The sequence below is a fragment of the Pan paniscus genome, chromosome 17, assembly GCF_029289425.2.
Source record: "Pan paniscus chromosome 17, NHGRI_mPanPan1-v2.0_pri, whole genome shotgun sequence".
Taxonomy (NCBI): Eukaryota; Metazoa; Chordata; class Mammalia; order Primates; family Hominidae; genus Pan; species Pan paniscus.
The window spans coordinates 50,893,681-51,137,473 of record NC_073266.2 but is presented as its reverse complement, the minus strand read 5'-3'; the positions used below and the strand labels follow the sequence as shown (position 1 = coordinate 51,137,473).

At 35.9% G+C, this 243,793-nt stretch overlaps 1 protein-coding gene across 1 annotated transcript; it reads right to left on the bottom strand.

Annotated features, from left to right (window-relative positions):
• Nucleotides 1–13,810: 13,810 nt before the first annotated feature.
• On the bottom strand, nt 13,811–186,844 carry ASXL3 (ASXL transcriptional regulator 3). Its single transcript, XM_055102422.2, has 12 exons — nt 186,386–186,844; nt 157,301–157,383; nt 119,957–120,065; nt 118,606–118,714; nt 103,232–103,353; nt 94,163–94,280; nt 93,087–93,206; nt 81,384–81,547; nt 32,896–32,992; nt 30,592–30,697; nt 24,556–26,512; nt 13,811–22,118 (listed from the first exon to the last, which is right to left on the bottom strand). Exons 1-12 carry the CDS (start codon nt 186,437–186,439, stop codon nt 18,408–18,410), a joined length of 6,750 nt encoding a protein of 2,249 aa, XP_054958397.1. The 5' UTR covers nt 186,440–186,844; the 3' UTR covers nt 13,811–18,407.
• Between the last annotated feature and the right edge of the window lie 56,949 nt (nt 186,845–243,793).

Here is a 243,793-nt window from a genome sequence, read left to right as displayed (position 1 = left end):
AAATACAGAAGAGAAACTTAATATTGTAAAATTGTATATTAGCAAAATATTATGAAGGCAAGTGTTACACAATTAGCCAAAGTCTTTAGTGATCAACTGTGTGAAAATTCAAAGGTTACTTTAAGAACATTAAGAATATAAATAGATTAATCCTATGAATGAAATGCAATAAAGTTAACTCCATATTAAATTTGTAATATATGATTTCACATATATATATAACAAGTATGCTACAAGATATTTAGAATAACATATACTTCTTCAGTGACGGAAATTTCCTTCAAGAAGTGTACCCTTCTGGTTTTTGCAAGAAGAAATAAATAATTACATAACTCTAGTTGATTCAGCATAAGGGCTGATAACAGGTTAGAAAATAAATTAAAGCAAAAAGCTTTCATTTTAACCAGCAGGACACATTTTCTTTTCAAGTGAAATGCTCTTTAGTGAAAAGGCTAATAGAATATAATTATTAAGTACATTAAAATTCATAGAGTGGATTTTAATTCATCAAAAACTTGCTTTTATCACCCTACTCAAATAGCCTGTGTGGAAAACAGTCAAATAAATTTAAAAGGTAAAATGGAAGAAACAGAAACCCTGGACCTGACACTAAATTAAAAAGGCAAGGGAAAGGAGAAATATCATTTGCTTTTGTGCTATACTGGACACTGAGCTCATTTTATGTGTTTACCAAGTCCCAGCTCATATCTTTTTCCCACAAAATGAATAAATTATTCTTCTCAATGTAAGGTCACCTCTCCAGAGGTATTCATAATATGACTTTCACTGTCCACTCTTCTCCAGGAAATATTAAGTTCTTAAGGGATTATTATAGTTACACTACATGTAAGGATACTGTAATGACAGATGACAATCACATATTTTAATCTCTAGACTATGTATATCAGAATCACCTGAGTTGCCTATGACATATGTAGATTCTTGGTTCCCATTCCTGGTATACCAATTCTGATGGCAGAGACCCAGAATCTACATTTTTGACAAGTATCCACATGAATTCTTGGCACACTAATACTTGAGAATCTTTGCTCCAGACTAATAAAATTGATTACAGTATAAGATACATAATTACTGAACAGGAACTGAAAATGGAAACATAAGATATAAAAGTTTAATGAGCTAACACTTGAATTTGTTTATAAAGTTAAATAAGAATATTTTTAAGAATATCACAATATAAATTAAATAATAGTAATATGGATACATCACAAATGGATTTCAGTACTGTTTGAAGATAATTTGTGTTGGAAAATAACACTTCTTTCCTTCTTTTCTTTCTTAAGAAAAAGTGAAACAATCACTTATTACTATGCTGACTTTGAGATTTGAAAAATATAAAAGTATCATATCTATGCTGCTTAAATGATTACTGTGTTTTAATATTTATCCAAGTCATTCTTCAAGCTTTGTATTTAACAGTCATAATTTTACAGAGAAAAATGAAGCAGGAAAAGTGGAAGAGAGAGAAGTGAATGGGGAAGCCTACTGTATACCAGTGGTCAGCAAGCACTTAATCTTATAGAAACAAATACTTTAATGGGTCTTAATGTATTTCCTGTCTTCTTTACTCAATATTTACAGTTTCATCAGTAATATAAATGTATATCAACTGTTATTGTTCTGAAACTACAGAGATAAATTTTGATTGATTTTAATAAGAGTTCAGAAGCATAATTAGAACAAACATGTACCAAGTCATTTTACACATTATTAATTTAACAAAATATATCACTATGTTTCTAAATTAGTCAATAGAGTACAATCAAGAATTTATTCCTTTCAGGTTTATAAGGCACTAATTCTCCAAGAAGGGAGAAATAAATGACAGATCTCAATTTGCCATTCAGGTAACAATCTTCCAAAGTCAAAATCTGACACAGCAAGCCATACCAAAAGGGTGACATAAAAGTAAGATCCCTGTAGCCAAAGCAAAAACAAACAAACAACAAAAAAGTGAAAATCATGCCTGTCCCTCTAAGCTTAAAATGACAGGCTGGTCCCAAAGAAAGATCTCTGCAAAAATGAAAGACCCTGAGATTCAAGTCTGTTTAACTGACCTTTCTTTGCCCTACCTTCAAATCCTCCAAAACCTGCTTCCCTAGCTTAGAATTAATAACCTGTAAGGCAACATTCGTGAGTGTGATTTTCACAATTACTGAAGGGTTTTCCAGTCTTCTGTATTCAGAACAACCATAGTAGATCACCATGGCTTAATCAGAATTTGAAATTTGCTATTGTTTTATACTAGTGCTTTTGCATTCATTTTCTTCAGCTCCAAAATTACTTTTTGACAGTGTCTTTCCAAAATTTTGATTTAGGATTGGCTTCAACTTTATGAGTTGTCTTTTCAATCAAAAGATGTCTCTGTTTTACATTTGTCTGACCTGGTTGCTCTTTGGGCCTCAAATTGCCTTGTTTTGTGTTGAGGAATCTCAATCTTCACCCCTTCTGAAATTAATGTCTTCTTTTGGAAAACTGACCCCTATAGAGGCCTGCCCAAGACTATTCCAGGTTGTTGGTTTTTTACCTTCTACCCAAAGGAATGCAAGAAGCCACTAGCCCAGTGCTTAATTATCTTTTCCTTCTATCTCACAACACATATTTCATAGGCTTTAAACATTATATTTATTGTCGTGTGTGCTCTGTAACAATTCAAAAACTAGAGAGGCGCAGGAAGGTAGTTTTCCTGTCTATCCCACACATATCCCACCACCACTGATGATATTTGGGTGTGTATTTCTTCATTCTTATGTCAAGGCTTTTGCAAATCTATGCAAACACTGACTTACGTAGTTAATTTTTGTATTTCTCATTTGGTTTTCTAGATGTGGTTTGTTTTCTAAAATGTCTTAGTAAATTGGAGAATTTCTTAGAATTGGAACTTGTTCAGATATATATTTTCTTATTTTTCCTTCATGGTTTTATATATTTTCATTTAAATCAAACTCTGGGGGCCTTGCCTCAGCTATTAGAAGACCTGAAAGACTTTGTGTAGCTGTGCTCCTGATGAACTGCAGCCGGCTGTCTTCTCTTGCTGGTCCTGAGGGATGTCCAACTCTAATTTGGCTTCATCCACAGCTTTTGTCTTCTCTGAGTTAAAGGTGATTGGATCTAATTTGGCAAGCAGGTGTTAGCGACTGCTACTGTGGGGCAACTGTCGTTTGCACAGGACTTACGAAAAATTAGCTTAAGAAGGACTCTGTTATAGCAAGAAAAAGATTCTATAATTTGTAGCACAAATAATGTCTGTTGGCAGATTAGCCATGTGGACTGTTGTTCTGTGGAAAGATTTCTCTCTCACTTGATATGCTTTAATTGGTTATTCCTAGACCTAGAAAATCACTGCTGCTTCAGAGCAAGTTGATTCTACCTACAAGAGTGCTCTTTGTGAGCAACTTTACTGGACAATTAGCTAGATGAGCAATATATATAAAACAGATGGAGCAGCCACTGGGTGGCAGCAGAAATGTAATAAATACCCTGTACCAATGTGCTATCTTATTGTTTAATCCTATCATTTATCGTTTAGCATGCTAAAAGACTATTATTTTCAATAAAATATCATATGATAGATAATATTCATCTAATTAATCTCTGTAATATAAACTAGCATATTCAACTATGAGAAAAATAAACATTTAAAACAAACTTAACTACCTAATATTCTATGAATATAATTTTTAATATTACCTAGAATGGCTTTGTGAATTTGCATAGTTGCTTTCCCAATACTTAAAAGTTGCTATTACTTTTAATAGCCATAGAAACCTGCTAACAGAAGTCACAAATATTGAGAGAAGAAATGAAGAATTTAGAAAAGACAAATAAATTTACTCACAATCTTCGCACCTAGAATTAAACATTAATAGTCACTTGCGATTATATATATTCTCTTTTTTGATGTAGAGTTGTTTTTTCAGCAATACCAATTGGCTGGGTGCCATGGCTCATGCCTGCAATCCCACACTTTTGGGAGGCTGAGGTGGGAGGATCACCTGGGGTCAGGAATTCGAGACCAGCCTGGCCAACATGTGAAACCCTGTCTCTACTAAAAATACAAAAATTAGCCAGGCATGGTGGTGGGCACCTGTAATCCCAGCTACTCGGGAGGCTGAAGCATAAGAATTGCTTGAACCCGGGAGGTGGAGGTTGCAGTGAGCCAGGATCTCACCACTGCACTCTATCCTGGGTGACAGAGCGAGAGTCCATCTCAAAAAAGAGAATAAATAAATAAAGAGGTCATTTTTACATAACATTTTTAAGTGTTATTTTTCACTCAACATAGTACAAGTTACATGTCATTGGTTATTTTTCTCAATATTCTATATGGTGATTGCATAATATTCCCACATGGCTAGACCAATTTATATAATCACTTCTCTTTTGTTAAATATTTGCCAATTTTTCTAATATTTACTTTTACAGATAACTGTTGTTAGTTTTGAAGGCTAGGTAGCCAATGATTTTCAGCCTTCCAATGTTAAGTAGTATATAAATAGTTTATATAGAGAAAGATTCTGGTACAATGAATTTGTTGCTTTCTGATTAGAACTTTCTGATTAGAATCACTTAAGAGTCATCCTACATCAAAACCTCAAGGGTGAGGGCCAGAATTCTGCATCTATTTCAATGCACTTTAAAGTTTCAGAACCACTGGCAATCTGAATAAAATTATATAGGCAGATGACCTCAACAATAACATTAATAGAAAATGCACAAACTTGGAAGAACATTTAGCTTTCATTTGTCTCAATTTCTTCCTTTATTAAGTGGAAATGATGATATATCCTAACATTAGGGTAATATTAAGGGAACAATGGTGTTTATCAAGAGTTCATTTCCAACTTCAAAATGCAGGCTTTGAAGACTCTGTTAGGAAGAGTATGACTCTTTGAATACTAGAGATCACATATTGTGATCATAACATACAACAAACATTATGCTAAGAAGTATATATGTATTCTACCCCTCACAACAATCTTGCCAGGTTACCATAATTCCATCTTATAGGTAAGCTTGGATGGTCAGTTGGGTTAAGTAACCCAGGTTACATTGTTTGCAAATGTCAAAATCTGAATTCAAACAAGACTTTCTGGTCCTATGGTGTGTGTTCTTTCAACTCTAGTATTCTGTCAGGCTATATGCAGAAAGGTAGAGGTATAGCCAGCCAGACGAAATTTCTTCCTGGTTCAGTATAGAGTTATTGTATGCTTACTAGTTTCTCTCTTCTCCATGGTACTTAAATATGGCAAGGGAGTATTCAGAGCAGATGCTTTTATAGACTTTATTGAAAGGCAAACCTTGAATTTATGTTTTTTGGATTTTTTAAGCCTTTGCATTTTACAGGCTCTAATTGTCAAGTACAGGTCAAGTGGTGTATACAGTGTTCAGAAGTTTTGAAAAAAATATAACGAAATACTCCACTAAACAAAAACATATCTCTACTGACAGTTTTCTTAAAATTTACAGCTAGCCAGGTGCAGTGGCTCATGCCTATAATCACAGCTACTCTGGAAGCTGAGGTGAGAGGATCAATTGAGCCCTGGAGTTTGAGGTTACAGTGAGCCATGATACACTACTGCATTCCAGCCTGAGTGACAGAGTGGGGCCCTGCCTCTAAAGAAAAGAAAAAAGTACAGCTACTCACAACAAAGAAGACTGGAGCAGTCCACGCACGCTGACATTTACCTAAAACTCATGGTTTATAAAGGGCAGGACCTTTGGAGAAAGTGGATTCCTTCAGTTGACTTAGTATCTTTGACTCTTACTTTATCTGAAAATGAGAAAACCAACTTCTTAGTTCTCAGAGGTGGCTTTAGATCTAGCAAAGCCTGAGATAAAATGATTAATACATAAGGCCCTTTATTATCTTGCTTGGTGAATAAATAATCCAACTTTTCCTTAGAAGTCTAATGACATGGGCAAAGGAAAAATAAATACTTTAAATCATTTACTGAAAAAGTTATACTTTTTGTCAAGTTAGGTCTTCGAAAATAGCTGATCTCATCACTCATGCAAGAACCTTGATAAACAGACAGCCTTACAAGTTCATTATCTTACCTTCTATAGGAGCCTCCTCTTCTTAGTAGGAGATTCTGAGAGTAATTTTATTTTAATTACCTACCATAGTACACTGAGATCCAGAGCCTTACATTTGTTTCTGCCTCTGCATAGGAAGTCTCTCCACTTGTTGTCCACTTGACATGGTCCCACACCTTCACACTTTCTTCCATTCTCTATGCAAATATTCTTTCCCTCTCAATTATCTTGGGCTGCACAACAGAATACCATGGACTGGCGGCTTCAACAATAGAAATTTATTTTCTCACAGTTCTGGATGCTGGAAGTCCAAAATCAAAGTGCCAGCAGGGTTGGTTTCTGGAGAGGTCTCTCTTTCTGGCTTGCAGATGGCAGCCTTCTTTCTGTGTCCTCACATGGTCTTTCCTCTGTGCTCACATGGACAGAGAGATATCTGGTGTCTCACTCTTCTTATAAGGACACCAATTTTCTTGGATTACAGCCCCACCATTATGACCTTATTTAAGTTTAATTACCTCATTATAGGTCTTATATCCACATACAGTTACATTGGGTATAGAGGTTCAACTTATGAATTTGGTAGGGGGGCCACATTTCAGTTCATAGCACCTTTTCAGCCAGGCCTTCTCTGGGAACCCTTTATACATTACAACCTCCATACTTTGATTTTTTTTTATGTACTTACAATGCTTTGTTTTCCTTTATAGCACTTATCACTTTCAAATATACTATACATGTTTTGTATTTCTCTCTTTGTTACCTGTCTCCATCCACTGGAATAAAAGCTCAAGAATGATGACAATTTGTTCATTGTGGTACCCATAGTATCTCTGTCATGCCCTAGCAAAGAGGAATCTATGATACAAACATTTCTTGTGTGTATTAATGAACTATCCCTATGTTATGCACGATGGAAGCTACTACAGATACCAAAGTAGAAGAGATACTACAACTTCTCTTCAGTAACTTTTAGTCCAGAGATAGATAAGGCTCACCATAAATGAATTGTAGCTCCCTGTAACCATAAGATATAACTCAGGGAATGACCAAAAAGGAATATAGGGATCTGTATCGTGCACAGTCCAGAAAGACATTTGCTTTCCACACAGAAACTAACTTCATCAGATTTGCATAAATCTATTTGCTAAACTATGAGTCAGGAAATCAGATTTTTCCATTATTAAAGTTAACATTCATTTTTTGTAATATTTATATGAGCCAACTATGAAACATAAAAACAGGTCAAATCCGTGTGTGGAAGGATGTTTTAAAATCCACCTTCACAGTCACAAACAGAAATGTCCCATGACCATATTTTAATAAACAACCATGTGTTAGAATAACTGATTACAGAGCCCAGTTTTTCCTTTCTGAGAAATTACTTTGATAGTCTTTTTCTTAAAAAAAAAAAAAAAAAAAAAAAAAAGAAGGAAATTACTTTTAGGTCTTGACCAAAGGGTGTTCCAAGTGAAGAGGTCCCAAATCTTAGTAAGCGGGCAAAGGTGGTTTTATTTTTTTCAGCATTGCTTCATTAATCTGAATGTAAAACTATAGAAAAAATAGTCTCTAATTTAGCTAGAAAATAACACTCATTTGCTTTCTAAGGTCTAGCAACAAAAGAATGTTAATGCACATTACTACCTATTACTACAACAGTGAACACAAAATGAAATGAGCAGATGCTGATTTACCTTCTCTGGTGAATCATGCATAGCACGAAACTGCAATCCTGAAGCAAGCTAGACCATCTGTGCTGTTTTCTCCAGATGAGCCAAATTTGATGACAAACCATTCTCCATATATAGGAGTTTTTCTTTCTTTCTCTCCATTTTATATTAGAAAGTATAGTTTCCCCAATAGAAGATGCAGAAAACTATTTTGCCTCTTCTACTATATTGCTAAATATTTTGACTCTGAGCCTGGATAAAGCAGTCTGGAAATTAAATATAACTTCAAAAGAGACATCTTTTCAGAACTTGCATTCCTCAATTATTCTCTCCATCCATATGCAAGCTGTTCTGGGAAATAGGATGGCCCAGAAAGGTACATTTGAATGGCATTTCTGATAAATTTCTTCCACCTTATGATAATGTTTTATGGTACAAATTTTCTTGAAAAATCAAGTCATGAGAAAAACCATGTATTCCCTGTAATTCAGGGCCTAGCATAGAGATGGTGATGAAAAAAATTTTTGCTTTTGAACGTTGGATGAATTTTGGCACTGAAAGTGCCTTCATCTTTAGAATCCCTTGACAAGTATTAAAGGTCAAGGAGTGAGGTCTTTTTATATTCAGTGAGATGACATGTTTTACTTAAGTAGAAAGGGAAGTTAAAATATCTCTTTTTGAAAATAGGAAAATGCAATTTCTCACTAAATCTAAACTTAAAATTTCTTAGTTTCACAATATCTTCAAATAAATACTTATCAAGATACTTAAAACATTAGGTTGCCAGATGGCTTTAAGATAAATATTTGCAAGCAAGGGGTGATAAAAGATGGGGTTGGCCTGTGGGCAAGATGATGAGTCAGACACGGAGCAGGAATGTGAATCACCCAACGTCATGCTCTCACAGCTGGGGCAGGATGACAATGCAGCGTGGACCACTTGGTGCTACAGACGAGGCTTCTCTATGGAGTGACAGTCATCGCTTATGTCCTTAGTCACCAGTGTGGAATTAAGAGAGTGGTAGGATTCACTTAAACAGGCGAGCATTTCTTGGAAAAATACTGATACAGGTGAAGCTAATCTCTGGCACTATATATATCTTGGTGTTATCAGCTGGATGACTCTTGTATGCTTTTTCATTTTCTGCAATGATCAAAATATTTTCCTTCTGTGATCACCAGCAGAGTGGGGAGCTTTTATTTCTCAAAAGTACTGCATGACACATTTATAAGTTCCCTGACTTCAATCCAAACTTGCAGCTTGCATGTGTAACTCTTTGTTTTCTTATTTGAAACCTATTAATATGAATAGTCAGAAGCAATTTCTTCTCCTTTAAAAAAATTAATTGCTCACATTGCAATTTATATCAAGATACTCCATTTTTTGGCATTGGTTTCGGTAATAGTCTCTGTAACACTAGTTAACTTTTACATACAGGAATATGTTTTATATTTTTTAAAAAGTATTAAAGAGTCAACGACCACCAAGGACATCAGGCACCGTAAATATTGTTTCAATATGTTAACTTTTAAAACGTCAATTATTAACATTACCAACATCTGAACAAATTCCTAGATTCATGAAAGAAGGCTTTGGGGACAGAGCTCTGAACTATGTAAAGGATCTGTGAGACAAAGTAGTAAATATAGAAAGCCATGTTTGCTCATTTCTGCCTGCCAGCATAATTTCACAAAGCCCCTGACTCTGTGACAAGATGCAGTTCTCTGGAAGAATGCTTTGAAGACAAAACTGGATAGAGCACACGGTTCCCACATCTCTTGAATGAGTCACCATATTCCTTAAAGGATAAATGACCCTAGACCTTGCCTTTTCCTATAATAAGATAATGTCTGACAGGGTCAGTGATTATGCCTCTACAGTCTATAACCAGATGTACTCTTGCACCCAAAATTTGATATGATTTTGCACGTACTGAACCTTCACTGCCTGTATATAAGCGATGAGCCAAAACAGTTTTGGAATAGTCTGATGGAACCTCTCTGAAAGATCTCTCCAGGGCTATAGTCCTCAGTCTACAGTCCCCAGTAAGACTTCTGAATAAAACTAATTCTTTACAAGCTTGATTTTTTTTTCTCTAGCGGACGGTCATAAAACTCAAAAAGATCATTATCAGAAAAAAAAGAGTCTCATTATTGATGAACCCTGTTCCAGGAAAGTAATTGGTATACTGATGGGGAAGAACTTGCTCTCCTGCCCCGTGGTACTGCCCTTAAACCATGGCAGATGAGGGGAAATATGTGCCCTTCTAGAGGTCTCATTCTCAGCCACTGGCAACCCTAGTTTCACCCACTTGGTTGCTTCCTTCCTTATTGAACCTCGCACATGTCTTGGTTATATTTTTGTCACATTATTTTATTGTTTTTCCCACTAACCTATATTTTTTTCAAGGTCTGAGACCCTCTGATTTTTCTTGGAATCCCCAGGAGTTAGCAAAATCTGTGCAGCAGCCATTGCATCTTCTAGCAAGTAAGAGGATGGGCTTTTGTTTCTGATAAATCTTTATACCCCAAATCTTAGCTGAGTGTTCTTAACTTTAAGCTCTCTAAGCCTCAGATTCCTTATTTATTACATAGATATAATAATGGTGCTTCCTTTATAGTTTGTTTTTAAGAATAAATGTGATAATACCTGTAAAATGCTTTGTGGCACTTGTTACACCGCATTTCACTAATATTATCAATTATTTTTAAATTATTTGTTAATACCTTCAATGTTATCAACTATTACTTTTTAATCTTTTTTAATAGAAACTTTAAAATAATGTTAACTGTTATTTTAAATAATTTAATAAATTATTTTTAAAGTTATCAATTATTTCTAAATGAGTATTTTTTAATAAAGCCTTTTTGGAACAGCTCTGGAAAATCGCTGTAGTATACACTTAAAACTCTTCAAAGTTTATCGATATGAAGGGAACTTGTAAAATCTCCTCCATATTCAGATCGTGACGTCTTCTTTAGGTTTATTTTTTAAGGTAATAATATTACTGAAAGTCACAATTATAAAACTGGAATTGTAAGGACTGGTAGCTTTGATTATTCCCAGTTGTTGCCAAGCAAATCTTTTTGGACAGGAATGTTTCTACCAAAGACCTTTCCAGTATCAACATATGAAGAAGAAGAAAGAAACTGGCTGTTACCGATCTCACAGTCTTTCTGATGGACAAAAGGTGAGGACGTTCGGTGAGTATTTATCGAGGAGAGGTAACAGATTATCCATAGAGTCCTACTCTGAATATAGTTTTTAAAAGCTTTAAAATTTGTTGAGGTTTTCTAAGCTACCAGCTAATTTTTCATTGCTTTTACTTTTCTTCCTGGAGATGTAAAGATTTTATCAAAAATATGCACTGAAAGAAAAAACGAAATCTACACTGAGCTTACGGGTTAAGGGAAGAAGGGGTATGAAATGTGTTAGTGGCTTCCACTTAGAAGCCATTATAGAACACTGTCCCTACTCCTACGCCAACCCTTTCAAATCCTCAATTTAAGACAAACTGATTTGCAAATGATGTTTATATTACGGTAGGAAATGTTTCATTTCTATATAAATGGACACACATAAATGTTGTCACCTATTGGAGGAGAGAAAAACCCAGGAAAAGCTCACATTTTCTACAGTTACTGAGGTCAGTCACACGTTGCTATATCTAGGCGACGCTATAACATCCCAGAATTGTACATTGAAATCAATCAAAGAAAACAGAACCATAGTTCTGCACTCCTTTGAGGTCCCTCTGTGTTCCTTCTTCACTGAAGAATGAAGATTCTGGGCAGAGTGTTTTCCTGAAATAAAATCACAATATGAAACTACAGATACAGGTTGAATCAAAAGTGAAATCTATTGTCCATTTACGAACTTTTGACAAATAAAGACTTTGTGATGACCCTATAGAAAATGAGATGGAATGTGTATAACTTCAAGTGTCCGAGAGACCTTGTTTTAAAGTAGCTGGTGCCCCCACTCTCGGGCCAAGTTGTTACTTATGAGTTGTGTCCATTTGCACAGCATGGTGAGTATAGTAAATAAGGACCTGTACACTTCAAAACTGCTCAGTACATTTCAAATATTCTCACCACAAAAACAAGTATTTGAGATGAATACGTTCACTAGCTTAACTACTCCATATTGTATTCATAAATTGTAACATCACTTTTTACCCCATAAATATGTACAACTATAATTTGTGAATTACAATGAATAAAAATTTTTAAATGAGACTTTAGCTGGTAATTTTAGCTTAAAAAAGAAAGTACCTCCGAAACAGACTTTCCCATAAATGCAATGAAGGTACTACGTAAAAATCCAAACTACCGATAAAAGCAGACTCAGGGGGCTCCTTCATTCAACAGAACTGACATTCAGCCAGTCTTCACTGATTTGTTTTTATAGGGCCACTTCTTTTGTGTAGCATGTGTTTAGATTGGTTGGTTGACCCTTACAAGATTGCTAAATATTTTTAATACATGCTTTACTTATATTCAGGTAGCACAATGGGATATTTACTATCGTTGCAAAACGTAAAACTGGTTAAATAAAATGGTCAAAACTTCAACCTTTGTTTTGTTAACTCAGGTGATTTTCCTCTAAGTAGTCAGTCTATGGTAGTTACATTGGCAACTTGGTTAAAAGTTTCTATAGGGATAAGTACTGGGTTCATCACTCAATTTAGACTTCTAAATTAGTTGTGACATTTGATTATTTCAACTTTTCATTTTTGCAGATCACTGTGAAGCACTGTGTGTGATCTTCACTTGAAATATTCAGTCTAGGCGATCTACAGTTAAAGACTTCAAATAATTTTATGGGATGTGAAACACTTTCTAGGATTTCTGTTCAATTCTCTTCTCTAGCAAGAAGCCCAAAACTGTTCTATCAACTACACTGCTAGCTGGGTTCCTTGTAAATAACATAATTATGTTTGATTACAATGAAGTATTTATGTGAATAAATACTGGATAAATCACTTGTTCTTTGATAAGTGCTATGATGGATACAAATAAATACTTTAGATCCTAACATAAATTATTATTCAAATTAGGCTACATTATTGTATTAAAAATAATGGCACATTTATACAAGAATTGTGTCATTGTACTTTTATGAAAATAAAAACACACAAGCATTCAGATAAGTTTCACTAAGCGACAGCTTAGAGAATGCTGAGCTGTTCAGTTTTATCCTAATAGGTTTTGGACTAGATAATGCCTGTGGGGTAATGCAATGAGAAAAAAATTTTAAAACAAACTGCAATTCTAAATAAAATTAAGAAAGCATTTTGTAAATATGTTAGTAGAAAAAACAGTGGAACAAAAAAGCATCATCATTGTCGTGAAAATAATGTAATTAATGTAGAAATATCCATCCTCTACTGGCTTACCTGAATAAATTTGACTTTTAATATTATTAAATTTGGTTTTTGGAGGAAGAAAAAGTATTTTCTTTTTTCCTACAAAAGTAAATATCCTCTTTCGCCATCTGGTGGCTAAACACAACATCTTCTGTGTAGATGAAAAACAGGAGATTTAACAGCCAACTGTTTAATGCTTTGATCCATCTTACTGAAAAGATATGCATATTTCTTTAACCTATGTAAATATAACTGAAGCAATTTTGTTTTAATGGCTCACAGCATTTCATTCAAGTAACTCTAGTTACAATATTTCATGTAGGATTTTTAAAAATTAACCAAAGCAATTCTTCTAAGGGATCATTTTCTGAATTATTCATTTTGAAAGTTAAAAGTACATGTGATAGTAACAATTTGTTTACCTGAATGCTTTTTGGTATAAAAAATTCAGATCTTAATGAAAACAGAAAGTCCAAATATAGTCTTAAATGATAAGAGTAACAGCTACAATTTCTGAAGTTTCAGTTTTAGCTTTTCCTGTTTTAACCATAGTTATAACCATATGTTGACAAGTCACCATTACCAAAAAGAAGCGTGGGTAATTTAAGAGTATATGGTTTAAGTTGTCCCTATAAATTTTAAATAGAATTTCCAATTATTAGTACATTTAACATATATAAATTACTTCATTTCATTAAAAAATTAAAAATGACAATTATTTCATGTTTAATTTCTTTATTTTCTCCAGAATATCTTAATATTGAAACCCAAGTTGTTACTTTGAGAAAGGGAAAGACAGAGAAACATGAAGAGACAAACATTTCATTTCATTTAACTTATGGTATTGTGAGCAGTCACTTTTGTAGGCAACACTTGTTTTCTTTGTAGAAAAGAAATAAAAAACAAACAGCACCATTAAAGAATGCATGATCCCTGAATTCTAAACAAAACACTGTCTAAAAATTTTCTTAAATGCTTGTCGCACTCAGTCACATTTAGTCAGGTATCAAAGCAAGCGTAACAGTATTAAATTGTCGCAGTCTTACTGAATCAACTGCTCCCCCTTCTGAGGATTTTACACACCTTTTCTGAGTTTTTCCTGTGGGAATAATATATTCTTTGGTAGAGGACTGAAGGAGGATTTTACTTTTCTGTATGCTGATATAAAATGTCTATGTAGGTTCAGGGCCTTCGCCCCCAATCTGTGTTTGTCATGCATGTTATGTTTGGGTTGATTTCACATTTTGCTGTTACACTGTAGGAGTAATACCGCCTTTAAAAAAGGCATTAAATGGCTAATGTCAAACAGATGTAAACATTCAGAATACTGACCAAAAAAAAAAAAAATTGTACAAACGAACACACATTAAAAAAAAAAAAACTACTGAAAATACGTATCATATCAGGTTTCCATGAAGCAGGGGAAGGAGGGGAATACAGCAGTACGAGAAAATTATGGCAACCAAGTAAAGCACTTTCTTTGAAACATTCAAGAACAGTACAAATACAACAAAGTTTTTCTACAGTCTAAATTATTCTGCAACTATCAAATATAGTACAAAGCGAAATAGTATGTGCTATAAAAAAGCAGCTCCTTTAAATTATAGTAAAAATGCTTTTTGTTCTCTTTACAGTGACAAAGCATGAAGACTGAAGACAACAGGAATTTTATATTTAGTAACATTTTGGCTACATAGGCCCCTGACAGTCTGATTCAGAGTTCCTGTTCTAGGACTCTTCACAATTGTTCTCTGGGAACGCAGATGGACAGTGACTCTGGGCTCTGCATGCTCAGGGGGTCATTCCCACTAGGCAGCTACCGCTGCGCTGGGCCTCACCACCGTACAGACGATGCTACCCTAGGCTTGGCTTCAGCTTCTAAAACCTGGGACTTCATTACACCACGGAGGAACTGGGAAACCAGAGGCCACGGTAACTTCCACTTTTGAAATTGTGCGGGGGTTTGTAAAGGAAATGGGGCTACAGCAACGTGTATTCTTACTCTCGACTGCATTATAAAGCACCATATGCACCAGCTTGTTTTTGTGTATTTTGAACCGAGTAAGAATATCCAAGGTCCAGCAGTCAACTAAACTTTCTATATAGCTCATCCCAGAAACACATACCACCCCAAAGTCTTTATAGCAACCAGGCTCAACCTCATAGGTTTGTTTTCAAGTTTTTTTTTTCTTCAAACTAGACCTTCGCAGGGAAATATTATATAACTATGGTGCTCAGTTCACCAAAATTTCTGCTATTCTCACTTTGGGGAAGAAAAAATTATTTTCATTTTGAAAATGAATTTGCATCACAATGCTCTTATTAACATGCCCATTAACTAACCTAAATGTCTTTATACACCTCAGGCATATGCATATCTTATAGGAGGAGGATTAGGGAATAGCAGTTTTCTTCCTTCCCCTGCTCCAAAAGTGCTACTTAGGGAAATACATCCTTTGTGATTAAAAAAAAAAAAAAATTGTATGGTACATGTGCAAGTTCTATTCCTGATAAGAATAAAACTGTGTCCAGTAATCAGGATAATGCACATGCTAACATTTGCACACTACACCACAATAACCATGTAGTAAATAATATACTACATTTGCACATAGCAGACACATGTAGAAATCAGAAAACTAAGAACCTACTCAGAATATACTGGATTTTGTGTGTATATATATATTAAATGGAAACCTACAAAATATCTGACCCACATTTTACATCTAAATTTCTCTTCTTCCTTTCCCTTATATTTTAGCTTAAAGATATTAATTTTTCAGTAATATAAACCATATGAGAACACTAGGAATTTGAACTGGAGCAAAAAAAAAAAAAAAAAGGGTGCAGAAAAATTATGCTAATCGGACCTGGATGATAGAATCCATGCACTATCAACAATTGATTCTCCAAGCCTGTTATGTGAAAAATCAAAACATACAGAAGGACACTTTTTCTTATTCCCAATAAGCAACTTGCAGGCAGTATTCAACAATGAAGGAACTGATAATGAGCTCAGTATCTCATCAGCCTCAATTGTACCTCACATACTGAGTGCAAAGGTTCTGTAGACTGGAGTTTCTTCCGACACCATGTCAGTTACTGATGTGATGGGTTTCAATTTGCTGGTGTAGACAGTATCTGACACTGGTATAGCAGTGACTGAATTTGGAAGGAGTTGGCATGCAAGTGTCTATATTATAGGGGTGCCCCGCTGTGAGACTAACAGCATGATCTTCGAAATCAGGATGATATCAGAGCCAGGCAGACAAAGACACCACTGATAAGGATGCCACCCCAACACAACCTGGCGTGCAGTGAAGAGAAAACTAAGGATCCACTGGAACTTATGATGCTTTCCTCGGGTAAGGCTGGTTAAGTGCATTGCTAACTTTCTCAGTCATTAGTTTTGCCAATTTTACTGTGAAAAACAGAAATGACAGTACTGAAGCACCAAAATCATGGCTACAGCAGCAGGCCTTTTCTTTCTTTCTAAGATAAAGTAAAGTACCTCTCACTATCAGCAATTTGTTATTCGAAATGATGTCTCTATCACCTAAAGAAAGAAATTTGGCAACATCACAATAAATACGGAGAAAAAAACATATTATATAGTTGGTTATAAAAAAATCACAAGTGTTCTTGTTTTCAGGAATGTAATTTCTGCTCATTCCAGTCAACTTTTAAGACGTGTTTTACAGGAATGTCAAAAAGTTTACAGTGATTAGGATGATCCCATGTGAAAATATTGGTCATTCTTACCCTGGATACAGATGATTCCCCACCCCCCCATGTTTGCTTTTTAAATTCTACAGCCACAATCAATCAATGGGTTAATGGCACTCCACATTTTGTGCTCTGTAATCTGAAGTTAAATGGGCATGGTTGGTTTTTGTTTTCTTTCATCTTCCCTCAATGTGCATGTGCTTTTGAACTTGCTTTTGAAAACAGAGCCTCCTGAACTACGGCTGTCCTCTGGTATGAGGGTGGCCAAAATATATGGAATGTAGCTCAAATACTCAACACGCAGACTTTACTGGATGCACACTGAAGATAACTGTTAAGATGCAGTATCCCTTTTTCAAAAGCAGTTCCCCCAAATATGAAGAATGTATTGAATATACCTGAGGGAAAAAACAAAACATGCCATACCTAGAACAGTTTTTTTCAAAATAAGGGTTATTTCAAAGTTGAATTATATAGGTTGTAAATAATGAGAAAAGCAATTGTTCTGAAAAATGTTGACGCTTTAGCCTTGGGTAGTCCCTTTTATCATCAATGACACTTTTAAAAAGATATGGCCAACCTCTGCAAGGTCTGAAGCCAGAATGAATGGGTGTCATCAATAAAGGGCTACAATGATTTCCACCCCCCACTTTTAATATCTAGTAATTCATTAGCGTGAATAGGATATTTACATTATCAACGCATTTATGTGTGCATATACAGCATCTTATTTCCTTGCTTTGAAGTTTAGGGTCTTTTTTTTTTTTTCAAACCTGCTCTTAAAAGCCACACATGAAGCTCTAAAATCCTCTGGGCTTATGGCTATTGGCTGGCCAATTGCTCTCATATGATCAGGTGTCAAAGGCCTAGAACCAGATTGCTGGGCATGAGTCCCATGCAATTTCAGATGTAGGACACATTTCACTACAATATGTGTACAAAATCCAAGGAAGATCCAGATATTCTGCTATAGTCTCTGAGAAAGTACAACGGGAGGAAAGATAATACTCAGGACAGTGGATTTCATTAATGGCATACCTCCTTTAATACATCTTTTGTGATAGGAGCAAATACAAGGAATCACACATTTAAATCAGATTCCCCTTTCTAAATAGGATTTAATCACTGTGGTAAAGCTAGGTTCAGAAAAGTCAACTGTAAAATTCCTTGCTGTAATGGCTCATCTATAGAAAAATGCATAACCACTTTAACTCATTCCTCTCATTCTCCTTACACATCTGCATTTCCGGTTATTAAGTAATTAAAAATGTCCTTTTCCTATCTACACCTCGGTTAAAAGAAAAACAAAAATGGGGCATTGACTTGTATACACATGGACAGATAGAAACTTTCCAAAGCTAGGAATGGCAACTGAACACATAAAAGACATGCCAGTGAGCCATTCAGTTGGGATGCATCCTCCCCTTTATGAGAAATGCAAGAAAATAATGCCATAGAGAAAAGGTACCTGCTCCAAAGCAAAATAAATTAGCATGATAGAAACCACTGCATTATTCTATTTGTTGTTGCTGATGCTATTTGGCTTTTCCGTGTGGAAAAGGGATACTGCATCTTTCACTCAGCTCTTATCGTACAACCAGGCATGCTACACAAAGTTTTGAAGGACCTATGCAGTCGTCATGGCAGAAGGCCCCACAGCCTTTGCACACAATCATGGCTTTCAGCCGGCAAGAGCATTTCAGTTCCAATTCATCTGCATTGCTGCTGTCGGCAAAGTTCTGAACGGGCATCTGAGCGTTCTGACCAGACAAGCCTGTGGCAGGATTGGAGCCACTTCCCAAAATCCCAATGGACTTTTCAATTGCAGATGCTGCCCTTTTGAAACTCGTGCTACCAAAGTGTATTGTTGGATAATTTCCACAGAGCTGCTGTTGTTGCTGCACCTGCATTTTCTGAGCAGCTAATTGGGTAAAAGGCTTTTGTGGCTCAGAAAGCAAATAGGAAGAGAAATCTGCATTTTTTAGCGCGAATGCTTTTAACTGTTCTTTCATTTCATTCTGGTCATAGGAAACTTGTTTCATGCCCAGTTCACAGCTGCTGCTTAAACCTTCCTCAAAAGAAAGAGGTTCCGATTTTATATTGCTACATATGCCCGTGGACTGTGGCCAACTAAGTCTCTTAGTGGTTTCCATGGTAACTGGAGGTTGTTTTTGATCGGATGGGACTTCTGCATTAGGGAGAGGTGGAGGTAGTGGTGGTGGTGGGGGGGGAGGTGGGGGCAAAGCCAAGGGTGGAGGGGGAGGGGGAGGCGGTGGCGGCGGCGGATGTACTAGTGCTTTGTTTGGCATTGTGTGTGCAGTGCCTCCCACCTCATCACCTTCTTTCATGGGCATATTGGGGGATAACATGTTGGCTAACCTTAGCTGGTGAGGTGCTGAGGAAAGACTAACCTCTCCCAATCCCTTCTGTTCAAGATGCCTGTTGAAGGCAAATGCATTACACCCCACTGGGGTCTTGGAAGAGGCCTGTAACAGAGCTGCAGTAGGAATGGGGCCCCTGGCAGCCATAGGCATTTGGTAAAACTGCTGTCTGTGTGAGGTACCAGCATCAGTGTGGAAGCCACCATTCTTGTCAACATGAAATAGGTTCTGCTGGAAGCTACACGAGGGGAGCAGCCGCTTTTGCTGTTTGACCTCAGGGCTGTGAACAATTCTGTTCTGCATGGAGTGCTTGTTTAGCCATTCTTGCTTAAATGGCTGGCTGTGTCCTAGCTGACTGATGCCGGAACTGATGACACAAGGCACCCCTTTAACATCTGGCTCCACCAATAATTTTCCTGGTTCACATTTAACTTGAGTGTGTTCTCCTACAGTCCTAGCTACTCTCTTTTTGGGGTGGTTTTCTCGCTTTCTCATTTGGAGTGGTGCCAGAGTCCCTGCCAAGTAGCCCTTACCATCTGGATTTGGAGAGCTGGGCGGAATTTCAACGTTTCTCTCTGGTGCTGTTTTACCCACTGAGGTAGTTTGAAGAGGCAATGGAAGCCTGTTGATTTCAAGCTTGGCTCCCAATCTGGGCTGTGGCAACACTTTTTCCAAAGGCAGGTTGCCCTGTAGTAACTGCGTCACCAGCGGATTGTTAGCCTCCACAGAGGACAGACGACAGCCTGAGCTCCCTGCACCAGGGACTCTCTTCAGGGTGTCGGTAGCCAAGGAAATAGCCTCTTCCATGGGACTTGAGGTGGAAGCTTTCACGTTCTGTGTTTGTTGTACACTAGAGGCTCCCTCTGCAGCCGGAGGAGGCAGCTCAGGGCCAGGGAAGTCTTCAGTGTCCATTCTAAAGCCCTTGTCTGCTTCGTGAAGTTCAGATTTCACAGGAAGAGCAACATTTGTTACAAGATTCCTAGGATGAAGTTCTGACACGTTCAAGTAGTTGGCATGTTCAGTTTTGATAGCCTTTGGACAGCTTTGCTCTAGATATTCTTTTTGTTTACTTGAACCCGAGTGAGTAACCAAAGGCTGTCCTGTGCTCCTCATCCCATCATCATTCCAGCAAATCCGGTTACTTGGGTTATACTGATTGCTACAGGTTGTGTCTGCTTCACTTTTGAAAGGAGCTGGGCCACGTGCCTGCTCAGCAAAGGTATGACTGGGAGCAGTCGGCTCATTTAATTTATCTGGAACAAGGGGTAATTCTCGGAGACTTGTGCAGGTGGCCGGCAATGTTTTACTGTCTTGTTTTGCTGCCGAAGCAGCAATGAAAGTGGAACTGTGATCTATACCTTCATTGGCAACTGGCTCAGGCCTGCTAATCACAGACACCTGAGGACACGCCACGGGCTGTACGGATGACTCTGTCCTCACTGGTCTGCCCTGCAGGTCCAAGCTGGCTTCTGAGCTTTCAACGGAGACAGTCAGAGACAAACTGGAGGTCAGCGTGGTGCTGTGGTCAACTATGACTTTACACGGAATTGATCGGTTTATGGCTGCTGGTGCAAAGCCCCCTGGTGGTTGCTGAGGTTTTCCAGAATTATCTGCCCTGTTTCGAGGCCCTGAATTTTTGTCCAAGCTTTCAGCACTTAACTTGGGAGGACTATCATAAGAGTTTATTGTCAGCGTGTTTCCAGTAAACATTGCGACGGTCGGGTGTGCAACCAGAGAGTCTGTGACCGCTACGGAATCACTGCAGCTGAGGGCTGCTCTCACAGTGGTACCCATGGATACAGTGGCCTGTTCTTCACTCCCAGGCATGGCTATCTTCTCAGAAGGAAATCTGTTGTTAATTCCCATTGGGGGAATCAAGACAGAGCTAGTGGAGAGGTGGTTTGGCAAATTGTTTCCGATGGAGGGAGTTGGCACAGAGGTGTACTGAGTGGAGACTAAGTTACTAGCACTGCTGCTTGATATTAGTAACTGCTTATCATCCATGGAGCTTGATATGCTGGAGCCCTCTGTAGTGGCTGAAATGGGAGTGCTTTCAATACATTTTGGTATAATGGCTATGCATGGAGTGTCAGTTCCCTGGATGGTTTTTAACATGCTTATATTACAAGCAGAAATTGTAGTGTTTGCACTGTCAACAGACATTAGGACAGAGGATTTATCAACAGAACTCACAAAGGGATGTTCTTTAATTGCTCCCGATATAGCAGTGCTGCAAACAGATACAGGGACAGAATTTTTATTAAAAAGCATGGGCACACTGCTATTTTCAGAAGAGGTAGATGAAACAATTTTCTCAGATAAATGTGACACAGGTATGTTTTCATCAGAACTATGCACAGATAAGTCAGTGGCAGTTTCTGGAAGTTTACTTGGGTTAAGAGACTGCTGTAGTACAGTGGTGGTCTCCCGGAGGTGGGCAGACTTGTTGCTAGGAGATCTACAGTTTGGATTGACAATAATGACACCAGTCGAACCTTCCATTTTTGTTTCAGGGGTAGAAGAGACTTCTAAGTTTGGAGGCCCTTCCTTTGAGCTGAGCGGAGGAGGCAACCGGGTCTCTTTAGAGGTCTGGAAGAGATGGGCTCGAGCTTGATGCTTTGCAAAGAGCTTAGCCTTTGTCTGCTCTTTGATGTGTGCCAGAGTTCTCGTCTTTCCACCCTCTCCTGGACTTCCCATGGCTCCAGAGACAATGCTCGCTGCAGCAGCCACAGCAGCAGCTGCAGCAGCCTCTCGCTGGGCCCGAGCTTGTTGGGCCCGGGCCTTGATATCTGCGAGGGTCCTGGCTCCTGTGTTCCTCCCACCACTGACAGATGTGCTAGTGGATGCTCGAGACTCAGGTTTGGAGACTGGTTGGCTCTTGATTATAAAAGGTGGCCCAATTTTGGAAAGCTGAATCTAAAAGGAGGACAGAAAAAAAATATAATGTGCTTCATACATGATCACAGAGGAGGCATGTAGAATGTGATAATGCAAGGGAAAAGACTAGCTGCATTCTCTCATAATATGCCATGAACTACACCTAAATCCCTGGATGCACCTTTAGGGCATAAAGCAACAAGAAACGTAGTATTAATGGAAAAAATTAAGTTTTTAATCTGTTTTTTAATCTACAAAAACATCCATTGTAACTTCATTTGGCATGGAAATGAAGCATCTTCTTAATGCATCATACAAATGGATACAAAATTCATGCTTCTAGAAGTGTGGTAGGCTAAAAAGACTTCGAGATATTTAATTTTGAAATATCTTTTTTAGTGGCATAAAAAAGTGGAACTTCAACTCTATTTGAGTTTGTCTGTCTTAATTTGACCCAAAGAAAAAAGCCCTGACTGAGATATTGACAACTAGAATTCTCATTTTGACTTTACACAAAGGAACTTTGTGATCCTAGGCTAATCATTGTGTACCTCAGTTTCTCCAATAATCTCTCTGAGCCAAGAACTCTATGATTTTTATGCACTCCCATGCTACCTTGCATGCTGCTTTATACATATAAGAACACAAGAGAAGTTTGTAAACTCAGTTGTAAAATGAGACTAGTTATTTCTGATCTATTTCCTTCAAAGAGCTGTTTTAAAGATGGAATGAGACTACATTTGTCAGCGTGTTCTGTTTTCCAAAGGGATTGTATTATCATTACATTTGCATAAAAGCAAGGGAAACTCTGATTTTCTGTCTCTAAAGGATTTATGCATTGGGCAGCTTCTTTTGATATTGGTAATCCACAATCTGCTGAATTTTGTAAACGTCCCAACCCATACTGTTTACCAATTCTTGGTAATTAAGAGACTCACAGAGTCATCACCAAATTCATGAGGCACAAGGTCTAACAGCCAGCATTCCATAGCAAGGCTGTGTTGCTCTAGTCACTAAAAGCATTCTTAGTCATGGCTGTGTAGAGCTGGAAAGACTCTAGTTGACGTCCCTCATTTCACAGTTGAGGAAACTGAGGCTGTGCAGGTAAAGTAGTTTGCCTTGGGATTATATAACTAGTGAGTGACTAGAGCCTTTGGACTTCCCATTTGGTGGTGTTTCCATGTATTCTGTTTCCTTTTTCTCCAGATTATACATATCAATTTAGAATTATGCTTTGGAACTTTGATGGATGAAATTGTCTTCCTGAGCTATCTTGTTTCTCATTTTCAAACTGCTTGTGAAGTCTCTGTTCTATTCCAAAGGTCAAAAAAAAGAAAAGATAGTTTTGAGGAGAAGATTCAATTTGCTCTTTTAATATTTCTATGTAAAAAATTAAACATATTTTAAATAAACTTAAATATCCTTAAGCAAGAGCTCTTAAGACCAAACATCAAATATTCTTGTAGTATTTACCTTTTTTTCACATCAGTGCTTAATTTATTAATTAATGTGCTCAATAATATGGCAAGATAGTAACATCTTGCAAGATTTTAACATATCACAACCAGGATACTGACATTGATGCAATTAAGATACAGAACATTTCCATGACTACAAATTTCCCTCATGTTGTTATCTATCTATCTTTACATAAAGTCCATATGACTTTGAAAATAAGCTTTTGACAGACTGGCATGTTTAAAAATATCTCCTATGGAAAGTTTATATTATTAGTTCTATTGCTTCGGAAATTAAAATGCATAGTAAGTTTTTAATTGAACTTAATGCTCACCTTTTACACCTCTAGAATCTTGCTTACTAGAGACTGCTTTATTAAAAAGAGTAAGTACAACCATAATTTTAAAGTCAGCCTGTGGAGAACATGAGTCATACATAAAATGAAAATTTTGTAGATTTTATATCTACATATAGAGCATAATATTTTTAATTTAAAAAGCTTGAGATGTTTATAATTCTAGACCAATGCTATGATGGAATAATCCACTTTACTGTACAACAGTATAAATGCACTTAGATAAAAGCATCAAGTCAGTATAAATGACAGAGAGCAGAAACTTAGAAAAAATTACACTGGGTTTATGGTGTAAGTTCTCTAAAGAACTTTTATAGAAAACTAAATTATCTTTCACATTTTCCCAGGTTTACATAGGTCTCTGTCCTACACCTTGAAATCCCCATAAACCCAGGTGTCTCAGTGGCCTGGAGACATTTCCAGGCCCTATTCTCTCTCAATTCTTTTTCCTTTAATGCTGGGTCTAAACATATGCATGTATCTAAACTGCTTTTATGAATTCAGTACATAGTCATAAAGAGGATCATTTACTATTAGAGGATTAGATTATAAACTGCTGCATAAAACCTAGAAGGAAGAAAATCTAATTACTCTTGAAAAATTAGGCTTCTAAATAGGAAAAGCCTATCTACGGAATTGCCTTTTGTTTATTTAATACCATACCTTGAGAGGGGGAACCCTTGGTTCCTCTCTTGGAGGCTGTTCTTTCTCAGGTGGGCTGCTAGATGATATGTTCCGGGTTGACTGATCATCTTCTATCCTAGCTCTCTTTTCTTTACAGATTCCAAAGCTGTGTTGCTCTGCAGTTTTTCTCTTTGATATCTCTGAATCTCTACTTTCATTTCTTATCCCATCAGGTGACTTGGAGGGCTCTGACGACTTGGAAGTATGCGAGGTTTCTAACCGACTCTGTGTACTCCCTTGCTTATGTGTTTTATTTCTAGAGCCTTCTGAAAATGGAGCCTTATCCACTGATGAGATATATTGCTTGTCCTGTAATTTAGCAGATGGAAGCTCATTTCCCTTATTATCTGTCCCTTCAGAAAAGACAGATAATTCCAATGGTGAAGGTAACACTTTTTTTTCTGTTCTTTGCAGGACGCTATGATTTTTAACTTTTATCATTTCAGTAGAAGCAAGTTCTGGAATTGAAGTAGGGTAGGGCTTCTCAGTGTCAACATGTGATTTACAAGTTTGCTGACTCAGGGTCTTATTGTGCAAATCTTCAGACGGAAATGCTTCAGGAGCAATGGAAGAAGAACTCATTATGATGGGTTCGGGAGTATTAGACAGATTCTTCTGCTGGGAGGTAAGGTTCTCTCCCAGAGGTTTGGCAGTGGCGGAAGACTCATCTTTCTGTGGGGAGAGCGGCTCTTCAGATACAGAAGGTGACTTTCTTTGCTGATGTGCCATTCTCTCATTTATGGAAGAGTTGGAAATTGGAGATATTTCTGAAGGAAGTGGCAAACTGGTTACAAAAGTGGTCTCAGAGGTGAGAAGCATGGAAGACACTGAAGAAGTTTCTGATGTTAAAGGTAAGTCAGACATCGGTGAGGTTTCTGATGTTAAAGGTAAGTTGGATACTGGTGATGCTTCAGATGTTAATGGTAAGTTGGACATAAGAGATGCTTCTGATATTTCAGGTGAAGTGGATATTGGAGATATTTCTGACATCAAAGATGCATGAAAGTTTTCATCAGTGGAATTTCTCTGGTTGTATTTGTCTGTATTTTCAGTGCTAGATACCTCAGAACAAAATGTTGTCTCAAGGGAGGCTGGAGTACATGATTCTTCTGATGTGGACTGTGTTTCCCCTCCTGGAGAAGGCAGGCTGGTACAGGCTCCCTCTGGGCTCTCAGAAGAAAAGGACGTTTCAGAGATGCAGGCATTTTCTGAAAGCTGTTCTTCAGGGTCACTCTGTAGCTCCATATCTATAGCAATTCCTTCATTTGGAAACTGGCCTTCTAGAGAAGATGACCCTGTTTTTATTTTGGGGGTACTGGTCTCTACTGCAGTTTCTGACTCCTTATGTTCTGTGTCACTGACATGAGTCATAGATGAAGTGGAAGGAATAAGAGAGTCACAGACTTCTAACTGATCGATAACAACTGTCATTTCTTCCTGGGGTGATTCTGACTTCTCTTCTATCTTAATTTCAATATGAGGCAAAGTTTCTAGAACATCATTCATCATAACACAGGATTCCAAGTTATCTTCAGGAGGTGCTATTTGGGGTTCTTCATGAGAATTGGTTAGACTTTCGGCCTCCTCAGAAAATTCAGGTATTGTTTTATGATTTTCATCCTGGCATTCACAGATACTAGTCTCTACCTCTTCTGCAATTTCCTCCTGAATTACAGATTCTTCAGGGATCAAGATATCCTCTGACTCCAATTCTGCCATTATATCTTTAGGTGGAATTTCTACCATAGGGCAAAGAGTAGCACAGAAACCAGGCTCTGGAGAAGCTGGGCTTTTCATGCTTTTTGGCTGTTGTTCTGCCAAGGCTGTCTGTGCAGAAACTGGAAGGCCAGAAGTCCCACATGAAGAACTACTTTGAGCTCCAGCATTGTTTGGTCCAGCAGTGAGCTTCACAGATTCCTCTCTTGACATGCCCAGCCTGTACAGAAATTAGAAATAAATTATTGCTCAACCACAAAACATAAAAGGTACAACTGGGATCTCTCATGAATGTAGTATTCAATAGAAGTAAATGCATCAAATTACATTTATAATCATTAACATGCTTAATTTATGTAAACCAGTTTATAATGATGATGTTTCTTTGCTGCTTTTATAATCTCAACTAATACTCTGCTTTTGGTTAAGAACAGTCTAGATTTTTATTTTGTAAAGCAAGGAGATAGGAGCCTTACCAAGTGTTAGTAAAGGAATATGAAAATTACATACAACAAAGTATTAGAAAATATTTATAATCACTAACATGCTTAATTTATGTAAACCAGTTTATAATGATGATGCTTCTTTGCTGCTTTTATAATCTCAACTAAAACTCCACTGTTGGTTAAGAACAGTCTAGATTTTTATTTTGTAAAGTAAGGAGATATGAGCCTTACCAAGTGTTAATAAAGGAATAAGAAAATTACATACAACAAAGTATTAGAAAATATGAGCAGAAAAGCAAAATAACGTATAAAATATATATTTTTTAAATCTGCAAGTAGAAAGATGCTCTTATAATAGAAAATTATATAGTTTTCAGAGGATGTAAGAAAACCAAGAAATTAAGATCAACGGAAGATGAATGAAATTCATCAAATTCTGAAATTGAAATGAGTTCCAAAGATTGGTTTTCTTAAACTAATCTAAGAAGTATTACTCAATCACCTTATTTTGGCATCTAACTGTCTAACCTAAGACAACATGCAAATTTCATTAAAGAATAACAGAACATATTTGGGGTTATCAAAGTTATTCTTCCAGCTTACATTTGTGTGAAGCAAGACTTTTAAATTATTTTATGCAGATCTCTTACTGTAAAGATATTCCATACATGATAGGTACAGAAAATCAAGAAATAATTGAGCATGATGTTCAGGTCTTAAGGCAAATCTAATCAGAGTTACAATCAAGGGTACTGTAAATCACTGTTTTCTATCATATAATTTACACTGTCAGCATCAGATGGTAGAGAAATATGCTGCTCTAAATGAAGTTAAATTAGCGTAAAGGCAATGAGAAAGATAAGCAGGAGAGAGAACATTTCTAGAGGAAAAAGAACATTTAAGTGAAGAAATATAGTCATGGTAACATTGATGCAAACAATACCTCAGTGAAAACCACTTTAACCTTTGCTTTTTAAAAATCCTCAGTGTGAAAGGGAAATAACGTTGAATACAGTTTTTGGGTATTTGGCCATAGCCTTCTTTATTTAAATTCAGAAATCTCTGAAAAGGTAGAAAATACTGCCTTCATACATATTCTCTTTCCTTTCAATGTTCTCTAAGATGAATTCAAACTAAGCTACAATTTATAACTATACTATACTGAGAGTATCAGAAAAACAACATTACAGATAAATTTAAAGCAGAATAATCTGCAAGAAATAAGGTTCCTTGGGACTAGGTCAAGCAGAGGTACCACTGATACTAGAATAAGTATGTAACATTCAGAAATCTATCCACTGGCAGCCAAATTTCTGCTAGTTGGTTAATAATATTATTAAATATACATATAGGTAAGTGTATATGTACAACAGCACTGTATAAAATATACCCATGTCAACATTTTCTTATTTTCACGGAAAAATAGATTTAAGATTGCATAAGGCATAGGAGGAAGATGTTCACAGTTCCCCATACTACGCAAAGGAAAACCCTGGCCTCCAGAAATCTAGACACAAGTTCACAAGCCAAGCCCTGTAATACTTAGCATTTATACAAGTGATGTAAACCAAATATACAATAATATATTACAAAGAGATTAGGTAAGTGAGAATCATAATAAATATCTAAAAAAGTTGAAAACTAAATCAGACAGATCTTAACTGGACACTAGTATGAATGTTCAGACACATTTTTGAATGTCTTACACAGCTTACAGCAATGAAAAGGCACGTGGTGTCGGTCAACTAAAAACTGTCTGGTGGTGGGGGAATAAAGGCAACCTGGGGGCAACAAAGAAGGGCAGTCAATGAAATGTTCAAAATATATCTGCCATGCAATATGTAATGAAAGATAAAAAAGATCAAGAGAAAAGTCCAGTGATGTGAGAGGACAAAAGCTACTGATAAACTACAGCAAAAAAAAAAAGGGCTAAGTAGAAGCATGCTTTGTATTCAGAGCTTGGTGACGGCAATGAGGGGGTCATGTTTATTTATAATATCATAGCTGTCATCTTCTAGGGAAGGGGCCCTAGATCTGATATCCAAGGGAATCTGGAAAGCCCCTAAATTTCATGCAAAAATTGTGCATGTATGTGAATTTTTCTGAGAAGGATTTGCAGGATTAAGACCCCAAGCAAGTTATTTAATAACCTCACTGTTATAAACCTGGGGAAATTACTTAGCTTCACTTTCCGTCAGCTTCCTAAGTTAAAAAAATTATGAATAATGGTATCCATCTTATGGAATTGTTGGGAGGATTAAATGAAATATTTGCAAAGCTCTTAGAAACATATCAGAGCCAGTGTATACTCAATGATTATTTTTTGCATGAAAGAAAGCTCTCTGTAATGTAGGTCCCTTGAACTGAGGCTCTCTGGGAGCAGAGCTTAGGTAGTCCTACAAACAGTTGCATCCCTGGCATCCAAGAGAGTGTCTGGCACAGAGGAGATGTTAGATAAATACATTAAATTAATAAAAGAATGGGTCTATTACTAAAAAATTAAGAACCAATGCTTTGGAGGTACTATCTCAGTTATGCTTCTGCCATTACTAAAAAGAGAGCTCCCCGCATTTTCTTTCATAGGCAAAAGCAGAGGGAAGAAGGCTCCTAAGTGGTCTTTAATCTTATCCTCCAGGGTTCTTAATCCTGCTGGGCATCAGCATGACCTGGAAAGCTTCCAAAACACAGACTCCTGGGCTCAACTCCTAGATTTTGATGGAGCCAGGCTTGAGTGATATTGTTGGTGACTTCATGTGAAGACATATAACTAGCTTGTCACATTTTTAATCTTTGAGAAAAGACATTAATTATCTTTATTTGGTTTTGCTTAAAAATATATATATCCTGGCACAGCAATTAAAAACAGGCCTTCCTACTCAAAAGGACTGCCATTTAGGACAATTCATGAAGGGTAGCATACTCTGAGCACCCTATTCCAAGCAGTCTGTTAATTATCTAATTTCTTTACATGAAGAGCTCTCACGTGAGACTCCTTCTGGCATGTCTTTCTTTTCCCCATTTACAAGTGTAATTTTGTGAAATGAGATCACATGACATAGGTCTTGTTACCTGCAACCATCTGTGTCCTTTACACAAAATAACAACTTTCAAGTATTGGTTTGTATGTGGGAGTTGGAGCATAAGTTCCTCTAAGGGGGATCTGAAGTGACCGTCAATAGTAAGTTCTTAAACCCCTCTTTTTTTAGGGATCTGATTGTCTAAGACACTAATATTGCCAAAGCAGAATGTGTCTCTGTTAAACCTGAGGCAAAGGTGAAACTGCTTTCAGGGTTAGTTCATTTGCTACCACGCTATGATGTAAACGCTCATGTTACTTAAAAAAAGAAGCACACATACAGATAATAAAGACAGATGACATTTGAAGAGGAACATAAAGCAAAAGATAACATCTCAGGCTCTCCCCAAAAGAAGGACTAAACAAAGATTAAAATGCATTAGACACAGTCAATATTTTTAGAAAAGTGTGAGAATTAAATACATGACTAAAATTATTTATCTATAAAGCATTAATTCATGAACATACTTGAAAACAGGATAATTTTACTCAAATCTATTAAGAAATTCAAAAGTGACTACTTTAAGATTTCATGTGCTATTTTCGGCCCAAAATAAAATTTCATGAACAAGTTATAAACCCTTGAAAATGCATTTTTTAAAAATGTCAGTGCTGATATCCCACTATAATTTCATCTGCAATTTCTTACACTGAGGGACTATTGCCTTTTATCACAGGTTTATTAAGTTTTACAGCATATGAGTGTGCTATGTGAAGCAGAGAATTACATTTTCATTTCTTTCTCAGAGAAATGAGAAAAAATACTCTAGTACTTACTTTTCTCCATAAAACCTCTCAAAGAATTTTTCTTTCCAAGGTTCTGTTTTCTTTTCCTTCTCAATTTCTTGCCTTATCCGCAACTGCATTTCTGGGGTAAACTCTCCTAAAAAGAAAATGCTAATGTATTGAATAAATGTGGTCACATCTTTTGCCAATTAATAAAGAAAACATGTAATTCATTTGAGTAAACTTTTATGGATCTTGAAAAGTACAAGGACAAATAATGATAACATTTCTACATCTTCTCTTTTTATGAACATCACTCAAGATGTTCATAAAAATGCTAAAGCTAAATGCTTTAGAAGAACGCTAAAGCATTTAGCAAATGTATTACCTGCTAGGGGCTACAAATAAAAGAGCATATATTCACTGTCCTTAAGGAAATCAGTCTGCTGGAAATAGACTATAATACAATGTATGAAGCCCTGTATAGGCCATAATAATAAATGTAGTGAAATATAGAAAGTAAAGTGCTTAATTCTGCCTAGGTCAATTAAGGAGGACCACATATAGGAGCTGATTCTTGAGTTAGATTTTGAAGGTTGCTCAGGCTTTTATAAAGTAATTAAATCACAAGGCACAGAGATACAAATCCATATGTTTATGATCTTTTGAGTGGCCAATTGTGAGTAAAACATAGCAAGAAATAAAATGGGCAATAAAAGCTGAGGCCAATTACCCAATAGATGTTCTAAAGAAACTTCTTCATTTTTCTATGAGAGACAGAGGGAGGTTCTGGTGGCATTCAGTGTGGAGGGAATATGGCCAAATAAGCTGCGTAGAAAAACAGGTCTGACAACAGAGTGAAGAAATTGGAGGACTGCAGCTACAGGACTACTGAATACCACACAGGAAAGGTGGAGATTACAGCTGGGCCAGTAGCAACAGGAATGCTGAAGAGGGGTCAAGTACAAGTAACAGTTCATGACCAGATAGGTGTGGAGACAAGGAGGAGGGTCAAAGACATCAGTAAGGTTTTAAACTGAGGAACTATGAGGACAGTTGTGACATTACAGAAATAGAGGAAACAGAAGAAGGAGTTGAGAGGGAAGAGAAGCTCGTGAATTTAATATTGGGCATTTTGGTTTAAAGTGCCTGTTATTAGCTAGTGAGATCTGCTAAGCATTTGAAAATAAAACACTGGGGAAGGAGTAGGGAGATTAGGCAAAGGGGTGAAAGCCAGATTTGAAAATTCTTGGCACGCTGGCAATAGCTAAAACCAAGGTGGTGAATGAGGCAGCTTAGGGAATACTATGATTAGAAAAGAAAATGCCGGAGGCATCAGATGGAAGAATAGGAGATCCTGATGAAAGCTGAGCAAGGGCTGGCAGAAACGTAGCCCCAGAAAAATAATTTATAATCTGTTTTTAAAATCTAAAGTAGATGGTTTCAAGTCGGATGGGGTGAAAAAACAAATGAGATATTGGTGAAGGAACTTGAAATGTAAGGGCTGAGAAGAGAAAATTGGAATTTGCCATCAGTAATTTTTTTTTTTTTTTTTTTTGAGGCAGGGTGTCACTCTGTTGCCTTGGCTAGAGTGCAGTAGCATGATCAGTAGGTCGATCACTGCAGCCTTGACCTCCTGAGCCCAGGTGATCCATCCACTTTAGACTCCCTAGTTGCTGAAGACTATAGGTATGCACCACCATGCCTGGCTGATTTTTGTATTTTTTGTAGACATGGAGTTTCACCATGTTGCTTAGGCTGGTCTTCACTCCTCAGCTCAAGCGATCTGCCTGCCTAGGCCTCCCAGAGTCCTGGGATAACAGGCTCAGTGAGCCACCATGCCTGGCTAGTATTCTTCTCTAGGAGGAATATTTCAGTTGTGTAGAGTGGGCCCATCCCTGACTATAAAGTTTGAGTGCGTAAAGAGGAAAAATACAGTAGCATTGGGCATTTTGTAGTCTTTCAAGAAACTTGGTGATTAAAGGAAGGGTAAGGTGAAGAAGTAACTTCCGGGGAAGAGAGCGTTAAAAGAAGTTTCTTTAGGTGCCAGGATGCTTAAGAGAATGCATAATGGATCAAACAATGTCATTAAAATTACCATCCGCAAGAAAACGTTGCTGCATCAAAAATTTTATGATGTCCAAGATAAAATTATGCTTTCTTCAAAAATATCTGACATCAATAATGTCAAGTATAACAAAAGAATCAGTGAACTCATTTGGAAAGGGATATGAGTTTTTACTAAATTAAAGTGTACTGTGTCGGGGAAAAGACTGAGAAATCAGAGAAAGGTACAAGCTCAGTACAGTATGTGTACTCCAATATGTCACATAATAATAGAAAATACAAATTTACCTTCTGCCAGTCGCTGTTTCCACCCTTGTGCTGCATATGCAAAGAATTCATTATTTAGAGCTGAAGTACTGAGGCGTAAAATTCCATCACTTCCCATCTAGGAAAATAAGCCGACAAAAACAAGGTTCCATCAGGAATAAGTCAAAGCAAAAGTATGCAGGAAAGAAGCAAAAATTGAGTGGTGTTGGGCAGTGTATGTGTGAGGAGGAGGAAGGGGGAAGGAGACAGAGAAAGGAGAAGGGAGAGAGAGAGCAGGAGCTCCAGCAAGAGCATGTGCAGGGTAGGAGGCGGAGAGGAAAGGGACCCAACAAAAGACTGGTCTGGGATGAATACTAGGAGATTAGATGTATGCATTCTGCTTGCTGATGTGTAGGAGACAGAAATAATTAGTGTTCTCCTTGGCTGGCTTCTTATGTAGTTGGTGAGTGAATTTAAAACATATAACAAGTTAAACAATGTCAAGCATTAGGTGAGTGAGAATTAAGAAGTTCAAAATGTAAAAGCTCGGAGAATATATGTATGTGGACATGAGAGTGTAGGAAGAACCTGATGCAGCCTCATGAGAGTCTAAGAGGATCCAGACAGAATGGTTAGAGATAAAAGCATAAGGTATACTGTCAACGAGCATGAGCATTACTGTAGAAGCAGAACATAATGAACTATCAGTAACTGGGGCATTTATGAAGGTGTGAAGATGCTTTCACCTGGTACTAAAAGGCCTGGCAAACTGTAACCCCAACTAGATCTTCAAAGATTTCCTGTTACTTCCACATATAGAATTCATATATCCTAAGCACTAATTATAATTACCTGAAAACACACTTTTAGAGATTTCTTATCCTCATTTTTTTGTTTGTTTTTGATCTTCTCTACACTCCATTTTCACCTATTGAAATACTATCACTCTTCTAAAATTTAACTCAAATAATGCCTTCATGAATGTTTCAGTTCAATCATCATTCAGGAGCAAAGGAGAATATTGAACATAAAAAGCAAGTATATTATCTTAAGCTGGATAATGTCTAATCAAAGCCAGCAAAGAGAGACACTGAGAACAAATGCAAGATACGCTTATTGTTGACGCTGTGACATCTATAGGGAGGCCACAGATTCGAGATCATGAGGGTCTTCATTTAAGATGGCACTGGTAACCACACTAAAATATTCAATACATTTGAAAATTTTCAGGCAGGATTTCATTTATTAATTGATTTATTGTTTACTCATGCTCAATTATTTCATCTTATTCAACAGATACTTGTTAAGCCACTCATATGAACCTATGTGCAGGGCACTTGTATGGGTGCTGGAAATTCACTGGCAATAAAGAAAAATCCTCTGTATTTATATTCTGAATATATTCTACATAGAACAGATACTTTTGGTCCTTGTACGTGCTTTTCACCCGCCTGGGTTCAGCATGACTGATGTACAGTTACATCACCATGCCAATGTCCCACCTCATAGGTTTACCAAAGCCCTGATATATGAATGTCTCAGCTTCCCTATCCTTTGACTGGATAACTCTAGGACACTATCCTCTGCAGTTTGGTTTACGCACTCAACCAAATGGATGCTGTTTGGTGCTATGTTCCCAATGGCTAGACTACATGGATCTGGGAACTAAGGGGCAGAGTGAAAGAACCTTTGCACTATCATTCCCAAACAACCACTTGCAGACTGCATGCATTCTGTCCCCATAGCTCTAGTCTCTGTGGGATTAGAAGTCCAGGTTCCCAGCGGTGAATCACTTCCATTAGAGCAGGGTTTCTCAAGATTGGCACTCTTGTCATTTGGGGCCAGATAATTCTTTTTAGTGGGGGCATGTCCTGTGTAATGTCGGATGTTTGGCACCATCCCTGAACTCTACCCAGTAGATCCCAGGAGCAACTCCCTATCAATTTGACAACAAAAAACATCTCCAAACATGGCCAAATGCCCTGTGGGGGCAAAATCATCCCTAGTTGAGAACAACTGCACTAGTGGACAATGTAAGGGCCCCATTGTAGCCAAAGCTTTGTCTGGTTACTTTGTATTATTCATTCTGTTGGACCAGTAGGCAAAGAAAGGAGACAGATAGGATAATCAATCAGCCCTAACCATCATGAGGAAATAAGACTGCTGCAATAGGGAAGGGATGGACAGAAGGGTGTTGGGAACGCTGGGGATTCCCTGGGACATCTCTTGGTGTTATTCATGCCTGGTGATTGACATCCTGACAGGGCAAGACAACCAATGGCTCAAACTCCTCAGGGATGGCGGTCTGGGCCACTTCTAGTAGAAGTGCCGACTAAGAGTGAGAAAATCAGAAATGAGTAATGAAGGAGGGAGACGATGAGCTACAACATCCTTAAAACCAGCTTGAGACTGGCACAGCCTATAGCTGATCCACTAAGCTTCTGGTCATAAGTCTTGTTATTTTCATTTTTTTCTTCTTTCCAATACATTAATATTATGACCAGTTACTTTTTAAAGAGTTAAAGACAGAGGGAGCTTAACGTGAAGCACAAGATCTGAGTGGTACAAGAGGAAGTCTACACCAAACATTTCTGATACTCCACTTTATATCATCTTGGCTACATGAGTACAGAGCAAACAGGGTAAACAGTTGAATCCACTTAGTTCCAACATAAGTCTATAACACTCTAAGACTTTCTCTGAAGCAAAAAGAGCTTCAAGTTCCCCTGCAGGTACAGCCTGGAGATGCAGAGTTTGTCTCTGGGCGCAACTCCCAGTTCATGAGAGACAACAGACTGTAGAAAAATGCTTCACTCTCCTGCTGTCCTCCTGTGGAACAGTTCTGTGGCTCATTCTACACATTTTCTCCAATAAATGAGCGACAGTTGTCCAAAGGGCTTCTCTCCTCCCTGTCTCACCCTATTTAACCCCTGGCTTTGGCTTTAAAATGACCTGTCCTCCAGTTCTTGTTCCAGGCCCTGTTTCGGGAGGAAAGAGCTGAGGAGGTTCCTTAAGTAAGACACCAAACCTAAAGAGCTTGGGCTTCATGCTCTACATGGGAGCAGCCCAGTAAATGTACCATAGGCCCCAGGTTAGTGGCCTCCAGGTCCAAGTTTCCCCCTCAGTTTACTCATGCATATGTATTACCTTTTTCAATATAAGCCACGATGGTGGAAAGTTGTGAAGCACCACTCTAGGTAGTGGGAAACGTATCAAATTTTTGAAGCCAAGGAAAAAACCTAAAAGGTATGTGCTTAAAAAGATGACTTTGGTAGCTGTGTAACAGAAGAGAGAAGGAAAAATGAAACTGAGACATTGCTAGAAAGGGTATCGGAGTATTTCAGTAAAAGTCAACAAAAGAAAGACAAATCTGAGATATATTTATGACTGGGTGAAGGTCTTCAGGATTAAGAAGGTAAAGTCATTGGGAGAACATTTCAGGAGACATTAAAGTTGCTCAGGATGATTCTGGGAGATGGGGGTGGATGAAATGATGGCCAACCTTGAGTATAAGTCTTCAAGAAATGTTATTAAGGAGTTTTGGTAAAGACAATAAGGATGAGGACAAGATAGTCATATAAATGATATGCCTCTATGAAATCTGAAATTTTTCTACAAATATTAACTTTGAATATATGTCCTTGTGATTCCAGCAGCCTTGAGAAAATGGCAACTCAATTTAGAAAGATTAAAAGGGAAAAGGTATTCATATTGTACAGATAGATTTCAATTAGGACTAATAGGTGGAAGGCAAGTTCTCTGAAGAGGTAGAAAGAGTTACTCATTGTGGAGTACATGTATAGAAGACACAGTGGATTAGAATTATTCTGCATTTGAGGACTTAGATTTTGTCTTATAAACTTTTATAGTTGGTGTAACACTTAGCATCTTGCAGATGGTAAATAAAAGTTTATCGTACTGCCCTTTCTTTGAGTAGTGAAGGATTTAAAATTTAACTCCAGTAGCTGATATACAGTAGTTCCATATATCCTACCAAGCCAGGGGCATGATTAGTTAGTAATTAAAATTTCAGCATAATTTTAAGACACAAACAAATACCAGATCCAGATTAGCTCTGACAGATTCTCAAGATCTCAGCACATGGAAATGCAAGGCAGTGTGACATAAACACATTCAAGAATATGAAAGCTAGCCCTGGAGGAAAATATTTTTATTTTAAAACAGAAAAATAATTTTAACTGCCAGATCCCCAGGCTGTAACAGACAGTAAAATTAAATACTAGTGCTGAATTTGATTTAGGAAATAAATGCCAATAAAGTGTTTTAAATACACGATTAATTTTATGGGTTTTAAGAAATACTGTACAAAAGATATATTTGAATGAACTGGAACAATAAACATTTCTGAAAGATTTATTTATTCCTAAGTTACAATGTGTTTTCCTGGTTAGCCAAAATAGAAATGTTCATTCCCCAAATCACCTGTCTTATAATGAAGTATCTAACTATTGATAAGTTATAGTTCCTATTTCATTAGGAGGAGAAAAACTCTGATCATAATCTTTGTTCCAAAGGAAAATAAACACTAATAAACAAAACTTACTCACATAGAGATACTTTTATAAAGGTTTATACCCTTTCTTGGTAAGTATATCATTTGTCTTTGGTATGGATACTATTAACATGCATTTTAAGGAATGGGTGCCAACAGGAATTCAAAGGGTTAAATAAACTTTCCTCCTTGCATATCATACAATGTTTGAAGAAGAATGAATGTTAATTCAGTGCAAGAATATATTTACATTTAATAATAATCCTTTAAACCTCTATTTTCTAAACCACTTTTTTCTTATTTTGTGTTTCTTACAAGTGATTCTAACTGCATGGTATGAGAGTTGCTGAGAACAGTGAGTGCTGGAGTTAGAAAGTGGCTAAATAATAACGGTGCACCGAGAAATACTAAGCAATCTAGATTTCATTCTACAGACAACGAGGAGTCATTCAAAGTAAAGCCAAAACATGAAGAAAATATTCACATTGAGTATGTGCAGGGAAGATTATTGCGGCTCTAAATAGGGTATCAGGATGAGCCTCTCTAATAGAATTAATAAGAGACATTTGAGCAGAAAGAAATGCAAAAGCAAGCCACACAGCTAGCTGGGAAACAGTTAGCCAAGCGAAGAGAATATAAATGCAAAGGCCCTCAGGTGGGGCTTGCACGGAGGCCCTTGGAGCTAGAGAGAAGAAAGTGGAAACAAGAGGAGCGGAGGGGACAGGATCACACTGGGCCTTGTCACCCACTATACAGACTGCCTTCTCCCTTGAGGGGGCTGGAAAGCCTTTGGAGGGTGTTGGTCCAAAGAATGATAAGAGCTGACATTTCCAAAGGGTAGCTCTGACTGCTGTGTTTAGAAAAATATTTAGAGTACTGCTGTCTAATAGTATAAAGGTGAGTCACATATGTGATTTCAATTTTTCTACTAATCATGCTGGAAAAAATAAAAGAAACATGTAATTAATTTCAATAATGCATTTTCTTAATCCAAACCATCGAAAATATTATTTCAACATATATTCAATATAAAATATTGTTAATGAGATATTTTACATTCTCTTTGAATATGAATTCTTCAATATCCAGTGGATCTTTTTAATAGCACATCTCATTTCATATTCTAGTGAGCCGTATTTCTAGTTCTCAAAAGCCTCAAGTGGCTAGTGGCTATTGTACTAGACAGCATAGCTTTAGCAGATAAAGATCTACCAGGAACACTAGTATATAGGGTTTATAATAATCCAGGAAAAAAATGATAGTAGCTTGGACTGGGATAACAGCACTGGAGGCAGCGTGAAATGGTTAGGTTCTGATTACATCCTGAAGGTTGAGCCAGCATAATTTGATGATAGATTAAATGTGTGGTATGAAAGAGGGCAGGCAAGGCTGATATCAAAAATTTTTGGACTTAGGAATGAAACGTAGAAAACTGCTAATTAGTTTTTAAAAGACAAGACTATAGGCAGAGGAGGTTTGTTTTAGCACTACATCAGGTTGAGATGCTGATTATAATTCCCAGTAGATGTCTTCCATATGTTACTCCTACTGCAGTGTAGAGGATGCCCTGGACAAAGGCAAGACTAAGACAGGGATTTCTGTTAACTAGCATCAAGAGCAAGTGGAACCAATGATGTAAAGTCTTAAGATTGTTCAGGTAGAGGAAACAGAGAGGAAGGAGAATATTCAAGATAAGTATACAAACCAGAATTGACGGCACTGAGTGATCACTGGGGCTGAGAAAGATGAGACAAAGATGTGGAAGATGCTTCCCAGGAATAAGGCTTGCTAACTGGGTACATGCTGGCACCAAACATCAGGACAGGAAAAGGCACAAGGGGGAAACAGTATTTAGAAACAAGAAATGAAGGCTTTGGATATGTTGATGTAAGGATATCTTGATGGCATCCAAATAAAGATGTCTAGTCAGTAACTGAGAATAGGGCAAGATGCTCAATGGTAAATATTGTTTTCAAATAGGAATGATTAGCAAATAAAGTGTAGCTGGAAACATGGGTATAGATGAGAACATTGGAAGAATATTTACCAAAAGAGAAGGTGGCTTAAAGCAGAGTCCTGAGGAATACTAATGTAACAGGAATGAGGAGGTAAAGTAGATCCTGTTAGGAAGACTAAGCAAAAGTAGAAAGAGGTAGGAAGAAAATCGGAGCAAGTGGCATCATATTGATAGGTGTAAGGGAAGAATGTGTTTGCAGAAGGTGATCTGTATTGTGGATGTGCTAATATCTATCAAGCCTTTTAGCATTACTAAGGTAAACAGTGTGTGCAGTACAGTACATTAGCTGTTGTGTCCAATACAAAAATCAATAGGATCTTTAGAGCAAAGACAACCCAGACAGTGAGACACTAATCAGGAGTCTAATACAATACAAAAGAGTAATGAGCATATGAACCATCATATGCTGTTATCATTGAGCCACTCATACCCTGCATGATCAAGCACCCAGTGCCCTTGTAGTCTACATCCCAGTACGAATAAAAGCCAGAGTATTGACTCTCTTTAAAAGGTAAATTTTAATTTTTTCCTTACCACTAAGTATAATTCAGATGGCCCTGGAGACTCTATAGACATGCTCAAGATTTATCCACAAGGGAAAATATTATTCTTTAGAATAACATAAAGATAGGCATAAAAATGAAAGAAGGCTGTTAAGAGGGACGGATTCCCTAAAGGAGATAGATCAGCAATATGCCAAAGACAATTTTGCAAATAACTTTTCAAAGCTATTTCCAAAATTGCAGTAAGACAATATTACCAAAATTGTGTTTTGGAAAATAGGTATTTTAATAGGTAAATCCATCTAAAAGAAATGCATCTTCCATACAATAAATATAGCCTGACTGTATTAAATATGGTTAAGTAGTTTCATTTACTGTATTATCTAATATGCTAAAATTTATTTTAAATTCTGAAGAATAAATTATACAGTATTTCCCAAACTTTTATACTTTATAATCCTCTCACAGAACAACCATCAGTATCTCATAGAACAACTATTCCCCAGAATAGTTTGGGAACTGATGCATTAAGAGTTGTAAAAGTATCACTGACAGAAACAGCCACATGTGATAAGCATGAGACAATGAATTTCCCCATGCTAGAGACTATATCCCTCTTTAACAAATGAATATAAGTTTCTAAGATCTGAAAATGGGACAATTTTAAGAATATTGTGAGAACCAAGTATTCAGAATAAATAGTGAAAAAATATTAAAGATGATGTAATAAACTTTCACCTACAAGCTTGAACAACCTCAAGTTCAAAGCCACTGAAGGAAACAATTCTTTGCAACCACTGTCAAAAAAGTCCTAATATATATAATAATTTTTTAAATATTGTGATTATAATGCTGTAATCAAGACTCTATCTAGTCATATGAGGACTCAATAAAAAATGTTATACAGGCATATCACAAAGACATTGCAAATTCAGTTCCAAACTACGACAATAAAGTGAATGTTGCAAAAAAGTAAGTCACATAAACGTTTTGGTTTCCCAGTACATATAAAAGCTATCACTATACTGTAGTCTATTAACTGTACAATAGCATTATGCTAAAAATCAATTTACATACCTTAATTAAAAATACGTTATTACTTAAAATGATAACAGTAATCTGAGCTTTAAATGAGTCATAATCTGTTTGCTGACGGAGAGTCTTGCATGGATGTTGCTGGCTGCTGACTGATCAGGGTGGCTGGTGGCTGCTGAAGGCTGGAATGGCTATGACAATTGCTTAAAATAAGCTGACAATAAAATTTGCTGCATTAGTTGACTCTTCCTTTCCCAAAAAACTTATCTGTAGCATGTGATGCTGTTTGATAGCATTTTGCCCATAGCAGAACGTCTTTCAAAATTGGAGTCAATTCTCTTAAACCCTGCCGCTGCTTTATCAACTAAGCTTATGGAATATTCGAAGTCCTTTGTTTTTACTTCAATGATGTTCACAGCTATCTTAACCCAGAGTCAATTTCATCTCAAGAAACCACTTTCTTTGCACATAAGAAGCAACCCCTCACTTGTGAAAGTTTCATCCTAAGATGGCAACAACTCAGTCACATCTTCAGGCTCTACCTCTAATTCTAGTTCTCTTGCTATTTGCACCACATCTGCAGTGACTTCCTCCACTGAAGTCTTGAACTCCTCAAAGTCATCTATAAGTATCAGAATCAACTTCTTTCAAAGTCCTGTTAATGTTGCTATTTTGACCTCCTCCCACGAATCACAAATGTTCTTAATGGCATCCAGAATGGTGAATTCTTTCCAAAAGACTTTCAATTCACCTTGCTCAGAACCATCAGAGGAATCACTACCTATGGCAGCCACAGCCTTAGAAAATGCATTTCTTAAATAATAAGACTTGAAAGTCAAAATTACTCCTTGATCCATATGCTGCAGAATAGGTATTGCATTAGTAATATGAAAACAACATTATTCTCTTTTTACATCTCTGTCAGCTTCTTCAGTGACCCACTGCATTGTCAATGAGCAGTAATATTTTGAAAAGAATATTTTTTCTGAGCAGTAAGTCTCAACAGCGGACTTAAAATATTCAGTAAGCCATGTTGAAAACAGATGTGCTGTCACTCAGGCTTTACTGTTCCATTTACAGAGCAAAGGCAGAATAGAGTTAGCATAATTCTTAAGGGCTGTAGGATTTTTGGAATGGCAAATGAGCACTGGTTTCCACTTAAAGCCACCAGCTGCATTAGCACCTAACAGAAGGGTAAGCCTATCCTTTCAAGCCAGGCATTGACTTCTCCTCTCTAGCTATAAAAGCCCGATGGCATCTTTTTCCAATTTCATCTACATTGAAAATCTGTTGTTTAACATAGCCACCTTCATCAATAATCTTAGCTAGGTCTTCTGAATAACTTGCTGTGGCTTCTACATCAGCCACTGCCATTTTACCTTGCACTTTTAGGTTATAGAGATGGCTTCTTTCCTTAAACCTCATGAGCTAATCTCTGTTAGCTTCCAAGTTCCCTTCTAGCACATCTTCAACTCTCCAAGCTTTCAGAGAATAAAAAAGAGTTAGGGGCTTGCTCTATAGTAGGCTCTGGCTTAAAGGAATATTGTGGCTGATTTGATCTTCTATCCAGACCACTAAAACTTCCTCCATATCAACAATAAAGGTGTTTCACTTTCTCATCATTTGTGTGTTCAGTGCAGTAGCACTTTTAATTACCCTCAAGAACTTTTCCTTTCCATTCACAACTTGGCTAATTATTTGGTGCAAGAGGCCTAGCTTTTGGCCTATCTCAGCTTTCAACATGCCTTCCTCACTAAATGTAATCATTTCTAGTTTTTGATTGAAAAGTGAGACTTATGCAACTTTTTCTTTCACTTTAACTCTTAGAGGCCATTGTAGGGTTATTAATTGGCCTAATTTTAATGCTGATCTGTCTTAGGGAGGCCTGAAGAAAGGGAGAGAAATGGGAGACAGCTGGTCAGTAAACAGTCGGAACACATTTATGGATTAAGTTCACTGTCTTATGAGGGCATGGTTTGTGGTACCCCAAAACAAATGCAATAGTAAAAATATCATTGGTCATATATCACCATATATAATAATACATTATCGTATTTTAATAATGAAATATATAATTATAATAAAAATGCTTGAAATATTATGAGAATTACCAAAATGTGACACAGACACACAAAATGAACACATGCTGTTGGAAAAATGGAATGATGCCCATAGACTTGCTCAGTGCAGGGTTGCCTCCAACTTTCAATTTATAAAAAAACAGTATTTGTGAAGTGCAATAAAGCAAAGTAAATTAAAACAAGGTAAGCCTGTATAGCTTTCATCCTTCCTCCAAATAAGTTTTAAAAGTATGCATGGAATCAAGCAAAAGTGAACACAAAGTAAATTTTAGAGAGAAATATTACCGAACAAAGCAGCACTTAGATGGAAATGTGGAAGGCTTTTTGTCATTATTGTTATGATGGAGTTTTAAAGTAGATGTCATAATAAAAGCCTCTCTTCTTCTGAGCTGTCTTTTTCTACTACTTACTGCTTTTGTGATATGTGTATATATGTACATCTCTATATCCATCTAAACATATATACACACGTACTTTAATATACACATACATGGAACATGCATACACATTTATGCAATTATCTATATACACACATACATATATATATGTGTGTACATATAATTTTTTCTTTTTCCTTTGCAAATAGAATTTTTAGCCAATCCGACCACTTGGCCAAAATAATGGTCTCCTTTTAAATGGAACCTTTTGCTGTTATCAAGAGAAAGAGAACTATCCTCCTGATCCCACCACATGACCTGTCTAAATTTCCAAATCAGCAGAGGAGATAATCAGATGTTGGGGAGGCTATTCCTTAGAATAAGACTGTAGGAAAGCAATTTCTTAGGCTCCAATTAACGAAAGAAAACAATTCTCTTGTTCTAAGAGAAAAAAGTTTCCTTATAATTGCTGCTAAGGATTTCAGAATATATAATCAGGAAAGCCATATTTCAGGGATGTATGCAATGTTAAAAGCAAATGAAACGAGAATATTAATATTGATTATTGAAAGGTTTCAGGTATTCAGTTTCAACTATTGTGCTTACATGGGATTTCCCTTAAGCTTTTATTCAATATTAGTTAAAACAATAATTATTTTCCAATGATATTATTCTACAGTTTAAAATTCTGACACCTTTTCTAAGAATCAATCCGTTTTCAAATTCCAAAAACAGGAATTGCTCAGAAGAGATGTAGCCTGTGGCAAAATCAGTAAAAACAACTGAAATAAAGACATCTAAAGGCAAAAATAAAGCCTTTGACAGATCACACTTTCACCAGCTTCTCCACAATTAGAGAAGGGTTTGATGTTCACAGTATATCAACTTCATGACAAACTTGTGGAGGACCTTTGGCCACATCTTGGGACATTCTGCTGGGCCTCGATGAGAAGTGATGTTTTCAAAACTGGAACAAGTTGTAGCAAATATGAGAATGTGTATGTTTTAAAAGACAACGTTTTATAATTGTATTTTCTTTAATGTTCCCTCTGTGTGTAGCAGAGGGGGAAGGGGGGGAAAAACTTCCAATGTACCCAACCATGAATACTAATGTTTTATTTAGTGAAACTCAAGCTCATGTTCTTGTATAGATAAAATAAGGTTATGTTATAATGTAGTGGGAATCAATGAATCACTGTTTCCATTTGTAATACACTGAACAGCTGTGTTTAAGTGACTATCTATTAGTCATTCCTTTCTTTAACAAACATTTCACAGCATCTACTATGTGCCAGGAACTGTGAAACAGATAGACAGCTTCTGCTGATCCAAGAGCCTCGCACCTAGAGTGGTAAAGGGTAAAATGTCTTTTTTAATAGCATGGGGCGTGCCTGAGAAGGAAAGGATGCTAGGAGAGCCCCCAAGTCTGGGTATCTAACATATCTTTAATTCCCCCTTGTAGCCTGGTAATATCTATGCCCAAAGGTAACTGTCTTAGCCTCTCCTCCCCTTTAACAATGGCCCTGATCTACTTCTTCTTCCATAAAAACGATAACTAACAACAATAATAATAGACTAACTGAGTGCTTTCAACAACCCTGAAGATGGGTGCCTTAGTCTGTCTGGTCTGCAATAACAAAGTACCAAAGACTGGGCAGCTTATAAACAACAAAAATTTATTCCTCACTCCTCCGGAGGCCAGAAAATCCAAGATTAAGGTACCAGCAGATTCAGTGTCTGGGGAGGGCCTGTTTCTTGGTTCACAGATGATGTCTTCTTGCTGTTGCCTCCATGGTGGAAGGGACTAGCTAGATTTCTGGGGTTTCTTATAAGAGAACTAATCCCATTCATGAAGACTCTGTCCTCATGATCTAATCATCTCCCAAAGCTCCACCTTCTAGTAACATCACTATGGGAGTTAGGATTTCAACATATAAATTATGAGGAAACACAAACCTTCAGACTCTAGCAGTAGGTAAGCAGCAAAGTAGGATTTGACTCCCTAAAATGATACCTTTTCCATTATACCACATGACTTTCTTTAGTTAACATGCAGGCATTCATTCTTCCACTGAAAAAGTTTATATGCTAGATGCTGGAAATACAACAATGAACAAAGAAAGGCATGGTCCCCGTTTTATCAAGTTGTAACTATAAATGGTGTTAAGGCCTCTGAAGAAAACAGAAGTACAAGAAGGGAAAATTCTGGGTGCATGCGTGTGGAGGTAGGACTCTCCGAGGCATTTATTTCTAAGCAGAGATGTATGTGAAGGAAGGGCAGGAAAGAGCCCCTAGAGTAAGGGCAGAAGGAAAAGCAACCACAGCTCTGAAAAGGGAGGTAAGGAACCTTGTTATGAAGGGAAATGATGCAAGAGTGTGGTAGCTGAAGCACTGTGTGGCATCAAGATTGTTGCTGTTGTTTTCTCCTGTTTATTTTTTGGATGGATATTCTTAGCTAACAAGAATCCACTCTCCATGGTTCAGTTTAATTTCTAAACTATGAAAAACAAACTACTTCCTAGAGTTTTTTGTGAGGATTAAATGAATAAATATATATGAAATATTTTGAATAGTGCTGGCTTACACAAAGTTCTCAACAAGCTGAGATATAATATTTATTATTTGGTAGGAGGTGTAGCAGACATACTCTAGGAACCCCTGATGAGTCACACACTTGTAGAATTCTCTTTCATTGATTATGGGAAGGACCTATGACTTGCTTATAGCCAATAGAAAATGTAGGAGGTAATGGGCTATTACTCCCTTGATTTTTTTATGTTACATAAAATGTCATCTTAGCCAAAAGGGGCAGAAATATTCTCCTGCTGGCCTTGAAGGAAAAAAAAAAAAAAAGAAAAAGATTGTAAACTGCCTAAGGGGATAACCTTTAAGAGCTGCGGTCTTCAGCCCCACCACTGCAAGAAAATGAATTCTGCCAGCAACTTGCATGAGCTAGGAAGAGGACCCCATGCTGCAGTTAAGAATAGAGATGTCAGTGCGCTGATTTCACCATGTTAAGATCCAGAGCAGAAGAATCAGCAAAGCTGTGCCCAGACTCCTGACCATGAAAACTAACCTCACTCACTCCCAACCGATGGAGATAATAACTGCATGCTACTTTAAGCTGATAGATATGTGGTAATTTGTTACACAGCACAGAAAACTAATACAGGGAAGGTGAGAACAACTCATTTGGGTGCTGCTCCTTTCTTTATCAGTTGAGAGACAAAATTATATGTGTACATGAGCTGGGTATGTTTGAGTGTGTGGGATATGGGTCTATGGGATACATAATAAGGGACTTCCCACAGTACTAAATGCTAAAGATGACGGATTAGAAAGAGCAGACTATAATCTCCGTGAAGGCAGGGATTTGCATAGCATGACAGAGTAGGAACTTAATTAATGTTGAAGGAACTCGTTTTGCCATGATTTAGTTGTATTTGATGCCTCTACTTAACCCTACCCAGTTTTGTGACACTTTTGTTAGGGAGTATAAACAACAGATTTTATAAGGAACATACAGGTAGTAGGAGCTACTTTTAATCTTTGATGTGAAGTAACAAAGAGATACAGAAAGAAGACAATAGATTTTAGCTTTTGCCTAGGGGTTATCAATACTACAGTTATGTTACTGTTACACAACCTTCCAAAGTGCAGACAATTTATGGCTTCTTATTAAATGAATTAGCTGTGCACAAACCAGAAAACGGGAGGTAAATTCCTTCCATTTAATTTGGTATTATTTTAATTTCTGTATATCCTGGTTCCTCTATCATCCTCTAAGGCCAAAAAAACTAAACCAAACCAAAACAAAAACAATAAACCAACGCCCAGCCTCTCCCAACCCACAAAGCATCCTTCTGATGTATTCAAGACATTCCATGGTCGTCTCCTTAAGTAACCCAACAAGTCACAGTGGAAAGAGAGCTTGATTTCAAGTTAGAAAATTGGTCTACTAAGCCCAGCTCTGTTATCTTCACAGCTGTCTGAAGATGCTCCAATTTCTCAACAGCTTTGAGTGGCGGTTTGTCTCATTATTCAAATGAGGAAGTAAGCATACTTGCAATGCTGTTATATGAACTAGAAATAATAAATGCAAATAACTTAATATGCTACCTATGAGGAGTAAACATTTAAAAAATTAATATATAATAATACTAAGTGCTTAGCTTGTGATCCTTTAAATCATAGCATTCTCAAATATGCCCTTAAAATGGAACACAGATATCATGATATTTAAGAAGCAACAATCAGAAGTGACTCTCTACTTTGAAACTAGGTATCACAACTGCAGAGTTTAATGTTTTGTTGCTCTAGTGCTGGCTGGTCACCCGACCTCTACTGTCACTATTATTCTACTGAGAAATCAGCTCTTTAGCCTTGAGCAAAATCAGTCCTATTACTCAGGCTATAGCTGATTGACCTAGAGATCAGTGTCGGAGCCAAAGCTGTACCAGAGACATATTACATGACTTAATTAATTAATCACCTCCTTGATGTATAGGGAACGAGAATCTGGGATACCAGAAGAGACACTGTGAGATGAACAGATACCCTAGAAATATATAACAAAAGAACAGAGGTAAATATAAATGTATGTTTAACATCACCTCCCCACTCAATTACTTTTTTTTTTTTAATCAGCAAATCTCCATTTCTTGCAATCTGAGCAAGGCCAAAGTAACACAACCAGAAAGTATTACACTGAGTAATCTATTATACATTTTCCACCTTGAAGACAGTATACAGTTCATTGAAGAAAGAAATTCCATTTGCAAAGAAAGCCTAAGACCATGAAAAAAGTTGGACTGCAAAGTAATTACAAGCCAACAGTTCACTTTATAGAACACTATAAGGGTAGGGTTTCATAAAGACTGCAAACCAACCTTTAAATTTTCCTAACAAAATGCCAAACATGCCACCTAAATTACACCAATCCCAAACACCTACACAAAAATCCTAAAACATACAACTCTCCTATTTCATTAGTAATAGAGAAAGCCTGTCATCTGACTTTCGAAACACCTATGCCACAATTAGCAACATGTCAAACCTTCATGCTTTTACTTCCTTGTTTCCCAAAATAGATTCTATTATAGCAACTGATGAGAAGTTCCTAAGGAAATAAAGGATTTTAAGATCAATGAAGTTTGGGAAACACTATTTATACAAAGTTTAAATGTTTTCTTCACTGCAGAGCTCTGGGACTTTTACTATGCAAATGAATGTAGCATTTCCCAAACACATGAAAGCTCACAACACTGCTCTCTATATTCCACGGGTCTGCTTTTCTACAGATTGTGTTCACCGTAAGAAATGTTGCTGTACAGTATCTGTAAGTCAGAGCACTGGAGAATTATAAACCTAGAATCTACTTCTGCACTCTATCCCTGAATTGACACATCTTGCTAAACTTCAGTTTAATGAACTCTCAACTTACCATTAAAGGCCAGAATAAAAATTGGCCTTTATGAACAAGGTCTTTGCCCTTTTAACAAAATTGCCATTGAGACTTTATTCAAATGCTGCTTGACATGACTGACACTCAAACCAATGATTCCTTTTACTAAAAAATGAGGTCGGTGTGACTTACTGTGTTTGTCTTTTGCCTTTGCTGTCTGCAATCTCTGAAATAAGTGTGTGTTCACATCCAGGCCCCTCACTCAAGAGCATTTCTGACATAATGGCTACATTCTATCCCCTTCTCTTTATTACCTACCACTCGTCTCTTTACCTATGTCTCAAAGATTTTATTTTTTGATATGTACCCCCTCAATTTTTAAATGTAAAGAGATCATAAGTAATAAAAGCAAATTTTAATACCCTCAGGTTTTCTGTAGATATTTGATTTAAAACATTATCCTTCCCAAAACTAAAGATAAAAATTAGAAACGTTATTGTTAGTAACAAAAATATTAGTCACACAAATATGATGTTTTAGAGAGTAATCACATTGAGTTTTCCAATAATTACAAATCAGCACTGGGCCCATTTCTACAGCAAAATCACCCTTCCTTCCAGTTACTGTGGCTTGACGGATAACAGAAGGCTAAGCTGAATGTGTATAATGTGTAAGTGACATTTTAAAAGTCTAATGTGAAAAGCAAAGTGATAATATGGGGCAGAATGTGTAGCCTACTATTTTTTAATATGCTAACATATATAGTAGATCTGTATATGCCAGATTGGCTTTAGAGTGTAAAGAATGAATTTGCTGAATTTTTGGAGAACTTGCTAGTTTGGAAGCAGGTAAATGAACAAGATTCTCGAAGGAACAGGGAATTTGGGAAGTTTCAACAAGGTCAAGTAGACTCAAGATAAATTAACACATCCACACATGCACAACCTAGTCATAATATTCAGCCCCAGAGTGTGGACACAATGACACTTTGAGAAGCAATAATAAAGTAAACTATAAAGTAAAATGCAGAGGCCTCACGTGACCTTCATGTCCATTGTCCTGAGTCAGTTACTGAAGGGGGTGTACTGAGGGAGGAGCAGGGCCTTCTACCAGCTAGAAGAACCCTACACCTTTGTTCACTCTCACTGTGATTTGAAGCTTTGCAATCAGCTGTCCTTGTTAGGTAACTTTACCAATTACAAATTGAATTAAACCAGTCCACAAGAAAAAGTGGACAAGGGGTATGAAAAGGTTCCTAAACCCAAAATGGATTCAAGATAACACTAATAAGCCAATTTAAGCAAAAATAAATAGAGGAGAGCAGGCACAGGTCCTTCCCCTAGTATGAATTCATGTGTGTCAGATGGAGAGAAAGACCAGGGGAGGAGAATGGGGGAAGAGTTGGGGGCCTGGTGGAACATGTACCCCACAGGTCCAGAGAATGCCATCAACTCAAGAAAGGAGTGGTGGTCTAAAGCTGAGTTGGGGAAAACCTGGACAGAACGAAAAGGGAGCTTGCTTCTTATGGGAAATACGAGAGCAATAAGAAATACCCGTGGCCTGTTTTAGAGTTAGAACGAACCATGTGTTTTGGGGCAAGTTACTGTTAATGTGAAAGTGATTGATTAAAATAGAAGATCTCTTAATGTTCCTTCAAGATCTAAAGTTCTATGGCATAGGTAGAGCAAAGGAAAAAATGACAATAACTAGGTTCAAAGAAGCAGCAGTTAATGGAAAGAGGGTGAAACGGAGTTAGGAAGGACCTAAGTGCTGCTGGATGAGTGGTGATTCCATGATCCCGGGACCTGCCTATATTGAATTCAATTTGAGCCCTTGGCAATGTGCTGTGCTGAAATGTAACAGAGAGACATTGTTGAGACGCAAAGCAACACAAAGTATGAACACACAGTTTAAATGTTTTCTTCACTACAGAAAAAGAAAAAGCAGTGATGACATCCAGGAGAAAAACTTTATAAAAATAAGAAATACCACTTGAAATGTGTCTGAGAGGGAGGGCAGTTTCCACAATTAAGGTGGATTGCTGGCCTTTTGTGGGCAAAAAGGAAAGATACAGAGGCCTTGTCATGTGCACACACTCACCCACCAGCAGGAATTGCCAGCACCTCTTATGCCATACAAATGACTCCATGGACACACATGCAAGTCAAACACCCACTATGATGACTTGAGACCAGCATGTAACACTGAAGTTTTGCATGGGTTTTAACACATACAAAATTTTCTTTCTAGGAATGTACCTAACCTGAATTTTGGGAGAACACTGCACTTTGCTGTGTTAGAACTTTTATAACTGTTGTTCACTGAAAATTATGTTATGGAAGTTACCACTTATGGTATTTCCATCAATATTCTACCATATGTGTATCAGTCTCTAACTGCAGCTCTTGCAATCATGGTCAGGTGATGTATACATGCAGTTATCCAGATGGCCTACGCCCCGTTATGTCAACATGGATGCTCAGGCCTGACTGCTGACATCCTAGAACATGTAAGGTTTGAATATTAAACATTTCCTTTTACATAATATATGACATATATTTGATGAAGACAATGAATGAAAGCTCAGGCCGGGCACGGTGGCTCACGCCTGTAATCCCAACACTTTGGGAGGCTAAGGCGGGGGTGGACCACTTGAGGTCAGGAGTTCAAGAGCAGCCTGGCCAACATGGTCCATCTCCATGAAGAATACAAAAAATTAGCCAGGCGTGGTGGCAGGTGCCTGTCATCTCAGCTACTGAGGAGGCTGAGGCAGGAGAATCGCTTGAACCCGGGGGGATGGAGGTTGCAGTGAGCCAAGATTGTGCCACTGCACTCCAGCCTGGGTGACGGTAAGACCCTGTCTCAAAAAACAAACAAACAAACAAACAAACAAACAAAAAAAAACACCTTCTTGTGGTAGATTGCTAACTGCCTCTCTGTATTCTCCCCCTCATTCTTGTATTGTAACAAACCCTGATTTTGTATAGTAACAAACCCTGATTTTGAGCCACACTAGAGATGATCTTTCCCAGACTCCCTTGAGGTTACTGGTGGCTGTGTCCAACTTCTCAACAAAGGAATGTGAGCACATGTGATGTATATAACTTGTGCACTCCTAGTGTATAGCCAGTCATTTAGCTAGAACGTGGATAAGCCAGCTTCAACCACTGGGAAGGAGTGCAATAGCCTGGCAGCAGATGGGACAAAAAGAAGAAATAGAAGTACTGCACAACTTGAAGGAGCAAAACTGCCAAACTCCCATGGATGCACTGGCTACTTGCAGACTGTTATTAGAGAGAAAAACCACTATCATGTCTAAGCTACCATTTTCTGGGACTCTTTCTTACAGCAACATAGCTTCTACCTTGACTAAGACACCTTGAAAACCAACTAACAAATGCACACATACACACAAACATATAGACATACATACATGCAAAATACTGCAGAAAGTTTCAGGAGTATCCTGGATCCTTGAAGTCTTTCTTGGTATTCTGAGCTAAATATTTTATAGAAATTGGGGTAGCTAAAAAGTATCAGGAAAACTAGCTTCAAAATCATCAGAGGAGCTTTTGTTTCAGAACAATCACAAGAACACTCGTCAGCTAGTATTGTAAACTACAGGCGAAATAAGAGAGCAGTCTGAAATACGAAACAGATTAAATGACTGGCTCCTTCCCCAATAACCTAAATTCTTTCATATCTCATCTTTATTTTCAGGCCTGCAAGCAAGTAATCTCAATGAATGTCAAAATCTATTTAAGTGTGTCAATGTTAATGCCAGGAGCAACAATCACTTAGACTCTAAAAGTATAATACAATTCTTTTTTAAACGACAGAAAGCATTAAAATACCATCATTATATTCTCTGTCAGTAATCAAAGCTGAAATTTTAAAACAATATATTCTACAATAAATAAATAAATATATCAGGTGGAAAACAAACAGCCAAAATCATACTTTATGATTAACTACTATAAACAAATACAAAAGAATTTTTCCAAAATAATAGCAACTGGAGGATCAACAACAGTTCTCAAATTTTTGCCAATACATTATCTAGTTTCCCTTTAATCCTGTATCTCATCTTAAACAAATAACACCTAAAATATAATATATTGTCTGTAAACCAGAAATTGGAGGAGTACATGGAACTGTTTTCATATAGCATGAACATTTAAGAAATAAAGATTGCATATTTTATGACATTATCACCATTTTTTCCAGCAACTGCAGGAATGTCTAAAATTTTAATCTTTTTGACACAGTTTTTTATTGCTGAGTGATATATAAGTGATTAGACCAAAAATGTAAGAGTGTGAGCCCTGAGATAAATTAGCAGGGAGGCAACTGCTATGACAATACAGCCCTAGCTCTGCAAGGGATCCCCATAGCCTTTCCCAGACACAGAGTGATCTAATCACACCATATGGTCTCACCCACAGGACTCATAGGATCTGTGCGCAAACAACCAACCATCTAATTTATTCAAATGATAAAGGGGAGGAATGGCTTTTAAAATTCCAAGCTGTTTAAAAATCAGTTACCAGTGACACAATTCATTATCATAACTGAAAAATGTTTCCATTTAATTAAATAATAACCATAGACTGACAAGTTAACAATTAGTCATTTGGGAATTCAGATTTTCCATAATATGATTCTTACCTCATAAAAAGAAATAAAATGCAGTTAATATAAATGTTGTAAAACTCTGGACAAGAGGAGTCCAACCAAATTTTGGAAGAAGATCACATATATTTTGAAAGCAACTTTAAGGCATACTGCACAAAATCAAATACAAAATTAAATGAGAAGAATATTCATCAAATTTGCATACAAACGCATAAAAAAGAGAAAGCAAATGTGAATTCCATGGACATTAAAAATAAAAAATTGTCTGTTTCCCCAAAAGGAAGAGAGAAATTATGACAATAAAACAAATACAAACATCTGTTTACAACGGAAGATGTAATTTGGTTATTTAGAAATCAATGCAAGAATAACCATGATCTCTACATTCATTCTAAAATGACAAAATTGGACTCTGGGGCTAAAATATAGGAAATTAAATGGAAAATCTAAACGAAATAATTTATCTGGCAAAATAAAAAAGTGAGAACATTTTAAAATCAACCTTAGAGAAAAGAGTACAATTATATTCATAAGGCAACAGCATTTTGTATGCAAATTTATTTTATCATAACATTTTTCAAGCATTTTATAAAATAAAGGCTTTGTTCCCCCCCAAACAAAAACCCATAAAAAATTCAGTAAAGAAATAAAATTAGAAGTTTAATATGATCAAGTGAAATGAAAGTGCATATATTTTAACTATATGTTTAAAGATGATAGCTTGATGTACACTTCTTTCTTGTTTGGAAGAAGTAAAAGAGAAAGTGAAAACGGTTAACCTTCACCAATAGATCTACATCTAAATAAGTAGGAAATTCTAAATTAGATCATTAAGGACAAAAATTCAAGAAAAAATTGATATTGGTTGGAATTGATCCTATTTAAGAGTGCCTAGAAAGATAATGTCTTTAATAAGATAAAAAGAAATGGTCTAATTTTTATGTCTTTGAGCATATTCAGAAGCACACATTCAGAAGAACAAGTTCAGAAAGCATTCCTTTACGTGAACTATGACCCACTGAAAGAGAAAACTCAAATGGAAAAATGAAGTTAATTATGGACAATTCTTTCTAGCACATACATTCTGCTGTCATAGTTTCTTACACTAAAACGATTGCCAATAACAGTTTCCTAGCTAGCCTTAGTGAAGTGCCAAAGATACAAGGTACAAGTGGGGGGAAAATAACACATTGATCAATGACCACCAGTCAGTTTTGTTTTGTTTTGTTTTTTTGAGACGGAGTTTTGCTCTTGTTGCCTAGGCTGGAGTGCAGTGGTGCGATCTGATCTTGGCTCACTGCAACCTCCAAATCCTGGGTTCAAGCAATTCTCCTGCCTCAGCCTCCTGAGTAGCTGGGATTACAGGCATGTGCCACCACGCCTGACTAATTTTTGTATTTTTAGTAGAGTCTGGGTTTCTCCACGTTGGTCAGGCTGGTCTCAAACTCCTAACCTTAGGTGATCCACCCGCCTCAGCCTCCCAAAGTGCTGGGATTATAGGCATGAGCCACCGCACCCAGCCCATCAGTCAGCTTTTAAGTCAGACTTACTGTACATCCTGACAAGGAGCTAGGGGTCATGGTGGGAGTGGAAGTGATTAGGAAGCAGTGGTCAGAGTGGGGAGAAACATAACTCCAGTTGCATGTGTGACAGAACAGACTGTTCATTGCAGAGCCAAACAAGTTAGGGTGGGAGAATAGTCATTTTCTTTAATTTTTGCACATGTGACATATTTTCCTTGAAGTGTAACATATATAGAAAGTGAATGAATCATAAGCATGGCTCGAATCACTTTTACAAAATGAATACTTTTTTGTTATCAGCAACAAGATTAAGAAACAGAACATTAACAGCACTTGGAAGTGCTCCCTCCAAGGTACTAATCCCTAAGAGTAATCTAACACCACAGATTAGTTTTGCTTTTTTTGACCTTTATAAAAATGGAATTACACAGTACATACACTTTTGTATTGGGGCAGTTATGCTCAACATTGTATTTGTGAGATTCATCCATGGTGTTGCATGTAGATGTCGTTTGTTCATTCTCATTGTAAATTCAAACACTGGAATACTATACAGCAATTTATTTATCCATTATGCTGTTGATAGGTATTTTGGTAGTTTCCAAGTTTTGGCCATTGTGAACACTATAGCTATAATTTTTCTGCTCATGTTTTTGTTTTTTTTTTTTTTTTGGTAAACATATCAATGATTTCCATTAGGTATAAACCTAGGGAAGAGTTTAAATGCTAGGTCAACTTTAATAAATACTGTCAAACCATTTTTCAAAGAAGCAGTTCACTCCCACCAATAGAGTTCTATTTGCTTCACTTCTTCACCAACATTTGTTATTGCCAATATTTGCTTTTTATATTTATGTATGTTTGTTTTTCATCCTCCTGGTCAAGCAGTTGTATTACACTGTGGTTTCATTTATGTTTACTTGATGACTAATGAAGCTGAGCAAATTTTCATATGTTTATCGGCCATTTAGATATTATATCAAGAGCTACCTCATGTATGTTTTCCCAATTGATAGAAATTATTAGCATTAATGAGTGACTGTAGCAAAATTGTTCAATCATAATATAACTGATTGATTAAAGTCAATGTCATTGCTAAATGTTAGCACCAAATATAAAATTAAATTTTGGAAAATTATATATAACCACATGAAAAATACCTTGGAATAAATAAATTCAAACGAAAGATGTGTGAGATCTCTACGTAAGTGGTTCTTCAATCTCTTAGCCTTGGGGAATTTTTCCTCCTGGAACCATTTGGCAATTTCTAGAGAATACTTTTGATTGTTAGGGACTGGAGGCAGGGGATGCTAGTTATGTCTAGTAGGTAGAGGCCAGGTATGCTGGTAAATATCCTATAAGGACAGGTAGCCATCCCCAAGTCCATCTCCCACCACAGAGGATTATCCAGTACAAAATCAGAAGATGGGAGAGGGTGTTATATAGTACTTATGGACTGGAAGACTCAATATTGTATACATGTCAGAGTGTACAAAGAAACTCTCTGGAGTGAAAGATGTGTTCTTTATTTTGATTTTGATAATGGTTCCATTGAGTGTGTTTATATGTCAAAGTTTATCAACATGTACACATTCAATATGCATGCTGTTTTAAATCAATAGAGCTGTTAATTTTTTTATTCCCAGAAACAATTTATGAAAACTGAGACGATAGAGAAGTTCTACAACTATTAAAGAAATTGAGTCGGTAATTAAAAGTTTTCCCAAAAAGATCTCTAGTCTAGCTAACTTTACAAGTATAGTTTTCCTAACATGTTGAAAAGATATAAATCTTACACAAACTTTGGCATCAGATAGAATATTTACTAGCTAATTTTAAGAAAGCATCATTACTTGTATTACCAAAAACCATCAAAGACATTTTAAAAAACAAATATTACAGGCCAATCTCCACTTGATCAAAACTGTAAAAATTTACAACAAAATATTAGCAAACTGCATTTACATGTGCATGCATGGGCATGTGTATGTAAGTTCATTCTAGGAATAAAAGGATCATTTAATATCTAAAACAATTGGTCATTTATCACATTAATATAATAAAGAAGAAATCATCTTAATAGATACAGAAAGCACTGTTTGTGATTAAAACTGAGAAAACAAGGAATGGAAGGAAATTTCCTTAATATGACAAAAAGCATCTATAAAATATATCTGCTTTAAGCATCCTGCATAAAGATGAAATAATAAAATCTTTAAACCGAAGTTTAAAAACAAAATATAGATGCCACCTATCACCACTTGTCTTCAACACTATACCAAAGATATTATCCAGTGAAATAAGGCAAGAAAGGTATAAGCATTTAAAAATAATACATACAACTGTAATTATTATAAACAATATAACTCTGTGTATTGACTGAGAGGATAAAAAACCATACACTATTAAAATTAATAAGTGAATTAGCACATTCACTGGAAAAAATCAATATATAAAAATTGATTTGTATATCAACAAAAATAGCAACAATTTATAATACCAGCAAAAATCAGCAAAGACACAGGAACAAACTGATCAAATGATGTACTACCTTTCCTAAGGGAACTATGAAATATTGAAAGAAATTAAGGAAGACCTAAATAAATGGAAAGACAAGTTATGGTCACGGATTGGAAGATTCAATGTGGCAAAAGTTTCAATTCTTCCCTAAGTTGTTCTATATATTAGATGCAATCCATAACCAAAATTCCTGTGCTTTTAGGAACATTGATATTATTATTCTAAAATTTCTATGAAAATACAAAGGGCTTCTAATCAAAGAAAAAGAACAAAGATAGTGAGCTACCTCTACAAGATATCAAGCTACCAATAATCAAGATAACATGGTTTTGATGTAAGGATAGACAAAAAGACCAATGCAAAGGAACAGTGTCTATAAATAGATGCTCACATATAAGGTCAATTGTTATAACAAATGTAACATTACACTGTGGGGGTGGGGGGAAGAATGGCCTTTTAAATAAGATATGTTTGGTCAACTGGATATGCATCTAAAACAAATTAATCTCTATCTCATGTCATACTCATGTTAGGTGGTTTGTAGATATAAATCTAAATGTAGCATAAGTACATCTCTTTACATGATGCAAATAGACAATATATTAAGACAAATAAGCAAATTGGAGTACATTAAAATTAAGAACTTCTCTTCATCAAATGACAACACTTAGAGAATCAAAAGACAAACCACAACGTAAGAAGATACCAACAATATATTTGACAAAGGACTTATACTCTGAATTTATAAGATCTGACACAAATCAACAAGAAAAAGATGACCCAATAAAAAAAATACACTAAAGACTGGAACTGGTAATATACAAATGGGGATATCCAAGTATCCAAAAATGTGTCAAGTGTTGCTTAACCTCACTGGTCATCAGATAAATGCAAACTAAAACCACTATGAACAATTGTAAAGTTTGATAATATCCAGTCCTCGTAAGGATGCTGAATACCATAAATGTTCACATATCACTGGTGGCAATATGAACTGGTGTAATTATTTTGAGAAAGTATTTAAGATAGTTTAATACTATCTTCAAAAGCTGAATCTATGCATACTCTATGACCCAACAATTAGACTTGTAGGCATGTATCTCAAAAAATTTTGTATTTAGGTGGACCAAAATCATAGCTACTGAAATGTCCATGGAAGCAAAACCATAAATACCAAAATGTCCATGTTATCTTGATTATTGGTAGCCTGATATCTTGTTGAGGTAGCTCTTTGATCTTTTTCCTTGGTTATTAGAAGCCCTTTGTATTTTCACAGAAATTTTAGAATAATAATATCAATGTTGGTTATTAGAAGCCCTTTGTATTTTCACAGAAATTTTAGAATAATAATATCAATGTTCCTAAAAGTACAGCTACTAAAAGTACTCCAAAATGAAAAAAAAAAAAAAGTGCATCAAGAGAATAAGGAATTATTATGTCACTCAATGGAAATACTACACAGCAATGAGAACTGTTGCTACACACAACAAAATTATCTAAATACAACAGAGTACATACTGAATGATTCCAGTATATAAAGTTCAAAAACAGACAAAAGTAGTTGATGGTGAAAAAAGTCAGGATAGTAGGTTCTTTTGTGTGGGTTCTTAACTAAAACGGCAACGGGAGTTTCCAAAATGCTAGGGTATGTTCTCTCTTTTTAAAAAATCTGGATGCCAGTTATAAGGATATGCTACCATTTTAGAAAAAATCATTAAGCTGTACAGCTATCAGGTGGGCACTTATCTGTATGCATGCTGCATTCCAATAAAACTTTCACACAAAAATAAATGAATGATTATTTTTTCCTTCCATAATTTCTTCACTTTCATGAATAACTGATCTGTAGAACAACAAAGATAAATACAGTAGTTGAGGAACATTTGGCATTCATAATATCAGAAACGGACAGGGAAAATTTGGAGCTTGTTGAATATAATGTGGGTCTTATATTTTTCTGCAATTACCTGTAGTTTGGCATATATTAAAAATAAAAAATATATAGAGTTCATACTTGATTTTGCTGCTGAAAATGGCTCATTTTATATAAATTAGAAGTTTGTAGCAGTTAACTGATCATGCTTTAAAATTTAGTAAATTGTCACACACGTTTGATATAAGGAAAATATTTTCAGTTAAATTAAAAAAAACAACAACACATTTTCCAAACACTCGTTTGGGAAATGGGTCTATATAAAGTTGGTGGGATGGTATCCCAATACTGATTCTTCCCCAGTGAAATAAATATGTAGTAGACATTAAAAACATAATAAATGGTAGCTTCATTGTTATCTTATGTTATCTTCTGTATTATAAATTTTATGCATGCATATTTTAAGATATCCAGAAAACAAAAATATTCATCTCTTAAGAATCAACTGTATATTGAAGTATTAAAATATATTAATATAAATATACCTAAGCTATTAAACATGTCAAATAATATCTGAATATTAATAATAGCTTATTCAATCTTGTTTAACCAATTTTTCTTGGCTTCTTTCCTTTCCTGTCAATAGAATTTCTGAATGGATAAAACATTAAAAGAAAAATTTAACTAAGAACACAAATGACAGAAAGTAACACTCTGGAAACTATCCCAAAAGGAGATTAAAGAAACTGGGTAAACTGAACCACTTAAAACATTTCCTCAACCTTCCATCAAAACAGCCTTTCTATACTCACCATTTATTTAATGATACTTCTAACGTATAAAACACAATATTTAAATAATCAGGATCTTGGTACTAAAATATTAATGAATAAAAACGAATCTGTACAGGCTTAACACAACATTACTCTAGGCAAGAAAATCATATTCTAAATATCATTAACATCTTTGACTTCACACATTATCAATGGCAATGCTTGTGTTTTAAAATACTGTACCATTTTCTAAGTTTGCATATCTGACTGCTTCTAGATTATAAAACGTTGAGCACAGGCACTATATCTACTCATTAATTTTAATCCCCAATGGCTGTCAAAGAAATGGGACACTTATGAGTAGCAAAATGCATTTATATTATTGTGATCACTTAAAACCTACCATAATACATAATGATAAAATAAAGGTAAAAATCAAAAGAAATGGTCCTCTTTGAGGAAACAGTACTTTAAACAATTACTTATTAAAATAGGTATTTATAATGGAAACTGTCAACCTCCCTGTGTTAATGACAATCTATACTTTAATATAATTCTTTTTTCAGAGGCATCTGTAATATCAAAAAGCTTGACAAACTGCAACTTTTCTTGAATGTGAAATGTAACTTAATAGGAAAGAATATAAAGGAGTTTTTGTGAGGTGTTTTTAGTCATAGAAATAAGACGTTAATATGAATTTCATTAAAAAATAGTTATTGAGTACCTACTACATTATAGCACATATTGAAATATGCATACACTACTAATATGTCACTTTTTGGAAAAGAGCAGTTTATTTAACAAATGCCTTTGGCATACTTGGAAATCTAGCACAGGAAAACAAATTGAAACCAAAATTTATTACCATATAAAAAAGTTACATAAAAAATCTAAAGGTAGTAGAGTTATTCTTCCAGAATGGTGGTGTGGGAAGCTCTGTGGAACTGTTCCCCGGAGAATCCATCATAATGGTAAAAAATATTTTTAAAATTACCCAGTTAGAGTATCTGGAATTTGCCCTAAGAGCATATAACAAATGAAGAAACAGTTATTCAAAAATTCTGCTAAATCTTGGAAACTACTGCAAGAATCTGTGTCACTTAAGTTCTGACCCATCCATTCCACCCAATAGATTCATGTGAGGGAAGCTCCTCTCCAGGCAATTTTGGCCAAAAAGTGAGGAGAGGGATGGGGGTGGGGGTTGGGGGGGAGTGATTTATCCTCCCTCAATTCCCAGTCAGTTGACACAGTAATTCAATGGGAGAGGCAGAGGCAGGTCCGCAGCATTTCTCATCCCTTCCAACTTTGAGTTCCAAAGGTTAAATACCTGGCAAGTACAACCAAGAGGTCAAGGGCTCTTTTCTTTTGGGCAGTGGGCCACTCTAGGGTGGTGGCTCCACCGCATGAGTGACAGGCCAAGAATACTAGGGCCTTTGCCCCAGCTCATTCATAGGGTGGATGTTTCATTCCAGAAGAGGTAAGCTGAGCACCCCCACCCAATGCTCTGCTACTAAAGCAAAAATGTTACTTCTGTCCCCATCCGAAGCAGAGACTCTAGATTTTGTCCAGGTAGAGAGGAAAACCATAAGAACAGATTTCTACGGTCTCCCTAAAGCAACTATTTAATATAGAGTACAGGTATAGGGAAGTTTGTGCCTAAGAGTGATCTTGAAACCAATGGAGATTTTGGTCTTGAGCAATTAAGAGGAGACTGGTAGCTTTATGAATGTAACAAGCTAAAAAGTAAATCAACTAATGTACCAGAGAGAACCAGGGAAAGAGATAACTACGAAGAGCTCCCTTGGGACCTGAACCACCTCAAAAACTGGCCTAAAAAATACTCTGCAAAGGAGCTGAAATTTAATTTTATCAGACTATGGAGCAATTTATGCCCAGCGCATTGTTGAAAACAATAAAGCAATCAGGCAGCAATTAATGGAACTAAGGTCTGGGTGTGATATCAAAGCAGATTATAAAATCTTGAGCAGTGATTATTATCTCCCTAATAATTTTATCCCCATTGCTTATCAAGGAAATAGTATACTTAGAAACAGGTTCACAATGGCAAATGTAATTTTACTGTGAATGGCAAATGTAATTTTGCTGTGACCATTGAAAACCTAATATAATTTATGAATGGCAAATGTAATTTTACAGTGACCACTGAAAACCTAACATAAATTAATTATCCCATTCCCCAAACCAAATATAAACAAACTCCTAAAAATTATGGTATATAATGATAAAATAAAAGTACAATTAAAAGAAATACTCTCCGTCTCTGAGGAAAATATACTTTAAGTAATTACTACATTTCACTTAGCCATTCATAATAGTTTAACAGAGGGATCAGGGAAAAGGGGAGTTCCATGGTGACTGTGCTCATGGCCAGGGCTGTGCCCCTTCATGCTGCAGAGAAAGTAGCTTCACTAAAATAATACAGTCAAATCTCTAACCAAGTTACTAAAAATACAACAATAAAAACAATTCCTGAAGGAAGAGAGGAGTAGTATATATGGATGCTATAAGATATAACCTACAATATCCACTTGCAAAAAAAAAAAGAGTGAGAGAGAGAGAGATGCAGGTATGCAAAGAAACTGGAAAGAATGACAGTCTAGAAAACAATCAGACAAGAAAATCTTCTATGAAATGCTTGATGTTGGATTTAACAGAAAAGGTTTTCGAAGTAGGCATTTTAAATATCTTTAAATATCTAAAGTTAACCATGTTTACATAAATTAAGGAAGGTATAATGACAGTGTCTCACCAAATACGGAACATCAATAAAGAGAGAGCAACAATGAAAAAAGTGAGATGGAAATTCTGGGTTGAAAGGTAAAATAATGAAAATGAAAATTTCATTAAGAGGGGCACAATAGTAAATTTGAACTAGCAGATGAACGTGTCAGCAAACTTGAAGATACAGTGATAGAGATTATGCACTCTAAAGAAGACAGGAAATAACTTAAATAAGGAACAGACATCATAGATATGTGGCGCACAAGTACTACTATGGTTAGTAGAAGTGGTGAGAGAGGAAAAGGAGAAGAAAATAATAAAAAAAAAATGTTTAATTTTCTATATTTGATGAAAAACAGCCTACAAATTGAAGAAGTTCAACAAACGTTAAGTAGGATAAATGCAACGTGATTCATACCCAGACACATTCTGGTAAAAATGCTGAAAGCCAAGGATAAAATTCTGAAAACAGCAAGAGAAAAAGGACTTGTCATGTACAAGAGAACTAGAATAATATTAACAGCTGGCTTCTCATCAACCCAAAAATCAGTGAAGAAAAAAACCCATATACAATAACACTAAAAGAACAAAATAGTAAGGAATAAATTTAATAAAAATGTAACACTTATACTCTGAAAACTATAAAGCATTGTTGAAAGAAGTTAAAGATCTAAATAAATGGAAATTCATCCTCTGTGGACAGATCAGAGGACTTGGTATTGTTAAGCAATGACAACACTCCCTAAAATGATTTATAGATTCAAGGCAATTCCTATCAAAATTCCATCTGGCTTCTTCATAGAAATTGGCACACTTATCTTAAAATTCTTATGGAAATTCAGGGACCCAGAATAGACAAAACCATCTTGAAAAAGAAAAGCAAAATTGCAGAACTCACACTTCTAAAAATCTAAAGGGAAAAAATTTTAAATATAAAAAGATTAGAATACTTTGGAGGATATTCATATATTATTAATGTAGGGAATATATTCTTTAACTAGACTGAAAAACCCAAATCGTAAAGAAAAAGCTCACAATTTTTTGTATAGCTGCTAATAACTTTTAAAAAAAGACAAAAAACAACAGATCTTTTGGAAAATACTGGGTAAAATGCCCCAAACTGCTTTATTACTGTAAGTTTTAACCCCTATCGTGCTCTTCTCTCTGACCTCGCTAGCATGTTAACTTCCTCCTACCATGACCATTCTTGAACTTGTGACCCACTGTGTCGACTCATCCCTTTACTTTTACCCAGTTCATTGTTCTTTCTTCATTCCCCTAGTTTTCAAGTTCAGCTTTTCTGGTCCATCATGTCAACAAGATTCTTGCCCTTCCTGTCTTTTGGATACACCCATATGGCTAAAGCTCAATCTATAGTGGATGGTTCCATTCTATAGCCAACACTTTTGGAAAAATTTAAGCAGAGAGGTTTGTTAATAAAGCCTTCAAATTCAGGGCCCTTATCGCTCTCTAAGGTAGCCTGATGTGCTGCTTTCAGTGAACTCACTTTCTCACTTTTCAGTTGCTATTTCAAATTTCATTCTCTTTCAGTTGCTATTTCAAACTTCATTCTCTTCTGCTCAAGCTTCTTACCTTCCTCCCTACCCTCATCCTACCTATCACTACCAGTACATGATCCTGATATCTACTTTCCTGGGGAAAAAAAAAAAAACGAACCTGTGGTGATCAGGCAGGAATGCCCTAGATTTTCCACTAGGAAACTTCAAATACATTGTATTTACCCACCATCTTCCTCTCTTCCAGTTTTTCTGGAAGCAGTCCTCTGTCTCCTTTCTATGAAAAAATATCTCCACCAGTGCCTCAATAACCACCTATTCCACCCCTGCCTTCAGGGATCGTTACAGTAAGCCACCGATTTCTATTTTTATCTTGATTACTTAATTGCTCCCTCTCAAAGGGAACTCTATCACTTTGATCTCTAAACATATTAAATCCTCTGCCACATGAAAAAATAAACCAAACAAAACCCCATCTCTCTCCTTAACATGCTGTTCCAGTTACCCCTATGCCTGCTCCACTTTCAGGCAAATTTACTAAAAGACAAGTCTGCATTCTGAACTTCTTTCTTCTCTAACTTACATCTTATTTAACTCCAATCTGGATTTCTCCTGAACAAATAAATGAAATGGTTCTCAAAAAGTATGCTAATTATAAAGGAGATAAAATTATCATTCTTATAAGTGATATATTTATCTGAAAAACTCAATAATATAAATAAAAAATAATGTATAATTATCAAAAATTGAGTAAAATGGTCTAAGAAAAAAATAGCTTTCACATACACAAAACACAACTATATTATGAAATAAAATACCCCATGTATTACAGCAATTTTAAAAAGAACAGTGGCCTCAAAATACTCAGCAAGAAATTCGAAGATCTAATGCTCCATTTTGTTGTTCCATTTCACACGTTCCATTTTCATATTCTTTGTAGGGGAACATGAAAGAGTTCTATGCAAACATTCTCCTTCCAGTCTCTTCTGAAACCACTCCAAACTAGTTTTTCATCCCAAGAATGCTACTAAAATTGTGTCTGTTAAGATCACCAGTGAACCACATCGGTGAAATGCATGGTAAACTCTCAATCATCATCTTACTCAATACATGAGTAATACTCAATAATCTCTATCACTCCATCTTCAAATTTGCCTATTCTTTCATTTGCCAGTTCAAATTTATTACTGTGCCCCTCTAATGAAATTTTCATTTTATTCTACTCTTCAACTAATAATTTCATTATTTCTCATTGTCACTATTTCTTTATTGATGATGTGTATTTGGTGTGACACTGTCATTATACATTCCTTAATTTATGTAAGCATGGTTTCCTTTAGATATCTGAAGATATTTACAATGCCTGCTTTCAAGCCTTTTTCTGTTCAATCTAACATCAGAGCATTTCATAGAAGATTTTCTTGCTGGTTTTCTAGACTCTTGAGTCATTGTTTCTTATTTCTTGGCCTATATATGTATCTCTCCCTCTCTGTGTCTCTCTTTTGAAAAGTGGATATCTTAGACTATATTTTGTAGCATTTCTATATACTGTTACCCTCCCCTGCCTTCTTCAAGTCTTAGTTTTATTGTTGTCTTTTTATTAACTTGGTTAGAGATTTGGCTGTATTATTTTAGTGAAGCAACTTTCCCTATAGCACGAAGGGGCACAGCCTTGGCCATGAGCACAGTCACCCTGGAACGCCCCTTTTCCCTGATCCCTCTGTTAAACTATTATGAATAGCTAAGTGAAATGAAGTAACTACTTAACACATATTTTCCCCAGAGACAGTGTTCCTTTCCCCTCCGAAAAAATAAATCATGGCCTCCTTCCTAAATATTCACTTTCTAAATATCATTGGAAGTGTATTCAATGATAGAATTCTGGTTTTATGCTACCCCACTTCACTGATGATTACTTTTCTGTCTCCTCTGTAAGCTCATTCTCTTTTATTCAGCCATTAACATTTGGAAATTTCAGACTTTCATCTTAAGCCCTCTTCTAAATCTATTCTATAGCCCTTTGTGTTTATATTCATGGTTTTAATTAACAGGCATACATCAATGGTTCCCAATTCCTTTTAACTCCACCTTGGAAGTTTAACCTCCAGACCTGTATAGCCAATTAGTTATTCACTGCTTCCACACAGATTTCTCAAATGCACCTCAGATCCAACACGTCCAAAATGGAAAACATGCTGTCTTTTTCATTTGTGCTGCTAAAACAAAACACTCAAGACTGGGTAATTTATAGAGAACAGAAATGTATTTTCTCACAGTTCTAGGGGCTGTGAGATCCAAGATCAAGGCACCAGTAGAGGTGATATCTGGTAAAGGATATTCTATGCTTCCAAAATGGCACCACGTTGCTGTGTCCTCACTTGGCATAAGAGAAAGAAAGTCCAGGCAGGCCTCTGAAATCTCTTTTATAAGGGTTTAATCCCATTCACAAGGGCAAAGTCCTCCTGACTTAATCACTTCTCAAAAGGCCCCACATCTCTTGATAACATCAGCTTGGAGTTCAAGTTCCAACATTTAAATCCAGGAGGGATACCTACATTCATACCATAGTACATATTCTTCCATCTTTACCTATCTCAGTTAATGGCACCACTATCCATCTACTGGGCTAGCAATACACTGAAGCTGAGTCAGGGAAAACAATGTAGTTATAGGTCACAGGAAGAGAACAGGAGAAGATAGAGTATCATAGAAAGAAAATTCTGGAGTTCTTCAGCTGAATGTTTTCTAAAATTATTATGATTTTTTTGAGAGACAGAGTCTCATTATGTTGCCCAGGCTGGTCTCAAACTATGGGGCTCAAGTCATCCTTTCCCCTTGGCCTCCTAAAGTGCTAGGATTACAGGCATGAGTCACTGTGCTGGGCCATCAGCTGAATGTTGATCAGCTGTGTGAGAAAATTGCCCAGAGGCTGGGCAACAACCACCTGAAATGTATAGAGGTAACAGTGTCCTGTGCTCATACAGGGCCAGGAACAGTGCTTGTTCTCACTAGTCAGATTGGAAAATCATATGCCTTAGTAGTGGGGAAGACTTCACTATAAACTGAGCACAAATCTGGTTCTGCCTAAGATATCATAAGATTCCAAAGTATCAAACCGTTTCCAAAAATTCAACTGCATCAAATTCACTCATGTGCCAGCTCAGAAGCTCTCTTTTCTGTTCTTCAAATTTGTATTTCCAGGGAGCTTAGTGCATGTTCACTACTTCTAATGTTGTTTCTCTTGCTAGACTATAAGCTCAATGAAGGCAGGACTCATGACAATCTCATGCAACACAGTATTTCCAATGTCTAGAACCTTGCATAGCCCACCATAAAATTTCAATTGATATTTGTAAAATAAGTATATTCTTTTGAATCAATTCAACTTTATTAACAGATACTGTTCAGACCATTTTCATCCTATTTCAGTAACACATAAAGGGTCTTGTTCTCTGAATTGTCACACAGAGGGTCTCTTTATTTAAACTGCCAAATCTTTTCTATGCCTAGTTATTGATTTCTGTCCTTTCCTTCTAAGAGGGTGAGGTCAGTAGGTGTTAGATCAGTCATAGATATTGAGATGGTTTCCATCAGAAACTCTGTTGACCCTGTACAAATATTTCATCCGCAAATAAACAATCAGGAAAAAGTACATTTTTATGTTTACTTTAGCTGATGTTTGTCCAAGTTGAGGTTTGGCACTTGTGAGGAGCAGAGATTGATTCTTTAACAAATAACATTTTACCCATATGTTTGGTGATACATCATTGAGGCTGAGCCTTCCTTTGGCTAGCAGGTCAGTTAGGCTTTGGATAGAACACAGGAGAACTCCATAGCAAGCACAGCCTGGAAACATTTTCTGCAATCGGATCTTGCTGTTATAGAGCATAAGTCCTGATGAACACTCCAAGAAAGCAAGAATGATATTGAGATGTGCTCCTCCTGACTGCTCCACCCTTGCCTCCAGCCCCCCTCACTCAGAGCTAGTTCTGGACAGGGCACATCAGCAGTCTCTTCCAGTCACATCCCACAGAGTTTCCCCCTGAGGCAGTCACTCCCACCCATTATCCCTCTGGTTAATCTAATCTCACTTTCATTATCTCCTGCAGAAACTCCTCACAGCTTTTGGCATCTGGATGGCGTTCTTCCCCTAGGTTCCATGACTGATAAGGAAATACATTAATGGGGAAAAGCCAATGTCACTTTAATGAGGAATTAGAAGTGGTGAGGGGAATTAAATACGCATATTTATACTAACACTTTAATCCAGAAGTTCAAACGTCATTACACTGTTGATTTCCTGCTTAGAATTGATTCCTTTATCCCTTTACAATGAACTTTAACAAATTTTACAACTGGAATCAAAGTATTTTCTTGGGCAACTATATTTTTTTATAGGGTATAATAACTACTAGGAGTTGTAAAAATGACTTCATAAGTGAAATCAGTTTTCTTCTCTCTAACTTTGACCCTAATTTAGGGGAGACTCACTGTATGACACCTGTTCATAATGGTCAGTGGTGACCTTGGCCTTAGAATGCTCCTTACTAAAAGAACAGGCACTAATGTGTAATCTACCACATGCATGATTCTCCCCCTCAAACTGTCTCTTTTTCATATTTAGGACAAAGCTAATGTTAAGTCATTTACCATTCCTGCATAAACTGGCAGCTAAGAATTACACATACATATATTATTAAGTAAATTATGTAAGAGAACAAAAAGAGAATTATGTAAATATTAGAGGGCAATACTAAGTATTTAGTAATCCAATATGCTAGTGGTAGTGGATTATACATGGACAAAGATACCCTTCCAGGCTATGAAGCTGCCACTTAGTAGCCTGTACAAAAGAGAAAGAAAGTGGCTTAATGCACAGAATAGTATGTTATTCAGGTTAAGTGATTTTGTGTTTCTCTATTAACTGCCTTATGCATGGACTAGAATCAGCTCTGTAAGTTAGATTGCCTATTATGTGCAATTACTTGAAAATCTGTAATTTAATTGAGTCTATAGTTATTTTACATACACTGAAGCAGATACCGATGAACAGGATTTGACGTTAAATATCAGTTAGCTAAGAAATGAATAATATATAGGTAAAATTACTTTCCTCCATAAAGAATTTCCATCTTATTAAATAAATTATATATACCTCCATACCCACCATAAAGCCCAAATGGTGAGAATGAAAATATCCAAGCATGATTGGCCAGAATATCTCTGGCTATGTATGATTTACTATCACCAGTAAGTGACTTAGGCAAGAAGAAATAATGGATCTTCTAAGTACTTTTAGATACGCTTTCAGACTCAGCGAAAAAGCCAAAGTGTCAGTTCCATTAAAATAATTACATTTCAAACACACACTTACTTTTACCTAAAGGCTTAAGATACTAGTATTTTTCATATATTTAATACTTTTGAATTTTATAATCTTTTAAGTAAATTGACATTTCATTATATACACTATTTGTAGAATAAAATAACAGTATAATTTTTAAATCAATATATTCAGTACATAGAGCAATCTCTAAGAGGAGCCTGAGTTATCGAAAATGTATGAGCTATTTCCACGGAGGGAAAAGACGGAAAGCCCTTTCGCATTTGCATTTATAAAGGCTGCGTGACTTCTTTAAATATATACACTGATGCCAACAGAGCCATCAGAAATCAATAAATCACATTCTCCTGTGCTGTAAAATGTCTGACAGACACATCCATTTTCCTAGTCCAAAATTCTCTGCAAAAGGGACTGTGTAAATGTTCCATTTTAGTTTAATGACATTCTCCACAGTTAAAATTATGTGCATTATTGCCAGTGAGTGCAGAACCGGAGGAACACAAAGACAGATAGGATTTTAAAGAGCCTACACAGTACCTACTCTTCAGTGACTAGTTATTTAACAGACCATAGACAACACAGATATAAATGCAAAAGAATTGAGAGTTTAGTAAAAATTGACTAAAATGCTGCAATTACCATTTGGACAAAAAAAAAGTAGGCACAACTTATTTAGAAGCAGTTGGGGGATGGTCTTATAAATATTTGCAAAGATAGCCCCGTTAGCCCTGATAGCACCAAATAGAGGGAGTCAGAGAAGAACATCAAGTAAAAATGATATCGATGACAGAAATGACAACAACCTACTCATCAGTGAGGTTCAATTTGAAAGTGTAATAAAAACTTTAATAGGACTCCACTTTAGTTGACATTTATTCCACCAGCTGCCATATATTTTTAAAAGGTCACAAAATTGTTCTATGTAGACACATTTTATAAAGTACAAATTCTTAAAGAAAGGAGAGATCCGCTATGTATAATCAAGGAGGTTCTAAAAATTCTCCAAGCACATCTTGCAGAACGCTATGCACAAAGGCATGTCTGGCTACAAACCCAAGCAGTGAATTTATTAAGCCAATATTCCCATAAGAGGGATTGAGGGAAGAACTAGTTATAATTCTACCTATCTGCTACCACTGACCAATCCTGCTCTGACTTCTTGGTTTCTCTGTATTTCATCTCTGAGCCAAAATGCTGTGGTCAAGAAGATGACTTTGACCCATGTGTTTGCCTAAACCTGATCATATCCAAAGTGTGTTACTCTAGGACCCCATAACACTTCATTTATCAACATACTTTGCTTCCTTCCAACCTACATTTTCCTCTCAGCTCAATCAGCCCAGCTCCTCCAACCTTACTTTCCTTCCTATGCTGCCTGAACCTCATAATCAACCACATCTAATCAGTCAACAAGAACCTTACAAGTCTCCTAAAATCCATCAACTCCTTCAAATTTGAGCCTTTGTAAATCTCTGACTTTTGCAAAATCTAACTTCTGGCACATGTGTTACCAAGATAAATGCATAAATATTTAGCATTGCTGGGGTGAAAAACACATAAATAGACCAACTGTGTCCACTGCCATCTCTTCTCAAATGTGCCTTCAATGATTCTCAGCAACTACTTTTTTCTGCAGGATGAATCTCTGAAAATACACCAAGCCGCTTTTCACGACCTTTTTACTCTCCTGAAATCCCTGATCCTCTAGTCTCTTAGCAGACAGTTACATACACTACCATCCAGGGGAAAACTCTCACTTTCTACTGCATTTTTCAAATTTACTTATTTTTTACTCTTTCTTTCCTGCTTCCCTATGATCTCAGAAATCAATACTTTTTTTCTTTGTTTTTCTAAATAAGCTTTGTCTCCAATTTAAGTCAATTCTTTCTTATGTATTCTAAAACTTTTGTCAGTAAATCAAATCCTCTCTCTTCCATCTTAAATTTCTCCAATTAACTGCCTCAATTTTAAGCCAAAAGCATGTTTAAGTCTACCCTAGCTTTAAAAACTTACCAATCTTTTGCTATTCTCAAATGCACAATAAACATAATACCAAAAACATGTATTCAGCACCTCCTTCTCCCCTAAATCCAACTACCAAGTTCGGATGACTACTTCCAAAATGTTCAATATGGACTGAATTGCGCCTCCACAAAATTCACATATTGAAGCCTCAACCCCAACATGATTTTCTTCGGAGATAAGGGGTAATTAAGGTTAAATGAGGTCATAACAGCAAGGCCCTAGACCAACAGGCCAAGGAGAGAGGCCTCAGGAGAATCCCACCATGCTGGCACCTTTATCTTAAACTTCAAGCCTCAAGAACTGTGAGAAAATAAACTTCTGCTGTAAGCCACCCGGGCTGCAGAATTTTGCAATGGCAGCATGAGTAGACTAATGCAAAGTTCTTTTCCATTCTCTAATATCTGTGGCTAAGGCTTTTACATTTATTAGACAAGTTAAATTACCTTGCTAAGTCATTTCCCAGTCTATATTCACTCAATCACTCATTCGGAAAACCTTTACTGAGCACCTACTATGTGCTAGGCAAAATGAGGAGGAGAAACAAAGGACTGTCCTGAGGCCATTATTCCAATGAGGAAAACAAATACATGAATGAGTTAATCAGAGACTATAGTGAGTGCCAGGAAGGAAATGAACAGAAAAATAAGACAAGAAACAACTAAAGAAGGTGTTTTAGATGGGAGGGGAGGCAAGAAAAGCTTTTGTGAGGAGGACTTTGAGCCCTGGTGGATGAGAAGGAGCTGGTCTTGCCAAAAGCATCCCTGCAGAGCTAGTAGGAAGCACAGAAGCTGAGACACAGAAAAGGCTTGGGTTTGAGGAACAGAAAGGAGGGTATGGCTAACTCCCAGCAAGGTGGAGAGTCTGGGACTCCTCCTCCTCTGTTCTATGCTTCAGTCCCTCATCACAGCTCTTTTTTTAAAAAAACATAATTATACGTATGTCCTGCTCCAATGCAAAATCCTCGCATGCTCTACATAGCTTACTGACATTTGAAGCCTTTTTAAAAAATGCTTGTTCTAAGCTACCTTTGTGGCCTCAATTTACTCACATTATATCCCAGCCATTTCAAATTATGTGTTGACAGACAAAATGTACTTTTCTGCCTTTGCATCTTGGGGACAAGGAACATCATGTGGAGAAAAAGCATAAGCTTGGAGTTGGACAAACCTGTGTTTCCATTCTCACTCCCATGGTTTTACTTGGAAAAAGTTGGGTTAGTCCTTTTTCCTCCCTGACCCTCAGCTTCTACATATAGAAAGTGGGGTTGATAATACCGTTCAGAGCATTATGGTAAGAATTGCTGATAATATATGTAGAAGACCTAGCAGTATACATAATCATTATTACTGGCACATATTGTTTCCTCTATTGGAATGCCCTCCACATTTCTTTACCTGATAACCTTCCTGTATCTTTCCAGACCCGGCCCAAATGACACCTCCCCTTTCAAGCCTTCTCTAAATCTTACAGACAATGTAATTATCTCCTCTATGTTCCCATAGCATGATATATAAACTACAATCAGAGCACTGTTCTGTAATTACAGGCTTTTACATCTCTCTCTCTCCTCTAGAACAATTCTCTCTTTCAGGATAGGAACTGTAACTTATTAGCAGTTACATCATCAGAGCTAGCAGAGTCTGGTGAATTGTAGGCATTAAATATGTTTTGGTTGAATAAATGAATGAAATATACATTCCATTCCTACCCCAAACCAGTATAATTTTCTTACACCTCTATTACTCAACTTCCTCACAAGGTCTGCCAGTCAAGAGTCTTAGCAGCCACAACAGCTCCTTCAAGTTAGGATCATTTGAGGAGAGTAAAGTGATGACTTAAAAAGGTATGGCCTAGGTGCTGCAACACCACAGAGAACAGTGAAGTAAACTAGAATTAACAATGGGAGTTAGTGTGTGACCTGAAGTGTGAAGGGACGCAGGGCTTATCAGACCACGGGCAGAGAGGGGACTGTATGGAGAGGACATCCTGATAGGAGCTGGCCAATGAATGAAGACTGTGCTGTCATTGCAGGGAGGATATGATGCTCAATCTCACTTTTCTTTCTCCATTCAATCCATTGCTGTGACTACCCAACAGCTGAACCTAATCAGAATCCAGACAGCCTTCTCTTCCCTCTTCTGAACATTTAGGTATGAGGCTTAAAGCATTGTAAGCGTGTAGAGAAGGGGAGAGGGGTACAGCCATGATCATGACAGTCCAGGAGGGAATCACAGAGCCAAGTGGGGTGAGGTAGCACAGAGAGGTGGCCTGGAGAGGAGTTTTAGAGTCCAACCATGGTGAGGAGGGCACCTGCACTGAGGAGTAGCCTGATGTGCAGTGTTAGAAGTCTAACAGGAAGAGGAAAATGCAAGGTGGGTGGCCTGTCATCAAGAGTCACAGCCTGTGTGTGATGAGGAGACCATCCACATGGCAGAGGTATGGTGGCCAAGATGGAAGACTGGCTACCTACAAGGCAATAATCAAATATCTAGATATATTAAGAGTAAGAGGAGCTGGTTTCTCACTGTCAGAGAAGTAAGAGACATCTATGGAAAGACAGAAAACTAGAATGGACCATGGGGTATTAGATTAGCATTGGGGTTAGTAGATTAGGATTGGAGGTATCAGTGTGAACTCATGGCTTACAAGACAGAGCTATCTGGAAATAAATGTAGATATAAATTGTGTTATGTTTATATATTACGTAAATAGGCTCACACACTTTCTTCTACATGACGTTCCTTGTCTCCAAGACAGAGAAGTTAAGGAAGCATTCACACACACATATACAGGTGCATGTACATGGGTATTCATACCTATACATAAGTGTAGTTTTCTGAGATCTCTCTTAGATCTAGGAACAGCAACATCCTAAGAAAAAAAGAGCACACCTTTCATGACATCTTGATTTCATGACATCCTCCACTAATGGGAACCATGGCTTCTTGAAGAAAGGGTTCATTCCTGGACTGGGGCAGAGAAAGTATACTATAAGATCAGAACACTTTAACGTGCTTCAAAATAAGGAAGTGATCAAAGAATGACTGAGGTTGAGCATGGTGGCTCACCCCTGTAATCCCAGTGCTTTGGGAGGTGAAGTTGGCGGGGGGGGGGGGGTGGGGACCACATGAGGACAGGAGTTCAAGACCACCCTGGGCAACACAGTGAGACCCTCTCTCTTAAAAAATAAATAAATAAATAAATAAATAATAATGGAGACATGTCAGAGGGCACAGCAGCCAGCTTTAGTGGGCTCTTGTGGACCAAATGTGGGACAATTTAAGCATAATAGCCTAGTGAAAAGAAGGAAATAATGAAGGCATACATATAGATGCACACACACGTGTGTCTGTGTGTGTTTGTACATGAATTAATACATTGAAAATGAAGACGAACAGGATATTTACACAGTTTAAAAGAACTTCCTCACAAAATACTATTTAATCACAAAAGGGAAAGGATCAAGTTTACACTGGAAAAGCTTGACAAAACACTTTAATACAATGATCAAGTTAACAGCATCAGTACTGAGTCAAATCAAAGTTGTGTGCCACCTAACAGGATGCAAGAAGAACGCAACATCATTTACTGTATTTCTCCCAAAGGTACATAATCTGAATCTGAGTAGGAGACATTATGAAAACTCAAATTGGTTTATAACATTCAAAAGTGTCAAGGTCATGAACATCATGGAAAGACTAAAGAACTGATCCAAATGAAGGAGACTACAGAGACATGACAACCCAATGCAGTGACAGATTTAGTACTGGATGCTGTTGCTAAACGTGACATTACTGGGACAACTGGCTAAATTTGGAGAGAATCTAAGAATTACATGATAATCATCACTGTTAATTTCCTGATTTTCACTGGTTACACTGTGCTTATGTAAGACAACACATCCTTGTTTATAGAAAATACACCTTTTGGCTGAGCGCGGTGGCTAATGCCTGTAATCCCAGCACTTTGGGAGGCCGAGGCGGGTGGATCACCTGAGGTCAGGAGTTCAAAACTAGTCTGGCCAACATGGCGAAACCCCATCTCTACTAAAAATATAAAAAATTAGCCAGGTATGGTGGCAGGCAGCCATAGTCTAGCTACTCGGGAGGCTGAGGCAGGAGAATCGCTTGAACCCGGGAGGCGGATGTTGCTGTGAGCGGAGATCACGCCACTGCACTCCAGCCTGGGTGAAAGGGTAAGACTCCATCAAAAAAAAAAGATAAAAAGAAAATACACCTTTCAAGTCATCATATATTGGGGGAGAAAGTGACACTGGATCATCTGGCTGCAAACTTATTCTCAAATATGCCTTCACATTTTCTAAAAGTTTATGATTATTTCAACACTTTTTTCAAAAGACGACGGAGGGCACAGGCCCTCCTGATACAGTAGTCCACATACAGGCTAGCCTTCTGGAGAAAAGCAGCACAAAGAAGACTGAAGTGTGGATGTGAAGGGATAAATGAAAGATATCTTACTTAGTCTCCAGTGACTTCCTATTGTACATTTGACACTATTGCCTATATATGATTGGCACATTGTACATTTGACACTATTGCCTATATATGATCGGCACATTGATGATCTCTCATGGATTTGTTATTTTCTATCTATTTTCTGGCTCTTTCCCATACTCTTTTTTATCCACACTCTCCACAAATGCATGTACTTCTCTGTGATGACTATGCTATCTCCCAATCTCATCAAATCCCATAGCAGACACAGTAATCTATGTATATGTTATCGTTAACTCCATCTTCTACTGTCTTAAATCCTGCACACATAATGATTGTCTGGACATTTCAAATAATGGGAGAATTTCAATCCAATATGTTAAAAATAAAACTCAATTTCGACTTGTCTTCAACAGGCGCTGTTAATTGCCTACGAAGCATCTACTCCAACCTGTGTATCCCCTGATAAAACTTCTAAAAAACAGATTTTTACAGTATCTCTGACCTCTACCACAAGTGCACCATTTTACTTCAGGAGATGATGAACACACTCTCTGAGCTCCAAGGACAGGCGTATTGGGTTTAGGCCAATTTGTATATTCCATTCCCTTGGCTACAGTCATTGTTTAAGAAATGCTCATGTGATCTAAACGGTACTATTAGTGTGAATCTTAGGTCTTTTGCATGAAATACTAGTATTCTCCCCATGCACTGAGGCAAGTGCTCACATCTTGATTCGGGTAGCCATCCTACACAAAGGGATTAGGGTTTAGAAAATGTCAACAAGGCAGAAGATTTTATGAATTATTTATTTAAATAATGAAATGGTCCTTCAATAATAACTGAGACCTAGGACCAAGAACAAGAAGCCCACCCAAACTTCTGTCTTCTAATTAACTGAGCCAATAAATGTCCTTTTATGACTTAAAAATCTTTGAGTTGGACTTTCTTTTACTTGCAGTATGTGTGAAGAATAAACTTAAGTATAAAACTAGATGCAGCAATGTGATAAAACAACTAGGGGTAAATTAAAAATATAATCTAAGATAAACAGAACTCTAAAAAACAGAATGAGAAGTACAAATATAGGAAAACAATACACCCAGAAAGATTGCCTTAACAGCTGGCATTGTCAAGATAAATGCGAAACTCAGCTCCCATATTTTGAGGATGTAATACTGGAATGAACCCGTTTCATTTGGGTCCAGAGTAGGAGGCCCTTTTAGGACTACTTCATACTAGAAAGAGCAGAAACTTGGGGTAGTCAAAGGAGGAAAACAAGAAAGAGAGGAGTTTCAGATTTTGTAAAATATGTGAAGACGTAATTGAAATTTTAGGTATTTCACATAATTGTAGGATCTTCCACTGGCTCAAATAAATCTATGTAATCAAATTCACATTTCCATGCCATCTCCACTCATTATGGCCATGAAATAGTGGTGCTCATCTTCATTTGGACATTTGCAATAAGCTAGACTAAAACAGCAGCAGTTTTGCTTGTTTGTTGCACCAAGTCACCCGTCCCTTTCTGCTAGAAAAGAGGGTTGAGCCCACCTTGAGCAGAAACAGAGCATACTAGCTCTAAATTTCTTGCTATAAAATGCTGACAGGCCCACAAAGCTTCTCTTTCTTAAGTTACTCTAGAAAAAATCTCTAGTTGCCTTCTAGACCTTTAACAATCCCATTTCATAGCTGTCATTTATTCCTATTCATCCTGGGTAGAAAATATGTCTGGAATTCATTCCTTCCATTTCCAACTCCAATACCAAGGTCAAACATTTATCTCATATCTCAACTACTGCAACTGTCTCCTAACCAGCCTCTCTGTGTCTTATCTTTCTGCTGTCCAATCCATCATTCACAGAGATACCTGCTCCCAAAAAAGAAATTAAGGACTGCATTTTATTTATCCTTTGGATTCTCTTCCCTTCTTCTATGCCCAGGCACGAAAACATGTGTTTAAACTATTTCTTGCATGTCATTTCCCATCCGTCAAGTTTTTGATGGTACCTACTGGTTTCAGAAAAAGTTCAAAGAGTTTAGCCTACAATCAGGCCATCAAGGTTGTAGACCATATTCCCCCTCAGCAGAATAGCCCACCATTTTCTCCTTTAGGTGGCTCCAGTCATACAGAGATACTAAGTCTTCTGGAACATATAAGCAATATGTCTTTGTAAATGGCATACCTTTCCTTTGTAAAATTCACTTTTCTTTGGCTCTACTCAAGAAACACCTACCAGTCCTTTAAGGTTCAACTTAAGCATCCTCTCTACTATAAAAATCTTCTCCAATACTACATTCAGATTAAACTTCTTCATCCTCTACATCTTCAAAAGACTTTCTTCATACTTCTATTATGACATTTATGTGATTCTAACTGGTTTTATACTAAACTTGGTAAAACACTTATCCATTTATTAAACTTGTTTTCTAGTAGTGAGCACAGAGTATTACACTTGCGTATGAAGTTGTTTTTCTCCCTTCTGTTATTCTTCCACAAGATTCATTCTTGTATCCTCCACAAGATCCATTCTTGCGTATAGTACACAACACATGCTCAGTAAATATTTCTGAATAAAAAAAGTTTCTCAATGGACTAAGTGTTATTCAAGGATGAGCACTGTGCCTTATTCAATTATATTTCTCACAGTGACTACAGAAAACTGAGTAACACAAACTGCTAGAGGTTGAAGAAAATATTGGGCTTAGATTCTGGCCATCAATATTTGACTAAAACTAAGACAATCTGTTATTTCTTCATTACAAAAATATTTATTGAGTACATTGTTGATATGTTTTGGGGGTTTTGTCCCCTCCAAACCTCATGTTGAAATGTGACCTCCAATACTGGGGGTGGGCCTAGTGGGAGGTGTTTGGCTCATGGGGGCAGATCTCTCATGAATGTCTTGGTGCTGTTCTCATAGCAGTAAGTGAGTTCTCCCTCTGTGAGTTCAAGACAGATCTGGTTGTTTACAAGAATCTGGCACTTCCTTCCTCTCTCTCTTGCTCCCTCCCCTGCCATGTGACATGACTTCACCTTCTACCAAGAGTATAAGCTTCCTGAGGCCCTCATCAGAAGCAAATGCCAACAGTATGCTTTGTGTATAGCCTGAAAAACCATGAGCCAAATAAATCTCTTCATAAATTACCCAGCCTCAGGCATTTCTTTATAGCAATGCAAATGGACTAATGCAGCTGTAGATGCCAAACCTTATTTCTGAAGCTGGAGACAGATTTGTAAACAAGATAAACTACACCTGTGTTGGAGTGGAAGAAATTGTTGTATAAGCTAATAAATCAGATCTTTCCCCTAAAAGTTTCTAACACCTAAATTCTAAGTCACACAAGCTTATAACTGAAGAATCATCAGCGGCTCCTCCCTATACCTGCTTCAAGTGTTATTTGACAAAATGTAAAATTGCGACTACTGGAGAACAAGGTGGTGAAGGAGAATGAGGATAAGGATGATGACGGCTGCATTTTTCTTCTCCTCTTTAATTTCAATTCGATCCTCTAAAATCAAACCCTCATTATGCCTTTAGGGAAAAACTAAAATTCCTTTCTAACTATTCTTTCTACTTTCATGTTTCCCATGCCTATCATTCTCTTTCAGTACTGTCAGAATAATTTCCTTAAAAAGTAATGGTCTTATTACATCACAGCTCCATTCAAAATCCCTCAATGGCTTTGTATTACAGACACAGGGAGAACACCATTCAGACTCCTCAGCTTCATATTCAAGGAATCTTCCAAAGTCAACTTCCAATCTGTCCTTCCAAAATCATTTGCACCATTCTTCCTACAATCCAGACTTCCACCAAATTAGCTTTTGATTTTGTACCCCTGGACTCTCACTTGGCACTTTTCCATTCATTTTATTCAAATTCTACCTCTATATCTCAAGGCCCAATTCAAGAATTTTAAATTTGACTCTGATATTTCCATTCTGCATATAAAAGTACAATATACTTTGTACTTTTCCCCTCAAGCTTACCTGTTTCTAACTCATATTTTGGTTATTTACAAATACAGTTTATGTATCCAACTACAGTGCATTTAATCACTCATTCAATAAGCATTCACTGTCTTGCTATTACTCCAAAGCACCCAGAACATATCATATTCAGGGTAAATATTAAGTAAATGTTATTGAAAGAGAAAAAACTCCTATTGAAATGAAAACGTACCCAAAATCAAAATAATCTCTTTCTAAATATGAACAATAATCACCACCAAAGAGATACATATAAATTGTAGCAAACTGTTGCTTATCATATTTAAATATGTATGAAAGAAGATGGGTAAGTCAATAGAAAACAGAAGCAAATAAAAAGCTAAGAAAACTTATTCAAAGTAATATGGAAATATTGAATGAATTTTGTCCACTTCAATTCATGGATGTACCTATCATCTCAAGACACAAATTCATAAATATACATGCATTAAGTCCATCAATTGAAAATGATGCACAGTTTCAGAATTTACTGAAATAAGAATCATAAGGGAAGGTTTCCTAGACAGCACTTAATAAATTTTGTGAAATTTAATAAAAGTTTATGTGATAAAATTTTTTTCCTTTTCTTTCCTAAGCAAACAGCTTTAAAAGATGATTGATGGCTGCCATTATGGGTCTATATTTGTATTTCCTCATTTTAGAAGCTTTTCAAAAATATAAAAATACACTTAAAGCATTTCCAGTTATATTTTAAAAATGGTAAAAGGTGATTATTTATAGGCAATCATATTCATACTGATAGACTCTCAGAGAGCAATTGCAAACATAAATTTTAAATGCCTTTTGGAAATAGTTGAGGATGAAAACATTTACATAATTTTTTAGAAACCCTAGCTTTTTATTGCTGCATTTCAGTATTCCCTCTGGGCAAAGGAGCAGCTACTCTAAAGATTTATTTGATAATGGAATGTTTGATTTCTTTGTTTTCCCTTTCCAATGTAAGTTTATAGTTTTCACTCTGCCACAATGTACCGTATTTTAAAATTTGAATTGGCTCACTATTAAGAATAAAAATGGTTCTGTTTTAGAAGATTAAATAGGCTAATGACAGCAATAAATAGATACGCATAAATTACAGAAATTACTATATCCATATATAAGTCATCTTTGATAATAGACCTTCCACTTCATCATAATATAACTAGTGGCTGGTATCAAATGTCTAAAACTTCTACTTACCTGCCTATCCACTTCTGGGAGCAAAAGCAGGAGGTATTGTTGAAAATGCTGAGGTAAGGAAGCAAACGTATGTTTATTTATTAATGCCCTCAAGTTAGTGTTGACAAGAATAGATCCTGGGGTTTCTATGTCAATGTCCTCAGCTTTGGTCCATTTCAAGTGCCCTGTGATGAACAAGCAAGAGGCATGAATTTACTACAGGTAGAGGGAAATGTGTACGTATGTACACACAAACACAGCCACATATATCTAGTGAACATGTATATTCAATTATATGTTTACTTCTACCCATTTTACAAATGGTATTTCAGAAAAGAAATTCCCAAAGCTTCTTCCATTATGTGTCTGTCTGTCTTCAGTTATCTTTAGTTTTCATAATGTATACTTTACTCAATATCTTCTCTACTTTTAGCTCAAAGTAGCACCAGGTTCCAATAAAAAAATTTTAATTGTGAGCTTCCAATTAATCAGCATTTTCAAAAACTCTGAATGCCTGAATAGTAACAACTACAATTTATGTAAGTTCTATAAGACCTAAGGCTAATGATAACAGAAACAACAGTACTGTTAATTTTAATAGAGATACTGATAGCAAAAATAGCTGTGTGTTCCTCATGTGTCAGGCAGTGCACTAAGCACTGGATTATTTCAGAAGGTTCCTATTCAGGGCATTTCTGGGGGTGATAATTTAAAAAGCATTGTTTTAAAAAAACCTTAGGTTCGGCACAGTGGCTCATGCTTGTAATCCCATCACTTTTGGAGGCTGAGGCAGAAGGACTGCTTGACCTCAGGAGTTTAAGGCCCGTTTGGGCAATATGGTGAGACCACATCTGCACAAAAAAAATTTTTTTTTAATTAGGTAGGTGTGGTGGCATGCACCTGTGTTCCCAGCTACCCCAGAGTCTGAGGTGGGACGATCACTTAAGCCCTGGAGGTAGGGGTGCAGCGAGCCATGACTGCGCCACTGCACTCAGCCTCAGCGACAGAGTGAAACTCTCTCAAAAAATAAAAATACAAATAAATTAGCCACTAGGTCTGAAATGCAAATATGCTCTGCAGGATGATTCCACAACTCAAGGCACACTGACCTCCAACAGAAGGCTGTATGTAGAGTTCACATCTCAAAATCATGAGACCCAAGAAAATAACATATCATAAGGGACAGTCAACTGATGCATCAAACACAGACAGAAGAATTACCATTCTGTTACTTGAGCTACGATAATGACTTGAATGTGATTTTATATAAAGAGTATGTTTTAAATCAGAGGTCAGAAAATTATGGCTCATGATTTATATCTGGTCCAATGCCTGTTTTAGCAAATAAAGTTTTACTAGAACACCATCATGTCCAATTGTTTATATGTTGCGTATGTCTGCTTTTGCACTACGATGGGGAGCTGAAGAGTTGTCACAGAAATCACCTGGCCTGTAAAGCCTATAGTATTTACTCGCTGGCCCTTGACAGAAACAGTTTGCCAATCCTTGTTTTAAATAACTAAAGACAAAAGAGTGACTTTTTTAAATTATGAAAATATAAGATACCATGATAAAAGAACAGTCAAATTTTAAGGAGAACCAGATAATACTTCTAGAAATACAAATTAAGTTAAGAAATTTAAAATTTTTTCAGTGGACATAGCAGGGGAAAAAATTATTGAGTAATTAAGATACAAACTTAAGGAAAATATATAGAGGGCAGTATAAAAATGATGAGTCAAAATGTGATAGGGAATAAATACAAAGAATGCAATAAGTCAAAATGCATATTTATAGAAGTTTCTGAATTTTAAAAAAAAAACACAGATTGCAGAGAGGCAATATTTGAATAGCTAATGACTGAAATATTTTTCAGAACTGAAATAATGATTAAAGTTCTTAAATAAAGCTACATACCAAATCTCAAGAAAGATACCCATTCCTCCATCTAGTGTGTTGAAATCTCCAAACACCAATAATAAAAGGAGTATCTTAAAACCATTTTTAACAAAAAATTGATTATTTCCAAGAAATTACAATGTGATGGATAGAAATATTATCAATAAATTAATAAAGACAGTGACATCTCTTCAAAAGGGCAAGAGAAACTCTGTCAATTTAGAATTTCATTTGTAACAATGTCTCTAAAAAATGACACTTATAGCAATTATAAGAATGTTTTTGGTATCCTAAATCGAAACTCTATCCCTTAGAGAATCTTGCTGAAATAACCACTAGTGTATGTTCTTAACAAATAAAGCAATTATATCAAAGAAGAAATGCAATAAATTGCAGAGGCAATGATAAGCAAAGTGACTAATAATAGACATGAGTAAATCCAAACAAACATTCATTGTAAAAAATAATACTAATGACCTACGGAGGAATCAAAGTGGAAATAAAATAATTCACAATAACTGTATGCAACATGGTAAGATGTAATTGAAATGAGAACACTATAAAACTCTGGTATGCTCTGGGAACAAGAGAAATATGAACTAGTTCTTTATTTCATTAAAACTCTGTTAAGTAGCTATTGGAAGAAAAAAAAGAATTCTAATTTCCAAATAAATGGATAGATGGAAAAACTCAATCAAAAGGAAGGCACAAAAGGAGGAAAAAAATTTGAATAAAATTAAGCACAAAACAATCACAATAAAGGTAACTGGATTTTCACATTAGATTTAAAAAGTAACAACAACCATTTACTTGCTGCTTAGAAGAAATACACATAAAATAAAAATTATATGGAAAGAATAAAAATTTAGAAAATGAACAATAAACTAAAAACTACTAATCAGAAATTCAAAACAACAAAAAAGTCATACTGCAATATTAACATCAGACCAGATAAACAAAGGTAAAAAAATATATTATTAGGGATGAGAAAGATCATTCCTTAAGTGTATAAGGAATAATTTACTGGGAATATATAGTGACCTTGAACCTACATTCATTTAAATAGCACAGCCTCAAAATGTCAAATTCAGGTAATAAAAAAGAAACTGACATCACATAATGTTACCAGAAAGTCTTAACATACATTACCAAAACCTGATAGATTGGATCAAAATAATTGTCTTAAGGCTACAGAGAACTTTTACAACTCAATGATCAATCTTGAACCAATGACTTTAACACAGGGCATTGTACTGAACCATTAGAGAAAGCATGTTTTTCCCCCAGGATTCAAAAGCAGCAAGAAAACAAAACACAACACAACTGTCCAGTGAGTCTCAACAGATACTGAAGAATAATATACAGCCTAATCTTTCTGTCCCAAATTAAATACAGTACCATATTAGAAAGGTATCGATTATCTAATACTCTACATATCCATTATATGTTTAGATGTTCAAAAGCACACTTGCATGTGCTTTACACGTTACAGAAAAAAAAATTGTAACGGAAATTATAAAGTATTTGAATTTTTAAGGATACCGAAATTTTTGAAATGCCACTCAATTGGTTTTAAAGGTAAACTGCATATATTAGAGGGTAGAAAAAAATTGAAAATTAAAGGCTTACATGTAAAAATAATGAAATTAATAAATGAACTAAAGAATAATAAGAAAGAAGGAAAGATGAGAAGAAAAAAGCAGACATTCGTTAAACAGAAAAGAATAATGAAAACCATCAACAATAAAAAAGTATTTTTTATTAAGCTATTAAAAGACATCTCTGGCCTGAGATGGTATAAACAAATGTGAAGAGGAATGAAAGGTAAGGACACAATACTTGACAGAGTACATATCTAAAGGCAGATGTAATTAAAAGTAGATTTTAAAAAGCATAATATTATGACTCTTTGCAATGTCATTGAATACAAATATTTTAAGCTTTATACATTTCCAAATTTAACCTGAAAAGAGAATGATAAATGTGTAAAAACTTTTTAAAAAATGAATCAGTATGCAACGCCCTCTTTCCCACATACACACAAAGCACAAATTATAAATGGCTCTAAAGATAAACTTTATGTGAGGTGGGAGACTTACTTTCTTGACCTAGTCTCCGGAACACCCTATTTCATTATACACATATTTCAGAAAAAAAGAAAAAACTTCTTCAATTGACTTTATAAAAATAACACAATCTTTATTACAAAAGAAAGAGCAACAAGACAATATGAGAGAGACTGTATTAGCCAATCTTACTTATAAATACATAAAATTTTACAAGTTGTTTCCATTAAAAAAATCTAATATTTGTTGAGTTGAGATGTTGGGTATGTAGGTGTCTGTTCTACTAGCATCTGTATTTTTCCATATGTTTGAAATGTTTCACAATAAAAAACTTAGACCAGAATTAGGAAGAAGCTTCTTTTCTCAGAAGTAGAGGCAAAGGCCAAACCTAGAGGCAAAAATGTTAAAAAATATATATAGAGAGAAAAAAATTTGCTTCTTATTATATGGCATAAATATTCTCATGTAACAGAGCTGAGGTCATTTATTGAGAGTAACTCTGATTGGAGGAAATGTTAGAAAACTGAGAAAAATGTAAAACGTTTTATTTTCTACTTCCGAAACATGTTATGAGCAATGTGAGAAATAGGAACTTACACTGCTATTATTTAGCATGGTTCAAAATGTTTAAGAATATCATAGAATAAAGACACTTCAGAGAGGCACACAGTCTTTTATGACAAAGTCAAAAGAAGATCTATTTCGAAGATGTCCACCTAAGCAAAAATGTGTTTTATGATTTTGGAACAAAGACAGAGAAGATGAACTAAATTTGTTGCCACAGAGGATGTTTAATTCCATTTTAATTATCCTTACACGTGTACTCTTAATTGGCTTAAGAATAATCCAATTATATATGATTGTCTTATCTCATTAAAGTTGGTACCTCATATCTCCCTATAGTACCCAGAGAAGGAAAAAAGATGTAGTCATTTTAGCGTTTAATTCCCAGACACTTAGCCTAGAGGGTCTGAGGTAGGGCAAAGGGGAAAAGAACCAACAATTGCTACGTTGCCACAGTCTATGCTATACAAGAAGACACCTGACTGATCTCATGATAAAAATCATGGGGAATGTGTTCCATTAGGGTCAGGGAAATTCTCTATTATCTTGGCCACAGGGAATTTGAAGACCACAATTTGTGAAAGTTGCAGGCTCCAGAACACTTATTGATCACTGGGTAGTCTGCTGGCTTCAGGACTCACATTTCCCAGAAGGGAACCCACACAAGGATTATGCATGAAGTGTGCACACACAGAGATGCAGACACACTCACATAGAGAAGCAAACACAAAAGACAGACCAGGCAGACAAGAGGCATGCTCAAACAAACACAGAGTTCAAAACCAAAGAGTTCTTCATGATCTCAAGGAATTAGAGAGGAATGATTCTGAGAAACAGCTCTGCTAGGTGTAGTGGCTCATTCCTGTAATCTCAGCTACTCAAAAGTCTGAGGTGGGAGGACTGTTTGAGGCCAGGAGATCCAGACTAGCCTGGAAAACAGCAAGATCCTGTATCCAAAATAAATAAATAAATAATAAATACATAAATAATAAAATTAACATTGGCATAATGGCGCATGCCTGTAGTCCCAGTTACTTGGGAAGATGGGGCAGAAGGGTTTCCTGAGCTCACGAGTTTGAGGCTGCAGTGAGCTATGATGGTATCACTGCACTTCAGCTTACACAAAAGAGCGAGACTATGTCTCTAAAATGAAATTAAATTAAATGGCGCTCAGAGAAGAAAAATCGGCTTTCAAAGAATAAAGACTAATGGGAAAAATATCTATCAGAAGGCAAAATCTAATCAATACACAACATGAATCCACGTAGTCTTCACAAATGAAGAAATTGTGTAAAAAGTCTACATGGAGCACTGAGTCCATTAAAATATAGTACCAGGGTTAATGAACTATAGGAATTATGGTTAAACAAACAGAACACGAATGTTATCAACTTCGATATTCAAAAAGTATTGTAACGAAAACATGCAGGTAGGAAGGTCTGTAGTGTCATTATGTCTCTATCTTTTTATAATACATTGTCCAAAGTTGAAATGAGTAGTTAAAAAGGTAATCACTCTTATTTCAGTTTCTCATATTTGTAATAACTCTGGAGAAAACTTTTAGATATAAATATATCTTGTGGCAATATTTAACAATTTTGTTTTTTAGTTTTACTTTTTTATTTAATCTAAAATTAATTAAATTTTGTACTTTTAATAAAAATGGTATAATACAGGTTTTCTAATATCCCTGGCTATAGATACACAGTAAGAAATGTCAAATAATGTTTATAATGCACTGGAGATAATTATTTTGTATGAAAAGATGTGGGGTTATTATTCAAACTTTATTTTTATATTTACGCTTTGATTTATTTAAAGAGTATGTACCATTTTATAAAACCAACAAAGCTATAATTCTTCACTCCAAAAACATTAAACCAAATAAAATACATTGGAATGAATCCCAGAAGTTAAGCCCACCAAGGACATTTATTAAAACCCCCTCGGAGACATCCATTAGAAGCTTAGATTTGTTTAGCAAGCACTTTTTAAACTCTTACTATGTGACTGGGTAGGAAGAATTATAATTAAAACTAGTTTAGGTCAATGACCTTGAATTCAAGGAACTTACATTTTAGTTAGAGAAAATTGTAAGATATCAAGATGTAGAAAACAAATGGTAAGAGTATATTACTAAAGAACTTTTAAAGCATTCACAAATCTATGTTCTAAGTGCCATGAAAACAGTGAGATGATAATGTATTAGGGTTGTCTCAGAAAACTTCATGGGGGAGGGTTTTAAGTGGTTTATCCTTTGCTAAGACAAGGAGAGAGGGTATTATTAAAACAACTGATTAGGCAAGAAAAACATATGCTTCAAACCGCATTTGCAGCAGGCACCTACCCTTCATCCCAGCAGATAAAGTTTCTACTGCCTGGTTATTTGGTAGTCTAACATTTACTGTTAAAATAATTTTCAAGGTCTATAATAAAGGAGTCCTTGTAGACATTGTTAGCATTTGTTTTATGCATATCAGAACAGTGTTTTCTATTGTACTTGATTAAGAAATAGGAAAGGGACCACCAAAGTTTTGTTTTGTTTCATTATAACCTCATCAGAGAAATACATACCATTTTAGAAGCACTATATTTTTCAACTGCACTCACCCCGTGACCAAGTCTATTCAATCAGTGGGCTACTCAGAGAAATATCATCATAGTTTTCATACATAACCCTGGCCATGGGCAAACAAACAGAACAAAAGAAAAAACCTACATCAACAGTCGTAGCTTCCCAAGCTGGGTGGTATATTTCTCAGGAGAACTTCGAGGTTACCATCAGAATTAGAATGACTGAATAATTTTTTTTTTTTTTTTTTTTGAGACGGAGTCTCGCTCGTCACCCAGGCTGGAGTGCAGTGGTGCCATCTCAGATCACTGCAAGCTCCGCCTCCCGGGTTCACGCCATTCTCCTTCCTCACCCTCCCGAGTAGCTGGGACTACAGGTGCCCGCCACCATACCCAGCTAATTTTTTGTAGTTTTAGTAGAGACGGGGTTTCACTGTGTTAGCCAGGATGGTCTCGATCTCCTGACCTCGTGATCCGCCCGCCTCGGCCTCCCAAAGTGCTGGATTACAGGCGTGAGCCACTGCACCCAGCCAACCGAGGAATTTTTTTCTTTTATTTTCAACTTAAGATTTAAAATTGAGATTGAGGAATTTTGAAGCTTCTTCTTCTTATTGTTGTTTTATTGTGCGCTTTAACCCTCTCTAGGGAAGCTGAGCATGAAAGGGTCTGAGGGGGTCCATGGTGCCTCCTGTACTGAAGAGTGTTGAGAGAACATACTGGGGTCCATTGTCTCTTAGGCTACACTCCTTAGATGCTAAGGCCCAAGTGAAACTCAGGCCTTGCACAGGGTGAATATCTTGCAATCTGATAAAGCAACTAATTGCTAGAAATCAAGAGGAAGCACTTAGGGGACAATCAGAAGAATTTTCTATCCTTTTAGGAAAATATCACAATGAGAAAAAAATTGTAGACTAACACCCTGAACTCTGGTTTTCACTGGATTTTGTTTCAGAGTTATTAACTTAAATTAGAACAGACTTACAGCATTTGTTTTAATTCAGCATGGTTTCAACAGGTTAGGACTTATACATACCTACCACTACCTAGAGAAGGCAAGGACAGTAAAAAAAACCTCATTTCCAAGACCATATGAATTAGATGTCTAACTCAGGTGGAAAAAATAGAAGAGGGAATACAGGCTGTCTCTATCTGGCTGGCTAAAGGATATGAGGTGGGATCACTCCTTTGCACTGATTCTGCTACATGCTGGTATGCAAAGAATGACCTTCTCCACAAACACAGGATCATTTTTATTCAAGAAGATAGGAGGAGCTTCACTATGGACACCCTAGGATGTGTCATTCATTCATCCAAACTTCTAGGCCATTCAGTTAATTAGAATCAGTCATTCATTCCGAACTCATTGAGAACCTACTAAACAGAAGGGCTATGATGGTTGTAGTAAGGACTACAGATGTAGACAGAAAGGCCACTGTTCCAAGGAGTTAACAACTTAATGGAAAAGAGCAGAATGTATGTAAATAACCCTTACAGAGTATTAAATATCAGTCTGATTCTAACAGGGCATTAAAAACATCATTGTCTAAAAAAGACATGGGTGGCTGGGTGCGGTGGCTCACGCCTGTAATCCCAGCACTTTGGGAAGCTGAGGCAGGTGGATCATGAGGTCAGGAGATCGAGACCATCCTGGCTAACATGGTGAAACCCCGTCTCTACTAAAAATACAAAAAATTAGCCGGGTGTGGTGGTGGGCGCCTGTAGTCCCAGCTACTCGGGGGGTTGAGGCAGGAGAATGGGGTGAACCTGAGAGGCAGAGCTTGCAGTGGGCCGAGATCGCACCACTGCACTCCAGTCTGGAGTGACAGAGCGAGACTCCGTCTCAAAAAAAAAAAAAAAAAAAAGACATGGGTTACTTTCTGGAGATGGTTACATTTAAGGCCCATCCTTTCATTCCATGTTTTTTCATTTTCTACTGCTGGGCATATATTGGAAACTTTGAAAGTACTACTGACTTCATTTGCACAAAATAAGCCATTCCATTCAGCTGCTTGATAGGTTAGTCAGCCAGTCACAGTTCCTACCCAGTAAACACTTGCAGTTTATTTTTGACAGAATTGTACTTCAACTGGCTTATTTTAAATCTCACCTTCTTCCTCCTTGTGTTTGATACAGGATAGGGTGAGAAATCTTACAATTGCTAGCTCTCCTTCCATGTGTAGTTAGACCTGCACTTTAACACCTATGGTAGTCTCACCATGTCATTTCTTGTATTTCCCTCAGTGGCACCTACAGGTCTAAAATATAGGTTAGATGATTTGACATTCAGATTCTATCCAAAATGAATGGCTTAGACTTTGGAGTTAGATATGCCTTGGTTTGTATCACTTAGCTGTGTCATCTTCATGTAACCTCCTTAACCCTTCAGGATCTCAGCTCCTTCAGCTGTAAAACAGACGTCATTCTACTGTACAAAATTGAAGTAAAATTAAAAGACATAACTTATGTCAAAATACCTAGACCATTCCATTATATATGGCCAGTGAATGTGACTTCACTTCTCCATTCCTCCATTAAAGTAGTTTCATTATCTCCATTACTTTGTAGTCTAGAACAAAGCAGGTTTGAAAGATCGGGGGCGCTCTTTCATTATCTTTTAATTTGCTAACAAGTCAGCGGAAATACTTCAGCAACACGATATTTAACACATAAGGTATTTAGTGGCATGCAGGATTTCCTAAAAGCAGGCTTGTATATCAGTCTTTATATCTTTCAGTTGACTCTCAGTATTAAAACAAATTCTGATTCTCTAATTCATTGAGCATGGACTTCAAGGTACAAAAATCAGAATACAAGAAATCCTGGGCCAGGCATGGTGGCCCACTGCAATCCCAGCACTTTGGGAGGCAAAGGCAGGCGGATCACCTGAGGTCAGGAGTTTGAGACCAGCCTGGCCAACATGGTAAAACCCTGTCTCTACTAAAAATACAAAAATTAGCTGGGCATGGTGGCAGTGCCTCAGCTACTCAGGAGACTGAGGCAGGAGAATCACTTGAACCTGGGGGCAGAGGTTGCAGTGAGCTGAGATGGCACCACTGTACTCCAGCCTGGGCAACAAGAGCGAAACCCTGTCTCAAAAAAAAAAAAAAAAAAAAAAAAGACTGAAGATCTCAGCCCCTGAGAGGATACTGATAAGGGTATACCTTAGTAACTTTCGCTCCTGAAATTACTAAGGAAATAAATGGGGATGCCCCTGCGCCTTAAATTTTCGTACACTCATTACATGGCACTAACTTTACAGAGGTTGGTAGCTGTTTTTAACTAAAGGTCGCAGATGTTTAAATCCCTTAGTGTATGATAATGTGGTACTGTTTTGGATTTTTAGTATATTCTTTATCTATCATTCTCCCACTATAGTTTTCTATTTCAGAAGCTACTTATATTAAAATACTTACAACACCCAGAGTATTAGGAAAGAATATGTCCATGTATAGGTAAGTATGGTTATACACAAACATACCTTTTGGGATAGAGAATAACTAAAATTATTTGGCCTTAAAATAATGCAAAACAAAGAAGTATGCTATATTTAAAGACTTTAAATAAAAAAGAGATTTGGCTTTCCTAAAGGTCTCTTATTTAAATATAAATAAATCCTATTTAAAGTCTTTTTATTAGAAGTATGTCCCAAGATTTAGCAAAATGTCTGTCATATAGTAGCAACTGACAAAACTTTACTAAAAAAAAATCAGATAAAATCTTGAATTTTATAAACAAATACACTCTGCAAATAAGAATTATCTCAAGTTGCCAAGAAAGTAAGTGGCAGAACAGGTAATAAAGTTCACATCAATAAATTTGCAGTTTCTGCCAAACATTTTACAAAATATTATAACGATCCAGGTTATTATCATGATCCTATTCACAGGTAAAACAACTCAGAGAAATGAAGCCATCAGGATCTAGGTACAGCAACAAGCCAGTGGCAGTTGAGAATTCTAATGTTCAAACCAGGATATGTTTATTTTTGTCTTTCTAATTCTCATGCTCTTTTCTCCCTGAATGCTGTTGGGGGTTCCTGATGAAAAGTTATCAGGAAAGAAGTATGTTGAAGAAAACCTGGTGCTGATTTGAAAGACCCGTGGCCTGTGTCTCCAACATTTCTCAGCAATTTTACATTTTTTCAGACAGGCACTACTAAATATTTTAAGAAGCATAGACAAAAAGCAAGGAAGAGCAATTTTACTGCAGCAGACCCCACTGACAATGTACTCTCCAGTTCAGTGAACCCTTTATAAAGATTGCATTTTTTTCTTCCAAGACAGCATATTCCAATAAAGTGAAACCTAGTTGCACAGACAAAACACCGCACATTAGATAGTATCATGACCCGGCAGATAATTATTTTACATGTATCATTTTAAGTCTCATCTTTACCCTCTGCTTCATCCAATATTATCATTCACAAATTTAGTAATAGGCTTAAGACCATTCAGTTGTAACTAGAATGTTTCCTTATTTAGCATTCTTTTTGGTTTTGATAAATGGAGGGAAATTTTTATTTCCTTGTTTAATCATTAAAAAATGTTCTGAAAATTTTAGATAATTTATCTGAAAAAACACAAATTTCTAAAATGTGAAATGGCATAGTCTATTAAACACTCACCTAAACCAGACTTTTTTAATCGTTTTAAGTGCTGACTTGTTTGTTTTCCAGTGGGAGATTTTTGCCCATGTTTCATTTCTTTATCTGAACTGTCCGCTTCACCATTTTTAGATTCAGATCCTAAAAAAGGAAATAGTTATTATGTCATTATCTTCTCTAGCTGTCCTTGAAAAGAAAAATCTAAAATTGTTTGAGGAACTGTAGATATAATCTCCTTTTCTAGAGTTAATACACTACCTTTGGCCACAATCTGATTCCCCTACTGGATATAAAAAGAGAAGCCCAATAAATCAATCAAACAGAACAAAAAGCAAGAACAGATGGCCTAATAGTGGAGTCAAAACTACGTTCATTGATCTGATAGCTTTTAAAAGAAATAGAGTCAGGTCTTTTGTAAAATACACGAATAAGCTTGAACAATACTATGCCATTCTGAGACAACACAAGACAGACACGGAAAGATGAAAAAGAAAGGAATCTTGTAGAGAGGGAGAGATTATACCTTTATAAATAGCTTTATGTTGAAGTATGAACAGAAAATACAAACGTTAATCTACAATAAATAGAATAGTACATAGCCGATAAAGTGACACAAGGTAAATTAGAAGAAAAGGTCAGGGCTGCACTGGGGTGAGAAGAATGCTGCCAGAACACAAAAACTAATAAAAGGATTTCTGACTTTGCAGCACAGGACTGAAAAACAAATTCACACTCACAGAGAACTGCTCTTGATGGTATTACACATCAGCATGTGGTCCACCCTTAAAGTTCAACATTCAAACAAAAGCCAAAGCAACAACAACAACAAAATTCACCTACACATTTTCTTACACCTACTGTCATTAGCAAATGAAGACATTTGCTGATGATGAGGCAAGCAAGCTGGTACCTTTTTCTTTTCTAAACTGGAAATAGTCTATATTTTTGAATCACTGAGTCAAAGGTATAAAGAAATTAAACCAAACCTCAAGTGGAAGTATTATTCAGTTTCAGAAAAAAAATCATGACATCTCTTTCAGTGAGGAAGTCTCCTCCAGGAAGAAACTGGCCAAGCATATGATATTTCAGCTCTTTACCTGAAGGCGAATCCGACTGCTCATCAGACACCTTTAATGGTGTCAAAACAACACGAGGAACAGTCTTGTTTACCATCATTGAGACTCCATTTCTTCTTTTTTGCTGCTGCCTCAAAGCCTACAAAACATAATAAAAAGATATAACATAAAAATATAGCCAAAATAATTTCTCATAATTGAATTAAGTGACTCATTTGTCCATCATTACATAGAACCTCTTAAGAGACTTAAATTCCACAGAGCCCCTAATTTCTCAGGATTCTTAATAGTTACCTTCATGTCATTTTCCCTCAAAAGCATAAAATCAGGCTTTGGCAAAGGGTATAAGCCCGAGACCATTTTCGGTATAATTCTAACAACAAAGCAGCACTTAATGGTTTCTTCTACCTTAGCACTGTGGCTTGAGAGTCCATGGAATTTGAAACTATGACTCCCAAGTCAAATGAATGTAAAATAAATGTTTCGAAACCAGGATAAAAATATATGTGTCTGCACTTCTCTCGCAGGTGCGTCCTCTCCAGCGCACCGCTCAGTCAATCAAGTTAACACTGAGTGTCATCAGTATGTACAGCATGTAAGGACTACAGTATTGATGCACTCACTCAGCCGTGGGGAGCACTGCACAAAATCACTGAACATGGCAGGAATCATTTATTTCTGTGAAGGGAATCAGTCCTAATCTTGGAAACCTTGCAGCACTTGGCTTCTGTCTGCTTGACTTTGGGCATTAACCTTCAGAACACGAACATGACAGATTCTAGCAAATCCAGGAAAAAATGAATATAAGAATAAATCTGTCCAAATGGGAGCACTTTGTGTTTCATAAATGAATCGACCACGGTGATGGTAATGTAATAAAAGACATTTAAAAGTTTTGAAATACAGCTTATCTAGCTGATCACTTTATACAGAAAATTACCTGTAATAAAAAGGGTCTCAAGCACACGAAACTGAAGAGCCATTAAATTCACAGCCACAGGAATGCTAAAACTCCTCAAAAGGTTAAAAGGCTGGCTTCATACTGCCTCAATCCTTTTTATTCCTAGTTTCTGTGTAATTTCTACCAATTTTACAACATCCCAGTTACTTGATTAATGTTCTTCGACTGAGAGTTGTCAGAATCTCCTGAAAGACTGCCTTGACTGTATTTCCCCTTGCTATCAAAAAACGATGTCCTTTTATTTGCAAAGGGTATTAGCTGATGTCCAACTTGTCAACCATAAGATTTAGCAATCAAATAATTATACAAGTGAAAATTAAATACCATTTAAATGAGAGAAAGCATTTAAATTATGCAGACAACTTATTCAGATAAGATTTAAAGCCTGATGAGAAAGTAAAGGCTTGGGAAATCCATTACAAATGATATGGTTGCTAATGATAACATAAGACATATTTTCTTTGATTCTTACATTTATTAAGTTTTCATAAAGTACCCTGGTACTATATATGGGAGAGGGGCAAAAAATACAAAGATTAATAAGATGCCATCCTTCTCACCTTTAGCCTGCTGTTATTAATATATTTAATGAGGACATATGTGTTATAAAATATTTAAGACATTTACTTTCTTCAAGGTGTATACATAATTGCACATAAATTTTGCACATAATTGAATCAATCTGTCTAGCATTGTATAAGAATTCAAAGTACTTTATAGAAATTAACCTATCAATCCAATAATAAAACAGAATACAGCAACATAGCATAGCAATTTAAATTACAATTAAGTCCATCTTTGCCCATTATGTAAGACTTCACAAAACAATTAAACCTGCATAAAGAGTGATCAATTTTTAGGAGTCTTTATAGCATATATTTAAACTACTTCTCATGGAAAAAAAAAATAGACATTTTAAAAATAGTCTGTGTGTGTGTGTGTGTGTGGTGTGTGTGTGTGTGTGTGGTTAGAGTTTATTTTAGAAAATATTTAGGGAAAAAAAGATGAACTAACTAGAAGCTGGAATCATAAAGTCAAAGCTGGCATGTCTTTTTAGAGCATTTGTGGTAAATAATAATTAAAGCAACGAAAATTTTGACCTCAATTTCTAGAGCTGAGAGGACTCTGCTATAGAAAAAATAGTAATCAGACAGAAGAAAACCATAATAAAAATAATATAAGAATAAAAACCCATAGCAATTTTTAATTTTAAAAAGACAAGGTATAGTCAAGGCAAGGATAAAGGAAGGTGACCAATATTGAGCCTGTTTGTATGATGTTTTTTGAATATATGTCTCCTGATCAGACAACCTGACTATTTCTTAGTACAATATTTTTAAAAGCACTGACACACATTATGTGTCTGTAGGCAAACAAAACTAAATGCCTACTATATAAAAAGATTTTCTTTTTCCTTTTTTTTTTTTTTTTGAGATGGAGTCTCGCTCTGATGCCCAGGCTGGAGTGCAGTGGTGCAATCTCGGCTCACTGCAAGCTCCGCCTCCTGGGTTTCAAGCAATCCTCCCACCTCATCCTCCTAAGTAGCTAGGATAACAGGTGTGCACCACCACCCCTGGCTAATATTTTTTTGTTTTTAATAGAGACAGGGTTTCACTATGTTGGTCAGACAAGTCTTGAACTCCTGACCTCAAGTGATCTCCCTGCCTCAGCCTCCCAAAGTACTTGGATTACAGAAGAATTTTATAGAATTTCAGAATTTTCTGAAAAATTGGCAGTGTGATGCAGTGGTTAAGGAGTTGTAGAGAAAGATTTAACTAACTAGCTGCTGGGTAAATGACTTGGGTCAATGTCCTACAAAACAGAGGCAGTAGTGCAGGCAAGATGCTTTAAACAGAAAATCTGCACAACAGTGGTTAGCAGAGTTTACCTTACATAGTAAATACTCAACAAATATCATTTTTTGTTATTTATATAACTTATCCTTTCTGCAACCAATGCATTTTTGAGACCTTATTCAGTTCTATGGTAGCATAAGTGCTGCTGATTTATAATGGTGAATATGATAGTAGTTTTAATTATTCCACATTTTAGTGAAGGATTGACAAGGAAATACATGAAATAATATAAGTGTTTCACTCACATACAAGTGCTAAGAAAATTATGCCAGAAAGATGAAGTAGGGTAACTTGGGCGGGGAGAACCAATTTAGAGTGGGATGTCAGATATGGCCTCTCTGGAGGCAGCAAAGGAAGTGAGACATAAATGACAAGAAGAAAGTGGTTGTGTGAAAACTGTGGAGTCTCCAATAAGTAAAAAAATAGTATCACATCCACTAGCAGGGATAACTTTTCATTATTCCAGAAATTAAAAAACAAAAAACAAAAAAAGAACGGAGTAGATGGAAAAAAGGAGAAGGGAGTTTACAGAGAAAGCAAAGAACTCCAAAATGGTTGCCAAGGTTTTATAAATTAGTTCGGAGGACTTATACTCAGGATTAAAAACATGAGGTCAAATATAAAGCTTCCCTTCTAGCCTCCCCAGACCATGCCTATGTCTCAAATCAGAAATTTCACTGGGAAAGGGTTTCCTGATTTTGTTATTCCTTTGTTTCCTCTTTCTTTTTTTCTGAGATCCCCAGGATTAGGATTCAGAATAGGAGTGAGAAGACTAGAGCAAAGTTATCTTAACCAGTGTTGTCATAGCCATGACATCATAACCTTCTGGGAGGCAGAAGGCCAACTGCTAGATTTTTATGGCCTGCATTAGTGGATACATAAGAGGCTTTTGCTGGGAGGCCTCTGAAACTACATTCAACACTGACATAAACCACGCTCTCTCTAGCTGACCTCCGCACTTCCCCTCAGTGCAGGCTCTATACACAGGGCTCCTCTCACCTAAGTAGGCAGCTTTCCTAGGCAAGGTCTTTACAAATTCCCCATGCTTGACTAGCTGTTCAGCACCTGCTCAGGCCGCAAGCACAGTCAGCATCCTTGTCCCACTGTACGACGTGTAGCCTAGCCATTATGGTCAGCCCTCTGATTTAACAAATCTCATAATCCTTCAAAATACAAGGTTTGGAACACACACACCCCAAATCTTGAGTTATTTTTTTTTACATCTGTTGGGGGTTGTTCAATCGACCATCTGGCCTTCTCTTAGTCCTGTGAGGCTATGTCTAACACCTCTCTTCCAAACAGGGTTACTGGTATCATACTGTCTGCAGCTTTGAGCTTTTGCTGAAATTCTAAGAAAACAAGAAAATTCCTATTTTACTTTATGCTACATATATAATAGAAATCATCTGCAAATTAACTTGTGATTATCTATATTTGGGTATCTCACAGCCTGGATATTATAAATTCATGGAATAGATTAAGAAAATAGGATTAAGAAGATCACTTTAGATAGTCATGGATGCTGTGTCCTGCACAGGGGTACCCTAAAAGAGGGGATGTTATATTTTGTTGTGACAACTTGGAAGGGGCAGCTTTTTCTATTACACATCAGAGTCTTAATTAGCTAGTGGTGGCCCTGTTGATTTGTCTATAATGTGATTTATTTTGACAGATATTACATAATCAGTCTATTTTAGTCTAGATTCACTTCAGGGGGGGGATATAAATGAGACACCTCCAACTGTCTCAAGCCTTAGCTGTACTGTGGAATGCTAATGGACTATCTTGTAGAACAACTTTAAATTCTGTCATTTCAAATCCAGAAAGAAGCAATATCAGAATCAAAATAAACAAGCAGATGGTGACTGTAAATGCAGTCTACTATGAAGGAATGTACCTTCAAGCCGGTCATATGTATAATGTTCCACTGTCCAAACCACACAGAGTACAATTTCAATATCGATGGTGTTATGAGAAGGAGTATAATTGGATTTCAAGTTTAATGCTTCCAGGTATTATTCAATATGAAAGAAATTTACAAGCTTAACCCTAGAAATAAATGCACTTTTTAAAGGAAACACACACAACATAGCTAACCCAGTCTAGGAAAAGTAAAGATCATATCACACTCACATCAATTCAATTCTGGCTCTAAGTGCAAGGAAAGAAATCAAAAGATGCTGACTGTGCATGCTTTTCTCCAGTGACATATTGCAATACTTTCTTCCAAAAAGAGAAAAAAAAAACCTTTAAATAAACATTTGATTTTTCAGACAGAAAGCCTGTTAGATAGTTCTAAAAATATGGATTGGTTTCATTCCTATCCTAATGGAAAAAATAAAATAAAACTTCAAATCAGAGGCTTTTGTGTTAACTTGGAATTTTAAGCAAGTAATGCCTGCTTTATTTTAACAACAAAAAAACACAAGCAATGTAGCTTAAGAATGCATCGAATGCAGTAACTCTTCCACTGAAAATCTGAAAATATCACATGCTGTGAATGCTAAAAGTCAAATGATTAGAAATACACATAGAAAACAGCGGGCTGTTTCAGGCACCAACAACTTGCATTGCCGCTAGTGTGATAAATGTCAATGCCCATGTTCAGAAACTACTATCATGCAATATAACCTTTGGAATTTCACAGTATTGGTCAAACATATAAAGCTAAAGCAAAATACCAAGAATAGATCTGCTTTGCAATATCAAAAAGAAAATGCATCTGCAACTTTATGAATAAACTCTACCACCCTAAATAAATAATGAAGGAAGTCAAATAAACCAACAGAAACAACATAGAAAGGTTATGTTCACTACCATGTCACTTGCTGTAACAGAACTCATCCTTCTTTAACCTTTAATTATCTTGTGCCGGTTTAAAATTTCCAAAATTTAATCTTTCTGAATTATATTTTAAAATTCAAAATCTAATCTTTTTACACTTTTTAGGATCATAACTAAAATACCCACGCAGAAAGAAGACAGGGAACAAGGTAATAATCAGCAATCTGCTGCTCTCCAGAGGCTTCTGAATATGCTTATGCAGAAAAAAAAGACAACTACTGAAATAACAATATGTTATTCATGCAATTATGCCCAACATATGATGTTAACTAACGTTTTGAGGATTAGAAAGTAAAAGGGACTCAAATATTTGGGAGCAATAAAAATATTCCATGTCAATCGTCAAGGGACATTATAGCTTCCAGATTGTCCAGCTTACAATTACACTGCAATCAACAGTGCTATGACATCAAAGAGCCCTGTAAACATGTAGCCCTCTCTGTAGCAACATGCTTTAGGCAGGGGTAGAAAGTACAGGCCTTCAGACTTGAGAAATTATGCCTGGCATATTTTGTAAGACAGTTTGTTGTAAATTATTTTTTTTACTCCACTTATGATTATAAAGCTATTTGGTTTTAGGAATTTTTTAAATCTACTTATTTCTAAGAGTCTACGCTGGTTAATGTATAGACTACTAAAGTCCTACTGAATCACAACATATTTCTAATAAAATAACAATGACATATATTTGAGTGTGTGTTATCAGTATGGGCTGGTACTGAACATAAGCAGCCTGTGTTCAGAAATGCTATTTTTAATAACTATGCTGTATTGCTTTCCATATGCTATATAACAACTGAAGTATGTAGATTTTCTTGGATAGTATCAAAAATTCGTCTATACTATTACATAGCACATGCTGAAAGGCAGTATTTGTGAAGAGGGCAGAATCTGAAACTACGGTTCTGGATTCAAACGTCATCTCTAAGATTTACTTGCTGGGTGATCTTGGGCAAGTTACCTGACTTGGGTCTTAGTTTTTTCCTTTGAAAAATGGGGATATAAGTACATACTTCAAAGCATTTGAATGAGAATTAAATAATATATCCCACGTAAAATGGAGAGTACAGTGTCTAGAAACCATAACAGCTAATTATCAGCTAATGTAATTATTTTTAAGATCATTCTGCTGGCCCTAGGTTCATATGATTATGATTGTGCATGTATACATACACAAGAAACATATATTCACAAACACAGATCATATGTATATGGAAATATATATATATGTATTTAATACACTTACAAAAATTCTACATGGTCATAGCCATTCAGCTATCCAAAAGAAAAGAAAGCTGTAGATTTGCTGAGGTTGCTACAGTTTAAAATGCTGCATGTTCAGTCAATTTTTGCAATGCTGTCTTAAGAAATTCAGCAATTACATGGAATCTGGGCAAAATTCTGCAAGAATAGCTTTTCTTCTAAATATATTTCCAATCTGAATTTGATTATTAATCAAATATTAGCATATTTGCTACATATTGAGCCATATTCTCCTGGTTACTAATTTGCTATAGGTTAGAAAACAGAAGTTTTAAGAAATGAATTAACTCTTTCAGGACATTAAGAAGCTTTCAGGACAGGATTCTTAAAACAAAGCTTAGACTCTAAGCAAGCAGTGGCAGTTCCCATGAATATATGCTCCACAAAAAACACAAAAACAAAAAAACACTTAAAATTTTGTAATGTTTTAGTAATCGTAAAAAATGTTCAAATAATACAAAACCAAAATGATGAAAGTACAAATTAATGATATAGAACAATACAGAGAGTTGTACCTTTATATTTCCATTCATATACAGGAAGATTTCATGGTGTGCACATTTTCCAAGTCACTGAACCTCAGAAGTATGAGTTTCATTTATGATCCCATTTATGTTTCTTAAATGCCACAGCCACAAGTGTCCATTTTTGTATCTTTTGTTCTATTCTGGTTAGTATTTTATTACCTGCATCTTATTTGCTGTCTGAATGAGTAGCCCAGGCTTTGCTACCTACAGCTGTTTTTTATTTCATCAATTAAAAAGGGATCTCAACACCAATTTCAGTTTTGTTCTCTGGCATCTAAAACATTTCAAATGCAGTAAGTGGCAAGCTTTCCAAAGGGTACTTGACCTATGCAGGGTGAAATACTGTTACTACCTTCAATATAAATGCTGCAATGTCAATAATATGAAATAGGAAGGTAACATAATTCAGCATAACCATGTTAAGTTTCTTTCCTATGTTTTCTTGTCTGAGGTACAGGAGAAGATAGGTAGAGATGTCTAAGTCTAGAAGTTTGGATGTGCATATTAAGAAGCTTCAGTGGTTGGTGGAACTTAAAAAAACTCTATTTTAGAAAACATAATTTTTCTTTTCCTTGTGATAAATATATCGCTAGAATGATACCTCTAATCCTGGATCTGGTAAAGGTCATCAATGGGTGGCTGAAGGGGGAATTGTTATAGAAGGATCAAAATAGATGATTGTATCAGAGAAAAGCACTTAAACAAGGGGAAACTATGAATTCAGAATTAAATATGTGAACCTTCCATTTACTGACACTCTTTGTGTTATCATCATACGATGGCTCCATCTAACCATAACATCTCCTCCTTTTCTTCTCTGCACAATTTAGCATTTGCCAGTATGACAGAAGTCACTATTATTTCTATGAGCCACTCACTCTACCATGTGCTTTCATCCTATTACCTCAGCTAATTCTCGGATCAATCCCAGGAGCAAGATACTATTATTTCCCACATTTTCTAGATAATGAATTTAAGATTCATAGAGGAGAAGTGGCTTGCTAGAGACAGCAGGTGAGTAGCAAGAATTCAAACCAGGGCATGTCCGTGCCCAGAGCCCAACCTTGTGTCTATCCCTGCACCATCTCAGTGCAAGGCCACAAAGGCCCGTACTGCCTCTGTGACGGCAGAATAATATGGCAACTTTAACTGCCATTCAGCACCAAACGACACTCATAAATGAATATTCCAGATATAAGTAAGCAACACTCACTATTTTTCTTATTTGTAACTTAAGGTATCTCAGTAACAAGAAATAAATTATCATTTATTTTTATACTATCAGATAAGCACAAAAAACATAGAGATGTTATTTTTTAAATATGCAATGCATTTATGAACCCAACAGATTTACTACTATAAATCATAAATAAACACACAAAATGTTAATACAAATTTTTACATATTTTCAGTGGGTGCATATTCCTTCTTCTATTTTACATCAAAGTTCTCAGTCAAGCCTCTCCTAGTTTTTTTTTTATCACAGATTAAAATTATTGAACTGAATATCATGGATGGGGTTGAATTCAGGAAGATTCTGCTTTCTGATTGCTAGGTTATTATTTACTTGATCAGCAAAACACACATTACCTTAAGTATGCAGAACTGAAGGACAAAGAATAAATGGCAGCTATCTTACCTGTTTAAGAGCCTTTTTGGTGTGCTGCTGGAAGGAAGACACTAACTTGCTTTGCACTGCTGTGTTAGTAAGGCTTGAATCTCTAGTGGAAGATGCTTCATCAGTTACCTGCTTCGAACAAACTAGAAACAGAGAGAGATAATGATATTACTAATTTGAATTCCTTTTTTTATATCCACTGTAATTACACACTTGGAGCTTTTCTCCAATTGAAAATGGATACCTAAAATAAAGCAAAATAGCACAGTAAAAAGAATAGTATCTACATATGAAGAAAAGGAATCATTTAATAACTGTGTGGCCGCAATTCCATTTAACCTTTTTAAGCTTTCCTGTCCTAACCCGCAAATTGATAATTTCTATGTCATTGAGCTATTGTATGGACATAAAAAATAGACAATATCTGCCTCAGAAGTTGGGAGTCAGTAGGTACTATTTGAATTTGAATATGGAGATTAGGCAATGCATAGTATTCTGAAAACAAACAAAAAAACAATATAAATTAATGCAATTGTTTTAAATCTACCCAGCCTCACAGATATTATGATGCTTCTACTTAACAGCCTTACTACTATAGAATCTGTGACCTATGGGACATGTTTATTTTCTCTTATGGGCTGAGTCATAAAGCATGGATAAGGAAAAAAGAAATCTGAGATGCTTGTTATCAATTCAAGATAATTATTTTGAGGAAAATGGTGCTCTCACAGATTACAGTACAACTGCTCATTTTTATCAGAGTCAAGCTTGCATGTTGTCTATTCTACAGAAGACATTTTCTTCCAAAAGACCGCTTTTTAGGAGAATCAATGTCTCACTGACTTGGGTGACCAAGTAGAGCCCACAGGCAGTGTCTGCTCTCTGAAACCTATGTTTGAGCCAGAACTCTACCTTTAGTTCTCCTCAAACGGACAGACTTCTGAGTCCTTACTTGACTCCTTCTCAAACTGAGAGACTTTAACACTGAAATGGTTTGAGTAGGAGCACAGATGCAGGCCCTTCTCTGTATACACTGGGGGAGAAGGAGTTTGGAAAATTAAAACGAGGAAGTACTATGATTAGCGACAGAATGGAGGCATATGTCAAAGGCAGGAGGCAAGAGGAAGTCAGAAGAAAATAACTTGAGAACATATTGTAAAAAAACTCAAAACATGACTTTTTAAGGGCACCGGGGTTAATGCTAATTCAAGAAAACTTTCCAAGTGATGGTAACTTGAGAGGGTTCTGACCTGAGTTTTAAAAGAAGGTGAAGAAGTAAAAATTATTGTAGTAACAAAGGAAGCACAGGCATATGCACCTTGAGAACACTCAAGTGGCTTCTGATAGACTCAAGCACACCTTGCCTAGAAATAACCATGCGGCCCGTGAGAGGCAATTCTGGGAAAAAAATAAGTTTTTTGTTAATACAGAAAGTAATCAGAAAGACAAATGAACAAATTTAGGAAAATAAAATAACAGTTATTAATGCCAGACACTTCCAACATTTGATCTGATTTAATCCTTGCAGCTTTCTTGTAACACAATAAGGTATATATTTCTATAATGGAGGAAGAAAACTAGAGCTCAAAAAGGTGAAATAACTTGCCCATGGTCATAGGGCCAATGAAACTGCAGAGATGGGATTCAAGGCCAGCCTAGTCTAGCTCCAGAACCCATGATTTTTCCACTTACAATATTTGGTTTCAGAAGTCAAGATCTGATACAGAAAATATCATATCTAAAGAAGCATAATTTAGTTGCATGATACTGAAACTAGAAGTTAACAAAGGCAGGGGGAAACAAGTCACCCAGCCCCCGACAAGGAAAAACTTAGAATTGTAAGTGATGGGTCTAGGAAATACTATGGTTGAAGTAGCAAAAAGATTTGCGGATGAATATAGTGAGAAAAGTCATTGAATTAAAGATCATATGACTTTTTGTACTTAATATGATTTTTTTGCTTAAGACAGTCTAAATGTTCTAGCTAAGAAACAGTTTATTACATTGATCACATAAACTATGCTTCCTAGGCTTCTCTCCTTTAAATAATCACTAGAATAATTTTTAACACCTTGCCAAAGCTTATTTATCAAGAAATACTAGAAATAATAATCAGTTTATAGTCTAAACATAAATTTATGGTATTTACTGATAATACAGATAGCCTTTTCAATGTTCTGAAGTCTCTATGAAATGTGACCAACTGAGGAGGTGACAGAGAGATGGCAGATAAAATATATGATCCCAAATGAACAGATCTCATGTATGCCCAGCCAAAAGTAAAGTGTGCATTAGCAAATATGTTTTATTACTTTCACATTCTTATAATGGCATTTATACCTAGAAAATTGGAAACTTACAGGTTAGTTCGTTTAAAGGAGAACTAAATGCAGTCCATAGATATTAAGGAACTTAGGGAAAATATGAGAATGCTTCTGCATACTGGGCGTCTAAATGTACTTCCAATTTGTTTAGAAAATGCTATTATTCCTCTGTCTTTCAAAGGCAAACTCCACTTCAGCAGGATTAAATAATAACAAATTCTGACCCAGTGTACATGTAATTGAGGCCTCGCATCCCTCCTATTTTCTGAATAAGAAAATAAGCATTATGCAATCATCTGTCCTTCCTGAGGGTAACTGCTACATAGCTTACCAGTTGCTCTATTTCTGACCTAGGAAACCATCAGACATTGGGATACCTATTTCAGTATCAGCATATACACTGTACATTTTGGGTTAAATTTATTATGGCACTATGTTGATAGTGATTGACATCTATTTATATATGTTGTATCCAAAAGAAAGATTCTATTCAATTTAGAGCCCAGAACTTCAGAGGGAGGGCAGGACAACAGTTGAAACTGCACGAAGGAATACCACACAGTTTGTTCTAAAAATGATTCATTTTCCTTAACCCAACTTTATTTGCTTTATTTTACACTCCATTCTAGACCCAAGAAAAACATCAAGAATACCTGTCCTAGGTAGTCAATTTTCTCCCTAATCCCTCTTTCTGGAAGTTGTTCCTTACTTTATTTCTCTGGATCAAACCATATTTCCCTAATTATTTACTGATACAATAACTATAGAACTTTAAAGAAAAGCAAAATGTAACAGAAAAAAAGTATGTGATTGTTCCTTTGGGTTAAATAACTTATTTTTAAGAACAAAAAATCAGGAAAGAAAAAATGGGTAGGACATATTTGCAATTCACCCATAGGCTTCAATCAGTGTGCTCATACACATTTTTAAATTACTGACAAATACAGACCTTTTTTCATGGGCATTTGACTTGCTTTATTCATTCTTTTTCCATGCGTATGACGTGAGAATAGCTGAATCTAAAAACACTATTTCACTGAGTACAGTTGGCTGTGCAGGTTCGTGCAGATTCATATTCTGACAAAATGCAAGGTTTTCACTTTTACTTATTCTTGCAGCTTTCTTAATAATAGATGTGATAAATAAATAATGAAGGACTCATTTTAAACAGTTGCCTGAATATTTATCTAAGAGACTGACTTTGGCCTCTGAAATACAAGCCAAAGGAAAATTAATGTTAAAGAAAGGATCAGGGAAAATCCCTTGCATGTAAAATTACAACAGGAGCCAGGAAACTGAAGAATTAGGACAGATGTTTTATCCAATAAATATCAAAGACTGACATGCAGCTTAGAAAGTGATATCTTCTTGGCATTCAGAACAGAACAGGAGCTATCTTTTCTAACTATGTACTGGCATGATCACAAAACTAATGCCAGGACCTTATACTTTGAAATCCCACAATACAGCCTGTCCTTTTCAAACTGAAGATGAGGAAACAAAATGAGACTAGTTCTCCCTAGAATTTTTATCATTCCACATTTTTAAAAAGGTATAAAAATACTATTTCTGTCTACATTTTGCTTGCCTGCCAAAAATAGGCAAGCCAAAAGCATAGTTAAAAGCTAATCTGCTGATTTTAAATTTGCCTCTCAATACCTCTACTCGCACTCCCTGAACCCTCCCTCAAAATACTCTATTTAGAAGATCAGGGAGCAAAAGGAGGTGGGAGATTATAGGTAACCATGAGACAGCCTTGAAGGCTAGAGAACTGGTGACTGCTCCAGCAAAACTGCAGGCTTCAGTGTCTCCAAGTTGTCTGTCTCTCCTTTTAATTTACCATTCAACTTGAAAATACTATGGAACTAGAAAATGTAAATTAGAGTACCTATTTTTAAAGCTGCATGCTAGGGAGGGGATATGGTTGGTATTCCCTCCTAATGTAATTACTAATCCACTGACAGGTGTACAAGAGGACATCCACAATTGTAACTGTGACTTACAACCCAGGATATACAGAAAGGAGCAATCAGAATACAAACTTGATCTATCTCTCTTGTCTCACATCCTGCCAGCCTCCCAATTCTCAGCCTCTATAATCCAGCCAATCTGGAGACTCTTCAGTGTCTTCTGAACACATCTACTTGCTGTGTTTGTTGTACTTGGTCTGATTGTCCCTCCTCCAAATATCCTTTCCCAGCACTCTGCCTGGCAAACTCATCTTGGCAGTCCAAATTCTGAACAGCTTCCCCCAAAGCTTCTCTGACTGTCCCAGCTTCTGAGGTAGACTTGCTCCTCCCCTAGCCATGCTTTCTTGGAATTTAGTGTACAAATTCATAACAGTCCCTGCAATTCTGGTGCTGTCATCTGCCTCAGCAGCCACAGGCTTGGAAACTCAGGGACTTACATGCGAAGATGGGCACAGAGCAGTCGATCTATTAATGTTCATTGAATTTTTTAAAAATCAAATTTTAAAGTATCAAATTCAAAAATTTTGTTTAAAGTATTTTTGAAGTTAACTTTCAACTATGATTTTTAATAAGAATTCATGAAAGTGGAGGTCAGCAAAGCTATTTTTTATGAAAAAGTATGTATAAAATGAATTGTTGTAAACTTGAAAATAGAAGCCTTCTTAAATTATTTTCTCAAATTATTCTAAAGTCAATTAGGGATAATATGAAAGCCAAATGACAGAATTTCCTTTGCAAGACAGTAGGAAGTTGCACGACCTGCCACTAATTATAGATAGATTTCTCTTTGCCATCTTTACTCATTGTCTTATTTAACGAGTAAAGTCAGTTTTGTGCTTTTGCATGGGGAAATAAAAATAAAATTTAAAAGTCAAAATTAGAAATCACAATGCTTACATAAAATGGCAGAAGCTGTGTGGGTGCAGAACCACAACACAGACCAGGATCTGTACATTATATAGTCTCTGCAACACCAATATTGTGTACTATTAATTGCTCTCTGTCCCACTGAGCCACCCAATAAGTAACAAGCTATCTGAGGAAACTGGTGCTCAAAGACCTAATAAAGACAAGGAGGGGAACAGCCTTTTACCAATTTCATTTCTGTAAGTTCTCTTTCCAAACACTCCCTTTCATTCTTCTGAATAATCAGACTAGATTTGCTCAAATCACAACAGTTTTCTGTATGAATGATCTTGACATATATTATAGGTTGGTATTCCCTCCTAATGTAATTTTAAAAAGTTATATGAATAAAAAATTTAACTCAAAGGATACATAGTGTATTAGGAATAACACTGTGGTACATTGTTAGAAGTCAATAAAATCTGAATAGAGGGCTGGGTCTTAGAGGAAGTTTATTGGTTTACTGATTAATCATTCAGTTGCACAACTTTTATTGAGTACTTTCCCTCATGCCAATCACTGTATAAGATGCTGGGGGAAAAACAGTGAAAAAGATCGAATACCTGAGTTGGAGGCCATAAGAATTTTTAAAAAATGTTTTCAAAGAACAATGGTCTAGATATAGACCATTAATTCTACCTGAGGAGAACTACCGATGAAAACTTAACAATAATAAATTTGTTTCGAAAGATCAACAAGCAGACAATTCAGAAGTATCCCCAAATGGCAAATAAACACAACAGTTTATGTTTGGGTTATAATTTGTTTTATGTACAGTATTTACATTTGAAATTGTGTATATCAGATATTTTGGATATATACAGCCAGAAAATACATGCTACAAATTGTTAAAAAGACTTGAACAGGGAAAACCATCTGACCCCAATTAAATCATTCCTGAACTCTATTTTTAAAATCCTTTTTGCATTCAGCCTAAGCAGAACTGCCTTTTCTAAAAACATTTGTTTCAAGATAGGTATAGGTATTTGGGTTTAAGCAAATTTCCTTATTACATTAAAAGAAAATCCAAAGGATATAAGTTGCCAAGAAAAGTCAGTAAATAGATTAATAAATTGCTAGTAATACTAGCAATAAAATAATGGAAACAGCAATTTTTTCCTAAGACCCTTTCAAAGGACATGGAGTCTAAAAATTATAAGCACTGATTCTCTTGATAACGTTTAGAACAATATCTTCTATAATGAAACATACCTAATGTAACTGGAATGATTACTATATTTTATAACCTGCTTCATTCGCCCAATTAAGCCTCTTCTTATTCAGAAGAGATTTTCAGAAAAAACGCAAAATAAACCAAGAGGAATGTTGAATCAGATAATAATTATACCAACCATATATGAGTGAGAAAATGCTGCTGCAAAATGTCATCATGCCAGAGACCTTAGTGATTTGGGTGGCTGATATCATATGATGCAAATGTCGTTCACCTGCCACAGAAATGGATATGCCACCACCTCATTACAATGGCTACAAATGGTTCACAAACATTTTGGTTAGAACACTGAAGCTCCAAAGGTAACTAGGAAGACCATTGTATACACAAGACGTAGCTATAAGAATCTCTCCTACAAGTACTCAATTTATCAGCCAGGCCAATTTAGTTATACTATTATCTCTGGATATTCATAAAAATATCTCCTTAAACACAGAAGAGAGAAAACTCAAACCAAAAATAAATATATTTAGTAGGAAAAGCATATATTGTAGTTACCAGCCTTTAGCCACCTAACCTCCTCCTACCATAGAACCAACAAGGGTTTCGCTCACAGGGTAATGGAGAGTAATAATACTATATGCTGTTTGTGTGGGAAAAATGACATCAGAGGCTTATTTATTTTATACTGGTATAACCCCTGTGATCTACACTGCGTCAAGTTCCTGAAACATCTGCACAGAAATAAAGCAATCAGCCTAGAAAATGAGAAACCGAAAAAAGTGGACAGGAAGGAGATCAGCAAAAGTTTGGCACAGGTCAAGGTTAAGTGTTTCATTCATGGGCATCACTACTAATTATTTCATACTTTATCATATAAACTATAAACTCTGATAAAGGGGAATCAGGTTAGCTATCCAGATGGCAGTTTGAGAAATGCTTATACAATACAACTAAAGAAAAGTGAGAACGAATTATCTGGCATCAATGAAAAAGTACTTTTTTTAAAGAACATGAGTGTTTTGTTCATATCTACAGTCACAGATTACATAAATCAAACAGAAAATTGGCTACTTAAGATGTGTAATTGAGGGAATACCTTCAATTCTGTTTTTGAGAAGTAGTTTGTTGTTTTATTATGAGATCATATTCTGTTCTCAATCTTTAGTTTTATGAGATCATATTCTGTTCTTGATCTTTATATTATGAAATATTTATCTCACAATTCAAGAAGAGAGATGAAAGTATGCTTAAATGGGTCACTTCATCCCATTTAAAAAGAAAACGTTTTCCTACATGACTCTGGACTGTTAAAATTGACCAAAATCCATCTAGACAAGAATGAAGTTCACAGTTCAAGAGGAAATATGTAAGAAAAAGAGGTCTCTAAAAGATAAAAGAAATGAAAAGTGTCTGTAAGTAATGTTTGAAAGAGTTGGGATAAGTCATTTGGAGAAGTTAAGATGAAGGGGTGACCATCTGTTGTTTATCATCAGAGCACAGAAAAAAAAAAGGAGCAAATTAGCTTAATTAAAAGCACAAAAGATTTCAACATAAAGAAAAAAATATTCTCTATAAAAGTTATCAAGAACACAGGGAGAAGTATAAGGGGGACTGTGCGATTTCTATCCCCCGGATCATATACTATTAGAATATTGTCTGCTTCAGTTGAGTGGTTTAAGAAAAACACTGGCAGGAGAGAGGAACCGGGGCTTCATGATCTTTTGAAATTCCTCACACTTCTTGTGAACTGTATAATCTGGGGGCTGGAATAAAAGAAAGGAGAAGGAGAAAGAGTGGGCAATGGAAGTTCTATATCCTGCCAATGGTCATTTCTGACTGTGAAGAGTATTCGCTTTCCTCTGTGTTTTCTTCAATGTGTAACTAAAACAACATAATTTTCACATACTTAAGTTTCTCTAGGCCACCAATGTAGAGCAGGTGTCTCCATGAGCAAACAAAGCTGTGCCTAAAATGCAGAGCTGTTGGATGAAAGACAAATTAGCTTAATCTCCCAAAATTAGGGGACCTGGTTCAGGCATAGAAGGAATATCCTTCCTGTCCCCTGCAAGATTCTTAGGAATGGCTGCCAGGTAGTTGGTCACACTGTGTCGTCTTTCTCCACGATCATGTAGAAGCCTGTTGACACTCTCCTACCCCCACCCTCCTGAACACAAAGATGCAGACACAGAACATCCAATGTAAAACTACACTGGAGCATTCACAGGCAAGTTACTGTAAAACCTCCAGCAAAACAAGACCAGAATACCAACTGACACTGGGTAGGTGGGCAACATCTTCCAAAGTTACTGAAAACACTCCCTTCACAACTCCACAGTCACCCTCATTTTCCTTTTTTGTAGCCTTGTATAAAATTGCCTCATGAGCTGTCAGTGTGACTACTCCCCAGGGTGTCTGGACCTTTTAAATGTATGCCCCAATTTCTCCATGAAGCTTCTCATCTGCATGTAACTGATGTCTCAATTGAGATTATATTCACACACTTCAGGCCTCCTTAACACACTTTTCACTTTTGATAAAAGACCCCTCAAACTGTAGCCTCTGAGCCAATGAAAACAAAGAGTGAGCTGAGTAACGTTTCATTAAGTTAACACAACTCTGCCAAGAATCACACAATCAGAAACCCACTTATAAAACTGGCCATAAAGAATAATGAAAAAGGACTCCATAAAATTCTTCAAATGTTGGAATCATTATTTGCCCTGGGATCTAAGGTCTAAAACATAAGATTCATGTTCTTTTTTTTTTTGCCCCAACAGAAACTTTTAAAATACTAATTCCCTTGCTAGAGTGCTGCTTCCTCCCTGAAAGCCATTAGGGTTAATAGCAAGCAGAACCTTTTTTGATCTCTGTGGATAAAATGTGTACAATCTCTAGTTTCCTCATTTAAAAGAAATATATAGGATGGTTGCTGTTGATTTTAAGCATGAACTATATTAGGGCCACAAAAGGAGAAACTTAATTTTTCTTGTTAATAACAATTTATAGATACAGGATGAAGAGAGCGAAGACTGTCTACTGATGGTATCATCTCATATAAAATATGTATGAGTTCTGCAGACCAGCAACACATTGTGAGTCAACCTAATATGTGTTAGGAAACTCACGATATATCAATGTATTATGCTCAGAAAACAACTCAGACACAAACATACCCATAAATCTCTGACTAAAATAGACCATAAAATTTATAATATTTTACTTGGGTGGCACAGATTTATACTTATATAGGCATAAATGGTCATGGGTTGTCAACACAGATATATCAAGTAATTCACCTAAATCATTCTTTGATCTCTAAAGCTTAGCTTGTAAAATGTGAAGTTTACATTCTCAAGTCTAATTATTATTAACTTGAGAAACTCTTCAGAAGTCAAAGAAACACATAACCATAGTTCTGTGTCTTGTAAATTCCACAATTAAAAATATACCACTTTTCCTACATTGTAAAATTTTTCAACAAAACTTTATAACAAAGTACCTTGGCAACACATCTCCCATTTTAAAAGAATGTTTCCCTGCCCAGTTGATCCCAAGAAGAGGACTAAAGTATTATAATCATTATCTTAACTCTGCCTAAGGACTCAAGTGTTAATGACTGGAATCAAACTAAGATTTCTTATCAGTTTTTACAAAATACTTTCTTCTCAAATACTTCTCTGCTTATCCCCTAAATGGTACAGCAAATGTCAATAAATAGTTGTCAATCCAATATAACACTATGGTAGCAGCGGCTTATTCTTTCAACGCATCAAGGGTATGTTACAAATTGATGGTTAATATTCTTCTCAATACTCCCCAGTCTTTCATCCCAAAGGATGAATATAAGAAGGAAAGATGAATAAAATAGCAAAACAGATGGTGTACTCATCTCCCACTCCCTCTCTCCCTCCTTTCCAACTTTTCTCTCCCACACCCCTCTCTCTTGCTCCCTCGCACACACACATCCACTCATATACCCAACCTTCTCTCTCTGATCACATTTTCAAAGTATATTTGTACAGCTGTAGGAAGTGTGGAAAGTATATCCATTCTAACTTTTGGTTCAAATATATATTAGAAACAGAGTAAGCAAGGAAATCACCTAAAGCAGTTCAGTTTCCTGAAATCTATTATTGAATTTTAAGAAATCATGTGGTATCCCACTATTTTATTGGGATAAGCCAAGGGTTCCTCTTTGTCAAAGTCTTAAGTTTAGGATCATAATGGATGTGAACTAACATTGGAAAGGCAAACCATACCAATGATGACTGGCTAATAAGTGTTCCCTGTGGTTCCAGGCAAGGTATCAGAATAATGAGAGTCTGGCCTTTGGTGTCACACCTGGGCTTGCAATTTGGATGGGACATTTAACCTAAGTTTGTTCCCTCAGAGGTAAAAATAAAACAAAATAAAAAAGTACTCAATACATTTTCAATATCTAGGTTTGAAAATGTGTCCTGAGGCTAGATTAATAAGCTATACATAGAAGCACAGGGTGCCTACATGGAGATGCAATTGTGGTTTGCAATAAGATGCAAAAGTGAGCAAGTCAAGGAATACTCAAGGAAATAAGCTATTTACTATTCTTTCACTGATTTCCCAAAGTAATTTCCCGAATGCAACTTCAAAGGAGAGGTCAGGAAATCTAATTTTTGTCACATTAGCTGGATATGTTTGGGTATGTGTTATTCGGTGAAGTGCCTATTCACATTTTACATTAGGGAAGTTTGCTTATCCCTGTTTTGGTTTCACTATTGGCTGAGTGCTCTCATGCTATCTGTCACCCTTTCTCAGCTACTAAACTCCCAAGGTTTCCTCTGGAATTTAGGATGTCATTATCAAAATCTCCTGCAGCCTCCATATTTTCTCTGAAAACTCCCTTTACTTCTTAATATACAAAATCTGGCTGTCTTCCCAGCCAGGACACTGGTTCCTCTGGAATGCTCTCAGGTGGTAGCCTTTTTCTTTTCTACACCTCTTATACCACTGGGCCTGGAAATGGAATAAGTGACCTATATTCCCCTCACTATTCCCTCCAAACCATTCTCCCTCCCTGGTTCCTATGATGCCTCCAGCATTGTATCTCATGCCATCAGACTATATTACTAACTATTCAACCTACTGTACTTATCTGCCAACTCTTGGTTACTCTCCTTGATTTTTTGAATATGTTAGCTGCTAATATGACATCTTGTCAATGTTAGTTATATTATAATTGTCTGTTTCAATATCCATGCTGATGATTCTCTAATATCTTATGCAAGGGCCACCACCAGCCTTTAAAACATCTTTGTGCAAAAAAGAAAAGGCAATCTTTTTTCCAGGTGGACCCAGTCCCATCCCACAGCACTAGGTTGGGCAAATGGAGGGGTGCTGAATTTCAGCCGCTGATGCCACCTCATCCAGGCAACTCTTGAGTGCACACATGGCCTAAGCACTCTTGATAGCCTGAAACCTAGCCCCCTTCTTTCTTATCAGCTCTGAAAATACATCGCATAATAGTATCCTAAATTCAATCCATGCATTCCACTCTCATATCACTTATACTTCCAACTCATTTCCTTCAGAACACCAAATCAAATAACCTTTTCACACCAATGAGACTTCCTTCTTCACGCTATCCTTTACTCACCTCCACATCAGCTTAAATTCTATGGACATTTGCCTTCATTACTCCACTTCATATACCCTTAACTCCTTTCTTCCTCTCTTGCTTCATCATTTACATTTGGCAAAACCCCAGCTTCAGTCACTATACACATCTTCTGTACTTGTAGAGTGGTCCCGAACATGACTGGAGAAAAATGGACAACCATGTAGGTTGGTCTCCTAGTAAATTCAGGATGACTAACCTTAAGAATGTCCTTAATGCTGTCAGACTCTCTCAGACAAATATTTTCTATCTTCTCCTTAAGTCTACAAAACTACCTCCCCTATTCTCACCCTTAACTGATGGACTACTTTTCTATTTTGCTGAGAAAAATAACATACACAGAAGCAAACTTCTATGAGCCCCTTACACAAGTACTGGCCTACCTTCACTTCTACTGAAACACCCTCGCTTTTCCTACTGCCTCCTTTAGAGCACCTGTCTACATCTCTTGCTAAGACCAATCTCTCCATTTGCTGAATAGGTCCCATTCTCCCTCATCTAACCAAAGCATAACAGAACACCCCTGCCACATTATCAGTTTTCCTTAACTGAAATGTTCCCGTTAGTGAATAATTTGCTAACAATTGTTTCCCATTTTTTTAAACTGTCTCTTGATTCTTTCCTTTCCAGCCATTTTCCCATTCCACTCCTTCCCCTGACCTCAAAATTCCTTGAAAGAATTGTCTACACTTGTGGTCTCTAATTCCTCTCCTCTCATTATCTTGAACCCACCTTATTCAAACTATGGTCTTACCATTCCACAAAAATTACCATTGCCAAATTCATCAATACACTCATAAAGGTAAATCCAGTGGTAATTTCCTAATCTTCATCATGAATTCACATTTCAAAAGCATTGACACATTTGAGTCACTTCACCCTCCAAAATACTTTCTTCATATGGTTTCCAGGACAGAAAATCTTACCGTGTCCATTTACTTTCAGTCTCACTGTTTTCTATACTCTCTCCAAGCTCTCAAAATTCAAGTGCCCCTGAGCTCAGTCTTTGGGTCTTTTTTCTTTTCTATTTACCTTCAGTTCCTTGGTAATGTCATCCAGTTTCCTGTCTTTAACTACCATCTATAAACTGGCCACTTCCAATTCAGTATCTCCAAGAAGGATCTTTCCCATAATTTTCAGACAGATAAAATCAGTTATTTAACACGTCCACCTAGATATTGAAAAAGAATCTCATGTCCAGAACTGAGCTCCTGATCAACAACGCCCCTCCCCTTAACTGGTTCCCTTGAAGATTCTTCCATCTAAACTAAGGACAATGCTATTGTTCAACTTGCTCACATACTCAAACTCTGGAGTTATCCCCAACTCCTTTCTCCATCTCACACTCACATTTATCTGCCAGCAGCTTCTGCTGGATCTACCAGAATCCAATCACTTTTCATCCCATCCACTGCTAGTACTTTCCTTCAAATCAACAACACCTCTCCTCTAGATTACGACAATAGCTGTCTAATGGGTCTCCCTGCTTTTTTCCTTGTTCTCGTATCTTTTTCGTAGTTAGTGATCCTGCTAAAACCTACATGTGGCCATTGCCTTTCTAGCTCAAAACTCTACAATGGCTTAATATCTCACTCAAAACAGAAGCCAGCATCAAGGCACCATATAACCTGGCCCCCATAACTTCCCTGGCTTTGTTTCTTAACATACTCTCCCTTGTTCACTTTGGCCTCGCAGCCACACCAGCCTCTTGCTATCTCTGGAATATTCCAGGCACTCTCCTGCCTCAATGCCTTTGTAACTGCTGTTCCCTCTACCTGGAGTTCTCTCCCCTGAATGCCTGTTCTCTCATGCTCCTCAGGTCTTTTCTAAACATAACCCTCTCCCCTACTTCCCCACTCCCTTATGTATTTTGCCCCATATCACTTGTCACCACTGAATAACCTATACATTTTAGATATTTATTTTGCTTATTTTCTGTCTCTCAAAGAAAATAAGCTTCATGAGAGATTTGCTTTTGTTTTTCACTGCTGTAACTGCAATGTCAAGAATAGTACTTGGCACATGAAAGAAGCTCAGTATATATGTTGAGAGAGCACATGAGCGCTCACCCAGGCAAGAGTACCACACTAGGAGCAACTGCAGTTAAGATTCTCCTTCACCCTCCTGAAAGGGAAAAGTATGCCCCACTCACCTCCCCTTTTAGAAAGCCAGAAATTACTGTGATTCTCTGCCTTTTCCCCTCTCTAATCACAAAGACCAGCCAGGGTTCACACCATTACCACAACAATTGGGGGGATGCTCAAAAAGCCTGGGAATAGGGACAACAAGTCATATGAAAAGTAAAACACCCATAAAGCAGTCTGCAGCCATTCTTGTAATTTCCTTAGGGCAATAAACTGTGTTTTTCCTACATTAAATTCACAACCTTTGCTACAGATCAGAGAGGAACGGAAGCAGTAACAGTCTTACAGGGTCTATCAGCACACAAGTTTAAAGAGAGCATTCAGTGAGCATGCAGAGGACAAACAAAGGGACTCTATGGCCATTAATAAAATGAATGACTTTGGGTTATTACTGAAATACAATATTTCTGCAAACATCCTTTAAGGTTTGTCTGTTTAAAGGTAATTTACTGATTCCTATGAGTCTACTGACAGAGACTTTAACTACACAGTTTTCTCTCAAATCATGATCTGGGTCCCTTTGTGGAACCAGTGGGTAGAGTAGAAGAAAGCACTGCAGCTATTGTGGGACAAAGATTTGCCAAAATTGCAGTGCAGAATTACATACACCGAAAGGATCACAATATAATTGTCTTAAGGAAGACAAAAATAAGTTCACATATAAAATTCAGAGGTGAAAAATGCCCCACCCCCCGCTCCCCCTTAAAATTCTGGAAGGTTCACTCACTTCTCAAAAGCGTCTAACAAGAAAATATCTTATTTGGCCCTCTTTTCACTGTGAGGAATGATAACACTGAGCTTCATTTGCAAAAGACAAACCAAGGAACAAAGCTGTTATAAAACTACTTGTGATTACAGGAAAAATCAGCACAATCAGAAATAAAACGTTAGCATTCTCAGTCCTTCCATAAGAATGAAACCACTAGATGCCCCCAGTAACCCTCTCACTTTGCAGGAGAAATATATTGATACTTAAAGAAGTATTTAAGAAAATTATTCAGGGAAATATGTACTGTTAAAAAACAACAAAAGCAAAGAACTATATACTTCTTTTAGATTTTATCCTTTTTGAATCAAAACACCTTGATGATAAATCTCAGCGGTAAAAATTTAGAAGAAAACTGTATTGATAATGGTGGGAAATTCAATCAATGAATCACTGGCATTCTATATAACTTTTAAGAGAACAAGGGATTATATTTTGGAATTCATCACACTTACCTCCATTTTCTTCTCCATGGGCATTTGCCTCGGCCATATCTGTACCATCCAATTCAGATTCACAGACTAAATCCAACGTGCCATCTGCTGGGCATGATGACTCCTCTTTCTATATTATTTTGAAAAGTGATGATTTATGGAGAAGATGTATTAGCAACTAAAAACATTCAAAATACTTGCAGAATCCTACAGTATGATCAGTTATTTGTGACTTAACATTTCAATAATGATTTACTTTTTAATGTAAAATCATTCTTCCGTTAAAAAAAAAAACTGGGTAAAGCCCATTGCTACTGTTGATTTTTTTTTTTTTGGATAAACTTTTAAAATCTATACCCAAAAAAAGTTTCCTTTTGACATATGTTGTTTCCATCTTTTTTCAATTCTACATTTTTCCTCATGTAAAGAAATGGCTTACCAACTCAGAATTTTAATCAGTTACTTAAATACCCAACTTGCTACAAAAAGCAATGGAAAAATTGCAAGTCTTTCTGATTAACCTGGGTTATTTTCTGAAACACACACAGTAGACCACAGCCTGATGCTTAGTAGCTAAAGAAGAATCCCTGCTTTGTTGTCTAACTTTTGACATTAAAAAAAAAACTCACATGTAGTTAATGAACTTTAAATATAATCCATGACTTATTAAAGCAGAGACTTCTTTTTAATTTCTAAGAAATAACACAATGAATGTACTTATTCCAAGTTACACAACCATTTGTAGATTATAAGCTTTTGTCTTCTGGAATGTTGCATTTCAGGTGGCATTTCCCCTAGATAAAAATGGGAATGCCTTTAAAATAATTATACTAAAATAATTAAGACTCAGTTATCTGAAGCTTTTCTCTCTTCTTCTCATACAAGTGTGCATTAGTAAAACTTCCTTGAGATCACCATTTGTTTTAAAATTGAATACTAGATTTAATTCAATGTTTTCAAGCAGAATGAATAAATGTCTTATTTTTATAAAAGACAAGGGCATACAGGTGTGAAGCCTGTATATCAACTGACGGTCATTAAGTCAAAGAGTTCATGGTAACTCTGATCATCTTAAACTCCTGGCCAATGACCCATGACACTCCTCCCCATAAACTTTAAGGAATCAAGAATTTTAAGGAAGCTACAACTATTCTGCATTACCATATGTCACGGAGTGAAACCACAGATATGCTTTCCTTAAAGAAAAATGTCATTGTTTATTCTTAATATGAAATCATTTCTAAGACATCTGTAAACATTTAAAGGCATAGGAGTCATTCTTCTACTCTTCAAATCTAATTTTGTTTACCTTCACATGTCTGAAAAAATGCATGATAATAGTAATAACAATATGCAGAACAATGCAACTTACTTTGAGAGCATAGAGGCCTGACTTTCCAGGGATTTTGAAGAATGTTCCATCCCCTATTCGAGTGTTAGTGTGAAGCATTGCATTCAGACAGGCTAATGGAGAGGTTCCACTAGAAAATAAAAGTGTGCAAAAATGAAGCAGTCTGAGGTACAGCTTCTATTGCAAAACTGTTCTCTGAGTCTCGCTCTCTCTCTCTTAAAAAAAAATAAAAAAATAATAATAAAAAGACCTCTTTGCATGCCTTTTAAAAATACCCTCTCAACCCTGAAAATATCTACATTACAATAAAGGGCCAGTCCAGTTTCACCAAAGTTAATCAGATGCATCTGTCTTATAAGGCTTCAGGCAAAAGTCTCTTGAATTGAAATTATGCTTTTATTCATAGAGTAACCAATACTATATTTTACAGAAACCAAAGCCCAAATACTCATGTGGTGTTATTTTACAAATAACACCATGAAGCCTTAGCTTTTAAATATTACAGACAACTTGATGGTTGCACTTGAATGATCAAAAAAAAAAAAAACAAAAAAACCCACCAAGTTCAAGAGCAGCTCCATCCCATTCGTTTAAAAGCAACAAAAGAATAATAAACCAGGGAAGAACTGATTTGAAATTATAAGTATTTAAGTTACTCACAGGACTGCATTTCTCACATGGCAAAATAAGAATGTACATATGTGTTTCTATCTCTGATACGCCTCTACAATGACATCCTTTTCTCAGTTAGATATGTCAAAGAAATATGTGTTGGGAAATTCTGTCCAGCTAACAGAATTCTGTAGTAAACATGCAAGTGATTGGAATATCAGATCACTTTTTAAAGAAATCAAACAGCATTAAACTAACATTTAAAATATCAAAGTACATATGTATAAACATTATTAGAATGAGTTCATATACTTGAATGATGTTTATAAAATATAAAGTACATATATATTTCCTGGAGTAGATTTTGGAACAAATTTTGTGTTTTGATTGCAAAGTAATATTTAGAAGCTAAAATTTAGAGCTACAATTATTGCCTTTTAAAATTATACATCCATATACATTTTACTTCCTAATATGCCAAAATATCAATATCTGGTCAAACCAATTTTAGTTAAAAGCCCTAACCCCACTACACTCACATGCTTCTTAGGAATTATGGGTATTTAATTCACATTCTGAGACAATACAGCTTTTAGGATATGAAGCTTTCAAACTTTGAATTCATAAGTTCAGAATTCTAACTTTAAATTTCAAGGATAAAAACATAATTTTGCTCCTAATTAAAAGTTTTCTAAAGATCAAGACTATCAAATCTCTTACTTATAATGAAAACTCACCAGTAAAATGGAAAAGTCAAATATGCTGAATTGCCAGAACACACTTAATAGCAAGGCAGCATATATATACATCATGGTCATAAGGATTTATAAGTATTATCATCCTACAAAGACAATTATTTTAGGAAGCAGCTTCTCTGTGCCAACATATAAATATGACTCCATTGAGTTTGACAGGAAACAAGAATCTTAATATAAATTTGGTCACAGAACAATGCAGTTGTAACATTAAAGTACACATGGAAATAATGTTGTATTTAGGTAATATCTTTCCTCATGAAGCTCCTACAAGTTTGCAGACCTCACTTCATTATTTTCTCTCACAAAAGATTTTTCTCGTATTTAGAGTGGGCCCAGGCATACCTATAAAGTAAAATATATTCATCTCCCCAGAAATGTCTTTCCATGAATAAATTCCAAATAAATTACGCAATACATGTTATACTGAACATTGCAAATACATATTTTTACATTATAGTCTTCAGACAAAAGCATAGAAAATTTGAAGCTAAGAACGATTATGCCAGATTTTTGGAGTTTTAATTTAGTAGAACTGTCAGAAATACAGACTTTCCGTAGGGATTTGGCAAGAAGATGTTAACACGACAAGTAAAATAGAATCCAATACATAAAAATGACACAATGTAGAATTTTAAAAATATAACTTAATAAAATTGTTCACCTAATATGAAACCTCACAATGCTGTTTCTTCTCTTTATTCCTAAGGCCCTAATGCACATGATTCCAATAACTCAGATTCAGCATGTTAAATAACAATATAGATTTAAAGGCAACGACTAAGTACTAAACAAATGTAACATTACTATAATTTACATTTCCTTGCTAAGGTATAGCAAGCTAAAGATAATTGTAGAAGATAAATTGGCTATTAAATAGCAATTTAATGCTGTGCTTGCTGCAAACATATGTGATAAGCACCCAGTTTTCTACAAATAATAAGCTCTATTAAGCATGAATGTATTATTAAATTATACTGTTTAGTAACTCAATAAACACAAGATTTACTATGGAAAAATTTAAAAATATGTAATTCACAATCACAACATCTCCAAAGTCTCAATAACTATTGCAATTTCTATAAATCTTTCCCAAAAGAAACTTGTTTTATTTCAAAACTATACAACATTTGCATTAGAAAATAATTTGCAATCAAATGCAAATTTTACAACTAAAATCACTCACTGATTAGTCACTTAGTTTTAAGCACACGAGTTTCATTCCTTTATGGAGGAAAAACTAGTTATTCTGGTCTGTTTTTTTAAAAAAACAATGAAAAATACGCATCAAATGAGCTAAATGCTTATTAAAAGGTAACTGATTCATCCAATGTAAAATATACACAGGAAAATGTATTTCAAAAACATTTCACACCATTTCCTTATTGCTGCTATCCTCATCAATTCCATAAACTACAGAAAACTTAGACTACATTTTCTGCAGAAATATCTTAACTGCTATTGAATAGAAATAAATAGAAGTCTCATGTAATTTTATTATTTTTATATTCAGAAAAAATAGAATTGGCATGTATACTATATATTGTATATACACATATATATATCTTAAACATAATGATTAACTGTGGGTAAAAAATGAGGCAGATGTACATGCTTTAAAAGTCTGTACTCTTAGATAGAATTGATTGCCTTCTATGTAATGGTTCTTATTTTTAATTTATTCAACAAAATTTTCTTCACAGTTAATGCAAAAGCTCATCACCTCAGTCGGAATTTAGAAGTTTGAAATCCTGTAACTATATGTGCGTGTATATGAAATAATAAAACATCCAAGTTTTAATTTAAAAGTCTCTGAAATTTCAAATTTACTTACTTTCTAACAAGATGAATTGGAAAAACCACGATATCCCGATTTATAGAAGGAAAACAAAAAGAAAGGAAGAAAACAAAGTTAGTTTTCCAACTTAAAACACAATTCTTCATCTTACCATTTCAACAAATAGGACAATGCACAGGAAACCCACCAAAGCCAAATCTGGCTGCCTATGGGGAGGCTGGGAAGAAAAAACTGGGGCACTGGGCTAAAAGGTGGCTTCGATTTTTTTCCCCTAATACTTCTATGATGTTTTCATTTTGTTCAGAAAGCCCATGTATTTCTATATAATAAATATAACTAGAAATAAATAAGCAGGACACTATTTGTCCCCAATTCTTTTCTTTCTCCCATCCCCTACAATTGGGCCCTTTCCTATACACCTGCCAGGGTAGATATACAGCTTATTCTACTTGTTTGTTTTTCCCCCTGGACTGAAAGGCTGTGGACCCTTCTGGTTTGTTTTCATTTCCCACAACCCCTGAAGCAGAACAGGGGTGGAATCTGGAGGCAAGGGAGCAGGCATAATTTAAACTGTCTAGACATCAAAGAACCCCTAGAGATGCTTTACAGAGCCCCAGTGCTGTGTGAAATACAGAAAAACTATTGCTTTATATTATCAAATTGCTGACGGAATACACACAATTTTACCAATAGTGAATACTTAGTGAAAGGAATGAAAGGCCTATCTATTAAATAATTTTAAAAACCAGACAGAATACCTGGGGAATGCAATTGGAAGACTATTTGCAGGCATGACAAATAAAATATAATTGTGAGCCACTATTCCTTTATATATAACATAATGATTTATAATATTTCAGTAATACATATATTAAACTATTTTATTATATTGTTATGTCTTAATAAAAATTTCAGATGTAATCTATTTCCTGCTAGCATTTCTTTTAGCCTCATTTTTTAAATATGGGAATGTAAAAAAATTAATTCTGTACAACAAAAGCATAAAAACTGAACAAATTCAAGCAGTTATTAAACACCATAATTAGTTACTGTGCTTAGTGCTATTAATATAAATTAATATACACAATTATATGCTCATTCTTTCAAAAAAATTAATAATTGCTTCTTTCAAGCATTTCAAATGTTAGCTTTGAGAAAATATAAAGAATATATTTTAAGAGTAAGTTAGGTGGGTCTCGGGTGCAAGTAATATTTTAATTCTTGATACAGTATCTGTGTTCACTTTGTGAAAATTGTTTAGAATTTGTGGACTAAACTCTGTATATACTTCACGAAAATGATTTTTGGATGTTAAAAAATTAATAATGTACCCTTAGATTTATTTATTTAATGGGCGTGTCTCTACTAGTGGAGAGGAATGAGGATGGCTCCTAAACACACATAGTAACCCAGTGTACATCAACTGACAACTCAGTAACCTAGATGATTACAAACCACCCTAGAAAAACCAAGGCCAAATGAACTTATTACTCTTGGGAGATATTACTGTCAATAAGAAACTCTCTAAAATGACTGAAAATAAAATCTTAAAATTTAGAGGCCTTTATATATGTTATCTGAATGATATATATATGTTTGTAATATATGTATATAGTTATATAAGTTATCTGAATAATTCCAATACAAAATGATCTATACTAAGCCTCAAATTTGATAGTGAAGAAACAGTGTCCCAGACTTCATGGTCTCTCTACAATCACTAGTGAAAGCTTTTATTGTGCAGTAACATAAGAGGAATAAGAAAGATTTAGAAAATATAAACATAAATGGGAATAATCCATCAAATAAGAGATGGGTCACATTTCAAAGGAAGATATTTTGTGATTTTCTATGTGAGGATATGTGGTTTTTGATATTCAATATGTCTCTAAAGTAATGTTAAAATGCAGTATTGGCACTCTTTTTATCAGGAGGGATTAAGACAAAAAATAGTTATCAAATAATATATGTTGTACACTTTAATTCTTAAATTTAGAGAAAGAACTTCGAACTCCAGACCTCAATGTGTATCTCTGGTTGGCATGAATATGTCTGTTTGTACAACAAGTAGAGACAGACATTTGAATTTAGAACTCTTATCCTATTAAAAACTACCAAGATATCATTAGATAGACTATAGCGATTCGTACAGCCACACTCACTAAATGGACCTATTGTTTTAGGAATCAAAAATTCAAAAACATTAATACAAGGACAAAAGTTTGCTTAGTATTATTTTAAAACAAGATCTACAGGGAAATTAAGAAATAGCCCTACATAAGTATAAACCAAAATATATGATCTGTATCATAATTTTCGAAGACCCTCAACTAAAATAGGAGGTGAGGTGGTTATCTTTAATTATAGACATCTAGTAAAGAACATGCCACATATACACCTAGACACTGACAATTGTTCCTCTACAATTACACATGCCATGACAGGCTATATTACCATCCCTATGCTGGGGAGGGCGGTGGCGAACAACGAGGAAGACTGTGGGCTCTGGAGCCAGTCAGCCTGAGTTCAACAAGGTTGGGACCATTTAGGAGCTGTGTCACATTGGACTTCTCTAGGTCACAGGTCCCTCGACTCTAAAATGTGGATAATAAAACTCACTATGTCCTAGAGAACTAATCCGAAGATTAAATGCGCTAAAACATATAAAGCACTTAGAACTGTGTCTGGTACGTGGTAAATGTTCAAAAATTGTGACTTATTTTATTAATACTACTACTACTAACCATAGTAACCAACATCGAAATGTAAAAAGAATGACAAATGGAAAGAAATTAATATTTCACAGCTTGTTTAAAGAATTGGCTCAGGTAATATTTTAATTTTTAAAAAGTTTTTAATTTCTAATTTCATTTTCATCTCAGTATCAAAAATAAGTGAAGACACGGGCATGTGTACACAGCTCGTCCATAGTCTGTCACATGTGGATAGTATTAAAAATAACTGATAACGTAGTAAGGGGACAGGGAGAATGATGGCAACACATCTATTACTATAGCTACCATTTATTGAGCATCTATAATGTGCCTGGGCTTTCACAACTATTATCTATATGCCTCATAGCCACTCCAAAATGTAGGCATGATTCCCAGTTTTATAGACATGACTGAGATTCAGAGATGAGGAATCTTACAGAAGTCAGATAACAACTAAGCGATACAGATGAAATCTAAATTCTAATCTGATTCCAAAGCCCGTGCTCTTTCCACTATCTCACATTCTCTCTCCATAGAACTGCCTCCTCTATTTAATCCAACTTGAACACTTAAGCAAATATTTAGCACTTCAAGGAAATACATTTTTAAAGCCAGATGCTGCTAAATAAGGTGACCTGCTTCATTCTCAATTCTGACTTCCCCAGAGTAGATTTCAAATATAAAGAACTAGGCTGCAGAAGATGACATTGTTGGTTATCTTCCTCTGGTAATGTCACCAATGAAAACAAAGGAAGAAGAAACTTAAAGAAAATATGATAGAGGCCAGGCATGGTGGCTGATGCCCGTAATCCCAACATTTTGTGCGGCAGAGGCGAAAGAATGGCTTGAGATCAGGAATTCGAGACTAGTCTGGGCAACACAGTGAGACCTTATCTCTACAAATATATATATTTGTGTATTTGATTATATATATATCATAAATAAGATATATATATACACATAAGATACATATACACACACTATGTGCGTGTATTATATATATATATACTATACACATGCACATATATACATATATATGTGGTAGAGAATTCAGATCCATAATTGAGATGCCTCTTTATTAAACTGGATCATTAAGAAAAAACACAATCCTTTCACTGAACAAACATTTATTGAGCACACTATTTATGTATGTCAAGCTAATCTTGAAATAAATTTGTACTCCAACAGTGTTTTGCACATAATAGAAATGTAGGCTGAGCTGAACTAAATTTTCTGAATACATATGAAATGACAGGGGACTCAGCAGAAAGGCAGCCTTGAGGCATGCTGCAAACAAGAGAAAACCATTTGGAATTTAAATGTTATCCTTAGTTTATTCCAAGATGACTGAGATGTGATCACGTACAAACATATCATGTCATTGACTCCTATGCAGAGGCAGTCAACCCATGGCCATAGGTGGCTCTTCAGGACTTTTAGCCTATTTCCCCACCCCTGCAAGCTCAAAAAATTATTTCCAATTAGGTCAAAAACTGTATCTTACAAAATAAAATAGTAAATTTTATATATTAAAAGAACAGACATTGTAATTATATCTGGTATGAGTTAATTTCATACTAAAATGTAAGTTTCTATATTCAACCTGTAGCTACTCATTCTCTCCCATCATATTAGCAATGGTCAATACTTCACCATTTCCAGAATCTGTTCTGTGGGATATCTGTCCCAAGTGTTGCTCAAAAACATTCTCAAATGTGTTTGAGAAATGTATGTTGCATTCTCCTTTTGCACACTCACCAAATACATTAATATGTATTATTGAAGTCTCTGAAAAATCCTGTTTAACTCTGTGTTTCCTGATCATATATAATGAAAGAATCCTCTCCACCATAATATTTAGCAATAACGCCTATCATGGCATGCCAAAAAATATACTTAGAGAAATGTTATACCATATTTATATGATTAGGATAACTAGGAATAAAACACCTAGCAGTCAGCACTCCTAGGAATGTTTAATTTTATTAAGCAAATGTTAAAAGATTACTTCAAAAATGTGCAAAAGCTCTCTTTTTCTGTGAAAAATACAGTGTGATGATTATTTTCCCTGTATAAATTTATAAAATTGAAAAACACATTCAGGAAGTGTAAATAGCATTGAAAATTCACAAACGTATCTCTATGTACTTAAAAATACTATGTATTTGCAATACAGGTTGAGTAGCCCAAATCTGAAAATTTGAAATGCTCCAGAATTTGAAACTTTTTGAGCACCGACATGATGCTCAAAGGAAACACTCATAGGACCTTTTAGGATTTCAGATTTTTAGATTTGGGATGCTCAACTGGTATAACACAAATATTCAAAAAATTTTTTTAAAAATCCAAAATCCAAGACACTTCTGGTCCCAAATATTCTGAATAAGGGAAACTCAACCTGCATTATATTATCCAACAGATGCCACATCTGACATGAAATGCATCTCCTCAGAGCAGATCTTCCTCCTGATCCCCACTAGCCTCACTCAGCCGTGGGCACAATCTTCCTCCTCCAGTACCCATGACTGATGCATCACAAAGCCCCAACTACGTTCACCTGAAACCTTACATTTTTACTTCATTACATTCTATTTCAAAAAATCTTTACCTCATTCACAAGACAATTCTATAATCTCTAACTGGTCTCCCTGCTTCAACTCCCAGGTCCAATTCAGCCTACACACTGGTGCCAGATAATTTTCTTATTTAAAAACAACAACAGAAACACTGCTCAGACTGCTTCTTAGCCATGCCATTCACTGTGGTTGTTGTTGTTGTTGAATCAGTGGTTTTCACTGCCCACCGAAGGAGGCACAAAGTCCTCAGGACAGCATTAGGGTCATCTACAACACAGTTGGCATCTACCTCATCTTCATCTTCTCCAACTCTCAGACTACTCTCCTATAATCCAATCCAACTCAGTAAATCACCAAGCTTCTATGGTTTCCCATGTCTGCTCTGGCTACCATCCGTATGGGGAAGCCTTTTACGACCTAAGATAGCCCCATTCCTTTAGAACAATCACGATACTTTGCATATCTCTCATGGTTTATTTTCTTTGAAAATTGTTTACACCTTTAACTTTCCTGCCCTTACTACTTCCAACAAGTTTGGAAATTCCACAGGAGATAGACATATTTATTTTTATATTGCCTGACAAGCAATACCAATGTACTCAAAAGTTGTTTGTTGAAATACATTTAATCACTAAAATAAAAGCTGTTACGATCATGGATGTGTAGACATAAAATACATGCAATGAACATCACCAAAATTCTTTTTAAATTCATGGCTGCAATCATGTCTGTGAAGGACTCTATATACCAAAAGGCTGCAGTGGCCATCTTATATTTGCATACCCTGCATTCTTTTCTTTTAGGGACTCTCCCTTTCATAACAATGTGATTCCAGTGTATGCATCGATAAAATAGGATTGATTTCATCACCAGTAAGGCTGGCCAGATTAAACTATCTACTTGGTCACAGAAATTGGTAAGCTGGTGGAATTTTGAGTGTCTTTTCAAAAACAGATACAGAAATAAAAGGAAAGAGTATAAATTATCTTCCAGTAATAACATTAGCTATAAAGACACAAAAGAGAATAGCTGGTGCCTATCTCTGCCTCCACAAGGCCAGGGCCTGCAGGGGATAAAGCTAACCAGAGGAAAGCAGAGTAAAGCATGGAAAGAAAAGGGGAGAAAAGATCATGGGAACTCCCGTATTGCCTGGTCATGTTGAAGATCAACCTGATGGATGTCCAAGTTAAATAAGCCAATAAGTCTCTAGCTAGTTTTATTTTGGATGCCAAAGAGAGAGCTTATATGACTTGTACAAGCTGACTATTTTTCTAGGCCTCATTTACATAGCGATAGTGAGTTTAAAATACACGTGTTTTGAGGCTCTATTAATCCATTTCTGGTTAAGGTTTTAAAGGCAATTAGTAATAGTTTGACTATTAGCTTTCTAAAGTCCATTCCAATCAGGCTGCCTCTCAGCATGTTTCTCTCTTCCTCAATGCCCACTGCTCTCCTTTCTTCCTACTCATTTGTCAAGATCCCCTCACCTTCACCTCCTAAAAGCTACTAATCACCTCTGCAGTCCACAATGATGTTCTCTGCACTTCCAAAGGCATTACAGCCTATGCTACTATTGTAGCATTTAGTTCTGTGCAGTCTACCACCACACTGCTTGATGGCAACTAGCTCCTTGAGGACCCTGACTTTAATAAAGATTCTTGGTGTTCACCTCATAGCGCCTTGCCAGGTTTGAGTGCTCAGAACACATTCAGGGGCTTGTTGATAAGCTAACATTTTACCATTTACAGAAAACAAAATTTCAAGCCTGACAATTCCATGTGTTGGCTGAGGACATCCAGAAATGGGAAATATTAAATACTCCAGTGAGAGCATAAACTGATATAACCAATTTGGAAAGGCATTTGGCAAGATCCAGTTTTTAAAAAAAAACTGTGCATGCTCTACAGATCAGCAATCCACTTTTTGGTACAGACCGTAGAAAAACACATACTTTCACAAAAAGACATTATTAGTTATAGGAAAAATAAACTGTAAATAACTTAAATGTTCAATAGGTTATAGCTATAGATTTAGATATATTTCCCCTATAGATTCATAATAAAAGTATAAATTCTGAACTATGACAATACCCAGCAAATCTATGACACTGCTTCTGAGGAGAAAGAAGAGGAAATCAAAGCAACTTCAGCTTTTTGTTAGACTTTATTAAAAAAAAAAAAAAAAAGAAGCAACTATGCCACATCCACAACTGTTAATTCCATCTACTGTTTGTTGGAACGTGGGTACTCTACTGTATTTTCAAAGCAGAAAAAAATTGTTTATTATTTTCTTCCTCACAATGTGACTTTTCTCTAATTCTGTCAGATTCTTGCCTTGATTCAATTAATGTTTTCATGCAAGCAAATGTAATTACATGGAAAGTGCAAAAGTACATCATTATACCCAGTTAAAAGTCCTCCGCAACTCCCCTCAATCCCATCCACTGCCTCAGAATGAATAACTATTAAAGGTCAACCACGATTTCTTCCAGATCTTTTTGTATTTACATTCATATATATGCATATATTCAACTTTATGGTTTAGATTTTTACATTTATTTTCAATACAAATGAAAACATTTTTTGCTCTTAATATTCTATGGAATTCTTTCAATGCCTTAACATTTTACTTTATTAATTGTTACTTGAATTTTTTTTTTTTTTTTTGAGATGGAGTCTTGCTGTGTCGCCAGGCTGTAATGCAGTGGCCTGATCTTGGCTCACTGCAACCTCTGCCTCCCGGGTTCAAGTGATTCCCCTGCCTCAGCCTCCCGAGTAGCCAGGACTACAGGCACGCGCCATCATGCTCAGCTAATTTTTTTTTGTATTTTAGTGGAGACAGGGTTTTGCCATGTTGGCCAGGATGGTCTCAATCTCCCGACCTCATGATCCACCCCCCTTGGCCTCCCAAAATGCTGGGATTACAGGCATGAGCCACCGCGCCATGCGTGAATTTTTTACAAGTGTATATTCTGCTTACAAATAGTGGAAAATTGATAAGATGTATAAGGCATTAATGTAATTTGACATTACCAAAAAGTAACATATCAAAAATGCAAATTAGTTTAATTATAAGATTTTGAATGTTTTTAATATCCACGTAATGTTCTTAAGAGTCTATAAAATATATGTACTGTATCATAATTCGTTTAAGTATTTCCTTATTACAGAACACTTAGTTTGCATTTAATTTCATCCATGAAAAAAGTGCTACGATAAAGAGTTTTATATAGTGTTCTCTTTGTTTATGTACAACTATCTTCCTACAATAAATAAAAAGATTGTATTTCCAGTTGGAAGTGTGCTTTGTAAATTTTAATAGCTACTTCCAAATTACCTTCTAATGAAAGTAACTAGTTAATGACGGATAGTATCAATCTTTAAATTTTTGCTAATTCACTCCAGGGGTGGAGATGAAAAGGCCATACCACGTGGGAGGAGCAGCACAAGGGAAGCACAAACGGACAGAACTGAATGTGGTGTGCAGGAACGTGATTCCAGAGCGAGGAGTAGAAGAGCGAATAGGATAGGAATCAGATTCCAGAGGGAAGGTCCACACCACTTCATGGCTCATGACATTTAGTTCCACAGTTTAAATGCCATGGCAAGGAGCTTATACTTCATGCAGGAGATGATAGAGAGCCCCAGAGGACTTTAACAAGGAAGGTGCTCTTGTCCATTTATTAGCACAAAGATAGATTTCAGCTGAGATACACCTAGAAGACAGACCAGTTAGAAGCCTGCAGGACTGGCCTGCGGGGAAGATGGAGCAAGCTTCGCCAGAGAACTAATGGTAGGCAGCAATGTGGAGAAAGTCAAGAAATACATGCAAAGACAAAAAACAAAACAAAACAGTAGGCTGGTTTTTTCTTGTTGTTTTTTGGACAAAGACACTGACAAAATGTGTGAGATAAAGGAGAAGAAGGAGTTTAGGACTGGGAACTAGAGAAGAATGGTGGTATAATTAAGATGGACAATACAGAAGAAATTAGTTTGACAATATGATGAATTTAGTTCTGGACTCAGTGATTTAACAGTATGCATCCAAAATTCAGATATGTACATGCATCAGAGAGTTAATGGTGGTGTTCAGGATAAACACTGGGGCAGCTACCAGTATACAGACAGTATTTAGAAAATGGTGACAAGTGATTGTCATGGTTGTAGAGTAATAAGAGAAAAATGACTGATGTGAGTTCTTTATATTCCAAACTTCAGAAAACTATATGAGAAAATATTACTAAGATCAAAGAAAGGAAAAAAATCCTATAAGAATTTTATTATAATATGATATATACCCTAGCATCAGCATATAATTGTTTTATAAGCCAGAATAAATCTCTCTACTCATAGGTAGAAATAACCTGTAAGTAGGAAGCTATCTAGGGGATCTGGCCAGAAGGAACCATTCCTTTAAATACAGTTTTTTCTTTGTAATACAAGAACATTACTAAATGCAAATTGAAGAAAAGATGAGAAAAATCACTCAAAATACCAACTCCTGAACATAACTCTAAGCACTTTGTAAACTTTCTTCCAGCCTAATTCTTTCCATTTTAAAGTTATAATTTATTTAAATGCTGAATAACAATATTTATATCATTTTACATACTACCACAAAACTATCAAAAATATCACATCAAATGGTTTAAAATATTCTGTAAACTTGTTTCAAGTTAGTGGTCTTCAACCTGGCTATATATTCGAATTTTAGGGAAATTTTAAAAAATGCAAATATCAGGGCCAACTTCACACTTATTAAGTAAAAATATCTGGATGGGGCTGAGGTGTCAGTGTTTTCTTAAATCATTCCAAATGATTCAAATGTGCAACCAAGTTTGAGAGTCGCTGATATCAGCAGCGAACATTTAAATTGTCCTTTAATTACAATTAAAATAGCACTGCTATGAATATCTTAATGCATATTATATTCTTTTCTTATATAATCAAGAATACTTTATATTAGGTTTGTAGAGTGGCATTATTAATTCATGAGATATGGGTTATTTAATGACCTTTGTGAATAATGCCAACTGACTTTTCAATGTGTTGTTTTGGTTTACATTCTCACCAGCAGTATATAAGCAAGACGCATCACTTGGAGTCAAGAATGAGATGCAAAGACTGATTAATTTATTAGGTGAACTAAAAAAACAATTCTCAAGGGTTGCTTTAACTCTGATTTTTAGGATTATTAGTAAGACTGAATGCTTATCCACATATTTGTTTATTCCTTAGTTTTATGCGTTAGAGCTCCTCTGCTGTTCCTGTCCTTTGACCATGATGCTAGAGGGTCATTGGTTTTTCTTGTTGTTTTAATAATCTCTTCATATAATACCTCTAGCATATTAACTAAAAATATTTTCTCCATGGTTTATGACTTAATGTTTTGTTTTTCATATGCAGATACATAAAATGTTATGTAGCCAATTATCTCCATCTTTTCCTTTGTGGTTTATTTGACAGCTTCTAACTGTGAAAAGTTATTTCCCTGTCAAAGGTGGATTTAAATGTTACATTTAAATTTTTTCTAATTTTTTTCTATTGGTATGACTTTTCATATTTACATTTTTTATTGTGTCTGTATCTTTCTCAACATAAAACACATATTACATGTTGAAGAAAAAATTATTTTCAAAATGTAAAAAAATTACATGTTGAAGAAAAGCATATTACATGTTGAAGAAAAAAATATCATTTGTAATTGTTTTCTATGGTTCAGAAAGAAAAACAGCAGAGTTCCCTTGTTCATTATCTAATTTTTGATTCATCCTCCTACCCCTTTCTCTCCAGAAAATTCTGATACTACTCATCTGAAATTCCTTGATCAGCAGAATGTCAAAAGAATTCAGCTCAGCGTTTTGCTGGCTATGGGAAAAGTTTTACCTTTAAATGTTTGATAAAGGAAATGTCTAAAAATAACTAACCTAACCACTAGTGTTAAGACTGGCATTCATAACACAAGACGAGTGCCCATTTAATTTAGCTTCTTTCTCCTCTCTCCGCCTCCTTCTTTATCCACCTATATTCTCAAGGTACTTTGTCCACTGGTGGTTTCCATTTTGATTAGAAGTGCTACCATATAAACATACTTTTTAAAACATAGGCTTTCTAGAAAAAAAAAAAAGCCATAGGTTTCTGTAGTAAACTGAAAGTTTTGTGAAATTCAAACATCATAGTTATTTAGGATGGTGTGAAATATATATATGTAAAATGCAGATAGAATTATGAAGTAAAAACAAACTTTACAAAAGGACGAATTTCAAAGTAAGTCCTCTTATGGAAACAAGAGGCTTTGGAAAGGAAGTATAACTAGAAAGAGCAGTGAATTTAAGCACCCTTCCCTTCCCCAAACTTAGTATGCGACACTTAAAAATACATCTTAAGAATCCAGTAGTAGGCCTAAAAGAAATTCAATACACCTAGTTCTTGTTTTAATTTCACCCTCAGGGAAATATGATTCATGAGAAACATAAGTTCAGAGCAGGGGGTCGCAGAAATGCCTATGCTTGCTACAAGCCAATATTAATACTCTTCTTCCGTACATTAAAACCAGTAAAATAAAGGTCAAGATGAGTAGGATCAATGTAAATGTTTAAAGAGAATAAATAACAATGTTGCAAGCTAATAGTTTTTAAAATTTATAAAATTATACATACATATTAATAAATTCCACAAGCAATGCTACTAATCTGTTATATAAGTATTACTTTTGTTTTACAGAAATATCTTCCTTAGGAAAAAATGTGCATTTTGATTACCCATGAGGAGAAATGTATCTATAAACAAAATAAAATTTCCTGTGCATTATTTGACAGCAATATCAATGTTCCAACCAGACACACAGAGACTCTCCAGAGAGCAATTCCAATAACGAAAAAGGAGAATATGTAAATGTAATCGGGGTAGAAAAGAGAATTGGAGAGCCAAGGTAATAGTTCAAGAAAAAAATTATCTTAAACCTGGGCCCCTATTTAATCAACTAACTAAATGGCAACTGATTAAACCATGGCTAAAATTACAGAGAACTACCTAGGTTTACGTAACAAAAGGATAAATATTCTTCTGTTTCCCTTCATTTTTCAATCTTCCTAAAAACACAACTTGGGATATCACAGTTTCTGGCCATTTGGCAAGCATCTTATTTAAGTAAGCACAACTCCAACCAACTCATTTAACTTGAATTAATGTTCTTGGTCTTTTATATTGCCACTTAAAGCTTTCAGGAAATAGTTTCTGGATACACCTGCCACCTAATTTCATGAAATCAATATTTCACTAAAGCTAAGTCAGGAAATCTTAAGGTGCTGAATTCAATTACAAATGTTACTTCAGGAGTTGATAGTAGATAAAATATAGCATTGACATTGAAAATCATTACAGTTAAAGGGCTTTACTTCTTTTGGCGTGTGGGGGGATTGTTTTCTAAGGTACTAGTAACAATCAGTAATGACAACATGACGTTAGGATAACAGTAACAGCTTTAACCTTTCTAGTGTCAACGTCCATTTATAAGCACAGAAACAACATCCTCTCTGACTACACCTGAAATAAATCTATTGTAATGATGAGAGACAGCGATCATCAACATAAAAATGAAAACTGCTAGTATGAATTCAAACTCCATCCAAAGATGAAAACAACCATTTACTGAAATCCAGACAAGTTACTCTTCAAGTAGAACACAAGAATTCACCACATCTCTGTCATATGTACCATGTTATACTTAAAAGCAGTGGTAAGCCAACGGTCCACATAAAAAAATTTTTGCAGACACATTAAAAACAAAAAAAGCTTTTATAAACAGTAAACACCTGATATTTGTCTTCAAATGCTGTCTTTCCTCAGATAATTAATTACTAACCACCTGATTGCCTTCCATGCACAGATCCTTAGAGTAAGTTTCTAGGATCCAGTGTGGGGTATCTTTACTTCATTTTCAGCATACGGTGTGAAGAAATGTCAGAACAAAGACAGAAAATCCAAAATTCTAAACCTGTTCATTTGATAATCTTAAAATTGTTCCTTTTATCACTTGGCTTTTCAAACTAAGTGTGAGGAAAACTCTGGAAATTTTCAAAATCAACATTATCCTAATACATTCCTATGTCTCTCATTTCCTCCTTGGTTTGTTCATGTCTCCTAACCATCATTTTCTTCTTCTTTTCAAAATCTTTTCTCTAGGGACCCCACTTCAAGTCTAACACTTGCCTGTGGCCCACAGTGACGGAAATACTGAGCTTTGGAATGGGCGAGACCGAGGCCAAATAATAGATCTTTCCACTTATCATTGTGTGAAGTTAGGCAAGATACCTAGCTTCTCTCAGCACCAATTTCCTCATCTGTAAAATGAAGAAACAGCACCCACTTCTCAATGTTACCATCAGGAATAAATCAGCTAAAAAAAATAGAAACTGCTTGGCTCAGTGCCTGACACTGATCAGTTACTACATAAATGTTAGTTTCCTGCCTTTTTGCCAAAATGACATTGAACAGACAGTTCTAATGATATTTACAGACACATACATCTGTCTTTTCTTTTCAGTTCTTTACCTGTATTCTACTCTTAGACCTAATAAACTTCTTTCATGTTCAACACTCAGCAAGCTTTTCATTAGTCTAAAGGAAAATACTGAAATCATATTATATAAATAAATAACCAAGAACAAGCACCACATTTCTAAGCAACATGTTCAAAATTGGAGAAACTCTAGTATATTCCTTGTAAACATTTAAAATGCATGAGCAGTTTAAGGCAAAGTAGAGGCAGTATTTATGCTGCAAATTCCTTAAAACTACAACCCAATTTGATTCTTAGGAAAGCAGAATCACAATAATGAAGTGCTTTCAGTGAAGATAAAACAGTCACCGGGAAAAATCAGCCTCAAGAATATTTATTAATGTCATCATGCTACTTTGCTTAAAAGGGTCCCAAGGAAAAGAGTGAACAAGGAGACTACAACTTCAGCAAGAAAGATCATGGAGATGCAGTCAATGTTCACAGGGAAAAAGGCTCTGGAAATATACAAGAAAGGAAAATAAAACATTTCTATCTAATATTACATAGGATTTTCATGTTTAGATAAATTTGTGGTTAAAATATGGCCACAGTTTACACAAACTGTTAATTCAGACAGAGAAATTAGAAAGCACACCAGAGCCTCTCAAATTTTCACTTTCCAACAATTCACACTTTCTCACTTTCCATTCTAGACTGCACTGTCACACTGACAAAACAGAAATAACATATGTGAGCGACACCAATCTGGGAATCACTCTATAACCTTCTACCCAGTCATTCAAATCGCACTGCCTGGCCTTCAGTTGTCCATTTGTCCTCTCATGCCCACTAAATGACAGGGGAATGAGTGACTCTTATGGGGTTCCTTACAGGAAGACCCTCAATGTCCATTTTCACCCAACGTCACTAGCTGGTACCTACCCGGAAGGAATGAACGGAACCACTCCAATGCAATCCCAGCCACTCCTGCTAGTTCAAGCATTCGGTTCAGCATCACCTCATGACCAACACGAAAGCAGCTGAGGCTCTAATATAATCATCATGGAAAGTTGTCCCAAATCCTTCATTGGAGGAAGATCCTTCATACACACCAACGCTGTCTCCAAGCCATGCCGGGGTCTGAAACCAGACTGGAAAATATTATATATGTGTATATATAGTAAAACTCCCACAAACCACTCTTCTACTTTGTCATATTTATTTACAGCTGCTTAACCAATCCTATATATATATTGCCTTCTCAAGATGAAAATATGAACATTCAAGGAAAGATCCTTTCCATAGCAGAAGGTAAACTTAAAAGCATATGAAGACCTGGTGCTGCCTGTTAAGGTAGTTGAGGTGATCCCAAATGGAAAATAGTTTGTCCTGAAGGGAAGAAAGAAAACACAATATTGGTTTCCAAGGCTAATCTTCTAAACAGGGTGGACAGAATCCAGTATTTAAAAGAGCATGAGGAAAAAAAAAAAAGCCTTGACCCAGCAGATAGAATTGCAATGCCAGATTAACCCCTGAAGGTCTATTTGATATTATAAAATGTGCCTTGACTCCTCCTGAATCCCACCACTTTCATAATTCTAACTACCATCACCTTGACAGCATTATCCGACTCCCTCCTGATCAAAGAGCTCTAGATTGATTGCACTTGCTTATAATGGAGCAGGGCCAGGAACCTTAGAAGGAACAACAACTTGAAATGGTAAGTTTTTTTTTTAAATGATCAGTGGAGCTCCAACAGCTATCATACATAAAAATCAAAAAAGAATTCAAACCAAGTAAAAGAATTTCCGTTTTCCTTCTCCTTAATGAATAGGCTTTTTAGAAACAAAGTAATAGACATTACATAGAGTATTTAAAGTTGAACCAGAGAATTCACTGTTTTTTTTTCATTGAGTCCTTTATTATAAAAAGACTGAGGACTATTTCCTTTCCGCTTGCCCCTTTCACCTAAACTACCATAATAGTGACAACTGGAACTTTTAGTCCTACTGCCAAATTTTACCAACTTCCTCTAGTTCCAGAATACATCTAAAACAAAATTAAGTGGGTTAAATCACTGCAGCATTATTTTCTATGTACTTACCCTAAATTATTTTTGAGTCAAGCTGCTATCTATAAAAATGCTCATCATATATAATTGCATTTAAGGTTAACAGAATTCTGTCTTCTTATCTCCACTTAACTTGCTCTACTTGACCCCATTCCATCCTTGTCAGTTATTTTCTATCTATATTAAAACAAAGAAAACTTGGAAATATCCATTTGGTGTACTGCCTCCCCTACCTACTTGGTATATATTTTGGTTCCTATGTCAATTATTCTGCTGATGTCAGATACCTAGAAACCTTTTAGATAGATTTGGACCTGAGATAGCAAACATAACATTCATTATGTTTTTCTGGACATCTTCACTAACTTCACTATATCTCATAAAGAATAACATGTCTCTCACTAAGGATAATGCAAAGAATTGACTCACCTAGGCATAAAACTCAGAAAACATTATTTTGAAAGAGAGAGTTCACTTGGTTGCTTAGTAATATGAAGTAGTTTTCTTCCTAAAATTTTAAATTCTCATGTTTGACATACGGACTTCCTGTTGCATAACCTGAGGTTCCAATCACAGTCAAGTACAAGAATCTTCTCAAATCATTCCTTATATAAATATTGGCTAAAGATGTCTAAGTAATATATGTTCAGTCAAATAAACATTTGCTGTGATGGCCACTATGATCTAGGAACCATACAGGACGTGCAAACGAGTGAGATATGCTACCAGCTTTCTTGGAATTCATAGTTTAGTTGAGAGAAAGAGTTATTAAAAAAACAACGATAATGATACACTAGAAATTTCCCCAAGGAATACAAAAGAAGAAACCATATTTCTTGGGGGAAGTTTCCCAGGAGCACTAACCATCTGTATCTTAAATGGTAAAGGAGTATTAAGGTGGCAGTGATCCTAATAACCAACAGAGGCTAAAGCATTAGTGTATGTATGTGCAATTTACAAGAATCTCGGAAACCAGATTACTGTTCATAATTGAAATATATTCTATGCTGTATTTAGTTTAACAGGCAGCAAACTATTTCAGTATAATGGAAAAATCCTAGCATATAATGAATGTTCAATAAATATTAAACTGAGGATCTCAAAGACAGAAGCGCACAAATAATGACACAGATTTTCCAAAGAATTATTTCCTACATACATATGCACCTCCTAAGAGACAGCAAATTGGTTTTGCTCCCTAAAGTCTCTTCTCCAAATTTCCATTTTGTGTATATGAAGCTTCATAATCACATTTCAAACAAAATTTGGATGACGGTGCAGACACAGGACTTTAAGACACATCCCTTTTCCCCAAAAACATACCCATCAGATAATGGGCAGAAATACTGTCGGGATACTACTGTTAACACTTATGAGTATGGACGGTGGGAAAGCAAGGGAAATTCTACATCAATATCATACATTCAGAAGGTTGAAGTGACCTAAGTATGAAAATAGCTAAAGAAATATCACCACTGCCCCCACCAAAATACAACAACAACAAAAAACCTGAGCACTAATATGTTAAGTGAATTAGGATTTATTGTAAATGAACTGTCATTATACCAAACATGGCAAATTAGGAAATATCAATAGGTATAATTTGCTACATAAAGTTTTAACTTCACAGTAAAAAAAAAAATGCTCTCTGAGTTACAAATAAGATCCAAATAAAGCATCTCAGTTAATAAAGGATAATTTACTTATAGGTAGAGTGTACATCAGGAAAATCCCAGTCCCTGATACTGGAGTCCCAAAATTAGTTTTTCTTTTTAATTTTATTTTTGAGACAAGGCCTCACTCTGTCACCTAGGCTGGAGTGCAGTGGCACAATCACAGCTCACTGCAGCCTGCATCTTCTTTGCTCAAGCAACCCTCTCACCTTAGTCTCCCAAGTAGCTACAACCACAGGTATGCACAATCACACCTGGCTGGGTTTTTTTATTTTGTACATAAGGGGTCTTGCTATATTTCCAAGGATAGTCTTAAACTCCTGGCCTCAAGCCATCCTCCTGCCATGGCCTCCCAATGTGCTGGGATTACAGGCACAAGCCAGCATACCCAGCCCCAACATTAGTCGTTAATATATATTAAAAACAACTGAGGCTCTGCTTCATTAAGTAACAGTAGTTTTATATCCTGTCATGGAATCTGAATAAAGAACACTAACTAGACTCCCTTTTCTAACTACTGATGAAATTTTAGATAAAAAATAAATATCAGATATTTTAATATTTCTTATGGAAACATGAAGCATTTGGCACCAGTATGCCAAAATACTGCTGTAAAATATCTTAGAATGCAAATTGGATTTCATTCTATCTTGATTATCTTTCTCCAAATTTCTAACAATGGCAGCAAACAGTGACATCTCATAAACTAAATATCTTACAACTGAGAGAATATTTTTCAAGTTTTTGCAAATTATTTTATTTTTATAATAGTTTGATGCAAGAATTATGATTTCCCCTGTTTTACTGGAAAGACAAGAAAAATAGTCTAAGTGACTTATCCAAGATAACACATTACGTTCAAAGAAGAAACAGAGCTAGAATTCAAATTTCCACTCATTCAATCTGAAAATATCACAAGTCCAGTATTAACAAGGACACCATGGGGAAGAGAAGGATCAATGAGACGTGAACTCTACCAATTAAGCAAACTGCAGTCCTATTACAAGAAAAATTGAGAGAGTTTATTAGATACTGCAACAGAAGAACATACATATTATGTTAAAATGAAATTGCAAAGATAACGTGATTAATTGAAGCTAAAGGAGTGAAAGAATTCTTCACAAGGAGGTGCTATGTGACATTTGAATTAGGCCTTGAAGGTGGGGGTGGAGAGCAAAAATTGGTGAAGGCCATTATAGGCTCAGCATTGTCAGAGAGACCTAAAATATAAGGAGTGTCTGTGTAAACTATATAGGTAATTTTTTTCAAACGTAAAAAGTGATAACACATCTTTAATATAAATCAAGCCCACACATGGGATTTAATGAAAAAACAGATTTGGCAGAGGCTGGTGGTTGTTCTCCAAGAAGGACCCTTCCCTACAGTTAGGATCCTCCACTTTTTATCTTGGAACATGCCTCCTCGAATAAAGATCTATTCTCTAGCCTCCCTTTCAGCTCAGTGCAAGTGTATGTCTAACCAATGGGACATGAGTAGAACTGTTTATTCAACTTTCAGAGCATGTCTTTAAAGGGACTATGCATGCCCCTTCTTCCAGCTGCAAGCTATCTGAGACCACTGGGATAAGAACAAAATCCTAGAGACAGCAAAGCAACAAGACAGAAGGACCTAGCTTCCTTGATATCCTGGGGTAACACAGCTATCTCATAACTCATAGGACTACCCACCTTCAGACTGCAACATGCAAAGTGAACTTCTATTTGATTATGTCATTTAAATTTTGGGACTCCATGATACCCATGCAAACTTATACATCAGCTTACAGAATAGATTGTGCTATAAGGTAAACAGCTAATTTCTTGGATCTTGATTCTCCAAACTAAGAAAAACAATCTGAAAATATTTAAATTAACTGCAAAGGGTTTAATAAAATCAGCAGCATACACTTGTAACAGGCTATCAAATGCATGTTTTAATTTTAGTCTACATAGCAAGCCTAGACAATAGGAAGGTCAGGGATCAATATCACCATTTTGTATGTGATGAATAAGACAACACATAATGAATTAATTACACAAAGCATTTGATAGCTCTGAATTATATTGGATTTAGCTGCTTTTAATCAGTAAAATAATCATTACATATATTATATACTGCATTTGATACACTAAAGATCCATTCATGAAGAAAATTTAAATGTTACTAATGCCAGAAAAAATAATCAGTAAATGAAAACTTGATTTTTACTGTCTCTTCACATTACTTCACAATGTTTTCATTTACCGATTGGACTTTTCAGACCATTATATTTTACTGTGATTATATTTAAATATTTAATTGCTCTCCATTTTATTTTTTATAGAGAAACAGAAGGAAAATTCAATCAGAAAACATAAAATATAATGTAAATAAAGAAACAGAGTGGGTTGTTAAGTCCATGGGGAAAATCTGAAAAGAGAATAGCTGTTGGACAAACCCTCTTAATCAAATTGTCTACAGACAAATCTATTGGCCCTTGCCTCACATATCCCATAGTTAAATGCATTCCAAACAAAAACTGGAAAATAATACTCAATTCAATGATTTCTCTCTGCGAGGTCGTCATTGGCTCACCATGCCTTACTGAGCTCAATGGCTCTCTCCACCAACCCATGGTGGGAATCTGAGCCAGTCACAGCCCCTTCCTTGTTCTTTTCAGTTTTCCTTTGGGCGAGGTCCTGGTGGCAACAAGAAGCCAATGAGACCAGAATCAAAAATTTTAGATCACTATTTGAAGTACAAATTATAGTACAATCTCTCTTGCATCCCTAACTCCCGCCAACAGTTTTACAACTATTTACTATTAGGTAGGTGCAAAAGTAATTGCGGTTTTTGCCATTCCTTTCAATGGCCAAACCCACTGAATAGTACCTCAGAATTATTTCAATAGTTCCATTTCAATAGTACCTAAGAACAGAACATTGATCCTTCTTTCTTTACACAGGGTTCAGCCTTCACTTACTTTTGAATATACTTTTGTACATTCTTCTTAAATTCTGAAATAATCAGCCTCTTCTAAGCTTAAAGATGAGTCAAATATTCATTGACTATCATTGTGGACAACTCACTCACTTTTCCTAAGCCTTAGTTTATTGATTTGTGAAACAAAAGTCTAAAACTATATGATCTAAAACATCCTTACCAGAAACAAAATATAATTCTCAGATAAACCTCATTCATGTCTTAGTTTGCATCCTAATGTGGTAGGGGCTGTTTTGAATGATCTGTTTTGAAGAGGAAGCTCCCTCTCAGATCAATTCTCACAAGCATGGTTTACAATTGGGATAGTAATAAACAACAGTAAATGGTCCATGTGGAAACTAGTCCTGGCCTTCTTTTTACCAAAGGAAACAACTCCTTAGCTATTAAAAATTATGTATCCCCCTACTCTCTTATCACAAAGGTACCCTTTTAATAAAGACTAGAAATTGTTGGGGAAATTAGGTGGTTGGAAGTTGGGTACAGGGAAGACTGGATTTAAAAGTTTAAATAATTATCTGCTCCAAGTTACTCAAAATGCTTCAGAGACTATTTCACAATCCCTCATCACCTTCTTATGAGAAAAGGAGAGAAGACTTTACCACTCTATGTACTATAAAAAGTAACTTATAAAACTTTGGGAATTAAGTTATAATTGGATGACTTTTAGTAATACAATAAAAAAGAATGGAATTGAAAAATAATAAATAATTCTCATCTTAGCAATCAAGTTAAAATTTTGAAAAGTTAAATAAAAACAGAGTAAGCCGTAAAAACTTTGGCAATTCCTACTAGTACTTCCTGTATTCTTGTTCAGTACTTTCCTTCTCGTAGTGGGGGAGAGTGGGAGAGAAGGCTTCCAAAGTGAGCCTTGCTAATCCTAACATTTAAGAAATTAAGATCTGAGCTATTCTTTAAACCACCTCACTGACAACAATCTGTTCCAACAAATCTTAATTAATGCCAATTTTCTATTTCTAGCAACCATCAGGTCATCTTCAATGAACACAAATTAAGCTACAAACTGAATAATCATTGTACGAATTGTATTTCATGCAGACATGCTAGAGAAGAACTACATTATGAATTTAAGATAGCCACAGTGGCCTGAAACATGCCCTGCTTGGCAATTATGCATATGTCTTTTGTAAAAATAAAAAGGAAAGGGTGACGTTTTCATACTTCCCAGTGGGAGTATAATAAATGGGTGATAGGAGAGTGGATGAACAAGTGGTCATGATAAAGATTCTGCTTATTCTCTGCTTAAGAACACTTCCTAAAGGATGCAGTCATGCTGCTTCTGAAACTATACTAGAGCATTCATTCAGGCCTCCTTTTCTTTGCCTAGACACGTATCTCAAAAGGAAAAACGATGTTAATAACTTAGCCTCCCTCTACCTCCACCTAAATATGGTGAACCTAAACATGGTGGAGGTAGAAAATCTCAACAGGAAAAACGATGTTAATAACTTAGCCTCCCTCTACCTCCACCTAAATATGGTGAACCTAAACATGGTGGAGGTAGACAATCTCAACTATTTCCATGCAATTGTTTCCACAAGTGTAGAAATTGACACCTTCTAAAATTACCTTTTGGATTATCTACATTTTGTTAGCAATTATGATGTGACTAGTAGGTTAGCAAGAAACAAGAATTTCAATCTGTAAGTCCAAGATCAACAATGAAAAATTGAGTTTCATGAAGTCTTTAGTTCTCCCATTACCCACAGTATGTTTCCTGCCCTCAGAGCACCATCTTCTAAAAACAAACAGTACGAAGTTACATTTAAAATATGTCATGCTGCTGTCCATAAGCCCAAATCTTTACCCAAAATGGTCATCCTCATGTTGGACAAGCAAAATGGTGTGAGGTTTTGCATCCTCCAAATGTAAGTGGGTTGTGGAAATGTTTTTTTTTTTTTTCACTCTTCAAAACTATTTACAACTAGGGTATAAACTGAAAGAGTTTCAACATACCTGTCTTTGACAAACCAGACTTTCATTTTGGTGAGTAATCATATAGGATAGCAACAATCAGGCAGAAAAACTGCCAACAGCAATAGGGGAGTGTTTACTCGATAGAATCTTATAACCAATACTTTTTTAAATCACAGTTTTATTAGACTTAGGCCACAAATGTTTAAAAAGGTTAAGAACAATTGGCTCTAAGTCAGACATCAAATCCCAGGTTTATCATTTTCTAGCTTGATGAACTTTTTCAAATTACTCACCCTCATCTGCCTCTGATTCTTTACTGGTAAAATGAGGAACATAGTATCTACCCATCTCAAATCTTTTGTTTCGAGGTAATTTATGTAAAGTCCTTGGCATTAAGCCTAATATAAAGGATCAATAGATGTTAGGTATTATTTTTATTATCATGTCCCTATTTATTAATTTGCTTGACATACTATATAAAACACAGCATTTCAGCACTATGCCAAGAAAATTAATGGTACAAAGGTATGAGTTCCTTACCTTTAAGAGCTTATATTTGTGTTGGAAAGACAACACTTTTTAACATGTTGGAATATCATATACATGAATAATTCAAGAGATAATTTAGAAATTATCAACTTTAAAATAAAAAAATAACATCAAGTATGAGGCTTAAGATATGCTTCACAGAGAAGAGGCTGAAAGACCTCATTAAATAACACAGAAAATGGTCTGAAATACTCAAAGGCAGAAATGGTATTTTATTCATCTATTAACCCCCACAACTTCTACAGTCTCAAGAACACAGAATGTGCTGAATAAATGTTAATGGAATGAACATATGCCTTAAAACTTCCAAAAAGTTATCAGGATCTTACACAGTAAACACTGAGTAGGCGCTTAGTAGGTATTTAATTAACAACAGTAATATCTACATCTCCACAACTTTATCTTAATTTCTCTGAGGTCCTCTAATTTCTGTGATGTTCCTCTAATTTGACAACTAACCACCCTGCATATATATACCTGAGTACTAAGAACAGGCCCAGGAGATGATTACTAGCAGACTACAGAGAATCCAGAGATCATATAGACATCTTGCACCACACCGGCACAGGCCTTAACTTTTTAATAAAAAGAAACTCAACAGAAAAACGACCTGAGTTCCAGTAAACAATTATCAATTTCATTTTTGCTTGGGTGTGTAAGAAGACAAAGGATAAATAGTCTTTTAATTGTCCTAAAAGAGCTAAGACTTATTTTTAAGAATTATGTGCTATTGCTTTTAGAAAACCTGGCTCAACAAAAATATAATTTTTATTCCTTCTGAAAACAAATCAACTATAAAAAGAAGTCCCTATGTGAGCATATCAACTGTTTTGCATTTGAATTATGTTGTCAAGTTCAAAACAATGAAGCAAAACTAAAATCATTTAGGCGTGTGGCAATTAAGAGCACAAGCAATGAAATAAGAGAGGAAGAGAAGAGCTCCACTTAGAAAAAAAGTTAAATAAAATCATCCCAGTTAAATGCCTATTCCTCCTCAAAGATTTTCACCTGCATAGGATACTTGGAAAGACTCACACACAATGTAATTTTACATCCATTTTGGGTCCTATTTCTGCACTGAAATATTTATAGAGTGTTCAATGTTTCTGGAGTAAATTATACCTAGATCTTGATAAAGCTGAAATCACTGAAATTACCTTTTTTTGCTCAATTATTTGGAAGAATGGAGAAAGAAAGCTTGACAGCATAAAAAGGTATATTAAGAAATGGTCATTTCGTAGCTATAATTGCATAGCTTAGTGGTTATTGATGCCTTGAGGCATCAATATATATGCAGTCACCACAGCTATTTTTACCAAAGGTTTCAAATAAAATCCAAGTGAGTTTATGTTATGTGAACATACACATTATATTTGTTTTGTTTTGTTTGAGATGGAGTCTCGCTCTGTTGTCCAGGCTGGAGTGCGGTGGCATCATCTCAGCTCAATGCAACCTCCGCCTCCCAGGTTCAAGCAATTCTCCTGCCTCGGCCTCCCGAGTAGCTGGGATTACAGGTGCAGGCCACCACTTCATGCAAATTTTTATATTTTTAGTAGAGATGGGTTTCACCGTGTTGGCCAGGCTGGTCTTGAAGGCCTGACCTTAGGCAATACGCCCGCCCCAGCCTCCCAAAGTACTGGGATTACAGGTGTGAGCCACTGCACCCAGTCAATATTTGAATATAAAACTTCTTAATTTTATTGGTTTATATGTTAGGAATAACATATGAAAACACATATGAGTAGTAAGCAAAAATAGAACCATGGTACTGTGTTAAGCATATTGTTATAAATAACTTTCAAAATGAATCAGATACAAAAAATTTCTAGAAATAGTCTTATGTTATACTATGAATTGTATAAATCTTCCAAATCCTGAATCACGGTTATGGACTGAATGGCTTTGTACTTTCAAAATTCATACATTGAAACCTTAACCCTCAGTGTATCTGCATTTGAAGATGGGCCCTCTAGCGAAGTGACTAAGGATAAATGAGGTCCTAAGGATGGGGCCCTGATCCAATAGGATTGGTGTCCTTATAAGAAGAGACAGTAGACAGCTTGCTGTGTCTCTGTGCAGACATATGGAAGAAAGGTCAATGTGATGACACAGCAAGAAGGCAGCCAGCTACAAGCCAGGAAGAAAGCCCTTACCAAAAACGGACACTGCCAGCCTTAATCTGGGCTTTCTGTCTTCCAGAACTGTGAGAAAAAAATTTCTGTTATTTAAGCCACCCACTCTATGGTATTTTCCTACAGCAGCTTAAGCTGACTAAGACAATCACAATTAAGTCTGGGAGGATTTAATAGTAATTAAGAGTCCTCTTCCATACTTACTGCATTACTGTGAGGCATTCTGTATAAAAAGTATTTCCTTCCCATTCAGCAATCCAATCTTACATCAACAATGTGATAACTACCAGAAATGTGAGTGCCTATGCATGAACGTGTACACACACACACACAGGCACACACAACAGTCCTTGAATTTCTTGTGGGGCTCGACTTCTACTTTTCATATCATGAAAAAAATAACAGGGGACATTTCACAATGAACCACAAATACTCAACTATGGCTGCAGTATCAGATGTTTGACTATAAAGGCTTTACAGTTACCCAAGCCCAAGTCGATTAGGATTGTGCTGAAAACTTGAAACCTGCTCTTGCTGGGTAACATTTCACATAATGATTTTCTACTCAGAAAATGCTACCACAGTAATATCTAATCTTATCATCCTCCTCAAGAACTACTTAATTTTGTCCCTACATTTAAAAATAGTTTAAGTTAAAAGAAGCTTAACTTATTAGAGATTACACAGTTATTTTAAACAATTAGTGATATTCATGTGCAGACTATGACTTATTTAATCAATGTTATACCATTTAACTCAAAACTAATATGTACAGAAGACATACAATGCCCCAAAACATCTTAAGTGACATATTTTGGGTAAAACCAAATGTATATAAAAACGGCCAGATTAGAAATTCAAAATTTTATCTAAATGTAAGGTGTAATGTAGGCTTTATCATTCATATATAAGCCCTATAGTATCAGAGTATTATATAATAGATTTATCCAGATACCATCTAACTAGAAAAAGCACCATATTCAATTTAATCAAACAATCATCAAACATACAAAAGACTGTAGCTTTTGATTAATCACATTAAGTGATTAATATGTGTGATACAGTCTCTGGAATTTAGGGATACTCCATGTTTTGTGTGTTTCACTTTATTATGCTTCGCAGATATTGCGTTTTTTACAAATTGCAAGTTTGAGGCAACCCTGCATCAAGCGAGTCTATTGGTGCCATTTTTCCAACAGCATGTGCTCATTCCCTGTCTGTGTCGTAGTTTGGTAATTCACAATATTTGAAACTTTGTCATTATTATTATATTTGTTATGGTGTTCTGTAATCAGTTATTTCTGGTGTTACTACTGTAATTGTTTGGGGTGTCATGAACAGTGCCCATATAAAATGGTAAACTTGGTCAAAATTCTATGAAGGCTAGGAGAGGTAAGAAAGCCACAGAAGAAAAGTTAGAAGCTAGCAAAGTTTGGTTCATGAGGCTTAAGGAAAGAAGCCATCTCCATAACATAAAAGTGCAAAGTGAAGCAGCAATTACTAATGTAGAAGCCCCAGCAAGTTATCCAAAATATCTCGCTAAAATCATTGACAAACGTGGCTATATGAAATAGATTTTCTATGTAGACAAAACAGCCTTCTATTGAAAGAAAATGCCATCTAGGACTTTCATAGGTAGAGAGGTGAAGTCAAGGTTTGCTTTCAATGCTTCAAAAAACAGGTTCACTCTCCCGTTTGGGGCTAATGTAGCTGATGACTTTAAGTTGAAGTTCATCATTTAGCATTTCGGAAATCCCAGAGCACTTAAACATTATGTTATATCTGCTACACCTGTACTCTATAAATGGAAAAACAAAGCATGCATGACACCACATCTGTTTGCAACATGGTTTACTGAATATTTTAAGCTGTTAAGACGTACTGCTCAGGAAAAAAAAAAAAAAAAGATTCCTTTCAAAATACTACTGTTCACTGACAATGCATCTAGTCACCCAAGAGATGAGGGAGATGTACAAAGAGACTAATGTTGCTTTCATACATGCTAATATAACATCTATTCTGCAGTCCATAAATCAAGGAATAATTTTTATTTTCAAGTCTTCTTATTTAAGAAATATATTTCCTAAGGCTGTAAAAGCCATAGATAGCAATTCCTCTTATGGATCTGAGGAAAGTGAATTGAAAATCTTCAGAGAAGAGTTCACCCTTCTAGATGCCGTTGAGAACATTCATGATTCACAAGAGTTGGTCACAATAGCAACATTAACAAGAGTATGGAAGAAGTGGATTCTGATCCACTTCAACACTTCAGTGGAGGAACTAACTGCAGATGTGGTAGAAACAGCAAGAGAACTAGAATTCGAAGTGGAGCCCAAAGTTGTGACTGAACTGTTTCAATCTCATGATAAAACTTTCACAGGTCAGGAGGTGCTTCTTATAGATATGTAATGAAGGTAGTTTCTTGAGATAAAATCCTCTTCTGGTGAAGATACTGTGAACATTGTTGAAATACAAATAAATGATTTAGAATATTACATTAACTTAGTTGATAAAAAGCAACAGCATGGTTTGGGAGGGCTGACTCCAGTTAAACTAAGTTCTACTATGGGTAAAATGTTATCGAATAGCATTGCATGCCACAAAAATCTTTCAACAAAGGAAGTGTCAATCAATACAGAACACTTCATTGTTGTCTTACTTTAAGCAATTGCCACAGCCATTCCATCCTTCAGCAACCACTATCCTGATCAGTCAGCAGCCATCAACATCAAGACAAGACTCTCTCTACCAGCAAAGTGATTATGACTTGCTGAAGGTTCAGATTATTGTTATCATTGGTTTTCAGACAGGGTCTCACTCAGTCACCCAAGTTGGAGTGGAGCGGCACCATCTCAGCTCACTACAGCCTTGACCAGATCGGCTCAAGTGATCCTCCTGCTTCAGCCTCCCTAATTAATATCTGGAACTATAGGCATGTACCACCAAGTCTGGCTAATATTTTATTTTTTATAGAAACAGGGTCTGTTTCTGTTACTGTCCAGGCTGGTCTTAAACTCCTGGGCTCAAGTAATCCTCTTTCCTTGGCCTCCCAAAGTGTTGGGATTATAGGCATGAGTCACCACGTCCAGCATAAAGTATTTTTTTAATTAAGGTATGTACAGTGTTTTACAGACATAATGCTACTGCACACCCAACAGACTACAGTATACAAATACAACTTTTATATGCACTGGGAAACCAAACAATTTGTGTGACTCCCTTTTTTGCAATATTCTCCTTATTGGGATGGTCTGGAATCAAATCTGCAATATCTTCAACATATGCCTGGATTATGGATTCCTTATTAAGAAATGCTACTATAAACTGCAGTCAGTTTTGAGGAAAAAAATAGATTTGTAAAGGGGGAAGGAAGACTTGGGATAAGATAACCAGATAAGAAGATAATGCAATAATCCAGGTAAGGTAAGAAATAAGTATCTGAAGAATTGCAAAAAGTACGGTACACAGAAAGAAAGACGTGTTTAGGAAGATAAAACTAACACTACCCAGAACCATCTGGCCATGATGATATAGGAGAAGGGAGTTAAGAATGGCACTGATTGAGATTTCTAATCTAAGTAATGATGACAAGTAAAATTTTATGTCAACTAAGAACTAGATTATTCTCGAAGCTTGCTTGTACACATGTACACACACAAATATATGCAAATTGCCCTATGTTTCTGTTTAATAACACCATTGTCTCATACATCCCTCTCTAAGTAGCTGACTGTGCACACCATTTACACAATGAGAGAATTAGATGTTAACAAATGGCAGGGATGACACTGTGAGCTAACATTGTAATTCTAAAATGCCCAACACAAACAAACTAGACCACCATTTCAGTATTAAAGGAAGGGCGCCAACATGGAGTCTGCAGATAAGAATTGATTTTGCAGTAGAAATTACTTGCGTTTATTTCTTATCTCTAGGCAAAACATTGCAGCGGCAAGAAAGAATCATCTCCTAAAGCACTAATTAGCAACGTAAATCTCACCAAGAGCAATGCCAAGAAATTTTATTGTTTGTCACTATACATGGTAATAGAATTTCTGACATGTTATCCCCCTAAAGAAATGCAACATATTTAATAAACCACAGTACAAAGTGGAGATTCTAATTTCAGCATATCATAACAGAGACTGCAAAACAGAAAACATAAAAAGTCTTAAACAAAATGAGGTAAAAATAAATTCCAGAGTTATCAGTGGAATAAAGAATTCTCATTGATACTAGAATAATGACAAAATCTGGGATGTCAATGCATGTTCTACATCATGAAATCTAAAATATGTCCATTATTCTGAGGAACGCTAAACACAATAGATACTGTTTATAAAACTTTTTAAAATGTCCCTACTGGAATATATATTTATAGTCTGCTTCTCTGTAAACAGTTGATGAAATTTAACATAGTTTTTAAATCTAAAATATGGCATCTCTAATATTGTTAAAATGTACCTCATAAATATTGTCTTGCTTTCAACCCAACAGAGGTTTTCTTAATTGCTTTGTGTGGTTTGTGTGTGTGTGTGTGTGTGTGTGTATATATATATATGTTTAATTTTATGACCACTTCACCCTCATTATAAACTATTTGCCTATTACCAAATAATATAAAAACTAAATCACAGTTCATGCTACATTAATGACAGGTATCTTGTAATGATAATGCCCAGCACATAAAAAAATTATTCCTCACTGATGAATGGTTGTTTTGCTCTCACTATGTAAGTCATGCAAGCCTTACTCCATAACCTTGCAGCCCCTGGATATGTTACTATAACAGAGCACACATTTCTTTGGAAGCACCACTTTAAAAATTATGTAAGACATGGCATCAAAAAACACATCCTCAGGCATCAAAAACCCCATAGTCCTCTTGGTAAAGGAATGATAACTTCTGAATGAGCAAATCAAAAACAGAAAATCAGAATTGGGATGTCCCCAAAATCACCCAAAACAACACTGTAACTAGACGTACTCCTCTCTTCTAAATGAATATTTTCACTTACTGCAGACAAGAACATATTCATGGCAGCACCCTAACTCCCTAAGGAAGTGAGGATGTTTATCTAAGAAGTCCAAAGAGGGATATCAAATATCCATCCACAAAAGCAGCAGACTGGAATATTCACATTTTAATCCCATCTATAGAAGCAGCATGGCCATTTGATTATATGATTCCAATCATCTGAAAAGCCTTCCAATAACTTTGATTGATCAACTGTTGACAATCAATAAACATAAAGGGCAGAAGCCCTAAAAATACTCAGAATCAGTGAAGCAAGCACACAGAGGGACCAGAAGAAAATGACATTAATAAAATCTTCTACCCTATTATACAGAGGGAAAGTAAAAATTACCAAGAATATTTTCATAAGAAAGAAAACCAGATCTTAAAAAATCATTCTATTATTTTTTTCAACAAAACCACGTCCTTCTGCCAATTTATTATATTCATATTTCTTTTTTACCCACATGGAAGGTACTTATTTCATTCTGGCTTTTCCAAATAGAATTCAATCCTACTCTACACATTTCATCAATAATATGAAGATGAGACACAGAACATGATGTAAAAAAGTTGTCCTATCTTTATCATGTCTACATGAAAATTATATTATTTAAAGTGTCAGTTGTAAAGAGGAAAATAAAGCATACAATGTCAAATTTCACCTCAGTCAAATAACAGTAACATATATACCGAACACATTCAAATATCCTCATTAGTTTTAACAAAATTATAATGTAGTTTTTCTATTATAAGTTGCAAGTTTAAACCAGTGGCTTTCACAGTGTTTGAAAACAAGCAACAGCACCATAACTTTAGTTGTTCACAGATAACCTGCTGGAAACTATCAGCATACATATATTTAATGGGATTTCCACAAACGTGTTAAGTTTCTTTTGATGTTAAAAATAACTACTATTAAATATCATAAAAATATAACATGTAATGTTAAAAAGAAGCTTCTAACTCTGAATGCAAGCCGAAGTTGTTACTAAGCACCAGCAAATTAACGTCTTGAGAATGAAGATTATTGACTAAAAAACTGTTTATTGAGTATCTGCCGAGAGCCAGGAGTGTTAGGTACCCTGCCCTTAAGGAGCTCACACACAGGCAGGGAAGACATAGAAAGACAAAATTACAGTACAGCGAGGTAAGTGCTCTCGGAGACCTGCCTGGCACACATAGAATGAAGGACCCCGATAGCACTTGAAACAAATGGCCTTGCTTTGAGTACAGATTGGAATGATGATGGCTGAAGACCTTATTTTCTACTGTCTAGAAATGCTAGGTACAGTGGAGGACTGTTTGGGGGAGGACCATTAAAACATTACCTTTCATCCATAGAAGAGATCACCAGAGGGTTATGGCCATATTAGTAACTTCACAAGCACTTCCCTGTATTTAATCAGGCATATTACCAATGTGCATTTCTTAAAACACATCATTAGTAAATACCTAGAAATCAATCAGCTTATGTTTGACTTCATGAAGGTGGAATTTCTAAACTTTACTTAAGAAAAATACATACAGTTACACTTCATTTACTCAACTGCCTTAAATATTTGGAAAACATTTAAAAACTTGGAAAGTAACAAAACAGTACATTAAGTAGGCAAAATAAATGTCAGTATCTGCTCCTTGAAACAACATACATACATACAGGACAGTCCTAAACTTACTCAAAAGCTAGGTATGTATATTTTAGAGGTGACTCAAATAAGCAAATTAGAACTAGAAAGAAAGAGAACAGTGAGCAGAGATGCATGAGCCACAAGTAATGGATTACCATTGACAAGAAGGGGGAAATTTAAAGAAATAGAATGAAAAAAACAAATGGGAGCACAAAATGCATAGTCTGAGGCCACTTGATGCAGAGCAGATTTTACAGAAGAAAACTTTAACTGTGTTCTCTTTCTTTGCCTTTCCCTTCCCTATTCAAACTGGCAATTGTGTGCAGGTACTTTCACTAATACTATACTGGTTCATGAGTGTTTGTAACAAAGGACTCTTTTTCCTTACAGAAGGAAAAATAGTGATGTAGTGGGTGAAGTGGGGAGAGGGATTCAATTTAGAGGACTAGGGAGTTATGTTTCCCATTTCAATGTTCTTTAATTACTCTTTGAAGAAGTTGGTTTTTAAAATTTGTTTGTATTTGTTAACTATGCATGCTGAAAGCCCTCTTATATACCATTCTGGGAGGACCAGCATTTTGAAAAAATTGAAATAATGATATAATGATAACAAGTGTAATTAAAATGTTGTGAGCCACGGTACAGGGATTTTTATATCTCTAGCTTCATAACAACTGATAACAGCAGAGTCATTCCTGTGGAGAAGAATATCTTAATGAATGAATTTCAAATGTCTGCTTTTAGGAGGTGCTTTTTATGTCCACGTTGGCAGATTCCTCTGGCAACAAAGCCCACATAAGACAGTAGACATCCTTAGATTTTTAGCCCCTCTTTTCTTTTGACTGTGGCACAAATATTTTCAGTGCTTTCTAAATGTCATAAATATTTCCAGGGTTACTGACAGGTGGCAAGAAGAAAATTAATCTCCTGTTTTCCTGATTTTGTTCCCTAACTCCTTAAACTGACATCCGGGTTAAAATAGGATCTCCTTTAACAGAGTTGTTAGGTACTGTTAGCAACTAATCTATCCACTGCTGCCTCCACTTTCTGGGGGAACAACTAGCACAAACACAGCATGGTTATATTATCTTAGGCTATTTCTCCAGAGTAGGCAAAAAAAAAAGTCTCCAAAATAAAAAATGAAAATTTGAGCATAGGTGTCCTGTACGCCAGTAAATTGAGATGTCCATGGACCTACCTTGCTAAATAATACATTTTAAACAGCTAGAGGCTGATGTTACCCACACATTAAAGTTACAGGAGTTATAGGTGAAACCTATTTTTCACAAAAAGTCAGCCTCAGAAGGATATTTATTTATCTTAGCAGTTTCTATATCCACATCAATGAAATCATTCAAAAGGTAGTTAAGTAGGTTTAATTTCATCAAGTTGCAACTACTGTACGCTCAATGGCTTACAGATGGACAATTCATGTACACAAATCTATTCTATGTAACATGGCTGATTACATACACATATGACAACATCATAGTTGTTTTATCCTATAGTAAACCTTTTTCTCCTTGAGTAGTATCATCTATATGGCCCTAACCTGCTATCTAAAGCCAAAACCATAAAATTAATACCCAAGAATAAAGAATCATCAGTGAAATATTACCTGCAACCAAAAGGAATGAATTCCTGATATATGCTACAACATGAGAAAACCTTGAAAACATTATATGCTAAGTCAAATAAGCCTTTCACAAAAGGCTACATATTAGATGATTCCACTTATATTAAATATCTAGAATAGCAAGTCCATAGAGACAGAAAGTGGACTAGCAGTTGCCAGAGGCAAGAGTAGTTGGGATATAGAGTGACCGCTAATGGGTACAGGGTTTCATTTCAGGGTGATGAAAATGTTCTAAAGTTTGATAATGTTGATGATGCAGAACTTTGTGAATATAACATAACCCACTAAACTGTACATTTTAAAAGGATAAATATTAGGCTCAACAGCTATTACGGGATGCATCAAGTAGAGTTCTTAAATATAAGAGGACTAGATTTTCAACCACATTTATTGGCACTGAATTTTATCAAAGTGAGCTCATCTTTATATCCTAGGATCTACCTATTAAACCTGTAAAGGTGTTTCTCTTTCACCACTTGGTTTCAGAAACACAATCTCCTCTTACAAGAAACAGGAATAACTTCAATGAGGGGCTAAGTCACACAGTGCTGTTCTTTGTTAAGAAAGTACCTCCTGTATCAATCCATCTAACGTAATGTATTAAGGTAACAGGCAAGTCCAAGGAAATCTTAAATCATCCAACGATTTCTCAATTAGAAAAGAATTTGTGGGGAGTTAATTCACAATCAACTACAATATCAAAATCTAGATACACCTATTGCTTAGCAACGAGTGGCAATTATTATTTAATGAAAACAGAAAATGTTTTAAATATGGATACTGACCTTGTTTCTTTTAACCCTTCTTTCTGAATGACTTCCAATATCTGCTTTGCTGTCATTGGTGAGTTGGGGTGTTTTTCTAGTGCCTAAAATATAAACATAAGATTCCTAGATTATTGCATGGCAGCATACAAAATGAAAATGTATGTGAATCATGCATTCTCTGCTTATTTTATTAGAGGGGAAGGGGCTTTTACATCAGAGTAACAGTCCATCATACAGATCAGGTGTCCAAAGGAAGAACGTAATTTTTTTGGACATTTAAATCGGAAATTTCTGCAACAAAAAGGGGCCATCCTTCAAACATGTCACAAAGGCATACACACCAAAAAAGGAATGTGAACCCTAAAGAAAACAAGTTAACAAATGTATATAATTTCCTTTATTTAAAAAGTTTCTAATATTTTATGGTGAAAGTCATGTTTTCAGGCTGTTAAAATGTTTCCTAAGATTCCAGGTCCTTGGAAACATGGAGCCTGAATACTATCAATAGAAGAGAACGGAGTGCTGGTCACAAACAGCCTCACTGGATTCATGGCCAAAATGTTGAAAGAAGCATACAGGAACCCAAGTAACTCATTACAGTGTGTTTTCCAGTTCAGCTCAGTTTCCTTTCCTTTGCCTTTTCCAATTAATTTCAAGTAAGCCCTTTCCTCTTCCCATTTAGCCTATCTCAGTCATATGAACTCAGTCCCATTCTCTTTCTCTCCTCTTCTGCCCTACTTATCTTTTGTGAAAGGGGTTCTTTTAAACAAAGGGTGTGGAATACACGGGACATAGCTGATTATTTCCACAGGTCTTAGACCATCAGCCCTGGAAAACAGGTTCCTTTATTTTGCAGGGACTTAACCCCATGTGGTGGAAACAATAAGCAGCAGTGCCCCTATTGTGCACCAACATGAACTACAGGGACCACATCTGGGTACAAGAAACAAGTTACGCACATCTCCACAATGACCTACTCCAAGGGTAGACGACACCTAATTAAAGATGCTATGCAGGAGCTTCATGCTCAAGTCATGGCCTCTTGTAACTTAGAGACACTAGAGTTCTAATCTATGATTATTGGAAGAATCATAATTATTAAGAATTAACAGGGTCATTCTGAAAATGTAAACTTGAAAAGGCTTCCAAATCTGTTCAAAATGGCTCTGTGATCTCTTATACTGTCAATAACCAAATTTCAACTGATTCACAAGTGAAGGCTCTGTTCATCAAGGTCCTTCAGTGTGTTGCACACAGCCTGCCCATCCTAACCTTTCAGACACTTTCCTATTCTCTCTTTCTAGTTCCCAGGAAATTTCCTCCTTTTTCCCAATCCTGATCAGCCCCTTCCTTACTCATGTTATAAATTATTAAAAGAATACAGAAATATGAGCCACACTACAACAAGGGTATGGCAACGAGTATGTGAACGGGAAGGAAGGAAAATGGTCCTTGCAGAAGAGGACATTGTAGAGGTGAACTGAACACTGGAAAAGGGGAAACAGAAACATAGGCAAAGTTGTTTAGGGAAGAGGAGTATAAATATATTGGAAAAAAGGCAATAAGGAAACTGCATAATAGAGCTGTAAAGGAGGAAAGAGTAGAAGAGCACAGGGAAAAGAGGAAGAAGCTGATATGAAAACAAAAAGCTGACAGAAGTTTTAAAATAAGAACTGTAAGTAGAACAGTACATAATTATGAATTACTGAAAGGAGATGCTGTGTTCACATGGACTATATATAGTGTGGGCACTGCCTCAAATGAAAGGCAACGGGTCTCTCATAAAAGATATGGGCAGGAGGTCAATAGACACAGACACACAGGAAGCAAGCAAGGAAGAGGGCAACTGGAGGGAAAGGCATACGATGGGGAAAGAGGAGACAGATAGGAGGAGGGTGAGAAAGGAGGAAAATTGAGCTGAACTGGGAATGTCTAAAGGCAAACTGATTAAATCTAGAAAGGGCCAAAGAAGAAACTCTAGTGTACTAGACAATGTTTAAATGGAAATTTGGGCGCACTGGAAATTGGGGTTACTCACTGTGGAGGATTCCCTGTTTCTCTTCCTGAGTACAGGCCCCTCAGCACACCTGGGCAGCTCCTCCCAGCAATTGAGAGAATTTGGATAGCCCTGTCCCCTTCTCTATGACATCACATCCTACTCTACAAAGGAAGTAAAAGTGCCAAGAATTACATCATGAAGTGGATGAGAGGCAGGAAGGAAATGATGAAGCCACACAAAACACCAGAAGCCACCCTCAATTCCTGCAAGACAGAGAACAGAGAGAAGGAGAGGTTCCTGGGTATGAACAAGCTTTATTGATTGAGCTGTGTAAACATTAATAGAACAAAAGATAAGGAGAAATTATCTTCACAGAACAAAACATTGATGCCATCAAAATAATGTGACACATGGCAGAGACATGAATCAGACTCACAGACAGCCATACTCTAATACACTGAGTGGGGCAAGCCACAGTCAGAGCACAAAGGCATCTTAAGCTACCAGACCCAAACCTTAGACTAACTGTCCATTGCCCCAACAATCTCTTGACCATAAGGCACTACCTGGTCTTTTTGTTGCTTACATTTTGGATGTTTTGGTGGGAGATCTGTTTTATTTATTGTTACACAAGCAACTATTCATCAGGCTTTTCCATTAACTTCTTTAATGTTTAGAAATTCCTTTTATCCAGAGAGCATGCAAATACCTACAAGTATGTCTTTCAAGTACTTATTTTTTAATTCATCTCGAATTCATATTTTTTGCTAAAGTGAAATATTAACATCTGCCCCCTCCTCCCCACAGTAAGCCTTATTTCCCCAACATAATTTGTTTCATATGCCACACATTGGCTAGTGAGGCATCCTCTACCATATGTTAGTAGTAGGGCAATAAAAACGTTTCAAAATGTGAAACCTAAATATAAATGTGGGAACCCAATATATAAAACACACAAATGCAGAGCTGTTCATGTTGAGCTGGAGATGAGAGAGCTTGGACCCCCACACTTACTCCCTCTAATGGCTAACGGCACTTCTGGGAATTTTAAGAGTCTCCAGAAGAAACTGCATAACGCTGTCCTTGGGGGGCTTTGTCCAGGGGTCCCACTAGGTTCCACTGATCTTTCCATCAATTGCTGAGCCAACACTACACTGTTTTAATTGCTGTAATATTATACTTCACTCTCTGAACAGGACACTGCTCTCATTACTCCTTCTTAAGTTTCTAATTATTCACTTTATTTTTTCCAGATGAAATTGAGATTGGAATTCAACGAAACATCTAATTAAATTCCGAGGAATTTTATACATCATTCCACTTAAGATTTATTTTGTAACCTGTAATAAGCTTTCTATTATTTTATATTTTCAGTTGCAACTTTGAATATACTTTTTTCATGTAATAGTCCCACGTTCTATTGCTAATACATATAAAAGCCACTAAATCAGGGTAATTATTATCTATATGAATAGTTAATTGAGTTAATAGTTTTAATAGCACAGAGTATACAATCATGTTTTCTACAAATATTGTGAATTGCTTCTCCTTTATAATAACTGTATGCTTTATCTTTCCTACATTATTTATATTGGCTAAAAATTAATCTTTCTTAGTCCATTTCAAAAAAATTTTTGCTGAAAATCTGAGCACTTTACAATTCATTTCCTCAAAAACAGTCCCCTAAAACTGCTGAGTTTCGCTAAGAATATCTGTAGCTAGAATTATTGGAACTAGCACTGCCAGGAAGATTGTAATTACAAACCACTGGCCACATATCACTGTCTCTTCACAAATCAGATTCTGAAACAGTGCTCAATTTTTACATAAAATGTCCTTTCTTTCTTTGTAAAACAAATTGTTCTCTTGTGTTAAAACTATATTTGTGATCTTACTTCACTCAACCTCTGAGATGTCTTGCATCTCTCATGTACTGAAGTCGTTTCAATTCCCAGCTACTTTCTTTTTTCTTCACTTCTACTCCATGAAAGGTTTCAAATTCAACATTGCTCTCCACAAACGGGACTCTCCACGGCTGGTGCACAAAGCATACACACAACTAGCTGCCTTCCTAGTGGTGGATCTATTTTTCACAGGAGGTAAACAGATGTACAGAGCTAGCAAACATACCATTACATTCCACCTTCTTATCTAACTAACTCTATCAGGGCCTATCTCAAAGACATATACTTTCATACAGTTTTGAGGCAAGATAGTCTCATTCCAGAAATTTCCTCCCCTAGACTACTACACGTCCTAGTATGGGGAGAAAAAAAATGCAAAAAAGGACCTGTAATACCTGCAATATAATTAAAGGAAAGAGAGATGATTTGCCAAATCATTTAGGGCCAAGTTAAGAATGCAATTTTCTATGTGTTAGCTTTGGTCCTTAAGTACCTTTCTGGCCCAGGAACACTGGCTCAAGCATATTAAGGCTTACTCAAGAATTCCTTGGTGTCTCTCAAAGAGAAAACTCATTCTAAGTATCTCTAAGATAAACACATTAGACCAGTGTTCACTTAAAGGTTAAAATTTTCGCCCTTCTGGCCCAAAATAAAACTTTCTGAGAGAGCTTACTTATTTGACGGCAAAATAAAAAATAATCCCTACAATTTAAGTACCATTTCAATGATAGATGTCTACATTTGTGGAATTCTAAGTGGGTATCAGTGACCAGGCTTTCTCCCTTTTTCTAACATTAATGTGTCATCTTCCCTCAATCAATACTGGCAGTTCATTAAAGTGTTCAGATGTTTAGGGCCTCATGTCCAAGGTAAACGATTTTGGGGTTATAACAACAATAAACCATTATATACCTCTTTACAATTACAGATGACTTTTATACAACATATTTTATTTCATTTGCTTCACGCAACATATGTTATTTTGTTTGATCCTCAAAACAACTCAGTGAGATGCATAGAGAAGTATTATTAACATTCTCTGAGATGTACAAAGCTGAATTGGCTCAAGGCCATTAGGCTAGTGACTAGATGAACAGGACCTGTATGCATTACGATACTGATGACAATGTTTAAGTATAATAAGAGCAGCTAATATTTATTAGACAACTCCTATGTGCTAAGTCCTCTCTGGGGGCTTTCCATTATTACAAAAGACTTAGAATTAATGAGTTTAACATTCCTTATTTCTACTACTCTTGAAAACCTCAAAGGTCCATGTCATTTTGATGAAACATGAACTTGGATTACTGATAGCCTTCAGATGAGAAAATAAATTACATCAAAAGTGACAGCACCTCAGCAAATGCCCAGTATTCACAGCTCAATTAGGTTGTTCTTCACTCCCAGCATATGTGGCTGCTGGATGAAGGGTTAAAGATGATACTAACAATTTTCTATTCTATTTAAATGTACTTTATGGTAAAATTATATGCTATTGTATAGCTGTCCCCTACCTTTTTGGCACCAGGGACTGGTTTCATGGAAGACAATTTTTCCATAGCATGGCAGGGGGGAACAGTTTCCGGATGAAACTTCCACCTCAGATAATCAGGCATTAGTTAGATTATCATAAGTCAAGGTATCATCGCTCTCACAAACCCCAGTTCAGCAATTTCACACTTAAGAACAATCAGCCCAGACGTGGTGGCTCATGCCTGTAATCTCAACAATTTGGGAGGCTCAGGTATGCAGATCGTTTGAGCCCAGGAGTTCGAGACCAACCTGGGAAACACAGTGAGACCCTGTCTCTAAAAAAATAAAAATAAATAAATAACAATAAGCAAGGCATAGTGGTGTGTGCCTATAGTCCCAGCTACTTGGTAGGCTGAGGCAGAAGGATTGCTTCAGCCTAGGAAATTGAGGCTGCTGTGAGCAGTGATTGCAACACGGCACTCCAGCCTGGATGACAGTGCAACACCCTGTCTCAAAACAAACTCTATATATATATATATATATATATATATATATATATATATATATATACAATCAGATATTTACTTAAATTCTCAGATAGTGGTTTAAACAATACATTCCCTTGGTATAGGACCTGTCAAAATTGTCATTAATTAGTGTTATCTTGTTTAATGATATTCTTCCTGCTCACTGTAAACCTCATGTAATCCTGGGCCTTGGTCCTCATTCACATCTATATCTCCAAATTGTAGCACTACTAAATAGGCTCCAATAAACAAAGACCAAGTTAATTTGGGGGAATGTTTTGAGTCATTCTATATTTGGAACTTTTTATAGAATAATAATGAAGGTTGTGAGCTCTGGAATCAGATGAACCAGGAATCCCTACTCACTAGATGTCTGATGTTAGATAAGACATCAGAAATCTCTGAGTCATAATTTCTTCTCTTCCTTACTCACAAAAATATTGTGAGGACTAAATGAGATAATGAATATAAAGCACTTATTATTCCAATGAGCCAAATGACTGCCTACAGCAATGAGTGTTAATAAATAGTAGCTAATATTATTGGCTGAAAAAAAAAAGCTGGCCCCTTTGAACACAGCCTAGAAACACAGATTTTTTTCAATACAAAGAAGAGCGCTACCAGAAAATCATAGGAATTAAATGTGGTCTGAGATTTCCTAAGTAAACTTCACTAGTTACTACAAATCAGACTAGCCACATATTCTCATCCCTCGTTGCCTGACCAATTCCAAACGTATTCCACCAATGAGGCACAGGAAAGCCTGCACCATACTGTGCCTGGTTTCCTCATGGCATGCTTTTAGATACTGTTCAGATGACTAGGAAGAAGAGCATACTAAAGGACCAATTATCTTGTTTTGCTTGTTACAAATCAAAAATATAGAATATCAACAGTAACAACTTACTTCCAACAACATATACTGAAACTTTCAAGCAATTATGATATATGGTATCATAGAATATTCATGAGAAGGAAATTCTGTTTTATAGCAACATACTTCAGTTGCCCAGGGTCATAAAACCTGAGCACAGCTGAAAGAAATGGTTTTTGGAGTTTCAAACGAAGTGGTCATTCCCTGAATTTGCAGATGAAATTCTATGCACTTGAGAAGTGAATTCTAATTTCCTGCAGGATTTTGGCAACTTTTCTGGATCTCAGTAAGTTTCTAATCATTTAAAACACTTCGCATTCCTTTTTCACACAGAAAGAAAACAAAGTGGCAGACACTCAGAATTTACACAATGTTCTAAGAAAAAGTAAGAAAAGAATAATTGTTTAAATAATGATATGTAAAACTTGTTTTACAAAGTAAAACTTCTCTTAACAAAAAACAGAGAAATCTTCCTACTACAGAAATTTGCAGGCAGTCTATTCTCTTAAGAGCTTAGTAACTATTAAAAAGTTTTTTCAGTACTTCAAGTAAACATTATGCTTTCCTTTCATTTCTATCAAGTAATCCTAGTTTTTGCCTTTGAATATAACAATAATTATTTAATGTTAAATTACAAACACTGTTTTATCATGTAAGGTCAAAAGGCAATTGTGTTATATAAGTTTACAATTATGGGATTCAATAAGTTATACACAAAATACGTTGCCACATATTTTTAAACACTATTCAGACCAAGTCTCCCTTTGTTTCCAGACTAATAGATCCTTAGTTTCTTCATCAATCTTCATATAAAATAGTTTGCAAACACAGTCACCCAAATCATCCTTCTCTGAACATTCTTGAGTTTTCCAGTGTCACTTTTAAAATACATTTAAGAATTACACTCATTAAAATAAATGAGCTAAAAATTGATAAATATTTTAACTGTAGCTTGATCCAAATAGAATATGGGAAAATCATTTTTTTCTATCTGCAGTAACTACATTAACCTAATATGACGTGCTTTTTTTCAGCAGCCACCTCACATTGTCACTCAACTAAAAGTTCCAGATCTTTCAATATTTGCTTCTGAAATTGCACCCACAGCTCTGTGGTGTGTTTTCCAAACTTGCCAGGCATAAGCATATCTTTGTTTTAATGCACTAGTGTTTGTTTAATCCAGTTATTTAGGCTCTGAAATCTTATTAGTGCCAAATAGCTGATTATTGAAAGTAACAGCTAAACTCATCCCAGAAATCTCCTCCACTGGATTTCTACATGCCCCAAAAAAACCTGCTGCAAAAAAGGACACTGTGATCTCAAGTAAATTTTATCTTTTAGTTACATATTATTTTCTCAAGCTTACAAAGTTCTTTTGTAATCCCCATTGTTTTCCAATTGCTCGGTTTCCCTTATTTTATTGGCCACCTATTTGACAAGCATGATTTTGACTTATTCCTCCAAGTTATTCATGACAGAGCTAAACAAATCAATGGAAAACAAACTGTTGTGGCTGCCACTGGGATCTCTTTTCAGACTGATACTGATTACTCAATCTATATACTATCTATACATGTTCAATCCACTACAAATTCATTTAATTATACTACCACCCAGTTTATAAGTGTCCATCATTTATGAATGAGTTTTACAATAAACAGACATATCAAATGACTGGCTGAAATTTAGCTCTAACATATGCATCTTCTTGATGTATAAGTCTAATAATCCTATCAAAAATAAATTAATTTAGTTTGACATGAATTAGAGAATCCATAATGCCTTCCAGGGATATGATCTTCCGCTTCTATATGCTTACAGTCATCTGTTTAACAATACACTCTTGTATTGTACTGAAGGTTGAGATGAAGCTCAACAATCTATAATTAAAAATTTTTCTCTTCTCTTTTTTAAAATGTAGTTACTCTGCATTAAGCATTATTCTAACATGCATATGAGTTCATTTAATACTTTTAACAACCCTATCACATAGGGCCTATTGTCCCACTCATTTTATAAATGACAGATGAATTAATGAAGATACAAAGGAGTTAATTTAATTTGCCCAGTGTTACACAGCTAGAAAGTGGGAGAACGAAGATCTGAACCCAGGCCTTTGGACAACTGCTCTCCTGTTCTCCATGATTATTCCCATGGTTATCCACAATACCTCCTGGTCATACCTGCAGATTCTTACAGTGTCTTGTCATCGAGGTTCCTATGTCATCATTTCTTATCCCAGATAACTTATCTCATGTAACTTTTCTTATCACATCTCCTTGAAAGAAACTTGCACTAGTTTAAAAGAGACTAATCCAGTGAAATGCTTCAAAAATGAGAAATCATGCCCGATGATAAAGTTGCTGTGACTTTGATCTTGAACACTGTCCCAATTTTATGGCAGTTAAAATGTAGAGGCAGACATTAGTTAACTCTCATTAGCTGAATGAAAGAAACATGAGTTTGTCAGAGCAGATAAACGCTTTCTTATTTCTAAACTAAGAGAAGTGTCTCACATAGACATTTTTATACAGAGGCACTGGGGGGCAATGGACAATATTTACAAGGAGGGCTAAGTAAAAGCAAACATGGGACATATAATAAGTTTTGTTATAGAACCTCCCATAAAAATCTAAACATAACACAAAAATATAAATGAGAATATTAGATGAAATAATTAAAGTAGACAATCTTCCCAAGATCTAATATGATTAAATCAAGATTAGATACTCTAACAATTTGGGGTTTATATTTTACTACTACTAGTATAGATAGATATATAACAACTCTGAAAACAATATTTGCAGATGTAGGATTAATACAATATTATGAAAATTAAGGTGCTTAGTGTATATTTTTGCCTACATATGAATACTAAACCCCTGTCCTTATGGAAACAGACAACAGGGATACCCAGCATTCCCTGCAGGATAACGTGAAAAGCAGCAATCAGTCAAGACCCTAAAGTTTTAAATCTTGGGAATCCATATAAGATGCTGGTGTTAATAAGAGCAGCTAATACATAATGCTAGAAAGCATTTCGTAATCAAAATAGGCTAGGCATTTTTCTAAGAACTTGACTTCTGTTAAGACATTTAATTTCACAATCACTCAGGTAGATTTGTTTTGTTTGTTTTTTGGTTGTTTTTTTTTTTTTTTTTTTTTTTTTTTTGTAGATGAGAGAACTGAGACACCAATACATTAATTCACTTTTAATTCACTTATACCAGGTTATTCCCAGGTAAGAAGCAGAACTGGGATTCAAATCCATGCCTCCTTGTCCAAGTGTTTCACCATCACAATATACTGCCTTGTATCAAATGGTAAAATCTCACTTGGAGGGTAATTTAACAGTACTATTAAAATGTAAAAGGTAGGCAGTCTCACTTACTGAACTTCATCTACCTTTAGGTATTTTTCTTACAAAAATCCACAGCCTATCCTGCATGTACAATGAAGCATTATATGAGATTATGACTCCAAAATAATGAGACGTAGTCTAAGAGGGAGATGGTTAAATAAATGAAGGTACATACATACCATAAAATAATAGAAAGAATAAGGTAAGAAATAAGAAAATATGTACTGACATGGGAGGATGTCCATGAGAAAGTGGTAAGTAAAAATAAACATGTTGAAGAACAATACATAGAGAGGATGCATATATTCCAGTGTCTGTGGTGTACATATACATGTACACCACAAAGTCCCACCCACATCCCCGCCATATAAAAATATTAGCGTTAATAATTGTAACCCTGGAGACTCTACATATTATGTAATTTATATGACTTATGCATGTATTATATAAGTTATATAGTTGTTAACAGCTGATTTAAAAGTCAGCTCAAGGCTAGGCGCAGTGGCTCACGTCTGTAATCCTAGCACACTGGGAGGCCAAGGCGGGCAGATCGCTTGAGCTCAGGAGTTCGAGATCAGCCTGGTCAACATGGTGAAACCCTGGTCTCTACAAAAAGATAAAAAAATTAGCCAGGCGTGGTGGCACGTGCTAGTCCCAGCTACTTAGGAGGCTAAGGTGGAAGGATCTTTTGAGTCTGAGAGGTGGAGATTGCAGTGAGCCAAGATCATGCCACTGCACTCCAGCCTGGGTAACAGAGCCAGACACTGTCTCAAAATGAGTAAATGAATGAATGAATGAAACAGAGAGAGAAAGAAGGTCAGCTCAAAAACAAAACAAATATGAATACTCAACCAATAACAGAAACAGTTACATGCCTTATACTGTAATCATAGTGAAGAAAATAAAATACAGGAAGACTGAAATTTTTCCAAAGCAAACATTACTCATCATTCAATCTGAGTCAGAAAAATTATTCAATGTTATTCCCACAAACTAGTCTGAAATGACACAGCATCCAGATGTATCTGCCAGAAGAAATTAGTTGTAAAATATATCTTTAGATAATCGTATAAAATGACTTTGTTATATGAAATTATTTGATTCTGCCTACTTAAATGTTGAATAACAATGATGTTTATTTTGTCACAGTTAATAGTAATTCTTTTCTCCTGACTATAGATGGACACCACCACCACCACCTCAATAATCCATTTAGTTAACAAATATTTACCAAGCACACACATACACTAAAATGAAATACAATAAAATTTGCCATTACCATCGCTGGAGACATTTACTCTCTGGCTTACTACAGTGGGGGAAGGGAGGGTGGCAAGCATCTAATTTACTTAGAAATAGATTTAAAATGAAAGGAAGGAACTAAGCTATATGTCTTCTTTCATATTCATTCAAAATGCTAATCTACTCTACATAGAAATGACCGCTGCCTACCCTGTTTCTAGTGGTGGTTTTATAATTCAGATTCTATGGAATTGTTATCTTGGTATGTGTTTGCTGCTATATTTCCAGTAACTAGCACATGTAGGTGTGTAATACTTGCCTAATGAAAAAAAAAAGAAGACAATGAATTGACAAGAAAGAATTGATGTACTCAGTTTACTATTCCCTACTTCCTTCTTCCAAAGAATGCCCTTTCTCATTTTGATTTGAATGGAAGCTGTTACATTCCTGAAGCTGACATATTCCTGTCATATTCCTTCAGGAAGAAGCAATTCCTGAAGAGCTTCCTATTAAGGATGGGAAGGAGGGATGGCTGGAGTTGGGGACACAGGGAGAGCCAATCATTAATCTTCTCCAGGATGTACAACCCTAAAACTCAAGAAAACACATCTTGATTACTTTATGGTAATGATACTATGTGAGGAGAGCCTGAGATTTGCTGGAAGCTATGTTCGTAGGCATGTGAGCCAGGCTCAGAAAATAAGCATACTGTGCAGAGAGAGGATGGGAGAGTCCTAGTTACTTTCATTCTTACTTTCCAAGTATTACCTAGAACCTCCCATTTTGCTGCAATGGCTTCTAACTTATGAGTCTTCCAATAAATTCTCCTTTTCATTAAATTGGTTAGATGACCAAAGTTTCATGACCAATGTGTTCATTATACTAATTATTGAGCCTATAGTTTATTCCTTTCATAGGATATTTTAAAAAGATACAGGATATATAATAAATGCTTTTAAGTCAGATGCTAACTTATCTGCTTCCTTTAGATTAACAGAAAGATAGCAATTTCTAAAACCTCATCACTGGCAATGCAAACTCTTAATAAACAAAAATTCTGAGAAGCAGGGTGTATTTCTTTGTTAAATATGCACTTGATCCATCCAGAAGTAATATCTAAAAAAATAAACATTTTACAACAATGGGAGTCCACGGGCAAAGTTATACATAATTCTAGCGGTAAAAGTTATTTACCTAGAACTTTGATGAGTAATAGGTGAAGAAATTCCTGATTCCAAGGCTTCAAAAATAGGACTAACATTTTAAAAATATGAAGCAGGTATCCTAAGAGTTTAGAGTTTAGACCACAGGCTTTCTACAGACCAGTAGACTTAAGCAAAATGTGTGTTCCTGTTTCCAATTTGAGTCATGCATAAATATTTACCATAATGGTTTATACTACAAACCAACTCAAAGAACTCCCAGCCTGATTTACTATACTCAATTATGATGTAATTAAAATATCTGCATCAAGATTTGTGCTAAATAGGCCAGGCATGGTGGTTCATGCCTGTAATCCCAGCACTTTGGGAGGCCAAGATGGGAGGATCACTTGAGGTCAGGAGTATGAGAGACCAGCCTGGTCAACATAGTGAGACCCCATTTATATATATATATATATATATATATATATATATATATATATATATATATATATAAAGATTTATGCTAAACGAATTCAGGGCAAATATTTCTACATGCTTCTTGATGTACTACCTACCTTAATATTACCCCAGTTTTCCAACCCTCCCCAGTTTACTCCTCATTTCTGGTCTTGCTTCTTAAACTATGTGCTAGAGGAATTAAGGTATATTTATAAGCAAGCAGGACTGGTTTCAATCAGCCAATGTTTGTTGGTATGAAATAGGGGTTGGATCTCTTTGAGAAGTCAATGGAATATTAAAACTTGCCTTTGCCAACAAAAGATTCTGCATGAAATCAGATAGTCCCTGTTGCTTCCTAGCCTTCCTTAGTCCTGATTTTACAAGCTGAGTTCTGCTTACAACCAGGTTGGGAGCTCATTATACTGTAATATCACATTTTGATGACAGAAGGAAGAAAAATTATTAACTTTCATGTGATCAAAATACCCATCCCTTTGAAAAAAGAAATACAAAGTAAGAGTTACCTTTAGCCAACCCTAAATTAGGACTCACAACAAGTCTTACTTAGATTTTTCCCAGAGGTTGCCATTCAGCATTATTAAATTTTGCCTAAAGATAAATTAGGCCAGATGTTGTTCTCTTATATTCGGTCAACTGCAGACAGTAGGATTTAAGCCCACAAGGAATCCGTCTTCTCAATGCAAGCTATCTACAGAAAAAGTTTTGAGAGTGTTGTTAATTACCCCTGCCTTCAGGTTTAAAAGATAACTATGCCTGCCATCAGGTATGGAGGACATATAATAATACAAACATCTGGATAATCTGTAGGTGTTCCAGTAATAGGGGATATAAATGTAAAATATCTTTTATTTTATGGGAAATTAAAACAAAAAGATGGGAGATTTTGTTTTGTGACCTTAGCAATTCAGAGGTAGCCTCACCTATAATAATATTTCAGTGGCTGCATACCCATATATAGGCTGAAAATTTTAAAGATAAAGGAATTTGCTGTGAAAATCAATGTCTCCTGCAGATAAATTATGCCATAAACAAAATACAATTTAATATGTAAGCGACTGTGTATTTACAACTTAATCCCTGTTTGTGAGAAGGATTGGGAAAAACCTCCTGGTTTTGAGGTTTTAATTTACAGCATGAAACAGATATGGCTGAATATCAGTAAGTTGAAGGACTGGACAAACATCGCTCGTCTGGTTTAAGATGCATGTGGTCAACACATTCCTTGTGGTATGAAAGTCTGCGGGCTTTCAAGACCCGTTTTCTTCATTTTTCCCCCTTTTCCTACATGAAGGGGTTGGGCTCAATGGGGAATCTGTGAGCTGCCAGGAGTTTCTGCATGGGATATCTAAGGAAGAGTGGAAACTGGTGGGAAACAGCCCGAGGGTAACTGAGCCCTCAATGGATGGGAAACATAGACTGGAATCTCTGAGACAGACAGGCTGGGAAATATAATCTGCTGGTGGGGGTACTTCTCTCCCAGCACTCCCGTAGGCCAAAAAAAAAAAAAAAAAAAAAAAAAAAAAGGTGGGCATAGGGGGAGAAAGAAAAGAAAAGAAACGAAGAAAGAAAGAAGTATTGTTACAGTGTCTGCTTTCCCCTTCTCAGTGGTGTGGAAATCTGGCCATACCTTTTCAATGAAACACAGTTTGTCTCAACTTGGGAACCTGAACTCATTTAAAATGTCCAGGTGCCCTTTCTCTATCTTTTCAACAATCTTGGGATTCAATTCCTTGTTTACAACGATTGTTCTACTCTCTCTGGTTAAAAAACTTTCCTCCTCAGTAGACAAGTGGGAGAAAAGGCAGTTATTTTATAAGGCAAAAATATAAACAAGATTATCTTAAGACGGAATACAAAAAGATTTCCCTTGTAATGAAAAATTTTTTACTGGTTTTACAAGTTTAAAATAACAAAATACAAATACTGGAAAGGAAGATTTTACAAATCAATTTAATGTAATGGAGAAGGAAAAAAACACAAAGGAACTTAACCTTGTTTTCCTAACAGATCTCTGAAGCATGTAATTATATATTTTAGTGCCTCATAAACAAAAGTAAAGGGTGGCCTGGAATAAAAACACCTGTTTTTCTTACAAAGATTGACTCTGTCAGGATAGGCAGAGATATGCGACAGTAAAAATCAACCCCAAAATCTCAGCAGATTGAAACAAATGCTTATTTCTCACTAACATCTACATTTCCAGCCAAGAACCAACTTAACTGAAATTCCATCTTGTCACCGGCTTCTGCGATCAATACAACCAGAAAAGAAATAAAGTGAATAAAATAGTGACCCTCAAAAGCTGCAAGTGAGAGGTAACAAAACAAAAACGGTTATGCCTAATTCAAGGCAGCAAAGAAGTATGATGCCACCACATGTCCCTAAGGAGGAAAAATGAAAAAACTGTCCAACAACCTAATGCTTATGAGGTAATATCTACTTGCTCATGTATTAAAGACAGAGAAAGATTTTTATTTAAATAACTTAGAAGACTTTTTTCTTTGTAGATTCTATTTAATATAAACATGTACATACAAACACACATGAAAAAACTTCAAACACTGTTTTATTAAAGTCCTATTATTTGTTTCCCCATCACCCATTTCTCTAGATGATACCTTTCATGTGCTTAGATTTGCTTTCCCCATCTGAACTGCCTACGACTAGCACCTAGCACCAAGAAGATAAAAGATAAAATTTCATACAAAGATAGGAGAGGGTAGACTCCCCTAATTAAGGATTTCATTCTCCACTAAAGATTTTAACCAAAGGAAAAATGTGTTTAACTTTCATGAGTTCATTTCCTACTATGAAGTTGAGCTCAGAAAATAGTGAATTCCAAAAAAAAAAAAAAGTAGTGTTGCCTGTAATCCCAGCACTTTGGGAGGCTGAGGCAGGCGGATCACGAGGTCAGGAGATCGAGACCATCCTGGCTAACATGGTGAAACCCCATCTCTACTAAAAATACAAAAAAGTAGCTGGGCGTGGTGGTGGGCACCTGTAGTCCCAGCTACTTGGGAGGCTGAGGCAAGAGAAGGGTGTGAACCCAGGAGGCAGAGCTTGCAGTGAGCCGAGATCGCGCCACTGCACTCCAGCCTGGGTGACAGAGAAAGACTTCGTTTAAAAAAGAAAAAAAAAAAAGTAGTGTCATTAGAAGATCGAAAGGAAATGCAATATCTAGATTTATGCATTCATTTTTCTTTTTCCTGCTGACAGTCCATCTATTCCTATTTAGTTACTGGAACTTGGTTTGTAAACAGAGCATTAGCAAAAAATGACAAAGAAATAAAAATTGGAGAAAGGATGAGAATAGGAGATAATATTTTTGTTTATATTCAATAGCATGTTTCTTTTTCTCATTCGCTCACTAAAGATCCTGGTGGATCCAGACTAAATGTGTATTCTCTTTAAATAGTAGCAACTCTGCCCAGGACAGAGCATGAAAAACATCAATTCTCAGAACCATCCACTTTCCAAGCTGAAAAAGTAGAAATAAATTTCCACAAAGCTAAGTAAAATGCGTTAAAAAAGAGGGAGAAGGAGAGAAAAAAAATTTCTGAAACACTATATTTGATTCATTTGGGCTCTAGGAAAGGAGAAATGTTGTCAAATGAATAAACAGCAAATGGCAGCAATAAGACTGTGATGTCCATAAATTCCTACATGAAATAAGGAATCATTATCTGATGCTGACCTAATCTCAATATTCAGAAAATGAGTGAAGATTCATTCCATGGAGAAGAAACATTTGTTCTCTTCGGTAAGTTAATACCATCTAAGGATTATAATCAATAAAGGTTCTTCTTGGGCATTTTAGACAGTGAATAAAAATATTTACTTTCATCCAGAAGGTACCTGGAAGCTTCACGAAGAAATGTATATTCTAGTGTGTTAAGATCTAAATAGTACTTGGATCCTAAATTGTGTCAAACTATATTATAAATATTATATATAGACTATTCCTATATAACCATAAAGAAACTAGTCTGTGGGGGAAAATAGAACAGAAATCATCCATGGTAACTTCTAGCTTCTAAATCAGGAAAGTAGGTTTCAGTAGAAACAGACCAAAGAGATATTTAGGTTCTTTGTAATGGATGCCTGAGCTTTAACATATATTTAGTGTAAAATAAATATTATAAAAATAATACCAGAAGTAATGAATGAAGAGTACCTGCATTAGAACACTTAAGGTCTAAAGTCAGGCAGACCCAGACTAGAAACAGTCCTCCACAACTTACTAGCTAAGCAAGTTAATTCACCGTCTATACAGCAAAGGCAATGTCATTTATAATTTGTTTTTCCAGCATACTTTCCATCTGCCTTTTATTGGTGCTTTTTTGTAATTTTCCTCTTCTCTACATGATCCTTGTGTAGCAATCAATCGTGATACCTGATCTTGGCAATTGCTGTTGGTGCAGGAATGGGCATATCAGCCAAGCAAGGATAAAGTAAAATCTTCTTTGGCATTGGCACTTAGAAAATAAGAGAGAGATATGGGCTGGGGAGGAGAAAAGAGACTGAGATTGTCTTTAGGCTGTCATGGCTAAGGTTGGACAACACACGTAGGTTGTGCCAGTGGCCATCTTACCTTGTCCAATACCTGAATAGAATCCTGCCTACACCATGAAGCCAAGAAAAAGACAAAGCAAAAAAAAAAAAAAAAAACATAGAAAGCAAATACCTTGACGACATTCTCTAAGTCCCTACCTCACCTAGAACTGAAGTTCATTCCTGGATTTCTCAGTTATGTGAGCCTTTTTCCTTAAACTAATTTGAGTTAAATTTGTTTCACTTGTAACCGGGAGAAACTCAACTAATACACACTCTAAATCTCAATTTCTTCATTTGACAAATGTGAATAATATTATAAAATGTCTCCTAAGTTTACTCACAGGATTAAGCAATATAATGCATATAACAAGTTTAGTTCAGCATGAAGCACGTAAGTACCCAATCATTATTAGTTCTTATTGCTATTTTTATTAATTAGTGATAAAGGTATTACTGTGCTTTAGTAATAATTTTATTATGATTGATATACTAAGGTTATTCCATCATATAAAATTCCTATACTCTTAAAAGGAGGCTATGACACTAAGTTTAAGAATAGTTTACTAGCACATATAAAGGAGATTATTTACTTTGCAAACATTTCCAATCTGTGTTGTAATCAATGTACTAGACAATAGTTATCTTGATTTGAAAGTCAGAACAAGCCTTTTTTCTCTCACTATATCCTGTTCTTTTCTTTTACTGTGCCCTTTCTTCAATCACCCCTTCAAGGTAATGCCGTCTATTTCCTACAGTACTTAGACTCAAAGCGGGTACCATGAACCAGTTTCACTTTTAAATAAGTGATTATAAATGCAAAAAGAATCATTCTCAGTGAAGGCAAGTCTAGAGTCAGTGAAACAAATTACAAAGTTGTTGCAGGAACTTCATAAGATGGAAGCTACCAAATACTAACATTAACTGGCATCTTATAACATCAGACACAAAACTACGCTACACACATTATCTTATTTAAATATTCCAACCACTCTTTAAGGTAGATATTATTATTCCTTTATTAGACAATAGAAATAAAATTGAGAGATGTTATGTAACTTTCTCAAGGTCAAACACATAGTAAGTGGCAGACTTTGGACCCAAACTCAAATCTGCCTGACTCTTAGGACCATCATTAATCTACACTGTCTCCATAACCCATATAACAGCCTGAATTAAGGTAAATGACAGTGGAAATGGATGTATAACTGTAGTATTTAAAAACAAGGATATGAAGAGTAGAAGAAAAAAGATGAAGGTGGCAGAAGTCAGTGATTTACTGGGTATAAGAAAAAAATATAAGAATGTATAACACTGACAAGAGGGTTTGTGGCTTGAACAAATGTGGAAATGGTGGTGGCTTTACTGGGAAATGAAAGAAAGGAGGGGAAGACTTGATGGGAGTGGGAAAGAGATAGGGCATTCAGCTTTAATGTTGTGGACTTCATTGTTGCTATGAAAATGCAAATGGAGATATTTCACTACAGGAGTTGAAGGGGCCATATATACTTTATCATCGCTCTCTGGCACCTAAGGTACAGACATGGGACCTAGAGTCTGCCAATTTGATTCTCCTGAATGTGTATTTTAATCTTCAACATGGGGTGCAAAGACAGCAAATTACGAGACTATTCATGACACACTGGGAACAATGGCAGTGTCTCATGCAATAAGCATGGAGTCATGGTGGTGACTATTATTGATGATATTAGTGCCCACAGCAATATTCCAACTAGGCTATTCTTGAAGCATGACCTTGTCTATGTGTTTTCACTGCCCAGCCTCTATTGATCCCTATTTATCAGGCCTCATTCTCCAGATCCTTTTTGATTATATGAAATACTTTATGACCTCCAAAAAAAAAAAAAACCTGCTCCTTTTCTACTTAAATTAGGAGGAGTTGTGTTCTGTTGCTTGCAGTCCATAATTCTGAATAATAAAACCAATACATTCAGCACTGCATCATGTACAGGATTAAGGGAGTCCTTTCCCCATTGTTCTTGTATCATCCCCAACCCATAAGCTAGATAACGATCTGCTAGATGTTAAGGGAAATCTTAAAATACTTCAAATAATTCATAGACTAACAGTGATCAAATGCAATCAATAGGTTATAAACCACAGCATGATCCACATTTTAAAGCAAATATATATATATATATATACACATACACACTAAGTAGAATAAAGATAAGTCCACCCATAAACATTAAGACAGAGTATTAAAACTGTACAACTTCAAAAATAAAGAGAACATGTAGCAACTATCAGATACAAAATGTATATTATACCTCTTTAAGAATAACAATTTAACTCATGGACATGACAAATGAACATTTCCAAAGTACTAAGGATAAAAAATAATCAGCCGACTTTTATAACTAGCTAAATTATCATTCAAAGGTGAGGGTAATATGTGATCTTTTTGTTTTTTCCTACTAAGTTTCTCCTTTTTTTTTTTTAATTGTAATCTACAAATTCAGTGGATACTGCTTCAAAAGGGTGGCTTTTAATTATTTTTGTACCCAATCTTGACTGTATTCAGATTCAATTTTTTGAGGATAGTAAGGATTTCAGGAGAGAGTAAGAATGACAGGGAGAAGATATGTGACCATCTATTCATCCTTTTATTTTCTAACTTTTACAACTTCATGTGAGTCTGTATCTCAAAGTTAAAAAGTTTAATTAAAACATATTTTTAAAGGTGAAGGCAAAACAAAAACATTTCACCATACAAAAACTAATAATATTTGCTATCCAAAGACTTTCACATAAAAATTATAAAGCTGTGAAAAGCAATTTAGAAAGAGGGAGTGTGATATAAGAAAGTTGAACAGAGAAGTTGATTAAATAAGCTGATAAATGTAATCAATTAACTAATGTTAAAAATAACTAGTTTGATGTGTTTTAAAAGAAAATAACATAAATTTAAGGCTGTAGAAATTGCTACAAGATTGCAGGGGTTGTGTGGTGTATAACAAATAAAACATGCTAAATTCTGCTTATTATTAGAAAATTCAATGATATATCACTTTAAAACAGTGCTGTCAGTTTTGAAAAGGGCTTCTTACGGCCTGGGGTACTTTTGGTTAAAAGTAATCACAAACGTTTTAAACAGGAATGATTCAGTAAAATTATATCTGTTCTTGAAAAATAACTACAGCTTCAGTAAGATTTGGAAAAGAGGTTAGAGACACAACTATTTGGAAGGTCAGAACTAAGTAAGATGTAGTGAATGAATAGAGGAGGAGTTAAATGTGAGCTATACTCGGAAGACAGACTCTACCACTTTCTCTGGACACCATGTGCTTAGGGACATATAGATAACCCCCTAATAGACAGGCACACTGTCACATTCTTCTTTGCCCAATGTACGACACAATTGTTGAAAGTATCCAATAAATGTTTAAATGAACTGGATAAATTTCATTTGAAATATCCACAATACATGAAGACAGACAAAAGGAATTATTAACAAAATTCTAAAATTCAGGGGAAAGATCAGGGCTGACATCCTCATCAGAGAAGACTTGACATTGGGCTAGGCAAGCTGGCCAAGGGTGTGGGGCAATGAGAATAAAGCGGAGGGGGAGGAAACATCCTGAAATACACCAACACTAAAGGGGCAACTGAGAGAAGGGGACACTCAAGTGAGCAGGAAAGAATTAAAAGTGATGGAAAGAGAAATGAAGCTATCAAGAAATCTGATTTTTAAAAATTAATTAAATATCTAAGATTTACAAATGAGAGAGACAAGAAATGAAGAAGAAAAATATTACAACAATTTCTAACTGCAAGGTTTTGAAGACATAATACTTTTTTTAAAAAAAAAGGAAGGCAATTTTCTTATATATACTTGTTAAAATAAGGGTTTATTTGTTGTGTGCACATGTGGGGTGGTGGTGGGAGTGGAAGGTCACAAAGAGTCCTGATGTTCCAGACAGTGACTTAGTTCTGGGGCTATGTCAACAAGGATTTGATGTATGTAAAGATTACATATGTAGTAATTTATTTTGACATTAAAAAAATGGAGAATAAACAACAGCCTCACTGTATCAAGACTCTCTATGACTGAGCTGGAAAACAAACCCAAAGATCCAATTTCAGTTTCTATTTACTGAAATTTATTAAAATAGGTTCTAATACATTATGGTTAATAGTATCTTAGAAATGCCATTCACCTTCTGAATAAAGGATGGTCCATCCTATTGCCTTCTATAAGTCATAAATAATTATGATTGACTTTGATTTTTTTAAATCAACAGATGCATAAAGAATAATGGAATACGTGTACTTGCCAAAAATACCAATTGTGCAATTGTTTTAAAAAATCATAATCTAGTTTTCTCTGGACTAATTTATGCTACATATATGCAAAATAAAGCAATAATAATTGTATCATAAATTATACATGCATCTATTTAGGAAAATCTTACAATTCCTAAGCCTGTCCACTGAGTCTAAATTGCACCGCCTTGGAGAATTCCTCAGATTCTAAAAGTTCCTCCAAAGCTAAGGTCTTGGATGTCATTTAAGTTATATATTTCAGCTATTAAAGGCAATGTTCTGACAAGCCCTTTGGCGCTAACCCCAGGGCATAAATTTGCCTTAAAACTACATAAGAATGTGTCAGAGGGCTATATGTCAATCAACCAGGAGACGTGCCTATTCCCAATTTAGTGTTGTCAGTTGCTGACATTAAAACCAGCAACAGTTAATTGTTACTACTTCAAGTGGGAATACTGAGGGAAGAGGAGAGGTAGGTGTCTAAGTTCAGACTGATAAAGCTGTTAATTGCTACCCCTTTATGTAGATTTGTTTAATAATGAAAACAACATGGTTAATCATATAATGTTTCTATTTGTTCCCCAAGGGCTCTTCAGGGAAAGTTTCCGTCAGGGCTAGATTTTGGCAGCTACCAACTGTGTAGGGACAAAAGCAGAACAATCAAGGCACTCAGTGCTGGCAAATAGCTGAAAGTGGTTGTATACAGATGCCCCTCCTCCTGGCCCTATCAGGAAGGAGCCAGGATCTGCCACTGATGAGCTTTAAAGGAAAAGTTTAAAATGTAAAAGAAGATAATAATTTCAAGCAGAATGTCAGAAGGAAAAGAGGGAAGGAAGGAGGAAGACAGAGTGAGAGGAAGGGACTGAGGGAGGAGAATACATATGTAGGCAATCCAAAAGGCAGGGAATAAGTATGACATAGGCTTGGGCCCTCCCTACGCTTCCATGCAACAGATCAATTAAATTCACATCACTTTAAACACCCATATTGTTTTTTTAAAAAATGACAGGTTACATAGAAAAAAAAAAGTATACACACACACATACAGACACACATACACACACACACATATATACACAACATATAAATATAAAATGTGTATGTGTATGTGTGTGCATGCACAGACATACATATATATATATTGTCCCAGCCTTGCTTTTATAGACAGGATGATGATATTGGGTGTATCATTAAACCACTCTCAGAGACAGTTACTGGGATAGTCCTAGCTACTGACTAATCTCAAGAGGGTATTTTAGGGAACAGAGTGCTCTATGTAAGTCTTATACAAATGTAATGTATATAATTTACTGATTTTTTTTTCACTTTGCCTCATTTGGTAAAGAACATGAGACAGAATTAAATTGTATCATTTCATTTGTTTTCAGATTCTTTAGTATCAAGTAATGAAAACATTCAGAAACAGCTTCAGACCACTCACTGGTGCACCCCCCATCACTGTACAAATACATATCGTAAGACTTATAACATAAGTGATATTCATTTTGTTTTGTGCTTCTTTGTGTGTGCGGGGAGAATAGGGGGTGAGTCTTTAATTCCCTTTCTATTACCACCTAACTACAACAGCCCCATAGTAAAACTCACTGAATATTAAAATGGCTTTAAATCCCTCCCCAATCTGATCGCAATTACATTTTCAATTCTGTCCCAGTGCCTATGCCCCGCCAAGTCTTCTGGTATTTCTAGATTCCTCCACTCATCACCCCCTGAACCTATCCTCTTGCCTGCACCTCACCTCTGTCCATGTTGTTCTCTCTTCTTAGAATGCTCTCTCTTCACCTGCTTAAACTTACTCATATTTCAAGGCCAAACCAAGTTTCACCTAATCCATTGAGCATTCCACAATCACCACATACCACATAGCTTTTCCCTTCTGTAAATCTGTAAATGAGCACCTGCTTGATCACTCATGTGTCACCTACAGATGGTGTCAGCTCAGTCATCCTCCACTTTTTCTTGTTCCTCTACCAAACTTTATACGGCTTAAGGATGTATCTTTGTATCCTCAACAGCATCTGAATCATATACGTAGGAGCCTACAAAGTGTTTAGGGGCCATATTTCACTTTTCCAGTGCATTTCATTGAAGTTTAAAAATTATTACATTATTAAATGTTGAATTCAATTCCTCTATCAGTTAACTTTTCTGTGGTGAAATTCCCTTCCAGGTACAACTCTACAAGTCTAAAAGCCACAGTACACCAAGAAAATAGTTCATTTCTGGCATCTAAGAAATCATCTGTTACCCATGAATTTGTCAAAAAAATAGAAAAACTTAATGTCGGCAGGAAATAAAAAATTAACAACCTAAACACCAGGTCTAAGTTCACATTACTCATTCTTTCAAGTACATTTTTATCCAGCTTGAAACTCATTTTCTTTCTAAATAGGCATAGAGATCATTAAACTCTTTTTTATCTTTCAAACTGTAAAACAGAAATTTAGGTTCCATGTTTGAAAGAAAAGGTGATGAGATATAGATATAAAGAAATGATGCTATGTGCAGACCACAGAAAAGAGCTGAATCAAACCAACTGAAATTTTAGTGATTAAAAATAAAACTACATTTGCAAAACTATATTAGCCAGGCTCATGATCCAACTGCATTGTCAATTACGCTCTTGTGTACCTTTGGAGTGACCCAAATCACACGTCAAAATTCTTCAACTCTTAAGAATACCTGATTATAACCTGAAATCAAAGTACCATTAACACAGTGAGAAAATGTCAAAGGCAGTACACACGCCCTCCCCTATCACCATGCTTATCACTCCTAAAAAATTATATTTATTTCCCAAATACAAAGACAAAAGGCAAGGCAACCAGTAAATTACACAATTATGAATTGCTTTTTAAAAATTTTAACAGCTACAATACCATTCAGCTTTATTTTATAGAAATCCTAACAGTTTATTTAGAATGTAATGTATTGCATAAATAAACCCTAACAGTTTATTTAGAATGTAATGCATAATATTTCCTCTATTAATTAAAGGAAATCTGTGTGAATCTTTTGTTCAGTGTAGATTAATTTTTAACACAATATGATTTACCAAATTTTAATTTACTTAAAACCTTCAGTAACCCTGCTGTGTCGTAAAAGGTTATGTGCCTGTTTTCTTCCAACAATGAGGTGAATTTGTCATTAAAAAATTTTTACCCAAAGGTCACCTTGAACTACCAAGAAAAACACACACACACACACACACACACAGAAAAAACCAACCAACAAACTGATGTTCATTATCTGTGTGCATGTATCTAAACTACAAGTAAATAAATCAGCCATGTTACCAAGCACAAAGCTATTGAAATAGTTAAGATTTATTTTCAGGTGTCACTGAGACTAAACAAAGATTGTAAGGAATAAAACAAATAAAAGGAAACTCAGGGAACAAATTAATACATTGAACTATTATCTTAAAAGCAGCATTCCCTATAGAACAAAGTGATGAAGATATCAAAAAGCACTTCTCAAAGCAATATTTTTGCATGTCAAAAAAAGAATTAACCTAGAATAAATATATAAATAACAGTATGTTCTGTGTTAAGCCAGTAACAAAGAAACCCCTTAGTGCTGTAAAACAAAGTCCTGTCAAATCCCCATTTTTTACAAAGAAGCATGAAGATCGTTTCACAATGGTTTAAACTGTATTTATAGTAACAGAATGAAGACTTGAGATAAAAGTCAAAAGGATTAAAGTCAAAGCCCCAGCTCGACATGAGTTATGGTTTTGATTTTTATTCTTATTGTGGTCTACAAATATTAAGACAGAAGATACTTCCATGTGACTGTGGGATCCTCTGAGACTCTACAACCTTAGAAGAGCAGATAAAACAGATGAAAATGCATCTGGTTTGGGAGCAGACTCCATATTAAATGGCAATGCGCAAAGTAACACAACTACAACTGCAGAAGGCTGTGGGGGAGGGGAGGAGACTAAAGCCTGAAATTTCTGCAACTGATGCAGGGCAGAAGAAAAAAGAAGGGGAAAAAAAGATGTGGTATTACTGTTTTAAAATGGCAGCCTGTTAATAATCACTGCATTCCTGAAAACACAGGCAAATTGTACCACCATTCCTTCTTTCATACACTAAGCAAGCCTAACACATACAAGCATTACATACTTCTTTGAGGAAAATGATACAGCTTGATAGCTGCATCTGTATCTAAAACAAAATCCCTAAAGTTGCCACTCCAGAGTTTACAAATTTGGAGACCATATACTTTTTCTCACAAAGAAAGAAAATAGAAATTCTGTTGTGAACTGTAAAGTCTTAGTTACACTAGAAAGATTCTTCTTCCACATATATTTTTCTTTAAGTGAAGGCAAAGCCACATTTATACATAAGCTTTTGGTCATGGTTCAAAATATCTATTTTGCATTTCCTCTCCCCTGATGTCCTATCTTTCAAGAAAATCACACACACACACACAAACACACACACACACTCACTCCAGCAAGAAAGATATATATAACATATTCTGCATGAATTGGAAGATCATTCTTAATGTTAATTTGAGTACTCTCTCTTTAGTTCATTTATTGCAAAAACCACATATTGAGTTATATATTTTCTATCCATCCTGAATCTTTACTTTTAAAATCAGGCACCTCATTTAATATTTGATGAAGAAAAGGCTAAAGTCCCTAAGAACAACAGCAAAATCATCAGAAGCATTGTGAAATATGAAATGATAGTATCTATATCACAGAAATGCTTAAAAATTTTTTTTAATTGAGTGTTAAGAAATACTATCAATTATAAAAGTAAAAATATTTTATCATGCAAGTTTAGAAGAGAATTCAAGTCCATATGCATTCACGTAATCATAAAGAAAATATGAAAATTAACCAAATATTAATTTGGTTAATGGTGACCAGTTATCACCATTAACCAAATGGATCAATTTCTCCTTTCTTCACAAAATAAGAATTAGATAAGTCACTTATACGAATCATAAATTTCTGAAAATTATATTTCCAGTACGATTCCTTGCAATTTTATTCAGTATTTGATTTTAACTGTCACATTTTGAATACATACACATTTATACAACTACCAAGGGAAAAATAACTTAAACCAAATTGAAAAATTACCATAACTACTAGTTCAATATGTCTGGTTAAAATAGAGACATCTGGTCTATCGTTCTTTTGTGTTGATGACTCCTAGTGTGTCTTTTCCCATCAACGAACTTTTCGAGAGGAAAATCCAACTTTTAACAAAAACCTGTGACTTAGAAATCTCTTTCAAATTATATCAATACAGATATATCATTATTAGATCAAATAAAACACAGTACCTTCAAGAATAGTAACATATACTGATTGAATACAAATGGCTAGCTTTAAATTCCATCACAGTAATGTTATTTATTAAATAATTCTCTGCAGGCAGATATGGCTAATTCATGACTCATTATTTTTAAATATTTATAAATCAACTCATTGTTCACTTGCTTAAAATATACACTAAAGCTCTCTAATAGTACTTGATTGCCACTCCACGGAACCTGAATAATGCATTTTCAGAAGCCTTGCACATCCCCACACAATTCTGAATTAATGGCCGAGCAAACAATAAGTAATGTACTATGCTCCAGCAAAAACTCAGTGATAACATCAATCTGGCATCTACTTTAACACTTACTGCTTACTTCTCACATATTCCCCACAACTTAAGTTTCCTCTTCCAGATGCAGTTCATTAAAGAATCACTATCACCTGCCCATTCATCCACAGAGTGAGAGATTTAGCGATTAACGCAATCACAGATAAGTGGAGAAATAACATACAACACTACAAAATTAAGAGATCAAGTAAAGGGACCTGGGCACTCCAGCTACCAATAACTAGATTGCAATTAAAAAGGACTTTGTCACTTCTTCGCTGGGCAATAGGGCCAATTATCTAAAACCCTTTGCTAGAATCCAGATACATACCAGAGCAAGGCCCTTCAACCAAACTCAGATAATTACTTTTGACAAATGTTCTCCTTGAGCATAATGTAGTTACTCAAATGCTTTTCAAAATGACTACAGTTACAGTAAAACAATCTTTACAAAGTCAACCCAATAACACGTCCTGCTCCCCCTTCCCAAAACCCCCGCTGCATGCAGTCTGCTTTCTTTTGGCCAATTTATAACAGATAGTAAGTTGGCGAATAAATGTTTAATTTATGCAGCCAACCCTGAAAGGCTTAGCTTCAAATGTAATGCCTGGCATTCCCGAGACACACTGTACAGAAATATCCTTTTGAAAAATCCTTTTACAGCTGTCCTTTAAAAGAAGATGGGAAGAAAAAAGAAAGAAAGAAAAGAAAAACCCACACATATACATGCATCAAACCAAAGACGCCGACGCCCCTCTGCCAACCGGCATTTCTATAGAGACATTCTTTCGATGATTAAAACGTAAGCTCCGAAAGGTTAAAGAAAAGGAAAAGCAGCCAAGTAACACCGCCCAGGAAGCCAGCAGTAAAATACACCTAGCTGTACACTCTTAATAACCTCCCACTACAAATGACACTGACCCAACTTCACCAAACACACACACACCCCGAAACACACTCACAAATTGCACACACGTGCACAGAATGTACACACAAACATCGAGCAGAGCACAATACCTACAAACACAAACGAACTGGAGCCACACAAAACATGCACGTATCAGTGTGCACACATAATGCACACGACACGGCACACAGACACGCAACCACCTAGCCCACATGCACACGCCCCACAAGTCCGTGTCGGACACACACCATGCATGCACGTGTAAAATGTTTGAACTCACAAACGCCGAACATACACACAGACTGTGCACAGAGTTATTGATGAAATTCCGGGGGGTGGAGGGGCCGGGAGGGAGTGGTAATTGCCACACAAAGGTCTCCGGAGCGGCAGAGAGGGAAGTCGAGCCGCGCCGAGCGCTCGGAAATTCACCCGTGGAGAAGGCACAGCAGAGCACCGAGAGCGAAGTACGGGGAGAAGTGTCCCGGGCGGTCCCGGACGCGGGGCTCCCGGAGATAATCGCTGCGCCCCTCCGCGCGCGCACGCACACACACAGGGGCCCCCGGGCGAGCCCACTCCCGCAGAATAACAAAGAGCAGGAGCCCGGCGAGCGGGCGGCGGCTCGGGCTGGAAGTGGCCGTCTCCGCCGCCGCGGACCGGCGCGGGGCGAGCGGCGGGGCCGGCGGGAGGCGCGGGCGGCGTGTGGGGGGCGGTACGTACCAGGCGGGCAGCCTCGGCCCAGGTGCGGTCCTTCTTCTTCCTCTTGTCTTTCATGTTTGCATCTCATTGATGGTTCTGATGATGACGTGGGGGATTCCACGGGGTGCTCGGGGTTCGGGCGCGGAGACAATGACCCAGTGACCCGGTGACCCGCACTCTCTCCGCGGGGGGAGGCGCGCGGGCGGCGGCGGCGGCGGCGGCGGCGGCGGTGGCGGGTGGGAGGGATGGAGCGAGGGGGTGGGGTGGAGTGGGTGGGGGCGCGCGACGGCGGCGGCGGCGGCGGCGCGCGGCGGGCGGGCCGGGGGCGGGGGCGGCGGCAGCAGCGGGGCCCGGGCTAGGGGCGGGGGCGGCGCCGGCCGGGCTCGCTCGTGCGGGACTCGCGCTGCGCCACCGCCGCGGCCGCCGCGGTGACAGCTCCGGGGATGCTCCGCTCGGCCCCGCTCACAACAATACACTCTGACGTCACGGGGAATGGCGACGCGGCCGCACACTCACCGCGCTCACACTCGCCGCGCTCACACTCGCCCTCTCGCGCGCGCACACCCGTGCACACTCGCCGCGCGCCCCCTACTCCAGCCACGCCCTGAAACCCTCGCGAGACCCCTCTCCCTCCAACTCAGCCCCCAAATTCCTGGGGCGCTGCCCACTCCGTGCAGGCCGTTCCACCCGCTTCCCGCTGTCCCGCTCAGGCCGAAAGCCGCGGACACGGTGGCCTTTGGAACTTGTGTAGGAGTCCGCCCCGCAGCTCGACGCCTCTGTCCTGTGCGCTCACGCGTGCACACTCACTCACACACACACCGCACTACTCTCCTCTTTTGGACTGCCTTAACCCTGTCTCTGCTTGGCTGGGGGAACTCCCAGAGCCTTGTTGAAAGGGTACAGAGCCAGTGTCTTCGGATACAGAACTAATAATGTACGTGCAACTTAACACAATGTTGAACCACCTACAGCATCTCAAACAATGCAGGACCAAAGAGCCGTGACCGTGGATCCACGCGATGCCATACCGTAGGGCTAATTATATTTAAACAGCGTGTAGTCAACATTCTGTAGAGTAAAACATGATGCACATGGAAAAAACTGAAAAGCTAACGCTTGTGTATTTTTTAAATTATAATTTTCAGGTCTGGGATACATGAAGTGTTGGATTGTTATCCTTATTAGCGAACTACCAAAAAATATGTTAAGACTTAAAAGTTTATGGTAATCTTTCCAACTTCATACATCTGTAGTGAATTGTTTGGGTCAGTAGAGTTATTTAAGCAAAGAAAAAAATGACGCTGTGACCCACACAGTAATTATGTGTATTTGTCTTGAGTATCTGAAAACAAAAAGGTCACTTCTACTGGATTATTTTTCTGAAGTTATTTCCTGAATAGGATATTAATGGTATATAAATAGTACTTTGTGTTTTTTCATACATATTATCTCGTTTGATCCCCAAAACAGCTCAGTTAAACATATATTTCCCCTCTACTGTACAAATGAGGAAATGAAACTCAAAAACATGACAATGTATCCAAGATATCTTGCTAAATCATTTTTAATAATTCAAGTCTTTTGACCCTAATCTCATGTTGTTTATTCAATTCTATACTGCCTGTTTAAAAATAGTCTTGTCTAAAAAATGAACACTTACATCTAATGAAGAGATTTATGTCTCAGAATGAGAACAATTATAGTAAGGTGATTCCTTTGAGAGCACTGTCAAATGATTGGAGTAATAAAAATGTTTGATTACCAAAAATTAAGCAGAGACAGTTCATAATCATAAAGAGCTGCATATGATAATTCTTTTAGAATATTTGTTTTATTAATTCATTAGACTGAGAAAAGACTATGCATCAGTTTTAGAAAATATCAAAAGATTATCTGCACTTTTTCTTTTTTTAAAATGGATTTAGAGAACACGCTGAAGTTATCCCTAGGGGAAAATTTTATCCATGCAATTTGCATAACTCTATCCAGGTGTATTATATTTTTACTTTACATTTCAAATATATTAAATTTGAATCACGTTCACATCTGCTTTTATTTTCCAGAATTCTCTTTATGGCTAAAGTAATTGATATATTTTCAAAGTATTTTCATTCTAGTGTTTTTTCTTCTACTCAGAAATACCTATTTTAAGCAATCAGACATAACATATAATTTGTTATTTTCTGTGAAATAGTGCTTAATAAGGAGTTTTGGAGCCAGCTAAAGGAAAACATACATATTCAGTTATTTCACAGGAAGGCCAATTTCTGGTTATTAAGAGAAAATATATTGTCCTACTTAAGCAGATGTAAATTGATGGTTTAAAAAAAAGCTATTGTTTATGCATTCATTCTCTGACAGAGAGCTAAGTATAAATAACCAATCTTATGAACTCACTCTTAGATTCTACCTCGCCTTTTGGGTACTTGAATATAAATAGTCCATAGCAGGTAAGTCTGGTTAAAGACTTGGTGAATAGTCTATGTCAAATTAACATATTTTACAGAGCACCTCACCTTTTGGGTACTTGAATATAAATAGTCCATAGCAGGTAAGTCTGGTTTAAAGACTTGGTGAATAGTCTATGTCAAATTAACATATTTTACAGAGCACCTCACCTTTTGGGTACTTGAATATAAATAGTCCATAGCAGGTAAGTCTGGTTTAAAGACTTGGTGAATAGTCTATGTCAAATTAACATATTTTACAGAGCACCATTTCCAAGAGACCATTGTTAGACTTCTTTCTTCTACATTTACTTTGTGTCAGGGGGCAGGAAATAGATTAATCAATTACAGATGTTTTATAATTTGGTAAATTATATGAATAGCTTTTCAACATAAAGTGAAATACATTATAAGAAATGTACAAGTAAATTTCTGTGAAAATTAATGGGAGAAATAACTCTGCTGGGGAGATTAAATAAAGCTTTAGTAAAGAGAAGTTTTCAGGTGGGATTTGAGGAATGGGTAGGATTTGAATATTCACACTTGTAGGAATGGAGAAAAGTTTTTTCAAACACAAATGCAATAAAGGTCAGTCAGGACAATTGAAAACTAGGAAAATATTAAATTAGATAGATGACATCTACCAAGCACTGCTTACATTCAATTAAATTCATATCAGATCACATATATTTCAAGAACTCTTTTTTTAAATGAGTAGAAAGGAGTAACTCAGAGAACAGGCTCCAGTTAGAATTGCCTATAAATCCTCCCTTTTCTGAATCCCCATCCCAATTATACAGTAATGGAGATCCCTCCAGAGTTCAACTGGCATGTAACAGCACCTTCTCTGCATTCCACTGCTTTCTTCATTTCCATTCCTACCAATAGTTCTGAATTCAACAACTTAAACATTTGTGCATATCTCAAGAATTCCAGCAGATTTTTTTCATTTCCTGTAATATTTATTGCAACATGCTTAACAATCAATAGAAATAGGTATATAATCCAAAGAGTAAGAAATATTCATTTACGTATGACAAAATAGAGGTGTTGGAAAATGGTTTACCATACAAAATGGAGGTTTACTGGAAAATGGGCTAAGTTAATGTGAGGCTCCAAGAGCAAGAGAAGAGACACCTAAGGATTTGAGGACAGAAGTTGTTTGTTCATATCTGTGGTCCCTCAGGAGATACAAGCTTTTGCCATGGATCCTGGTCAAAGAGTTCACCAAATATGGGAAACTTTAGGTGTTTCAGGCAGGGATAGGGGGCTGGGATTCCTTCGGATTCAGACTCCTTGTGTGCATGGCTACCATCCACGTGCCTGTTGAATGTTGTGTGAGGAAGTCTGGATTAAATAAAAACATCTTCCATTCCTCTCCAACAAAATCCCACCAGCAGGCACAACACAGAACAGGAGGTGGAGTGGGGAAGGAGTAATAAAAGATGAGGGGAGAGAATGGAAGCCAGGGTTGCAGGGGAGATGGAAGAGGTCTTTGTTGGTCTGATGGCCATGCCCCATGGGTTTTATTTTTGAAGTAAGTTTGTTTACTATGCATAAGCTTAGAATCTCTGAATTTTCAAATAATAACATTTAATAATTTTAGTTTTTCTAAACATCTTTTGTTAATGATCATTTAGAATCTGACTGGTCTGGAAAATCCATGAAGGTGATCCCCTTGTCTCCTTTGTGCACTGCTCAATTCACTAAATTTCAAGCAGTAAGCAAATTCCCTGTCATACTATAAGGTGCAATAAATATTTACTGAATAAAAAATAAACCATTGGAAATAAAGGAAAATGATCCCTTTTGTTTTTAATACAATAAACGTCCAACAAATCAAGTTATAGTTTTATCATTTTACTCTTAGTATCATTTTTTTCCTGTCCTATTTATAGTCCACTGAACAGTTTAGGAGATATAAAGTGAAGTAAAATACAGCCAAGTGTCACTATTATTCATTATGTGTAGTCAAGTATTACTGAGTGATGCTCCTAAGGGCAAATGAATTTTGACCTTGTCTTTTTATTTTTTTATTTTTATTTTTTTTTGAGAGGGAGGCTCACTCTGTTGCCCTGGTTGGAGGCAGTGGCGCGATCTCGGCTCATTGCAAGCTTCGGGTCCGGGTTCACGCCATTCTCTCGCCTCAGCCTCCCAAGTAGCTGGGACTACAGGTCCCCGCCACCACGCCCGGCTAATTTTTTGTATTTTTAGTAGAGACAGGGTTTCACTGTGTTAGCCAGGATGGTCTTGATCTCCTGACCTCGTGATCCGCCTGCCTCAGCCTCCCAAAGTGCTGGGATTACAGGCGTGAGCCACCGCGCCCGGCCTGGCCTTGTCTCTTTTATTCTACTCCTACATATCCTTAACTTTTTGAGTCCCTCATTATATCTATTTAAAGTCAGTTTATCCCATGAATATAAACAAATTAGCTTCACTTCAGGAACGTATAGAAGCCTTAAAAATATTATCGGAAAGTAAGATTATCTAAACTTGGGACGATTCTTCCACTACGACATGAGTAGTATAACTGTGATCATTTTGTTTTTACTTGCAATCTATAACAGTTTAATACTTTAAGATTTCAGCATATTTTAATTATGAAGATATGTGTAGCTATAAAGACAATTAAATTTTCATTTTCTTCAAAAATTTTCTTTAGGTGATTTTATTTATATTGTCAAAGCATATCATTATAAAGATAAATTAGAGCTATTTTGAGACTCATTTTTAAATCTCTGGCCAATTTGTATTGTTTGTACATTTCAGTGCACTAGTTGAAACATAAAATTTTTCATCATATATCGAGACCCTTAGCAGCTAAAGTGTTCTTGAATCTGAGGAAAAATAGAATAAAGTAACTAAAAATATTTCCATAGTTTTCTTTTTCACTTTCTTAAGTTGCTCTCTTTTCTGCTTTATCTTTCTCCTTTCTTTGTGCAATAACAAACTCTCCTTCTGAGTAGAACCCTTCATTCAAGAATTTACCTTTTTCCCCTTTAAACCCTTAATTAGCCATAGAGAACACAGTCTGATTTATGGCCCAGCGTTTAACAGGACTCACACTTAATCCATTACACAAAGAGGGATACACATATTCCCTAACAGCACCACTCATTAGTTTATACAAGATGAAAAAAAAAAAAAAACACTTAGCAAATGTAAATAAAGCGTTGCGTGATACTATCTTCTTATGCATATATAATGTGATCAGAATTTCAACATTGCAGTCTAACAGCTTTTTGCTTATTTTCAAAACTACAAATTAGATTTCTCTAGGTAAACTCTAATTCAATCCCACATTTAGTGGATAAGAAGGAAAATTACATGCTGCTAAATTCATCTTTATGTAGAAAGAATTTCTTAGTTCACAAAGAAGACTAGAATTCTGATTACAGTTACTGTCTCAGACATAATGGAATCCTGGTCATTTACTGATACGATGTTTCCCTCTGTTTTCATGTTTACCAAAAGAGTAAATTTTGTGATGGAAACCCCAAAAAAAGAACTCCAGAGGGATCATTAACAAGTAATTTATTCCAGTAATTTTGTACCTAACTGCTATTATAAGTTGTACAGTGAAACATATGAAGTATACCCCTTAGATAGTAACCTGATATTGGAACGTCCTCTCCTTTCTATGCATAGCACTAAAAGCTCAAAGGAAGATATAAAGCTATTCTGCAAGTTTTAAAAGGATGGATTGAAGGGATGGGGAGATAGGGCTCCTTTTGTAACTGAAGAATTCTTATTGCTTTCCCATTGAGTTTTATTGCAGGGGACACGGCTGATCATTTTAGCCAACACACTTCCAGTAACCATGGGGTGACATGACTGATTAGTTAAATAGCAGGAATAACTGGAAGATCTCTTAGGAGCCCATTGTGGCCAAGGAAATGTCATCCAATTGTCCATTGGCTTATGTGGGGAAAGAAAGAAAGGCAGGGGGGAGCACAGGAATTGCCAACCCCACTGAGGCCCACCTATTAATGAGTAAAGCAGTAGGACTATATTTAAGAAAAAAGAGAACAATGACTCTGCAGTGGCAGAAATCTGTTCAGCATTTTCATAGCCCCAGTGAGGCTGGGGGTGAGAACAGAGGTAAGCCTATTTATCTTCTGTGTGGGAATAGAGAGATCCAGAAAAAGAGATTCTTGCTCACCCACTCTCCGTGACTTTCTACCACTCTATCACATTTAGGCAAGGTATCCCCAAGGAAAAGGATCAAAGATAGTTATGACATTTAGATGTCAAAATAATGAATCATGCATTTTAACAATATCTGGATTGAGTTGCTGGTAGGAATTTTAATCAATGCGCATTTTTTAGCAGAAAATTCTTTTCTCTGGAGACCCTCCCCTTTTTTAGGCCAAGAGGCGATTAACTCCATAGTAGATTGTCTAGATCACTTTTCTACCTAACCTATAATCATTTAGTTAATTTCTATTTTATAAAACTAATCTCCCCTTTCTGTTTGTGGGCTTATTGCTAAGTTCTCTATGTAGTCAAGGAGTGTTTCACTTTAATAAAATTTCTAAAGTTTGGAAAATTTTCTATTCTTTTGTTTTTTACTGGAAGTATAATTAACATAAAATAAAAGGCATAGGTCTCAAATATTTGGTCTGATGACTTTAATAATTGTGTATTCCCTAGTAACTATCATCCAAAACAGGATACAGAGCATTTTCATCACCCCAAAATATTTCCTTATGCCATTTCCAGTCACTCCTCATGCCTTCAGAAACAACCACTCTCAGACTTCTATCACCATAGATAAGTTTGGCCTGTTAATAGTAATTTCCCCTATTGATAGCTCCATCTATTTATTTTTGTAATGGTGTCAGGTGTATTTGATGAAGTCATATATATATATATTTTTTTTTTCTTTTATGGTTAGGGTTTTTGAGTGTTACCTGAGAAATCTTTGCCTACTCCAAATTTAAGAAGCCATTCTCCTTTCTTTTATTCTAGGAGCTTTATGGTCTAGGTTTTACATTCACATCTATGATCTAACTATAATTAATTTTTGTGTATAGAATGAGACAGGGATCTAATGTTTTTCATATGGCTATCCAGATGTTTCTATACAGTTTATCATTATGACTCTTACTAATTGAATTGACTTGGCACTGTGATCAAATGTTAATTGACCATATATGTATGAGCCTATTTCTGGCCTTTATATTTTATCGTATTAACCTGTATGGTTACACTTATACCAATAACAAACTGCTTTGATTTCAGTAGCTTTACAGTGATCTTGAAATCAGATACATAAATCCTAAAATTTTATTGTTCTTTTTCAAGGTTGTTATGGACTTTCTAGATTCTTGCATTTCTGTATAAAATAAATTTAAAGAATCAGCCATTTTTATATGGATGACATTGAATTTGTATACTAATTTAGAAAGACATTCACAATATCAAAATTAGTATATCCATAAAGTTGAATTCATTTTTGAGGGACTTCTTGAATTTGTGTCAGCCATGTTTTAAAATGTTTAATGTAGTACTCTGGGATATGTTTGTTACATTTATTCCCAAGTTTTGATATTTTCTATGCTATTCAAAATAGTATTTAAATTTGATTCTTGGATTATTATCTAACAATATATAGAAATAAAATTGATATCTGAATGTCGATCTTGTACACTGTGATGTTAAATTCACTTTTGGTGTTATAGATTCAAGTAGTATTTTTATATGTATATGTAGAGTAATTATGTTGTCTATGAATAAGGGAAGTTATATTTCTTGATTTAATAAATTTTGTTTATTTTTCTGGCTTTATTGCACTGGCTAGGACTTATGGGACAATTCTGAACACGAGTGATGAGAGTAAACACGCTTACCCTATTTACATCCTTAAAGTTGGAGAAAAGAGATACATGTTTCACTTAAGTATCATATTAGCTGCATGACTTTTGCAGATACACTTTATCTGATTCAGAAAATTATCTTCCTTTCCTAAAAATCTCACAGTTCCTTCCCTCTTTTCTGAGTAGGTCTTAAATTTTGTCAAAAGCTTTTCTGTATTTTTTTTTTTAATGGAGTCTCGCTCTGTTGCCCAGGCTGCAGTGCAGTGGCACGATCTCAGCTCCGTCTCCTGGGTTCATGCCATTCTCCAGCCTCAGCCTCCCAAGTAGCTGGGACTACAGCCACCGACGACCACACCCGGCTAATTTTGTTTTTGCATTTTTAGTAGAGATGGGGTTTCACCATGTTAGCCAGGATCCTCTCAATCTCCTAACCTCATGATCCACCAGCCTCGCACTCCCAAAGTGCTGGGATTATAGGCACTTTTCTGTATTTATTGATATGATCATAAGATATTTTTATTCTGCTGATGTAGTATGTTACATGGATTCATTTTCTCATGTTACACCTTATATTTCTACAATATACCACTCTTGTTCTTTTTAAGTTTACTTTTATATATTGCTGGATTTATTTTTCTAATATTTTGTTATAATGTCTGTCTTTATGCTCATGAAGATATTAATCCTTTATTATTGATTTTTTAACATCTAGATATCTTATTATAGTATTGGTCAACTCATAAAATAAATTGGAAAGTTTGTTCCTTCTTTTATGCCAAAATGCTGAAAGAATAGTTGTTAGGTTAGTATTATTTCTTCCTTAAATGTTTTGTAGAATTCATTCCTGAAACCACATAGGACTGAAGTTATAACTGTGTGTGTACATCATGTGTGTGTATGTATGTAAAGGGTTTTACAGCAAATTCAATTTCTATGATGTATGATAGGCTATTTATTTATTTTCTCTTTTGTTTCTCTGAATTATATTTATTAAAGTTTCATAAATTTGGCCAGGCATGGTGGCTCTTGCCTGTAATCTCAGCACTTTGGGAGGCCGAGGCAGGTGGATCACGAGGCCAGGAAATCAAGACCATCCTGGCTAACACGGTGAAACCACGTCTCTACTAAAAGTACAAAAAAAATTAGCTGGGCGTGGTGGCGGGCACCTGTAGTCCCAGCTACTTGGGAGGCGGAGGTAGGAGAATGGCGTGAACCCGGGAGGCGGAGCTTGCAGCGAGCCGAGATCGCGCCACTGCACTCCAGCCTGGGTGACAGAGGGAGACTCCGTCTCAAAAACAAAAAAAGTTTCATAAATTTTATTGAAATTTATAAATTTATACAACTTGCATACCTTGCATTTAGCCAGTGTAATTGTATAATTTGAGGTTTTTATTTGTGTAAATATATACCTTTATGCAACCACAACTTTAATTTTTCAACTGTTTGACCATCCGCCCAAAAATGCCTTCATGCCCCTTTGAAGTCAAATCCAGTTTCTACTTCCAGGACATGGAGTCACACAATGTGCAGCCTTTTATGTTTGGTTTCTTTCACTTATTTTGCATTTATCCATTTTTGTTGCATTTATCAGTAATTTGTCTCTTTTTTTTATAGTACACTACTTTATGGATATGCAACATTTTGTTTATCGATTGACAAACTGAAGTATATTTAGAAGGTCTACAGCTCTTGGCAATAATAAATAATAGTGCTATGAACATTTGTGTATAAGTCTTTTGGTGGTCATGTTTTCATTTTTCTTGGTAAATGCCTACAAATGGAATTGTTGTATTTTATGGTAAATATATGAGTAAATTTTCAAATTGCTGCATCTTATTTTAAGTACATGTTTCCAAAGTGACACAATATTTTTGGTAAAATGTGTATTCAAATATTTTATCCATTTTAAAATTGTGTCTTTCACCTACTTGTTATTGATTTTCAAGACTTCTTCATATATATTGCATATAAGTATTTTACCATATACGTGATTTATAGCTAGTTTATCCCAGTATATGACTTATCTTTAATTTTCCTAATGGTATCTTTTGAAAAGCAGAAGATCTCAATTTTGATGAAACTCAATTAGTCAAATTTGTGTGTATGTGTTTGTGTGTAGAGTATGTTTATAGCATCATATCTAAGAAATCTTTACCTAACCAAAGGTCATATATTTTTTCTCATGTTTTCTTCTAGAGATTTTTTAGGTTTAGCTCATAAACTTATACATATGACTTACTTTGAGTTAGGGTGTGGATTTTATGTGTGCGGTGAGCTAAAGGTATCAGTTTATTGTTTTAACATATGAATATCCAATTATTCCAGAATCATTTGTTGAAAAGAAAATCCTTTTCTTGATTGATTTATCTTGGCACATTTGTCAAAAACTTGATCAACCATGATTATATGGGTGTTTTTTGGCACTGTTTATTGGATTACATTCTTATATTTGACTTCATGCCAATATCACATTATTTCAATTAGTATGGTATTATTATACATATTGAAATCAGGTAGTATAAGATCTTGAGCTTTGTTATTCTTTTTGAAGTTGTTTTAGCTTTTTAGGATTCACTGATTTTTCACATAAATGTCAGAATCAGCTTGCCAATTGATTTCTGCCCAAAAAGGGGGATAGTGAAGCTGCTAGTATATAATCTGTATCAAATCCTTCCACTATCTTCTCACTTGCATTATTTATGATGAAATATCTGTAGTCATCCTCATCTTTGCCCTCTGTTCCTAACAAGCCTTTTTTCTCCCTGGCTGCTTTTAAGATTTTTGATTTATCAGTGGTTTTGAGCAATTTTATTTTAAAATCTTTGGTATAGTTTGCTTTCTGCTTCTTTTACTTGCAGTTCATTGAGGTTCTTGCATCTGTGAATTTATAATTCTCACCAACTTTGGAAATGTTTCAGACATTATTTCTTCTAATGTCTTTTCTTTTTAGTAGTTAATCCTCACCATCCTCCCCAGTAACTAGATACATTCTAAGAAAAGGAATTATGTCTTTATTGCAGCACTGTGACACCATGATTAACCCAGGGCCTAGTACATATGACTCGTTGACCATTATCTGGATAAACTAATATATGTATTTCCAAGCAATAAAGATACCATTTGTTTTACTCACTCATTTTGCTTTGGCAGTGTGTATCTGAATATTACTATCTTTGGTTAGACACAATTAAGTGATTATATGTCACCAGTTTGGATTAATATAATTATCAGTCTTTCCCAAATTACCTCCCACCATCTCAGTCCAGGACACTACAACATGACTTCTCCATTTATCCTTGTATTTCTTTAAAGTCATTGTCACTCCTGTATACAAAAGGATCATGATAGAAAAAGGAAAAAGTGAGAGAAAAAGAAGTAAAGGGAGAGGAGAAGAGGGGAGATTCAGTTGGACTCTTCCTTTCAATGCTCGTATGATCAATATAAAATGTTCTGACTTTCACATTCACAATGCTACACTTAGAGAAATTTTATTAACATTTTTATGTATCAAAATAGTCAAATATTTGTTCATGTTAAGGACAATACACATGTAGAAATAGACGCTTCTTGGGAATGTGCCAATTATATTAATAACACTAGCTAACATTTATTGATCACTTATTATACCATTGGCATGGTAACAAGTACTTGATTTACTTATTACTTGCAACAATATTATAAATTATGTACTACTGAGACAGCCAAATGCCTTGGCAGATAAAAAGGGGTCCCCAGAGAATCTCCAACCCACCCTGCATGTGTTAACATCAGGTGCTTTTGTGTACATGAGGGAACCTGCCCAGGACCTTGTCTGAGCATGCCCACATGTGCACTGGGGTGGAGTGCACCCATTGGGGTGGAGCCACAAGCTGGGAGAGGAGCCTGGCCTCTTTAGTTCCTGTGTGGTGGCCTGGAATAAATCTGTGAGGTGGGGGACCTAGCAGCAGGATTCCATCTTGCTTTGCTGAGGTATTATTATTTTTTTCTTTTTTTTGCCCAATAAAATCCTGTTCTACTCACCCTTCGATGTGTCTATGTGTCTACATTTACTGGTCATGTGACAAGAACCTGATTTTAGCTGAACTAAGGAGCAAAATTTTGCAACATTTTGGCACCCAAAGTGGGGCTTGAGAAAGGGTGAATAAGGTGTGAACCACAATATCTTTTGCTTTTTTGCTTTTGAGCCTTTTTGTCCTCTGACTTCTGAGGGTAGAAGAAACTGTGCACCACCCCACCCCACCCCAATGACTGCAGGCACCAGCGGCTCCCCTACCCACCTCCCAGCTGGGGTTAGGACCCATTTGTACAAGAATAAGAGGTATTGCCCCCAGGCTCAACACTGCACTTTAAACTTTTTTCTACCTTTCCTCTAACCCTGAAAGAAGTTAGCACAGTCCTGCACTTTAAGTTTTTCTTTTTTCCTACATCAGGTCAGGAGTTAACTTTTTTTTTTTTCTTTTGAGAGGGAGTCTTGCTCTGTCACCAGGCTGGAGTGCAGTGGCACAATCTTGGCTCACTGCAACCTCCGCCTCCTGGGTTCAAATGATTCTCCTGCCTTAGCCTCCCGAATAGCTGGGATTACAGGTGCATGCCACCACGCCTGGCTAGTTTTTCTATTTTTAGTAGAGATGGGGTTTCACTCTGTTAGCCAGGCTGGTCTCAATCTCCTGACCTCATGATCTCCCACCTCAGCCTCCCAAAGTGCTAGGATTACAGGTGTGAGCCACCACGCCCGGCCAGGAGTTAACTTTTAAGAGAGAGGTTTGTTTTTTTTCTTTTTAGAAGATGTTTTACTAGGCTAGGTAAGATAAGAATCACTGTTTATATCCTCTGTAAAGTTTTAATTATGAAAACGGATTTGTGAGGTTGGTCTTAAGCTGTAGCCAATCTGATGTGCTTTGCATGACTTTCTGTATGGTCAGTAGGAAACTTTGCTGCAGGCTTCCATCTAGTTTTATGTTCTTGGGAATGTGACCCGTAACCACGTGGCCATGTTTTCTTTAGCCTCCATCATTTTACAGTGGTAGCCAAGTTCAATCTTGGCTTAGGGAATGAGTCCTTTCTGGTTTGATATCTGCATAACTTTTGCTGTTTATTCTCTTCCCCTCCATGAACCACTTTGTATTTTCGTTTCTCCGAGCACCTGGGGGTCACCTTTGGTAAAGCCAGAAATATTGTCCACTTGGTGCAGCTAACGTCAAGTAACAAGGGATTTAAAAGGATTTTCTTAAAGAGCACGCAGCCTAATTAAAAGTGGATATCCAAGTTATAGGTATATTTAAAAGGCCTTTATATTTTATTTTCTTGAATCTTGTTTTGCTGGCAAAAGGGTTTTTTCTCAGTCAACTGATTTCTTTTTCTCCATTTTGTCTTGCCACTCCTAATGCATGCATGAGAAGCCAACAATTCAATCAGGAGATCGGCAAATGAAAAATCTTATGGCTACCGGTTTTTTCCTGCCTGTTTGTGTAGTTATATATGTGTTGTGTGTGTGATGTCTATAAAAAGAACTCTAGTTAATTGGCCTAAAGGAAGACAAGTGCTTGGATCAAATATTTTTAAAGGGAAGATAAAAGCTGTGGTACCTTTCAGTTCCTGTGACTTTAATCTTTGAAAAATAAAAACAACCTTAAAGATTATTGGTAAAATGCAGATGTCACCAAAATGTAAATAGGTAGACTAAATTATGTAGGTCAGATACTAGGTTTGATAAATTGTTTAAGGTTAGAAACTGCTTTTTTTGGTTTTTGAAAACTGTTTGACTTGCCTGCTTAACAATTGGTAAGGCCTGGGACATATGGAATTAACCATGCCCTTAATTGTTCTAGAAGGAGTCAAACTTTGGCTGCACCTTATACATAATTAAAACAACTTACCAGGTTTTACATTAAAGTTAAAAATTGCTAGGAGTTACCATTATAACATGTAATTGAGAGTACTGGAAATAGATTTACATATGAAGTGTGTAAGAACAGTAAGATGTATATTTAGTAAAAGGTTATAAGAAGGCGGGGAGATGTAAATTCTTGCCTAGAGTTGGTTGAAGGATTGTTTTGAATTAGATAAGATAAAGCTGAAGGTTTAAACAAGTGATGGAAGGATTGTAAAAATCAATCTTGCAAAAATTCTGTGTGTGAATATATTGACTACATTCAAAAGGGTATAATATGGGTTTTCTGTAAATTGAGCATTGAAAGAAAACACAACTAGGTACTTTTAAGGTGCTAATCTGCTCTTTAGCAAAATTTGTAAAAGGTTTTATTTTTTGCTTTTTAAAATTTCTGAATCATCATTTTGGCAAGATAAATAATTTATAGTCATCTCAAATTCTATTTCATAGCATCAAATGTCTTAAACCTCTAACATATTTAACAGACTTCTCAATATCAACCTTCAGTTTCAAAATTGTCTTTCCTAATGCCTGGCTTTTGGATGCTACAGAGCACCCCTGGAGTTTCCAAAAGAGAGGTAGACAGGAGTATTTGACATGTTTAGTTACATGAGATTGCCAAAATGGTGTTCAATCTTATTTAGGTTACATTTTGGGTGAATAATACTAATATATGTTCCAAAATTTAATGACATTTCTAAAATTCTAATGTCTGAGTATACACTATCAATCGCAAGGTTGTTATGTTAAGTTATTGTGTACCATAGAGATAACCAAATTTATGTGCCAATTGTGATTCTGACTATAACCATCCTGGACATTTTGTGCTTCAGAGATAATTGTCTTGTTTTGATCCTCTTCAAAGCATGGTTTATAATCAACTATAGAACTTTGACAGATGCTCTCAAATGCAGATTTCTGATAATTTTGGAGATTGTAACACTAGAATAAAGGAAAAATGTACAGGACTCAACTCATGAAGAGCTGAAATGTTCACAAATATCAAGCAAAATAAAAATTAACTGAGTGGACTGAACTAATAGAAAACTGAATTAATCTTTTTGACTTTTGCTTGGAATGTTGCTGATCCTTGTTTTGTTTTTCAGTAAGTCAAGGAAACTTACTTTGGGCTATTTACAGCCTTTAATAATTAATAAAGCTATACTCCTGTCTAAACAAAATTTGGAGCATGTTTGTTTCTCTCTGCCTGGTTCCTCTAGAATGTGGAAACTATCTGTGAGTATTTTTAACTTATGGCAATATAGTTGTTTGCCTCAGTGTAATAAGAATGCATTTTATTTTGTAACAGGGCACATTTGGAGAAACTGGTTGTTTTACCAAGGCTTTGACTGGAAGAGTATATTTCCCTTTAAGGAGACAAGCTCAACTTTCAGAGCCGATAAGAGCCTTTTGGAAAAACTGGCCTCCTACCCTTGTTTACACAGTCCCTGTACAGGGTTCCTAACTTGCTGTGAGTAAAGATTGTCACTTGTCAACAGGCCCAGGAACCGCATGCTCTTGGAACCTCAAAAAGAGAGGAGTTTACACAACTTACAGGTATTTGCAGATACAAACCCATGGCTGGGCTAGGCTTTAAAAGGTCTTATCTAAGATTCCTTGTGGAACAGAACAAAGCCAATCTAAAAGACCTACATAGAAATAATTATTCTTGCTGCACATTGTGTAAATAAAAAGGCCAAGTGTAAGACTAAAGTATATTTTGCAAAACAACACAGTCCTATCAGGATCTGTTTTTAGCAGAAATGAGGACTAGAGAGAGACAAATTATGTTGCACAATTTATCATACATTTGTCATTAAATTCTAGACTCAGTTGTTTTTTAAATTTTTGCCTACATTTTAAACCAATTGTGCTTATTCCTGTAAACCAACCAGCAATTTGCAGCTGCAGCTCAAAAGGAACAAGAGGGATTGTTAATGTAAAAATCTGGATCAATATTCTAGTTCTGAGCAACTATCCTGCAAATCTTGCCAGTTTATGGATATAAATAGGGTGCACATTACCTGGAGATTTCCTTTTTGGGAAAGTAAGACCAAGGGAGCTAACCAAAGTCAAGCTCCACACATGCAAATCTTAACAACATGACTATAGCCACCAGTTATCTGGGCAAGTCACAAGAGATCCTTTTCTCTCCCTTGTTGGGGGAGGACTCAATTCCACAGCTTCACCTTAGCATTTGGCTTATGAGAAGGAGTCCATACAACACCCCCAAAACACATTTTTGTCCCAAACTCAATTCCAAGCTTCCGGTGAAAGCCCTAGGAAAGAGAACTATATCTGAGGGATCCAGAGGCAGATGATAATGGAAGTTAAAAGGCATAGAGCAGGTGAGCATGACTAATTCCTGCCGATTAAGCCAAGCTTTGTGTTTCATGGATAAAGATCATGCTAGTATCCATGGCATAAATGAGGTCTAGGGAATTCAAAGGCTACTGACAGCAGGGGAGGTGGGGTGTATGTGGGTAAGAGCAGATATTCTCATCCGTGTACCTCCTGTTAACATGGGTGAAATCTGCTTTTACACCCTGGGTGGCACCCTGTTATGGTTGCCAGGACTCGGGGATACAAGGATGAAGGAAAGGAAGAAGATTACCTAGTTTTCTCTCCCTCAAGTACCCTGGGTATTTGCTAGGAAGAGAAAGAAACCAGAGATGCCTGCTCCCCACTTCCTAGATAAATAGCCATTCATCTTTAGTCTGTACTACTTTCAAATGTATCCTGAACCCCTGAGACTCCTCTGAAAAAAATGCCTTCTTTTTTCCTTTTTCCTCCTCTGTCCCCTCTTCACTAATAAGTAATTGTGTCTCTGTACTATGGGAAACTTCCCTCAGATGCATCCTCCAAATTGAGAAGAGTTAATTTCCCAAACCTTACACTGGTTGGCTTAGGATTGGGCTCAGGAGAATGGAACCCAGAAGCCTGACATGACAGCAAAAGGGTAAATGGTTTTGTTTTGTTTTGTTTCTACCAGTTATGCTTTTGGCCTCCATTTCCCTGTGCAAACTGGTAAAAAGGCATCAGGATTTTTCAGCTGTACTTACCCCACATTTATTTTCGATACATGTTTTCTAATAACCCAGTTTGTCTCTTGTCACATTCAGGCCATCAAACTCCAAACAGTCATGCAACCGGAGCCTCAGACGATGGCCCCTTCTGCTGGGGACCCTTAGATAGGCCTCTCAGGGAGCTCTAACTCCCGTTTTGCAAAAACAGAACCCCCTGTTGGCAGGGAGCTGTTAAGATCAGTCTTATCCTTATCCTTATCCTTATCCTTATCCTTATCCTAATGGCAGTTAGATGTACATCTTTCAAGCAGAGAATGAGACAGCCAAATGCCTAGGCAGATAGAAAGAGATTCCTGGAGAATCTCTGACCCACCCCACAAGTGTTTACATCAGATGCTTTTGTGCAGGTAAGGGAACTGCCCAGGGACTTGTCTGAGCATGCCACATGCACAGTGGGGGAAAAGGTGGAGCCATAGGCATGGGGAGGAGCCTGGCCTCTTCGGTTCCTGTGTTGTGGCCTGGAATCTATCTGTGAGGTGGAGGACCTGTAAGCAGAACTCCATCTCACTTTGCTGAGTTTTTTTCTTTTTTCCCCTTTTTGCCCAGTAAAATTCTGCTCCATTCACCCTTCAATGTGTCTGTGTGCCTAAATTTTCCGATTATGTGACAAAAACCCAGTTTTACCTGAATTGAGGAGCAAAATTCTGCAACACTATTATTATTCCTGTTTTAGGGAGGAGGAAGCTAAGCTGCAGATAAGTAAATTGCAGAAGGTCATACAACTTGCAAATGACAGAGCTGAGATAAAACTTGATGTGATGCGAGTCAAAGTTTGTTACTTGCACCTATTCTGAGAAACTACACCTTTACACAACAGAATACAATTTTCTACTATAAAATATTTCTTTATTTTCTTAAAAGGTGAAAACAAGGATACATATTATTATATCTCGGATTCTGTTGAAATATATTTGCCACAAAGAGATTCTGAGTCAGTTATTGACATATTTTATTCACATATATTTGTAAAGAACATTTCTTATTTTCTTATCTTTTTATGTGTATATGTTTATTTAGTAAAGCATGCTCAACATGTACTTGATTTCCTTAAAAACTTTCATATAATCATTTTAGAAATAAACTTTGTATTCTAGAACCGTTTTAGATTTATAGAAAAATTACAAAAGTATACAGAGTGTTTCCCTATACATCAGTCAAGAGTCCCATATTATTATACTATTATGGTTTGTTTGTCACAGTTGATTAATTTATATTATCAATATCTACTTCATATTGTTATAAACTAAAGCCCATACTTTATTCATGCTTCTATCATTTTTTACCTAATGTTCTTTTTGTTTCAGGGTCCCATAAGGGTACCATATTCATATAGTTATCATATTATCATATCTCCTTTGATTCATTTTGGCTGTAACAGTTTCTCAAACTTTTCTTGGTTTTGATGACCTTAACAGTTTTGAGGACTACTGGTCAGGTATATTTTCAGATCTGTGATAGGATGCCCCTCTATTGGAATTGGTCTGATGTTTTTCTCGTAAGTAGAATGAGGTTACTGTTTGTAAGGGAAGGCCAGAAAGCTTAAGTGTCATTTTAATCACAGCATATCAAGAGTACATACTATCAATATGATTTATTACTTTTGATGTTGACCTTGGCTACATTGCTGAAGTAGTGTATGTCAGGATTCTCTGTAGTAAAGTTCTTGTACCCACCTTCCTTTTCATGCTGTACATTTTGGAAGGAAGTCACTATGTGCAGTTACATTTAAGAAGGAGTGAAGTGTCTACATAAATTATTTTTATTCTTCTGCATACGATATTTGTTTATTTTTCCCATTTATTCAGTATTAATATCCTTTATTTATTACTAATATCACAGTGAGGAAATTGATATTTATTTTATAGTTTGAGTTATTTTCTTTCTTTTTTTTTTTTTTTTCTGAGATGGAGTTTTGCTCTTGTTGCCCAGGCTGGAGTGCAATGGCACAACCTCGACTCACTGCTACCTCTGCCTCCTGGGTTCAAGTGATTCTCCTACCTCACCTCCTGAGTAGCTGGGATTACAGGTATGCACCACCACACCTGGCTAATTTTGTATTTTTAGTAGAGATGGGATTTCACCACATTGATCAGGCTGGTCCAAACTCCTGACCTCAGGTGATCCGCCTGCCTTGGCCTCCTAAAGTGCTGGGATTACAAGCGTGAGCCATCATGCTCGGTCTGAGTTATTTTCTAATACAGCTTTATTTATTTTGGTGCACAAAATGTTCCAGGTTTGGTGATTCAGAATTATTTCAGATGGTTCCTGTGTCCTTTTCACATACACCCATCACTACTTTTTTGAGCACTTCCTTATTTGCTGGCACTTAGAAGATGCTCCAGTGAATCTTGTAAATTGCCTGTCCTAGTCCTAGGATCCTCATTTCCTGAGGAGTCCTGGTTCTTTTATTGGAGAAGAGTGTTAGAAACCAAGCTTGCAGTGCGAGGTGCACTTGTTGCTACTGAAGTGTTATTTTTAGCTCCTCTCAGCTGAGAGTTCAAAAAAATACATGTATGTATACTAACTGATATACAGTCATGAGTCACTTAATGACAGGGATACATTCTGAGGAATGTGTCATTAAGCAATTTTCTCATTGTGTGAACATCATAGAGTGCACTTACACAAACCTAGATTGTATAGTCTACTACATACCTATGCTATATAGTACACTATATAGTATGTTTATATAGTATGTAAACCTGTACAGCATGTTACTGTACTATTTCCTATAGGAATTTGTAACACAATGGTAAGCATTTACGTATCTTAACATATCCAGACATAGAAAAGTTACAGTAATAATAGGATATAAAAGACTACAAAAGATACAGTAGTGCAGGGAACTTACCATGAATGGAGCTTGCAGGACTGGAAATTGTTCTGTGTGAGTCAGTGAGTGAAAAGTGAGTGAATATGAAGGCTGAGTACATTACTGTATATTACTGTAGTAGACTTTATAAACACTGTACACTTAGACTACACTAAATTAATTAAAAATATTTTTTATTCAACAATAAGTTAACCTTAGCTCACTGTTATGTTTTTACTTTATAAACTTTTTAATTTTTTAAAACTTTTTGACTCTTTTGTAATAAACTTTAGCTTAAAACACAAACACGTTGTACAGCTGTACAAAAATATTTATTTATATCCTTATTCTATAAGCTCTTTTCTATTTAAAATTTTTTATTTTTATTTTTTACATTTTAAACTTTTTGTTAAAAACTAATACTGAAACACACGCATTAGCCTAGGCCTACACGGGGTCAGGATCATCAATATCAATGTCTTCCACCTGCACAACTTGTTTCACTGGGAGTCTTCAGGGGCAATAACATGCATAGATCTGTCATCTCCTATGACAGCAATGCCTTCTTCTGGATACTCCCTGAAGGACATGCCTGAGTCTGTTTTACAGTTAACTTTCAAAAATAAGTATGAGTGCACTATAAAATACCAGTAATAAGTATAACATAGTAAATACATAAACCAGTAACACAGTCATTTATTGGTATTATCAAGTATTATATACTGTACATAATTATATGTGCGATATACTTTTATACAACTGGCAGTGTAGTAGCTTTGTTTATACCAGAAGCACCAAAACACATGAGTAATTCACTGCTCTTCGATGTTATAACAGCAATAATGTCACTGGGCAATGGAAATTTTTCAGCTCCATTATGATCTTATGGGACCACCCATATTATAATATATGCAGTCTGTCATTGACCAAAACACTATTATGCAGTACATGACTTATATCCAGATCTCTGTAAACATTTTTGGATGCAACAATCTATATCTATATTAAGGCAAACATGAGTTCATATTGATGTCTCCAACTCTTAATTCATTTCCACATGGATCATACTATCATTCTCTTCTTACTTATTTATGACCTCCCACTACAACAGTGAGAAGCTTGGTTCCCACCATCTGTCATCTATTTACTTGAATTGTTCAATTCTAGTATACATGCATAGCTATATCAGATATTATTTCAGCTATCTTATGGCTCCTAACAATTAGGAGTTGGCCTCTTGTCCTAAACTTTGTGACTACAGCAACTTATGCTACTATGCCATCCACCCCTCAGTGAATAACAGTACTTATGATCATCCTCAGCCATCCTTTTCTTTCTTTTCCTCCTAATAAGAAATACTATGCCTTGAAATTCCTGTGGCAATAAAGAATGTTGAACCACAAACTCCTAATGGCAAAACAACAAAAACCTATCCACATTCATTTTACAAAATAAGTCACTTCTACTTATAGGCATGTAAAAACAGCACCAGCTCAGACTCTGTCCTGCCCCAACACTTTTGAAATACATTGAATATGAAGAGGTTATGACTATGTCTGTCTCTGAAAGTGTTGCCTTTCTTCATTAAGTACACAATTAACACAAACGTAATAGTAGGCACATGCATAATTGAGTTGAAAAACCTCAGTTTGGAGTCCAGATCGATGCCACCAAATCTCTCTCCTGTGTGATGTACTTCTTTATAATTTTGTTAGCATGTCAGATGTTTTATTAATATTTTATAACAGAAATTAAATGTCTTGAGATTTCAAAATCATCACAAACTGCTCCAGCTCCACTCTGTTGGTTATTATAATGTCATCAAAATCCTTTCATATATGTGTAGAAACCTCCTTACTGGAACTAGTTTTAGTTCCCAGTTTGCACATATACAGAAAGGGGAAACCCTGTGACATTCAATTTTAATGACATTGAAGATTTGGAAGGGTGTTTTGGAAATCTGTATACATTTTTGTCTTCTGGGTGGTTCCCATGAAGAATATTCAGCACCTTTTTTTTGTTTGTTTAAGGAATCAAACCTCTTGAGTTTTATTTTTTTAATCTGGCCTCCTCGTTAAAAATTGACTAGGAAAAGATTACAATAGAATGAATATAAATAGCAGCTATAGAATACATTCTGCCAAGAATAAATCCTGTGTTAGAATAGTTGATATATTAAAGCTGCTTTATAGAAAAAAATACTTTTCTTTGACAGTTCTTACTCAGTGAAGATCCCACTCTCTCTTTCATTGAAACTAGGAACTGTATATATATGAACAGACAGAAATGGGAAATTAAGGCATATATCAAAAAAATCCTTTCAAATGAATGTCTTTATATAACAGCAGCCCAATAATTACTGTTGAATAGAAGAATATTTAGGAAATATATTAATAAAGTTATTTTTTATACTAGATATGCGGATAAAGAGTTTTATTCTTCAAGCTTTTCACCCTAAAAATATTTAAACAAAACTAAAAGCTAAGGAATAAACACATATATTTTCCACCTAGATGCAATAATTATTGGTAATGTGTTGTTAATTTAGCACTCGTTCTGTATGTATGTATTTATGTATTTGTGTGTAAATAGCTTTAGCTATAAGTTTGCAAGTTTGTGTGAAGAGCTCTTTTATTGTCCCCATTTCACTGTGGCATGGAGTTCGAGGGTGTAGTTAGCCTCAGAGAGGATTTAGAAGGCAGCTGTAACATCAGAGGCAGTGTTCTTGCAACTTACTTTTCTAAGCATATAACCCAAAGAGTTAAAATGATATATAAAAGATATATCAAGACATGTGCTACTACTATACAACTGTGTACTATATTAGTACAGTAGCAAATTTATATATTATCAAACATAAATAAAATACAAATTATAAAGTTCTAAAGATTAACTAAGATTCTGGGTGTGTTGGCTCACGCCTGTAATCCCAGCACTTTGGGAGGCCGAGGCAGGTGGGTCACCTGAGGTCAGGAGTTCGAGATCAGCCTGGCTAACATGGTGAAACCCTGTCTCTACTAAAAATACAAAATTAGCTGGGTGTGGTGGCACATGCCTGTAATCACAGCTACTCAGGAGGCTGAGGCAGGAGAATCGCTTGAACCTGGAAGGCAGAGAGAGGTTGCAGTGAGCCGGGATCATGCCACTGCACTCCAGCACTCCAGCCTGGGCAACAGTGACACTCCGTCTAAAAAAAAAAAAAAAAAAAAAAAAGATTAAGATACATTTATTTTTTATTTTAGTTAACTTATTAACAATAGCAAGTATTTCTGTTCTCATTAAAATATCAAATAATCAATATTAGTTTTTAGTGAAAGCACTGTAATTAAAATTAGTTTATTTTTTTAAAAGCTCATTTAATTCTAAATTAACTAATTAACTAAATTAGAACTAGAGCTACTTTTGTTCTAAATTAAACTGACTTCAAGTCCAGTTTCTAATGGTTTTAGAGCTGAAAAGTTACTTCAAAAAGATACATACAACTAATGTGAAAGGTTTCATTGGATACATCGTGATACACATATTTCAACCATATTTGCCAGTGATGTGAAGAGTTCTGTAGAAGTTCAGCTAATATTTCCATCTTCTCCAGTGCCAACCAGTTGCTTTAGCAAACTACTTGCCAATTGGAAGATGTTAGATTTTAATAATTTTAGCAAATTGGTTAAAAAGACATTTCTGAAATTTTCATTTGGAAGATAAGAGGTTAGAAATACTGTTTCCACTTTTTTTTAATTGGCCATGTATGGCAATCTTTTTACCAGAGTTGAAGTAATTATCATCTCGAAAACAGAACTGCATAATAATAGTAACATTTTAAACATGTTCCTTTATACTATGAGATTCTTAGATTCTTTTGAAAAAGAAGTTATTTTTCTCAATTATTGTTAAAATGGTATCTATCCCATTTAGTTAAATAAGTACATATATTTTTATTTCTTCAAATGTCTGTAGACAACATACTGCTGACAGTGTTACCATACAAAAGACCTATAAAACTGAAACAAATGTATTTTTATTAAAAAAAAAAGAAGCCTATAACTCATCTTTAAGCTCAGTGACTTTTTAAAGTACTGCACTATTGGATCTTCAAACTGCTGTATGGTACAAAAGGTTTTCAGTGTTACTTCTGATATCTTTACAAAGTGTTACAAGGATTCTACCATTTAAAACAGTATATTCCATGAAGCCAGTACACTCAATAACTTGAATCAATGAGTTAGAGGACCACTATCAGGGCTTTCATGTTGTATAACTTCTTTTCTTCTCTTCCCCAGGTTACTTCACATTGTCTCCGTGTATATATACCAGCATCACTCTACATATTAAATAATAGGGAAGTATCCTTTTTTCCATTTTCCTTTTTTATTTAAAAAACTATAAATATGAAAAATCTAATATTTATTTGCAGCTCCTCAACACATGATCTTATGTGTTCCCTGGGATATGTGCATCTTTCTGTTGGCGACCATAGATGTAAAAGATATTTGCAAAAGATATTTCAAACTTGGGTGTAATTCAAGCAGTCTCCAATAGAAGAGACAATATGCCTTGAAGAACACCTATGTCAGGAAGGCTCACCCTGCAACAGTTTTCAGGAAGATCTTTCCAGGAGATCTGTCCGGGAAGAGCAGACATGCAACAGATTCAATCCTGTGGGAAGATTACTCTGTCAAGAAAGAGCAAGGATAGCCATTCACAGGATTGCACCATGAGGCTCATGGATTAGAAATTAAGATGATAGCAATGAGATCAAGAGTGTTAAAAGCAGGAGCAGAGTGTAGTTGTGGGGCTTGCCTGCAATATCTGATTGGGCGTTAGCTCACAGTGGAGAAGTCTGATGGGAGAGGAGTTCAAAGGAATGAAGGAACATAATATCCATGGTGGGCTTTGGATCCCAAGTATGACTCTGTTGCAAGACCCATTGGAAGTTATAATAGAGGTTGTGCTACATACTTCTTCCATCAGTCTGGATTGGCTCTGAATTGAAGATAATTATTCCTGCAGTATGTAGAGAAAGAGCCAAGAAAGAGATTGATTACAAATGGAAGATAATTGCATTAACATTTTGTGAGATATTATTTAAAATGTTTGTCAACCATAAAAGGTAGTATGGTGAAATCTGCCAACTTAGTTAAGCTTCATATTTCAGTGTAACTGTCAAGTTAGCTTATATGCTGATCTTCATCTGTTAGATTATTTAGCAGTATCTAGATTTCCTAAAGGCAGTCAGTCACAGGGGCTTCCAAATAAAAAATACTTCAGATTATGACCTGGATTTGAGACAAAATTCCACCATTCACTATCTGTGTGAATTAAGGAAGTTGTTTATTTATTGTGAACCAAAGTTTCTTTCTTTCTTTCTTTCTTTCTTTCTTTCTTTCTTTCTTTCTTTCTTTCTTTCTTTCTTTCTTTCTTTTTTTTTGACAAAATCTCGCTCTGTCACCCAGGCTGGAGTGCAGTGATGTGATCTCAGCTCACTGCAACATGTGCCTATCTGCCTCCTGGGCTCAACTGATTCTCATGCCTCAGCCTACCTAGTAGCTGGGATTACAGGTGTGTAGGTGTCTGCCACCACTCCCTGGCTATTTTTTGTATTTTCAGTAGAGATGGAGTTTTTTCCATGTTGGCCAGGCTGGTCTCGAACTCCTGGCCTCAAGTGATCTGCCTGTCTTGAGCTCCCAAAGTGTGGGGATTACAGGTGTGAGCCACCCCACTCAGCTCCCTCAGTTTCTTTAAGTGTGAGGTGAAGATAATGATCTGTATCTCATAGCTTTCCTCTGAAGATTAACTATATTATTTTAAAATATTTTTAACACAGTGTTTGACATACACTAAGTGCTTAATAACTGATAGCTATTATTAATATTATTTTTAAAGCCTCAATATTCTATGAATGAAAGAACAAATATATCTAATCTCAAATGTTTATATTTTGAAAACTATCTAGGCTTACACTGATCTTATTCATGCAGTAAAGAGGATAGTTCTGGAGACTGCACATTCAGGGAAGACAGAATGGGTTAGATGTACTTTCCTATTCCTCCTGATAAGTACAGTTAAAAATCCTGGACATCTTATATACACAAAAATATAAAAATGTTGAAAGGTGAAAAGGAAGATGTAAATTTGCTTGAGAATTTGGGGACCCAAGGGACAGTACCTAAATGAGTTCCCTGGATTTTGTATTTTGCTTTTTGTCTCATATATCCTAGACAGGGTATTAAAGAAGCAGACTACCAAGAGATGCCAAGGTGCAGAAAAAAAGCACCAGCAAAGGTCTACTGTCTCTAAGCAAAGGACCAGGAAAGGGACAGCCAAGCAAGACACAACACTTACTGTGCTATGCCAGCCAAATACCCCAAGAAGAAACCCATGGCTCTGTCCCTACTCATGCCAGCAAAGACCATGTGGGCATCCTGGACATCTATTTTTTTTTTTTTTTTGAGACGGAGTCTCACCCTGTTGCCCAGGCTGGAGTGCAATGGCGTGATCTCGGCTCACTGCAACTTCTGCCTCCTGGGTTCAAGCGATTCTCCTGACCCAGCCCCCGGAGTAGCTGCAATTACAGGTGTGTGCCACCACACCCAGCTAATTTTTTGTATCTTTAGTAGAGACGGGGTTCCACCATGTTGGCCAAGCTGGTCTCAAACTCCTGACCTTGTGATCCACCTGCCTCAGACTCCCAGAGTGCTGGGATTACAGGCGTGAGCCACTGCGCCCGGCCTGGATGTCTATTCTTACCTGACTATGATGAGGTGCCCCAAGCCCTCTTATTCCTACACCTCCCAAACCCTTATGCCAGGGTTGTATCAGAAAAAGCTAATTGGGGCCTGAGACTTTCATCCATGCCAGGTGTTGAGAAGGTTCCCCTATCCCTGCAGTGTCAGTAGAGACCACATGGGGAGCCTGTACCTTCACCTTCAACTGGTGGTAACAAGGCATCCTTTCTTTTCCCTGCTGGTGTGGTGTTGGAGTAGGCCTAAGGAAGAGCTTAGGCTTTTACCAGGGCTTGGGTATAATAGCCAAATCCTCATGATGGAGGTCACATGGGGGGCCTGAACTTCCAGCCCATGCATTAGTAACAAGGAGTACCCTCCTCTCATCCACCCAGGTGTTATAGGAAGCTGAGTCTAGGCATAACATTGTATATACATAGCTTACCACAGTTTTCTAGTGTTGAAATTTTATCAGTTCAAGTAAAGTGTAGAAACCATATTTTACATCCCTTTACCCTCCCCCATTTATAATAAATTGTTTTAAATAATATCTATTATCTCTGTATATAGTAGAGAGTTATTGAGAGCCACTGTAAGCAGTGTTTATGCTGTGTTTATAGCTGAGACTATGCCTAGACTTCCACCTCATTTGGCAGTAAGGAGGCAGAGTCAACCTTTACCCCACAGGAGAGGTGGGTCAAAGTGTTGCTAAAACACAGGATTTAAATAAGAACCAGAGTCTCATAGAATAATATAAAAATGTTGGGTATTCATCAAAAGTTATCATACCCAAGAACAAGAACATCTTTACTTACATACGAAAATGTAATCAACAGATGCCAACACTGAGATGGCACAGATGTTGGAATTATCTGCCAAAGATTTTAAAGCAGTCCTCACAAAAAATGCTTCAACAATCGATTGTAAACATGCTTGGAACAAATGAAAAAATGGGAAGTCTCAGCAAGAAATAGAAGATATGAATAAGAACCTAAAGGAAATGTTAGAACTAAAATATACAATAACTAACATTAAAAATTAAATGGATAGGCTCAATAGCAGAATGGAGAAAACGGACAAGAAACAGTGAACTTGAAAATAGAACAATAGAAATCACAATCAGAACAAGAAAGAGAAAATAGACTAACAAGAGCTGAACAGGGACTCAGGGTATGTAAGACTTTAACAAAAGCCATAACCTTCAGTGTTGGCATTCCAGAAGGACAGAAGAAAAAGAATGGACTTGAGAAATTATTTGAAGAAATGATGACTGAAAACTTCCCAAATTGGCAAAAGAAAAAGAAAGTCTGCAGATTGAAGAAGGTGTGTGAACCTCAAACTCAAATAAATCCATGTTAAAGCACATCAATAGTTAAATTTGTGAAAACAAAATACAAAGAAAAAACTCTTGGAAGTATCAAGAAACTGATACATGACTTACACAGGAACACGAATTTGAATGAACAGCAAATTTCTCATCCACAGCTATGGAGGACAGAGGGAAGTGACACACATTTTTAAGTGCTGAATGAAAAGAACAGTCAACTCAGAATTTTATATCTGGCAAAAATCCATAAGAATGAAGACATTCTCAGCCTAAGTAAACGAAGAGAATTTGTTGCAGACAGACTTATCCTAAATGAATGGCTAAAGAAAGTTCTCTAAACAGAAATCAAATGATAAAAGAAGAAATATTTAAAGATTAAGAAGGAACAGATAATACAGTAATTAAAAAGATGGATAAATACAATAAACTTACCCTCTCTCGAGTTTTCTAAATTATTTTACATCTCAAACAAAAATTATAACACTGTTTATGGTGGTTCTCAATAATGCTCTACTATATACAGAGATAATAGATATATTATTTGAAACAATTTGTTATAAATAGGGGAGGGTAAAGGGACGTAAAGTATGGTTTCTACACTTCTCTTAAACTGATAAAATTTCAACACTAGAAGACTGTGATAAGCTATGTATATATAATTTTACGCCTAGAGCAACCACTAAAAAAGTACGCAGAAAGACACTTAAAACACTATAGATAAATCAAAATGAAATCCCAAAACAAAAAATGTTCACATAGCCCCAGGAAGGAAGGCATGAAAAAGATTAAAAAAAAAACTGTAGACACACACAAATTATTCTAAAATTTACATAGAAAGGCAAAGGTCTTTTCAACAAATGGTTCTGGAGCAATGGGATACCCAGAGGCCAAAGAATGAGCCTTGATTGAAACCTCACACCATTTACAAAATTGTCTAAAAGTTAACTGGAAAAACTTGAGAAGAAGCATAATGATGAGCATTTAACATACATAGTTGTAAATAAATACTAAAACAAATGTGGGGACATGAACAGAAGAATAATGTATAAAGGGGTGTATGTTTTGACAAAACAGATAAAAGAAAACTAAAAAATAGGAGAAGGAAGAGAGAAAGAAAGAAATAACATAAGACTTGTTAATTTTTACATAGACAATATGTAAGAATTAAAATATATCATCACCAACTGATAGAACAGATACTAAAAGATTGTATAAAAATAGAGGACAAAGTGCAAGGAATAGGACAAAAAGCAAAGCTTCCTTAGTAAAAATAATAAATTTTAAAAATAAAACAGCAGGCTGGGCGCAGTGGCTTTCGCCTGTAATCCTAGCACTTTGGGAGGCCGAGGCAGATGGATCACCTGAGGTCAGGAGTTTGAGACCAGCCTGGCCAACATGGTGAAACCTCATCTCTACTAAAAATACAAAAAAATTAGCTGGGCATGGTGGTGGGCACTTGTAATCCCAGCTACTTGGGAGGCTGAGGCAGGAGAATCGCTTGAACCCAAGAGGCAGGGGTTTCAGTGAGCCGAGATCACACCATTGCACTTCAGCCTGGGCAACAAGAGCGAAACTCCATCTCAATAAATAAACAAATAAAACAGCAAAGAAATCAAATCACATAAAAACAAACAGGAAATATAACACAATACATGCAGTTATAAGATAAAATGGCAAAGCTAGTGACTAAGCACAACAATGCAATCAATAGATCACATTTATGTTTCTACAAATAAGTGAATGAAATTCTTACCTCATAAAGCAAGAGCTAACTCTTCCTGTATACAGAGACAATCCAAAAACAGAATGATGCAGAAAAGCTATAAATAAAGCAAAAATGTATTAGACAAATAAAACATGATAAAAGCAGAGTTTGCAATTCTGATATCAAAATAGAATTTAAATTAAAAAGCATTAAGCCATGAAAAAAGAGGAAATACTTTACTTGTAAAGGTCCTATTTTATAACATAAATATAACTGGTAATGAATATTTATGCTTCAAATAACAGAGCAACCACCTTTGAAAACAAAAGATGGAAACAGAAAACTTTCTCTTCTGGAAATTTAAAAACCTTCTATTAAACAACTTTTGAGTGAAAGGGGAAATAAAAACAAATATTATCAATTTTTTTTTAAATAATGAAAATTCACCTACTACATAGCAGGCCTCATGGGAAATAGTAAAAATGTAGCTACAGATCACATAAAAATAAAAAAGAAAGGTTAAAAATAAGGGCATTAAATTTCCAATTAAAGATGAACTAGAAAATCAACAGCAAAGTAAACCAAAATACCATATTAAGAAGGAAATAATAAATATAAAAGCAGAAATTATTGAGTTAAGCCCAGAAAATTGATAGCTCTAAATAATAAATAAAAAATGTTGTTTGAAAAACAGCAAAATATTCAAATGTCTAGCTAATTTAATAAAGACAATGGAGAAAACACAGACATACAAAGTAATAAATGACACAAATTATTTGTAAAATATTGAAAAAGGCCACTTTGCAAATCTCTATGCAAATAGATTTGAAAGCCTAGATGAAATTAATAAATCATTTAAAAATGATTGTTACCAAAATTGGCCCCATTAGAGTTAGGAAGTTTAACCAAACCAATTTCTGTAGAAGAAATAGAAAAAGCTATTAAGGAACTACTCTACAATTAAGCACCAGGCTCAGTTAGTTTCCCAGAGGAAATCTACCAAATCTCCAAAGAACAGATAATCACAATATAATGTAAAATGTATCTAGCAGAGTAAATGAGGAAAAATGCCCCAACTTTTACTTTTGAAGTTACTTTAACATCAGGAAGTAAACCAAATAAAGATAGGACAAGAAATAAAGCTGCAAACTCATTAAAAATATCAGTAAAGATATACTATAGAACCACATTTAAGTGGTATTTATTTCAGGAATGCAAGATTGATTCTCTCTCCCTACACACGCCCACCCACACATATATCTGTAAACAAGAAATAAGGCAAATATTCCCAATTCCCCCTCTATTTTTTTAACACTGTACTAGAGGTATTGCCCAAGCTAGTTAAATAAATCAATTAGAAGCATATGAATTAGAAAAGAGAAAGTAAACAATTCTCTATTAGAGGAAGCTAGTATAGTACACCTAGAAAACCTAAGAGAATCAATAATATTGCTAACCAATAAAAATAAGTCAAGTAGCGGGACATACAAATGATATACAAAAATCAATAAGTTTCATCTACATAAATAGCCAATTAGAAAATAAAATGATAGAGAAAACTGTTTTCAATAGCTGCAGAAAAAGAGATCATTAGAAATCAATTTAACAGGAAATGAGCAAAACCTATAAGAAGAAAAGTTTAGTCCTAAAAGTCATAAATGTAGGTTTGTACACATTCTTTAACAAGTCAATATCATAAAGATGTCAGTTCTCCTCCAAGTAATTTGTAAATTTTACACAATTCAATAAAGTATCAATGAACTAGTTATATAAAGCCAGAAAACTTGATACAAAATTTAATGTGGAAAAATAATCATGCAAGAGTAGCAAGAAAAACAATGAAAAAGAGAAACTATAGGGGACTAGCCTCACAAAATATTAAATAAATCAATAGTCTCTCTAACAAAAGCAATATAGTATTGGCCTATAAATAGAAAGACCTGTACAGAATAGGTTTTTCAGAAACAGACCAATGTACATGTAAAAATTAAGTGCATAATAATGTCATAAGAAATCACTAGGTTAAAATAGGCTTTTTAATAAATGATGCTGAGATAGATGGTTAACAATTTTGAAAAAGATTAAGATTCATGTCTCACACTATACATGAGAAAAAGAAATCTCCAAATGAATTAGTGACCTACATTTAGAAACTACATACAGTTAGTAAAAGGAAACACTTGTAAGTTTCTCGATAACCAGGATGTTGAAAAGGCTTTTTAATGATGACTCAAAATTCAGGTGTAATATTTAAAAGTTGGTAAATTCTACTATATTAAAAAAATGCAACACTTTTGCATGGCAAAGGCACAGCAAAGCACATCTAAAGACAATGAAAAACTGGAGAAAAAAATTACAATTTATAGCACAGCTAAAGGGCTAGTATTCCTAATATATAAAGAACTATAGATGGCTTCATAGTGACTGTCTTGAATAGAAGTATCAGAGTAATTATTCAGTTTATTTCTGACACTTCCTTGTCATAATCATAACCATGTCTTTCATATAAGAATCATCCATGTGTAATTTTAAAGAAAACATACACTTCCCTTATTTAAATTACATTCGAGTGTAGCTATGAACTCAAAATACTGGGCCTTGGGAAAAATTGTCTTTTGCCAAATTGAACTGAAAATCATTTGATTGCAAAAGTCATATCCACAACTTGATTTTACGCTAATTAGCTAGGTAATTCAGGTTTTAAAAGCAAGTTTCTTTGCCTCATCCCCTAATCAATGTATTGCTTTGTCTTTGCAGTTCTACTATGTGTTCTGGATAAGTCTATAGGTAAATCCACCACAGTCTCTTTCACTAAACGGATGTTAATGAATACAATATTGAGCTTTTTTTCTTGGCTAAATTACTTCTAACAAGACATTTTAGAGTTGATTTAATGAAGTGCACTAGGAAGTTAAGTAAGTGGCTTATTTCATTAAATGAGACAGGTTGGAAGAAAGTAAACACAATAAATACTGTAAGGTGTAGGTAATTCTATTGTTTACAAAGTATTTTGAAATCTTTCAAGCATTGCAGCTTTTTCTACTTTAGGATACTATTTGGACATATCTATTATTAAGTTTGCATAGCCACATCCATATACTATCATTATACAGTTTAAATAAATTAGTAAAATCATCCTGGACAACAATAACAACACATAAAATAAATTTACCAATCTAATATTCAGGGAGATAAGCTAGAATAAAGTGATTAATGACAGAAGTTTGCATTTTCATTTGAAGGATTTCAAAATACTTTGTAAACATTAGAATTACCTACACCTTACAGTATTTATTGTGTTTATTTTCTTCCAACGTGTCTCATTTAATGAAACAAGCCACTTACTTAACTTCCTAATGCACTTCATTAAATCAACTCTAAATAACCATTTCTGAGGTTCCATATTTCTTGTCCTTTATCTCCACATAGAGCAATAAATTATGTGGTTGGAATAAAGATTAATTTAGATTTTTCTCTGGAGTTTCTATTTTCAACATGTTTTACTAAAACTAACATTGGAGCAATCTGGTACATTATTTCTAAAATTATAACTCTAACTGTGTAAGCTGGAACTTTTCTCCTTAAATTCATAAATCCTCCTTAAATCTAACTCTCCTGCTATGTACATGGATGGTCATGAGTGATGATAAGCCCTGGCAATTACTAATAGTTTTCTGGTGAGGGCCCTACTGTAGGGTCTGGCGAATAAATCTGCTCTAAGAGAATATGCAGTCCTCAACCTCTGCAGGTTGTTTTGCATTGACATATTGGGATATATTTTTCAATGAGAAGAAACTATTATTCTCTTCCGATGTTGTAGACCTTACTGCCTAGGTGCCTGCCTGAGTTCTTGTACCACCACCACCAAAACGTATAAGACTGGGAACAGGGAAGAACCAAAATTCTGTTAAAATATCTAGGTAAAACTTTTAGAATTTTCATTACAAAATTAACAGTGCTTAACAATGTGTTATCTCATAGATCAATGATTTTCAAAGTGAGGTCCTGGAACCAAATAGCAGCCCATGGAAACAGATTCTCTGACCCAACCTCATACCCACCTACTCTATGACCTACCATACCTTAATCTAGCAGTGGGGCCCAGGACTCTGTATTTTAATAAGCTTTTCAGGTGACACTGGTTACAGGTCCAAGTTTTTAAAAATTGCCTTCTTAGAACAATCATCATTAAAGTGGAAGTACTTTTATTCTGTTTTCTCCTCCATTGATTTATTGAATCAAATTTCAGAAAGAGCTATAGGCATTTTTCTTGGTGTTCTTTCCTTATCTGAATTATTTTTTCTCATTTTTTTCGTCTGTATTAATCAAAATCTTAATTGCTATCAACCTTTTAGCTGTTAACTTCCATGATTGAGTACTTCTGGGGTAAACTCATTCTATTGAGAAAAAGTTACCCGAATGTGCAAAGGCTTTCAAGCCACTTTACCCTCAGATAATTCCCACTTTAAACACAGCGCAAGTAGATATGAATTCCAAGGATGTTAGAGAGGTGTTTAATTTTTAGCTAATAAAGCCCGAGGGAACCCTTCCAGAAATTTCTGCTTGAGTCCCTGGTCTAACACTTTTATGTGAGGAGTCTCTTTAAGCTAAATTTTAGGTCCTCAGATAAACAGAGAAATCCTTTCTTTCCCCTCCTTTAGTATGTGGTATAACTTGCTAGCTCCCAGCTATTCAGGGATGAATTTGGAAGCAATTACTTTGATGCATGTGTGATTGACTGAATTAGGCTCCTCCTGAATATTAGCTGTATCCATTAGAGAGAACCCAGTTTTCCTACTCACTTATAAAGTCAGGCAAAATTCAGGTTTACTTGGCCTCTTCTCCTTTGTATTTCCCTAGATACTATACTTCTGCTTCTTTTTTTCCCGCTTGGACTCTTTCCCAAACCACTTCTTTCTATTCTTTCCCAGCTTAATTTTTACTTCTCACCCCCCCTTTTGTTCTAACTCTACCACTTTTCTTTCTCCTAATTTTATCCTGATTCCTTTGTTATGTACTGGCTGGTTTCAATTAAGGAAACCTTATGTTTACTCTTTTAAGATTCACACTTGAAAACAGGCTGTGTCATAGATAAGTATACTTACTGTTAAATGTACTAATCCTGTTCAGAGATACAACAGTATTAACAATAATGAGATTATTGGTTGTGGTTTCAGATGAACCGGAAAATAAAAATCTTGCCCAAGATCTTGATCTGCTAGGCTTCCCCTGCCCCCATTTTCCTTGCTCAATGGTTTATTACTTTTTGAAGGTATGCTCTCAAAGCCAGAAAGCTTTAAAACCATCCTCTAATGAGCCCTACCCATTCCTTATCATTCTTTACAAAGTGCAGACTCTGTTTTTTTCCTCTTGCTTTTCTAACAGACAGCATTCAGATTATTTTGAAGGGATTAGCATCTAGGAAATACTATAAACTTGCAGTGCTGCTCTAATACCCCAATGCCTTGAACAAGATCACAATATTTCTCTTTATCTTTTCTTAGACAATGGAAATGTCACATATCCCTGGAGATTCTTTAGTGCCATACTTTAATAAGTTCACAGAATTCAACTTCACTCTTCCTTTGGCTGAGTAATTACAAAAAGGACTGGGCTGATACATATTAAAATCTGCCAGTAAAAGCTGCAATCTCACTCATTGGTGATATGCAATGCTTCTAAATGTTCTTAACTTAGAGTTTTCCAATTATGTTAAACAAACCAGTGTCCTAAACTATCAGTTCCCTAAGTTTGAAGTGCTGTAAAAATATGAAATACTTATTTATCATATCACTAATTCTTTGTTCCTTCAGTTCTGAGGTATTCATCTAATGTGCAAATACGTGGAAGATTATGCTACATCTCCTCTCCCATGTCAGTGTAGTTGAGAACTCTAAAACCGTTTCTTGGCATTCTTTAGATTTTGTATCCCCAGATTACACTTAATTCTCACCAATTTGGTTGAAGGAAGTTCTGTGCCACATTAAATGAAATGAGACAGTTTGTTTATTTTAGTTTATCCTGTCACTTGCATGACCAGAAAATAATAGTTTCAACAAATACACAACAATCTAGTTATACACAATATGATTAACTTGTTTAGATTACTAAGTGCTTATATCTACTTTGAAGAATATAAGTACTTAAGTATACTTATAAATCAGATATGTACATATGTTTTTTTGAGATGGAATTTAGCTCTGTCACCCAGGCTGGAGTGCAATGGCACAATCTCGGCTCACTGCAACCTCCACCTCCCAGGTTCAAGTGGTTCTCCTGCCTCAGCCTCCTGAGTAGCTGGGATTACAAGCATAGGCCACCATGTCTGGCTAATTTTTGTATTTTTAGTAGAGACGGGGTTTCACCATGTTGACCAGGCTGATCTCAAACTCCTTACTTCAGGTGATCCACCCGCCTCGGCCTCCCAAAGTGCTGGGATTACAGGCATGAGCCACCGCGCCTGGCCTAAATCACGTATTTTCTAAAAATTATTTTTTAAAAAAATTAAAAAAGAAAAGTACACAGAAATTGTATAAAAAACTGTATGTACATACTGAAATTTATAAGCACTTACATTTTATCTTATTTGCTTTGTAAATTATAATAAAAAATTATAGGTACAGTTATCATTTGTTATAACTTCTATGATCAAAACACCAAAAAAAATGTGTATTGTCCACTATACCCATCACTTCTATTCTTCACTATGATGAATTTGATGTAGGTTCTATCAGTTCCTAGTGTATATTTTCTATATTTTCACACACACACACACACACACACACATATATATATGCATTTATGATTAAAATACAATTTGCAGGTGGTGTTTTAACATTTTTATTTAAATGGTATCATACTATTTAGTCATTCTGTAACTGACTTAAAAAAATTTGTATTTTCCAATGTGTAAACCTGGTTTATATAAAATAATTTTCTACTGTATACTATTATTCTGCTAATCTACATTCTTAAATCAACTTCCTTATTGATAGCTAGTTTTTTGCTGTTACAATTTTACAGTAAACAACTTTGCATATATTACTTTTTATGACAATATGGGGGTGTTTTTTCATTAGGGAAGATATCTTTAAAATTGTTAGATCATAGGTACGTATATTTTTAATTTTGCTAGATTTCATTAATGTGTTGAACAAAGTTGTTATACCAATGTATACTCCCACCAGTTGTGAGTAGTTTCAGCTTGTTCACTTATTAGCCAATACATAATAATGTCAAACATTTAACAATTGTCAACATAATGAGTGACAGATTTCATTACGGTGTTAGTTGCACTTTTTCTGATACTCAGACTTCCTCTTTTGTGAATTTCCTATTCATATCCTTTGTTCGTTATTTTTGGATCTTTCGTCCTTTTCACACTTGTCTGCAAGAATTGTTTTATATATTCTAGATACAATATCTTTGTTTACTGTACTGCAAATATCTTTTAGTGTGTTGCTTATCTTTTAACATTGATTATGGTGTTTTATACATACACCTTGTTTTTAATTATTATGAATTTAGACTATAATGTTTGTTCTGATTGACCATGAAAGTATAATAATAACTCTTGTTCCACTTCTTCTTGCCATATAATTCCAACTTGACATTCAGGTTGAGAAGTAATATTTTAATTTTTAGCTAAAATGTGTTTCAAACAATGTCCTTATTGAGAATACATTATAATTATTATTATGCTTCTTTGGTAAATAACATTAGTAAGCTTTGAATTCATAAGGGACATAGAACTATATGTTACTGATTAAAGACTTGTTTTACAAAGTTTCCACATCCTAGGGCAGAAAAGGCCCTTAGAGATAGCCTTTTCCTCCCTTTACATGCAGTGGAAAAAAAGTCCAGGAAATGCTGGGACTAAAGGCCACTGATCATGGGGAACGTGCAGCTAGAATCCATCTCTATTTATTCCTAGTTCAGAGCACTTTCTATTGGGCCACAATCTAAGTATCTCTAAGAACAAATGGATGTTTTCACTTTTCAGATTTAAAGTTAGTGTTATTCCTAAATGGCCTATTTCCTTTCCTTCCAGTAGAGTGACAATGGACTCAGTACTCAGATTTTTAGGTAATACCAGCTTTCTTCATGATTGGGAGAAGGTAAGAACACATCAATTAACTTAGGTTCTCTAAACCAGTGAGTTAAGGAGAAGGGCAAGTGTGCACATTAACCACACATGCTGCTTTTCCTGTGGGCTCCACTCTGCAGGTGGGAGGGAAACCAAACGGAAATGAATCTACCAATTTCAGCTCCTAGCAAACTGTTCCCACATTCAGAGAAATTCTCTAGTAAAGGCTGAACAAATCCCAGGTTTCCATATACAAAAGTTAATTTTTGGATGTTTTTCATATTAGGGAGAATGTTAACCATGGAATAATTACACTGTAATTATCTTGTTTGAATTATATGCTTACAACAAATTCCTGTAGCTGGAAAATTACTAAAATTTGTAAATGCTTAATTACTTACTTTTTCCTTTATTATATCTATATTATAGATACACATCCATTAGGAACAACAATCCATGTATTCATTCAGTTTTGTTACTTTTTCTACAGAAAGAGCCTGTGGTTGATATGGGGATTAAATACATATGACTAAGAATACAGCTTTGGGTCAGTGTGCAGCTATTTTGAAGGGCAGCTGAAATGCTCTCAGACATAACCTGAGCTTTTTATTCCCTGAGCTGTTTGAAATTAGGAGTCCTTTCATCTTTCTGTGGCAGTTCACCATTTATTTACATCTTTTAATAGTAGGTTTTCTAGTTCTAACATCAAGGACTATGCCTTCTTTCTAGTTTGTTCGATTAGTGATCCAAGTAAAACTACAGGGTATTGGAAGGAGAAAGAAAAAAATTATAATTGTCATAACACTGTAGTACTGTAGTGGGTGAAGGATATGAACAGACACTTCTCAAAAGAAGACATTTATGCAGGCAAAAAACACATGAAAAAATGCTCACCATCACTGGCCATCAGAGAAAGGCAAATCAAAACCACAATGAGATACCATCTCACACCAGTTAGAATGGCAATCATTAAAAAGTCAGGAAACAACGGCTGCTGGAGAGGATGTGGAGAAATAGGAACACTTTTACACTGTTGGTGGGACTGTAAACTAGCTCAACCATTGTGGAAGCCAGTGTGGCGATTCCTCAGGGATCTAGAACTAGAAATACCATTTGACCCAGCCATCCCATTACTGGGTATATATCCAAAGGATTATAAATCATGCTGCTATAAAGACACATGCACACGTATGTTTATTGCGGCACTATTCACAATGGCAAAGACCTGGAACCAAGCCAAATGTCCAACAATGCTAGACTGGATTAAGAAAATGTGGCACATAGACACCATGGAATACTATGCAGCCATAAAAAATGATGAGTTCATGTCCTTTGTAGGGACATGGATGAAGCTGGAAACTATCATTCTAAGCAAACTATCGCAAGGACAAAAAACCAAACACTGCGTGTTCTCACTCATAGGTGGGAATTGAACAATGAGAACACATGGACACAGGAAGGGGAATATCACACACCGGGGACTATTGTGGGGTGGGGGGAGGGGGGAGGGATAGCATTACGAGATATACCTAATGCTAAATGACGAAGTTAATGGGTGCAGCACACCAACATGGCAGATGTATACATATGTAACAAACCTGCACGTTGTGCACATGTACCCTAAAACTTAAAGTATAATAATAAAAAAATTATAATTGTCATAACACTGTAGTATTCTCACATAGGAAGGAAATCTGCTTCACAAGCGAGTATACAGATGCAATTCCTATAGCATAAAGCACTCTGAATTTTAGAGGTCGGTCCGTGTCCCACATGATATTTTCTAGTTGCCATGGCAATTACTTGTTTTCATTGGGTAACTGAGCGAATGGCCACATCTGTTCTTGCTGTGCTGTCTTTCCCCGCACCTAACACAGAGCATGGGGAATAGATTCACTTCTCAGTGCACAAAGATTTATATGCATAACTGTCTCCACATCAAGGGGAGGCTGTAAATCTCAGGTCAGAGAGACACACTTGCCCTTGAATACCCTCTTTTTTTGTGCCCAAATGTTCTTCTATTCTTCTATAAACACGGCTAAATACGCATTTATTCAGTGGAGAAAGATACATAACATTCCCCTTAGGCAATACATAAATAAATATACATGTATATAGATATGTACTGAAGACATGATAACTTGTGCACTGGTACAATGATATTCTGGAATTCAAAATAAAAGATTCATTTGGATAAACTTAGTTACATCTGTTTTTTTTCTTTTACATAAATATGTCTTAATTGGTGAGGTCCTTCAGGTAAATAAGTATTCAGATACTTTAGTTCTGGTGCTAATTGGAAGTAGAAGACCTTTGGCACCTTGTTAAATTTGTACTAGCCTCAGAAATAAATAACAGCTGCACAGAGTCAATTCTTTTTTGCTTTTCTGCATCCCCAGAGTGAGACTAGTGATAACAAATGTGTGTAGAGATATTCATGTCAAAATTAGACTCGATAATAGAGTCATGAGGGAGATAACTTCTGGTATTAATTTCATGTCCTTTTTATTTTTGAAAAAATTATTTTATTTAAATTTAATTTAGTTCAATTTTAAATTTAGGGGTATATATGCAGGTTTGTTACATGGATATATTGCCTAATGCTGAGATTTTGGCTTCTAGTGAACTCCTCACCCATAGTGAACATAGAATCCAGTAAGTAGTATTTAAACCCTTCCCTGCCCCCCAACCCTCCTCTCTTTCAGGGTCCCCAATGTCTATTATTTCCATCTTTATGTCCATACGTACCTCTTGTTTGGTTCCCACTTATAAATGAGAACATGTGGTATTTTATTTTCTGTTTCTGAATTTTTCACTTGGGATAATGGCCTCCAGCTCCATCCACGTTGCTGCAAAAGACAGGATTTCATTCATTTTTATGGCTATGTAGTATTCCACATATATATGTGTATATGTAAAACATTTCCTTTATTCAGTCAACTATTGATTGACACTTACGTTGATTCCATGACTTTGCTATTGTGAATAGTGCTGTTATAACAGCACAGGTGGCTTTTCCATAAAATGGTTTCTTTTCCTTTAGGTAGATACTCAGTTGTGGGACTGTTGAGTTGAATAGTAGTTCTATTTTTAGTTCTTTGAGAAATCTCCATATCGTTTTCCATAGTGGCTGAATTAATTTACATTCCCATCAACAGGGTATAAGCATCTTGTTTTCTCTGCATCCTTGCCATCTGTCAACTTTTTACTTTTTAATAATAGTCATTCTGACAGGTGTCAGATGGTATCTCAATGGGATTTTAATTAGCATTTCTCTGATTATTAGTGATGTTGAACATTTTTTCATATGTTTGTTGACTGCTTGTATGTTTTCTTTAGAGAAGTGTCTGCTCATGTCCTTTCTCCACATTTTAATGGGGTTGTTTTTTCTTCTTGGTTTAAGTTCCTTACAGATTCTAGATATTAGTCTTTTGTCACATGCATACTTTACAAATTTTTCTTACATTCTGTAGGATGTCTGGTTACTCTGTTGATTGTTTCTTTTGCTGTGCAGAAGCTCTTAAGTTTAATTAGGTCCTATTTGTCAATTTTGGTTTACAATGCATTCGCTTTTGAGGTCTTAATCATAAATTATTCGCCTTGGCCAGTGTCCAGGAGAGTTTGTCTAGGTTTTCTTCTAGGATTTTTATAGCTTGGGGTCTTAGCTTTCAGTCTGCATCCATCTTGAATTAATTGTCGTATATGGTAAGAGATAGGGGTCCAGTTTCCTTCTTCTGTGTATGGCTAGCAAGTATTCCCAGCACCACTTATTTTTGAATAGGGTGTACTTTCCCTATTACTTATTTTTTGTCATCTTTGTCTAAGATCCGTTGCTTGTAGACATGTGGCTTTGTTTCTGGGCCCTCTATCCAGTTCTTTTGAGCTGTGTGTCTATTTTTGCACCAGTTCCGTGCTGTTTTGGTTATGCCAGCCTTGTAGTGTAGTTTGAGGTGGGATAAAGTGATGCCTCCAGCTTCATTCTTTTTGTTTAGGCTTGCTTTGGTTACTCAGACTTTTTGGTTTCATACAAATTTTAGAATTATTTTGATTTGATGAAATATGACATTATTAATTTAATAGGACTTGCATTAATTCTGTAGATTGCTGTGGACAGTATGGTCATTTTAACAATATTGATTCTTCCTATTCATGAACATGAAATGTTTTTCCATTGGTTTGTGTAATCTGTTATTTCACTCATCAGTGTTTAACAGTTTCCTTGGAGAGGTCATTCGCTTCTTCTATAAGTGTATTTTTAGGAATTTCCTTATGGCTCTCATAAATGAGGTTAAGTTATTGACATGGTTCTCAGCTTTAGTGTTTGTTGTTGGTGTTTAGGAGTGCAATTGAATTTTTTTTTTGCATTAACTTTGCATCTTGAAACATTTCCTGATGTCATTTATCAGGTCTAGAGCCTCTTGAAGGAATCTTTAGGGTTTTCTAATTGTAAGATCATGTCATCAGCGAACAGAGATAATTAACTTCCTGTTCGCTACTTTGAATGCCGTTTCTTTCTTTCTTGTAGGTAATTGCTTTTGCTAAGACTTCTAGTGTTACACTGGATAGGAGTGGTTGGGGTGGACATCCTAGTCGTGTTCCAGTTCTTAGGGAAAATGCTTTCAACTTCTCTTTCAGTAAGATATTGGCTGTGGGTTTGTTATATGCAGCATTTATTACTTTAGCTATGCTCCTTTGATGCCTAGTTTGTTTAGGATTTTTATCATACGGGGTGTTGGATTTTATCAAATGCTTTTTTCTGTATCTATTGAGATGATCATATGTTTTTTGTTTTAAATTATGTTTATGTGGTGAATCACATTTATTGATTTGCATGTGTTTAACCATCCTTGCATCCCTGGAATAAAATCCACTTGATTGTGATGAATTCTCTTTTTGATGTGCTGCTGGTAGTATTTTGTTGAGGATTTTTGTGTCTATGTTCATCAGAGATATTAACCTACAGTTTTTATTTTTTTGTTGTGTCCTTGCCAGATTTTGGTATAGAGATTAAAGTGGCCAGGCATAGTAGCTCACACGTGTAATCCCAGCACTTTTGGAGGCCAAGGTGAGAGGATGGCTTGAGTTCAGGAGTTCAAGAAACATACACTGGGCAACATAGCAAGACTCCATCTCTACAAAAAAATAAAAATAAATACAAAAGAATGGAATGCTTTCATAGAATGAGGGAGATATCCCTTCCCCTCTATTTTTTTAGAATAGTTTCAGTAAGATTGGTACCAGATCTTTGTACCTCTGGTAGAAGTCAGCTGTGAATCTGTCTGGTGCTGGGCTTGTTTTTAGGGTTGGGAGTTTTTTTAATTGCTTCAATTTCATAATTCATTATTGCCTTGTTCAGGATTTCGCTTTCTTCCTGGTTTAATCTTGACAAGTTGTATGTTTACAGGAATTTATACATTTCCTCTAGGTTTTCTAGTTTTTGCACATAGAGATGTTCATAGTCATATCTGAGGATCTCTTGTATTTCAGTGGTATCAGTTATAATGCCACCTTCGTCATTTCTCATTCTGCTTATTTGTCTTCCCTATTTTTTTGTTTGTTTGTTTTTTTGACACAAAGTCTCTTTCTGTCACCCAGGCTGGAGTACAGTGGTGCGATCTCGGCTCACTGCAAACTCCGCCTCCCGGGTTCAAGTGATTCTCCTGCCTCAGCCTCCTGAGTAGCTGTGATTACCAGTGTGCACCACCATGCCTGGCTAATTTTTGTATTTTTAGTAGAGATGGGGTTTCACCATGTTGGTCAGGCTGGTCTCGAACTCCTGACCTCATGATCCGCCCACTTTGGCCTCCCAACGTGCTGGGATTACAGGCGTGAGCCACTGTGCCTGGCCTTCCCTCTTTTTCTCTTGATTAATCTATCTAGCAGTCTGTCAATTTTGTTTATCCTTTCCAAGAACCAACTTTTTGTTTCATTTATTCTGTTTGAATTTTTTTGGTCTCAATTTCATTTAGTTTAGCTCTAATTTTTGTTATTTCTTTACTTCTTCTAACACTGGTTTGGTTTGTTCTTGTTTTTCTAGTTCCTTGATGTGTGATATTAAGTTGTTAATTTGATATCTTTTTAATCTTTCTGATGTAGGATTTTAGTGCTATAAACTTTCCTCTTAACAGTGCTTTTGCTGTTTGCTGAAGTTTTGGTGTGCTGTGTATCTATTTTCACTTGTTCCAAAAATATTTAAATGTCTGCCTTAATTCTGTTGTTTCCCCAAAAGTCATTCAGGAGCAAGTTATTTAGTTTCCATGTATTTGTGTGGTTTTGAGAATTCTTCTTGACATTAATTTCTAATTTTATTGCAAAAGGTCGAAGAGTATACCTGATATGATACTTGGACCACTTGGACTGTGGTCCAAGAGTATACTTGATATGATTTTGATTTTTTTGAATTTATTGAGACTTGCTTTGTGACCAAACATATGGTCACTTTTCAAGAATGTCCCATGCCAGTACCAGCTCTTCTTCTTTCTGAAGGATAGGGATATTCAGGAAAATCTACCTAATTTTGCTATCTAGGTAGACATCCAGAACAAGAAATTAGAGAACACCAGTGAAATATTATAAAAGATGAACATCACCAAGGTATATAGTCATGAAACTATCCAAGGTCTGAATGTTGCCCAGTCTGCGTTTCTTGAACTCCTGTGCTCAAGCCATCCTCTCAACTTGGCCTCTGAAAGTGATGGGAGTACAGGCATGAGCCACCAGGCCCAGCTACTTTCATCCTGATACCAAAATCTGGCAAAGACACAACAAAAAAGAAAATTACAGGTCAATATCCCTGATGAAAATAGGCACAAAATTTCTTAACAAAATACTAGCAACCCAAATCCAGCAGTACATGTCTTATGAGAATGCATACTCTGTGGTTGTTGGGTGGAATGTTCTGTAGATGTCTATTAGGTCTATTTGGTCAAGACTCCAATTTAAGTCCAGATTTCTTTGTTTGTTTTATGCCTTGATGATCTGTCTAATGCTATCAATGAGATGTTGAAATAGCCCACTACTATTGTATGGCTATCTATCTCTTATGTTCAGTATTGTTAGTTTTATAAATCTAGATGCTTCAGTGGTGGGTAAATGTATATTTATGATCATTAAATCTTTTTGTTGAACCCTTTGTCATATAATGCCCTTCTTTGTATGTATGTATGTATGTATGTACGAATGTATTTATTTTTTACCATGATTGATTTAAGGTCTTTTTTTTTTCTGATACAAGAATAGCTGGCCCTACTATTTTCTATTTTCGATTTGTGTGATATGTCTCTCTATCCCTTTACTTTGAGTCTGGGGTGTCATTACTCATTAGGTGGGTTTCTGAGAGGGAACAGATGGTTGGGTCTTGTTTTCTCTTTGTTTTTAAACAATTTTCCAATCTATATCTTTTAAGTGGAGAATTTAGGCCATTTACATTCAAGGTTAATATTGATATGTGAGGTTTCACCCCTGTCATGCTTTTCTTAGCTTGTTGTTTTGAGTCTCAATTGTGTAATTGCATTATAGATTGGAACTTTGTACTTTGTAGTTTGTACACATGCTTTTATGACAGCAAGTATTATCCTTTCATTTCCGTGTTTAAAACTCCTCTGAGCATTTCTTGCAGGTCTGGTCTGGTGCTTCCCTTAGTGCTTGCTTGTCTGGGAAAGACAATATTTCACCTTCATTTATGAAACTTATTTTGGCAGGATATAAAATTCTTGGCTGGCATTTTTTTTTTTTTTTTTTTTTTTTTACTTTAAGAAGGCTAAATCTTCTAACTTGTAATGTTTCTGCTGAGAAGTCTTCTATTAGTCTGATGAGTTTACCTTTATAGGTGATTTGGCCCTTTCCTCTAGCTGTCTTTAAGATAATTTTCTTTAGCATTGACCTTGGATGGTCTGATGAATATATACCTTGGTGATGTTCATCTTTTATAGTATTTCATGGATATTCTCTAATTTCTTGTTTCCACCTTAGAAGCAAAATTAGGAAAATTTTCCTGAATTATTCCCTCAAATATGTTTTCCAAGTTGCTATCTTTTTCTTTTTCTCTCCCAGAAATGCCTATAAGTTAAGCATTTGGTCACTTTACATAATGCTATATTTTTCAGAGGACTTGTTCATTTTTAAATGTATTTTTTTTCCAACTGGATTAATTTGAAAGACTGGTCTTCAGGCTCTAAACTTATTTCTTCTGCTTTGTCTAGTCAATTTTTAAAGCTTTCAACTTTTTGAAATTTATTTGGTCAATTTTTCAATTCCAGAAGTTCCAGTTTGTTAAAAATATATCTATTTCATCTTTTATATCCGAAGTCTTTTTTTCTTGTGTGTGTGTGTGTATGTATTATTTTTCAACTGTCTCTTAGATATTACTGAGTTTCTTTGCAATCTATATTTTGAATTATTTATCTGTCATTTCAGAACTTTTATTTTGGTTCAGATCCACTGCTAGAGAGCTAGTGAAGTTCTTTGTAGGTGTAAAAATATTTTGCCTTTTTGTACTGCCGGGAAGCTTGTACTCATTCCTTCTCATCTAAAGAAACTGCTGCTTATTTTTGATCTTGCTATCATTTGGATGGGAATTTTACATTTTTATTCTTTTTTTCCTAGATGGTACAACTGTGATGTGTATTATGTTTGCTTGGTTGGCTTCGTTTCTGGATGTTTTCAGGAAACCAAGGCTCTATATGTGTTCTTTGCTTGTAGATGGCCTTTGTGCAGTGGCTTTCTCAAATGCTGCTTGTTGTAGTGATGTATTGGATGTATGAGCTGACACATTATGTCCTGCAGGGCTGAGAATGCAAAGGTTTCAAGAAGGTTATCTTGACCACTAGCACTATGCTTTTATGACAGCAGATTTTTTTTCAACTTCTATATTAAGTTTAGGGGTACATGTGCAGAATGTGCAGGTTTGTTTCATAGGTAAAGGTGTGCCATCGTGGTTTGCTGCACAGATCATCCCCTAAACTAAGCATTAAGCCCAGCATACTTTAGCTATTCTTCCTTATGCTCTCCCTCCCCCAGCCCCCTCCGACAGGCACCAGTGTGTGTTGTTTTTAATCCCATGTATCTGTGTGATCTCGTCATTCAGCTCCCACTTATAAGTAAACACATGCTGTGTTTGGTTTTGTGTTCCCGCGTTAGTTTGATGAGGATAATGGCTTCCAATTCCATCCATGTCCCTGCAAAAGACATGATCTCATTCCTTTTTATGGCTTCATAGTATTCCATGGTGTATATGTATGACGTTTTCTTTATCCAGTCTATCATTAATGGGCATTTAGGTTGATTCCATGTCTTCGTTATTGTGAATAGTGCTGCAGTCAACATATGTGTACATATATCTTTATGGTAGATTTATATACCTTTGGGTATATACCCAGTAACGAGACTTAGCAGGTATTTTATTTGGTGGTGCAGTTCAACCTCCCGTCCACTAGGCGACACTTAGGAGTAAAAGCCGCTCCCTGGGATAGCCTGAGAACGAGCGGAGGCATCTGCCTTGATCGGGGAGACGAGGGAGAGCTCATGTTGGGGTGTGCTGAGGCCTCAGGGATAGAGAAGGGTGGGACTCTGCTTTTTGTTCTCTGTAGGCAGGAATGCCATCCTCTTTCTTATCATGACCTTGTAAGTTCATAAAAATATCGTTGTTTTTTTTGCCCCTGGCCATGGCTGAGGACCATGTAAATGCCCCTCTTGCTGCTCTTACAAGAATAGGCTTAATGCAGAGCCTCTTCCCCCAGTCCAGAGCAGGCAACACTGTGATGTGTCTGCCCTCCATTCCTCTGATGGTGACACTGTGTGTAAGGAGGGGTAGATGGGCTTTGTCCTTCATGGAAGCCCATGAGGTGCAGGCTTATGTAAAACGGGAATGCAGCCACTACATTAAGCACTGGAAGGCTTTCTCTATGTGCACACATGCTGGCCTCCAGTAGGGAGAGCCTCTGCTGCATCCACAACAGTAGGCAGTGGGAGCAGAAGATACCCCCACTCCACGTCTGTTCCCAGCAGCCAATGCCACCTCCCTCAATGATTGGCACCATGCCTGCATTTCATTTCTCCCAAGGAAGTGTTTGGTGGGCTGGGACCCCCTTCTCTAGGAGAAGCCTGCTCAGAAGGATAGATCTCCAGGGAACCCACAGCTTCCTAGGGACCCAGTGGTCTCCTGTGGTTGCCAGAGCCAAAGCTGGTTGTGGGATGCCTTTGTAGGGGATCTGGTGATGTGACAACTCAGAGGTGTAGTTCTCCAGGCAGGGCAGTAGCCCACAATGGGTACACAACAGCTGTTGATGGAGAAGGTTCTGGCACCCCACTATAGGACTATACAAAAGGATTCCAACATTTTATTTAGTCATCTCAGAGGGCTTGAAGTCAGCGAGTCCTGAGTTTGAATGCCATAGCTCTACATTTATTAACTACTTTGGGGCATGTTACCTAATCTTCTTGATCCCCAGTTTCCTTATTTCTAAACCCTGAAAAATTATAGTTACGTATCTGTGATGTTTAAACTTGAAGTGCCTGGAATCATTTCATGTAGGTGCTCAGCTGAGACTTTCCCTCTTTATACCATTCCCTGCTGACTTCTCCAATCGTCATTAGGCTATTTTATTTCCAATTCAGTTGATTTTTGTTATTGTTGCTAATGGAAAAGTACATTATTTAAATACATGACATAAAACTTAGAAGATTTGAGTTATGAAGAGAATTCTGGCAAATAAATTCTGAGTAGAATGCAACAACTGCAGAATGTTCATTCTTTTCATCAGCACACGGGACATTCTCCAAGGTAGACCATATGATAGGCCATAAAATAAGTCTCAATAAAATTAAGAAAATCTAAATAATATCAAGTATCTTATCAGACTACAGTGAAATAAATCTGGAAATTAACTCCAAAAGGAACCTTCAAAACTATACAGATACATGGAAATTAAATAATCTATTCTTAGAATGATCTTTGGGTCAACACTAAAATCAAGATGGAAATTAAAAAATTATTAGAACCGAATGATAATAGTGATACAACTTATCAAAATCTCTGGGATATGGCAGAAGGGGTGCTAGGAAGAAAGATAAGAGCTTTGTGATGTGGCATTAAGTGCCTACATCACAAAATCTGAAAGAGCACAAAGAGACAATCTAAGGTCACACCTCAGTGTGCTAGAGAAACAAGAACAAACCAAATCCAAACCCAGCAGAAGAAAAGAAATAACAAAGATCAGAGCAGAACTAAATGAAATTGAAACTAAAAAGACTAACAAAAAACAAAAAAACCCAATAAAACAAAAAAGATAAACAAAATCGATAGACTGTTAGTGACATTAGCCAAGAAAAGAAGAGAGAAGACTCAAATAAGTTTAGCTGGAAATGAAATGAGAGATATTACAATGATATCACAAAAATACAAAAGATTATTCAAGGCTACTGTGAACACAAACCAGAAGAATCTACAGGAGATAAATAAATTCCTGAAAATATATTCATACAACCCTCATAGATTAAATCAGGAAGAAATAGAAACTGTACGGACCAATAAAAATTAGTGAGATTGAAAGAGTTATAAATTGCCAACAAAAAAATAAAGCCCAGGACCAGATGGGTTCAAAGCTGAAATCTTTCAGACATTTAAAGAAGAATTGGTACCAATTCTACTGAAACTATTACAAAAGATAAAGAAGGACGGCTCCCAAAATCATTCTATGAAGCCAGTATCACCCTACTACCAAAACGAGGAATGGACATAACAACAAAGAAAACTACAGTCTGATACCTATGATGAACATAGATGAAAAATATTCAGCAAAATACTAGCTAGTCCAACAGCATATCAAAAAGATAATACACCATGATCAAGTGGGTTTCATACCAAGGATGCAGGGATGGTTTAACATATGCAAGTCAATAAATGTGATACATCACATAGAATTAAAAATGAAAATTATGTGATCGTCTCAATAGATGCAGAAAAAGCATTTAACAAAGTCCAGTATCACTTTTGGCACAGAAGGGACATACCTCAAAGTAATAAAACCCATCTATAACAAACCCACAGTGAGTATTATACTGAATGGGGAAAAGTTGAAAGCATTCCCCTCGAGAACTGGAACAAGACAATGATGCCCAGTTTCACCACTTTTGTTCAACATAGTACTGGAAGTCCTAGCCACAGCAATAAGACAAGAGAAAGAAATAAAAGGCATCTAAATTGGAAAAGAAGAAGTCAAACTGTTGCTGTTTGCTGATGATATGATTGTATACCTAGAAAACCCTAAAGATTCATTGAAAACCTCCTAGATCTGATAAATGAATTCAGTAAAGTTTTAGGATACAGAATCAATATACCCAAATTAGTAGCGCTGCTATACATCAACAGTGATCAAGCGGAAAATCAAATCAAGAACTCAATCCCTTTTACAATAGCTGCAAAAAGAAAAACCAAAAGAAAACAAACAAAACAGAAAAATTAGGAATATACCTAATCAAGGAGGTGAAATATTGAAATATCTCTAGAAAGAAAACTATAAAACACTGCTGAAAGAAATCATAGATGACCCAAACAAATGGAAACACATCCTATTCTCATGGATGTGTAGAATCAATATTGTTAAAATGACCATACTGCCAAAAGCAATCCTTAGATTCAATGCAATTCCCATCAAAATACCATCATAATTCTTCACATAACTAGAAAAAACAATTCTAAAATTCATATGGAACTAAAAAGCAGCCCGCATAGCCAAAGCAAGACTAAGCAAAAAGAACAAATCTGGAGACATCACATTACCCAACTTCAAACTATACTACAAGGTTATAGTTACCAAAACTTCATGGTACTGGTATAAAAATTGGCATGTAGATCAATGGATCAGAATAGAGGATCCAGAAATAAAGCCAAATACTTACAGCCAACTGATCTTTGATGAAGTATACCAAAACATAAAGTGGGGAAGGGACACCCTATTCAACAAATGGTGCTGGGATAATTGGCAAGCATCATGTGGAAGAATGAAACTGGATGCTCATCTCTCACATTATACAGAAATCAACTCAAGTTGGATTGAAGACTTAAATCTAAGACCTGACACCATAAAAATTCTACAAGATAACGTCAGAAAAACTCTTCTAGATGGCTCAGGCAAAGAATTCATGGCTAAAACCCCAAAAGCAAATGCAACACAAACAAAAATTGATGAATGAGATCTAATTAAACTAAAGAGTTTCTTCCCAGCAAAAGAAACTATCATCAGGGTGAACAGACAACCTACAGAATGGGAGGAAATTTCTGCAATCTACCTCTCTGACAAAGGTCTAATATCCAGAATTTACAAGGAACTTAAATTCACAAGAAGAAAATAACCCCATCAAAAAGTGGGCAAATGACATGAACAGACACTTCTCAAAACAAGGCATTTATGTGGTCAACAAATCTATGAAAAAAAGCTCAACATTACTGATCATTAGAGAAATTCAAATCATAACCACAATCAGATACCATCTCACGCCAGTCCAAATGGCAATTACTAAAATGTCAAGAAACAACAGATGCTGGTGAGGCTGTGGAGAAATAAGAACACTCTTACACTGTTCATGGGAATGCAAATTAGTTCCACCATTGTGGAAGACGTTGTGGTGATTCCTCAAAGATCTAGAACCAGAAATACCATTTGACCCAGCAACTGTATTACTGGGTATATACCCAAAGGAATATAAACCAGTCTACTATAAAGATACATGCACACATATGCTTGTTGCAGCACTATTCACAGTAGTAAAGACATGGAATCAACCCAAATGCACATCAACAATAGAATGGATAAAGAAAATGTGGTACATCTTCACCATAGAATACTATGCAGTCATAAAAAGGAATGCAGGGACATGGATGAAGCTGGAAGCCATTATTCTCAGCAAACTAACACAGCAACAGAAAAACAAACACCACATGTTCTCATTCATAAGTGGGAGCTGAACAATGAGAATACATGGACACAGGGAGGGGAACAACACACACCGAGGCCTGTTGGTGGGGTTGGGGGAGAGAGAGCATCAGGACAAATAGCTAATGTCTGTGGGGCTTAATACCTAGGTGATGGGTTGATAGGTGCAGCAAACCACCATGGCACATGTATACCTATGTAACAAACCTGCACAACCTGTGCTTGTATCCTGGAACTTAAAATAAAATAAAATTTAAAAAAGTGGGCAAAGGATACAAATAGACAATTCTCAAAAGAAGACACACAAATCACCAAGAAACATACGAAAAAATATTCAACATCACTAACTATCAGGGAAACGCAAATTAAAGCCATAATGAGATACCACCTTACTCCTCCAAAAATTGTGATAATTAAAAAATGAACATATAATAGATGTTGGTGTGGATGTGGTGAAAAGGGGAACACTTTCACACTGCTGGTGGGAATGTAAACTAGTAGCCACTATGAAAAACAGAATGGAGATTCCTTAAATAACTAAAAGTAGAACTACAATTCAATCCAGCAGTCTCACTACTGGGTGTCTACCCAAAGGAAAATAAGTCATTATATAAGAAAGACACGTGCACACGCATGTTTATAGCAGCACAATTTGCAATTGCAAAAGTATAGAACCAACCTAAATGCCCATCAACCAACAAGTGAAAAAAGAAAATGTGTGTGTGTGTGTGTATACGTATATATATATAATATACGTATACACACACACACATACACACACACATATATATGTATGTATACACACACCATGGAATACTACTCAGCCATAAAAAGGAATGAAATAATGGCATTGCAGCAATTTGGATGGAGTTGGAGACCATTATTCCAAGTGAAATAATGCAGGAATGGAAAAGCAAATATTGTATGTTGTCACTTATAAGTGGGAGCTGAGCTATGAGGATGCAAAGGCATAAGAATGATATAATGGAATTTGGGAACTCGAGGGGAAGGGTTCAAGACAGGTGAGGGATAAAAGACTACACATTGGGTACAGTGTACACTGCCCTGGTGATGGGTGCACCAAATTCTCAGAAGTCACCACTAGAGAACTTATCCAAATAACCAAACACCACCTGTTCTCCCAAAACTACTGAAATAAAAAATAAATAAATAAAAATTCTGGGTAAAATGGATAATTTCAAAGACTACAGTCAGACAAATCAAATAATATGAGCAAATATCTTCAATCAAGAACAGAAAGTCTCAATTTGTTGTTTCAAAGTACACTTGAGTTGTTTCATACATTAGTATTTACACAATAAATATCAAAATGGGGATTTCAAATGATTTTATTAACACTAATCCATCTTCACAGTCAATAATTTCCCCCCATTTTTAAACATAGAAGCTAGTTAAAATCACAAAAGAAATAAAGCTTTCTTCCTTCCTTCTAAGTTTGATAGATTTTTCTGAGGGAAATCTCTGTGGATTATTTAAAACAATTCTTTGGGTGGAATTAAATGTCAATTACCAAATTGCCATGTTATATTTTTGTCATAGATGAATGTATTTCTGCACACAAATTTATAAACTATTAAAACAGCAGTTAGGCATGGTGGCTCACACCTGTAATCCCAGCATTTTGGGAGGCCAAGGTGGTAGGATTGCTTGAGCTTAGGAATTCAAGACCAACTTGGGCAACATAGTGAGACTCCACCTCTATAGCAACAACGACAACAACAACAACAACAAAATTAGCCTGGCATGGTGTCACATGCCTGTAGTTCCAGCTACTTGGGAGGCTGAGGTGGGAGAATCACTTGAGCCTGGAGGTCAAGGCTGAGTGAGGTCATACCACTTCACTCCAGCCTGGGTGACAGAGTGAGATCCTGTCTCAAGAAAAACTAAAATAAAGTAAAAAATAAAAAAAAGTAATAGCTTTTGATATAAGTTATTCTTATATAGCACAGTAGTTTTCTTTCATATGTCTGAACCAATAAAAAATGAATGAGCTGGCCTTGCGTGGTGGTTTATGCCTATAATCCCCACACTTTGGGAGGCCAAGGCGGGTGGATCACGTGAGGTTGGGAGTTTGAGACCAGCCTTACCAACATGGTGAAACCCCGTCACTACTAAAAATACAAAAATTAGCCAGGTGTGGTGGTGCACACCTGCAATCCCAGCTACTCAGGAGGCTAAGGCAGGAGAATTGCTTGAACCCGGGAGGCGGAGGTTGCAATGAACCGAGATCACACCACTGCACTCCAGCCTGGGCAACAAGAGCCAGAGACTCCGTCTCAAAACAAAAAAAACCAAAAAAACAAAAAACAAAAACAACAACAACAAAAGAATGAGCTTTATTCAGTAGTGCATTTTTACATTTATCTTAATTGACTAAAAGTATAACCTGATTCCTTTGCATACTCATCAAAATATTGTGGCAATTACATAGGGAAGGAAATTGTCCCCTTTAAAATATTGGTAAAAACAAAATTCCCATTAACCAAGCTTTACTACGTATGTCAAATAATCATCCCTTTAAAAAACATATTTTCCTTTAAAATGCAAAAAGATACAATTAATGACTATAATATTCTGCCTAAATGAACTAATAGCAACTATAATAAATATTTCAAGATAAAATTATAATGGAGATCTCTTTATGATATTATGTTTTTGTTTATTATGATTGTGAATACAAATAATCTAGTTCATGCGACAGGTAAATAAAATACAATTTCTAATCTAAGTCAATGCTAAGTAATGCTTTCACTTGAGATTTTGGATTTTCCTTTTCTGTGAAGATTTAGACTTGAGGTTCAGATTTGAGGCTCAGACATTTCAATTAAGGGAGAAGCACAAATAATAAAGTGCTTTTGACTGAACACTGGTGTATCAGGGATTTTTTTTTTTTTGGCAGAATTGAACAGATAGCATCCCCAGGCCAAGCCTGCCCTGTGGCCATATCACACGTCACTATTTGCAGTCCTGAGACATAACTGGGATGTAAAGATTTTAGGTAAGTGTTTAGTTACTTTGCCTACTCTATTTTTTTTTCTGTCTTCACATAAAGTCAGTTGTGAGTGAAAAGCTGTTTCTTGCAATTTCTTGAATTTAACTGGTTATGTGCTTTCATAAATGACAAAGCCTACTTTTCTTTTAGCTAAAATTGTTCTCTAAAAAAGTACTCTCTCCAGCCGTGAAACTGATTGATGTTTTTAAAACCCCCAAGGAACTTCTGCTGGCAGCTAAAGTTGTAGTTTCAAAGAAGAAAAAGATGTGATATGTGTTTTTACCTAAAAAATAAAAACCTTGATTTCTATTTGCAGAAGCAGAATCATTATGCATGAGGTACTGAAAACAATCAATGTAATCAATCGACATTGAAAAATTGAATCTACTAATACCTAAATATTTTAAAATTTAAATTAAATTACTTAAAATATTGAAATATCTTCAGGCCAATCTAGCATTCTAGTAAGAAGTGATCTAGCTATGAATTTTTAAAGTGCTATATTTATTTTTATGAGGTTGTTTAGAGCCGGAAAAACCATTAAAAACCTATTTAATGGAAATTAAGTACATTATAATATTTATATAAATACATTGAGTTTCTGAATTCGTGGTAAGAGACAAGAGAAGGGAGACAAGGGAGAAGAAACAGAAGTAATATTTCTTACTCCTTATTATAAGGAGTTATTGTTTTCAACTGAGTTGACTCAAGCCAGTTTGGCCATCTGTAATCAGAGCATTCTGCAACTGTCTGAGACAGGTGAGAGTGGCAAAAAGTTCCTCCACAAACTTTCTGCTAGGTTATATGTTATAATGAAAGCAATATTCAGGCAAATACTGCCACAATTAAATATTTATTAGCAGGCAAGCATAAAAATACTAAACCAATTATTTTAGACTTAGGGAAGTCTCACTCCTCCATCCTTAAGGAGTTGTGATAAAAGTACTTTGCATGAAACTTTTATTGCAGGCAGATGCTACAATATTCTAACATGATCAGATAAATGTCTAGTCAGATGGGAAACAAAATGCTCATGCCTAAATGAACTAATAATAACCACCAAAATAAATATTCCAAGATAAAATTATAATGGACATTTTTAAATGAAATTATCTCTGTGCTTATTATGTTTGTAAGTAAAACCAATCTAGTTTAAGTGAAAGGTAAATAAAACACAATTGTAAACTCAGTATAAGACAGAGCAGAAGAGAGTCATAGAAGACTAGCTCTCCTTTCTGAAGAATCTGTAAGTCCCATTCAGACAACAGTGCAGAAACGTGTGCAATGTTACTAGCGCTTCGGTTTGAGATTACAAAATTAAAGTCTTAACAATTGATCATTTATTTATTTTCCAAATTTTCTTTAATGAATATGTATTATTAATATAATCAAAAGTAAAATTGAAATGAAACACATACACAAAAAAATACAAAATTACTATATAGAGGATAAGAAGAACTAAAATGGTACCAATTTCCTGACTACAAACTTCCATATCTATCATGTCCTAAAATCATGTTGATTATTCTTTCTTACCACCCATTTTCACAGAAAACCATTAGCTATCCAGAATCTTACTATGGTCCTTTGCTTTTAAGAACATCGAATCTCCTGGGTTATTAACAAAGAACCAATATAAAATGTTGTTTATAGTAAGTAGCCTTTAACTATTAATCAAGGAAATTGGTCTGTAATTTTCTTTTTCTTTTTTTTTTTTTTTTTTGCAATTTGTTTTCCTGGTTTTGGTGTCAGGGTAATGCCTTCTCATTGAGTTGACACATGTTTCCTCTGTTTTTTGAAACATTTTGTATAAGAATGGTTTTTTTTCTTAAGAAATGTTGAATATAATTTACCATTGAATTCATCTGGATGTAGTCTTCTGGTGTCTTGTAAATTCAATTTTTAGAGGAGATATGGGGCTATTCAGATTTTCTATTTTGTTATTTAAAGTTTGTTTTTGACTTTATGGTACACTTATAGTAGATTTTCCTTTGGAGCTACTTTAGCTCTCTACAAATGCATGACCCTTCAGGGGCCCCTTCTGAAGGCTGCAGGTGTTCTGCACAGATTCTTTATTCTGGCTAATTGAAATACACATGTCCATTTCTTTGTGAGCTCCATAGAATATGCAGCCTACACTTTCTTTGTCATTCTTTGAATTGACTTGAAGATTTCTGGACCTCTTTTTCTGTGTGGTTCCCTTGTCTTGGTTACCACGCCTTCCGAATTTCCAAGTACCTCTGCCTCCTAGAACTCTGATATCTGTGCCGTCCACATAATAAGACCCTGCTTTGGTTCCCCTTCCCTGTGTCACAGATCAGAAATATCTCCAAGCAAAAAGCTGGGAAGATATAGGACATACCTAGTTTTCTATATATTCGTATGGTTTGGTACAATTTTCTAATAGTAGTTTACCCAAACCAGATTCTTTTGGTTCCTATTTGCCTGGCAGAATGCTTTCACTTTTTAAATGATTCAGTCTTTATAGGTCTTTATTCTTCATGTCTTTCTCTTGTAAACATCATATATTTTGATTTTGTAATTTTTGAAGTCCAATCCTAATATGTGTCTTCAATAGTGAGTTTAGAAAATTT

Bases quoted from the DNA above. Each gene is read 5' to 3' on its own strand.
- ASXL3 (XM_055102422.2), bottom strand. From the start codon at position 186,439: ATGAAAGACAAGAGGAAGAAGAAGGACCGCACCTGGGCCGAGGCTGCC. The intron at 30,698-32,895 runs GTAAATTTGTAT...TTTTCTTTTTAG, and splicing joins GAAACAGCGACTGGCAGAAG to GAGAGTTTACCCCAGAAATG. The intron at 26,513-30,591 runs GTAAGTACTAGA...ATTTCTGTACAG, and splicing joins GAGAGGTTTTATGGAGAAAA to GCTGGGCATGTCAAGAGAGG.